This window comes from Prionailurus bengalensis, chromosome A3 (genome assembly GCF_016509475.1).
Source record: "Prionailurus bengalensis isolate Pbe53 chromosome A3, Fcat_Pben_1.1_paternal_pri, whole genome shotgun sequence".
Classification (NCBI taxonomy): Eukaryota; Metazoa; Chordata; class Mammalia; order Carnivora; family Felidae; genus Prionailurus; species Prionailurus bengalensis.
Window position 1 is genome coordinate 100,031,453 of NC_057354.1, and position 282,761 is coordinate 100,314,213.

The window sequence follows — 282,761 nt, forward strand, 5'->3', positions numbered from 1 at the left end:
TTATTTGAGAAAGAATGAGAGGGAGATACCATGAGTGGGGAAGGGCAGAGAGAGAGAGAGAGAGGGAGAATCCCAAGCAGGCTCCACACTGACAGCACGCAGAGCCTGACGTGGGGCTCAATCTCACGAGCTGTGAGATCATGACCTGAGCCAAGATCGAGAGTTGGATGCTTAACCAACTGAACCACCCAGGGGCCCCTATAGTGGTTCTTGATGGAAAAGTCAATTTGACCTTAGTATTCCATTAGAATGGAAAGCAGAAGTCTATATACATTAATTTTAATCTGCTACTTTCACTATCACGAGCCTCTTTCCACATTGACAAGCATTTTCACAATGTCATAACATTCCATTGGATGAATGCATCATGATTTTATGTAACAATTCCCTATCTGGGAACAATGAGATTGTTTCCAGCTTTTTACTATGATGAACACATTTCTGTAGGTTTACTTGTGCGCCTGGTTATTTTCTTAGTATAAAATCCTAGAAGTGTATAGATGAGTGCACACATTTAAAGGTTTTTAATAGCTATTGCCAAACTTCCCTTCAGAAATGTGACACAACCATGCCCAGCAGCTGTATGTTTTACAGCACAGGGCCCAGTGCTGGGTGTTATTGTTTTCTGCCTTTGGCAATCTAGGAGATGAAAAATGGTATCTCTTGCTGTTTCAGTTTGCATTTCTTCAAGGTTGATAGGTGTGGCTGGCTGATAATGGCTCACTCCCAAAGATATGTCCAAGTACTAATCCCTGGAACCTGTGAATGTTACCTTAAAAGGAAAAGGGGTCTTGCAGATGTGATTAAGTTAAGGATCTCGAGTGGGGAGATTATCCAAGATTATCTGGGTGGGCCCTAAATGACATCACAAGTGTCCTTCCTTATAAGAAGGAAGCAGAGAGAGATTTGACAGACAATGGAGGAGGCAATGTGACCACAGAGGCTGAAGGTGGAGTGATGGGATATGACAGAATGCTGGCAGCTACCAGAAGCTGGAAGAGGCAAGGAATATATTCTCTCTAGAGCCTCAGGAGGGAATTCGGCCCTGCTAACACCTTGATTTTGATTTAGTGAAACTCATTTTGGACTTCCTGTCTCCACAACAGTGAGATAATGCATTTCTGGTGTTTTAAGCCACCAAGTTTGTGGTGCTTTGTTACAGCAACCATGGCAAACTAATATGTTTTACGGACCACATGAAAAACTTTGTTTTAAAAACGTATAAGGGTGCCTGGGTGGCTCAGTCAGTTGAGTTTCAGACTCTTGATTTCGGCTCAGGTCATGGTCTTTCATGAGTTCATGAGTTGGAGCCCCACATGGGGCTCTGTGCTAAGTGCCTCTTGGGATCCTCTCACTCTCCCTCTGCCCCTCCCTGCTCACACTTGTGCTCTCTCTCTCTCAAAAAATAAACAACAACAAAATACCCGTCACCCATTTAAAAAACTTATAAAATTGAAATAGCACACAATAATGTGAACAGTACAATTCTATATGTGTGAAAATAAATTTGAATATTTGTGTATGTGTTTACACATGCCCAGGAAAAATGTCTAGAAGGATACACCTAACAAGTAACAGTGCTTAACAGGAGGGAGGTGTGGCAAGCCAGAAAGAGGTACTTTTGCTTTTACTCAAGATACTACTGGAGATCCATGGATATTGTTTGAAGAAGCTTTGAGACTGCATTCATGTATTAATTGTGTAAACATGAGATAAGGCATCTCTGGTTGCTACAAACAACAAAATATGTAGAAAGCAGAACAAGACAGGCTCCTCTCCTCTCCACTTTCTCGGATGTATTTTTTGATAACTTGCGCATCTTCTCAGACATTTTTCTGCGCAGGAACAAACACATATATGCAATTTTTAAAAGACAAAAATGAATGAGTTCCATATACACTGGCTTTCATTTAATGTTTCTCCAAAAATTAGTCTAGGATCCATATGCGCAGGGGCCTCATTCTGTTGGGCTAGTTGCTCTGCTGCACTGGCCGGGCACTCCCGCTCTAAGACCCAGAACTCACCTTGCCAACCTCCCCGCTGCTTTGCAGTTCCTTGTATCTGTGACTTTATCCCTTTGGGGAGGCATCGCTGTAGAAAACTCCCCTGGCAGTTTTGAAAACAGTTTTATTCCCATACTGCCTTTCAGTCTGGTCTTAAAATGGATGCTCTCACCACCAACAGTTCCTACTGTGGATGACACGGGATCTACTTTTTAAAACTTTCCGGAACTGGTTGGAGAGGGATGCTAGCTTAATGTAATTGCAAGAGGCATTTCTTTAAGTAAGCATGAGACTGGTTGGGTTTTTTTTTTTATATGCTCCTTGGCTACCGAGGCAGCTTTGTGAACGACTCCAGAGATCACCAGCACTCAATTTTCCTTCGCAACGAACCAAATCCGAACCCTTTCTGAAGCCAAGACTGAGTTGGTCGTTTAAGGAAGGACCCGGTCGGGAACTATGGGGCGCAGGTGATCTATGGGATTTTAGTGGCGGGTGACTTTAGGCACCTGAACAAGGTCAAAAACCCGGGCTAGGGAGGGGGCGCGTTGGAACCCCACGGGAGCAGGAGCAGAAGGCCACCCGGCGTATTCCGGGATGCCATAAATAGGCCCGATCCTCTGCCCCACGCATCTGGCGAGGGCGAGCAGGCTGGCGGGGTCCAGGGCTCCGAGGAACCCCAGGCGAGTGTCCGCGGCCAGTCTGTGTGTCCGAAGCTTTCCCGCAGGGGGCAGTGCCGCCCGCCAGCGCGCCGATGCGGTGGGAGGGGTGTGTGGAAGCGGTGAGGAGTTGTGGGGGTTCTTTGGAAGAAAGTTAGGGGATGCTTAGGGGGTGGGAGGGGTGGGGCGGAGGGTGGGGAAGGACTGCCGGGGGTGCGTGGCGAGGCGCAAGGGAGGGGGCCAGGACGAGGCTGGGGGCGCGGGGGTGCGCGCGGCGGGGAGGCGCAGCCCCCGGAAGGTGTGAGTGAGCGGTGTGCGAGGGTGAATGCGAGTGAGTGTGTGCGCGCCGGAGCTCTCTGGGTTCCGCGAGGCGCGCGGGTGTCAGCTTGCAGCCGGGGCTCCTCCCTCCGGCCCCCCTGCCCAGCCCGGCGATCCCTCCTTCCTTCGCCGCTCGCCCCTCCCCGGCGGGCCAGGCGCTGGGACGCCCCGGCGGAGCAGGCGGCGGCGGCGAGTTGGGGAGCCCTGGGCTGGGCGCTGCCGGAGGGGCCCGAGCCGAGCCGCCCCCGCCCCGGCCCGGCCGCGCCGGCCCGCTTCCCGCGGGGCCACGCCCTGTCAAACTTTGTTGCTGCGGCCGCCGCGGCGGCGAGCCGAGCGGGCAGGCGAGCGGGAGGGAGGGAGGGGCGGGCGCCGGGCCGGGCCGGGCCGGGCGCGGGCGGCGAGGGGCTCGGAGAGCGGCGGCCCCGGCCCGCGGCCCCACCATGCCCCAGCTCGGCGGCGGCGGCGGCGGGGGAGGCGGCGGCGGCGGCGGCGGCTCGGGCGCCGGGGCGGCCGGCGGAGGGGACGACCTCGGGGCGAACGACGAGCTGATCCCCTTCCAAGACGAGGGGGGCGAGGAGCAGGAGCCGAGCAGCGACAGTGCCTCGGCGCAGCGGGACCTGGACGAGGTCAAGTCGTCCCTGGTCAACGAGTCGGAGAACCAGAGCAGCAGCTCGGACTCGGAGGTAAGGAGGCTCCCGGGGCCGACCCCGGGGGACCCCGGCCCCGCGCCCGCTCACCCGCCCTCGCCTTTGTGTCTCCTCCGCAGGCGGAGAGGCGTCCGCAGCCCGCCCGGGACGCCTTCCAGAAGCCGCGGGACTATTTCGCCGAAGGTACGTGCGGGTCTGGGCAGCCCCCACGCGCGGGCCCCGCTGCGCCCAGCGCCTCCGCTCAGGCCGCCCACGGTTCCCCTCGCCCCGTGGCCGTGCCCCTGCTCTCCGTCCCCCGCGGCCACAGCCGTCCTGGAGCGCGGTCCCCGCCCCGGGTCCCCTGCCGCTGCGCTGTCCCGGCGGCCCGGGCCTCACCCCCGCCTCGGTCTCACCCGCAGTGAGAAGGCCCCAGGACGGCGCGTTCTTTAAGGGCCCCCCGTACCCTGGGTACCCGTTCCTGATGATCCCGGACTTGAGCAGTCCGTACCTCTCCAACGGACCCCTGTCTCCGGGAGGAGCGCGCACGGTGAGTGCGGGTCGGGCCGCGCCGGGGCGGGTGGGGGGCCGGGCCGGCGGGATGCGCCCCCGGGCTCGGCGACGGGGTGGGGGATGGGGCCGTCTCGGGAGGATCCTGGGCAGAACGAGTTTGCGGAGTTGAACTATTCTGTGGCTGCCGAGCGTTAGGCTGCGCTGGCCAGTGCTTGCAGGAAAGTAAAGTTCCTTTAAAATTTACCCTTCTACTGGGGAAGAGGCTTTGGGGTCCATTTCTGGGGGTCTTCCCTGGCCTCCAAAATTCTTTGCTAGTAGTAAAGGAGAACTTGGATTTGTGCCCGCTTTTGGACGGGGGTGGGGGGGGGTGTCTCCCTTTCCTTCCTGGAAATCCGTCAGCTTTCCCTGGCAGTTGGGCAGTGGGCTGGGGGAGCTGGCTTGGCGACGTTGCCCCAGACTCCAGTTTCACTGGGCTGCTGCGAGTTCGTTCCTAAGAAACCCAGTATTCGTGGCGGATTATTCACACCCCCCTCCCTACCCCCAGCCGTCGAGCGGGGGCCTCAACTGTTCTGTGGAGCTTGGGATTTTAAACTCGCCTAGATGATTTCGAGGGTGACCCGAGGCATTCTTCAAGTTGAGGAACTTGGCTTTTTCCCCCTTTGTTGCCGGCTTTTCTCATTTAAAGCGAGCGCTGCGACACTTTAAACCTGTTAATGGGCGCGCATTGTGTGCTGCGCGCTGGCATTTAGAGCCGTGATTAAGCAAATTGACCGGGCCCCAGACGACGTGCAAATGAGGGCGGATTCCATCGCCCCCTCCCTGGCCCTAAACTCGCGCCCCCCGCGTCGCGAGGGGAGCAGCCCTGGGCAGGCAAGGCCTTTGTGTCCCCCGAGCCGCCGCCACCTCACCCCACCCCAGGCCAGCTGCTCAGGTGCTAGGTCCGATAGCAGATCTTCGGTGAGCACCTACCTACTGAGACTGTGACTGTTGTCGGACTCTTGCGCGCCGCCGTCCCTTGGGCCCCACGAGCACCGTAGTGGTTCTCTTTGCTTGCCAGTGCACGCCAGTTCGTTCTTTTTTCGGGGGCGGGAGGTGTTGGCGCCTCAGGAGCAGGCCTGACAAACTCACTTTATGCTTAAGCTGTCCTTAAATAAAGGTCATAATTAAAGGGCCGCCTGAGAAACGCTCTGTACTGAATGGGCGCTCCCTACTGTCATGGTACAGGGTCGATGGAGAGTGGAGGCGCTCTCCTGGCCGGAAGGGATATGGAGTGGAGGTGGGGGGCTCTGACCTGGGGAGAGGGGCGTGGGACCACACACCTTCATCTTTCTAACCGGGAAAGCCCCGCAGCTTTGTCCCTTCTTTGGAGCACCCCGGGAAGTCCTGAATATAAGCTGGATATGGGCGTCTGACTGGTGCCTTTTCTCATTCATATTGAAAGTGGATAAAGTAAAAAGTTGAGCAAAACAAGCAGCAGCGACTTTGTTTAGGTGTTCACTGATTCTCTTCCTTGTGCACCGATGTAGCTGAGTTCTAAAAGGGTTTTGGAAGCTCAGGTTTGCTAGGGTTCCTGTAACAAAGTCCCATTTTTCCATTTACCATTAGATGTCCAGAGAGAGGAGTCTGGGAGGCATTAAAGAGTCAGCACTGATCCAGGTCCTGGTGCAGACCAAGTCACCAGAAGTGTCCCAAATATGACCAGTTTTTCCCTCAAGCAGGCTGTTCCTTCCACCTACCCGTTTCTCTTTGGGGTGCTTTGACTCTTCCTCTTTGAAGGAGAACTCTGACAACTGCCTGTCTTCATCTGTTGCTCCCCCCACCCCCACCCCAAGAGCCTCCGGGGGACTGGTTTTCTGTTTGTGTCGGTTCCCGTCTTTCCACCATCTTCTACTGCCCTTCTTTCTTTCTTCCATCTTACATGTTCTTTTGCCTCAGAACTTCCACAGGCTGATTTCTTGCTGGTCCTGAGGATTCCTGATTACTAAATCCAGGCCTGCGTGGGAATTTTGGAGCCCTCCTTGGAGAAGCCAACCTTCTCCTCTGCATGTCTCTCTGACTGTCCCTGCTCATTCCTGCAGCTGTTCACTGCCCTGGCCCATGTCACCATCCTTCTTTTAAGCCTCCAGGGACACTCAAGTCCCTGTTGTCGACCTTTCCTAAAGATCTTAGTGTACCCTGTCCCACTCTCCTACATAATCTGGTCTCCCTGGTGAACTTCCCGTATAGAAGTAAGTTCAATCTCCCTGTAGTTTCTGTGCCCCTTCTGTGCCTTTAATTGTGTTAGGCCTGCCTGGTTCAAAATTTATTGATATACTGGGGGAGTTTCCTGCAGTTAGATGAGCTCAATAGAACCTGCTAATTTTGACCCTAGCCTTGAACATCATGGGCTTTTCAGAAAGCAAGCGAGGAAACACTTAAGCACTTGATTGTCTGGACTATAGGGTCAAGAGGATACTTTTCCTGTGGATGATTATATTAACGTAATTAATGTGATTTTCACGGGAGGCAAACTATAGGTGCAGACCAAGTGGTCCTCTTTTGGGGTCCAAGCCTGGTAAAATGAATGTACATAGATAAGGGGTAGAAGAGGGGAGAGGGAGGTAACTGAAGCTGGACGCAGAGGGGTGCCTGGAATATATGATCTGCTCTCCCTTTTGGCATCCTGGGTCTTTTTTTGTTTTACTACTAGATTTCACAACCTTAGGCGTTGCTACTCTAAAGCCTCTAAGTAGTACAAAACTGGGTGACTTCAGTTCTCTGCTGTTCTCACACTTTCTGGAAATACCAAGCCACAAGCAAAAGTAGGGGTTGGCTGGAGGTTTTCAGGGTGTTAATTGGCCCTAGGAATAGCAAGCAAGAGGGCTGCCGCACCCTCATGCACTGGCATAATTCCTGCTGGGATGACTGGGGGCTGGCCAGTCCCGCAGTTTGGACTTGTCTTCCCCATGCGTTACCTTTGCCCTCCACTCTGGTTTGGCTGGGAGGCTGGGAAGTGGCCTCTTCCTGAGGCTCTTTAGAGAAGAGGTCCCCTTAGCCTGGGGTGTGTGCCAAGCCTCCAAGCCATGATTCATTCTCCTCTGGAGCCCTGGGGACCCTGTGGCCTATGAAGAGATGAATAACTGCCACAAACCGTCTTTCACTCCCTCCAAAAGCCACCCTGAAATGACACATTCATTCATGAAAAGGCTTCACAAGTTTTCTAAACCACCTTGGTGCTGTTGACTAGTTTTTTTGTTAGGAAAATGTAAGCCAACACAGAGGAAAGTGGATGTCAAAAATAGTGTAAGACTGGGGCGCCTGGGTGGCTCACTGGGTTAAGCATTCGACTTCAGCTCAGGTCATGACCTCTTGGTTCGTGGGTTCGAGCCCCGCGTCGGGCTCTGTGTTGACAGCTCAGAGCCTGGAGCCTGCTTCAGATTCTGTGTCTCCCTCTCTCTCTCAAAAATAAATAAATGTTAAAGAGTTAAAAAAAAATAGTGTAAGACTAATAAGAGCCAAAAAGAAGACGTTGAATGTGATTCGGTGACTTAGCTATGAAATGGTAGAGGGTAGTTTGACCGTGACATGTGTGCTAATGGCATTTTGGAAAAGAACACTTCTGGGTATAGTTGTCAAGGGAGTCTATGGCTTGGGGTTCCAGTTCATGAATTTAAGAACCACTGTCATGCAGCTCAAGCATCGCATTGCTGGCACCTTTCTTGGACACCATCTCGACTCAGGCTTCTGTATGAAGTTGTTCTGTTCTCCAAACGTGTGCATGTTTTTCAGTCCTTCCTATCCTGTCGCTTCCCATGGGAGGTCTTGCAAGTATCCTGGATGCTCTGGTTTTCTGCCCGACATGAAGGAACCCAAGCAGAAATCTATGTGTACAGATAGAGAAGTTGTCTGTCTTTAGAAGCTGTGTGTAAAAGCTGATAAGTAAATCTTTTTCTTCTGGAAGATCAGTATAAACATGCTGCTTTTGGTAAAATTCTTTAAAGCCATTTCATCTAAATATAACTTCTGTTCCATGTTTTTCTAAATATAACTCAGGGTTTAATGAGGGTTTTTTTTTACATGGAATGAGCTTTTGCAAGGGCCCTGCCTGTGTGGCGGAACTTTTGGCACTTGGATTGCTGGGACAAATGATGAGCAGTTCGGTGGAGGGGACTTGAACCCTGTCAGTCTTTTTTCTTTGAGTAGATGGATCTGGCAGGGTCACCTGACTTGCTTTAGTGTTGGAAAGTTATAGGCTGGTCTCATTCTTCATCGATCTCCCTTCTTGGGATTCTTGAGGAGAAAGTAGGCTGGTACACTAACAAAAAGTAACCTTTAACATAGTGTTCCTGCCTTTATAGTGATGTGCAAAGTTACAAAATTGTGACCTAAAGAATGACATAATGATTGACTCACTGGAAGATGCAATAATCCAAATATATATAATGCAGATATCCTACTTATATTCCAATTTATTTATTTTTTAAAAATGTTTCATTTATGTATTTGAGAGCAAGAAAGAGAGGGAGCGTGTGTGCACATGCGAGTCAGGGTAGGGCGGAGAGAGAAGGAGGGAGAGAGAATCCCAAGCAGGCTCCATGCTGTCAGCGCAGAGCCCGACACAGGGCTTGAACCCACGAACTGTGAGATCATGACCTGAGCCGAAACCAAGAATTGGATACTTAACCGAGTCACCCAGGTGTCCAATATAGTCATTCCAATTTAGAGTCAACTTTACTTGCCAAACTGGGGAAATTTAGATTGGCATTCTTAAGATTAATTCATAATTCTTCAATTTCATCTGATATTTACTGAGGACCTATCATGGCAGTGGCTCAGGGATATGGGAGATATGATGAAGTAGATCCAGCTTTGCCCTAAAGGGCTTAAAAATTGAAGTAGTGTTGGGGCACCTGGGTGGCTCAGTCGGTTGAGTGTCTGACTTCAGCTCAGGTCATGATCTCACAGTCTGTGAGTTCGAGTCCCGCATCGGGCTCTGTGCTGACAGCTCCGAGCCTGGAGCCTGCTTCAGATTCTGTGCCTCCCTCTCTCTCTGCCCCTCTCCCGCTTATGCTCTCTCTCTGTCTGTCTGTCTGTCTCTCTCTCTCTCTCAAAAAGTAAATAAACATCAAAAAAAAAAAATAAGCTTGTTGAAGAAAAGTTGTTTTGGGCTAGTATGATCAAGGAACTTAGGGAGAAGAAATTGTTTGAAACTAGTCCCTGAAGTGCCTGGTTAGCTGATTTGGTAAAGCATGTGACTCCTTATCTTGGGGTTGTGAGTTCAAGTCCCACACTGGGTGTAGAGATTACTTAAAAAATAAAATCTTTAAAAACAAACAAACAACTAGTCCCTGAAACTCAGTCATTCTTTATTTTATTTTTTTTAATGTTTATTTATTTTTGAGAGAGGGAGAGAGACAGAGCCTGAGCAGATGACAGGGATGCAGAGAGAGAGGGAGACATAGAATCCAAAGCAGGCTCCAGGCTCCGAGCTGTCAGCACAGATCCCAACACGGGGCTTGAACCCATGAGCTGTGAGATCATGACCTGAGCCGAAGTCGGACACTTAACCGACTGAGCCACCCAGGCGCCCCAGTCATTCTTTAATTCAATGTAATTCTTGTTAATTATAAAAAAAATTTTAAACATGCAGGAGTGAGAAGTGTTAAGTCTTCCTTCACCCCAATCATGAGGTGGAAGCCAGCACTGGGAGAGCAAAGGCAAAAAGTTCAGGGCTGTCTGGGGTAATACAAGTTACTCCATTTGGCTGCATGATGAGGGGCCAGGGCATGGGATGCCTTGAATGTCATGAAAGAATCTGGGCTTACTCAGGAAGTGGCTGAGAACCATAGAAAATTACACTGGGAAGTGATGTGGCTAGTATGTTTGCCTAGACTATAGTGATTGGAGGGAGAAGATCTGAAAGGAGCTACAAGGGTTAGGAGACTCACAGGAGTCTGGGGTGATGTGAAAAGTGCTCCCAAGAGTAACTGGATGGAGAGGAAGGGTAGGATGGGAGAGACTGGAATGGTGACTTGAATTTATGCGGGGAGGGGAAGTAATCTAAGGCAGAAAGTGGCTGATGTCACACTAACTCTTGGTGTCTGAGCCTCGGTGCCTCCGAGGGAATGACTTCTTCCATGTGGGACCCTGGTGTGCCATCTTTGCCCCCCCCCCCCGAACGGATGCTCATTGACTACTCTGGGAACAGCAGAACTCACAGGCTGCCAGGGTCTTTTCATTTGGAGGAACTGCTAAGTTTCATTGGAGACACCTGGGGTGTGAGCAGGTGATGCGTGGATAGCTGAAACTGCAGATCGGGATGATGCAAGCGAGCCAGAGAAGAAGGGACAGGCTGCTCCGAGCAGAGAAAGAAGTCCCTGAGGCAGGATGGAAAGGAGCTTTTGCCAAGGTAAGAGGAGCGCCCAGGTCCTGTGACATTATGGAAGCTGGTCCTCACTGTCAGATGCCACAGAGAGAGGAGACAAGAAGACGGTGGAATGAAGAGGAGCTTTGGGAATTTAGCAACAGGAAGCTATTGGTGCCCACTGAGACCAGCAGTTCAGGCAACGGGAGTGATGAAGCCGGGGAGGCAGAGGTACTAGCTCAGCACTTCCCAGTCGGGTGCCCGGGTGCTGTGTTGTGGACTGGTCCCAGGTAGTGGCCCGTCCCTCACTTAGCCGGAACCCCAGACCAGACTTCCCTCTCTACCCCTGTGTACCTTACACATTTCCTGTCTACTGTCACCTGGACAACCCATTTAAGATGTTTGGCTATGGCAAGTAGAGGGAAGGGAAGAGCCGCGGGCCTTGGAGAGGGTGTGTTTGGGATGCTGGCGTGGGAGCCTGTTCGTAGGGCAGTGGGCTAGGGTGGAAGATGAATGGAGAAGACGAGGGGGAAGGGGAAATGAGAATGGAACTGGGAAGAAGGCAGTCTTCTTTCATGGATGGAGGACGCTCAGCAGTAGATGTCCTTCCAGTTTTACAGACTCGCCCAAGAGTTGAAGATGGGGATGTATGTGCAGAGGTGGAGCTGGCCGAAATTGAGGGGCAGTGCCTTGGATGGTTGGATGGCTTTGTGTCCTCAAATCAGGGCAGGGTGGCTGGAGCGGGAGTCTTGGACATGTCGTCAGTACGGGCCCTTCCTCTTCACCCCACTATAAAACCAAAAACGTTGGGAACCTTCTAGCTACATGTTAAATGATGAACCTTTGGGCATTGATTGGAAGATAGGACCCACCTGGTAAGTGTTTCCTCTTTTTAATGTCTGGGGCTGGCTGATTCTGAAGGATGATAAAGGTGGAATCAAAATACAACTCCTTTGCTGTCAGGAGCAGATACTGAGGTATGATAAATAATTGGGGCTGGAAAAGGACTGACTGCTTAAAAGCTTATAGAAAACTGCCCCCAATTGGCTAACCTGATCATGTATTTTAGGAGGAGGTTTTTAAATGTCTCACATGTTTATTATTATTTTTTAATGTTGATTTATTTTTGAGAGAGAGAGAGGGAGAGGGGCAGAGAGAGAGGGAAAGAGAGCATCCCAAGCAGGCTCCGCACTGTCAGTGCAGATCCCAATGTGGGGCTCGATCTCACGAATCAAGATGAGATCATGACGTGAGCCGAAGTCAAGAGTCAGACGCTTAACCGACTGAGCCACCCAGGTGCCCCATTATATGTTCCATGTTTTATTGTTTTCTCCCAAACTGGATTGGATTTAAGGGACAGTGATATAAATGCAATTTCCCAACCCTCGGCATTCGGGGATGAAGGGAACACAGGGAAGTAAAGGGGGCTTGCCTTTTCCTCTCTACCACATGTGCTACTTAGTGAACAGCTCTGGGATGCTGTACAGTTTCTTTCTTAGACTCATAAGTTGTTAGAATGCTCTGAGTTAGCTCAGTTGATAGGTACCTTTAAGGTTCTAAAATAAATTTCAGAATCTTAAATCTTTTCTTTTCATTATGTATGTAGCCTACAGATTTTCATGGGAAGATGAACAGTTTGTTTAGAAATACATTTCAGAGTTTGAAAATAAAATCCTACAAATGTCTTCCTAAACATGGCCCTTTTCAGGACCTTTTGTGGAAGTGATAAGGGGTGCTAACTTTAGTTATCTGGAGTCCTCAGGACAGGAAATGAACTCCCATTCATGCTTTCAAACTGTGCTATAGCATTTTGAAGTTGTTTTGTTGTTGTTGTTGTTATTTATTTATTTTGAGAGTGAAAGAGTGTGTGTGTGAGCAGGGGAGAGGGGCAGAGGGAGAGAGAAATCCCAAGCAGGCTCCACACTCAGCACAGAGCCCAGCATGGGGCTCGATCTCATGACCCTGGGATCATGCTCTGAGCCAAAATCAGGAGTCGGACGCTTAACCAACTGAGCCACCCATACGCCCCAGAACTATAGCATTTTAGAACTCTGTCTCATTCAAGAGGAACAAGGCACCAAGTGTTCACCATAATTGTGGAAGGTAACCATAAAATAAATATAAACAAAGAATTCCCAAAAGAAGAAACTACAAATGACCACCACATATGTGAAACTGTGTTCAACCTCCCAGGTAGTCAAACAATGCTAGAAAAGAAAAGAATCTTTTTTGTTTTATTTTGTTTTGGTTTTTTGGCCCACCAAATTACCAGAGATTTTGTCTTAATGAGATTTTTAAATACTGGCAAATGTATGGTAAAGTGGGTGCTCTCATTTGCTCTTCCTGAGGGGCGTTAAGAGCTCCACCCCATTTGGAAAGCGCTTGGCAGTAGCTGCTAAAACCTTAATATTTCTCATAGCTTCTGACCTGCTATGAAATAGATACTTATTCCTATTTTGCTGCTGTGCAGGCAGATTAGTAGAGGTCAAGTATCTTGTTCAAGGTCATGCTACTGATAATCGACCGGTGCAAAGATTTGAACTTGGTTGTGAGTTTAAAGTCTAGGTGTTCCCCGTTCCACCCTTGTGACTTTACCCACAGGCCTGATGTAACTAACTCCTCCTCTTGGGAGGACAGCTGACCTTTGTTTCGCAGTTCAGAAATCCTGATGTGAGTTACCAGTTGGGGTGGAGGGTGGCACATTTGTTCCGACTTTATGAACCAGACCTGGGAATGTGCCTTCCCAAATAGACCGTGTGTGAGTGAGTGGCTGGGGTTTGAGTTGTTCTATCACGACTGTGCTCCGGAAGACTTAAATAACCTTTAATGGGTGGCCCCCAGAGCTTTACCACCACTCATTACCCTCTTTGGGAGAAAAAAGTGGTTATCTACTAACATTGGAACTGTTTTGAACTTGGGACAGTTTTTCCTTGTTGAAGTGGGCGAGGGTTGGAAGATTACACAGTGTGTCTTTGGTGTGGAAGAAGGGGGAGGCATAAACGTGCTTGCTACCCCTGCCACTTGGATTACAACATAGTTTGGTTAATAAACCGAGCTCTGGTGAACCGAGTATGCAAATATTATTTCCCTGTTATTTATTTTATAAAATACTGTATAAATTGGTTGCCTTTTTAAAGCTAAGTTAAAAATCAGTCCCAGTCATTTATAACTATTACAGTAAATTGAGTATTAAAGAAATAAATAACTAAACATTTACACAGAATTATTTTAAGAATTACAGAGAATGTATTAGTCTCCTCCTTACTCCCCTTTCTGTGTGTGTGTGTGTGTGTGTGTGTGTGTGTGTGTGTAAGATGGTTTGACATCAGGATTCAGGTAATTCAGTGCTTTTTCTTTCACTTCCCAAATTATCTTTCAGGTGGTTTCTTTTTGAAAACAATAGCATGGTGGAAAGATTAATTAGAAGGGCTTCTGAGTATGGTTGATAGAAGCTGGGGAGGCACTTGGGGTCCTAAGTAAGCCCTTCTTGAGATCTGGCTATTGCAAGACACTAAATCTTAGTGAGATAAATGTCTTAAACCTCATACAGTGAATGGGGTCATTATTTGTAGGAACGTCTATAAAAAAATGTGTGGAAAACAAAAAAACATAAATATGAGAGATAGAAACTGTGATTAAAAAATTTTTAAAAATAGTTGGATCTAGGGCTGCCCGGCTGGCTCAGTGAGTGGAGCATGTGATTCTTGGTCTCAGGGTTGTGAGTTCAAGCTCCATACTGGGCATAGAGCTTACTTTAAAAAAAAAAAAAATGAGGAAGAAATGAGGAAGAAAAAAGAAGTAGGAATCAATGGTGTGAAAAGCAGATCAGTTTACAAATCCATATTTGTTGGCAGTAGTGATTTCTGATGTTTGGGACTACATTCTTCTCCATAAATTGCAAAAAGTGTACATTGGGGTCACTAAGGTCAGATTTATAACGCATACCTGCTAGGGTGGGTTGGGTGTTCTTCCCTCAGGTTCCTCTGCAAGGACCCTCTGCCTGGGTACCCTGTAGCCCTCTGAGCTGGAAGGGAGCATCCGGCCCGGCCCACCCCACCCATGAGGAGCATAAGCTCAGGATGATCGTGAACTTGCCTGGATCAAACAGTTAGGAAGAATGGAAGCAGGACTAGGATTTGCTCAGCTGCATCACTGGGCTTTACTTTCTCCACTGCTCCGAGGGGTCTACAGCAAGCCCTGCAGAAAGCAGTGCTACAAGGAAAGTACACCTCAAAATACTTCTTTATTAAACTGTAACACCTGACTCATGAAAAGTGACTTACAGGGGCACCTGGGTGGCTCATCGGTTGGGTGTCCAACTTCAGCTCAAGTCAGGATCTTGCAGTTCATGAGTTCGAGCCCTGTGTTAGGCTGTGTGCTGACAGCTCAGAATCTGGAACCTGCTTCGGATTCTGTGTTTCCCTCTCTCTCTGCCCCTCCCCCGCTTGCATTCTGTCTCCATCTCTCTCTCTCTCTCTCTCTCTCTCAAAAATTAAAACATTAAAAAAATTAAAAAAAAAGTGACTCACAGACATTTGTTGAATGTTGACAGCATGAATATTTAACATCAACATTTAAAAAAAACAGCCCTATAAGCACCTGCAGTGTTCCAGGGCACTATGTCACACTGTTTACAACTGTTACCACATGGGACACTTGCGTGACTACTACCGGAAGCTCTCTCTTATCCCTGAGTAAGCTGCGATAGAGCCTAAGTGCAGGGCCAGGATCACCTGTGTGGGAAGTGTTAGGGCCATCATTCCAGCCACAGTCCTAGACTGTCCCTGTACTGAGAGTTGGCAACCAAGTTAATGTGAAAATGCCATTTGGAACAATTCACAAAGCAGTAGTGTGTACAAGTAAGAGATGAGCGAGGAGTAACATCTCTGCATTTGTTCCTTTCGGTGTCATTTCCAGCCCTATCACAGAGGAGGCACTTATAATCCCTGCTTCTGCCTGGGATAGTCAGAACTTTAATGGCTGGTCTCTTTACAGTTTCAGAGATGGAGTTCATTGTTGTCTCCATCTTTCTTTGCCTTGCTGTGCACTGCAGCTTTGCTTAATCTATTCCCTCCAATCCCCCTTGTGTTTTTCTTCTCACATCTTGAGGCAGTAAACTTGGTTCCTTAGATACCATATATGTAAGATCGTCATGTGCATCTGTCGACTTGGTCTGTAGTCTGTTGTCTGCTTCCTACTCCTGACCAGCCCCACTTTCTTGCACATGTATGCATTTTTTCTTTCTTTCTTTCTTTCTTTCTTTCTTTCTTTCTTTCTTTCTTTCTTTTTCTTTTTTTTTTTTTTTAAGATTTTATTTTTCAAGCAGCCTCTACACCCAACGTGGGACTCAAACCCACAACCGTGAGATGAAGAGTCACACGCTCCACCACCAACTGAGCCAGCCAGGCACCCCAGAGTATGATTTTCTGTGTATATTGGATAGAGTCTTTGCTTATCTATTTAACTGTTTTCCAGGAGGAATCCATGGAGGAGAGGTAGAGCATTAGAGCAGGAGTGTTAAAGATATGTGACACGAAAACACTTGACACCATAAGCTTTTGTGTTGTAAAATGCTTGTCAGGGAGATGCTGGTGCTGAAGCTTGGAGTTGGAAAGGCATCATGATAGCAGGGGTGTTCCCAGACCCTCCTAAGGAGAGTTAATGCAGGGAGGGGCTGGGATGGTAAGAGCACCTGGAGTTTGGGAAAGCCTCTTAATAAGCAGTTGCTTTTGCTTGACATTGAAAGAGGAGAGAGGAACTTGTGTGGAGAGCAGTGCAAGGCCTGAGGGGTAGAGGAGCAAACCGACAGGCCTCTCCTTTTCCCTCTGGGAGGCAATCTGGCTAAAGGGTCTGAGACTTGAGTCTTGGCCTTGAATCTCAGCCCAGCCATGGTCTGGCTCTGTGCCCCTGTGGCCCTAGGGCACTCTTTGGCAAAATGGGGATAATGGTGTATTTGAAGGTTACTGGATTAAAATTTTGGCTAAATAGACTGCATTTTAAAACCAGGGTTTGTACAAGGCTAAAACTAAATGCATCATAGAATCTCTGGGATATAAAAAGAAATGACTAATGTCATCAGAATAATTTATAGTATTATTACAACTTTATTAAGATGTTTAGCGGCCAAGACTTTTAGTCAATATCTTAATAAGTGGATGTTTTCTTGCACTATTTTAAAATATTTTTTTAAAGTTTATTTATTTATTTATTTATTTAGAAAGAGAGAGCACGAGGGAGAGAGAATCCCAAACAGGCTCTGTGCTGTGAGCGTGAAGCCTGATGCAGGGCTCTATCCCACTATTGAACCACCCAGGCATCCCTTGAAATATTTTTATAGGAAATGCTCAAATGGTATAGTCATGGGAGAACCAGGAATGCTTAAACAAAAGTAATTAGCACATCAACTTTCAGTACTTAATGCAGATTTTGGGCTTACATGGTTATCAATTGCCTTTGGAAAGAGTTACATATTACTGTAACAATTGCCAGTTTATGTGAATTATTAATTAGTTGTCAACAGAATGATATATACAATTAGTTCATATATATGGAGTATATATGTTAATTAATTTTAACTTTTTATTTTGAGATAATTTCAGACACAGAGAAAGTACAAGATAGTATGAGGAATTCCCATGTGTTTTCCTCTAGATTTCACCAAATGTTAACATTTGCTACGTTTTATTTATCTTTCTTTCTATAACTTTTTCTTTGAACCATTTGAGAGTAAGTTGCAAATACAATGCTCCTTTACCCCTAGGCAACTTCATGTATAGGTCTAAAAACGGATAACCATTACCACAATATAGTTCTCAAAATCAGGAAATTTTGTCCTACTGTCTCATCTATAGACCTTATTCCAATTTTGCTGGTTGTCTTCTCAATGTCTTTTCTAGCAAAAGAAAATATTTAAAAGAATTTGGGGGCACCTGGCTGGCTCAATGGGTGGAGCATTTGACTCTTGATCTTGGGGTTGTGAGTTCAAGACCCATGTTGGGTGTAGAGATTACTTAAGAATAAAATCTTAGGGGTGACCAGATGGCTCAGTCAATTAAGCATCCGACTCTTGATTTTGGCTCAGGTCATGATCTCGTGGTTCGTGGGAAGTAGCCCCTGGTCATATTGGGATTCTTTTTTTCCCTCTCTCTCTGCTCCTTCCCTGCTCTCTCTTTCTCTCTCTCAAAGTAAATAAATAAACATTTAAAAATAATAATAAATCCTTAAAAAAAAATTGGGGGATGAGGTGTCCAGAATGAGCCAAGGTCATGTGGTATACTTGGTTGTGTGTCTTTAGACTCCTTCAATCTAGAACAGCTCTTCAGTCTGTTTTGTGTCTCTCGTGTTCTTGACTTTTGGAGATTACAAGCCATTTATTTTGTAAAAGGACCTTGAATTCTGCTTTTCTTCAGATGTTTCTTCACGAGTAGGTTCAGGTTGTATATTTGGGGCATGAACCCTATGTAGTTGATAGCATGCCCTTCTCGGTGCTTCTCCTCATGAGACACCATCTATTTTTCCCACTACAGTTGATGTTCCTTATGATCACTTGGTAAAAATTATGTCTGCCAGGTTTCTCCAAGGAAGTTACTATTTCTCCTCTTTGTAATTAGTAAGTGTCTTGCGGGAAGATAACTTCGTGACTATGTAAATGACCCGTTTCTCATCAAACTTTCATCCATCGTTTTTAATATCCATTGGTGTTTCTTGCCAGAAATAATTATTACTCTGGTAGTGGCCAAATTGATGGTCACATTTTGAACGTTTGACATTGTCGTGGGAGAATAGTAATTTCACAGCTCTGTAAGTGCCTGGATTGTTTCTGTGTTGCTGTACAGCATATTTGTGAATTCACGGTTTTGAAATCTTGTGAAATATTGAGGTAGCAACAGTGACATTCTTCTCTACATTCTTCATAGGATGTAAAGAACTTCCTAATTAGATTTTTAGGTTTTTATCTGATGACTCCTATGGAGTTTTCTCACAGTCTGGATTTTGTTAAATGCAACCCCATGATATCCTATAACATGTTTTTCTGTCCTTTGTAATTCCTGAAAATTGTTAGCCGGATTTAGATTTTTGTTTTAAAGTGAATTGGTTTTATTGTTGAATTGAATTATTTATTTAGTGATTTTTGATTCAGGCAGCATCCCATCCAGCAAGTAGAGGGGAGTTGCCTAGATTTAGATTCTTGATCTGGATTTCTCTCTCTTTTTCTCCTTTTTAATTTGCAAGTCTTTTTCATAGATGTTGTCCTTATATCATGAGACACTTAATGTCTGGTTGTCTCCCTGTGAAATTAGCAGCCACCGATGATCAGTCACGTCCATTATTACTTCATTAGCAGTTTTGAAATGGTTATAGTCTGTTTGTGTCACTCCTTGTACATCTGTCAGCTATAGTATTTAAAAAAATTTTTTAAGTGTTTTATTTATTTATTTTTTTTTTTAAATTTTTTTTTTTTAACGTTATTTATTTTTGGGACAGAGAGAGACAGAGCATGAACGGGGGAGGGGCAGAGAGAGAGGGAGACACAGAATCAGAAACAGGCTCCAGGCTCTGAGCCATCAGCCCAGAGCCTGACGCGGGGCTCGAACTCCCGGACCGCGAGATCGTGACCTGGCTGAAGTCGGACGCTTAACCGACTGCGCCACCCAGGCGCCCCAAGTGTTTTATTTATTTTTGAGAGAGACGGGGGGGAGGGGCAGAGAGAGAGAGAGGGAGACAGAGGATCCAAAATGGTTCTGCGCTAATGGCAGAGAGCCTGATGTGGGGGTTGGAACCCACAAACTGTGAGGTCATGACCTGAGCCAAAGTCAGATATTCAACTGGTTGAGCCACCCAGGTGCCCCTCAGCTATACTGTTTTTTAATAGAGGAACTATCTTCGGGGGCACCTGGATGGCTCAGTCGGTTGAGCATCCAACTTCAGCTCAGGTCATGATCTCACAGTCCATAAGTTCAAGCCCTGCGTCAGGCTCTGTGCTGACAGCTTGGAGCCTGGAGCCTGCTTCCGATTCTGTCTCCCTCTCTCTCTTCCCCTAACCCACTCACATTCTGTCTCTGTCTGTCTCAAAAATAAACATTAAAAAAAAAGAGAAACTATCCCTTATAAACTATCCCTTATAAACTATTATAAACTATAAGTTATCCCTTATAACTTAGATCAAAGGTCAGCAAACTAAGGTTTACAGTCTAAATCCAGCCTGCTGGGGCGCCTGGGTGGCGCAGTCGGTTAAGCGTCCGACTTCAGCCAGGTCACGATCTCGCGGTCCGTGAGTTCGAGCCCCGCGTCGGGCTCTGGGCTGATGGCTCAGAGCCTGGAGCCTGTTTCTGATTCTGTGTCTCCCTCTCTCTCTGCCCCTCCCCTGTTCATGCTCTGTCTCTCTCTGTCCCAAAAATAAATAAACGTTGAAAAAAAAAATTTTAAATCCAGCCTGCTACTTATTTTTGTAAATAAAGTTTTGTTAGAACACAGCCATGCTCATTTGTTTGTATATTGTCTATGACTGCTTTTCAATACAAGGGCTTAGGGGTGTAGTCGCCACTGAGACCATATGCAGCCCACAGAACTGAAAAGATCTATATAGCCCATTGTAGAAAAAGTGTGCTGATCCCTATAGGTCATAAGGGGAAAGCAATTTACTGCTTCATTCTTTCCCTTTCTTTACTAGTTTTCCATTTGGTTTCTTATTACCTGCAAAGGTGACCAATGAAGTTATTTTTTAAAATATTATGAACTCATGGATTTCAACCTATTTCATATATTTCAATCCATTTATAAATATTATTTTTATTGACTTCAAATTGTTCCATCTTTACCTGGTGGGAGCCTCTTCAGGTTGGCTCCAGAGTCCTTTGGATAGAATTCTAGTGGTCTTTGATGTTTCCCTGTTTAGTGTTATGGCAGGATGTTGCAGGTTCGTCTTGCACATTTCCCATCCCAGACCAGCTATTTCTAGAAGGAGCTCTGATTCCTTGTAGTGAAATGTGTTGTTTAGACACCATAGTATGAATGCTAAGGGTGCTTATAGGTTCATTTTTTTAAAGTTTATTTATTTTAAGAGAGAGAGAGAGAGAAAGAGAGAAAATCCCAAGCAGGCACCATACTGTCACTACAGAGCTTGACTTGGGGCTCGATCTCACGAACTGTGCATCATGACCTGGGTGGAGATCAAGAGTCGAATGCCTTACCAACTGTGCTACCCAGGTGCCCTTAAGGGTGCACATATAATTTCTGAACGTTATTCTACTTAAACTTTTTTTTTTTAAGTAGGCTAATGCAGGTCTTCAACTCAAGACTCTTGAGATCAAGACCTTAGCTGATATCAAGAGTCGGATACTTAACTGACTGAGCCACCCAGGTGCCTCCCTCCTTTTATAAAATTCTTAAAAAATTTTTTTGAATGTTTATTTATTTTTGAGAGAGAGAGAGAGTGTGTTTGTGTGCATGCGTGTGTGTGTGTGCATGAGCGGGGGAGGAGCAGAGAGAGAGGGAGATACAGAATCCAAAACCGGCTCCAGGCCCTGAACTGTCAGTACAGAGCCTGGTAGAGGGCTTGAACCCATGAGCTGGGAGATCATGACCTGAGCTGAAGTCGGATGCTTAACTGACTGAGCCACCCAGGCACCCCTCAACTCTTTTTTTTTTTTGAAGTTATTCTGTTTAATGTTACAAGCACACCAAGCAATTCCATAGAGTTTAGAAGTAGAATGCCTATTGTAATTTAAAAACATTTATACGCACTTGTTTGAAAAGTATATACTGTTCTTTTTAAAAAAAAATTTTTTTAAGTTTATTTATTTTGAGAGAGAAAAAGAGAGAGAGCAGAGGAGGGGCAGAGAGAGTGAGAGAAAGCCTGAATAGGGGCTTGAACCCATGAACCGTGAGATCATGACCTGAGCTGAAATCAAGTCGGACACTTAATCAACTGAGCCACCCAGGCACCCCTACTGTTCTCTTTTTTAATGTAATCTTAATGTTAGTAATGCAGTTAATTAATCCTACTTAATAATTGTAGGTGTACATTGCAATTGTTTTCTGTAAAAGATTAATATGTTTCATGCTTATATTTTATTCTTTCAATAAAAAATAACATAATTCTGCCAACAGATAACGTTTCAAGAGATAAAGCTCATAAGGAGATTTCCACTAAACTAAACCTGTTTTTTGAAAGGGCATGTTCAGGGGCGCCTGGGTGGCGCAGTCGGTTAAGCGTCCGACTTCAGCCAGGTCACGATCTCGCGGTCTGCGAGTTCGAGCCCCACGTCAGGCTCTGGGCTGATGGCTCAGAGCCTGGAGCCTGTTTCTGATTCTGTGTCTCCGTCTCTCTCTGCCCCTCCCCCGTTCATGCTCTGTCTCTCTCTGTCCCAAAAATAAATAAACGTTGAAAGGGCATGTTCAGATAATGATGACGAATCCAAACATGCTTCATTTTTTTTATTTTTCACCTTGTTACATTACGTAAATATGTTGGTCACCCCTGTCACCACATGATCATTGATCAGGCAGAAGTTCACCCTTCTGAAGATTGAAGCTGAAGCTAAGTAACATTTCCATTGAATGCTGAGGCCAAGGCCGTATTTTGATATATTCCTAGGACCTACCTCATAGTTGCAAAGATTAATTAAGTTGTACACAAGCATGGAGAACAGTGTCTGGTACAATAAGGGCTTTGTTAAGGTAAACTCATTATTAGCATTAGCAGTTCTGAGATATTGTTAAAAACAACAACAACAACAAAACCACAAACTTTTTTTTAAAGTAAACTTTATGCCCAGTGCAGGGCTTGAACTCACGACCCTGAGATCAAGACCTGAGCTGAGATCAAGAGTCGGATGCTTAACCAACTGAGTCACTCAGGTGCCCATTAGCTTCTATAAAATTTAGTCTTTTTTTTTAAATTTTTTTTTTTCAACGTTTATTTATTTTTGGGACAGAGAGAGACAGAGCATGAATGGGGGAGGGGCAGAGAGAGAGGGAGACACAGAATCGGAAACAGGCTCCAGGCTCTGAGCCATCAGCCCAGAGCCCGACGCGGGGCTCGAACTCACGGACCGTGAGATCGTGACCTGGCTGAAGTCGGACGCTTAACCGACTGCGCCACCCAGGCGCCCCTAAAATTTAGTCTTTATACCACACCATTCGTTGGGCACTTACGGATACTCAGTTTTGGATTGCTACTTTTCTAGAATCCATATTCTTATGCACCCTGGCTGTCCTCTGTCCCTTTTGATCATTGTCACCCCTAGCACAGTACCTTGTATACAAAATTTGCACATGTGTATTTGTTATTTATTTACATTTCCTTCTTTATGCATCATGTATAATAAACAGCAAAATCTGTCTTCCTCCCGGACATTTTAGGCTAACAAGGGCAATCTTTGTTCACGTCTGGCATCTTTCAGGGTTTAATCTTTGTAAAGTTGATCATTGGTGGTTGATCATTTTTACTTTACATTTTTGAAAGTTTTCTCAATTCACCCAGTACTGAGGCTGTACATACATCTTTTCAAAAATAAAGCAGATGTCTGTGCTGGAGGTAGACCTTTGAATCTGGCCTGCTGGTTTCTAGCTGTGGATTTTCCTTCATCTGTGATACTGGGAGTGTGTCAGCAGTTGTGGAAGCCATATGTTTTTATAGGTCTGTGCCAAGGAAAATACTTTAGAATTACATTAGCAACTCCAAGGTATTTTGGCTGTTCTGAGAGGACACATAGTTTTCCAGTTCTATGAACAAGAGCTTTTGTTTTATACGGAAGGTTCTTGTAGGCTATGAGAACAATAGTGCCTCTATCAGCATTTCCCAGAGTAACATCCTTGGGATGTTAATAGGTAGGGCATGCTCAGCCTTATTTCTGCAGGACTTCTTGGGCCTTTAACATGCTGGTGTATACCATGAATCTTTATTTTTATTTTTATTTATTTATTTTTAATTTTTTTTAATTTTTGAGAGAGAGAGAGCATGAGCTGGGAAGGTTCAGAGAGAGGGGGAGACACAGAATATGAAGCAAGCTCCAGGCTCTGAGCTGTCAGCACAGAGCCGGACATGGGGCTTGAACCCACGGACTGCGAGATCATGACCCGAGCCAAAGTCAGACGCCCAACCCACTGAGCCACCCAGGCACCCCTACCATGAGTCTCTTACAGGGGAGTGTATTATGCAGGATTCCTCCAGCCTTGTGTTTGGAATACTACACTCCCCCTCCCCCCACAAGCGTAAGTCTCCCCTCCTGCTCTCTGCCTCCCAGACTCAGATGTGGTTCCTTGCTGCATGTTTTCAACTCCCTGTGTATGAGCTCCCTTTACTGTTGGTAAATAGGTGGCCTAGTAATTATCTGATACTTGTCTCTGTATCCTAAACTTACTGAAGTCAGGGAGTGGCTCTGTTTTGTTCTTCATTGTAGTTATAGCACCAAGCATTTAGAAAACCCTCAATAAGTATTTGTTAGATGGGGGTACCTGGGTGGCTCAGTCGGTGAAGCGTCCAACTCTTGATTTTGCGCTCTGCACTGCAGAGCCTGCTTTGGATTCTCTCTCTCTTCTCTCTGCCCCTCCCCTCTCATTCTCTCTCTCTCTCTCTCTCAAAATAAATAAATAAACTGAAAAAAGTATTCGTTGGATGGATGAAGGAACCACAGAATCCTTCATTTCCGTGTGGCATCTCCTGGGACTGGTGTTCCACAGAACCCATTTTAGGAACCCTGGATGGGTCTGTGCTATCAGTATATTCTTGGTACTTCATTTTCAGTGTGAATAACTGGAATTCTGCAGTTCTTCATAATTCTACCTAATTTAATCAGTGCACTCAGCTAGCAGGGAACTGTCAGCGTATTTAAAGTTACGAGGCTCCTTGGGGCGCCTGGGTGGCTCAGTCGGTTGAGCGTCCGACTTCGGCTCAGGTCACGATCTCAAGGTCCGTGAGTTCGAGCCCTGCGTCAGGCTCTGGGCTGATGGCTCAGAGCCTGGAGCCTGCTTCCGATTCTGTGTCTCCCTCTCTCTCTGCCCCTCCCCCGTTCATGCTCTGTCTCTCTCTGTCTCAAAAATAAATAAATGTTAAAAAAAAAAAATTAAAAAAAAATAAAGTTACGAGGCTCCATACCTGGAATAGCTTGTCTCCGTGGCGCAGAACTGAGTCCGCCAGGAGCGGGTCCTTAGTTTCCTGATACCTGTCTCAGGGCCCATTACCCACTTGCCCGGCTGCAGCCCTATTCTAACAGTGTTCGTTACATAAATAGGAACTAGTGTTTCAGATTGTTAGGGGAGGGTGAAATCAGATGCCCCTTTGTACACTAATTAATGCGGGCAGAACAAGGTCCAGCTTGGTTTTCAAGTTCAAGTTTGGCTTATACGTGGTCCGGGGTGAAGATTATGATCGTGGGTAAATTAAAAACAAATGTTAAGTAAGTCATACTAAGGTAGAAAGAGAGTTCAGGACTCTTGTTTTTAAACACTCGGGGTAAACAGACCTCTCTCTAAGGTAGATACTTGCCTCCCCTCCTCTGCTTACCTCTCCATCTTCGTGATTATTCTTCCCTTGTACTTAGATTAGCAAGTGGGTAGGTACGTACGGATGGTCTCATGTCCGTGTACACAAGCCTTGTCTGCCACGTGGCTAGCTCTTCTGAACTGGGAAAATCGAAGTTTTGTCAAACCTGCTAACGCATGAAGTTGAAGGGAAGCATGCGTGTGGCAAGCTGCCCTCTTCCTTAAGAATGGTCCACAGCCATCTGCTGCCCCAAGGCAGCTTCCTTTTCCTCAAGTGTGCTCAAGGTGAGTGTGCAGGGAGTGAGCACACAGAACCCCCTGTGTTCTTCTCCCCGCCCAGGCCGAGTCCTGAGCACACTTTTGACTAGACCTGGGGAGCTTGCCCTGGCAAATTTATGCACTAAATAGGACTCTGTATGTGCAAGCCAAATTAAGTCTGCAGGCAATCTTTATGAGCACAGTAACTGTTTCACAGATGTAAAGACGCCCAAAAGTCCCGTGTGTGTGTGTAATCTCGGTCCCTGTAAAGTTTCCATGAACACATTGCAGGGGCTGTACCTGCAAATGTGGTTCCTCTGTTCTCACCTTGCTTAACTCTTCACTATCAGCGTAGGCATCCTAGGATTCCATGTGTGTGCAAGTATGCACGTGTATCAGTGTGTTTGTGTGTACACAACTAGTTCTCAACCGGGGCAATTTTGACAAGGTCTGGAGACAGACCCTGTGGGTTTTTATGACTTGGGGGGGATGCTCTTACCATCCAGTGGGTAGAGGCCAGGGATGCTCCTTCACATCTTAAAATGTACTGATGGATGCTTCCTTACAACAAAATTGCATTGTTCCAATGTCCTTGTGCTGTGCTTGAGAAGCTCTGGTGTACAGATACGTATTGTGTACATATAGGAAATAAACCATGTGAGTGTGTGTGTGTGTGTGTGTGTGTATGTGTGTGTGTGTGTGCATGTGTGTGTTTTTAAGAATGGACCTTAGGGGCGTCTGGGTGGCTCAGTTGGTTGAGCGTCCGACTTCAGCTCAGGTCACGATCTCACGGTTCATGAGTTCAAGTCCCGCGTCAAGTTCTGTACTGACAGCCTGTGCTGGAGCCTGCTTTGGGTTCCATGTTTTCCCACTCATGCTTTGTCTCTCTCTCAAAAATAAATAAACATTAAAAAAAAATTTAAGAATGGACCTTAGAGATGCTAGTTGGATTTTACTTGCAGCTAAAGATACCGAGCCCAGAGGGGCAAAGAGAGTTGCTGATTTCATGGAGCTGGTGAGAAACACAGCAGGACTGGTCCTTGAGGCTCTCTTCTTCCAAATAGTGCTTCTTGCAGTGATAACAATTTTATTCTTTGAGTGTTCTCTGTGTCCCTGAGAAGAATTGCATACATTCCCTCATTAATCCTCGGAATGACCCTGCGGGGACTGTGGTTATTCCTGCTTTATTCTAGAGGAAAGCAGACTTGTCTGAGGCCACCCAACAATCCAGGGGCAGGGGCTGGCAGAGAACCCAGATTTGCCCAGCTCCTATTAAGTGGCACTGCCTCCCACTGGGCCTCACTTGATGGCTTGTGTGAATTTGAGGGACGTGGCATGTACAGGGAAGACGCTGAACTTGGTGACCCACAGAGTTCTTCCCAGGGGTTGCATTCAAAGGCTGCAGTTTTGGAAATGGTCACCAGTGCCAGAGTTTTGTGTCCAAGAAGCCCTGAGCTGTAGAACCCTTAGCCCTGCTGAGGAGGCCTCTGGGTGGAGAGCCGGCCCCGCCTGCACCTGACCGGCCCAGGGCCCATTGGGTGGGGCAGGATGGGAGAGACCCTGACTGGCTTTCCGGCCCTCCCCTCCTTTCTCCCTCCTTCCCTGCTCAGGGGAGGTCCTGGGGTTAGTAGGAGGTGAGGGGCAATTAGTGGGAATTACTCATCATTTGTGTAGACACGGGGCACAGCTTTAGAGCTGCCTCCTGGGACCAGAGAAGCCGGGGAACTTCTGTCAGAATGTTGCATGGAACACCAAGAGGAAAGCAAGCCTTCTGTGGGAAGGAAGGAAGGTGAGGAGCCTTCTCCTAGGGAGGTCAACTTTAGATTGTCCCAGGTATGAGTGAGGAGCCAGCCACACAGCCGAGTGTGCACCGGCAGTGTTGGCAGAGGATGGGGACAGCGGCTGGGAGACTGGCAGGAAGCGGGGTCCAGTCCGTGACAGCGGCTCAGAGCCCTCCCTCAGCCTCGTCTGTGCAGCCGCACTGAGGAACTGACCAGTGGACAGACTTCATTTTCCTCCCTTATCCTTCTGGCAGGAGGTGCTTTAAACATAAGCCATCCGCTCCCCTCCAGGATCCCTCTGTGCTTTCTGGTTTGGTGTCCGGGAGACCCTTGTATAGACGGAATCACATAGATTCCGTGCGAAGGTGAAACCTGTCCAGAGCACCAAGATCCAGACTTTCCGTGGGCTGTTTTCGCACTTTACAGATGTGTTGTGAGGAGCTATGAGCCTGTTTAAAAATAATTTTTGACCAGGGGCGCCAGGGTGGCTCAGTCGGTTAAGCATCCAACTTCGGCTCAGGTCATGATCTTGCTGTTCCTGAGTTTGGGCCCTGCATCCGGCTCCACACTGACAGTGCTGAGCCTGCTTGGGATTCTCCCTCTTCTCCTCTCTCTCCACCCCTCTCCCACTTGTACACTCACTCTTTCTCTCTCTCTCTCTCTCTCTCTCTCTCTCTCTCTCTCTCAAAAATAAATAAATAAACTTAAAAAGAAATTCTGACCAAACTTTTTACTGAGAGAGGTTTGCGGGCTGAGAGAAGATCCATCCACATTGCAGCCCTAAGAAAAATCATTGTGCTTTGAGTTGCCAAAATTACTGTTGTTTCAGCCAGAACAGTTCTGGGGATAATAGTTTTCCTATCTCTTTTTGGGAAAAAAACAAAAACAAAAAAACAAAACAGAACAAAACTCTGGGGTTTTCTATCATTGATGTATCTTTCATCTGTGTGTCCTGCTTTAATAAAATGTTATTATGCCTCTCTGTAAGTGGATAGTTGAGCAGAATAGCAAGCTGATTTATCCCTCAGCCAGCCCTGCGATGAGGCCTGGTTCTTTGGAGATGGTCCAAAACCAAATAGCCACAGCTCACCTGCCGAAGGGCCTCCTGGCCCCGAGATGGGCTGGAGCCCCCACCCCGCCTTTCTGTCTGTCAGAAGGTTGTCCTCCATCCCAACAAAGATCTCTGTTATTGAAGAACCGTGCCTTTAAATCTGAGTGTGTTTCCATCTCTGGTACAGACTGTCTTCCCTCAGGCAAGTTTCTGGCGCGGAGTTGGCTGCGAGGATGTGGAAGCACAATCGGGCTTTGTGGTGCAGGAGGGCTTTGCCGAGCCCTGCAAGGTGGGGTTCGGCCTTGTATAAATAAATAACAGCAAGCTAGCTTCAGGAAAAGGGGATTCCTGGAATGAGAGAGACTGGCGCTCGAGACAGGAAACTCTTCCTGGGGTTTCTGCAGCTTCTTGTAGCCTGTTGTCCTTTCTTAGGGCTTGCGGGAGGCCCTGGGGCCTGTGTTCTCCTCCTGGAGCTGCCCTGATTCCCTGTGTGCCTTGGACCAACCACTGACCTTCAGGAACCTGGCTTGGGCCCCTTTTGTGGTCCAAAGAGATGCACTTTGCCCCTTGCGTGGCCCAGCTGCAGCCTTGGTAGAGTGAGCTCTGGGTTACTCAGGAACCAGTTAGTTAGGCAGATACCTGCCCTGTTTTGGCTTTTCTTCACTCCTTACATTTCGGTCGGTGATGTCCTCTCCAGAAGGAGCCCTGGAGACCAAGAAGGGCATACCTGGCTGCTTGCACTTTGGAAGCTCTGTTAGAGTTCAAAGGGAGACCGGTTCAGGCATTCCTTCTGTTTTCCATACCATTGTCGGCCCTCTGGCTGGTTTTGAGTGTAAGCCTTTTGGCATCAGAGATGGGAGAAGCCCACAAGAAGTTAAAGATCATATTTGGGCCTTCTTGGCTCAAGGCCCAGGGGCATGCTTAAGGAAAAGTGGGACATCTGGTTTCCCCCCTCACAGCAGGTCTGATCCTAGACTGAGTGTGCTGTTGGCCGAGCTGTCCCGGCCTCCTCCTGCCATGCCCGGCAGTTTCCCTCTGTCCCTCACCAGGTCCTTCTTGGCCCGGTTTCTCCATCTATTGCATAGGGGCCCAGTTTTTTCTCGAAGTGTGTCTCCTGCTCCCCGGTTGGCTCAGCTCACTCCTTTTCCTGTGGTGGTCCCTTGGTTCTCGGGTTTAAGAGCCCACCTGCCCAAAGGGCTTTCCTGAGCTGGCATACAGGCCCTGGTAGAGCCCTGCGACACTGTCACAAGAGGGAGGAAGGGCATTAGCTGCGTGTCCTATCTTCTGCCAAATCTTGCCTCCTTCTACCTAAAGACTAGGCTTGGGGGCGCCTGGGTGGCTCAGTCGGTTAAGCGTCCGACTTCAGCTCAGGTCACGATCTAGCGGCCCGTGGGTTCGAGCCCGGCGTTGGGCTCTGGGCTGATGGCTCGGAGCCTGGAGCCTGCTTCCGATTCTGTGTCTCCCTCTCTCTCTGACCCTCCCCCGTTCATGCTCTGTCTCTCTCTGTCTCAAAAATAAATAAACGTTAAAAAAAAGTAAAAAAAAAAGACTAGGCTTGGTTTTCTTTTCAAATAAAAAAAATTAATAAACAGGAAAATTGACTTCTTGGTATACAGTTTTATAAATTTTAACACATATGGATTCCTGTGGCCACTACCGCACTTCCAAATCCCTAAAAACTCCTCGTGCTACCCCTCTGCAGGTGCCCTCCCATCCCTCTTTGCCCTGGCAACCACTGCTCTGTCTCCAGCACTCTTCCTAAGGATTTGTTGGCCAAGTTACGGGCATCTTCCCAGAAATTTCATTGGTCCATAGTGGTATAAGGGAGAAACATGAAAATCAAGTCCACTCTCTGGAAAGCACCCCAGCATCCTTTGTCCTTTTTATTCTGGCTGCACTGAGCTCTCACGCCTACTAGTGCTCCTTCAGTATGGGCAAAACAGTGTTAACCCAACCTTCTTCCTCCTCAGCTGCGCCTACAGCATGACATTTTTTATCCGTTCCATCCCTGTTTCCCTGCTTATAATAAAAACACTTCTCTTAGCTCAGTGCTTCAAAACTTTGATAAGAAGACACAGATGAATTCTAAGTGTAAAGGAATGCTGTCAACAACAACAACCCGGAGCTAGAGATTGCCCAAGGAAGAAAGACGAGTTGAACAAAAGTACACGGGAAACTCTTGGCCGTGGATTTGAGCCCATGTTTTATTTTCGAAGTTTTGGTACATCTTGGAAACAAAAAAGTTAAAAGGCTTGCTTTTGTTCCCGAAGATCATGTGCAAACATTAGCGAGAACCTGTTTAGTTGGTGTAGGACAAGGGTGGTTGTCGAGGTCTGTCTGGGCTCCCCTTGCCTGTATGGAAGAGTTAGGACCAGACGTATGATCCATCAGCCCATAGACATGAATCCCCTTGCTGGGCTTGCTGTGGGGAATATGCCTGTGTCCTTCTAGCAAAGGCTTTATCATCCCCCTTGCTCTCAGAAAAAAATCTTCCGCAACTTGCCCAAGTGCCCCTGTCCCCCTGCCCCCCTGCACTTGAACAGCTTCATCTCATGAGAGATGTTTCTCAGTTAGTGGAGTATTGACTCCAGAATGCCCAGGATAAGTTGCAGGTGCCCAGTCTCCTGGTAAAATTTCAGATTCTCAGGCAGTCTGGGGACTTGAAGGAACTCAGGGTACATTTTAGGGTACATAAAGTTTTTAAAATGGGACTCACTCAAAGTGATTGGCCCTTGCAAGAGGGGAACAGAAGTCGGTGTGTAGTTTCCTTGCAGGTGGGGAGAAGCTGAGCTGTTAGGCAGGGGAGGTGCTCCTGAGTGGGCAGGGCCTGTCTCTCGAGCTCCAAGCCCTCCCTTGGTCCCCTCCTGCCTCCTGGCAGCAGAAGATGACCGCCTGGGGTGGTGGTCTCCAGTCTGGGGGGCCAGGTGAACACGTGAAGCACACAGGACATACAGAAGTCCCCATTCATACTCTTGTGCATATTCAGTCCATGTGAAAGGGTGAAAATGATTTTCCACACTGCGGGCTGAGCATCTGTGGTGATTAACTTATGGGGCCTGCACTCTGGGCCGACTCCTTGGCCAGATTGCGATCAAGACCCTGGCCTGAGAGTAGGAGCCAAAGCTGGAAGGGGGCTGGGCCTGGCAGTGCCCTTATAGGAACTCAAGCTTCTGGTGGCCAGCCTGAGCCTGGGCTGGGAGTCAGGTGAGCAGTCCCATGTGGGAGACAGAGGCGAAGGGTCTCACTAGGCGGGCCCGGCAAGGCAAGCTGGTGGTGGGCCATAGTCCTGGCAGACTGCCCTCAGAAACAGAAGTGTGGAGATCGAAGCTGTGAGGTACCCCAAAGGTTGAGAATTACTGGCCCACCAGAGTTCCCTGGAGCTCACCTCCTCACCCTTTTATGAAGTGCACATGCCCCGCCCCTGTGCCCAGAATCTCTAGGTCGCGCGACGCTGTAACTTGTATTTGTTAGAAGCTCCCCTTTAAAAGTTTGTGCATAGCTAGGTTGAGATGCCTTGCTTTGGGCAGCGGCAGGGTCGGCAGGCTGCTGTGTGGCTACAGGCGGAAGCCAGCCCCAGTCGGGAGGTCAGAGAGCAACAGAGTCAGACAGACCTCAGCTGGGCCACCCCTTGTTAAATACCAGATTCCCAAACCAGGGGTTCTCCTGTTTTCTTGGTCTCTACAGATGGAGTGTCTCCTATATTTCTAGCTGAACAAAATCATTTCAGTCCATGGAGCAAGCCTTCCCGTGCTCTTTTGTTTTCACGGAAGACATTCTGGTTTCTCCTTTGAGATGATCTCTGCGGGCACTTTCTGTTGCTGTGGGGGTGGCTTGAGTCCCTGCCCTTGTGTGTACCTCAGTTGTGGTACTCCTCACTTTAATAGCTGTCAACTTGGTTCTGGATCATTTTTTGAGTTCCTGGCACGTAGGAGCTTCCTAACCAAATCTTATTAAATTTGATGTTTTAATGAAAGGCATTTTTTAACTCCCTGCCCTCTTTGCCACCATCCCCCCTGCTCATCAGAAGTATAGCTCCACTCTACCCAATAAAGGCCGCCATAGACTGGACCTGTAAGAGATCAGACCGAGGCCAGCCTCAGCACGCTCCTGAGAACCACTAAGATAAACACAAAATGCACTCTCGCCGAATTCTGAGAAGGAAAGGCCCTCAAAGGTCATAGGGTCCAGTGGCTCTCAACCCTGGCTGCACATTAGAATCATCTGGGGAGCTTTTAAAAAATGTTCATGCCCAACCCCCATCCTCTGAGATTTTGATTCAGTTGGTCTGGGGTGGGGCTCAGGCTTGCGTGGAATTTTCTTAAAGCTCCCCAGGGGCTTCTAATGCACAGCCAAGTTTGTAAACCACTGCCCTAGGCCAAAACTCCTCATAGAATAGTTGAATGAAAGGATTAAAAAGATCTCTGCCTGCCGAGGTGATGGCCCCCCAGTAAGACCAGGGCTGGTGGTAGGTTGCCAGCAACGCACCCTTGGATTCCCTAAGCCCCTTATCCTCCACAAGACTTGGCCTTGGACCATCCCTCCTTCCCGGAGACCAGAAGCAGACTCTGAACAGAATCCAGTTTTAAACCGATTAGTGGTACATGTAAAGAGACATGGTGTGATGGGCTCTGAATTAAGAACTCCTTTTCCCAGGCCATAGATTTGATTTCATATGTTGTATTAATTTGCTAGGGCTGCTGTGTCAACTGCCACAAACTGGGTGGCTTAGCACAACAGAAATGTCTTCTCTCACAGCTCTGGAGACCGAGAGTCTGAAATAAGGTGTCAGTTAGCAGGGTTAGTTCCCTCTGAGGGCTGTGAAGGAAGGCTCTGTTCTAGTCTGTCTCCTTTGCTTTCAGATGGCTGTCTTCTCTCTTGTCTCTTCACATTGTCTTCCCTCTGGGTGTGTCTGTCCAAATTTCTCCATTTGATAAGGACAGCAGTCATATTGGGTTAGGGTCCACCGTGACTTCATTTTCACTTGGGTCCCTCAGTGAAAACCCTACCTCTAAGGTTACATTCTGAGGTACAGGGGGTGAGGGCTTTGACTATCTTTTTGGAGACGTATACAGTTCGACCTATAACAAATATCATCCAAGCTTTCTCCTTTTTAAAAAGTTTTTATTTATGGGCACCTGGGTGGCTCAGTTGGTTAAGCAACCGACTTCGCCTCAGGTCATGATCTTGTGATTCATGAGTTCAAGCCCTGCATCGGGCTCTGTGCTGATAGCTCAGAGCCTGGGGCCTGCTTCCGGATTCTGTGTCTCCCTCTCTGTCTGCCCCTCCCCTAGTTGTGCTCTGTCTCTCTCTCTCAAAAATAAGTAAACATTTAAAAAAAATAACAGAAATATTTATTTATTTGTTTATTTTTTATTAACTTGTTTTATTTTTTATTTATTTTATTTTATTTAAAAAAATTTTTTTAATGTTTTTATTTTTACTTTTGAGACAGAGAGAGACAGAGCATGAGCAGGGGAGGGGGCTGAGAGAGGGGGAGACACAGAATCTGAAGCAGGCTCCAGGCTCTGAGCTGTCAGCACAGAGCCCGACGTGGGGCTTGAACTCACGGAGTGTGAGATCATGACCTGAACTGAAGTTGGACACTTAACCGACTGAACCACCCAGGTGCCCCTGTTTTTTATTTTTTTAAGTTTACATCCAAATTAGCTAGCATATAGTGCAGCAATGATTTCAGGAGTAGATTCCTTAATGCCCCTTACCCATTTAGCCCATCCCCCCTCTTATAACTCCTCCTGTAACCCTCAGTTTGTTCTCCATATTTATGAGTCTCTTCTGTTTTGTCTCCCCCCCGTTTTTATATTATTTTTGTTTCCCTTCCCTTGTGTTCATCTGTTTTGTCTCTTAAAGTCCTCACATGGATGAAGTCATGATTTTTGTCTTTCTCTGACTAATTTCACTTAGCATAATACCCTCCAGTTCCATCCATGTAGTTGCAAATGTCAAGATTTCATTCTTCATGATTGCCGAGTAATACTCCATTGTGTGTGTGTGTGTGTGTGTGTGTGTGTGTGTGTGTATACACACACACACACACATATATATATGTGTGTATATGTACACCACATTTTCTTTATCCATTCATCCATCGATGAACATTTGGGCTCTTTCCATACTTTGGCTACTGTTGATAGTGCTGCTATAAACATGGGGGTGCATGTGTCCCTTCGAAACAACACACCTGTATCCCGTGGATAAATGCCCAGTAGTGTAATTGCTGGGTCGTATGGTAGTTCTATTTTTAGTTTTTTGAGGAACCTCCATACTGTTTTCCAGAGTGGCTGCACCAGCTTGCATTCCCATATGTATTTATTTATTTAGAGCACATGAGTAGGGGAGGGCCAGAGAGAGGAAGAGAGAATCCTAAGATCATGACCTGAGCTGAAATCAAGAGTCAGACACTCAGCCGACTGAGCCACCCAGGCACCCCTCATCCAAGCTTTGTACCTTAACTGCAGCCTTTACTGAGTAGAGCCACATATTTTTCTTTGCACCCTCAAATTGCTCAGAGCACAGAGCCCAGGGCTGGTTGGTTATCAGCATCCAGCACTAACTTGCTGACAGACTGACATCTGTTCTCCCGGTTTTGGGTATACTTGGAGGATGATAGTTTATGGTCAGGCTCCCCCAGAGATGGATAGAATTCCTCTGACTTCCTCACGGTGGCAGAAGCAGTTGAGAGCCTGAAAGGAGAGGTGAACTAATGAGGGGTGGGCCTCCCCTGCCTAAGATAAAGGCCAGAGTCACACGCTGATGTTAAACATCGGTTTGAGTGGATGCATTTGTACTCTGGAGGAGCGGGATGGAGGTGATGCGATGGTAGGTCTTGGGAATGTACATACATTATCACCGGTAAACAGGTTAGGGAGTAACAAGGGTGTGGAGAGGAGGCAGCGTTTCATTCCCATGGAAATTCTACATCAACTGCTTACTCCAGAGGCTGTTCTTTGCATGAGCCACTCTGGACAGAATTCAGGGAGGCTTCAAACACTTGGATGGGGAAAAAAATTATGTTTCATTTTCACCAACTGAAAATTTGTGTTTCCTTCGATGACGAATGGAGACAATAAACCATAGTGACCTGAGCAGTACCTGTGACTACCACCAATGGCAGCTGCAGAGATTTTTTTCCAATATGGTAGAGTTGTTGTAGATGTCTCTAAATATTGTTACCCTCATCACTGCTTCAGAATTAAGGTGGTTATGAGGCTTATGGATGAGTCTCACCTAATATGTAATCAAATATTACCATGGCAAAAATTTTTAAATATTTTGATGACTGCAATTTATTGTAATTGGCTGCCTTTGTAATGTTATGTATTTAATTTGTGCATGTAATGCCATTCTACGGAAGGTCTGCAGGTTTCTCCAGGCTCCAAGGGGTGGTCTGTGGCATTAAAGAGGTTAAGAAGCCTAGTTTTGTGTTTGTAATAACTCCTTCCTGTCCCCGGTGGGTAGGTAAATCCTATAAATGGAGATAATTCTAGATTACAGTCTTGACAGTCACTGATTTAGTTGATATTTGTATCTTTTATTTTGGGCTCCTTGGGGCTAAGCCATGTGTGTATGTGTGTGCATGTGCACTCACGTGGACTTACTTTCAAAGACGTCAAGGATTAAGTAAACATTTTAGAACAAGCCCGGCTTTAAATATGCCCTGCAGTGCTGTCGGGCCCTGTTTGGGAAAGCTGGTTCCTGTCTTCGCCAGCCAGTCTCCATTGAGCAAGTAGGGTATCACTTATTCCTCCCAGAGCCAAATGCACTGGGACATGCTCCCCTTGGTCACTCTGGAAATGTGCAAGCCTCGCACGGATGACTGAGCTGCCTGTGTTGGGACTTGAAACTTGGGCTCACAGAGACAGTTCCAGGTGGCCCGGGACAATGCTGAGGGTGCCAGCTCCCAGGTCCTGGTGGGTGTGAAAATGGTCTGATGGCAAATGATTAGGTTTATGGGTTTTTTTTTTTTTTTAATTTTTTTTTTCAACGTTTATTTATTTTTGGGACAGAGAGAGACAGAGCATGAACGGGGGAGGGGCAGAGAGAGAGGGAGACACAGAATCGGAAACCGGCTCCAGGCTCCGAGCCATCAGCCCAGAGCCCGACGCGGGGCTCGAACTCACGGACCGCGAGATCGTGACCTGGCTGAAGTCGGACGCTTAACCGACTGCGCCACCCAGGCGCCCCAGGTTTATGGGTTTTTTTGTGGGGTTTTGTTTTTTACTTTCCTTTTGAAATAATTAGACTCACAGGTAGTTTTTAAAAATAGTATGGGAGAGTCCTGGGATCTCTCCCCAGTTTCCCCCAGTGGTGACATCTTCTGCAGCTCAAACTCAATATTAAAAACCAGGTCATTGACAATGATACGTTGCTGTTACCGTCAGCTGGATTATAGACCTTAATCGGTTCTCACCATTGTTCACATGCCTTCACTTAGGTGTGTGTTTGTATAGTTCTGTGCAGTTTTATCCCATGCAGAGATTCGTGTAGCTACCACCATAATCACAATACAGAACCATTTATAGAACATATTTTTAAAACTGAGTTGTGAGGCACGCAGTATAGTGAATTATTATCAGTTTTGTAAAAGCACAGCCCATCAGCCTCGAGGCTGCAGGTAGTGGTTTGATGCATCTCCAGGCCTGTGTAGCATTTGGACCCTGTGCTAGGTGTGTCTGCCATTTTCAAGGTCCAATCTGGACCTGCAGTCCATTCGGTGGAAGTTGTAGGAGGCAGTGGTGCTCGTGCTCCGTAGGCACAGCATTCTGCATCCCAGGTTTGGGATCAGGGTGTTTCTCTGAGCTGGGGAGTGGGGGTACAGCAAAAAAGAGGCAGCAGCATCCAACTCTTGGGGGTCCAGAGCCTCATAGGGGGTGAGAGGATAGTTAGGGAATAAAGACATGCCCCGACTGGGCCTGGGTTGTAGGGAAAGGTCCTATCTTGGTAGGCATGCAGGTCCCTGGGAGCCCTCTCATCCTACCCTGCATCCCTGAATTGACTGTGCTGCTGGGCCTGGCTTCCAGATGCAAAATGGGGATGATAGTTGCTCCACTGCCTGTGCCGTTGTGAGGTCTGATTACCATGGTAGAAGGGAGGACACTTGATAGAAATTCCAAGGCACCCTCCAAACTAAGGTGGTAACTTTCTCCCAAAGCCATGTGTTTATTTGCCTTTGGCATCGCTCCGTTTACCAGGACATCTGATTAAGTGGGAACACTCCATTCTCTAACCACATAGGATAACAATGCTTACCATGTCTGGGTTTTCTGGTTTTAGCCATTTGGGGATACTGGTGCACATGTATCTATTGTTACTTTTTGTTTGCTGGTTTTTCCCAGTTTCTTTGGTTCAGGTTTTCAGCTAATTACTTAACCTTTATGGTCAGCGATAACACCTAGCTGTGTACCTGCAGTCACACACCCCACCCTGCTTTCCTCCTGGCTGATTCCAGCAACATGGGGCTGCCCGTGGTAAGAACTGGTACCTGGTACAAGTCCAGCTCTCGTGAGCCGGTGTTGGGACACTAGACTGAGCTACAGAGGGGTGTGGGGAAGGATGATTTAGTTAGGTAGGCCTTCTCCAGTCTCTGCAGGGGCTCAGTGAACCCAAGGAGATGTAATGCTAGTGCCGGGAAATTGGGGGAGCCTCACTGCTGCCGAGCGTGCATATCATCCACTGACTGTCTGGATGTAGACAGAGCTTAGGAGCTACAACCCTGGGCAGGTTATCAGGGGAGGGCCTCAAACCCATTTGTAAATATACTTTTTAAAAAAAGTTTATTTATTTATTTTTGAGAGAGAGAGAGAGAGAGAGAGAGAGAAAGCATGAGCCAGGGAGGGACAGAGAGAGGGAGAGAGAAGTATCCCAAGCAGGCTCCGCACTGTAAGTGCAGAGCCCGACAAGGGGCTCAGTCCCATGAAGCATGAGATCATGACCTGAGCTGCAACCAAGAGTTTGACGCTTAACTGACTGAGCCGCCCAAGCGCCCCTGTAAATACACTTTCCGAAACTAAGCGTGTAGCAGGAAGCCAAGGTTGCCACCATCGCAGGACAGAAATCTAATTGGAATAACATCCTGTCTCCATTTCCATCACTCACCTTACCCTGCCCATTAGTATCCATCTTCCAAAGGCACCATCATCTTGTAACTTCATTTCTGGGAAAGCAGCAAACGCCGTCTTTCACTTCACTCCCGGAGCCTGAACTTCAATGCCTGATTCTCCGGGCCTCCCACCTCTGACCTCACCTGGTTGGATCAGTCCTGAGCCGCACCTCTTCCCCGCACTTAGCGTGCTTCTGCTTCCCTTCCAGATGCCATCCCGCAGCATTCGGTCCCTTTTCTAACAGTGTTGACTTGGACGACCCGAACTCCAGATTAGCCTGCTGTCAACATTTTCTCCTGTGTACCTCACAGTCACACACAATTCTTTTGGCACATAATTGTATAGCCTTATGACTTGTTTCTTATCTGTAAGTGATTAGTGAACAAGACAAAGCATATTGTGTTGTTCTCTTGTTTCTGTGCTTAGTCTTCCTCTTCCTAACTAGGGGGAGGGCAGGGACCCTGTGCTACATTTTTGGTCTACTCTTGGGCACCCAGTGTGGCTGTGTGCATTCTCCATCATTGCTTGCTGAGTGAGGAATACAGCCAACTCCCATCACGAAGTGCCAGACGGCTCTAGTCTGGGTCCTTATTCTGCAGGCTCTTCCAAAGCAAACTGGAATTTATAACTATAGGCTCCCTGGGTAGTAGTCATTAGCTTGGAATGCAAGGGGCTGATAATCAGGATATTTTAGCCGCTGGTTTGGTTCTACTTGAGCATGAGAGAGTTAAACTCATTTTGAGATAACTGAAAGATGAAAATTAAAAAAAGGAACAATATTGTAATTAAAAGTTGAGGTAGCTGAAACCTTTCTGCCCATTTGAGTCTAGAGCACGACAAGGTAGACTTGAAAGGTAAGGACCTCAGAGGGAGGAAGATGAGGTCCCAAGGGCTAACAGATAGCTAACTCCCTGGGAGGGCTCCCTCAGTCCCTCGAGTGGAGATGTTCTGTACCACCTTCCCTTCCGTGGGGAGGCGAGCTGACTTTGCTCTCCCAAGCCGTCTTACGGTTGGGGCGGAGACCATGTGTTCCCTAAGTGGGCTTCATTTTTTAGAAGCATCAAGTCTGGCATTTTCAACAAAGTGAGCAATCTCTAACCATAGAATTGAGTCAGTCTGGGCAGGAGGTGGGCCTGTCCACCCTCCTGTATATTCATCAAAAGAAAATTGAGCAATATAAGAAAGAGAGAAAAAAATTTTGAGGAGCAAAAACCCGGCTCATGGTTTAGAGTGTCAATTCATGGGTCATTCCTGGCTGCCATAATACTGCTCTAAAGCAAGTCAGAATTTCCGATTACGTTCAGTAGCTCCTCGCAGTCACTTTTGCCACCGTCCTCCTGCCGCTATCCAAAGACTTATTGTAAAGGGCGAGAGTTCTCTCTGATTCTTCTTACCTCTCTGTCTGCTAACTTGAGCGACTTCTCTCTCATACACATCTTAGCAATGAACATCCAAGAAAGTAAAACAGGGCCCAGGAAGCTCACCCAGAGTGGAGTTTTGAAAATTAGTTTTTCCCACCTGCACAGGAAGCCTGGGCACAGGAGGTGTGAAAAGCCTTTCTTCTCTCCCCTATAGTCACTCCCAGTCTGGAGCCTGAGCAGAACAATGGGCAGGCAGCCTGTGGACAGAATTCCCTTGGGTTTTCTGCCTAGGAACATCTCGGAAAATGCACTCCTTGAAATTTTTTTATTGGTGTTTGCCAAAGAATAGCGAGGCAGTGGGTTTTTCAGAGTTAGGGGAAGGATTGTATCAGAGTGATGTGGGGTGGGGCAGGGCAATTCTGGGTGATTCAGGTTGAGGTGGGGGGATTCTGTTTTAAAATGCAGATTCTTGGACCTCACCCTTGGATGTTCTGAGCCCGGACTGGGAATCTCTTAAGGGTGACTCTGACAACAGCCAGGCCTGGAGACCTTGGGGTGTGTGCTCCCACTGACTGAGCCCAACAGTGGACTCATGAGAAGTTCTGCCCCCATCAAGAACCTTCAGAGCTTCTGTTGTGGGTAAATATTGGGGGTGCCAGGCCTCTCCGTATGGTCCATGGGAAATATCCCTTCTTGTAGTTCAAAAATAGTTGATGAACAGCAATCCCAGGTGGTTAGACTGACAGACTCATGAAGTGGGGCTGACCGGGGCTTGTAGTTGAGCTCTCCTGTACGCTAGCTTTGCAGCTTTGGCCAAGCCATTTGGCCTTTCCAAATCTCCATCTTGTCATCTGTAGGGAGGGGATTGGGACATCACTATTGCAAGATTATCGTAATGCATGGAGATGAGACATGTCAAGTGTCTCTGGTACTCAGTAGCTGCTGTTTTTATCCTGTAGGAAAAACCTTCCTTATCTCCCCCCACTCCACTTCTGGCTCCAAAACTCATCCTTTGTTACGGCTTGAGTCCTGGTGGCACCTTGGAGAGACCAGTTTGTCAGTCTTCACTGCTCCTGTGTCTTCTCCTGAACCATCCAGTGGGATGGACAGTGCTATCCCTCAAGGCCTGTTTGAAATGTCTCCTTGATGTTGCCTCAGTGCTTCATTCCTTTTTATGGCCAAGTAATATTCCATTGCATGGATATGCCACCTTTTGTTTATCCATTCATGCGTTGATAAGCATTTGGGTTCTTCCTAGTGTTTGGCTACCCACTGAGCCATTTTGAAATGTAATGAAAGATTTTAGTCACATACCCACCATGAGACTCCCATGGTGCTTCCCATCTCAAGTCACATCAGCTGTATGTCCAGCTAAGCACACCCAACAGAGTTGTAGGACAGGTAGGTCCCCGGTGAAATTGTTCTAGTAATGAAGTGACATTCAGGTAATAGTGAGGGCTCCCTCACGTACTTTGTTCCGTCCATACTTCTTGTTCCCAAACCCACCTGGCACTTGCTTGTCTCAGGGCCTCTGTTCTGTGCTTCCTTCACTGAGAACATTTTTCCCCATAACCGTGTGGCTCTGGTTTAACAGTCACCTCCCCAGTTCTCTGACCACCTGTTTCAAACCACAGTACCCCTCCCCCAGCCTTTCTTATCTTCCTCCCTGGCTTTATCTTACTCTGTAACACCCACCACCATCATTTGCCTCATCGTTCACCCCGTTCCCTAGGATGTCAAACCCATAAGGCTTGTTCACTGATCTGTCTTTGCACCTGAAGAGTGCTGGGCAGAGAGTAGGTGCCCAATAAACCATTTAAAATATTTTATTTATTTACTTTGAGAGAGAGAGTGTGCGGTGGGTGACAGGGGCAGAGAGAAAGAGAGAGAGAGAGAATCCCAAGCAGGCTTCGTGTGCTGACAGTATAGAGCCCAACATGGGGCTTGATCCCATGAACCATGAGATCATAACCTGAGATGAAATCAAGAGCTGGACGCTTAACCAACTGAGCCACCAGGCACCCCTTACCCTTTTCTTTAAAGTAACAATTTTTAATAAGTGGCAGCAGTATTTAAAAAGATTCAAATCTGCCCACTTTGCTCACACAAACCTTGTTTCCAGGGAAAAATTAAACTTGTCATGTAAATTGCCCTTTCAAAAGGAGAATGAAGATAACAAGGGGATAGGGGCACCTGGGTGGCTCATTCGGTTGAGCATCCACTCTTGGTTTCATCTCAGGTCATGATCCCAGGGTCATGGGATCAAGCCCTGTGTTGGGCTCTATGCTGAGCTTGGAGAATGCTTAAGATTCTCCCTCCCTCCTTCCCTCCCCCCCTCTCTCTGTCCCTCTCCCTTGTTCTCCCCCCACCTCTAAAATTAAAAAACAAGACAAAACAAAACAAGGTGATCTTCTTGGCACGTTTTTTTGCTCAGTCTCAGGAGAGGGGGCCTCACCCAGGTGCCTGATTGAAACGATGTGTTCTGAGCATTGACACAAGCACCAACCTGCACGTGAACAGCTGAGGCGCAGGGGGGAAGAAGCACAGCGATGGGGTGTTGCATGATAGCCTGGCAGTGAGCATTGGAGGCAGGAGACAAACAAAAAAGGGGCACCATACAGGGATATTGAGAAGCACTTCAGTGAGGGAATATTATTTTTATTGTTTTATATGGTGCCCGTCGGTTGATCATTGAAACAATGACTTTGAATTATTAATAAAGATTACGTTGAGTCAAATATGCTTGTATATGAGGATAGGGGAATAGCAAATATGTTTAAAAAAACTCCCATCAAGTCAGTTTTGTTTTTTAGTGTTCATTTTTATTTTTGAAAGAGAGAGTGCAAGCAGGGGAGGGGCAGAAAGAGGGGGACAGAGGATCCAAAGTGGGTTCTTGCCCTTACAGCAGTGGGCCCAGTGTGGGGCTCGAACTCATGAACCATGAGATCATGACCTGAGTCGAAGTCGGACGCTTAACCAACTGAGCCACCCAGGCACCTCTCAAGTCAGTTTTTAAAAATAGCAGCTTCACTGAGATAGAATTCCGTACCCTAAAATCTATCCTTTTGAGGGTACCACTCAGTGGCTTTTAGCATAGACACTGTTGTGCGACCATCACCACTATCCGAGTTTGGGACATTTTCATCACCCCATCAGCACTCACCGCCCATCCTCCTTTCCCCCCCAGCCTCTGGCAACCACTAATCTGCTTTCTTTCTCTGTGTTAAGTGGAATAATTCAATATGCAGTCATCATGACTGACTTTTTTCACTTAGCATAATGTTTTCAAGGTCTGTCCATGTAGCACGTGTCAGTGCTTCATTCCTTTTTATGGCCAAGTAATATTCCATTGCATGGATATGCCACCTTTTGTTTATCCATTCATGCGTTGATAAGCATTTGGGTTCTTCCTAGTGTTTGGCTACCCACTGAGCCATTTTGAAATGTAATGAAAGTCTTCGTGCTAATGGGGTTTCCTGGCTCCTAAAACGGAGAGGGTGCTGCCCAGGTGAGCACGAGGATCTGTAGTTGTGCAGACATCGCATCTAGCTGGCTGTTGTCCACTCTGAAAGTGGGCCTTCTCCACTGTGCTGGTGTATAATGTGTATGATTACCGAGTGTTCCTCTCCTTTGGCCAGTGAGTCACATCTGAACTCAGCGGCCTCCTTACCACCTCTCCATTCTCCACTCCTGCTCAGCTGGTTTCTTCACACTCTGCTCTTGAAGGCCTCCACCTTGCCCCCGCTTTCATGTGTTCTCTCTTACAGGGGCAAAGGATTCTTCAGCAACCCCACTGTTCCTGCTCAGGACCCTTAGATTAGCCAAGCTCTTCAGGCCTTTTTGACATTACTACCCTGAACTGTGTTTAACTGTGTGTTTTCTTTTTTGTATGTGTGATTATTTTCTCCATCACTACAGCATGGCACAGACAGTGTCTTGTAATGCCCTCGTCCTTGAGCTGGCCTCGAGCGTCTCACAGTGGGCTCTCTGTGCATGCTGGCTGGTTTGGTGTCTGGGAGTTACGAGCCCTTTGCCATGTAACTGGAGAGGTGGAGGTGTGAATGGAGGCACCTGCTTAGTTGTATAATGGTCTTTGGAGCAGGGATCGGGTTTAAATCATTTCGAATCCTCTTTTCACCTCTCGTTGTTAATTCCTGGAAGTGCATGGCTGAACTAGCTGGAAAGTAACCTGAAGTTTGGTCAAAACTTAAACTATGGATTTTCTTTCTGACCATGCCTATCTGTGTATATTTCACAGAATAACAGCAGGTGCCCAGCCACCGTTCAGTGGGACCTTTGCTAACTCCCTCTCATTCCCTTTCCTGCTGGTCACAGTCTTGAGCATTTGCAGTTAGGATTGGGGGGTGGGTGTGACTTGAGATAAGGAAATCAGTAACAATGAGGTGCGGCCCCATTCTGGGTGGACCTGTCATTCTCCGTTCTCCCGGTGGATCAGGTAATCTGACATGAGCAGGCACCTCGGTTGAGTGTTTTCACTGCTTCTCAGTTGTCTGTATTCATTGTCTGCTGAGATAATAGTGAACAGAGAAAGAAGAAAATTAAAATAGGAAGCTGGGAAGGGCAGGAAGAGAATCAGGAGGCCTGGTACACAAAAGTTGGCTGTAACATGAGCCAGGATATGGAAGTATGACCAAGTACTTTTGACCATCTGAGTGCAGGCCCTCCGCATTTTCATTTCGGTTGGCTTGTCTCCTTGCCTCACTGTTACCAGCCATGTTTAGCTTAGTCTTTGTTGTTGTTGTTGTTTTTCTTTGGCTGTCATTCCTGAAGAAAAAGAAGATGGCCAGATGGATCTCTTGGAATCTGAGTTAGAGACTGGATGGGACAATGTCAACTTCCTTCTGATAAAAAATTTAGGAGTTTTTGTAGGAGACCCTCTCTTCTCTTTGCTGTAATGAGAGGTGCTCTCAGCCTTCCCCCTTTATGGGCAAGGGTGTAATATGGTGATGTTTGTAGGGCTTATTAGAGCAAATGAAAAGGCTGGAGGCAGCCAACCTTGGAGGTACTGAAAGTAGGATCTCGCTGACTGCCTCAGGCATATTCTGCCCCATTGTGGGGCCAGAAGCACCAACTGGATTGGAAGCTCTTGGTTAGCAGTGTAGGCTTTGAGATTTAGGTTTGAGGCTCCCATCCTCCACTGACTGTGTGTTTACCTCCCTTGCGGCACATAGTGCTAAGAAGTGAGATCTGGAAGCCCCTAAGCCCCACCAGTTCCTGCAGGTAGGTGTTTATTCAGTACCTCCCTCCCCGACATCTGCAGGGTCAGGAGACTGGGGGCTTGGCAGTTTCTTCCCCTGTTAGACAGCTCCACTGGTGGGGGGATTCCTCCTTCTGTTCAGCTGTTATCTTCTTCATTCCCCCTCTGGAGTCCCCCACCGTAGGTCTCACCATCTTCCGTATTCCTGGCTGTCAAGCCTTCCTGTCTCAGGGTAACTGGACCTTAGGTGGACTGTGCCCTTCTTACCTTTACATATCCTGGTGAAAATAGTGGCTTCTGCGAGTTGCATGTTCCAAAGGAGAATCAGTGGATCCTGGTAACCTGATATGTGTACCAAACACACACACACACACACACACACACACACACACACATACATACATACATATGTATATGTATATATACATATATATGTATATATATATATATTTTTTTTAATTTGAATTCCAAAGTCCATATCCACCACATTATATTAAAAAAAACAATGGTAATCCTGTCACCTAACAAACCTGTTCTTAGTTGAGTGTTTCCTTTGTCTTTATTCTGATGAATCCATATTAATAGTTACGCTCAGAGTGTGTACACAGAGTTTCGGTGGTTTCTTCATTCACTGTGCAGCAATTTGCCCCACAGCTCTTGGGCCTTTGTCTTGCCATGCCTAGAGCACAAACATCTCACAGTCATAGTAAGCACTGGGGTGACGGCATCTCATTCTGTGGAACAGATAGAAAACCATTTATTAACCAGCGGCACCAACCAGTCAGTTCTGACTGGATCAATGATGTCGTGGTCCCCTACCCCTGAGAGGAAAGCAGGGCACGGTGGGGTGGGGGAGGGGAAGCGTGAGGTAGTGCCACATTCCAGTGTCCCAGGAACATGTCCACGTGTAGGACAATGAGCTCTTTAGAGAGGCAAGGAATACGTTTTTGAACTGTTTTAATCTTTCAGACAAAAAAAAAAAAAAAAAAAAAGGAAAGAAAGAAAACAGTGCCCTTTTTACATACTTTTCAGAATTTCCTGTGTTTCATATTAGCCGGTTACTGTTTTGGCTTCCTTTCATGGTAGTAAACACAGTTTGTTTTGTTTAGCTATTTCCTTCCCCCTCAAATACCATCACTGATCAATCCTGCCTTTGCCAGAGTCACACATTCACGGGTCTCTTTCCTTCCACCTCTCACCCCTCAATTCACTCCATTTGTTGAGCTCCTGCTAAGCACTAAAGATTCCAGAAGGGGGTAGGGGGACTGGTTGTAGGAGGGCAGTGGGTGCTGGAATCCCAGCATCTGGATGCTTCCACCCACCCTTTCAGAGGGCTCACTCTCTCCAGGCCAGGAATGCTGACATTTAATGAGCACCTACTAGATAGTTATTTGTCGATTTTGTATCTAGGAAATTGAGGTCTAGTTGAGTCACTAGAATCAGGTTGGCGTGGCCTCAACTAAAGCTCTGGCTTAGCTGTGGTTGCCATCACTATCTTGTTTGAGCTTTGAGAGCCGTGGAGATAGTCAGGGCTACATTTTTCTTTTCTTTTCTTTTCTTTTCTTTTCTTTTCTTTTCTTTTCTTTTCTTTTCATTTTAGCGAGAGAGAGAGAGAGAGAAAGAGAAAATCTCAAGCAGTCTCCATCCTCAATGTGGAGCCCAACTTGGGGCTTGATCTCACAATGGTGAGGTCATGACCTGGGCCAAAGTCAAGAGTCAGATGCTTAACTGACTGAGCCACCCAGGAGCCCCTAGGGCTGCATTTTATTTTTTTTTTTTAATTTTTTTTTCAACGTTTATTTATTTTTGGGACAGAGAGAGACAGAGCATGAGCGGGGGAGGGGCAGAGAGAGAGGGAGACACAGAATCGGAAACAGTCTCCAGGCTCTGAGCCGTCAGCCCAGAGCCCGACGCGGGGCTCGAACTCCCAGACCGCGAGATCGTGACCTGGCTGAAGTCGGACGCTTAACCGACTGCGCCACCCAGGCGCCCCCCTAGGGCTGCATTTTAAAACAGTTGTCTTAGATGTCTCAAGTTAGGGGTCATAGTGGAGCCTCAGCCAGCCCTACTGGGCTTGGGCCTCCTGACTGCAGTCCTCTGTGGGTGAGTGGTGTTTGGGTGGAGGAGACCATCAAGAAGAGGGTGGATTGGAGGAGAAAGGGGCTGTTAACCCAGGATGAGAAAAAGTGGCCACCAGGAGTGTTAGGGCCTTTCAGAGTCCCCTCCTGGGAAAAGTACAGGTCCCGGATGTTTGAGCTGATGTTAGTCGGACATTTTTAAGCTGCATTCTCTCCAAAGCCATCCACATTCTGCAGGCATTGTTTTCTTTTGCACCGTAACAGTAAAAAGAGAATAGTTGCCTTCACTGCCACGTTAAAATCAATAGAGCCGAGCCACTCACCTTGAACTCAACCCGATGTTGACCTTTCCAAAGAAATTGGGAACACCTGGAGTTTGTTTCCTCCCAGGTGGGCACAGAACAGTTTCTCATTTTCCATGGAATGAAACACAGTCTAAATGCTGGAGTAATGGTTCTCAAAAGCATCCGAATCACCTTGCCGGGCACTGCTCCCAGAGTGGGTGATGCAGTCGGTCCGGAGGGGGGCCTTGAAAAGTTCTCCAGGGATGATGGTGTTGCTGGTCCAGGACTGCACTCTGAACACCTCTCTCAGGTTTGGGCCTTGGTTCCCCCTCTCCACCTCCCAAAACCAACACAGTTAGTGTGGTAGAGAGCCATTATCTGAGAGAGGATTTATTTGCCTTTCAGCCTAGAGTAGTCAAGAGACTTTGGCTAAGCCCCAGAGCTAAGCTGTCCCCTGGCTCTGCCCCTCACCCCTACCCCCGGGGCTGACCCCCTCCCATTACCTGCCACCCAGTGCGGGGATTAGAACAGGGCAGAGTGAGCCACCCTGGTGCGGTGATGGGTTCCTCCTTTCAGCACGTGAATTTAACAAGCTAAGTGTTTTCCATGGTAAGTGCATAGAAAAGATTTCTTATCATTTTTTGAAAGAAAGAACTACAACTGTTCTCTTGAGTCATAACTGTTGTTAGATGTTGAATGAAAAAAAAAAAAAGGCAGTTAATGTTCTTTTCTTCTAAACAAATTCTCTGACTTTCCTTAGCTCTCCAAGACCCCTAGAGTTAATTTTTAATGGTTTCAAGGATGTGGGGGATTCTCACTCTCCTGCTGAGCATGTAGCTCAGCAAAGGCCCTGGGAATATCTCTGAGCCCAAGTAACTGGCCAGGTGGGGCAGAGGGGCATCCACTGGGGAGAGGGTCAAGGACATCCCTTTTGGGGAAGTGGGGGAGAGACATGTGGCATGTGGCTGGAATTCCAATATTGAGCCCCCAGGCTTTTGATCTGCAGAGTGCTCCTTTTGGTTAGCTTTGGGTTGATGATGTGTTAGCCCAGAACTTGGCTGCCTATCGTGTCTGCTTGTGGGACCCTCGCCATCTCAGCCTCATATGGCCAGACTCAGGCTGTTATCATCCCCCCTCGAGTGTGCATTATAATTCCCACCCTAGTTAATCCTTGGTTGTCCATACTGCGTTCCCCCTTGGCCCTCACTCCCAGTGACTCCCCAGCCTCTCAGGGTCACTGTTTCTGTTAACACCTCTGCCACCTGCTTTGTTTGCTCCTAAGTTTCTCACCTCTGCTATTACAGGAGTTCCCAGCCAGTCTCCAATCTATCCCCTTCCCAGTCTGTCCTTCCTCCCTCTGCCGTATCGCTATGCTAGCACCTGCTGAGCCCAGGCTGCTCCTCGAAGCCCTTGACAGTTTCCCATGGCCCATGAGAAAAATTTCTTGGCTTCAGAACTTTCCCACCTGGGCCCATCCTGCCTGGCCAGAGTGAGAGCGCGGATGCGTGTGAGGGCCGTGACGGTCACGACAGCTCCTGAAAGGAGTGCGTTTGGCAAGCTGACGACTTGCCAGGGGACAGCCAGCAGGGAGAGGGCTTGCTGTTCTGGCCCCAAGTGTGAAGGGGGAAGAGAGTACCAGAGAACTGGGGAAGAGGCTGTGTCACAGGCAGTGGGGGAAAGCCAGGGAGAAGAGCCCAGTCATAAGGAGCCTGGCTAAGAAGGGCCCCATTCCGGGCACTCGACTCTCCCTGGGGACAGCTAAATTGGCCTGGGGAGCCTCCCACATCTGCTTTTGATGGTGCTTGTTCAGGGCCCTTTGGAGCATTCTGGGATGCTAACCCTTAGGTTAACCCAGACTGCTGACAGCGTCTACAAGATTAGGTTTCAGAAGGAGTTGGGGCTTAAAAAACTTTGCCGAAGACAATAGATGGGCTTTTTAGTTTTGTTTTGAGTAAATAGAAAGGCAGTGTTCCTGATGCTTGGATCCATGATGTCTTTTTTTTAACTTTTTTTTAAAGTTTATTTTTTTAGTATTCTCTACACCCAACATGGGGCTCGAACTCACGACCCTGAGATCAAGAGCCTCATGTTCTTCCCACGGAGCCAGCAGGTGCCCTCATGTTGTCATTTTGATAGAGAAAATAGGAGCTTCCCAAAGCCTATCTCAGCTCTGTTGAGGAGTGGAATCTAAAACAACACAGAAGGGAACATGGTCTGAGTCTAGGAGGATTGTTGGAGGGGCTGGCTGCTAATGTGTTCTCCTGTCCCATCAGAGCACCTGGGTGAATACTGGGTCAGTGCCATGACTCAGATGTTAAGAGAGAATTAGAACTACTGGAGCTTGCCCTGGGGGTTGGCGGGGGGGGGGGGCAGTGGTCAGGTCAGGGCACCCCAAGGTCCTTAGTCTTTTTTTTTCTTTTTTAAGTTTATTTATTTTGAGAGACAGAGAGAGAGCAAGCAGGGAAAGGGCAGAAAGAGGGAGAGACAGAATCCCAAGCAGGCTCTGTGCTGTCAGCACAAAGCTCAGTGTGAGGCTCGAACTCACAAGCTGTGAGATCATGACCTGAGCCGAGATCATGATTCAGATGCTTAACCGACTAAGCCACCCAGGTGCCCCGAGGTCCTGAGTCTTACCAGAGGAGAAGACACTTTGCTGAGCTCTGGAGGGAAGGAAGAGAGGGAGGGGATAGGAGCTGTGCTTTGAATAAGTTGAAGGGTGCCACAGGCTGAAAATTCAGCTCTTTAGAAGGGCAGATCTGTCTAAAGGTAGAATAAGAACCCAGCATCGATAACAATAGTTGCTTATTTTTTATGGGACACTTTACAGTTTGCAAAGCATTCGCATGAGAGGCGGTAGGCCCTCCTTCTCTGGAGGGATTCAAGTTCAGGGAGTTATGGTGTTCAGGGCATTCCGGCCCTCCTGAGACTAAGATGGGTCCACATGGGTGTTTCCCAAATGTGTATCAGAATTGTACTTTTAAAAATATCCAGTATCCTTCCTCTTCTCGTAAGTGGCCTGAGGCGATCTCTGTAAATGGTTGGCTATTCCCTTGACCCAGAAAACACTACAAAATCATGCAAATCAAGAGGTTCAAATCTTCATGTTCACTTTAAGAACACACATGAAATTGCCCAGGCCACCAAGGGTATGCAGATCCGAAGAGCCATCAACTATCTGAAGGTTGTCTCTTTGCAGAGGCAATGTGTGCCATTCTGTGACTGCAGTGGTGGGGCTGGTAGGTGTGCCCAGGCCAAACACTGGGTGGGACACAGGGCCAGTGCCCCCCCCCCCCCCCCCCAAATAGTGCTGAAGTTTTACTGCACATGCTTAAAAATGCAGAGAGTAATGCTGAACTTAAGAGTTTAGAGGCGCCTGGGTGGCTCAATTGGTTAAGTGTACGACTCTTGATTTTGGCTCAGGTCACAATCTCTGGATTGTGAGATAGAGCCATGTGTTGTGCTCTGTGATGGGCATTGGAACCTGCTTAAGATTCCCTCTCCCTCTGCCCTTCTCCTGCTCTCTTTTGCTCTCTCTCTCTCTCTCTCTCTCTCTCTCTCTCTCAAATAAAAGGTGTTTAGGTGTAGATTCTCTGATCATTGAGCACATCCAGGTGAACAAAGTCCCCAAGATGCGGAATAGAATTTACAGAGCTCATGGTCAGATTAACCCGCACATGAGCTCTCCCTGCCACATTGAGATGATGCTTACCAAAAAAGAGCGGATTGTTCTAAACCAGAAGGGGAGGTTGCATAGAAGAAAAACATGTCCCAGAAGAAACTGAAGAAACAAAAACTGATGGCCTGGCAGTAAATTCTGCATAAAATAAATGCAAATAAAAGTAAAAACAGAAGAAAAAAATCATTATCTTGGGGATTGCCAAGACTTGCTGAATTGGGGGGAGGGGCCTGGGAATCTGTATTGGGTACAGGTAGCTCGTTTGCCCAGCCTCCCTAGGAGAATGTCCACCACACGTGGCAGGTGGACACGTGCCTATCGTCTTCACCTCCCCAGTGCCTGCCACACAGTAGGAGCTTGACAAATGTGTGCTGAGTCCCTGTGCTGACATTCGCCAACATGATTACCTTGATCTCTTCTGCTGCCTTCTGTGTTGTCGATGGTGTGGCCGCACCAGACTCCTTCCTGCTCTTTAAACACACTGGAGGTGTGCACTCTGCCTGGCCTTTGCTCATACCACTTCCTCAGCCTGGATCTCTCTTCCACCTTTTCTGCTACAGAAGCCCCACGTTTTTGGTGCATGCGGCAATACGGTATGGTAGGCTGCATGCTAGATGTTGCTAACCCTTCAAGCCAGCCCATGACATGTGCCGCCCCCTTCAACAGGTCTTCTTCAACCTTTTCTCCTGTGTCCCCACTAAGGAGAGAGGTCCTTGGAGCTTCTCTCAGATTGTAACTTTTTTTTTTTTTTTTTTTTAGAGTTTATTTATTTTGAAGTGGGGGAGGAGCAGAGAGAGAGGGAAACAGAGAATCCGAAGCAGGCTCTGAACCATCAGTGCAGAGCCCGAGGCAGGGCTCCAACCCACGAACTGTGAGATTAAGAGCTGAGCTGAAACCAGGAGTTGGATGCTTAACTGACTGAGCCGCCCAGGTGCCCCCTAGATTGTAACATTCTTTTTTTTTTTTTTTCCCAACATTTATTTATTTTTGGGACAGAGAGAGACAGAGCATGAACGGGGGAGGGGCAGAGAGAGAGGGAGACACAGAATCGGAAACAGGCTCCAGGCTCTGAGCCATCAGCCCAGAGCCCGACGCGGGGCTCGAACTCACGGACCGCGAGATCGTGACCTGGCTGAAGTCGGACGCTTAACCGACTGCGCCACCCAGGCGCCCCGATTGTAACATTCTTGATAGCACCTAGGTGCCCTCCCTGATGCTTATCAATGGAAAAAAATTACTTTCCAGCTCAAAAATCTATGTATATGAATACACACGCACACATCCATACATTTTTTCTCCGAAAACAGAAATCTGCAGAGTTGAAATGAATGTGTTTGAGTTTAATGCTGAATTAAATGGCTTCGCTATGTGAAGTTATCACCGCCCACTCAACTCCTTACTCCGCTCGGGTCCTGGGTAAGGGATTTGAAAAGATGGAACTCCGTCCAGCATCATAATCCCGGAGTTTTTGGGATGCTCTTCTATGAAGGATACAGGCTCGGGAGCAGTTCTCTGGTTGTGAGCACCCCTTTTTCCTTTATCTTCTGGCCCACACTGGTCTCCTCTCCTCGCCTTTCACATTCTCCCAGAGGTTAGTGACCTCCTGAAGTGAGGCTTGAGGAAATAATAACCATAATAAGAGTACCAGCTGACCTCTTTGGAGTGTTTCCTATGCACCAGGAGCTGTTCCAAGTGTCTGTATGTATTCCCTCTTGGAATCTTCATAACAGCCCTAGGAGGTTAGCACCTGTCAGCCCTATTAGCCCTGTTTTACAGGTAGCAAGACTGAGGTGCTGTGAAGTTTTATGATTTGCTTAACGCCACACGGCCAGCCTAGAACAAGTAGCTAGACAGCCTCCTCCCTTGCGGGTCTGGAGCACGTGATTCCCCAGGCGCAGCCCTAAGTCCCACCTTGCTAAGGGCTCATGACAGATGCTCACCTTGGAGGCATGCAGAAGCGCTGCTGTGGGGGCGGTCAGCTGTTTCTCCTGCTAGAAAGCGAGAAAGGGGAGGCCAAAGGGGAGGCCGGTGATTTAGGTTTCCTAAATTTCTAAGGCAGGCTGCCCTGGGGCACCTCTGGACTTGGGGCTCTTGTACGGAATTGGGAAGAGGGAAGTACGATGAGCAGGGGGCACCTGAGAGAGAGGGCTGGATCACCTGGTGAGCAGACCTGCCTAACAGGAGTGGCCGGCATGCTGGGGGTGGGGGTGGGGGGTGGGGTGGGGGTGGGGGAATGGAGGCGGGAATGCATTCCTTGTTCAGTTTGGTGTGTGGCCAGAAATGAAGTGTAGGTAAGTAAGCCACATCCTTTAAAATTGCCCAAGAAAAGGCCCTGCTTTGGAAGGTTGAAGGAGGTCTGGGAGGCTCTCCGAGGAATGTGTGCTTCTGTGCTGGGCCCCGGGTCCTGCTTGTTGGTGGTAGCAGCAAAGGGAATAAGTAGCCCGTGGGAACAAAGAATTATGTGATAGGGAGAGAGTCCACCACAGCAAGAGAATCCCGGGCAGCCCCCTGGGGCCGAGGAGAAGCATTCTCTTTTGTGATGGAATAATCCTACAGGAGCAAGAGACTGGAGGGGAAGGGAGGGAATCTGCTTGGAGGAGAAAGTTTGGGACTCAAGTGTGCCCCCAGAAAAGAGGACTGGTTTGCATCTTAAATCTAGGTTTATTGGTTCGGTGGTTATATGTACAGTGTCATCAGGGTATCACTGGTCCCCCCAGTACCTCACTCATTGATCACTAAGCAGGCATTTAGTGAGTGGCCTTTGCCTGGTGCCCAGCCTGGGGGTACAGGGAAGGCGTGCAAACATAGTCCCTACCCTCCAGAAGAACTGTCTCTTATGAGGAGACACAGAACTGTGGGTAACACAGCTAAACCGTGTTGGGTGAGCCCGGTGGTGTCTGAGGCCACACTGAGAGTCTCAGATATAAAATGCCTAAGGATACAGGAGAAGGGAACAGTCAGAGACACTTTGAGGAGTAAGTGGTATTTCATTTGGAAAGGAGAGGCATAGACGGCAAGGAGAGGCGAGGCCCTCAGAACTGAACTTGACTGTCACGGATGGCCAGGTGGACGTCCCAGCCTCTCAGGACAGCCTGGGACCTGCAGGAGCTACAGGCACAGGGGCCCTGATATTCGCTGTCTGTGAATTCGGGCCCAGATTTGGGCTCTGGATGCCCTTAAAAGACAAACAGGCCGCTGCTGGTCTGGGGTGGCAGGCGGCCTGTGGCAGGCAGGAGAGCCGGAGGGTGGCAGGAATGTGTTAACACCAGCAGCTGGCTGCTATCTGATCCTGGCCCTGCAGTGACTTCCGCTTCCCCCATTGTTAACATACCAGCCAGGCTCTGAACGAATGAATGAGTGGGTAGAAAGGGTTCCTGTGCGGGCTCTCACAGCCAGGATAAAATAACCCCAGCCTGCTGCTCTCCAGAGAACTTTCCCCTGGGGACCCCCAGGTGGGAAATGGCCCCAATGAGTAGAAGCCCAGTGATTATTAGTGTTTTTATTGGGACAGAATACCAGAATACATACTTTACAAAATAACCCCTCAAATAAATGGCTTAAGTACTGCAAGTTACTTTTTATCTCCAGCGCAGGTCTGTAGCACCGTGCTTCATTCTGGGACCTAGATCTTTCCATCTAAAAGTTCTGCCATCTTTTGGAGCAGCGGTTCTCAACTACATCCAATCCTGGAGGAGGAATGAGAGAGCACAGAATTCAGTCCTAGTGGTTCCACTTAATTCCAAGGAAGGCTGAGAAATGTAGTCTTTTTGTGGGCCCAGGAAGAAAATAAAATGGCATTGTCTCTGCCACAGCACGGGTCCTGATTGCACCTCATGTGTGCCTGAAATGCTAGGTTTCAAAAAGCATTTTACATGCGTGGAGGAAATCAACCAAGATAAGTATTTGCTCGTGGTATAAGTGCCTTTCAAGAAGGCAGCATGTTCATGGAGGTCATTATTGAATTTCCAACTGGTCCCCCCATGTTAGTATAGACGGGAGTCATTTGCGACTCACCTTCCTATGATGGATGGTTCATGGTATCCCTAGTCCAACCTTTATGTCTCAGGCCTCAAGAGGAATGCTGCACACAGTCGAGTAATTATTGTACACGATGGACTTTGTTTTGGATGATCCCAGTTCCTTCTTGGTGTCTTTTCTTCATCTCTGTTGCCTGCTGACTGTCAGACTGAAACCCCTGCTTGCTTGTATAGGGCAGAAAGTGTTATGTGGTCTGACTCTTAGGCGTGGCCAATAGGCATGTCTTTTAGTTCAGACCTGATTTGGGGTAGAATCGGTGGGTGAAGCAGTGGGTAGTTGTCACATGCCTGCCTGTGCCCAGCACTCTAGAAGATGCAAGAGGCCACGACCCCAGGCCACTTTCAGTGAACTTACCTGGTAATAGAGGCCAAAGTCAATCCAAATAGAAGGAGGGCTCGGTGAGGACAGCAAGTGTGTTTGCAAGTGGTCGCATGAGAGAGTCCAGCTCAAGGTAGAGAACGGCCCCAACAACTCTGTATGGCAGGCTTAGTTCTGGGGGCTTCAGTTTCAGCAGGTCTTAGACAAACAAATGATAGTGAGGGGTCTGTGGGAGGCCTGGGTCTGGAGAAAATGGAAGGTGATACTGCACGTTGGCCACCATGACCTTTTTGTAACGTCGTGGGAAGGGGTGTGATGTAACGAGTAGTCCCAGCGGGAGGACGAGGGGAAGATGAGGTCAGAGTGGAAGCCAGATGGAGTGAGGTGGGTCTCTGACTCAAGTGTAGAAGGAGAGCTTTCGGACCACTGTCGCAGTCCGAGAGCACGGCACACTGCTACCTCGCACAGCACCAGAACGGTTCATGTGGAGTTTGGCAGACTCCATCTTAAGGCGGTGTCTTTGGGAGAGAAATTGGATTAGAAGAAAAGTGAAGTGTCTGTGAGGGCTAGAAATCTGTAAGGATCTTTCTGTGGAGTAGGTCTTCAGCCAAGCTATGAAGGCCAGTCAGGACCTGGGCGGATAGAAGGGGGAGAGGGTTTCATAGCACATACACAATTAAATCATTACATTGTATACCTTAAACTTACACAATGTAATGTGTCAATTATATCTCAATAAATCTGCAAAAAAGGAGGGGAAGGCATTCTAGTCAGCAGAAGAACCCTAAAAGTAGGGCACAGAAAGGGGCCCGAGGAATGGGCTGAGGTGGCCTTGACTGCCAGGAGGAGGGGCTGGACCAGGCCTGGCAGAGGCAAAGTTACTGAAAGTAGAGTCTGGTTGAGGATCATGGGATAAATTATTCCAGGGGAAGGTGACCTGAAGGTGATTTTAGAAAACTGGTGGCGAGTGCCCAGATTGGGTGTTGGAGGGGAATGAAGGGACAAGGGGCACATTTAAGAGTCAGCCTGGGGGCTCAGTCGGTTGAGCGTCTGACTTCGGCTCGGGTCATGATCTCGCGGTCTGTGAGTTCAAGCCCCGCATCGGGCTCTGCGCTGACAGCTCAGAGCCTGGAGCCTGCTTCGGATTCTGTGTCTCATTCTCTCTCTGCCCCTCCCCCCACTTGTGCTCTGTCTCTGTCTCTCAAAAATAAAATAAATGTAAAAAATTAAATTAAAAAAAGCCAGCCTGCAGGAAAAAGGTCTATATAAGTCTTTGGTAGTTCTGGCATCTTCATGATGGTGGTTATGAAGAGGCTTCCTTACAACCCCAGCCCTCAGAGTGTGAAGGTAGGAGGTCAGCTTCCTTACTTGGAGAGCCCAGTGGAGGATGATCTCATTCGTCCGTCCTTTCCTGGCCCATCCTTGCCAGGTGTAAGCACAGGGCTGCAGTGCTGGTCCTCTCCCAGTGATACCCCTGTGCTTGCTCTTGGGATGGGGGTGGGATGGGGCAAGGCAGGCTCTCAGCAGCTGTGCTTCCCTCTGTTTGAGAGCCCGGTCCTCCGCTGCTCTGCCTGGGCCCACCCATGTCATCAGGAAGCGGGCTTTTGCCGGTCGACTTGGCCCAAGAGCTCCTGTTATGGCCAGTTGTGAGGTCTCTCACGTGAGCCCTCCCTGCTGATCCCCACAGCGAGGTGAAGACTCTTATCATCTCAGAGAGGTCAAGGGCCTGTCCCAGATGTCACAGCAAAGTTGAGTGACAGGGTCTGCCTGTGTCTCAGTTCTCTGAGTCCACATTTGGAGCTCACGCCAGCACTCAGAATCTTTCTTAGGCTTGGACGAAGAATTTCACGTTCCTTAAGACTGTGACTACCTAGGCAGGGAGCAGGAGACGCCTGGGAAATCAGCTTTATGTGAGTGTGCATTAGGAACAAGACAGACGATCATAATACTTAGCCTGCACTGAGGACCCCCTCTGCCAGGCCGGCGTACTGACTCATGAATCCACGTCGCAGCATTTCACAGCTGAGGCAGCTGAGGCAGAGAAGTCTGAGTGAGTTGCCCAGTCCCAAGCAGGAGTCAGCCCCAACATTTAACCTCGGGGCAGCTCGGGCTCCTCACAGAAGCTCACTTGGCTCAGGGTGGCCTTTGGTCCCCAGAGGGCTGTCCTGCCTGTGCTTGTGACTTTTCTCAGGAGGCTGCCTCGAGTGAGAGAATGGCTGTGTCCAAGCCTGAGGTGCTACACCGCGCTTAGACTGTGGCAACTCATGGCCTATGGCGGCTTTTTGTGACTAGCTGGTAGAAGGGAACATGGTCAGAACTAAGAGGGCCCTCACTGTATGTGTCACTTCCATCGGTTGAAGCCCTGCCTCCTGGTCTGTTTGTGTTCTCTGCTGCCTCATTTTGACTTGAGCGTCATATTCTCTGAGCAGCCTGACTAGGAGATAAGGGTTTCTTTCCCAGTCAGGAGAGAGTACAGGGAAGATGTTTTCAGGGTCCCTCCAAAGTGATAAGGAAAAGCTGAGGGCTTGCTCCAACCTGCTGTGACTCCTCCTTGCCCTCAGGGGGTGCTGTGGAGACTTGATGCCTCCTCTCTGAACACTCTTCCCACGTGGATGGGGAAAACAAGCAACGATAGCCTTAGATCTCATTGGGACCACGCTTTCTGGATTTAACATGTTCATTTCTGTTGTTTCTATGATGCTTATTCTTTAGGTTGTATGATACAAATTTATGGTTTGATAATATGATTACAAGACCATACGACATCCATTGTGCCTCCTGAATTAGCATAGGTGAAAATTTTGATTCTACAGAATTTAGGGTTAAAAGCTCTTGATTGCTTTTGATTCTTTTTATATGTCCAATGCGTTTGTATCTAGGATACTCCAAGAGCAAGTCCCCCAAAAGGCATTTGCCTGAGTAATTCTATAAAACATCCACAGAAAAGAAATAATAAATCCAGGAAGGAAAATGCTGGATAAGTAATGAATACATCATCCATACTGTTATCTTATTTGAATAGAAATCATTTGTTTTGTGCTAGATTTGTACGATACTGAGGAAACATCCACAACCCCCTACCCTCTTATACCTATGTACACTTTCTTTTCTTTGCATGTAAGTTGGTGCACACCCTGTATGAGTGTCTGCTCATGTTGGGTGAGTGTAGTTTGGTGAAAACGCATCCCCAGCATCACTGTCACCAATGACTGTGAACCAGATGGGATTTTGGAAGGACTGACCTTGGCATTGTCAGGTAGATGGAACGTGTCAGAAGGTCATCTTTTTCCTCTGACTCCTTTCTAATGTCCTCTATTCCCATAAGTATTTAGTGTTTGTTTTTTTTTTAATTTTTTTTTCAACGTTTATTTATTTTTGGGACAGAGAGAGACAGAGCATGAACGGGGGAGGGTCAGAGAGAGGGAGACACAGAATCGGAAACAGGCTCCAGGCTCTGAGCCATCAGCCCAGAGCCTGACGCGGGGCTTGAACTCACGGACTGCGAGATCATGACCTGGCTGAAGTCGGACGCTTAACCGACTGCGCCACCCAGGCGCCCCTAGGGTTGTTGTTTTTTTTAATTTTCCTTCTTTATAGAGCCTCCTGTCAGCTGTCAACTGGAGAGCTCTTGAAATTTGACTCACCCCAAGATTTAAAGCTCATATCTTATCTCTCCCAAAGGAATTTTATGGAAGAGCCCCTAAGCCAAAGGTATGACTGTCTAATAGTGGAATTTCAATCACATGGGACACATCAGAGAAGATGTGTTAAGAGGCTCTTCCTGCTGTCCTGTGAGTTACAGAAACTTAAGTTATCTCCCTGAGTCCTGTTTGTTTTTCCCCCTAAAAGTTTTATAGTTGTATGTTTCACATTTAAGTCTAGGATCCATTTTTAGTTACCTTTTGTATAAAGTGTGAAATTGAAGTTGATGTTGATGTTATTTGGTATCCAGTTGCTCCAGTACTGTTTGTTGAAAAAGCTACACATTCTTCATTGAATTCACTGTGCTGTTATCAAAAATCACCTGGGCATATTTGTGTGGGGCTGATTGTGTGTTCTCTCTTTTGTCCCAATTGATCTGTGTGTATCTTTCTCTACCTCCATGCTGTCACAATTACTGTAGCTGTATAGTCATCCTTCACATTGGGAAGAAAGATTCCTTTATTCTTTTTCAAAAATTTTTAGACTCTTTTAGGGCCTTTCTCTCATGTTCACAGAGCAACTTACACGTGCATGTTCATAGCACCATTACTCAAAATAGCCACACACTGGAAACTACCCAGATGTCCTTCAGTGATGAATAGTTGAACAAACTTTGGTGCATCTATACCGTGGAACGCTTGCTCAACAACAAGAAGGAACAAATCACCAATACACGCAACAATGTGGACGGACCTCGAGGACATGACACTGTGTAAAAAAAGCCAGTCTCCAACGCCTACAGACCGCACTGCTTATTCCACTTGTAGCACATTCTTGAAGGAATAAAATTAGAGATGGGAACGGTTAAGTGGTTGTCAGGAGTTAGAGATGGGGTAGGTGAATGGTGTCCCCACGAAGAGGGTAGCAAGAGGGAGTCTTGGAGGGAGAGTATAGTTTAGTACTGTGATTGTTGTGCTTACACAAAGCTACACGTGAAAGTTGCACGGACCCCACCACCACACACACGAGTGCTTGTGAAACCGGTAAAATCTGAGTAAGCTCTATGGGTTGTGCCACTGTTGCTCTCCTAGTTTTGATCATGTGCTGTAGTTATTTATGCAGGATGTTCACGCTGGGGGAGTCTGTGAAGGGTGCGTGGGATCTCCCTACTCACTGCTTTTCAGTTTCGTGTCCGTCTTTAATTATTTCAAACTAAAAATTAGGAAAAAACACACGACAATGTTATGGTCTGTTTATGTTGCGTCAGTAATGGCAAATCTGTAAAAACACGGACACGTTGCCTCTGCAGAAGGAGGCAAGTGGCTTCTTCTGGTTCTATAACGTTTTATTTCTTTAAAAAAAGAAAAGAAAAGAAAAGAAACCAGCAAATATGACAGAATGCTAACAATTGTGAATTTGGGTTGGTGGGTTTATTGGTTTTTATGCTTCTCTCTGTCCTTTTTTTTTTTTTTTATGTTTGAATTATTCTATAATTTAAAAAGTGAAATCGGTGCCTGTCTCCTTGTTATCTTGGTCTGTTCACAGAATTTGTCCGAACATTTAATATTTCTTTAGTAAAATTGCTACTCAGTCACAGACTTCTTCCTTCTCTCCATGAATTTACTAACTCCGGGTCGGGAAGCCTAAGAATGCAATCCATCTTTTTTACTATGACAAGCTAATTTAATTTTAATTGCTCTTTATAGTATTGCATTATGAGGAGGAACTATCTTTAATTATCTTTTTGGGGGGTTGTTTCTAAAGTAATGTGATCTCGGGAGCTGAGAATCACCCTTTCCAGAGTAGCCACCTGACTGTGAGCGTAAAATATTTGTGCGCAACAGTGTAAATAGACTTCTCTGCTCCTCTGACTGGCAGAGCCTGCCCCTCCCTTGAAGCAATTAAAAGAATTCCAGGTGGGTGGTTCTCCCCTTCCTGGTCCTATTTAAACACACAAATGTCGTTTCAGAGATTTCTTCCCCCCTTCTCTTGAAAACGCTGAGTGGCACAAGAATGGGACCAGGTTTCTCCAATCCTCATTTAAATATTGGCTGCGCCCTTTCGAGATCATTTTTCTTGGTGACATGTTAAACAATCTCAGGTCAGCCAGAGTCCTTAAAGGTCACCGTGGGTGTCAGGAATGCAGCCCTAACCAATGTACAAGATAGGCACATGGAGGCGCCCTTCAGCGACTCTGGCCCAGAGCCCTATCTTGCTATGAAAGAAAAGGGTATTCTGTTTATTTGTTGTTTGTTGGATTTTCGTTTCTACCTCTACCCCCTCAGCTTTCTCCATGCACTGCCATCGTCTGCGGCTGTTACCCACTTCGAGGTTGGTGGGGGTGGGGGCGGGTACTGTGTAGTTGGCGCCCAGAGATGCCATTGAAAGTGTAGAGAAGTCTTCACACTGCTCTTTGTGGAGTGGTGGCCTCCCTTCCCGTGGGCAAACCCCGGGGCTGGAGCCCTCCCGGCTGCCCAGTGGCTTTTGTGTGTGTGCAGCTTTCAGCTCCTGTCCATCAGTTTGAATGGGCCCATTCAAGGGCATTCATGCGCCTCGGAGACCCCGGCCGCCTGGACACAATCAGCTGAGAAGGGCGCTGTGGGCCCTGCACATGAGAATGCGCCTGCTCGGCCTGCCTCCAGAAGCCCTGATTGTTCGGCGGAGCCCGGGGCCCAGGAGTGAGCCCAGAGGGGTGACGCTGGACCGCCATTTGGGGCTCATTCACTCTGCGCACTTGGGGGCTCAGGGAGGGCGGGGTGGGAATACCTTGCAGCAAAGGAGGAATGTACAAGCTTGGACCTGCTTGAGCTTATCTTTGGCTCTGACCTTCAGCTTTTATCTTTGTGTATCACCCATCTGATCCCCTGCTTAAGAACGGGGACCTTGCCTTTTTTTTTTTTTTTTTTATCTTCGTAGTAGTCTTCTGTACCGAGGCAGCCACCAAGTGCTTGTTGAATGAGTGAACTAGGCTGGTGCTCCTTCCATTTAGGCCTAGGGTACATGGATGGAAAGGTACTTTACTGTTCTTTGATGAGACTACAGTGTCCTCTGTTCCTGGGGTATGGACAACCTTCTGAAAGAACTCGATCGTCTCCTATTTGGAGGGACAGTAGAATTGAGACGCTGAAGGGACAAAAGGACATTTTCTTTTCTTTTTTTTTTTTAATTTTTTTTTTCAACGTTTATTTATTTTTGGGACAGAGAGAGACAGAGCATGAACAGGGGAGGGGCAGAGAGAGAGGGAGACACAGAATCAGAAACAGGCTCCAGGCTCTGAGCCATCAGCCCAGAGCCCGACGCGGGGCTCGAACTCACGGACCGCGAGATCGTGACCTGGCTGAAGTCGGACGCTTAACCGACTGCGCCACCCAGGCTCCCCCAAAAGGACATTTTCAAGGTCACAAGTGGCCATGGAGAAAGGTCTCGTGGCAGCCAGGGACCTGCCTTCAGAATCTGGAAGCTCAGCCATAGGCTGGTTTGCAGGAAGGGGCAGTTCCTTGGGCCGACTTGGAACCCGTTGGTGGTAAATGTGGATTTGGGAGCATGGACTTAATTGACTCCTTGTGGCTTGTGCCATTTGGCAGCCAGAGCCCTGGAAACCTCTGGCTCTTAGCTCTGGCTTGTGTCCTCACTGTGGTTTGGGCACCCTAGGGCCATGCTGAGAACAGCGGGGGGGGGGGGGGGCAGGGGTGGGGGCGGGGAATAGGAGGCATAGACTGAAATGCCAAGGGGCCCTTGTGTTCCCCAGCTTTGCAAAATTGTGTGTGATGATCACAGCAGCAGGAGTGGTATTAGCAGAAGAAATAGTGTCTTCCATTCTTTGGGAACTTACTGGGTACGTGCTTTCTGTGTAATACTTCATTTGACTCAAGCTATTTTACACACACAGACACACACACACACACACGTAAAATATATGCATTATAAGCACTTTGAGGTAGGAAAGATTACTATTCCCATTTACAGATGGAATAGCTGAGGCTCAGAAGTATTAAGTGGCTTCCTCAGGCTAGTGGCAGAGCTTCAGAGGAGACAAGGGCTCAGGCTCATCGCAGCCAAGGTGAGGGCTGGTGCAGAGAACCACGTGATTGTCATAATTTCTACTTCAGTAGAAACTAAGTTTCAAGAACAAAGGAGAAAAGGAAACACACACCTTTATTGGGGCCATGCCATTAAAAAAATAGAAATCGTAAGAAGTCTTTCAGAGCATCACGATTTAGCTGGGAAATGTTACAACATTTACAAACTGCCGGCAGCCAGAGGCACAGCAGCATCTGTGCTGAGGACAGGAAGAGAAGAACTTTCCTACATATCACATAACCTGGGAAGGTGGTCACAAATCCACTGGGACAAATGCATGGCCTTTCCTCCTGGGGAAGGAGTTGATTTGCCCCATAGCTAATGGAAGGATATGGGTCCACTTAACATGATGCCTGTTTCAAAACATCTGGCCCCAACAGCTTCTCTTGTAAGGCGCCAGCACTATGTAAGGACTTACAGACGTCCGTCCTGTGCCAGCTCAGACCAGGGCGGGTCGTGGAACTGGCTGTCAAATGGGATAGCACCCTCATAGGCTTAGCCAGCACTTGATGCAGAAGTGTGTGCCTGGTACTCTTCTAGTGAGTGCATCAAAGGTTGATTATTTCACTGGATGTGGCCAATTTCCTACAGAGGGACTTCATATTCAGCTGCATAGGGCAGAGCTACGCATAGGGAGGCCACAAGGAGAGATTGTTTTGCAGCATGGAACTTGGTGTAGTTCTGTTTTCACTGTGGTCCCAGAATCCACTTCTCCTCTGCCTCGGGGACTGTGTGCTGCTTTTGACCAGAGCGTTCTTTTGCTATGCAGCTGTGCAACCACCCTGTGTCTGGTGGCCGCTGCAGCTTCGGTGGTCTGTCTTCAGAGATCTGCCTCCCTCTCACCTAGCAGGCTATTTCAATCTAGCAAAGGTTGGTCAGACTGCAAATGACAAGGCATGTTTTCTTCCATCCTTGTTTCTAATTCTGTAAGCATTGGAAAGGTCTTCAGCAAGTTACTCAACCACCGCGAGCTCACTGTTTTCATCTGCAAAATGGGGATGACCGTAGAAACAGTTGGGTTTAGATGAGATGGTACATGTGAGACATGCATATAATGATCTAGTAAAGTAATGACCTAGTAATGACCCAAAGCCTGGGGGAAGCTGAAGGTTATCATAGTCATTGTGGCCCCACTGATCACTTTAAATATCCAAGGATTGCAATGCCCTTGGCTTCTCTGCCCTTTTATCCTCATAGTTTATGGAGGGTGGAGCCCAGAGAGGACAGTGACTTGTCCAGTCTGGATGGACAGGTCTAGAAATTGGGAAGTTTCGTTCTAAGCAGTGTTTAGCCTGGACTGAATCCTGGACCATGGGTTTGTTCTTTGTTTCCTCTCTCTCTCTCTCTCTCTCTCTCTCTCTCTCTCTCTCTCTCTCTCTGTGTGTGTGTGTGTGTGTGTGTGTGTGTGTGTGTGTCTGAAAGACATCACTGGGACAGTTGGCAACAGTTGAATAAAGTCTGTAGATTAGATGATAGTATTGTATCAATGCTAACTTCCTGATTAGGCAAATAAACTGGTAATGCAAGAGAATGTCTTTTTTAGGCAATGTACACTCAAGTGTTTAGAGGGGTATCTTGTGTGCAGCGTAGTCTCAAATGTTTCAGAGAAAAAAATTATATGGAGAGAGGACAGATTAAATAAACACATTTGAGGTCTTTAGTAGGTGGCGTCCATTGTACTCATGTAGCTTTTCAGTAGGTTTGAAACTATTTCAAAATAAAAAGTAAAAACAAAAACAAAAAACAGCCCTCATCTGGTTAGGGCCCGTATGAAATAATAGCCCTTGGGTGTTAGAGTTATTGCAGAGCAGACCTGTGATCAGGGTGGTGTTTCTAGCAACTCCTGCCCTTGTGTGGTAGTGGGGGGTTTGTGTGAAAGGGTGCAGGTGGCCCTCAGGAGTTCAGTAAGGTAGACTATCAAGTGAAGAAAGGAGAAGAGGGTGGATAAACTAAGAATGGCCCGTGAACATGGTACCCTTCCACCAGCAAAGGAGGCATTACTCGGAAATGATGTGTGCAGGGAATAGGAGAAACTGAGGCTGGCAGGAGAATTAGCTCTGATTTGGGCCTTAGCAAGTGAATTGGGTTCGGATGACAGGGCAGTAGATGGGAGGGTCAGAAGCTCTAGGAGGGGGACTGGGACCACGTGGTGCTTTAAGACCAAACTTGAGGAGTGGGGTGTTGGAGGTGGGCTGCCAGGTGCCCTTAAACCCAGAGCTTGTGTGATCTACACAACTAGCCTCTACCTGTGTGCCACATCACAGTAGACACCTTGGGCATGGGTTGTCACAGTACCAGGAGGAAACCCCTGGCATGAGGTATGGCACTGAATCCTCCTCGGGTCCTTGGGAGGTGGCAGCAGGGAGCTACTGCAGGCAGCGGAGTCTCCGTTGCCAGGGCCTTTGGTGTGCAGGTACCCTAGTTCAAGTGTAATCGCTCCACAATGCTGCTTTATCTGAAAGTAGCACATGAATGGTTCCTGTTGTAAAAGATTTAAACCGGACAGAAGGAACACACCCACGGCCTCCTCCAACCCGACCGCCCTCCCCCTTCCCAGTCCCGTCCCAGAGGTAACGGGTGTAGACAGCTCCTGCAGTCAGTCCTTCTTCAGAGTATCTGTGGAATCGTGTTTGCCGAACGGCTGGGACTGTGGGCTCTGGAGCCAGACTTCCCGCATTCTCGAACCACCTACAAACTAGCTGCAAACTTTGTAACTTTGGGCACGTTACCTACCCTCTTCGAAGCCTGCGTTCCCTCATCTGTAAAATGAGATTCTTCGTACAGACCTAACAGGGTTGTTGTGGACACTAAGTGAGTTGGCACCTGAAAAGTATTTAGAACAGGGCCTGGCATATAGTAACTGTCTCAAGAAATGTTAGCCGTCCTTATCTACCGATCTATAAGGGCCAATTTTTTTTTTGGTTAAAAAACAAAAAGTCCTAATGTGAATATTTTTATCAGTAGGGTTCTTAGTTGCAAACAGTAGCTCTCGGCTGGCCGATAGTGACAGAAATTTCTTTAAAAGACATCAGGGTTGGGGTGCCTGGGTGGCGCAGTCTGTTAAGCGTCCGACTTCAGCCAGGTCACGATCTCACGGTCCGTGTGTTCGAGCCCCGCGTCGGGCTCTGGGCTGATGGCTCAGAGCCTGGAGCCTGTTTCTGATTCTGTGTCTCCCTCTCTCTCTCTGCCCCTCCCCCGTTCATGCTCTGTCTCTCTCTGTCCCAAAAATAAAAATAAACGTTGAAAAAAAAATTTAAAAAAAAAAAAAAAAGACATCAGGGTGGTCCCCAGTCTTGCTGTGGGCCCAGACTGTGGACACCAGGCAGCAGCCCGGACCAAGGCCACCATTATACCCCGAAACCAGGCTGATAGCATCGCTGCAATTAATGTTACTGGTGGCATTTGCAGGCCCCAGAGTGAGAGGTGGACCTGGCCCCCACCAGGACTTGAAGAAGGCAAGGATTCCTAGATAGGAGGGAGTTCAGATGCTAGGGGCCCAGCATCTCCCGGAATAGCATGTTATTCACCCGAGCTGTCAGTGTTCACAGACACACACTGACTCAGCCTTTTTCGTGGTTGCATAGTATTCCCAAGACAGACATTGATGTGCCTGAGCCTTCACCTAGCGATGAACCTGTAGGTTGTTGATGCTTTTCGCCCTGTTGCAACATGCCCCACTGAGCACACTTGTACACGTATCTTTACGGCAAGGTGGCTTTTCTGTTGGATAGATTCTTAGACCTGGAAAAGTATAAGTGTATTCATTATTGTTCAAATTAATATTTCTTGTATTCTGTGGACATCGAAGGACATTCTGAATATGAGTAAACCGCCTTTGAAGCAGTTTTTTAAAAATTGTAGTAAAATATACGTAGCCTAAAATGTACAGTGCACACTGTTGTGCAGCCATCACCACCATCCGTCTCCAGGACTTTCTTCATCTTCTCCCACTGAAATTCGGTCCCCACTGAACAGCTCCCAGTTCCCTCTCCCCATGGCAGCTCCCTTTCTACCTTGTGTCTTTGTGGCTTTGACTGTTAGGCGGTTGTTAGAGCTTTATCACAAAAGTCATCTGTACGGGAGTGATTGTGGGAGGGCTGTGGGATGATTTCGATTGGGAACTTGGGCATTTTTGGAGAGGGTGGGAGTGAGGCCTGGAGATCCCTCTGTTGGTAACAGCTCAGAACTTTTGAGCACTTGCAGCGTGCCCAGCATCCTGGCCTGCTCTGATGCTTCCTCCTGCAGCTGTACCTCAATGTCGCTGAGGGAGCTTTAACAACGCGGGAGGCCTGGGCTAGGCCCAGCAGTGGACCCCACACGTCAGGACTTTACAAGGCTCCAGGTGGTTCCATTGTACAGGCGAGGTCAAGAACCCCTGCTCGAGAGGATAGCTGCACTGAGTCACTACCCCCATCTGGGGTAGGGATTAGGATTATTCCTAATCTGGGGTGCCTGGGTGGCTCAGTCGGTTAAGCGTTTGACCTCAGCTCAGGGTCATGATCTCACAGTTCACGAGTTCAAGCCCCGCATCAGGCTCTCTGTTGTCAGCACAGAGCCCTTGCAGATCCTCTGTCTCCCTCTCTCTCTGCCCCGCCCCCACGCTCTCAAAAATAAACATTAAAAAAAAAAAAAACCCCAAATAGTGAAGTCTCTCCCATTAAAAAAAAAAAAAAAAGGATTATTTCTAATGTACAGGTAGGAAACCAGGTCTGAGAAAGTGTTACACAGCCAGTGAAGGCAGACCCGCCTCCTGGCTCAGACCCCTAACTGCAGTGATTTTTACTGCTGTCCACCCACAGACGGAGAGAGGAAGAAAGCCCTCCGCCCTCATAATGGAGGAGACTCCTGCCTCTTCCTCTTCCTCAGCCTCATCCACCTGCTTTCAGATTGCCCAAATGCCACATCTCTGGTCCCCCTGCTTGGGGTTCGCTCCGCCTAGAATGTTGTTACCCTCACTCCTCAGATAGTTTTGCTCACCTGCCCCAACTCTAAATTAGGCCTCCTGTTCTTTTTCTTTCAGAATGCTAGAAACAGTAAGTGATGATGTATTTATCTGCCTTGACTCCCCAGCTGCTGGCATACAGTCAGTTAGAGATGCACGGATGGGAAGAAAGCAGTAAGGACCAGGAGCACATGCACAGGTGGAAAGTCAAAAGAACTCCCTGCTCACTCAATCATGGCGCCTAAGAACACACATGAGAGTCGCCTGCTTTTCAGGGGCAGGTGAGGGGCTTGGACCAGCTGGCTATGACTTGCTCAGAGTTAGGGTTACCTTCTGAAACTAGGGACAACAGACAGCTCTCAGGTGCCTCACACGTCAGGGTCACAGGGGAGCCTGACACCTAGGGCTGCTGGGCCCAGCCCCAGACTTGGACTGAACTGGTGTGGACATGGGTCTTTGGTGGGAGGCGAGGGTGTGGCTGAGTGACGTGGGCTGGAAGGTCGGGGGAGTTGGGGGAGAGGTGTGATGCCTCAGCAGGAGCTAGGTGGGGAATATGGTGCAGGAGGCTGGGTTGAAGCTGTCCCAGCTTGTATAAGCAGGCACCCTCAGCCAGACCAGAGGGCCCTGGAAGGTTATCAGGTGATTTCAGAGTCTGTGCTATGGCTCAGTGCTATGGGGGTTTCTCAAATGTTGGGCTTGATTTTGTTTTTTTTAATTCTCTTTTCACCACATAAAAATGTGCAACCGAAATAAAATATGTCTGATTAAATACCCCACATTTCAACATACTGGAGCCCAACCGATGCACTAACTAGAACTGCCAGGGTGGCTCACATTGGGGCAAATAAGTCCCCTGCCTTTTTGTCTGTGTTGGAATTCTTAGAAGTGAGGTATTAGTTAGGAAGCTTGTAGGTAGCCCCAGGTTTGTTAAATATTCAAGCATGCATAGAACGCTCGCGTGCTATTGTGCAGATACTCACCTGTGCTCTTGGTGGGCCCGGCTTGGGGTGTCTTCACAGCTCAGTGGCCAGTTTAATAATGTATGATGTGTCACTTTGTGGAAGTGTCTCACGATGGTTGGTTACAGGCTTATTGTTGGGTTTGGGTGCATCGTTTGATTTCTAAATTTGTGATTAGGACACAAGCAGTTGTTTTGTATTGTGGGAGACCAGTATTGCCTAGTGGTTAGGGTGCGGAGTCTGGTCTTGATTCCCACCTCTGCTGCCCGCTACCTGTGTGGCCTTGGGTAAGTCACCTGACCTCTCCGTGCCTCCTTTTCTTCATCTATTAAACGAGGATAATAATAGTATTATGAGCTTATGTAAGTACAGGTCAAGTACTTAGAATAGTGTCCAGCGACTAATCATTATTGTCTAAGAATTTTCCATTGTTTCCAGTTTTGCTATCATTTTTAGTAATTATACTTTGAAAAAAAATAAGTCTACCACTATTTCAAGCCTTGGGTCAATTGAACTCCTGTGTTCTCAACCAGAGTAGTATTGCCTCCAAGGGGACAAAAAAAATCTAGCTATGACAGTGGTGCGCAGCCCTCCGAAGGGTCACTATACATAAAGAGATACACAGTATATCTATGGTGTTAAGATTTCATGGAGGAAGGAGAGCACAATTAGGAAAAAATGTCTACCAAGGCTCCTTAAGGGGGGGTGATAATGAAAGAAAGGTTGAGAAACTCTGATTTACCTTAAAGACTATCCTAAGATCAAAAGGCAGCCTCCTGAAAACCTGTTAGCATTAGCTACTACTTATCTGTGGAAATCGAGATTTTTCCCCCGTTCTCTGCAATTAAAAACAAAATTCAGAAAGAAATTACCAGTGTGGCTCAACCGCAACCTTGAATTTCAGGCTGCAGCAAAACACCTTTGTTCTTCTCCTTGACTTCTCTGATGTTTATGGTGAGGATTTGCATACTCATAACAAAAGTGCCACCCCCGTGTGAGGGTTCCACCAGCCTCCTGGTTGTGCAGGGTGGACACCGTGGTGACTCTGGTCAGGTTAGGTGGCAGGTAAGGCCTGTCTGTGGCCTGGGAGGTGAGGCAGATGCTTTCCTGAGCCCCGGGTGAGGTAGCAGACACGGAGAGGGGCGTGCAGGGGTCCTGGAGTGTTGTGAGCTGTCTGCGGGACTCCTCAGAAAGGTTCAGGGCCCACGTGCAGTGTGACAAAAGACAAAGACCCTCTTTATTGCCACAAAGGTGGGTGGGGGGCTGAAGCCCCCAGATGGGGTACAGGCTTGAAAACCAAATCAAGTTGACCAACAACCTTAGGTTACAGTCACGTGGCATCTCCATTACTCCTGAATTTCCCGTTTGGGGTTTTATTAGCTTGTAGTCAAAGGCGACATTGTGAAGAAACCCAGATTAGAATTCAGCTTATAAAACAGCTGAGAGAGGGAGGAGGGTGGGATGGAAGAGCCAGGAACTGCACAGCAAGTCGTCGAGAGGTTACTCAACAAAATCAGAACCCAAACGACCACTGTCTGTTTTCCTCACGAGTAGGGAAGGAGCTCCGAGCAGGAACCCAGGGAGAGGCACAGGTAGCTCCTCATTTCTGTCCTCAGGCCTGGAGGGTCCTCCGATCTGGGAAGAATTTCCCACGGCTGATGACTGGGTTGGGGCCTGGACAGCCTCCCACAAATATACTAATGAACAACACACCCTGGCCATGACTTTGCCAATTGGAAACAGCTTTGGGGCTCCGACATGAATGTGGAGCCTAATGCAGACCTGACGGGGGTTTCACCAGCTTATGGGAAAATAATGAATATCAGATAAGCGGTGTTCCCAATAAGTGAGCACTTTGGGGTAGCTTACCTGAGATGAGGAGGTGAAATGAACCTCTTCTTCCCAGCCCTGTAAGGAAAACAGGTTTGTTTGGGGGAGGGGTGGGTGCAGAAGAGGGGTGGTTCTATTTTACCAAATCAGAAGGTGAAGACAGCAGACTTGACAGTTTGCGGTTTTCCCAGACTGAGGCTCCATCCAGCCTTCCTGCCTCTGGTGCCAGTGCCCGGTGCTGCCTGTCCCTGCCACCCGTGCTGAGTGGCTGTTCCTCCTGGTTCAAGTTAGAGTCGTAGGTTCCCAAGGACGAAATTGTAATCCGATCCCCACCCCAACTCACTATGGTGACCTCAGTATGTGTCTTAGCCATTTTGTACTTCAGATTCTCTGTCTACAAAATGGCAACCTGCTGATCTTTTTTTTTTTCTAATGTGGAAGAGACAATAAAATGAAATCCCAGTTCTAACAGCCAGAAACTGTGAGCCATTTAAAATGTTGTCTGTCTTATGTTTGTGAGAAAGGATACAATAGCAGATACCTAAACCAACACCAGGGACTCCTTTAAAAGCTCAAATTCTAGGGCAGTGGTTCTTAATTCTGGCTGCACGTTAGCGTCAACTGGGGAGATTGTGAGAAACACTAGTCCCTGAGCCCCACCCCAGACCAATTAAATTATAATCTCTGGGAAGGGAAGTCTAAGCATCCCTGTGTTTTGAAAGGCTCTCTCTGGGTCAGTCTAATGGGCAGCCCTGGTTGGGAACCATTGTTTGGAGTATGCCAGTGGATGTAAAGCTTTCAGGCTTTATTTCCAGAAATACTGGGCAAGATCATTTTTCCCTTTATCTCTTTATGTAATTAATGGCTTAAAAAATACATCCTATGTATTTATTTAATTGAGATAAAATTTATCTCTAAAATTCACCCTCTTATGAAAGTGAACAAGTTGGTGGTTTTATTATACTCACAGAATTGTATAATCATCAACACTACCTTGCTCTAGAACATTTTCATCACCCCAAAAAGAAACTCTTATCTGTTAACATTCCCTCCCTCTTATCTTCTTCCTCCAACCCTGGCAAGCACTAATCTATATTTTGTCTCTCTGGAGTTGCCAGTTCTGAACATTTCATATAAATGGTGTCATAGAGGGGCGCCTGGGTGGCTCAGTCAGTTAAGTGTCCAACTTCAGCTCAGGTCATGATCTCACAGTTCGTGGGTTCAAGCCCCGCCTCGGGCTCTGTGCTGGCAGTTTGGAGCCTGGAACCTGCTTCAGATTCTGTGTTTCCCTCTCTCTCTCTGTCCCTCCCCAGCTTGTGTTCTCTCTCTCTCTCTCTCTCTCTTTTTCTCTCTCAAAAATAAACATTATAAAAAAATTTTTTTAATAATAAAATAAATGGAGTCACAGAACATGTATCCTTTTGTGATTGGCTTCTTTAACGTAACATAATTTTTTCAAGGTTTATTCATATTATAGGATGAATCAGTACACATTCCTTTTTTATGGCCCAATAGTATTCTGTTGCATGGATATACCACGTTTTGTTTATCCACTCATCTTTTTTTTTTGATTTTTTTTTTTTTTTTTTGGGGGGGACAGAGAGAGACACAGCATGAACGGGGGAGGGGCAGAGAGAGAGGGAGACACAGAATCGGAAACAGGCTCCAGGCTCTGAGCCATCAGCCCAGAGCCCGACGCGGGGCTCGAACTCACAGAATGCGAGATCGTGACCTGGCTGAAGTCGGACGCTTAACCGACTGCGCCACCCAGGCGCCCCTCCACTCATCTTTTTTAAAAAACTTTTTTAATGTTTATTTTTGATAAAGAGAGAGACAGTGTGAATGGGGGAGAGGCAGAGAGAAAGGGAGACACAGAATCCGAAGCAGGCTCCGGGCTCTGAGCTGTCAGCACAGAGCCCGACAGGGCTTGAACTCTAGAACTGTGAGATCATGACCTGAGCCAAAGTTGAACGCTTATCTGCTTAACAGACTGAGCCACCCAGGTGCCTCCATCCAATCATCTGTTGATTTATGTTTGTGGTATTCCCACTTTTTGACTATTATGAACAGTGTTGTTATGAACATTGTGTACAAGTTTTTGTATGAAAATACACATGCATTTTCAATTCTTTTGGGTGTATAGCTAGGATTGGAAGTGCTGGGTCATACAGGAACTCTATGTTTAAACATTTGAGGAATTGCCAGCCTTTTTTCGATGTAGCTCACCAATTTACACTGCCTCTAGTAGCATGTAAAGAGTAGTTTACTGTCACTATTTTTCTCTCAGGTCTAGAGCTGAAGGCAGCTGATAAAGTGTGTATTGAAAGTCTTTGTTGGAGCGCCTGGGGTGGTTCAGTTGGTTAAGCGTCCGACTTCGGCTCAGGTCATGATCTCGCGGTCCGTGGGTTCGAGCCTCGCGTCGGGCTCTGTGCTGACAGCTCAGAGCCTGGAGCCTGTTTCAGATTCTGTGTCTCCCTCTTTCTCTGACCCTCCCCTGTTCATGCTCTCTCTCTCTCTGTCTCAAAAATAAATAAATGTTAAAAAAAATTAAAGAAAAAGAAAGTCTTTGTTTTCCCACAACAGAGGTACTACACCTCTGTTGGACCTATTATCAACTAAAGACTGAGTATTTTTTAAGTCTTGAAATGATAGATTTGCGTGCAGGTATATTGTATGCACCTGCACTCTGGGGGAATTGATATTTTAATTTTAATTTAATTTAATTTAATTTAATTTAATTTAATTTAATTTAATTTAATTTTAGAGAGCATGTACAAGTGGGAGAGAGGGGCAGAGGGAGAGAGACAGAGAGAAAGAGAGAGAATTCCTAGCAGGCTCAGCATGGAGCCTTATGTGGGGCTTGATCCCACGACCTTGGGATCATGACCTGAGCCAAAATCAGGAATCAGATGCTCAACCAACTGAGCCACCCAGGTGCCCCAGGATTGATATATTGATAGAAGCCTTTGGGGGCAGCAGGCAGGAGTGCTTCTCAGCTCATGTCCTTTATTCTAGTTTGTTCATATAAAGATTTCCAGGTGGTTTCTCCACTCTTGTACATTTTTAAAACAGTGGACATTATGTAAAAATTAAATTACCACTGCAGTTGGACCCTGGGGATTGATAAGTCGCTGATAAGGACTGTCATCCACTTGGATGCTTTTTTTTAGAGCCCTGTTACTAAGAACTGACCAGCATTTCTTTCCTTGGCTTGACTCCCATCTGTAATTCACAGCTGACCTTTTATTATTGAGAAAGAAAGATAGTTCCAAATGAAGGTATAGCCATTTAGGAACATTAACTCTCACCTGTCGGGCTCCTGTATCCTGCCTGGAGGGGCTTGGGGCAGCGGCCATGGTGGAAGGTGAGGGCGTGTGTCCCTAGGACTGGCCCTGTGACTTGTCGTTGGGATTCCATCCACCTTGTTGGGAAGTTAGTGGCTGTTCTACCGACACAACACTGATCTTGCCTTGTTGGCAGCCCTTTTATCCCTGAGACCATTTGTGTTGGATTTTGACGAGACAGGCTCTGCAGTCCTCCTGGGCCCTGTGGACTGTGACCACAGAATGTGTCAATGGGTTAGTGGTTTTGTGCCACGTTCAGATTCTGATAGAAGATGGTTAAGGTCATAATGCAAAAGCTGTATGAATATCTTGGTTCTGCTTGCACATTAGGGACAAAACAACAATCCTTCTTACTGATTAACCTGTCTGTTGATTAACTGCCACGTCCTGGGCTTCAGGATAGGTACTCTTCATAAGTTACTGTTTCATTTAATTTTCTGAAAAAGTCAATTCCAGAGCCTGTGATCCCTCAGCTAGCATGCGGCCCATACTGAATCGAGAGTGGGGTTTGTGCTAAACCAGACTAGCAAAATCTTGGCAAACTGAGGCCCTTTGATCTCATTAGACTTTTTTAAAGGATTTTTTATGGGTTGAGAACTGTTCTTGGTGATAGAAATCCAGAGATAATGCCTCCCTTCAAAGAGCTTATAGTTGAGTAGGGGGGCCATCATTTATCTCATGCAACATAAAATTGTTGCATGTGTTATCATTGTAGTAGGAGAAAATGAACCCAGGGCACAAACTGATACCAGCTATTTGGTTCCAGCAGAAAAGGAAACACAGTCTTTTAAGTATTTGTTGTCAACACCGTGTACATTAAATCCAGTCTCCTAAATGTGAACAGTGACTCCACTCCCTGGTCAGAGATGCCATTTGGGGCGACGCTGGGAAGGAGCTGCATGACATGCTATCACCAAAAAATGTTGTAGCTACGTTTATTTCTTCTACCAAGGTTTTCTCAGATATTTAAGAAGCATCTTCACTGATGCAGAAACAAATAGGGATTTCAACCGATTATTTTAAAAGTAAATCTCGTCCTCTTTTATAGTTGGTATGGGAAGAAACATTTCAGGATTGTTTATTCCTTGCTTCTCTAAATCTCATAAGCAGAGTTGATGCCCTATTGTCTCCCAACTGATTCAGGTCCAGGTTAGCACCTGCCTGCCTGACATGTGCACCTTGGTGATAGGAGGCCAGGAGTGGTCTGACTCCTTCTTGTCTCCTTAGTGCTGTTTTCTTCCTTGTTCCCAGCCACCGAGCTCTTCCCACTTTGAACCTTCCCTTGTGCTTCCCGTTCCCCACACTCTTCATTTGGGTAACCCCCTATCAGCTTCTGGGTCCCTTTCTTGGGAGAACTTCCCTGGTCCCATAACTTTAAAAAAGCTGTCACCTTTTTCTTTCTCACAGCTTCCTGCCCATTCTCCTTGTCTCAAACATAGGTGCACCTCCCAGGTATTTTGAATACCCACAGGTGCCAGGTATCTGTCTCTCCAGGAGCAAAACCCATGTTTAGTCTTTACCCTCATTTATAGAACATCCATCATGGTGTCTAGGCCATGGTTGGCCTAAGTGGGCCATGTACCTAGCATATGGTTGGTACTAAGTGGGTAGATATCTGGGAGAATGGATGGACTGGTGAATAGATTGGCAGGTGGCTGGGTTCCTTCCCGGAACAGACACTTGAGTGCAGTGACATGGCAGGCACTTTCAAGATACTGGGCATGTAGCAGTGAATAAAATGTCAGTTCTCAAGTTGCTTACCTTCTGGTTGGGGAGAGAGACAATGAACAAATACACAATGCGTCAGGTGGCGATAAAGAAAAGAAAGCAGAGTAAGGCACGTAGAGGCTAAAGGTCAGGATGCTGTTGCACATGGGTGTTAGGAAAGGTCTTGCAGAGGTGATGTTTGGGCAGAGACCTGAAGGAAGTGAGGGAGTGAGCCAGATCTGATTCATCACAGAAAAGCTAAATTCTTACCATTCCTTGTTTTCAGAGTGATTTCTAGGTATGTGTTTATCTTGTCACACAAGCAGTTTTAGTTTTTGCCACAAGTCTGGAGCTGAATACTCGAAGTCCAGTGCAGGGGGAGCCTCTGGAATGGTAGCAGCTACCTTTTTTGGTGGAAGAAGCAGTTCCAGAAAGGAAAAAAAAAGTTGTTTATGGACTACATTTAAAATTTTCATTTACATTTTTTATTTTTGACAGAGAGAAAGAACACGAGCAGGAGGAGGGGGGAAGGGTGGGGCTTGATCCCATGACCCTGGGATCATGACCTGAGCTGAAATGAAGAGTTGGATGCTCAACTGACTAAGCCACCCAGGTGCCCTTCATCCCCAATTTTTTACCTTCAGTTTGTTTTTTATTATCTTGAGGAAGTGATAGATCACGAAATTTTGATTTTATTTTTTCTTTTTCCCCTTGGGAGTCAATATGAAATTTATAAGAGCAAGGTTAGTTTTCAAAATATTCTGGGCTTTGCAGGTCCAGAAGCATTTGTATGTCATTGATTTCTTTTTCCTCCATATCTTTGATAGAATTTTACAGTAGTCACCGAATAATAGGGTCAGATATTTCTCTTAATCTAAAAAGTGCCACATTAAAACAGGTGCCTAGTTAGGAGAGTTTTCTCCAGTGGGGACAGGTGAATGTATGCATCTAGTGAGAAAGCCGACGAGCCATGCAGGGAGGGCCTAGGTGGTGAATAAGGCCATAGATCCCTAGGCAGCATCCCAAGGAGGAAGGTGGTTGGGACTCACATGGAAACCCAAGTGACATCTTCACCTTCCTTTGCTCAAGCCTGTGGACACGGTTACACATGAGGTCACTGGCACTTGTCCTGTTTGGGTACATGAATGAGACAGGAAGACTCAGCTGGATGTTCTGTGGCCCCTTCCATGTCCCATCGTTTGGGGATGGGGCTGCGGTGCCAGGAGTTGCTGGCCGGCCTGCTTCTTTTCCTGTGATCTGCCCATTGTCCGTGCTCCTGGGAGGATCTGCTTGGACCCTGAATATCTGAAGGGACTTATTGGGTCAGAAGAGGGAGTAGAGAACTATAGGGAGGATGCTCAGAGGCGTCAGACCTGCAGAACCATCAGGACAGTGATTCTCAAAGTATGGTCCATGGACCTCTGCTTCAGAATCATCCCGGGTGCTTATTGAAATGCGAGTTCCTGTGTCTTCCCAAGGTACAGCGTTGACACTGACAAGCTATCTCTCAGGGCTGGCTTGGGGAGTGCACCCTGGTAATAGGGAGCAACACCTTTGCATGGAAGCCTACTGCTGCAAATACTGCATTTTCAAATTATAAGATGACTCCCCCCACTTCCCAAAATGTATCCTACATGCACATTCCCCAGGAGTCCAGTGGAGCAGACGGGGAAATCAGTTAGAATGTTAATGAACTAGGAGTGCCTGGGTGGCTTAGTCTGTTAAGCGCCCAACTCTTGATTTCAGCTCAGGTCATGGTCCCAGGGTCGTGAGGTCAAGCCTCACATCAGGCTCTGTGCTGTCAGCACAGATTCTCTCTCCCTCTCTCCCTCTCTCTCTGCCCCTCCTCAGTTCATGCTGGCTTGCTCTCTCAAAAATAAACATTAAAAAAAAAAAAAGGATGTTAATATATTAGGAAACTGTCTACCTTCTTTGAAAGGAACTCCATTTGAGATATGGAGGTCTCTTGGTAAGAAAAGACAGGATTTGAGGGATGCCTGGGTGGCTCAGTCGGTTAAGCGTCTGACTCTTGATCTGTGCTCAGGTCATGATCTCAAGGTTCATGAGTTTGAACCCCTTATCAAGCTCTGTGATGATGGTGCGGAGCTGGCTTGGGATTCTCTCTCTCTCTCTCTCTCTCTCTCTCTCTCTCTCTCTCTCTCTCAAAATAAATAAAAAGGAAGGAAGAGAAAGAAAGAAAGAAAGAAAGAAAGAAAGAAAGAAAGAAAGAAAGAAAGAAAGAAAGAAAGAAAGAAAAGAAAAAGAAAGAAAAAGAAAGGAAAGACAGCATTTGAATCTCCATATACCTAAAATCCTAGAGAAGGGGAGGATCTGGGAGGGTCTGTCTTAGGCTGCGCCCATGGGGACAGGACATAATCTTCACAGGTCAGTGCTGATTCACCAGTACTTGAGTCCCAGCCCTGTGTCAGGCCTCATGGGGGGCACTCTTCGTGATATGGCCATTACTCGCTCCTTATGGTGACCTCAGCTCTGCCTCTCCCTTGCCTCCCAGACCCCCTGTCTTGCCTGGCTCTTTCCCACACATACTGAATGTCCTCATCTTCATTCCAGATTCTCCTGGGAACTGTGTACCCTGTTGGGGAGGTCTTGGGCCTGTCATGGCTGCAGTCCCTCACTGGCACCCTGAAGTTTCTCCCGATGGCTGGGATCTCTAGCAGTGTGTCAGGGTCATTGCCAGGTAGACAAGACGGATAAGAAGTGCAAGGGCCAGGGAGGGAGAGAACAGGGTTGCATTGGTACAGCAGCCAAGACAATAAAGACTGGAAAGCCAGAGGGAAAACAACCACTGTTTATAGAATGTCTACCTGGGAAACCCAAGAGGATCAAGCAAAACCCACCATAAACAATGGGACATAGCCAAGACTGTCCAAGGCAGGAAGTTTTCAGTAAGCCACTGAAGGAAGCGTCAGATGACAGCGTGGAGGGTTGGGTGCATCCGGGTTGTTCCCGACCCTTTGTCCTTGTCTGGTGGGACATCTCCCTTCCATGGGAGATGACAAAGGAGCAGCAACTTGAGGTTCTGAGCAATAACACGGCTCCTGGAGTTCTGCCATGTGCCAGACCCGGTTCTAAACATGGATTTCAAATAATTTAATCCTCACACCGGTCCTGGGAGGTAGGGATCCCTAGTGAGCACCGTCCTCATCTTCCCATTTTCAGGTAGGGAAAGTGAAGTGTGGGGAAGCAAGGAAACTGTCCCAGGGGTCACACTGCTCAGGAGTGCTAGAGCCCAGGGGCCGCACCAGGCTTCACCCACATGGTGCTGCCTCTTGCTACACAACGTGATGGGTCTATTCCTGGAGACAGCTTTGCTTTTTCACTTTGAGAACAACCCCCACGTAGTGGGGGTTTGGCAACACTGCTGAATAAGCTCGGACAGTGTTCAGGCTTCAAGGCAGACAACATGGTCCTGAGAGCTCAGGGAATTTCGTTATCCAGGAATCCAAGTACTTTATTATTTACTGAGAGCCATTAAAACATAAACAACTCCCTCACTAATTAATTTGGGAATTGATTTCCCTGCCTGGAACCACCAAGATAGAGCATCTCAGCAGTTACCTATGTCTGTTCCGTGAGCTGGCAGGTGTGCCAGCTCTGTGTGGTGTGGCCACTAAAGTCTGTGACTTTAGGAAAGAGACTAAGCCCCTCTGAGCGTCACAATCTTCATTCATGTAAAAGGAAAAGGCTAGGGGGGGCACCTGGGTGGTTTAGTCGGTTGAGCGTCCAACTCTTGATTTTGGCTCAGGTCATGATCCCAAGGTCGTGGGTTTGAGCCCCATGTTGGGCTCTGCACTGAGCATGGAGCCTGCTTAAGATTCTCTCTCTCTCTCTCTACCTCTGCCCCTCTCCCCACTCTTGCTCTTTCTCTCTCTCTCTCTCTAAAATAAATTTTTTCAGGGGCATCTGGGTGGCTCAGTTGGTTAAGTGCCCGACTTTGGCTCAGGTCATGATCTCGTCATTCATGGGTTCAAGCCCTGCATCAGGGTCTGTGCTGATGGCTCAGGGCCTGGAGCCTGCTTTGGATTCTTTGTCTCCCTCCCTCTCTCTCTCTCTGCCTTCCCCTGCTCTTGCTCTGTCTGTCTGTCTCTCTTAAAAATAAATCAACATTAGAAAAAATTTTTAAAAATTTTTTTTTTAAAGAAAGAAATTTTTTTTTTTAATTTTTTTTTAAACCTGTGTGGCCCAGTTGAATGTCCAACTCTTGATTTAGGTTCAGGTCATGATCTCACGGTTGTGAGATTGAGCCCCACATTAGGCTCCACACTGAACATGGAGCCTGCTTGGAGTTCTCTCTCCCTCTCTCTCTCTGCCCCCCTTCCCCACTTGCAGTCTCTCTCTGTCTCCAAAAAAAAAAAAAAAGGCACCTAGGTTGATATTACTGAACTCAACAGGTCATTATGGGGATTAAATGAGCTGGTGCATGGAAGGGTCTAGAACAGTGCTGGCACATAGTAGGGTCTCTGTGTAGGTAAGTCTCTCCTCTGTTCTACTCAGGAGGTCATGAGGCTGTGAAGGGTTTCACAAACCATGATGAATGAGAAGACCTGCTCCTTGTCTTCCATTAGCTTATAATGTCAGTAAGAAGAGCTATCTGAAACCACAAACATTTAAATCATAATTCCAGGCGTGGGAAGAGAGACCTCACATAGCAGTGCCTGGGCAGCTGCACGATGCAGCGTTCAGAGCAGGCATGACCCGTGCCCGCTGTCCCAGTCTCCTTTCGGATATGGCCTGGGGCTGGAACTTTTTACAGAATTAAAGAATGTCATGTAAAAGGCCATATTTCCAACACCTCTTGAAACAAGAGAGGTATAGAGGGTCTCAGAAGTGTCGCAGTGCAAGGCTCACACTCCTGCAGGGTAACAGCAGCACCCCTCTGATGGGCTGTACCCACCCCTCCCTCAGAGCCGAGTTGTCTGGGCTAAAGCCGGGGCCGGGCTCAAACACTGGCCCCACCACTTAGCAGTGGGCATGACCTGGTCTCTCTCTACATCTGGGTAGTGATGTGCCTCCTACTAAGTCTTGTGGGCGTTCAATGGTTAGTTCAGGTGAAAGGCCGGGTGCAGGGCCTGCCTCCTAGGACACACCCGATAATTATTATTGTGGCTGCTGTTACTGTGGGGACTACACTCTGCCTGGCCCTGGGAAGCATTCACATGTTCGACCTGTGGTTCTGGGGAAGGAAGGCTCACGAAGCCTGGGGTCTTGACGGTTTTTTCCAAGAGCTGTGTGTTGAAGAGCCGTACTTGGGCGAGGGAGGAGAGAAGATGGAGCAGGGGGACCCGCAAGAGTAAAGTTTGGAGCGGGAAAGTGTGCAGTACCCAGTTGCTGCAGATGCGTGCGGTCTTCCTACTGTTGAGAGTTTTCTCATGTTTCCGTGCACGTGCACGTCAGTATCTTCAGTCCTTGAGGAGGGACGTCCTCAGTCACAGGCTGGGTGGGTGTGCATGGTCCTCGGTACAGCAACACCAACCCGCTGAGCCGGCTCTGGTCGGGGCCATGGTGGGGTCCAGACAGAGTCATGGAAAGGTCAGAGGACCCTCCTGTGTCGGTTACAGGATCAGGCAGTAGACCAGCCTTTTGAAACTCCCCCGAGACTAGAACCAGACACAACCCGGCCCCCCAGCAGAAGAGGCTGTTTGAATGGAGGAGTCCTGGAAGTGGGTGGGGTAGGCGATGAGGTGAAAGGGAGGTGCGCAGGCTGAGTCTGGGGAGATGAGGTGACCCAAGGGAAGCCCAGAAGATGGAGGGGAGAACAAAGAGAAGGAAGGAGAAACCTCCAGTTGTCCTGTGTGCTGGGGGCAATGGAGGTCTTTTAGGGCTGGATGTGGGAACGGACTGTAGCCTTTTTTGGATCCTGAACGGCTGCAACAGGAGTCTGCTTTGGGCTTCAAAATGCTGAACTTGGGAGCGGCCTTTGTCTACCTCAGTTTCAGGTTCTGAAATTGTCTAATGGTCTTCATCACGGACAATCAGACGTATCCCCACAAATCAAGAATATGCTGTGATTCTACTCTTTCTCCATCCAAATGACACCTCCAAAAATATCCCTCGTGAAATCCCATGCCCTGATGTTTTATTTGGAAGGTAGGGTCACTGTATTTATGTGTCAGCCATAAATACTTGGATGAGAGTATGAATTCCTAAGGGTCTGCCACTTCCGGCTGGTAGTATTAGATCCTTTGGAAGTGTCCTGTGTCGTAATATGCCAACAGATTTAGAATTTTAAGCAGTCATGGAAACAAACAGGTGTTCAGTGCAGCTAAAAATAAGTACCCTGGGAAGTGAAATTGGGGCCATGCCAAGGAGTTAAGGTGAGCAGCACTGTGCTTTAGGAGGTGGTCAAGACTGTGAGGAGAAAGCCAAGAAAAGAAAACCCTGCCCCCTCTCAGCGCTCAGGAGTGTTTGCCTTTCTCAGAATCTCTTGTCTGTCATATTGGCCGTTTTCATCCCCTCAACTGGAATTTCTTGCGACCCCAACCCCACATGGAGCTTTCCTGCCTAGATTTCCCGGTGAGAGGCCCAACCCAGCAGGGGCAGCTCCTGTGTGGGGACGGTGAGTGGGTGGCCTCCTCTTGTCCTAGGCGAGTGCGTCCCGCCGAGAGTCTCCTGGGGTGATGAGCGGTGTGAGGGTGACTGGGAGCGCTTTGCCTCAGCAGCCCGAACCTGGAGAGGACTTGGAGCCCAGACATTCCAGACCATTTAATCCTTCCCCTCCCGGGAAGAGCCTCAGCCACATCCTTCATGCCTTGTTGCCCTTCCTGAGGAGTGAAGGGTGGTGGCTGTCAGGGTGTCAAGGATGGAGAGTGACAAGTGGGGTAAACACAGCTTGTTACTACCAGATTCAGTTACCGGCAGTGCTTGAGGCTCAATGGCCAGGGACTTGTCCACCCCTTGAGGACAGGGCATCTTAGACAACACCAGCAGGGTTCTGGGAAGAGGGGTTACAAGTGTCATGGGATAGTCTCATGAAGCTGATGTAGCAGGCAGAACTAATTATGTTATCTCAGCCTTTCATTGCTGGTAACTCTGAATCCGGAACCTTGCTTTGACCCTGACAATAACCAAAGTTCTACAGAAGACCTGTCTTTACGCCAAAGGCGCGATGTGTGATTCTGTTTGTTCAAAAACAAGCAAAATTATATTTGATGATAAAGGGTAGAACAGTGGCTACCTTGGGGACAGAGGAATGCTGACTGGGAAAGGGACATGCGAAAAACCTTGTAAAACGGGTTCTAGAAGGTTCCATCTCTTCATCTGGCGGTGGTTACATGGGTTTATACATATGAAAAAGTAAGTTGAGCTGTACCTTTAAGATGTGTGCACATTACTGTATGTATATCTCAATAAATAAGAAAATGAAGGAAAACGTGCATAAAAAGGACGTCTATTAAGAGAAAAACCTTGGCAACATTTGGTAGCCTAGCTTTTTTTTTTTTTTTTTTTTTACCACCCTCGGAGTTTGCTGTTTCGTGGCCCCAGGTCCTAAAATCTGACTTGGTTCAGCCAAGAAATCTAAAACACCAGCCACCTATGGAGAAATAAAGTAACCACAAGTCTCTTCCAAGTTTGACAGTCAAGAGAGTAACTTGGAAAGTGCCAGCCCTGCATCCTGAATGAGTCTCTCCATCATTCCACAATTTAACAAAGTTATTGGGGCATCACGGTCAAGCTGACCCAACTTTAACTTGCTGCTCTGCCACTCAGTCGCACTGGGACCTTCTAGAAAACTGTCGCCCTCTCTAAGGCTCAGTTTCTTCATCTGTGAATTGAACGTTCCTCAGTGAGGGGGGTAGCTGCAAAGTACTCAGCTCAGTGCTCAGTACTTCACCAGTGATGGGTGAAAGTTAATGCTGCCACCACCTGCAGTCAGCTGCTGCTGATTGTCACTGTGGCCCTCATCGCCGAATCATGCAGGCTTGGAGGGCCTTCCGGGACCCGCACTGCTCTCCAGGGAGATGCTTTGCATCTCTGCAGTCGCTCTCCCAAACGCTTCCCACATGACCCAACTGTTCATATAGTTGGGGCTGCTCCAGGGCGCAGAGGCCCCCTCTGGCTTGGCAGGATGCTTTGGCTGGAGCCTCTGCTGGTTCTCAGAGCAGGAGCGTGGTCGAGTCGGACAACAGTGTACCCACGTTGAAGCAGCTGTGGCGAACATCTGGCTCTGATTATCTGGCTGGGAATGGCTGGGGGTGGGAGCGCCGTGATTTATAGATTGCTCCTCTGGCTGTAAATCCCATCTCTAATTGTGACTTCTCTGTCCCTAATTGTTTGCAGAGAAGAGAGGAGCTCAATGGCTTACAATCCCTGGCAGGGCCGGAGGCTGCTGGGGGGTGAGGTTTGTTGCTAGGACACCACCGTCTTTGTTTTGGTCCCTGCTCAGCAGTGTTTTTAAGGCCCTGTATACATTTCTCTGTATTGTTAATGTAATTTGTTCAGGCAGTGAACAGCCAAGTTCAGCCGAAGGAATCCGATACTCATAACAGAAACACCAGAGGCCAGGTTTTTGTGGTCAAATTAGGGTTTTGAGGCCTAGGAAGAGAATGAAATGTTTGAGCTGGGCCAGGGGGACAATCTCCCTTTCTCCTCTGTGCTAACGCTGGCCTGGGTTCAGCCTCCTTGCGGAGCTTGGCTTGGGGGGCACCACGTCCACCACATTCAGGGCTGTGTTAGGTGGGGAGCAGGGCTGCCCTTCTCCCAGAAAAGGAATGCAGATTTTATTCCAAAGGGATGAAAGGAGGCTCACAAAGTGTGGGTAAGTTGGGGCCCTCTCTGCCCAGCCTTCTCCTCACCCTGGCTCCAGGCACCTTTTATCTACCACTCCCGGCCCCCTGAATTACTGGACTGGTGTGGAAATCATAGTTGGGATCTGTCGAGAAGGTATATAACTGTGCAAAATGCAATTGGCCCCTTTCCGTTGCCTGTGAAGACTCGATACCCCACTTACCACCTGGGAACTTCGCGCTCTGCTGTGCTCGGAGTTTTCCGGAATGATGGATTCCAAACAACTTTCAGTGAGTGGTTAGCGATGTTAACTCGGTTCATCCTACCTTCTTCATTTTGCCTCAAAACAAAACAAAACAAAACAAAACAAACACATCAGTCCACATTTTCCGCGCTTTCTTTTGCTTCTAGAATGCGTCCATGTTGTGAAATTAATCAGGCCAACATTTCCAACCCCCTTCCTGCCTGCATGCCTGCCTGCCTGCTTTGGAAGGATGCCTGGTGTGCACGCATCCGTCCATCCATTTAACAATTACTGAACACCTTCTGTGGTTACCAAGTAGAATATGATAGGGTCCTGGCCCTCAGGAGCTTAAAATGCAGGGGAACAAACAGGAAGACCAGTCTTTACAAAACATGTGACAAGTGGCTGGCAAAACAGAGTGGACCATCACCTGGAATTCCTTCAGATTCTCTGTCTCCCCCCCTCTCAAAATAAACATTAAAAAGAATTTTTTTTTTTTTAAATGAAAAAGGACTACTCAAGCCTGGAGGAGTGAGGGGGAGGCCCTGGTGAGGAGGTGTTCGGGCTGCGCCTCACAAGGGAACACTTAGCACTGGCTCTCGTCGTGGCCTGGAGCTCACTCTCCTTCCTTCCCTCTGTCCAGGGGCTGGAAGGACCCTGGGGAGGGGAGAGAGATGTCTTCTTGATGACCTCATTATCCCTAGAATGCTGGTGATTGGCTAGAAGTTTTCACAGGCTAACCATCTTCCATTCAGAAGGTGAATTGCATGTGTGTTGAGATTGACTTCTGGTGTAGACACCTCTTGCCCTCACTGTGTCTGGACTCTAACATCTTCAACTAAGAACACCCTTCTGCATGATGGGCATCTTCACTGAGCCTAAGCGTTCATAAATCACTTGACCAGATCATCCAGTGAACTATACTATTCTTGACCATTGCAAACATGAAATAGGCAGGATTGAAACCAACCAGGCAAATTATACTGACTTTCACCTGAAAAACGTAACCTGCTGTCTTAGCAAGATATTTGATTTTCATAAAACTAATTGTTCACAGAAGAGGAAAGTTAGGGTGTTCTATACTCTTAATTTCCAAGATCCTCATTTAAAGTGAAATGAGTCTAAAGGAGGGAAGCCACTTTCTGTTTCACTTTCTGTTCACCCTTGATGTCACGACTGGTGTCAGAGCTTCATGGCTTCTGGGCCCGTATCCCAGCACCATGCTCTGAAGCCGTGTGACTTGCAACGTTCTACCGCTTACTAGTCTGTGCCTGTGTGCTCACCACTGCTTCTCAGGGTTCTTTGGCATCGTTTACTCTTGGAGCAGTTTCTTGACACCCCCTACCCACCACTGACTTAGAAATTCCTTGCCCGATTGACTTCTGTACCCTTTCCCCCAATAATACCCTATACTAGCATTAAAGTAGCACTAGTTTATATTAAAACTGTTGTTTTCTCCTTTGCCTCCTCCATTAGATAATGAATTCCTTGGGATCAGAAATGGTGTTTTTCTCTCCCATGCCTGGAAGAGTACCTGCGAGGTGTTCACTGTGTATTTATGGGCTAAAAATTTCATGTATGTGTCTTTTATCCATTAAGAAATTTGGCTTTCCAGACGATAAATGCTCCCTCGTCAAAACGCTAAAATTAACTTTAGCCGTTTCAGTGGAAGTATTCTAAAATGCATCCTACACTTTTCTAACTTATTAAATTATGAAGAGGGAATCTTTTTTGTTGCATTTTGTTTTGTTTTCGATGACTCAGGATCAGCTTTACGAACCCCAGTTTTATGCAGGGCTGAAGGGAAATGAATTTTTCACAGGCTTTTATGGTATTGTAAAACCATTATGTTTGAGTTGAAAGAACAAAAACTTTAAGCCATCTAGTTTATCTTATTTTACAGACCAGGAAAATGAGCTGGAGCCAGCATCTAGGTCTTCTGAACTTCCTAACTGGGTGTATTTCGCATCATCTCACACCCCCGCCCACCTCTTCTTTCTGCCCTTCCCCCTCCCAAGTAATTGAAATGAGGCTGCTCTGTGTTCCCTGCAGTTGACTGCCTCAAGCTGGGAGGCTGTACATCTTTCTGGAAAGGTGAGGTGCTGAGATCTCTAACCTCTGTCTTGTCCATTTTTTGCTAATTCCCAGAGTTGGGAGTTAGCGCCTCTCATCTAAGTATTACACTTCTAGTGGATTAAGCTTCTATCATATAATCAAGATCTAAGAAGTGTTTAGTTTCACTGAAAAACTGACATAGTTCTTGCTCTTTTGTCTATGGGAGGGGTCCCTGGATTTTTACCTAAGGTTTACTAACTTGGTTAAAGAACAGTACTTGGTTTTTAGACAGCCTGATCGTTTGCAGATTAAGTGCAGGTGACCATCTAGGCAAAGGGAAACACTGAAGTAATGATACAGAAAGGTACTTTGTAATGGAGGGTAATGATGATGATATAAGATGTTCAGAAAAGGTTAAATGTGTTCTTTTTTAAAAAAAAAAAACATATGTTCTTTACTTTCTGTTTAAAGAAAGATGCAGGATCAGAGAAAGGCAAAATTAAAACCATAATGAGGTGACAAATATTAAATTATGAGAATGCAGGTGTCAGCAAGGATATACATTAATAAATGATGCTTAAATCATTATAAATACTTTGAGGAATGTCTTGGCAATATCTAGTAATTGAAGATGCACAGGGATGCCTGGGTGGCTCAGTCAGTTAAACGTCCGACTCTTGATTTCAGCTCAGGTCATGATTTCACAGTTGCATGAGTTTGAGCCCCACATAGGGCCCTGCACTGACCATGCAGAGCCTGCTTGGGATTCTCTCTCACTCTCTGTCTCTCTCAAAAGAAATAAACTTAAAAAAAAAGTTGAAGATGCACATATCTTATGACCCAGCAGATCTCTCACATGTGGCACAAGAGACATGAACAAGAATAGCCATTGTTGCACTGTATCTAATAGCCTAAACTAGGACAACATAGTAGCTATTGATATAGAAAATAAATAGACACATAAACACAGCCATATAGTAGAATACAGGGAATTAACCAGATCTACATGTACTAACACACGAACAAATTCCAAAAGTCTAATGTTAATTAGAAAAAGCAAGTGGCCAAAGAATATCTAAACTGTGCTGCCATTTATATGAATGTTTAAAACTCCCAAGAGAATGATAATCATATTGTGGTTATGTAGGAGAATTGTCCTGGTGCTTAGGAGATCCATGCTGAGGTATATTGGAGGATAAGGTATCACAATGTCTATAAATTGCTTTCAAGTGGCTCAGCAAAATAAAAGTATGTGTGTGTACATGTATAGGGGAGAAAGGTAAACCTAAGGCAAATTTGGGAACATGTTAATGATGGTAAATCTGGTTGCAGGAAAGATGGGGTTTCATTATATTTCTCCTACAACGTTCCCATAAATTTGGAGTTTTTCAAAATAAAAAGTTGGAGAAAACCCCTAAATTGAGCCTGTAAATTGTAGATGGTGCATATGTAATGAAAGTATTAAAACATGCAGAGCGATGCTAAACAGCATGTTTGGAAAATAGTTATGTCTGGGGAAATGTATGGCTGAGACTGGGGGCTTTAGCTGTATTAGTATCACTTTATTTCTTTTTTCAAAAAAGTTAGGTGATGGGGTACCTGGGTGGCTCAGTTGGTTAAGCCTCAGACTCTTGATTTCGGCTCAGTTCATGATCACATGGTTCGTGGGTTCCAGCCCCGAGTCGGGCTCTGCACTGACAGCATGGAGCCCGGTTGGGATTCTCTCTCTTCCTCTCTCTGCCCCTCCCCTGCTCATGCACACGCACGTGCACATGTGCGCTCTCTCTCAAAAATAATTAATTAAAAAAATAAGGTAAGGGGCGCCTGGGTGGCGCAGTCGGTTAAGCGTCTGACTTCAGCCAGGTCACGATCTCGCGGTCCGTGAGTTCGAGCCCCGCGTCAGGCTCTGGGCTGATGGCTCAGAGCCTGGAGCCTGTTTCCGAGTCTGTGTCTCCCTCTCTCTCTGCCCCTCCCCCGTTCATGCTCTGTCTCTCTCTGTCCCAAAAATAAATAAATGTTGAAAAAAAAAATTTTTAAAAATAAGGTGAGAATTCTAAGATCAATATGGGAAAATGTTACACTGTTTAATTTAGGTAATGGATATGTTAGTGTTTCTTTTTTGTCTCTTTACATTAGATATCATTTTATTTACAGAGAGATGGTTCCTAACTGGAAATAACACTTTTTAAAACTACAATTAGGTAAATGAGTTAGTTTCATTTTTTAAATTAAAAATTATTGTTAGATAACTGATACCAAAACCCTGATACCAGACAAGGACACCATGAGAAAAGAAAATCACAGGCCAATATTCCTGGTGAATATAGTTGCAAAAATCTTCAAAAAAATATTAGCAAACTGAATTCAACAATACATTAAAAGGGTCAAGTGGGATTTATTCCAGGAATGTAAGGATGGTTCAACATTTGCAAATCAGTGAGTATGATACACCACATTAGCAAAATAAAGGATAAAAAATCATATGATTGTCTCACTAGATGCAGAAAAAGCATTTGACCAAATTATGATTCAAAAAAACCCTCTTTGGGTGTAGAGGAACATACCTCTCAAATAAAGGCCGTATATGACAAGCCCACACCTAACATTATACTGAATGGTGAAAAGCTGAAAGTATTTCCTCTAAGATCAGGAAAAGGAAAGAGTAAAACTGTCACTGTTTGCAAATGACATTATGTATAGAATACCCTGAAGATTCCATCAAAAACTGTTAGAACTACTAAAGAAATTTCAGTAAAATCAATACAAAGATCAATACAGAAAAATCTGTTTGTATTTCTATACACCAATAATGAATTATCAGAAAGAAAAAATTTTTTCAGCCTGTTAAGTGTCCAACTTCAACTCAGGTCATGATCTCGTGGTTCGTGAGTTCGAGCCCCGTGTCGGGCTCTGTGCTGACAGCTCGGAGCCTGGAGCCTGCTTCGGATTCTGTGTCTGCCCCTCTGTCTGCCCCTCCCCGGCTCACGCTCTGTGTCTCTCTGTCTCAGTAATAAATAAGATGTGAGGGTGCGGGTATCCCCAGCTCCAACTGGATTTAGGTGTGCTGAGAACAGCAAGGAGGGAGAAGAAGGAAGCCACGCCCAGGGAAAAGTGCACAGGGGACCACGGACAGTGAAGTACGGCAGACCGCAATTTAACATTGCGTGGCCTGCACTTGCTAAGTCTTCACAACGAACTTATTCTTTAGCCCTCAAGGCAACCCCCTGTGATGTGTGTGCTGGTCTTTACCTCTGCTGAACACTTGATGACACAGAGGCACAGATAAATGACTTCGCAGAGGTTGCCTGTTCGCAAGTGGCAAGGGCAGGAGTTGACGCTGGGCAGACCTAGAGTCAGGGTTCTCGACGCTGAGCTCTGCTGCCCTTCATGTCCGTGCCGTTTCCATGTTTTGGTGGAAATCTAAGGCTGTAAGAGTTTGTCCCCCCAACTTCTCTATCCTACCTGCCTTCCCATTCTCCTGATCACCTAAGGCAGTCTTCAGTTCCTCTTTCCCTCCCGTGTCCCATAATCATCATTCAGTCCCCAGGACCTGTTGAGTCTCTGCCACTGTCCTCCAATCCCAGAATCAACTCCAGCCCTTCCCTTTTTTTTTATCCTCCTTGTTTTTTAACCTGCTGCCGCACCCTTTCTTCATACCACTGTCCTGCCTGCAACCCTCCAGAGCATCCGCACTGACCACACAATGAACACAGGGTCTCACTTCTAAGGCAGGGAGCAGAGAGTGGACTTGGGTTCACATACCACCTCTGCCACTTTCTTACCCTGCAACTAATGCATGGTGTCCTCTGCAAGATGGGGACTTTGAGACGGTCAGATGTAGGAAAAAACGTGCATAGCGTGCTTGGGACAAGACAAGCGTTTGGGCCCAGAGTGAGTTAGTGCTGAGTCTTCTCTCCTATGTGGTTTTACTGTTTTTCTAGTATCTGCCTAAGAAAGCAAACTACAAAAGCCTTGCCTACTGAATATCTTTGGATTCCTCTTGGTCCCACACCGGTGCGCTTTGAGCTCTCATTACTGGTTTGGTCTCCTCTCTGCTTACAAAATCAAAACCACTCCTAGTTCTCGACTCAAACAGGGTCTCCCTGAGGCACTGGGGATCCGTTCCTCCCATAAACTACTAGAGCATTGGCCACCGGGACCCCACTTCTGGGTCTCCCAGACCATCCAAATTTCAGAAAACTTGGGTAAGGAGAGGGGTTGGCAGAACAACACCAGCTCTATATATCATTTGTACCAAGTGAAGAGATTAATTAATAGAAAAAACTACCCTCTACTATCTCCATAACTTCATTTCAAAAAGAAAAATTTAGTAACAATAATCAAGAAAAGGAGGGGCGCCTGGGTGGCTCAGGTCATGATCTCCTGGCTTGTAGATTCAAGCCCAGTGTTGGGCTCTGTGCTCGGAGCCTGGAGCCTGCTTCGGGCTCTGTGTCTCCTCCTCTCTCTGCCCCTCCCCCACTCACGCGCTATCTCTGTCTCTCAAAAATAAACAAATGTAAAAAAAAAAAACAAACAATTTTTTTTTTGGAAGAAAAGGCAGCGGCGGGGGTGCTGGGTGAGGAGAGAAAAGAAATCTACCCAGCCATGCAGAACGGTGCTGTAGGCTCTGTAGATGTAGCTTTAGGAAAAACTTTACCCTTAGTCCCTATTTCTACCATTTTGACAGGAACCACCGGTGTTGGCTACGTCTTTGAATTCGTCTATGTCTTATTTCCCATCCTCCTTATAAGGTTTTGGGGTTCATGGCATTTGTCTTCACTGAGCAGTTTCTCAAATACTTAAGACATTTGATTGGCTTACAATCAGCCATAAACCATTTGGTGGTATTGGGTATTTGTTTTTTATTCAGTCATCATTGAGTAGCTGCTAGCAGTCTGGGGGTGTCTTAGGGACGGAGTTATAAGACAAGATCAGGTCCCCAGCCTGGTGGGACTGTATTTCAAGCGAGGGAGTGTCCAGTTATGGGTGAGGACGTGGTGCTGGGGAAGGAACAGCCTATGTGAGTATGGAACACAGACTGACTCCTAGGGAAGCCTTGAGGGAAGGGAAGGAAGAGTGGGTCGGGGCTCTCTCTAAGGTGTGCACCTGACTCAGGGTCCCCAAGGAGTTCTCAATGGTTTGGATTTAGTCAGGAAGCAAGGAAGCAGATGTTGAGATATGGGCTGCTGAGGTAACAGAGTTCTTAGAAATTAGGGCCTTGTTTTGAAGGAAGCTGGGGAACTATTGGAAAAAGTGTGATATAATTCTAATTTTATAAAAGAAAGAAAAAAAAGAGAAAGAAAAGAAGGAAAGGAAGGAAGGCAGAAAAAGATGTGACCATCTGCATACATGTATGTTTATATGTGGGCGTACATTCTAGAAAGGAGATAGGGAAGTTTCACACCGGTCTGGGGAGAAGCATGTACAGGGGGAATATTTCCTTGTGTTAATTGAGCTATTGGAAGAAAGGGAGGAAAAAGTAGTGTATATTAAAGAAAACTTGGATATTAAGGAAAGGTTTTTTTTCTTTCTCTTTTTTTCTTTTCTCTTTTTCTTTTCCTTTTCCTTTTCCTTTTCCACATCACTTAGTAATCCTGTCACTCAAACATAATCATTCAAATATATTGGTCCAGCTTCTGGCAGACCTTCCTTGTGGTGTGTAAGTTTTATACTCCTTTCTTTAAGGGTCTTTGTTTCCTCTTTCTTTCTTTCTTTCTTTCTTTCTTTCTTTCTTTCTTTCTTTCTTTCCCTTTCTTTCTTTCTCTTCTTCTTTTTTTTTTTTTTTTTTTTTTTTTTGTGAGAGTGAGCACAAGCAGGGGAGGGGCAGAGAGAGAAGGGGACAGAATCCCAAGCAGGCTCCAGACTGTCAGTGCAGAGCCTGAGGAGGGGCTCAGACCCACGAACCGTGAGATCATGACCTGAGCCGAAATCAAGAGTCAGATGCTTAACCAACTGAGCCACCCAGGCTCCCCTAGACTTCTTTCTTTTTAACCATCAGTGTCTTCTTACTGAGGTGTAATTTGGAGTCTTGCTTTTTTCGTGTGATATTCTCCCATAGCACGTCCAACTGACACACTTAACCATTCCTCTATTTTTAGAAATTTGTAGTTTTCTGGTATTTTACTGTCATAAATAATAATGCAGGGCGTGTCTATTATGTACAAAGCTTTTTTTCTGAATTTGGCATTATTACCCTAGATTCCCAGACATGGGCTTACGAGAGTAAAAAGCTAGGAACGTTTATACAGCTCTTCGTTGCCGAATTTCCTTGCAATGGGCTGACCCTGTTTATACCTCGGTCTCCCACAGAGTACCCATTCCTTCTGTACCTCTACACGGCACTCTCATTTTTGTGGGGCACAGTCAAACGGATTATAAGTCTTTAAAAAAAAGTAATAGCTTCAAGTTTTCACTGTTTTTCCTTGGCCCTACACTGTGTACAGTTGGCTTGGTTGTGTTGCCAGAGGAAAAGCCTGAGGGGGTGGGTGGATATAGCCTTCTAATTAGCTGTTAGTTTGTGTAAAGGAACAAATGTCTTAAGCTTTCCAAAACGTAGTCTAAGCTTGGATAGATCCCTTGACTTTTAAATGTCCGTTCCCTCAGGATTAGTGCTCTCTTCAGGGGGGAAGAACATATAAATGTTCCCAGAAACGTTATAGGGCACGTTGAAAATACTTTGAAACTGCAGGAATCTTGTTGACGGATGAGGTTGCTAAGCTAGCCCGAAGGAACAGCTCCTTTCTGTCACTGATGGTCAGCACCCTTGGGAAATCAGGTCTGTTAGGATGCCTCCGACCCCAGGACTGCAATACTGGCCCAGCCACAGAAGAACATCTCTTCTCGGCGGGCTGATGCTTCCTCCCAGCAGCCTTGTTTGTATTTCTTCTTTGAGTTGTAAGTGGGTTTTTCCATTCCTCAATTGCTCTTGGAGACCTGAGAATCACTTCGCATCTGAGAATAATTAATCACTAGCTGAGATCACAGGGCTATCTGGTCCAACAATTTGTTGTCTGGCCTCTGCCTGGACACCTGCAGTGATGGGGGCAGCCCAGAGCAGATTGAATTCCTCCTTGTCCACGTGACGGCCTTTCACTCTTCAGAAGACAGCCTTCTCCTGTTGTCTTCTCTTCACACTGAACATCTCTAGACAACATAGTTTTGAACATCTTCAGCCTGCTGCTCTAATCTGGATCTCCTAGAAGGGGGTGTATTTGAAAAGCAGAACACCATTCCCTAGGCACCATTGGAGGATGTCCGCCATTGAAGGAGCTTCCTGTTTCAGGCACCCGTGGGGCAGAATTGACTCCCCCAAAGTTATTGTCATATGTGTAGCTGTGACATGTGCTGTCAGTTCAGTCATATCCCACTTCTATACCCTCGGTGGTGGGAGGTCTGTGGTTATAGTACTTTGTCTCTGTTAACTGTTGTCATGGATTTGCCCCCATTTTTCCATAACATTTAGCGGTTATGTGTGCAGACTGTCAGGTCAGGATGGATTCAGATCCTACCCTGAGCTACTCAGATAGCTTCCCTGTGCCTGTTTTCTCATATGTAAAATGGTACTCTGACCGCCCCACCTGAGATGGTCATTGTAAGGATTAACTGAGTTCATATTAGCACAGTACTTGGAACAGTGCCTGGACGTTGAAAGACAATAGACAAGTTAACTATCTGTCACTGTCACCCTGTTGAGATTCTTTGGTGTCTTCATTGTGTTCTCTTTAGGGCCAGCCAGGGAGCCTCCCAGATCAGCAGCCAACATGGCTCACGCCCCAGGGCTGAGGGGCTTAGAGCTGGAGAATTACGGCTCTTGTGCCTTTCCTTCTGGCCTGCCTGCCTTCTGTTTTTTTATTTTGAGGTTTATTTTGGTTTTGTTTTGTGCTTTATGTGTGTTTGGTTTTGTAATTATTATTTTATTATTTTTTTAATGTTTTTAATTTTATTTTTGAGAGAGAGAGAGAGAGAGAGCAAGATCACGTAAGCAGGGGAGGGGCAGAGACAGGGAGACAGAGGATCCGAAGCAGGCTCCACACTGACAGCAGAGAGTCAATGCGGGGCTCGAACTCATGAACAGTGAGATCATGACCTGAGCCGAAGTTGGACCCTTAACCAACTGAGCCAGCCAGGCAACCCTGTAATTGTAATTTAAAATCTCAGGAGACTTAATAATACTGAACTTGACCCAATGGTGTGTGTAAATCCACCATGTCTTTCTTCACCGTTTCTCTTGAATCAGATTTTTTCCTCCGAGTTTCTGCACTCACTTACTCATTACTCAACCTTCGGTGGGGACCGTACTGTTCTGGACACAGGCCACAGGAGCGATCTGAGTGTCCTGGTGAAACTGTCATTTCAGGGATATGGGTAGACATCAGGGATATGGGACATGGCCTCTGTGAGGTTGCGTTCACCCTTTGCATGAGGACCTTGAATTTGATCACTCCCGTTCAACATATGGCCATGAACCCACTTGAGATCATAACTGCTGTCCTTTCACCCTTCTTTCCACTGTTTTCTCTCCTGCCCACTAAGGAGCATCTCCTCCACTATTATTTTTCCTCAGTTGGCATACTCACAAAGAGCAACGTCTCAAAAAATATAAATCTTGATGTTCCCCACCCAGTCGTAGGTGTCCTTAGAGTAGTTGTGATCATCCATCCAGCGCTTCAGATCTTGAATATGTTCATCTTTACCTCAACCTGGTTAGAGATCACAGCAACAGAGATTTAAAAGAGTGGGCTGTACTTAGAGCTTGGCCGATATGATGTAGGAGAACAAAGCAGATTTGTTATTTTATCCTGGCCTGCAGAGTCAGCACACTGTTTTCTTGCTTGTTCTCTAAAGGGCTAAATTTAGATCTTATTTACTTATTCACTTACTTACTTATTACTTTATTTATTTATTTTTTACATACTGTGAAATTCACTCTTTGTGGAGTACATTTCTATAGGTTTTAACAAATTGTACCACCACACTTACGATCTAGAACAAGTCCACTCCGCCCCCCACCCCCCAAGTCCCTCTTGGCAACCCCGTTCAGTCAACACCTCCCCTACAGTTAGTCTCAAACCCCGGCAACCACTGTCTAGTCTCTCTAGTTTTGCCTTTTCCAGAATGACATCTAAGTGGATTCATACAGTGCGTAGTCTTTTGAGTCTGGCTTCATTCGTGTAGTCAAATGTATTTGAGACTCATTCACGTTGCTACTTAAATCAGTAGCTCCTGTTCGTTACTGATTGGTATTCCATTGTGTGGATGAGCCTGTGTTTGCTGATCCATTCACCTGTGGAAGGACATTTGGATTCCTTCCAGTTTTTGGTGGTTCTGTATAAAACATTCACCTAAAATTTTTATGTGAGAGGATAATCTTTTAATAAGGCTTTTTGCCTTTGTGCTGATTTTACTTTTTACCTCTCTTGTTTAAAGGCTGCAGAAATTTTGGTAGAATGTTTGATAAATTACAGATGGCAGTGCAACTTTGGAAGGAATGCCTCCATTCTTGCAAAAAAAGAGATCTCAAGAATTCCCAAACAAATGTCGAAGCCTCTCTCATCTCTAAGAAGTACGGGTTTTGAACCACATTCACCATCCACTGGAATTCATTTTATGCCTGAAGTGGATTGTCTACTTAAATTTTCGTTCTTTGTTTTTGGGTTGATGTCTTTTTAAGTCACAAATGCACCACAATGCTGAGCAAATGATACAGATGCCAGAAGTCCAGGAATCACAGAACAAGGGTTTATCCTCTCAACTTTGGACATGTGGGAAGAAGGGTAAGGTGAGCCAGAGTGTGTAGACACACTGGCATTATTCTAGCACAAGGGGAGAGTGTGGGGAATGGGATGAGACCTGGGGATTTAACTTGTTTCTGAAGGGCATTCCCAAATCCTGCTCTGGAATAATTCCCCAACTACCATTTAATCAGCTCCATTAAACCCTGCCCTGTCTAGTGCACTGTGCTCCAGACACAGCTCTCCTGGGCTCTCAGTAATAGCTCAATTGTGTGTAAGTGACTGTGAAGAGGCTCTGTGTGCTGGATGAATAGCCCCCGTCTCCATGGAAACCGGTGCTGGCTGAGGGGCTGACCTTTGACCCACTTGTTGCCACCATACTGTTAACCACTGGTGCCTCTTGGGTGGAGAAAGAAAGCAAGGAAATGGCTGTCAAAGTTGTTTTTATTTTCCTTCAGTTGAAGCCTGGATCCACACTAAGTAGAAATAACACACCAATATTAGCTCAAAGCACTTGGATGTTCTGAGTTTAATTTACTTCTGGATTCTGCCTGTCCTCCCCTCCTCTCCCCCAAGCCTTTTCCATATCTTACAGTGCAGAACTCAGCCATGGGTGGCGGTATTGGTTTATCATCACTCTCTGGAGATGCCTGGGAGTATAGTTCCTAAGGGGCAGGGTGGAAAAGGAGCAGGTCCCCATACTGGGAGTCACCGTGCTGTGGCCACGGACACATTTCCTCTTTTGTACAATGGAGTGAATACTCTCTCTCAACCCAGACCCTCGAGGAACTTAGCTGAGATGTGGCTGAAGCATTACAACTGTAAGACTCACCATTAACCAAGGCATTAGGACCTTAAGGGCAAGGGTAAACCTTGTACCTTTTTAGTGATGATAAAAACCAAAAGCTTGGCCGCACAACAACCTGACAGGTCTGGCCAAGATGACTTTAGCAACGCTGAAGTGATTCCTCAGCTCAGGCCCCTCTGTGTCAGCAAGTATTTTAGTCCCCGTGACACTTGCTGCACATAAGCAGGTTTCTTCTGGGCTCCATCCTTTGCTCTGAGCTAACTTGGGTCATCATGGTTGTCCTGGGCCCCTTGAAGACATCATAGACAGAATCAGGTCTGTCATTCCCAGGATTCCTTGCAGAGGGGTCTCTGACCTGGGTCAGACCCCGAGGGCTCCCCTCCTAGGGGTGTGTGTCTGGTTTGGATGGCGCGAACATGCTACTGTGTCCCTGGTGCCCAGAGGGAGGATTTCGAGAGAAGGTGTGTCAAGAGACTGGCAGGTGCTGGGCTTGTCAGGTTTCCGGCTAGAGCCACCCCATAAGACAAGTCAGGTAATCTCTTGGAAAGGAAAATTTTTCCTTCTGTAAGTGGAAAAGGAAAACGACCCTTGGTTCCTACAGTACAGATTCCTTACTGAGGGTCGTTGGTGGTATGTATCTATCCCTAGGACAGTGTGTCATCCAGGGGCAAGTGGGAACACAAGAGCTAACAAGAACCCCAGTCTGAGTTCCTTGAAGGAAGTTAGTCAGAATGCAAAGTGACAGTTCCTCTTTTAGAGACAGAAGTCTCAAAACGTCCATGACTTTCCAGGAATTGGGGAGTGAGAGGGTTGGAAGGAGAACAGGGGACACTGGCCGTGATTGAGATTCCCCAACGCTTTGTTCCCTAAACCTGTCAACCATCATGGAGGTGTCAAAGCACCAGCTTCATCCTATATGTTATTTTTCAGACCTGAAGTCACTGTCGTGAGTTCTTTTATTAGGACCCTGATCTTGTATAATCCACATTACTTGGGGATACCACCATTACTACCATAGGCTAATAAAGTAATGCTTTCTGTGTCTGCTTCCTCCCATCTTGCCTGACGTATCGTTGAGGAGGTCATTCTTTGAGGTAAAGTCTTAGGATGGAGAAGCCTAAAATACTTTCAGGGTCTTTAGTTACAGTTCTCAGATATTTATTAGAATTGGATAGTTTGTCAAGTGGAGATTTTTCTTTTTTTTTAATTTCCTGCAACTTGCCGCCAATACTTGGTCAAGCCTTGGACTCTACCATAGCCAAATCAAGGATGGGATGCCCATCCCTAGTTCCTGGTTGGAACCGTGTTCACCTGGAGGTCTGCAGTATGGCCACCTCTCAGTTCCTTACGTGATGGGGCTTTCATGGTGTGGAACAGCTGCTCTGTCTTGGGCTGCAGAAAGTCTGCGTGCACCCTGTGTAGGCACCCACAAGACCGTTTGCTGAAAGCAGTTTAACGCTCTTTGCCATCCCCCGAAAGTACAATTATCAGCGTATGGACTATTTACAGGAGATCGGGTTGGGTTAGCATTCCCATTGCCCCAAGTTGTAGGGAGCCGGAAATACACATGCATTAACCCTGGGCCGGGGGTGGCGGGGAGAAATGAAAGTCCCTTCATTCTGCAGCTGTGTAAACAGTCCAGGGGGAGACAGCCTGCAGCTAAGGATAATGGGGAGGAAGGAGGGGTGCCGTGTGCAGGGGCTGACCAATCAGGGGGCCTCCATGGGGGCCCTCCAGGACTCTGAGCATGATGGGGGAGGGGCTGGCACCATCAGGAGGCATGGGGGGTGCACAAGCTCCCAGATTTTTCACACGCAGAGGGCATACTCATGAAAGTAGGGGTGATGCTAAGCGACGAAAAGTGTAAACAGTCTGGGCCTACCTGACTGAAGGAAAGTGGAATGAGAGGAAGGTGATGTGGGAAGCCTGGAGAAGGGGGTGGCCTTCCAGATGAGTGCCTCTTCCCCCTGGACAGGCACTGCACCCCTGGGGGCAACATGAGGAGAGGCTCTCCTTGACTCAGGAGTGGGACATGAGCCCCATTCACAGAGTCCCTAAGCCGGTGGGGAGGAGAGGCCAGCACACCACTCTTTGTGTCCCAGGAGGAGTTTTGGAGGAAGAGGCAGAGAGCACCTGCGGTGGGAGGAGGGCCGAGGAGGCTTAGCTGGGGTATGTCTTCTAGATACTTAGGGAAGGGCCAGAGCAAACCGGCTAGAAATGGCAGCAACGGAGGGAGGAGACAGTGAAGCCAGACCCCAGGTGGAACCCCAGCCCTCACCGGGCCCTGCGTGCTCCTGGCTCCTCCATTTCCTCTGACACACAGGTCACTGTGGCAGCTCCCAGGGCGGCAAGTTAGGTGCAGCCGCTGTCCTGCAACCGGGGTCACCATGCACTGCAGGGGCCACCGCTTGGGTTCCTTCGTTCACTCTTCATTCCGGCACTCATTTACAGATTGCCTTCTGTGTGCCAGTCCCTGTCCCAGGATCTGAGGTCAGGGCAGAAAAGCAGACAGTCCAGGGGCTGTGCTAGTGGGCCAGGGGCTACTTTAGACGGGAGGACTTTGCAGTGCCTTTTTGGAGGTGCGTGCAACCTCCCTGCTCTGGTGCAGGCTCCCATCCAGGCAGGCACTGGGGCCCTGGCCCTCCCTCGGGTCCTTGTACCCATTCCCCCTGCTACCATGAGGGCTGGAGCCCTGCTCTGCCATGGACACAGCCGGACAGGCAGATCCTGCCCCTCCTTCCCGGGCACAGGGCAGACCAGTTTTTCTCTTTATGCAAAGCTCTTCCCAGTTCCTCAGGAACTCTGTGACCCCAAATGCAGTGGGAGCAGTGGTTAGCCCAGGTCCGTCCCTGGCCCTCTGGATGACTTTGCATCGATCCCTCTAGGGCAACACTATCCAATAACAATATAACTTGAGCCATAGAGGTAATTTAAATTTTTCTAGTAGCCTCCTTAAAAAAAAAAAAATTAAAAGGAAACTACTAAATTTTTATTTTAAAAAACTTTTTTAAGTTTGTTTATTTTGAGAAAGGGAGGAGCAAAGAGAGAGAGACTGAGAGAGAGAGAGAGAGAGAGAGAGAGAGAGAGAGAGAGAGAGAGAATCCCAGGCAGGCACTGCAGTCAGAGAAGAGCTTGATTCAGGGCTCGAACCCACGAACTGTGAGGTCATGGCCGGAGCCGAAATCAAGAGTGGGACGCTCAACTGACTGAGCCACCCAGACACCCACCCCCTAAACTATTCCAGTTCATTTACAATATTATCATTTCAACATATAATCAGTATAAAAATAATTACTAAGGTCATTCATGTTCATTTTCCGTACGGTGTCTTTGATGTGTGTTTTACGTGTACCACACATCATTTTAAGTGCTGCAGTCATACGCGGCTTCCTGGGACAGCTCTGGGAGACTGCCTTTCCTCATGGGGAGGATGGAGGGGATGCTGTCCCTTCACCTCCTCCCCTCTTGAATACAAACGAGTGGGAGAGTGGGAGCATTAGGAGGCAGCAGAGATGTAGGATGTTATAACCTTTAGGCTGTCATCCCTGAAGGTGTGAATGGGAAAACCCAAAGGACTGACTTGGGAATTTCCCTCCTGATGGTGACAGTCACCATGTCACAAATGAGAGAGAAAACTGAGAAACCCATATGGACAATTAAAGCTATAAATGGCCTAAAATGGTGCATATGCTTATGGGCTAAGTTATTCAGGGGCAGAATTTAATGTCTCGCTGAAATTTGAGAAAGTAATCTTGCAGTTTAAAAAAAAGGAGAGAGGGAAATGTGTTTTTTCCCTAAACCACGGTAACTGTAAAAACGTGTGACGCTTTCTGTTAAGTTGTATTTTAATAGAAATATTAAGTCTGTGGCTTTTGTTTTTGTTTTCAAGGAAATGGAGAAAGGAAGGAAACTGGAAGGTTTAAATTCGTTATGCTAGCTTTGGATTCTGCAAAATCAGGAAATCAGAAAGTACAAGTTCTCAGAGCAGTGACATTTAACTCCATGGGGAAGGGCACACCCAAGGTCACCCTTTTAAAGGGTTTGTCTTCCTTTTCAACGTTTTTATACAGCATGCCCTTTGGCTCAGCATTTTCCAGTGTGGGAACAGAAGTGGGAACACTAGGGTTTTCTCATCTGACTCTGAGAGTGCCCCATCCTCAGTGCCTTCTACATGATAGCACTGAATAGAAATTTGTTGACAGACTCACAGACTGTGGCTTGAGGAGGACACCCGGAGGATTGGATGCATTTTTAAGCAGTCCTAGTTCCTGTGAGATAATTCAGGCCCCCAGGTATATTTTTAAATTTGTTGATGACTTTAGAAACTTTTAAAATAAATATAGGCACTGTTTATTTTTAGTATTTTAACTAAACTCTCTATTAGGACTTTATTTGGGCTTTAGGACCTGGACAACTACCTGGCTCTAGGAATAGCTTGTTTCTGTTTCTCTGTAAATATTCCTTTTCAAGTTTCTTTTTGCTTTCTTTCTTTTTTATGGCGAGGAAAGTTTTTGAATTATGCAGAGTCTAAAAACATCAAGCTATAAGAAGGTGATGAGAACTTCTTCCACTGTCTGGATCAGTTCAAATCCAACCTACAGGACCCCAGCAGGAGGGAGACTTACATGTTACCCAGCAGGCCTTCCCCATCTCTGATCCTTTATGTTCCCTTAATCTGATCCCTTAATGCTCCCATGGGTGCCGTGAGGTTGGTAGCCTTATGGCTGCTGGCTTCCCTGGGGCATTCCTCCTAGCCCAGGGCTACCAACGGCCAATGTGGAACCCATGTCAGATAAAGCCCCAACCCAGTAAAATGCCAACATCCAGCCAAATCCACACCTGTCCATTTGTGAACACATAACACTCAAGAGTTTCCTCCCCTTCTTTTTCTGTGCGACGCCTCAAATAATGGCAAGAATGGTCCTACACTGCCTTGAGGAGTTTTTAGCTTCACTTCCTCATCCAAACCTGACACCGCGGCCATTATGACAATATGACCTCTGAAGCTGCACTCTGTTGGCTCCACATCTACTCTTACTCTAGGGGGCAGTCACTGAGGTATGTCTCCTGCCTTCCTCCTCCCCAAATGGAGCTCACCAGATGGCTCTCCGTTGCCATTTGTGGTGAGTGGGAAGGCCAGCACTGGTCCCCAGTCTCATGCTACTTGAAGACATTTCCCCCTGAGCCTTTTGCTTGTGGGACCTTACTCAGGTTTCTCCTTTTCTGTGCGGGATGTGTTGCTTGCATTTTTTCTCTTTGCGAATTTCTTTTTTTTTTTTTTTTTATGTTTTATTTATTTTTGAGAGAGAGAGAGAGAGAGAGAGAGCACAAGCGGGAGGGGGAGTTGTCAGAGAGAGTGGGGAACAGAAGATTGAACGCGGGCTCTGCACTGGCAGTGGTGAGCCCCATGCGGGGCTCGAACTTACAAACCGGGGGATCATGACCGAGCCGAAGTCCGACGCTTAACCGACTGAGCCACCCAGGCGCCCCCTCTTTGCAAATTTCTAGTTTTCTGTCTCCTTCAAGAAATCTTCCCGAACACTCCTCTCTCCCTTCTTTCTCTGCCTCTCTATTGTTAGAAGCAGCTATTTTGCCTCAGACTTCCCCGGTATGCTGCTGCATTTTTTAAAAAAACTCTTGAATGAAAGGGCATGGATTTTTTTTTTTTTTCCTTTCCCCATTTAGATTACAGACCTCTCAAGTGGAGCCTCCTACAAGTCTTACAGACCTCAATGCAGCCAAGTGTCAGCATGCAGTAGTTATTCAACAATGAGTAACTTGAATTGGCTTCCACTTGAACCTCAGGTACCTTGGTTAACATGTGCAAGACTGGTATGCACTCAGCTGAAGCTTTTCCACCCTCAGTGTTTTTGTCATTTATTAATAATCATTTGGCATGGTGCTTCAAAAGAACTAATTCCAGAACGTGTTATGGCTACGGCTTGGCGTCATTATGTGCTTGAGATTCCCATGCTGCCTTTATGTGTTTTGATGAGAAGGGAGTACCGTGGTGTCTCCAGCTATCATTCAGAGGCATGGACAAAACATGTGGCAATTTTAGCTTATTTCCAGGAATGGTGAAGCCAAATGGAGGCTTTTCAATAACTCAGATAGAGCTTCCACACTTAGTTTTGAGTCCCTAAGGAGCCATTTTGTACCTCACTCGTGAGGAGGCATTATGGGACATCTGTACTGGGTTGGAGGGGAAAGGGACTGTGGGGACATGCCCAGTGACGCTACATGGGAAATCTGTGTGTACCCACTATTTACAGGGGATCCATATTTTCGAAACTAAATAGCCCATTTCTCCTGTGAAACCACCGTCTGTGTCTGAACAGCACAAGAGGTACTGGAAGGTCAGCAAGGAAAGAGAGGGAGCAAAACGGGGGCGAGATGCTTGGACTGTGAGGTGGGGAGATGAGAGTCACCTGGCTAAAGAGGCAGTCCCAAGGCAGGGGTCTCAGGGTCCAAGAGAACAGGATTCTTGTTCAGTGTGAAAGGTGAGCCAGGGTTTTTGGTTCACTCATTCATTCAGTAGGTATATTCTGAGCCACCCCCTCTATATGCCCTGCTCTATATGAGGAGCCAAGTATGCGTATTTTAACACACAAGATACGTGGTGCCTGTTCTCATGGGCAGTGCCAGCTAGCAGATTGGCCTTTAGAGTCCGACCCCTGCCGTCATGGACCACACGGTGAACAGCACCCCCTGGAGGTGTGAGACATGGTGGGCAGAGGGTTCAGGATCCAGCCCCAGGGAAAGAACTAATGAGAAGGCAAACTGAAGTCCCAGCCCCCTAGTGAGGGTTCAGGGGGAAGCCACCCGTTAGTTCATTTGTTCGTTCATTCTTCTAATAACTATTTATTGAAGGCCTTCCCGGGGGCGTGACTTTTCAGTAAGGACTGAAAAGAGCCAACTGTCTAGCCACACAGGGAAAGAACATTCCAGGGAGAGGGGATGGTGAATGTGAAGGTCCTCAGGCAGGATCATGACGGGCTTGTTTGAGGAAGCAAGGGAAGCAGTGTGGCCGCAGCAGAGTGCACAGGGGTCGGCAGGGGTGCATTGAAGGCGGTGTAGTCAGAAAGGGAACTGAGGGCCAGTCGTGGGATTTTATAGGACACGGTGAGGACTTGGGTCATTTGCTTTGAGCAAGATGTGAAGCGTTAGAGGTGTGAGCAGAGAGGTGATGTGATCTCATCGATGTTTTAACAGAGCTCCCAGGCTGCTGTGATAAAAGTAGACTGAAGGGGGAGGTAAGTGTAATTAGCAGGTCAGGGTAGTTCAGATGGTAGCAGTAGAGATGGGAGTGGGAAGAGTTGTCTGACTGTGGATGCATTTTGAAAGAGAAGTGAAGCAGGATTTTCTTGCTGAGGAAGAAAAGAGTCAAGAATACCTCCTGAGCAACAAACAGGAAGGATGGAAATGCCGTTAACCAAAACGGGGAAGCCAGGGACCAGCAGATCTGGGAGCAGGGGGATAACCAGGAGCTCTGTTTAGGACATGTTGCTTTTGAGCATTTTGGTCATCCAGTGGGGAAGGTGATGGGCAGTAGGTGAGTGAGTCTAGATTTCAGGGAGGAGGTCTGCCTTGGTGAAAGAGACTTTAGGGTCATCAGCAAATCGATGGCACCAAAAGCGTGAGACTGGAGGAGATCCCTGGGGGTTGGGGGCTGAGTCCTGGGCACCACAGCTTTCACACACTGGAGAGGAGAGCAGGAACTGGTGACGGAGATTGAGAAGGAGCAGCCAGAGAGATAGGAGGATCAGAGACCTGGGGATCTGGGGACCTGGAGCCAAGGAAGAGAGTGAGTATATGAAAGAAGAGGGAGGGATCACCTGAGTCAGGTGCTGCTAAGAACCAAGTAAGGTGAGAGTTTGACCAAGGGGGTCATTGCTATCCTCAAAAGAGCTATGGCAATGGAGTTCCCAAGATGGCCTAGGCACTCTGCTGGGTAGCAGGACAGATTCCAGAGCAGGGAATCAAGGCAGATACTGGGCAAAGCAGGCCCCTTTCCAAAATTCCAGGCATGCCAGGCCACTGAGGAGCCTCAGGAGAGTCCTTGGAACTCTGCACTGCAGGTTTCTGTGGCGAACAGGACTGAGGCTCACTAGGGGCCAGGACTGGTTTCGGAGCATGAGACCTACGGGTTCCTCCTCAGAGTGCAAGGTGAAGGCAGGCCTCCTTCACCAGCCTGTTACCATTCCTTCTGCCATCTTAGGTGGGGCAAGTGGGTGAAGAGCCTTGCGCTGGCCACAGTGCAGACACAGAGCCCTGGACTGGCAACTAGCAACCATATGATGTAAGCTTGAGCTCCGAGATCAGGCCCAAGACCTCTGTTTGTCATATAGAAACTGTTAGGGGGGGGGGGCGCGTGGGTGGCTCATTCGGTTAAGCATCCAACTTCGGCTCAGGTCATGATCTCACAGTCCGTGGGTTCGAGCCCCGTGTCGAGCTCTGTGCTGACAGCTCAGAGCCTGGTGCCTACTTCTGTGTCTCCGTCTGATGCCTGCTTTTGTGTCTCCATCTCTCTTTGCCCCTCTCCCCGCCCCCCCCTCAAAAATAAATAATAAACATTTAAAAAATTAAAGAAAAAGAAACTGTTAGAGGATGGCCTTGCCCCACGTGGGTATCAAGTGACTGGCCAGCTGTCCTTCCCACAAGACTGTCTGCATCTAAATGGCAGCCAGGTGTTCCTTCTGACTAGTGGCTTAGGGCAGAACCGTCCACATCCAGTGCTGACTCCATGCAATGGTGTTATTTATTGCTGCTGCTCGTGGTGGAGGCTGGCGTGGTTCTGGTCTCCAGATGTAACAGAGCCATCTCGAGAGCTTAAATCATACATCGGAAAGGAATTGATGACGGACATCTCAACACAAGTTGAGTGGGGTGGAGTCATACCTTCCAATTACGCACAAGCTTCACAGGCTTAAAGGAACCTTGAGCTGCTCTCAAAGGAAACCCAACTAGATCAAAATGGATTTAATTGCTTAATGAATTCTGAATGTGTTAAAATGTAAAGGCAAACCTGTTTGGGGGCCAGAGAGGGGAAAGTACTACGATTGTCACATGCCTTTTTGTGACAGTGAAGAAGGAAGCTCACCCCTTAACACACCCAGCCTCTCACCCACGGATGTCCCAAATTATATCATATATGCTTGGGTTATTGGCTGATTGACAGACCTAGGGACTAACATCCATTATCTCATTTGAGCCTCAACATAGTTCTAAGAATTAAGTGAAGCTGGTGTAATCACTCCTGTTTAATAGGCGATGAGCTGAGGCTTATCGGGGTGACAGAATTGCCCCTGGCAGGACCAGGCTGTCAACCCAGGTCTCCTGATTTCCACATCTGTCCGCTGCCTGGTGGGGGAGGGGATGTGGAAGTAGCCCCCTTGACAAGTGTATTCACGGATATTGCCACCGGCGTTTATTAATAACAGATGGGCCAAAGATTCAGCAGAACTGCAATTCTAACGACTCCCAAGCATTTAACTCTCACAACATTTTTAATCTCGTGAAATTGTGCCAGCAAGTCATTATCTGATACGTGCATCCCAAGAAGGGTTTCCTGTGCATCGGCTTGGTAGATGAGGATGACTAATAACCTTCCTTCCCTCCCGGACACTTGTAGGACCAGACCTTGTCACCACAGGTCCTGGCTACTCACCTGTTCTCTGTAAAGTTCGAATGCCAACAACTTTCAATGAGGTGTAAACCATTTGAATGGGAGGATTTTGTAGCTATTTTCTTCATAACTGAGACAGTTAATTGATTATGCTATCACGGAGTTCTGTTTGCCCCTACAGGGGCCCCTTCTGTCTTTATGCAGATGCTTGAGCAAGTACACAGACACCATATTCCTGGAGAAAATGATGAAAGTGAACAAAGCTTCCCGAGACCTTGTCTCCTCAAAGACGGCCAAATTCACACAATACCTGTTGTTATTATAGTATATTACATATTACATATATTCTGGTATAAGTAGTTTGTTACCAATGTGTAGTAATATTACCATTGTTATTAATAGCCTCTCCCTCCTACGCACACATTCATTCCTATACATCCTATTTCAGAAGATTTGTCTTTTTATTTCTTTTTAAAAGCTTATATACTTGGAGCATTTTACTTAAGAGTGAAAACAGGTATAGGAGACTGGAAAGCAACAGCAAAGCTCCAGTTTAGTCTTTAAATTCCAGAGCCTTATTAGAAGAAATCTCTTCCAATGATGAGACCTTTTTTTTTTTTTTTCCTGTGCCAATGTGAATATTTTGAGAAACTTCGGATCAAACCTATTCAGATATTTTGTATTTAATTTGCAAAACTTAAACAAATGGACCTTTTCAATTCCATTGTTTCAGGATTCACAGGAAAAAACTAAAATAAAATCCAGTCTCCTTTTCAAGCAGCTAAATTTAAGTTTAAGCCAAAATTGTGAGGGTTTGAAAATCGGCTTTAAATTTAGAGCAAGCCCATGGTGAGGTTGTTCATGTGTCCTATGGCTCCGTAGAATTAGGCATTAATGTTGCAGCTGGATTCTATTCCTTTGTGAACATGCAAATTAACATCTTCAGTGGCTCCCTCCGCCTGCATACTTCTATACCAGGCTCCAAATGTGTTATTTGTTATTAAAATCACCATATTTATGTGTGGGGGTTTGCGGTGACTTCCCCAGATGCGCTGACCCTAATTGTAACCATACAGGTTATTCAAACATACTTGGTTATTTAAAACAGAAGAGAATCTAGGCCAGCGTGCGCTGTTGAGTGAAATGCAGAAGTGGAAGGAAGCTTTGTGGCACACTGCATTCAGTGCTGTTATGCTCTAAGAATGTGTCTTCCTCTGTTGGTTACATGAATGTGTAATTAACCTGGATCTTTCCAGGTGACTTATTTTTAAACCAGGAGTCATAATATAGTTACAAATCTTTAGGCTTTACTAATATTTGTTTTTTGTGAACGGAAAGTCTTGGGAACCTGCTAACTGGTTCCTGCAGTATGGAGGACAGGTGTTCCCCAAATGGGACTTCGGGGGAGTCTATGGGGTTTAATAACAAACAGTTGCCTGGTTATCTGGACTGTTGCTTGTCAAACTTGCAGGTGCGTGGGAACCACCTGAGGAGCTTGCTGAAATGCAGATTTCGATTCCCTAGGGCAGGAGAGGACCTGAGACTCTGCATTGCTAACGTACTCCCAGGTGCTCCCAGGTGCCGCTATCGCTGCTTTGTGGAGCACACTTTGGGAAGCAAGGCCCTGGAGCCAAGCAAATAGGATCCAGTTTCCTAACTAGGGAGGGTCAGGCCCCCAAAAGACTGTTTCCATTGGTCCTAGATTTTTCTAGCCTCCTCCTCCAGCTCACACACATTTACATTTGCAGAAGAGAAAATGGTGAACATCTGACATTTGTTGAACTAATTCTGATCGTTCTGGGGCCCTTTGGGAGTTGAGGGAAGAAGAGCATCTCAGCCAATCCCCATTCCCCACCCCCAAAACCATCAAGATTGTGAGCATTGTGCTTGTATTTTTCCAAAAATGTGCATGATCATGGCGGATCCACCCACTCTGGCCTTATGATAACAGAGGCCACTCAGCCAAAAGTGAGTGATTGGCCCAGAATAAACCCACCCAGGGTGGCAGTCAGTTCTTACTGCCCTGTTTAGACCTGGCCTGAGGATTGACATTTCCTTTTACTGTCTCAAGTGAGAACTATCCTGGGCTTCTTCCAGCAACCCATGTCTCCTCCCAGACTCTGCAATCCTGTGGGCGCTCCATAAATATTTGTTGACTGACTTGACTCATTCCCTGGACAAAAAAAAAAAAAAAAAAAAAAAAGAGGAAGTAGGGAAAAGGGGAGTGGACTTGATTTTCTATCTCTCCGAAGTATAAGGAAAGGCCCAGCCTAATGTCTGATTGTTCGCAGGATATAACTATTTTCATCGTATGAAGCAGCATTAAGACATTTAATTTTGGTTATTCATTAATTGCAGTTTCTTTCTTTGGATGCTGAAGGCAGAAAGCTGTCCCCTCCAGAATTTCCAACTGGGAATCCAGGAGAATCAGCCACTATGCCTGCATGACTGCTGGGAAAAAGTGGCCCCTCTCTGTCCCGTGATGTGCCCTGTTTCTTATGCAGTTACCCTTACAAGGGTGAGCAGACGCTCTTCGGAGTGTTCGACATCCAGCTTCTTGCTGGTTTGAGGGCTGGGTTTTTCCCTGGTTGGTTTGCTGTGAGAATCTAAGGATGTATTTGTTCTCTCATAATTGTACACTGTGCCTCCTTCCTTTTCTCCCCTCCAGAAGTGGAAGGGAGTTCCCTGGCTTTGACAGAGTGTGCCAGGAGAAGGGGGTTTGTTACAAGGAGCCCATGTAAAAACCCCTCTTCCTTAAGCGGGCCTGAACTGCCACTTAACAGTGTTCCCTGGGGTCTCTAGAACCCTCCTCAGAGTTTACGTAATTTTTGTCACTTCCAAGAACCCTTCCTGAAACAAAGCTTCCATGAAATGATTTGCTCCTGAGTCTGAACTCTGGTGGAGTATTTTCTTCAGTGTTTTGCACATGGGCCTCCACCCAGGCCTTTTCAGAGGACAGTAGGAAACTCACGGGGTGGGGAAGAGCCCTCAGTTTCCTCAACTGTGAAAAGGAGATGATAATAGTTCTCTTGGGTATGAGGATTAAGCGAGTTTGCGTGTGTAAAGACAGGGCAGTGCTAGACAGAGGAGAAAGTTAAATGTTACTGTTGTTTTTATGTGGTGGAACATGTCCTGATGTGTAGTGTTCATCGATTTCCCGTTTTCCATGGTGTAAGCACCCCCACCGTGACCAATTTCGAGCTATGGCGGCAGCGCTGAACAGAGTTAGGAACCGCTAATATGCCAGTGCTGGCTGTGTCTAGCCCACCTTCAGGAGACGTCTGTGATAGCGGGGAGGCCGTCTCCCCCTACCTCACAGAGGAACTAGTAATTGGGCCTTTTTAAAAAGAACTCAGTGAGAAGATCCTGAACATAGACTGGTTCAAAATCAGGACTTTTAATAAACCTGTGTAATTTGTATTACACTGTTTTGTACAAGCCCCCAAGTTGTGTTGTCCCCTCCAAGGGAAATCCTGAATGCAGGGAATCAGGCACGTCTAGGGAACAGATAAAGAACCTTTGAGGGGCACCTGGTTGGCTGTGTTAAGCTTCTGACTCTTGATTTCGGCTCAGGTCATGACCTCACGGTTTGTGGGTTCGAGCCCTGCTCTAGGTTCCATTCTGCGAACGGAGCCTGCTTGGGATGCTCCTCACTCCCCACCCTCCTCTGATTGTGCTTTCTCTCTCTCTCTCAAAATAAGTAAACATTAAGGAAAAAAAAGAATTATTGAAAGAGTTTTTGGGAAAAGGAAAGTAGAAACAAGAGGCTCCGGAGGATAGTTTGAGTTCCAACTGAGCAACGGGAAGGCGGTAAAGAGGTAATGAACAGCCCGATTCTCAAGAGCAGCTAAATTAGGGACCAAATGCCAAGAACATGGCCTGAGGCCACCGGTAGGGGGAGAGAGCTCAACCAGCCCCACTGCAGGAGTGAGACAGATGTTAGTTAGCATCAGGGTCCTGCTTTGTGTGTAGGAGGTTGGTGTGGTTTGTTTGTTTTGGGGTTTTGGTCTAATTTAACAATTTAGGAGTGGAAAGAAAAATTAAGCAATTATCATGCTGCCTGAATAATGTTTTGAAATAACCAAGAATAGGTCAGTGTATCAAGTGGGTAGGTCATTGCCCCCCTTAATGACCCATATCTGGGTATTGTCTAGAGGGATAACCAGTACTGTTCTCCGTACACAAAGAGAGGTCTTGTAGGAAAGAAATAAAAAGCCTCTGCGTTTTACTGTGCACAGTATATAATATAAACAGTGGGTGCTTAATACGTGATTGTTTCAGTAAAGGCTTTTTTAGCAGCTGTACTCAATGAGGGGCGGGACCTGCCTAAGGTCACACAGCGGGTTGGGTGAAGTGACCAAGCCCAAGTCTCTGGGCCCGGCCTCAGCACTTCATAAGGGGCCAGCCAGACAGAAGGGTTAATGAGGAGAGGATCAGACAACAGCTGTGTGTTAGATCCCCCTCCCTCACGTCTAAGATCACTCTTGTGAGTCTCTGCTTCTTGACGGCTCCCTGTTTCAGAAAATGTCACGATAAGGAGCTATGTTCTGCTACTCCTTAAACCAGCTGACCGTTTCTCATTCTCATTCAGATTGCATTTGAGAGAGACTCTAGCAGTTTCCCTGTTGGAGATGTTGTGTACGTGTTCCGGAGGGGAAAGGGAGGGAGAAACAGGAAGGCTGAAGAGGTAGGTATAACAGAATGGACTGAGGGACCACATGGTCACCCAGGAGCACCCAGGAGCCCCAGGTCTGTCCTCCCACAACACATACAGATTCCCCTGCACCTCTGGCTTCCCAGTGGTTCTCAGCTGAGAAACACTCAATCCTTCTGTTGAGGCTGTAGCCACAGACCTGACCTGGCAGCTGTGGGGACTGGCCCCTGAGCGGTGTCAGGACTCGTAGACAATTCGCATACGCTATTGCAGGCAGTTAAACCCTTTTCATGACGTGAAGACAGCTCTCCCGCACACAACACAAATGCTTGTGTGCTCCCGGTCTCCTTCCCGTTACACCTTAATCCGAGCCTCAGTGTGGCGCCTTGGCACGAACCTTCCAAAAGAGGCCCATGCCACGTACTTCTCTTCCCTGGGAGCCTGGGGAGTCCCTGGCTCCAGGGAGGGATAGGCTGAACTGAACCAAGAGGAAGGAGTCCATGGAAGAGTGTTGTGTGTAATGGAGAGGAGTTCCAGAAACATCTGCATACAAACAGTGTCATCTGAATAAGCGTGTGGTTCCTGAGCAGCCCACACCAGAAGCTCCGCCCGGAACTCTGGGCCTTTGCCCAGGCCCACCCCTACCTGGGGAGCCCTAGCCTGGACTCAGCCACTCGTACCCAGCTTCATGGTGAGGCTCGTCCCAGAGCTTAGTCCCACCGCTCTTGAGGCCCAAAGTGCAGGCTAACCTTCTAGGGTTGAAGAGATGAGAGCCCAAGGGAGCAGTACTTTCTGATTTTAAAACCTCAGAAAACGTAAAAACTTGATCTTCATCACATAACTATAGGAAATTAAGGTTGGGGAAACAGCACAGCAGTTTTTCATAAGGCCTAAAATTAGAGCTACGCCACCCCCCAAGAGAGATCATAACTGTCATGGCCTGGAAGGGGTGGTCCCTGACCTCATGACCAATTTCCTTAAAAACAAGGTAGGACGTATGGACAGTGCAGTGAGACTGTTGAACAGCACACTCTGAGCCTGTGTCACATTGAGTATAAACATGAGGGATCGTGTTTCCAAAGAAGAATCAGAAGGCCCCCGAAACCGCAGGGGTTTGAGATTACTCATTGTGTGGCAGACATATGGTGTAGTGTTTCATTAAAAAAAAAAAAAAAAAAAAAAAAGCGGGGGAGGGGGGGTGTTGGTGGTCATTTTCATGAGGAGTTTGGCACCAGGTCAGAAATGTAATTCCTGTTTTACCATTGTTCCTGAGGACAGAAACGGAACCTACTTACGATGGGTGGGAGGCTGGTTTACACTGTCACTGGACCCACCTGGTGTGGCATCCAGGCTTTGTCCTGTGTTGGTGAGTTCATGTGGAAAATCAGTGCACATACCAACCAGGTTCCTATGGATTGCCAGCATTGGGTTGAGTATCACAGGAGATTCAAAGATAAGTAAGACCGTGACTTACTCCGTGGGGGAGCTTTCTGTCTGCCAGGCCAATATCAAGGGAACTAGACTAGTAGCTGAACTGACTGTCGGGCAGAGAAAAGTCAGTGTCTCAAGAGAGACATCTCTGAAAGAAGGAGGAGTGTTAGGGGCGCCTGGGTGGCTCAGTCAGTTGAGCATCCGACTTTGGCTCAGGTCATGATCTTGCAGTTTGTGAGTACAAGCCCCACGTCGGGCTCTGTGCTGACAGCTCAGAGCCTGGAGCCTGCTTCAGATTCTGTGTCTCCCTCTCTCTCTGCTCCTCCTCTACTCATGCTCTGTCTCTCAAAAATAAATAAACATTTTTTAAAAATTTAAAAAAAAAAAGGAGGGGTGTTAGACCATCTCTACTGCCTTAAGAAATGTCCTCTTTTTATTACCGTTGTAAGGGCCTAACTAGTCCAGTCCCTATACTTGCTAAACATTAACTCAGTTAAACCTCAATACAGCCTTATGAACTAAGTGATACTAATACCTTTTTAACAAGTGGGAACTGAGACTCAAAAAGGGTAACTTTTTTTTTTTTTTTTTTTTTTAAGTAGTCTCCACACCTACCATGGGGCTCGTACTGTATTCACAACCCTGAGATCAGACTTGCATGCTCTACTCCCTGAGCCAGCCAAGCGCCCCGACGGGGTAACTTTAGATCGAGGTAACACAACTAATAAGAGGTATGGTCAGGATTCAGTCCTAGCTAGGCCAGACCCTGCTGTAGTCTATGACCTTCTGGGGTTTGGGGCAGGGAATAGCAGTAAGAACCCTTGAGTCTTTGGGACAGTTTAGACGTTAGAAACACTAGGTCCAGCAAAGGGCAGAAAGCCCCACTGAGCACAGGGCAGTGGGACGAGTGCTTTATTTGAGGTTGTTGGTTTGTTTTTGTTTTTATTTTTAGTGTTTATTCATTTTTGAGAGAGAGAGACAGAGCACGAGCAGGGAGAGGCAGAGAGAGAAGGAGACACAGAATCCGAAGCAGGCTCCAGGCTCCAAGCTGTCAGCACGGACCCCAGCCTGGGGCTCGAACTCACAAATTGTGAGATCATGACCTGAGCCAAATGACCATGACTGGATGCTTAACCGACTGAGCCACCCAGGCGCCCCTTGAGGTTGTTCTTAATATCATCTTGTTGGAGATCATCATTTGTAGATTTGCTGCCACTGCAGACCGTAAGCCCTGCTCAAATCTCTGCAGCAATGACCGTGAAGAGATTCCCTTAACAGCACAGGGGCCCCCGGGGTGCTGTCTGGAAACACAGTTAATTCAGACTTGGAGTGGGTGTCAGTGTAAACGAGGAGGCTTCTGAATAATAAAACCTTTCTGAAGGAGCACAGGTAGGTTGCATTTGAACTTCACCAGGAATTAAAGCCAGCCTGGCCAAGGCTGTCTGAGCAAAGACCTGTGTGTGCCCATTACAGGTCAGCTGTGTTGTCGCCGCATCTGGAATGCACAGCCTTGTAAATATCCCCGTTGCAGTCTTTGTTGGCTTAATTTGTCCTATATGTAAAGAAAGGGTTTGCCCAGTAAAGGTAAACTCCAGCACCCCACCCAACCCACACTCTAATGAGTTTTGCTTGTGTAAACCGTATTAATTGTGGTTGTTGCTTTTTAATTGTCCTTAAGTTTCTTGGATGTTAACTGCCTCAGGGCTGGAACTCTGGTTTCTGTTTCCACTGGGGGTTTTTTCCCAGCCCTGCCCCCAGTAGCCTTACCAGTTTGCATCCTGCCCCCACCCACTCCCTGTTTGGTATTAGTTCTGTGAATAAAATGAGGATCAGAGAAATGGCCCAGACTAGGAGGGAAAAACAGGAGGGGAAACCAGAAAGTTTTCTTGTAGCTCAAGAGAAGAGGGACTGAGAGGGAGAAGAGGGATTGTGGTTTGGGGGATGTGGAGGGGGAGGGGGTCCTATCAATATAAGGAAGGACTCCAACAGAGGTGTGGACAGCTAGGACTAGCTGCCTTGAGAGAAGAGTTGACACTGAAGAGTATCCAGAGGGTTCGGCCTCCTGATGAACATGCTGGATCTAGTGCCTAGCGCACAAACTTGGTCCTCGACCCAGAGCTTGTTAGAAATGCAGCATCTAAGGCCCCATCCCAGACCTCTTGACTCATAATCTGCATTTTAACAAGATCCAGGCTGATTCATACGAACATTCGCTTTGAGAGGCTCTGTTTTAGGACAAAGTTGCATTAGAATCACCTGGAGGAGATTTGTAAAATACTAATGCCCAGGCCTTTATCCTGCAGCCCAGCTGGGGCTGAGAAGGCAGTGGTTTAGGATGTTAAAGGGCCATTTCCATACCAGATACTTCCTGTTCTCTCCTCTTCCCCTTCTGACCTGCTGCTGCCTTTCCAGGTTCATGCACATGCGTGTACACCTGCACACGAGGGTAAGAAAATGGCATCGACGCAGAGTCACATCTGAAAGTTGCTTCAGTCAGGACTTGCTGAGAGAACCGGCAGCTTTCCCAGGAAGCCTCAGGGTCAGGGCCAGAGGCATCTGTGTCCTGCTGTATCCCCTGAGAGCTCAGTTTTACCTGGAGAAAGGAGGAAATCTAACTTGGGGGGCTGGGTCTGCCAGGCCTGCCCAAAGGCACCCCATCCTAGCACGTTAGCCCCTGGTCCCTGCAGGCCTGAATGCAGTCACCGCAGGGCCATGACATCCAGATTCAACCCAGTGGGGATCCTTTCCCCATTCCTTAGGCCCTTGCTAGGGAAGCGCACTCAGCCCTCAGTAGTCCTGCATGGGGAAGAGTCTGGGAGCCCCTGCCCTTGTGAGCAGTGATTGACTGGGCCTGGCGCCTGGAGCCTTTGTCTGAGCCCCTTGCATCCCTCCCCGGAGACCATTGTCTGGGTTGGTGGGTGTTAATCCACAGCCCCTGAGCCGCTGCCTGGCAAATGGGAGGTTAATGTGCAAACAGCAGGGAGCATTGTCAGCAAGTGAAGCTGGACAGCAAGTAGGAGGGAAATAGTTAAAATCCTATTCATGGTCTAGGAGTGGAGGGAGGGGTGGGCTCAGGAGCAGGCCCAGGCCTTGTGCTAATCTTGCTGGAATGTAACCAGTTTGGGCAGTTTCTGGCTTCGGTGTGCCCCTGCCTCAGGAGCTGGGCGTCCCTACAGTCCTCTACCTTGTGTAGGCCCAGCAGCCCAGGCACCTGAAGGTCACTCTTTATTTGAGCCTGCCAATCTTTAGGGGGGTCGGAATTAGTTTAAATTGAGAGAATGGAGAGAGCTCCCTGCAACCCTAACTTGGCCCACAGCACTCCTCATGGGGAAGCGTACTATCCGCAGCGGGAGTGGGAGTGCAAATCTACAGGCCCTTTATCTGTTGCAGGAATTGGATGGGGGTAGGGGGTGAGCAGAAGAGAATGTTTGAGGAGAAAGACCCCAAACCTGTTTGGTCAGGCTGCCTCTCTGCCTGAAGGCCTGGGAATGCTGAGGGGGAAGCCCCAGCTTCCGGACACACAGAATTGTAACAGTGGGGCCTTGTGTGCCTATGGGAGTTACTAGTAGAGGGGGTCAAAAGGGGGGTCAGCTCACATGTCTTGTATTAATGCTTCACAAAGAGAATGTGTTCATGTGTCACATCTTCAATTTATAATCAATTTTTAAAACGTTCTCTATCTTGGAGCGCCTGGCTAGCTCATACATTAGAGTATGGAACTCTTGATCTCCAGGTTGGGAGTTTGAGCCCCTCGTTGGGCACAGAGTTTTTTTTAAAGAGTCTGTATCTTGGTCTGGGTGGTAGTTAAGTAATATGTATGTATTAAAAGTTTACTGGGCTATGTACAGGATTTGTGTACTTCTATATAAATTTTATACCTCCATTACAATTTTTTTTTTAATGCTTATTTTTGAGAGAGAGGGAGACATTTAAATTTTTTTTTTTTAATGCTTATTTTTGAGAGAGAGGGAGACACAGAATCTGAAGCAGGCTCCAGGCTCTGAACTGTCAGCACAGAGCCCGACACAGGGCTTGAAACCGTGGGTCAATGACCTGAGCTGAAGTCGGACGCTTAACCGACTGAGCCACCCAGGCGCCCCAAAAAGGTTTTTTTTAATCAAAATTTTAAAAAGAAAGAAAAAAGATTCCCTTCCAGCCCTTCAAGGCCTGGCCGTGGGCCTCTCTGACTGCCCTGGGTGGCATGGGTGTCCGAGCTCCTGCCCTGTTGTTTGGAAACAGAATGAAGTCGCCCTCAGCCAGACTCTGGGGCTTCCCCATCGCCATGGGCCACTTTGCTCTTGGGATTTGGAGGAAACACCAAAGGCAGCAGCTATAGGAAACAGCTCCCAGGCCCCTGCTTGGAGTGAGGTCACCTTCCCAGCCACACATGCCCTGGCCACCTGCCCAGCCCCAAGTGGCTTCCCCCGGAGCTGGAGCCTGCTGTGCGGTGGGAATGGCTCTCGGCAGGCAGGACAAACCCTGGATTCCTCCTCGGCTGCTGTCCACCAGCAAATCACCATTGGGAAGATCTGACATAATGAATTTCTTGGTTCCTTCTGCCTCTGATTCCATGATTCACGATCAGGAAATATTTTCCTGAGAATTTTTCAGCCATGAGACTCAGTATAGCATTCAAATCCCGGCTCTACCACTCCTAGCTGGGTGGCCTTGGTTAAATTAAAACTACTCTCTAATCTCAGTTTCCTCATATGTGCAATGGGAACAATAACACCGAGCTCATAGGCTTGACAAGAAGATTAAGTGAAAACTGATCGCATGTTGTATTCATCATCTGGGATAAAGGTTAGCCTCCAGCATCATCGTGTTCAAAGCCACACGACACTGTGCCTCACAGTCTGGGGGACCCAGTCCTTCTCTGTACACAGTGTCCCCCTTAGGCCTGAGCTAGAGGAGCCTCTGCATGGACCCCCGCTTTACCAAGCCGGCTCTTTCACCCTCCTTCTTAACCTTCCCCTCAGACTAAAGCATCCATGGGGCCCAGAAGCCGAGAAGTGGGATTTTGAGACTGCCTCTGGTCCATCCTGCTGGGTGTGAGCTGAGCCCCTGGTGTGCACATTCCTAGACTGAGGGGGTGCCTAGGGGCTCTTTGTTTGTCTGGGGCTGAGGTGTCCTGGGCATTCCCATGTGTGGTCCCAAGACCTCATGATACAGGATGGAACTGAGGACAGGGCAGAAAGGAGAGGGTGCCAGGTCAGACTCTCCCACCGGCACCACTTTCTGGTCTGGAACTTGGAACTCTAGGAATTCTTAATTTGAGACTAGGGGCTCAAATATACTGGGAAGGTATTTGTCAAGGTAGGAAGGTAGAATGCATATAAAATTTTGTTAGCTTGAGCGATAACTTTTATTTATTTTTTTTGTTTTATTTTATTTTATTGAGAGCACAAGCTTGAGTGAGCACGAGTTGGGGAGGGGCAGAGATAGAGGGAGAGAGAGAGAATCCCAAGCAGGCTCTGTGCTATCAGTGCAGAATCTGACGTGGGGCTCAGTCCCGTGAACTGGGAAATCATGACCTGTGCTGAAATTGAGTTGGACACGTAACCGACTGAGCCACCCAGGCACCCCTATAACTTTTAAATATGTCAGCATATGGGCTTCCATCTATATCTTGTCCTGGGCCTCACAGATTGTAGGGGTGGGCCACCCTGTGTGCCTGCCCGTCTTTTCCCAAAGGGTAATGACCACTGACTTGTGAGACTTCCTCCATATTGTCTTTAGGAACACATTGCCCTAGATCCTTTCGGTTCAGAACTTTTGCTTATTTATTAATACATTAGTCTAGAATTAATACATTAGTCTAGAATTACCCTGCTCTGTGTAAATTGTCCAGGTGGCAATTTGATCTCCATTCTTCAAAGTCTAGGTCACATCCTACCTCTTAGCCTTCACTACCCACTTGCACACTCCATAGCATTCATCACTTGGGGCGCAAGTCCTCTCTTCCCTACTGGGCTGTGGCCCCCTCCCAAACCACATTGGCTTTGTGTCCCCCACATCACCTCGCACAGGGCTTGAGCACGCTAGATGCACAGCGAGTATTTGTGGAATGAGGGGTGAGCTCACTGCAGACTAATTAGTGTCCTGTGGGCCTGTGTTGATTTTCCTGAACTGCTGTGTCAGTCAGGGTCCGCCCCCCCCCCCCCCCCTTCCATGTAAACCTTTTCAGGCCCTGAAGAAAATTAGGCAGCCAGCCTCTAACAAGCCCAGCAAACCCAATGCTCATTTTTATTATCTTTGGGGTGGGTTTGCTTGGGAATTTGTAGAAAAACTTGTGTTTGCTGCTGCAAGGTGAATTTTTTACATTCATGTATTCTTTCAGTGGTTTGGCCCCATGAAGCAGAAGGCCAGCCTGAGGGGAAATTGTGAAAGAATCCCAGTTTGTCTGTGGTGGTAGGAATTAAACAGCTTCTCTAGGCCTTGCCCTCAAACTTCAGCCCAGTTTACTATTGAAAATTGCGTCTCAAGGGGGTAAAGAGAGCCGTGGGATAATGGAGACTAAAGATTTGTGAGCTTTAGCCATTTTGTTTTCTTTTTTCCTTGGACAATAATCTTTTTGGGGGAAAAAAAAAACTTGGATGGAGACCCTTAGAACCACACAGTTTTTCAAGATGAATCCAAGCCTCAAGTCGAGGCTTGATTCATTCTTTCTGAACAATGGACAGGCGGTGTGGGATGTTGACCGGGGATGAAAGGGGAGGGCAGAGAGTGCCCCTGAGCACCGCACGCGCCGTGGGGGGAGCGTGAGGGAGGGGGCTCACAGAGGACCGGTGCACCCCTGCAGACCTCTCAGGGCGCACCCAAATGGCAGGATTATCTCGCTTCTCCACTCCGGGACCACACCTGGAACTAAGACGTCCCCGGAGGGCAGGCCTTGCAAACTCACCCTCGTTCATTAAGGCCATCACTGCTCTGTCCACGGTGTGATAATAGCATAAACAAGAAGAAATGATGGTAATGGCTAATGACTCTCTAGATAATGGCTAATGACTCTCTAGTGCTTACGAGGAATCAGCACTGCCGTGTGCAGTAGCCTGGAATTTAAACAGAAGAGAGATTGATGTTTCTGATTCATCATTTTTTTGTTAAAGCTTATCTATTTATTTTGAGAGAGAGAGTGTGTGTGAGCGGGGGGGGGGGGGGGGGGGGGGGGACAGAGACAGAGAGAATCCCAAGCAGGCTCTGCACTGTCAGCACAGAGCCTGACACAGGGCTCGAACTCATGAACCGTGAGATCATGACCTGAGCCAAAACTGAGAATCTGATGCTCAACCCACTGAGCCACCCAGACGCCCCCTGATTCATCATTTAAAGAAACCTTGTCTCTGAAGTTCAGATTAGGGCCTGGCCGTTTGTTAACACCTGTTTGAAAAGACGTTTTAGTGGTCATGTAACAAACAGATGCAAATAATGTGCTGTGTGATCTGTTCCACAGATACAGATGTAAAAGTAATAATCATCTGTCTTGCCTTCAGGAGGCTCAGGATCACCTCAGCCTTTGCTGGGTAGAACAAGTCCATCCAAATGGCAGACCGTCCTCCATGCTAAGGAGGTAGAAGTAGTTCTGCTGGGATTTGGGGGTTTTGTTGTAATTTCTACGCCTTTGCTCACCCTCAGTTATCACATCTACTGTGACAGACCCCCAACAGGTCTGCCGAGATCTTCCCTGCCAATAACCTTTCTGCCATTTCTAATCAGTCTCTTTGTGCTTTACTTTTACAGTTACTGTGTAGTAGCTGAACATACACTCGAGAGCATTATTTTGGTTTTCAACTACTTACAGAATTCTTTCTGGGGTGTGTGTGTGTGTTTTCCAAAGCCAACGCTTATAAAATTTACTTCTAATAATATCAGTAGAATTGTTTAAGCCCCTAAAACCCGCCATAAAAGCAAACTGTAATACCAGAAGGCCCTCAGGCGAACCCTCTGGATTCCCCACGCCTGTGGCCACTCAGTGCAAGCATTAAAGCAAAGAGCACGTTCTGTGCGTTTGTGATTATGGAGCACATGAGCTTGGGCCACAGAGCCAACCTGCTGAAGAGTCTGCCATTGATACCTCCCTGGTTGGTACGAGAGGACGTTGTAAAGTGGGGGACAAATGACTCCACCGGTACCCATGTGTCTTGACAGCGGTCCTAAGTACCGGAAGATAGGCTTTGGCCATAACCAAAAAGCAGCCTAAGCGATCAGGGCTAGTAGAAGCGGTTGTTGTCAAACCTAAGAAGGCTGTGCTGTGGGCTCAGGACTTCCTCTCCTAAGCCACTCCATCCGTTCCCCTGGGCCTCCAACGAGCCGCATGGCGGGAGGGAGAAAGCAGTCCGCAGGGTCAGAAGCCGTGGCTTGGAAGAACTTGTGTGCCTCTGTCTCCGGTACAGATGCAGGTGGTTCCAGGGCACTTCCCTCAAGGACTTGTTAAAGGCCCAGGCTCGAAGTCTCCCAGAAAGGTTTCCCCCCCACAAGATGTTGCCAAAAGCAACAGAGAACAAACTGCAGAAGAATACATGGGTGACACGTGGCCACCCTAGGGTTTCCCAGGGACCCTGAAAGCAGAGAGCAGGAGTATGGAGCCTCTCTCCTGAGGCTGTCCTTGAGCAAGTCCTCTGGCAGGTTCCCTTTGGATACCCCTTGGGGACTGAGGAGTGGCCTAATCACTTGCTACTGCTGTGGCTTCGGATACCCTGCCCTTGCCCTGGATCTCCAGAAATAGCAGAGGCCGCTATAAGGGTCTTAGCGTCTGTCTCTCTTATGCACACTGTGATGGCTGTACAGCCTCCAGATGCACCTGGGGAGAGCAGAGGCCCCTTAGGACTGCCTGGCCAGCATGGGCCACGAGCCAAAGGTGCCCAGGATGGTGTTCCAGCCCCGGGCAGAAGCAGCCTTTTGCCAAAAGCTCAGAGGTGTGAACAGTGAGACACTCAGAATAATGTGGGGTGACTGGCACGTGGAGGGAGGGTTTTATTGGCGGCTGGGGGCAGGTGGTTGGAGATGGCAAGAGCAGACCAGGGCCTTAATGCCCACTGAGCAGGCAGGTTTTGTTCTGCAAGCATTGGGGAGCCACCAGAGCTTTTGATGACACCATCAGTAGCGTGAAGGATGGGCTGGACTGAGGAAGGGTTGAGGTAGGAGGTCAGTTAAGGGTCTCTGTAGAGGTCCAGGGCAGCAATGAGGAGAACAGACTAGGGCAGCGATTTGAGATATGAGTCAGAGTTAGGATGACAGGCCTTGGTTCCTCCATCAGATTTGAAGGTGAGGGAAGGAAAGAAGAAACCAAAACTATCCCCAGGTTTTGTAGAATAGTCAGGGTGACCATATTCATGGTCTGCATTGGTTGTCTGGTATATTAGGGTTCTCCAGAGAAACAGAACCAATAAGGTGTGTGTGTGTGTACACATGATTATGGAGGCGGGTGAGTCAACAAGCTGGAGAACCAGGAGAGCCAGCGCTGTTGTTTCCATTGCAAAGGCTGACAGACGCAAGCCCCCAGAAAAGCTGTTGTTTCATTCTGAGTCCAAAGTCAGGAAGAAAGCCTGTGTCCCACTCCAAAGGTCATCTGGCAGGAAGGATTTTTCTCACTGGCCTTTTTGTTCTATTCAGGCCTTCAACTGATTGGATAGGGCCCACCTAATTGAGGGAAGGCAATCTGCTCTACTCAGATCTACCAATTCAAATGTTAATCTCATCCCCAAACACCCACAATAATAATGCTGAGCAAATATTTGGGAATCCAATGCCCTAGGCAAGTTGACACTTAAAATTAACCATCACATCCAATATAATTGTTAAAAGTGTTCCCTTTCACTTGCAAAAGAATGCTGCTATGTAGGATGTTAGGAAACTGGAGCGGTGCTGGGTTTTGATGAGTATGTGTGGGATGGGGCTGCCTGTGGCAAGATGTAGAGGAGGCAGCTGGAAATGAGGGGCAAGGGGTTCAGGAGAAACATTGAGGGTAGCCACAGAGATGAGAGTGATCACCATGTGGCTGCTGACCAGCCCAGGGGGTGGGCGAGAGAACACCAGTGGTAGGAGAGGGAAGTATAAAAACTAGCAGAAAGGGGGGAGGGCAGAATGTAAGGGTGTGTGACGGAAGACACCTGAGACACGACATTGGATTTGGTTAAGAGGCCAGCAGCAACCTTAACAACAGCAGTGTCAATGTTACGGAAGCCAGATTGCACTGGCCCAAGGAGTCAGGAGTGGAAGGGACAAGAGTTCAGTGTCTTTGGTTTTTATAAGAAGACTATAGGGAAGAGGGGCGTCTGGGTGGCTCAGTCGGTTAAGCATCCGACTTCGGCTCAGGTCATGATCTCGCAGTCCGTGAGTTGGAGCCCCGCGTCGGGCTCTGTACTGACAGCTCAGAGCCTGGAGCCTGTTTCAGATTCTGTGTCTTCCTCTCTCTCTGACCCTCCCCCGTTCATGCTGTCTCTCCCTGTCTCAAAAATAAAGTAAGCGTTAAAAAAAATTTAAACAAAAAAAAAAAAAAAGAAGAAGACTATAGGGAAGAAGAGAGGTAGCAGCAGCAGGGACCCACCCAACTGTGGGACTGACCAACTGCACTGGTCTTCTTTCTTTGGAAGGAGAAATGGAAATCAAGGAGGAAGAAATTAATGACTTTGAGTCATGACTCAAACCATGACTTTGAGTTTAATTCAGTATTGTGTTTGAATGACTCTGAAGAGTATGCCTGACCCCAAGGAATTGATAAGTAGTGTGGGACATTTAAGAATACAGAAGAGAAGGGGCACCTGGGTGGCTCAGTTGGTTAAGTGTCCGACTTCAACTCACGTTGTGATCTCACGGTTCATGGGTTCGAGCCCTGAGTCAGGCTCTGCTTTGGTGGCAGAGAGCCTGCTTGGGAATCTCTCTTTCTCCCTCCCGCCCCCCGCCCCCGCCTTTGCCCCTTCCCCACTTGTGCACTTGCTCGCTCTCTCTCTCTCAAAATAAATAAATAAACAAACATAAAAAAAAAAATAAAAGAATGCAACAGAGAAAACCAAGGTGAATCAAATAGAGAATTTGGCCAATTAACTGAGGGGGAAAAAAGCATTTGGATGAACCACACTTACCCAGTCTGGCTCTGTGTGCATGATGGGTCTTTGGACCTAGAGATGATATTGTCACCCAGTTCGGTGTTTGCCTTTCAGAGCCAGCGTATGGGAACCAGAGCCTCAGGAAGGAAGTGGCAGGGATATGGAAGCTTGGGGTCATCAGACGCAGGCCCTGAACAAGGCCTGACCATCTCCCAGCCCAGCTCCCCAAACAGCTGTGAGAGAGTCAAGTTCTGTAACCAGCCTCATGCACCGGCTTGCCTAGAGTTGGTGTGCTCCCAGGTCACTTGGGAAATGACATGAGATTCGAGAAATGCTTTAGGGCTTCTGTGCTCTGAAATGTACCCCCTTCCCCAATCCAACTAGCCTAGCCTGGATATTTGAAATTCCATAAAGACCAAGCCCTCAATTTGGTTGGAGAGATTGGGGAATGTGACACAGCCCCTCTCCCAACCCAGAAATGAGGCATGTAATGTGCTGACGCCATTAGGAATGTTCAAGGAATATGGTGAATTTGCCCAGTAATATCAGCAGGATTCACGGTTGCAGGCATTTCCCATCTAACCGCCCAAGCAAGGGCCGCTCTCAGGTTTTGGATACTCCGTATTTACCAGAAACTTCCTCTTGGAGCATTATCCATATAATCTTTCTTCTGTAATAAAGATAGTATTCTGGGCAAGGATTTAGGCAGGGGTGAGACCTAGGTACCTGGCATACAGGAGCACTAAAAAGGTGGGTGGATGCTTGCTCTGGAGGAGAAGGAGAGTGGACAAGGGACAGGACCACAGATCCATGGATGCCATCTTTGGAAGAGAAGCCCAGGGTGTAGAACTGCAGAAAGTTATGTGGGGGGGCGGGGGGGGGGGCGGTAGGAGGAGGTGTTGTTAGCATCTGGAGAAACCTCACAATAGCATCACCTGGAGAGCTTTAAAAACAAACAAACAGGGGCACCTGGGTGGTGCAGTTGGTTAAGCGTCCGACTTCAGCCAGGTCACGATCTCGCGGTCCAGGAGTTCGAGCCCCGCGTCAGGCTCTGGGCTGATGGCTCGGAGCCTGGAGCCTGTTTCCGATTCTGTGTCTCCCTCTCTCTCTGCCCCTCCCCCGTTCATGCTCTGTCTCTCTCTGTCCCAAAAATAAATAAACGTTGAAAAAAAAATTAAAAGAAAAAAATTAAAAAAAACCAAACAAACAGAGGGATGCTTAGCCCCTACAAGAACAGTTAGACCATAATGGGGATGAGGGATAGGAATTCATTTTTGGGTGTTTTTTTTTTTTAATGTTTATTTATTTTTGAGAAAGAGAGGGAAAGAGAGAGACCGATCACGAGTGGGGGGCAGGGTGGGCAGAGAGAGGAAAACACAGAATCTGAAGCAGGCTTCAGGCTCTGGACTGTCAGCACAGAGCCCGATGCAGGGCTCGAACTCACAAACTGCATGATCGTGACCTGAGCTGAAGTCGACCCCTTAACTGACTGAGCCACCCAGGAGCCCCAGGAATCCGTTTTTTAGAGCTCCTCCAGGCAACGCTGATGCCCAGTGAGGTCCGAGCTCTCCAGCACATTGGCTTATCTCTACAGCTCTTCCCCTCTGAGGAGAATGGCACTCCAATCTTCCCCTTTGGGGTCTCCCTTCTGTGTTCAGGGAAGGGAAAGAGCAAGAGGAGAGCACCGAAGTGCAGGGCCAGCAGAGCGGACCCTTCCTCGACTGAGGACGGACGGGCCTGTGCAGCTGGCGGTCACAGCACCGCGGGCCCAGCAAGCACATCTCGTCCTGGGACCAGTGGAGATTCCTAAGTGGCTGAGATCACCCTTTTTCAGGCCCGAATGGGGATGGTTAGAAAGAATTGTCCGGGGCAGCATCCTACTGTTCAAGGGGAAATAATAGCACGTGCAAGTTCAGAAATGTGAGACTGGAGGTTTGGATATAGATTCTACTGCTGTTGTTTTTTCGGATTGGTTTTGTCGGTCTTTAAAATGTCTAAGCAAAAAGTGATTTTCATTGCATGCGTTCATTGTCACATTTTAAAAGCAGCACACGTTTAGTCAAAAGAAGGAAAGAAAAATCACCCATAATTTTGTCATCCAGAGAAGTTCAGTTCACCTTTTAGAGTGATCTCTCTTCAGATCTCTCTCTTCAAAACATACACAAAGATGCATAGTTTTTTTTTAATTTTTTAACGTTTATTTATTGAGACAGAGCATGAATGGGGGAGGGTCAGAGAAAGAGGGAGACACAGAATCTGAAACAGGCTCCAGGCTCTGAGCTGTCAGCACAGAGCCCAACGCGGGGCTCGAACCCATGGACCGTGAGATCATGACCTGAGCCGAAGTCGGACGCCCAACTGACTGAGCCACCCAGGTGCCCCAAAGATGCATATTTTTTAAAAGTAGAATCAACACATGTTTTGTATACTGCTCTTTCACTTAACAGTATATAGTAAACACCTTTCTTTGTCTGTACATACTCGCCTACTTCATAAATTCAGATAGCATAATTGCAGCATAATGTACTTAATATCTTTTGGCTATTATAAACAACACTTCAGCGAACTTTCTTACAGTCACATTTTGCTTACATCCTTAATTATTTCCTTAAGATACATTCCTGCGGGTGGTAGACCTTCGGAAGACTTGGTACATATCTCCAAATTGCACAAGAAAGGTTTACTAATTTACTCTCCCACCAACAAGGTATGAAAAGTGCCCATGGTAATTAAAAAGGAGGAAAGCCTCTGCCAGTTTGACGGACTAAAAGTATTTAACTCATTACTGAGTTCATAACATCTTAATCTCAAATTCTCAAAATCTCAAGAGGATCTTTTCTGTCAATCCCCCTAGGTTTCTGCCAACCCCCCTGGGTTTTCTAAGGCCATTCCCTGATGTGGTTTTCAATATGACATGGTTTTGTTGTTGTTGTTGTTGTTTTGTTTTTTGGGTTTTTTTTTTTTTGGAGCGGGGTGCAGGTGAGGGAGGGACAGAGAGAGAGAGGGAGAGAAACTGAGAGAAGTGGGGGCTCAAGATCACAGGATCAATATAGCATGTATCCTTATCCAGAGCCTTTGTTCCCCCTAGTCGTTGGCCTAGCCTGCTTCCTGTGTTTGCATGGGAACCACCAGGGGGCAGTGTGGAACTGTGACCACACTCCATAGTGAAATCTTGATTAATACAATCATTCCTTTGTTGTGTGTTGTATTACTTCTGCTGGTTGGCATTCATAATGTTGATTTACTAAGAGAAATATTTTATCCCCTTCCAATTATTTTTATATTTTCCCCTGTAGTTTATATGTTGGTTGCAAAAAATAACCTGATCTGGTGTGCCTGGGTGGCTTAGTCGGTTGAGTGTCTAACTCTTGATTTCAGCTCAGGTCATGATCTCACAGTTTGTGATTCTCTCTCTCCTCTCTCTCTGCCCCTCCCCTGCTTGCCTGCATGTGCACAATGCTCGCTCTCTCTCTCTGTCTCTCTCTCTCTCTCTCTCTCTCTCAAAGATAAATAAATAAACTTTAAAAAATAATAATAACCTGATCCATACAAGCCCCAAGCTAAACTAATCATAGCTCTGCCAGTAGCCTGAGTGCCCTTATCTGACAAATGCCAGGATGGGCTGGAGGAGTGTTGCACTTACGTTCTCCTCCAACACTAGTATAAACGAAAGTGCTAACAAGATGACAGGACTTGGGCAGGTTACTTAAATTCTCAATACCTTAATCTCTTCATCGGTTAAGTAGGGAAAATAATAGCATCAGCCTATGAGGCTGAGAGGGTTAAACGAAATAACACATGGAAATAGCTTGGTACAGTGCCTGGCACAAGATAACTAATCAGTAAATATTATCTTTAAAGAAATCTGTTTGCTCTTCTACACAGACAGTTTGCTGTCCTTGGCTCTTGCACTTACTTATCTGATTACCTGAAATGATACTAATATCAAACAATATGATTTCACTAAGCAACACAATTCCATTGCCATGGCCCCCACTACAGAAGACCTAAGATGTATCAAGTTATATTTTATAATCAACATGTACACTATAGGGGCAAATACAAAAACAGTTGGAAGCAGATTTGATGTCAGCGAATGTTTGATTTCATCAGTCTTACTGTATGAAGTAAATGGAATCTTGATTAACTAATAGATTCCCATTGGCAGTGGACAGACAGACCCATTCACTCTGTCCGTAGTCTTCCCAAAAGGCTGTGGCTACCACTGCTCTCACCCTGGGCCACCAAGATTAGGGTCTCTGGCAACAACCCCAGGAGCATGGCCACTGATGGTCTTTGGCTTTTGAATATATTTCTCCCCTGGAACTGGCTGGGAAGCAACACTTGGAGGGAGAGACACTTGAGTCCCTAATTAACTCTAAAACACGCCACAGTAGTTACCAGGCACCTCTCACAAATGATGTACTGTGCCACGGGCCATGGTGATCCAAGGGACAAATGAGTTCTGGTTCCTGTGCCCAAGAAGCTTAGGAGGAGGTAACACAGGATCCAAGAGTCTGGCTATGGGGCAGCAGAGTATGTGAATGACTGGGAGGAGGGACTGAGCCAAGGCAAGGAGTGGTTAGGAAGCCATTGCAAAGGCAGGGGTGTTAGAAATGGACAAAATCCTGTGTCAGCCAATGGACAGGACTTAGTGACTGGCTAGCCAGCAAATAGTGAGGCAGAGGCAGGAGGGAAAGATTTCTAAGGTAAGACTTGGGAGTGCACTAGCACTCTGAGTGGGTCTGAGTGAGAAGCATTTGGGAAGAAGATAGTGATGCGTCTTGGCACATGTTGACATTTAGATCTGCATGCAGAACCTCTTCTGGTTCCTAGGGATATGGGGATATCCTCACCCATAATTTGCGCTAGCCTCCGCATGGCCGTCAACACGTGATTCTATAACAGTGTCCTTGAATGGTGCCCATACGCCACATGGCATCTATGTTATTTACCTAATGTTTTTCTTTGAGTTGACTGACTTTTCCCCCACTTTTTAAAAATGGACCTTCAGTTGGGGCAGCTGAGTGGCTCAGCCAGTTAAGCAGCAGACTCCCGAGTTCAGCTCAGGTAGTGGCCTCACAGTTCGTGGGATCCAGCCCCACTACTAGTGCAGAGCCTGCTTCTGATTCTCTCTCTGCCTCTCTCTGTCCCTCCCTGGCTCGCGCTCACTCTGTCGCAAAATAAAGATATAAACTTTAAAAAAATGAAGAATGGAGCTTCATTTAAAGCAACAGTGTTCAAGACATGGGTTTTCCTTTTTTATATATAAAATATGTATGTATTTTAATGCCTGTTAGAACGAATAGTTTAAATACTAAAACAAAAAGGGATATAATAGAATTGAAATGGGAACTGGGAAAGAGGTGCCAGACCCTCCGGAAGTGAGGAGGAGGAGGAGGAGGAGGAGGAGGAGACGTGTGAGTTTGGTGCCATGGTAAGATGTTTAAAGTATATATATATACAGTCTACTCATAATAAATGTTCATTTCTTACAGCCCTTCCACTATCCTATCCTAATTTCGGTGCCCTCACTTCAGTACAAATGCAGAGTCGTTTTGTAATGCCCTATAAGTGACCAACCCACTGTGTCCACCTACTGCGCGCACACCAGGTTGGGACGCGGGAATCTATACTTCAGGCTCCTTTATTAGGAGTGATGGTCCTGTGTGGAGATGGCCGGCATGGCCTTATTCTTAGCATCCTCTCTCGCCAGTAGGGTCAGAGAGCTCTCCCAGAACTGCACACCTATTGAGGGCCCTCCCCAGACATGTCCCACTTCCTGGTGCCCGGGAGTTGTTGACTTTGGCCAGCTGCCGGCTGCAGGAGTGCTGGAGAAGGCTTCTGGAGAGAGGCCCTTGCAGCTCCGTGCGCTGAGAGGCGGCTCCAGGCCGCCTGGCTGTTCTTTTGTGTTGTGTGTTTTACTGGCCTACGATAAGCACTTCCTGTGCCCCATTGATTATACACAGATCCTGCTTCCTTTCTCCTCAATACCTGGGATGCTTTCCAGCTTCTCCTCCCACAGGGGAAAATCCATAAACTTCAGAATTCCCAGGCCTGCTCTTTGGTCAATGGGCTTCATGCAAGTCATCACTCTTTTTGCTATCCAGTCACATTCTTTGTGGTTCCTCCACCTCTGTCTGGAAACTTGAGTTCCTCAATGTGCCGGCCTGGAGACAAATGTTCCTGAGGCCTGGCCTTCCCCCACTCCCCCACCCCCCGACCCCCATCTTACTAGCCAAGATATCTACATCGACCTTCAGGCTTAAATCAGACAGAATAAATAGACTGCACCTCCCAGATGAACTTGAATCAATTGTTAGTGGCTGCCTAGTGTACTGGGTTGAACATTCTGGGGTCTTCACATACACAGGGAAGAACACCATGATCTATTAGCAGTGTCCACCATGGGCACAAGAGGGGGTTGCAGCGGCATTCAAGCTCTGTATTTGTTACCCTAAGATTTCAAGGTGAGACTGAAGCTTCTAGGTGACCAGAAACATGCTCTTGCCCCTTTGGGTCATATCGTAACAGTCCGAAGCTCTGTATTCTAGTGCCAACTGGACATCAATGAGTTCATGACCATGGGAAATCCTAAATCCAGGAGCTTCCAACAGGCTCGTCTCCCCCACTTTTAAAATGAGGATGATGGGGGCACCTGGATAGCTCAGCTGGTGAAGCATCTGACTTCAGCTCAGGCCATAATCTCCCGGTCTGTGGGTTCGAGCCCCACGTCGGGCTCTGTGCTAACAGCTCAGAGCCTGGAGCCTGCTTCAGATTCCGTGTCTCCTTCTCTCTCTCTGCCCCTCCCCCACTCATGCTCTGTCTCTCAAAAATGAATAAATGTCAAAGAAATTAAACATAAATAGATAAAATGAGGATGATAATACTGGCCTTATCTATCTATATCTAACGGTCATTAAGATGAAATGACGTAATTAATATAAAACGCTTTAAGGAGTATGGGGCGCCTGGGTGGCTCAGTCAGTTAAGCATCTGACTCTCGATCTCAGTTCAGGTCGTGATCTCACGATTCGTGAGTTTAAGCCCCGTGTCGGGCTCTGACAGCTCAGAGCCTGCTTGAAATTCTCTCTCACTGTCTCAAGAAATAAATAAACTTTAAAAAAAATGCTTTAAGAAGTAAAATAACTACAGAAGTGTACCTTGCCTGTGTGACCCAGCTCTTGTGCCACCTTCTGGATGAAGTCTTCCAGTCTTTCCATGAGAATCCTGCTCACCGTAACCCCTGTCTTCTGTGAACCTGTCATTTGCTGACTTACATTCTAGTTATTTAAGCACTCAAAAAAAACCTCCCCCATGGCACCTCACGCACCTGAACAGCCACCTTGTGTAGAAGGTGCCCATGTGACATTTATGGAGTGCTCTGTACAGACTTGCCATTGCCTCTCGACCAGTTCTATCAGGAGACAGTTCTGTAAGAATGGGAAGCCACCTGCCATCTTGAAATAGCTTAGTTTTTATATTTTACAAAGATATTTGTAGGGACAAGTGATGGGTGGACTGGGAGAGATAGGCAGGGAGACAGAAGCAGTGGTGCCACTATGGAGGAGGATTTGGGACGCCTTCATCTCCATCCAACACCCTGTTCTTTGATGTAGACACCAGATGTTTTGTCCGTGTGAGACAAAGTGACCCGCACCACCACCCCCTTCAGACCGGCTTGCAGCCTCCTAGATAGAATCTGGAGCAGAACCGAACCAGAGCCAGGAGATCAGAAGCAGACAGAAGGCTGCTGCAGCAGCCCCGCCGTGAACTAAGGAGGACCTGAATCCCTAGAATCTGGAAAGGGGCCTCGAATCCATGGACTTATTGGCCAACAGGAGGCGGGGAAAGCAAAGATATAAAGGCGGATTCTGAGATTTCCCGCTGGAAAAACTGAAGGCATGGACTGGACAAAGAAAATTAATCTGGGATTAATTGTAATAGCTTTGCTTATTCTTGTTATGATATAGGACACGGTCATTGTAAAAATTTCTAATGAATAAGAAAAGCACCAAGAAAAAAGGAAATTTGCCTGAGTGCTGAAACCCAGTGGTGACATTGTGGTGACTGTCCTTACAGGTTCTTTAATTGGCTTTTCTCCCTGAACAGTTTGTCCGAGACATTTATTCAGGGCAATGCTGGTAAATCAACCAGAGGGTACGAGGAGCCTGAAACCATAGGAGACCCGGGGCGGGGGGGGGGGGGGGGGGGGCTTCCGTGCAGGAAACGTGTTTCCCCAGAGCTTCCAAATATGATGAGGCCTGAAGGACACCCACGGGATTTGGTAGGTACTAGGCCACTTCCCTTTCTCGGGTCCTCAGTGTCCTTGCAGGGACAGAGACAGGAGAGTTGCTGGAACAGAAGCCAGACTGGAAGGGGAGGAGGGAAAGCACAGCCATGCACCGGCCCCCGTGCTCACCCAGCTCGGAGCAGCAGCGGCTTCCTGGGCTCTCCTCTTCCCCTCCCACAGTCATCCACCCCATGAGCTGTGTCCTCGGCTCCTGTCACATCTGCCCTTTCTTCCCCCTGAGTGAAGGTCACGTGCACTGAAGGTTGCACAGAGCTTTGTAACTCGTGAGAAGCCACAGAGACCCCTCTCCTGCACAGCTCACCCAGCCTTCCATTATATCTGCAGGTATACCATACCCATTCCATCCCTCCCCGCCACCTCGTACCCCCACCTCATAAGCCTGCTTCCTCTTGTCTACGCACATCTCGTCTAGCCCTCAAATCGCTACCTACAGTGTATGTGGCAGTTCCCAGCCTCACTTGCAGCAAGAGAAATGCAAATTGGAAATAAGGAGCTACTTACTGTTTGCCACTTGTCCGTTTGGTGTCGACCAGTTAAGTTTGAGGACACTGGGCAAGGGTCTAAGCTCTCTTCCATGTTACTGGTGGCAGTGTAGACAGAGAAGTTCGATAATACTTCTCAAAACCTAAATGGACGTACCTTTGACCTAGCAGTTCCCCTCCCAGCTGGAAACGTATCCTGCAGCTGTTTTCAGATGTGAGCGTAATGATGAGTGTCCGAGGATGTTCATTGCAGCAAAAGACCAGGAGGCACTTACATGTCTGTGAATATGGACTGTGTATTAGAGTATGGCCTTTCTGTACAGTGGATACCATGGAGTCATTACACGGAATTGAATCGGCTCTAATATGTTGCTACATGATCAAGATGGGGGTGTGTATGCGCAGGCCAGAGAACAGGGCACAAAGCTGTGCCACGGCAGAGGTTCTCTCGGCCGAATCCGAGCCCACGGTGGGGGCCAGGACAGATGATCTTACGTGGAGAGAGGGGAGTGCTGCCATCATGCACCAGACAGGGCCATGACAAGACCCGAGGCAGAAGGGAGAGGAGGAGGGGTCAGGCAGGGTTCGACGCAGGGAAAGGAGGGCCAGGCGTCCAAGGTCAGTTCCTACAAAGAAGCTTCTCTGTGTGGGTAGTGCCTGCACTGTCAGGCACTGAGCACGGAAGCTGCCCGGGCCCAGCAAACCCCAAGATCACAGCCAGTGCGAGAGGCCACAGAGACTGAGGAGGCCTATAGCTCTAGGCTTCAGAAATGATGACCCAAAACCAGTTTGTTTCACTTTGACTGGTTTTTTTGAATGCCCAGTGCTCTGGGGGCAGAGGTTCCCTGCTCCTTCTAAAAGGAGCATGCAGCTGCCAGAAAGATCTGCCTGGCCAAGTGTCTGACTCTGCATCAAGACCTTGGGCCCACTTCAGCCGAGGGCCACATGTATGAGAGCCTTCCAGCCGTCTGTGGGCAGAACCAGAAGCCCCCGTCCGCCAGGGCCTCTCAGCACCTGTCCGCAGGCAGTGGGTGATAGAGCCTGCTGCTACCTAAGGAGCCATTAGCTTCTCTTCCCATCCCTGCCATCAGGGACTCACCATGGTATCTTGACATCAGCCATGGTGGGAATATTTACACTTGTGGGTGGATCCCAGCAAATGCTACAAAGCTAGGTTTGTGTTTGTGTTTGTGTTTGTGTTTTTGCTTAGAGAGCTGGCTGTCACACATTTACTAACACACCACTGAGCAGGACCTGTCTGCGTGAAGCGCCATGAGAGGAGTGAATGGTCCAACTCTATGTTAATTAGCTCTTCCTTGACCCTGGGTAAAATGCAGGTAATAAGGCCCGTTGAACAAAAGGAAATTTAAGTTCTGGGGACTAAGCACCTGTTTCCTAAGAGCTCTCCACGTGCTCAGCCCTTTGGTTAGTCCTTTCACAAGTGACTGCTGCACTAAATTAAAAAGAATTCTGCCAGATGGTAGGTGCTATTATTCCCATGTCACCGGTGAGAAACCAGAGGTTCTGAAGGGTGAGGTCGCTTCCTCAGGTACACAGCTTGTAAATGGGGACCAGCGAGGACTCCTGAGTCTATTTATTGAGTACTTCAACGCAGTCTCCACTCCCAGGAACCCACTGTGGTTTAATCAGACATTTCATTTTTTTTCTTCCAGATGGGAGGCCATCTGGTCCAGGTCCCTGCCTTCAGTCCAGTAAAATACTCCCATTTTAAAGGTGAAATGATCGAGTCCAGAGAGGTTAGACCGAGCCTGGGACTCTGGTCTCTACTTTCCATGCTGTATCCTTCCAACACTGGGAATTGGCCTCTGCAGGGAGCCAGTTTTCATTTTTTATTTTTTTAGAAAATTTTGTAGGTTTGTTTATTTTTGAGAGACAGAAAGAGACTGAGCACCAGCAGGGCAGGGGCAGAGAGAGAGAGAGAGGGAAACACAGAATCCAAGAAGCAGGCTCCAGGCTCTGAGCTGTCAGCACAGAGCCCGATATGGGGCTCAAACCCACAAACAGTGATATCATGACCTGGGCCAAAGTCAGACACCCAACCATATGAGCCACCCAGGCGCCCCTGTTTTTAAAAACCAACCTTTGGTCAAGTCTGGTATGCAGAATTGCCAGATTCTCTGACTTGGAAGAGGAAGAGAATGGTTTAAGGCCATCCGGGAAAGAAGGGGGATTATTTGAGGGTATGGGCAGGGAATAGGTGTTTATGGGAAAACTGAAATCCATCCAACCCACTCTTGAGTTTACTCTTCAGTCATGAAATATTTTTAGAGCCCCCTCCACTGCCAGTACACAGGAGGGGCTCCAAAAATATTTGCTGACCTAAATGCTGTGACAGGTGCCTCAAGAAAAAAGTCATTTCATTGGTTTAAAACATTGCAAAAATGCGGTTCTAAATAACTTTTCCAAGGAAAATTATGTGTGTTGTATTACATGAAAAAAGGATCTTGTATTAAGACATTTGGATTTATTTGTAACAACTTACCTATTAACAGAAACTTAAGAAGGAACCCCACCTTCTGCCCATGAGTAAAACAAAATCGTGATTGTGTTTGGGATTTAGTGCCATCCACAGAACGAAGCAAATGCAGAAACTACTCATCTTGAGAAAAGAAAATAAGGGAGAGGAGTGTAAACTTTGCTTTTTATACTTTCGCTCTTGGAACTTTGTCTAATCCATCATGTTTGGAAACCAGTTCTCCTAAATACTTTCATTTTATCTTGTTCAGTGATTTCCTGAAATGAAACATTTGTTCTTAGTTGGGAGAGCGGTTCTGTCTCCCCACTAATGAGCCCATTGCTCAATGTTGGTAGACTTTCAAATTGAGATCAACTTATGTCCATTCTGACAGAAGACAGAGGATCTTAAACAGGCCTCCAGGAACTGGCAGGGTTGGGTATCAGAGCCTCCAAGCTGCATTTACAGATTCTTGGCAATAGTAGGCCAATTAATGTAAGAACCAATCACTCAAGAGTGAAAAGAAACTCTGTTAAATGCGTTCCACATCTCCAAAGGATTCAGGAAGAGGCTGGACAACCCAGTGTTACAGATGTGGAAACTAGGGCTTAGGAGTTTGGTAAGCGCTTAAGCTCAAAGCGAGACAGGTTCTGGAAGCATGAATGCTGGCTTCTGGGCGAGGAACTGGGGATGTGGATGTGACCCTTGAGGAGCTTACAGTCCAAGAGACAGACAGAATTTGCAAGTGGATAACAGCCACACAGCATGACGAGTGCCATGGGAACGCCAAGCTGGCACAGAGGTGAGAGTGACTGGCTCCTGTGGGGAGCTGCAGAAGGCTTGTTTGGGAAGGTGACCTTGGGACAGGGATTTGAAGAAGAGGTTAGAGATTCCTGCTGGTAAAGGATACTCCAGGCTGCGGAGCAGCTGATCAAATGGCACCAAATATTGTAGGAACTTGAGTGCAGTTGGCGTCGGTGGGTGATGGAGGAGCAGGGGAGCCCTGAGGGATGAAGGCTGGAAAGATAGGTTGGCACCGGATTGCTGAGGACTTTGGGGGGCCCAGCAACCAACTAGGAAAGGATTTTTTAAGCAAGGAAGATATCTGATGAGTTAGGTGTTTTTGTTGTTGTTGTTGTTTTAAGTAGGCTCCACACCCATTGTGGGTCTCGATCTCACAACCCTGAGGTTAAGGGTCACGTGCTCTACTGCCTGAGACAGCCAGGTGCCCCCCGATGACTTAGTTTTTAGAAGATAAACTCACGTTGAATTCGGGAAGCCACTGCAGTGGTCCTGATTCTATCCCCATCCCCAATTGTGGCAGAATGGAGAGTAAAGAGAAACTGATCACTGGTTCACATGTTTTTAGAATACGATTCTTCATGTTAAAAAAAAAAAAAATTGCATTTTGCACAATGTCCTTGTCACTCTGTGGTGGACAGCCTGTGGGGTTGGGTTTCTGGCCTGTTTTGCTGGGTGGCTACACCATGCAGTTTCCTAAGAGGGCGGTCTGGGGAAGAAAGCCCTCTTCTCTGTTCCAGGGGCCCTGGCTTTGGGGTCCCAGAGTGTCTGTTTATCACTGGGGACCAGAGATGCAGGAAAGATTGGTCATCTCCACTGGCAAGCTTCTGCTACTGAAGGGTAAAACCTGTGAGACGGTAAAGCCAGGGGGAAGAGCTCAAGAAGTGGAAGGAATTCTGTGGAATGGTGTGTTCTCACCTGGGAAACTTTTGGAGAGGACTTCTTTCCTCGCTTCCAACTGTAGTGCACTTCGGCGAGCTCTGCTCTTGGCTTCTGTAACATGAAGCTTTGCTTCCTCTCTTGCCTGGGCCCTGCCTAAAGGGTTTTCTGTGAGAACCTGTGAATGGGAAGACTGTGGGCGGTACCCAGAGTCCTGTAGAGTCCTGTCCACGCCAAAGCAAGCTTGGAACAGGGGCAGATATGGCTGGGCGGGGGGAGGGGGAGGAGGGTCCCTACCTTCTGGGAGGTGGAGGGTTAATCTCCATAGCTCATTGGCAGTTCTGCCTCCGTACGGGGCATGCTGGGATTTCCTCCCAGCTGTTTTACATCATGAAGATTTGTATGTTGGGGAAATTCCAAGGCACAGCTGCAATTAATCTGCTGCACAGTCTTCAAGCTAAGCAGGGATCCTGTAGGACCGATTCTCTGCCTCCCTGCAGGAAAGGAGGTTCTGGCTCTTTGGTGAGAGCGCCCTTCAGAGGGACCCTTCCCTGGGGCCAAGTCGAATGGAAATAGCCCACCTGGCCAAGTATTCACCGCAAGGGGGGCACTAAGGGCACTAAAGAGGGGCCCCAGAAGCAGAAAGGGACCCAGAGCATAAAGAAAAAGAGGTACAGCCCCCTTTATAAAGAGTAAAGCCAAAATAACACTGATAGCAGCCCTTGAGAAAAATACCACAAAAAAAACTTTTTGTTCACTCTCCCTTAGGAATGTTGAAGTCAAAATCTTAAGAGACTCATAGTTTGCATTCCACAATACAGTACAAGAACGAACAAGCCACCATGACCAAATAGGGTTTACCTGCGGCATGCAAGGATGCTTTCGTGTAAGAAAATCTATCACTATGTATACATCTCACAACTGAGTCAGTACAGTAAAGACAGGTTCTAAACCACAGCCTCAGTCTACCTAACTGTGAACCATAAGTTCCCCAGGTGTGTTCTGTGGATCCCCAATCCCCAGAAAGAGTTTCCCAAATTCAGTCAGATCAGGAAACTGCGTATCTGTCCTGTCTCAGAGAGTCACAACATACAGTAGCATATTAAGCAGCATGAGTAAATCGAGAGTGGTAGTACTCACCATTTGAGACTAGTTTTCTCTTTCTGAGTATCAGAAGAGAATACTTACCTCCTAGTCAGCATCCCATGTGTGGTGGCCGCTGCTATCACTCGGCAGTCAGTTGCACTGGTGCCACACAGCTTCCATGGTCTACATTCCAAAGAGCATCCCCGGCAGGGAGGCAGCCCGCCGGCCCATCCTCACTGCGCTACAGCCTGTGCATGATAACACTGGTCAGGAGCCGGTTGTGGTCAGTTGGATGGAAAACCTAGACTAGGCTTGGAGAAACCTAGCATTTTTAATTTGCCCACATGCCATTACCATACAAAGAATCTAGGCTCAGCCACATCTCTCTTACTCCCCAGATAACTGATTAGCCCCAGGGTGATTGTGGGCTGACTTCAGATGAGAATTGCAGCCAAAGAGAGTTTTATTGCCCCTAAACATTGGGGTACGCCTGACCCAGGAATTCAGAACTGCCCGGCTACCTCCACAGATCTGGTGCTGAGGTGGGAGAGGCTTACAGAGGTGCTGCCGCAGGTCCCTGCTGCCCTGATCTGTGGTTCTGGGAAGCTCAGCTGTCCCTTTCGAATGCTCCTTTCTTCGGAATTGTGATCCAGGGGAGTTTGATGGCGAAGCTGCAGTGGGCCCCTGCATCTTTTTATAGGTCTTTCCCCACCACCCCGCATCACGTGTTTCAAAATCTTAAAAAGGCAGAAAAGTAGAAAGGGGGAAGGGACTATCCTCTATTTCTTTATCGAATGAATCCTTCCTTGTACACATGCACACCCACACCACCCCCACCCCCCACCCCCCAGATTTCCTGGAGCGGGAAAGGTCCTGGGCCAGATGTCCACCATTGCCAAAACCACTCTCCCCACCTGTCTGACAGATCTCTATGGGGCCAGGCTTCGGTCGTGGACAAGGCTAAAGATTTTTACACACTTCTAAGCTTCCAGGTCTCCGTTAAAGTCATTGAGTGAGAGGGAACCCTACAGAGATATGAGGACAGTGTGGTCTCTTCCTCCCCCTGGAAGTCCAGGCAGTGGGTAGGTAAGACACCAAGCATGTGATGGACAACCAAACACAGTAGCTATTACAAAAAGCACTTGCTCTGAGTGTGTGTGTGTGTGTGTGTGTGTGTGTGTCCATATGTATATTTGTACCTTGATAGCCCCAGCATGACGGCAGACCCTCATGGAGCTCATAGTAGAGCAGTGGTTCCCATTGGGGGATGGTTTTCCCACTCCCAGAGACATCTGGCAAAGTCTGGAGACCTTTTTGGTTATCACAAATGGGCAGGAGAATGGGAGCTACTGGCTTTTGGTAGGCAGAGGCCAGGGATGCCGCTAAATATCCTGCAGTGCACAGGACAGCCCCCACAATATCCCAAAATGTCACTAGTGCCATGGTTGAGAAGCCCTGAACTACACTCCTACAAGCCTACTCTGCCTAACAACTCAAAAGGTCCACTAATAATGTTCTTTCCCAAACTAGGATTCAGATGGATTCCTATTTGATCTAAGAGCATCCCTGGCCAACAAGAATGAGGAGTGTTCAGCGTGTGTCTTTATGACGTCAATTAGGGAACCAGATGCTGGTAGAGTTGGTGGGTTTCAGGAGCCCCTTCTACTATGTTTCATATTGGGGTGGATTTGGGATACTTCTTTTCACACGTGATAGTTGTGATTGTAGTTCAACTTCAAGAAAAACGGATAAATGCTCAGGTTGTTGCTTCTAGAGAAACAGTGTGATGAACGGTGTAAGCTTGGGTCACCTCAAGCGTCCCTACAGGAGAACATTGGTGTGTATATGTTCATTCAGCTCTGAGGTTGCCAGCCCTGGGCGAGACAGAAAGGGAGAGAGAAAAACCCATGGGAGCAAAGAAAAGGCTGGGGGGGTGGGGTTCAAGAAGGTGATGTGATGACTGCTGTCGCAGTGAACAGCATGGAGTTGAAGCCAAGAGACTTCAACTTCAGTTCCCATCATAAATTTGGGCTAGTCACTCACCCTGTTTACCTCCGTTAGCTCATCTGAAAATTTGGGACAGTCACCCCTACTTGCAATAGCAGGGTTGTTGTGAAGAGGAAACTGGTTTATGTGTGTGGAAATGCTTTGGAAACTGCCAGTATGGCACAGATGTTATTCACTGAGGAAATAAGGGCTTTTTTTTTTTTTTTTAACGTTTATGTATTTATTTTTGAGAGCCTGCATGAGAGTGCGCGTGCACACGCGAGCAAACAGGGGAGGAGCAGAGAGAGAGAATCCCAAGCAGGCTCCGAGCTGTCGGTGCGGAGCCCGATTCGGGGCTCACACTCACAATCTGAGATCATGACCTGAGCCAAAATCAAGATTTGGGTGCCTAACCTACTGAGCCACCCAGGCACCCCAGGAAATCAGTTTTAACTCATGATTCCAGTATTTGTCTAGTGTTTTTAATTTGCCAAAGGCATTGAAATCCCAGTTAGTTTATCTATAAAGCGTAGGCTCTGGGTAAGGAAGAAGACAGGTGGGGGTGGTACGGATCAGCAGAATGCAGGGACAGGGATGATACTCGGTGTGGCCTCATGGATGGAGGGGCAGGCAACAGAGGGCCCAGAGTGAAGACTGCCCTCATTTATAGCACCCCCACAACCCCCTTTTGTTCCCACCTCCCAAGCCTCCCACAGCCAGGCCTGATTGGTCCATCCCACCTGCTGTCTGTGCTACTCACTGGCCCTTTGTAGATGTGTCCTAGGGCCATTATCCTTGCCTGTGGACATTGTTTTGAAAGCCCAGACCCTGCCCACTCAGTCCATATTTGTGGACTCTTTGATGGAAAGCAAAGGGGCACGGCCCATCCTAGTTTTCTGATCCTGTGCACATAGCTCAAGGCCAACTCACGATTTCTTTTTCCCTGAAATTGAGTGACCAGAGCAAGGGATAACTCAGAAACTTATTTCTGTCTATGAAACTCTTCCTGGAGCCATCATTTCCTATTGGAGGTGTAATTTCCAAAGTAACCTCAAGAATTTTGCAAAGAGTCTGCATAGCTGGTCTGCTGCCCAGAAACACCATGTCAGTGTTGACACTAAGACAACATGTGTGCTTTGCCCTTGGCAAAGACTAATGGTTTGCTTACGAAAATACTAGCTGCCATTTATCAAATGTCTCCCACGTGCGAAGCATTGTGTTCAATACTTGACATTGTCCCTAATCCTTCTAACAACCTATAAAGTTATTGAGAGTAGCCTTGCCTTACAGATGCAGAAGCCGAGACTCAGAGTTGTTAAGATGCTTGTCTAGAGTTGCACAGCCTACACTGGCAGAGTGAGACCCTGAACCCATGAGCGTTTGACTCCGGACCCGAGGCGGGCTCACCCAGTGCCCCTCACAGCCTCTCCACTCATTCCTTTCCAGGCCCTTGCCAAAGACTGCCATGCCAGGGTTGAGGAGAGGCTTTTAAAAATTATTTTATTTTTTATCTTAGGGAGAGAGAGCGCGTGAGCAGGGGATAGGGGCAGAAGGAGGGAGAGAGAGAGAAAGTCTCTAGCAGGCTTCATGCTCAGCTCAGAGCCCAGTGCAAGCTCTCAATCCCTTGAGCCTGAGATCATGACCTGAGCCGAAATCAAGTTAGTTGCTCAAAGAAGCAACTAAAGTTGCTAACTAAAGTTAGGTGCCCCCAAGAAGAAGCTTTTTGTTTAAAGAAAGTATGTGCATGTGTATGTTGAGGGTTTACTGTTTGGTTTGGATTTTCTGCAATAATACAGGGTAAGGTACTGGATAATCTTTTCAAGGCTGAGAAACACTATAGCTAGAAGTTAAATCAGCATCGTTGAGTACGGACAGATATTACCCATGACCCTGCGAGTGTTGGGCAGATGGTTTTTATTCATTCCTTCACCAAATACTTCTGGAGGCTATTTCTTAGGGAGTATTGTGTGTGATGGGAATGAATGGGGCAGGATCACCATGTGGGAGCCCTTGGTCCCTAGATGTGCCCTGCTTGTCCCATGACTAGAGCAGGAAGAGCTTGACCCTCAGCGATATAGGTTCTTTGGACACTTTGGCTGGTTGTCCTGTTGTGTGTCCCCCACAACATGACAGAGGGGGCAGGTGATGGTAGTGGTGATTCTGAGTGTGTGCTCTCCCCTGAGATAATCATCTGGACACTGAGCAGGAAGGAGCATGTGCGGTCACGGAGAACCAGCAGCAGCCTACCTGCACAGCTCCTCCTCTGCTCACTTGGGGGTGCTCGCGAGGCCTCATCTCACCAGATGCCTTGTGTTTTCTATCCCCTGTGCAGTACCTACAGATGAAATGGCCCCTCCTCGATGTCCCATCCAGTGCCACAGTCAAGGACACCAGGTCACCATCCCCGGCACACTTGGTAAGTCTGTTTCCCCTTCAAGTGCCAAAGGGATCTTCTCGCTCCCCTCACCCCATGTTGTTGCATCCCATCCACCATCCCGAAGCTGATGGGGTCTGGCGGTGTTGCCCCAAGTGTGTGTCTCAGGAGAAGAGCTGAGCAGTTGAGGTGTGGCCGTGTTACCTGTACGCTTTTCCACCCCTTCCACCTCAACACACACGCACATACCAGCTGTGATGTCGTATGATTAGAAATGCCGGCACCGACCCTGGCTGGTTCCCTGATCCTTGCCGCTTCCCTCTGCCCCCTCCACCTGGGCAGCGGTGTTCCTTCTCTCTGTTGGAGCTCGTTCTACATTGCTGCCACTTCTCATTGCTGCTGGCAGCAACAGTTGAAGAGGCCCTGTGCAAACAAAAACCCCAGTGGGGCAGCTGAGACCTTTGTGCCAAGCCCTGTGACAACTCAGGTCCCAAAGGAAGATCTGGATGGTCCTGGGAGGAGGGAGCAATGAGGTCCAAGCAGGTCTTGCCTCCGCAGGGCTTGCGGTGGACTGAAATCGACAAGAGATGGTCCTGGGACATTGCATTCCAGGACTTTTCTTAGGAGCTTGGGGCCTCCCTAGCCTTAAGACCCACACACCCCTCAAGCTAACTGGTGTTATGCATTGTACAGTGAGCCTCCGAGTCCTAGAGGGTGCAGCTAGAAGGAACCCCAATGGCATGACCTATGCATTTTATAGACAAGGAGACCTGGGAAACATAGTGTTTTTAGAAACATTATTATGGAAAATTTCACCTGTTCCCTTTCACCCACACACCTCCTCCTACTACACTGGGTTGCTTTAAATTTTTTTTTTTTCAACGTTTATTTATTTTTGGGACAGAGAGAGACAGAGCATGAACGGGGGAGGAGCAGAGAGAGAGGGAGACACAGAATCGGAAACAGGCTCCAGGCTCTGAGCCATCAGCCCAGAGCCTGACGCGGGGCTCGAACTCACGGACCGCGAGATCGTGACCTGGCTGAAGTCGGACGCTTAACCGACTGCGCCACCCAGGCGCCCCTACACTGGGTTGCTTTAAAATAAATCCCAGACATATTATTTCATCTCATTCAGGACATCTTAAGATACCCTGACAGTCCTTTTTCATTTAAAAGCTGAGAGTCTAGATATACAGAGAAGATAATTTGGGCTCAGCGAGCCTGTATGATTTCCAGTACATGTGAGAGCAGTTTACAGTGACAGAGCCCTTGGAAGTTTATAAAGCAATGTCCTATGTAGTTGTCAGATGACTGTCGCTGCCATCCACTGGGGAGACAAGTGGGGAGAGCTGGTTTCTACCATCTCTAGGAGAGACCAGTGACTGTGTAGGGAACGGTGAGCGGCCAGCCATCTGGTTCAGGCTGCCCCTGAGAGGCTCTGTGGCCGCCCTAGGAACAGGCCGGGGTCGCGTCTCTGGTCCCCCAGAGTCCTGTGTGGGATGGCGTAGCGCGAGGTCCCGATGCCCTCTAGTGGTCGGTCCCGGTGGAGGACACGGCTTCCCACATCTACCCTGCCACAGACCTGGCTTGTCCCCTCTAGGCTCACCCCCCCCCCCCCCCATCCTGTGGCATCCCCCAGCCCACTGCAGTGGACCCCGAGATGGCAGGGCCCTCTCTCCTCTCTTCCCTCCACATATTCTCTCTGCATATTGTCTAAAATCTCCCCTACTTTTTTAGTAAGTTTTTATTTGTTTGTTTGTTTGTTTATTTTGAGAGAGAGAGACAGCAGGGGAGGGGCAGAGAGAGAGGGAGAGAGAAGATCCTAAGCAAGCTCCATGTTGTCAGCACAGAACCCAACGCGAGGTTCGAACACCCGAACCGTGAGGTCATGACTTGAGCTGAAATCAAGAGTTGGATGCCCAGCAGACTGAGCCACCCAGGCGCCCCTCCATCTACTTTAGAGGAAGAGAGTTCCCTTTAAAACTAGCATGGGGACTCATTGAGCTTCCCATCTTTCCTGCTGCACAGAGCAATCCGTCTCTGGAAAATAAAATGAAAAGCCTGTGTCCAGACCTCCTCCTGCTGCGAGCTTTATCTGATTTCCCATGTGGTGTCCCACAAGAGCAGGACTTCCACCTCTGCCTCTGCATGATTCGTTCTGCCAACCCACCGCGGCCGGGCTCGGCCCGGCTCGGCAACTGCGTCGCATGCCTCAGTCCAAGCGTTTCCCCTGCTTCTCCTCAACGCAGGTGGCATCGGACAGTGTTTGCAGCGCTCTGCTTCCTGGACTCGGGCTTTTGTGACTCCAGGGGCCTGTATGTACACACGCTAACAGTTCCGGGCCCTCTCGACACCTGCATTCTCTTTCTGGACTATTTTCCTCAAATAAGTCAAGGTCCCCATTCTCACTTATTACCTCCATGTGAGTGACCTAAAGATACATGAAATCGCTAACCTCTCAGCAAGGTTCTGTGCCCATGGCTCCACCAGCCAGGCAGACGCCCATCCCCTGCAGGTAGTGCTCTGCAGAAACTAATCCAGCTTGGCGGTAGAACAGGGGCCCCTAATTTGTCAGCGTGGAGAAGCATGAACAGTGGCTACGTTATACCGTAGGTGACAGAACGGCTAATTTTCTAGTAAGTTGTGTATTATCGCACTGTATATTCTGCTATAGTAAAGCAGGGGCACCTGGGTGGCTCTGTGGGTTGAGTGTCCGACTCTTGAATTCAGCTCAGGTCACGATCTCTGGGTCGTGGGCTTGAGCCCTGCATTGGGCTCTGCCCTCAGCATGGAGCCTGCTTAAGATTCTCTCTCTCTCTCTCTCTCTCTCTCTCTCTCTCTCTCTGTCCCTCCAGCACAACCCCCGCTCAAGTTAAAAAAAAAAAAAAAAAAAAGCAGAGGGGAGCCTGACTGGCTCAGTCGGTTGAGTGTCCAACTCTTAAATTCAGCTCATGATCCCAGAGTCATGGGCTCAGCACTGAGCATGGAACCTGCTCAGAGAGCAGATATTCCCGCTCTCTGTGTCTCTCTGCCCCTCCCACCCCCGTCTCAAGTTTAAAAGAAAAAGAAAAAAGGCAGAAGGGAGCCTGACTGGCTCAGTCAGTGGAGCATCTTAATCTCAGCGTTGTAAGTTGAAGCCCCATATTAAGTGTAGAGATGACTTAAAAATTAAAAAAAAAATTAAAAAGGCATAAACGGGCCTCAAAAGCTCAAGGAAGGAACATTTATGGGCAAACACCTTAACATTAACTTGAAATCCTACAGTTTGGGAGAAGACCCCCCCCCCCTTCTCAATTTTCGGGTTGGAGCATCTCATTCCAACTTCTGAGATATATGTATGTGTGGGAGCAAAGCCTGACACCTGGGGGGGACCATCTATGTGCCAGAGAATGTATAACACCGTGGGTGTGAATCCCAGCTCCTCTTCCTATCGGTACAGCTTTAGCCACATTTCCTCATTTCTCATTGCTTTGGTTTCCTCGTCTATAAAATGGGAATAGAAGAGGGCTCGATCTCAAGAGTCGTGTGCAAATGAACCAGTGCGTTGTAATGATTTTAGAATTGTGCCTGACACGAAGTAAGCCCTCAGTAACTGTCAGCTCACTGCGGGTGCCACCCCCACTTATCGTTGCTGTTATTAAGACAAGGAAAGAGCAATTAAAATACTGTTTAATTAGCAGATGAAAAGGTGATGAGGGCCTGCGGTAGGTGCCAGTTCAAGTGGACAGATCACGAGGGTAAGAGAGATAATGAGCTTATAGAATCTCACAATTACTCTCCCAAGGATATGATTTAATTGGTCTGAGGCAGTGTTGGTATTTTAGTTTTTTAAGTTCACCCAGGAGGTTCTAAGGGGCAGCCAGAATGGAGAATCATTGCCCTAATCACAAATCAGAGGCCAAAGGGAAGGAGCTAGAGACAACCCCAGTTTGCTAGGTGCCGGCTTCTCTAGGCTGGAGGTGTAAGCAGAACTTGGAGGTTCCCGGAAGTAGTTGTGGAGGTTTGGACACTGGTGTTTTTATTAGAAAGTTGAAGACACTTGATTATGAAGTTGCATTTAGAATCACGAGCAGAATATTTTAAGATGAGGTTGGCCCCGGGAGAAGGGCAAGTGAAGGAAACTGCCTGCGTACTTGGCAGAGATTTAGTGAGTCGTGTCAAAGCTGCCTGTCAAGGAAATGTGTATAAACAAGCCATAACTGAGCCAGGGTGGGGATGGAGTTAAGTGTTATTACTGCTTGGGTTTTATGCCTTAAAAGCAAGCTCTAAAAACCAAATAGCTGTGATATTTTCTATGTAACGATTTGTAATATCTGATCACTGTAATCTCCTTGCATGTAGACTGTTACCCAGACCGTTACCGTGGCCCCATGTGCCTGGCCCCCGTCTTTTCCCTCTTCTCTCCCTGGAGCACTGTGCCCAGCCACACAAAACAAATATATGCACTTCCAGAACATAACCAACTCGAAGATAGGAATCCCACCTGCTTTGGTCACATTCATTCACCCAGCGCTTATTGTTAACACCTAACACAGAGTAGGTACTTGTAGAACATTTGTGAATGAATGGAAGAATAAATGATGGGGGAAAGGTTGATACCCCTTCTAAAGCCCTCTCTCCTTGCTCCATTCCCTCTTCTCCTACAGGACTTTTTTTTTTTAAACTGAATCTGTTTTTGAACCCATAAACGTAATGCCCGTGTTGTGTAAAACACTTGGGAAGATGCAAAGTGCACAGAAAGAACCCCATAATCCCACAACCTACACACGTTTTGTTATACAGCATTTCGTTCTCTTCTGTGTTTGTGTGTGTGTGTGTGTGTGTGTGCGTGCACCTGTAACTTGCTTTCTAGAAGATGACCAAAATGTTTCCTTTAAATAGTAAGCTCCCCATTCTGCCGTTAAATATTGGGCCGCTCTCAGAAGCAACTGTCGGATTGTCAAGCCAGTGCCTGGAAGCCCTCCTCTGAAGAACAGCTGCCTCGCTGCTTCGCCTTCGAGCTGAGAAGCCTGACTTTGCTTAACATGCCAGTTCTCAATTTAAAACATTTATCGAGGGGGCGCCTGGCTGGGTCAGTCCGTTAAGCATCCAACTCTTGATTTCTATTCAGGTCATGATCTGACAGTTAATGAGATCAAGCCTCACATCGGGTTCTGCACTGACACTGTGGAGCCTGCTTGGGATTCTTTCTCTTTCTCTCTCTCTCTCTCTCTCTCTCTCTGTGCCCCTCCCCCACTTGCACGCTTGCACCCGTGTGCTCTCTCTCAAAAATGAATAAACAAAAAAAATTATTGAGGTTTCCCTTTAAAAAAATTTTTTTTAATGTTTTTATTTATTTTTGAGACAGAGAGGGACAGAGCATGAGCAGGGGAGGAGCAGAGAGAGGGCGACACACAGAATCTGAAGCAGGCTCCAGGCTCCGAGCTGTCAGCACAGAGTCCGATGCGGGGCTCAAACTCACAGAGTGTGAGATCGTGACCTGAGCCAAAGTCGGTCGCTCAACCAACTGAACCACCCAGGCGCCCCTAGGTTTCCCTTTTTAAATTGTGCATAGTTTCTCCATATTCTTACTGGTATACCTGCTGTGGACCCAAAACACTTCAAAACTCACCACATAACTTGTTGCTGCTTTGGTTTGCCTCCAATACTGATTTCAATTCTTATTGTGCAGTATTTGGATATAATTTTAAACTTTCAGAAATATTACAAGAATAATACAAGGACTCCCATATTTTTTTTTTTAATTTTGAGAGCGAGCAAGCAGGGGAGGGGCAAAGAGAGAGGGAGAGAGAATCCCAAGCAGGCTCTGAGCTGTCAGTACAGAGCCCACTGTGGGGCCCAAACTCACAAACCACAAGATCATGACCTGAGCCGAAATCAGGAGTTGGACACTTAACCTACTGAACCACCCAGGCACCGTAGGAACTCCCATATACATTTATCCAGATTCAGAAATTTTTGTCCCATGCTTTGTCCCTCTCTCTTTGTGTGTGTTTGTGTGTGTGTGTGTGTGTGTGTGTGTGTGTGCATGCAGATATACACATGTACATATATGTACAGATTTTTTTAACAATTTGAGAGTAAGTTGGAGACACTATGCCCCTTTATCCCTGGATACTTGGGATGTATCTCCTAAGAACAAAGATATTGCCTTACAATGACTGTAGTACAGTTATCAAAATCAAGAAGTGAACATTTCACATTACTCTCTAACCCATGGTATATATTCAAACTTTGGCAAATGTCCCAATGGTACCATTAAAACCATGTGCTTTTCCCTGGCCAGAGTCCAATCCAGGATCACACGTGGCATTTACCTGCCATGTCCCTTGTCTCCTTTTATCTAGCAGGGTCCCTCAGCCTTTTTCTTTCCTGACCTTGATGTTTTTTGAGAAGTACTGAGCAGCTATTGTAGAATGTCCTCCCTCTAGGGTTTGTCTGTTTTCTCCTGGTTAGGCTCCAGTCATGTGTCTTCAGCAAGAACACTACTGCACTGATGTTGTGTCCTCCTCAGTGCCTCACATTGGGGGGGGGGGGGGGGCAGGCTCCCGGTGTCCATCTGTCCCCATAGTGGAGATGTCAGCTTTAATCATTCGGTTAAGTTGGTGTCTGCCGTGTGTTTCCACTGTGAAGTGGCTCTTTCCCCGTTTGTAACTAATAAGTACTCTCTGTAGGGAGACGCTTTGCAGCCGTGTGCGTGTCCTGTTTTTCATCAGACTTTCACCCTCTAGTTTGGGCAGTCATTGGGGATTACCTGCCTCCATCCCTTTACTAGTTTCTGCTATGGAGAAGTTAGCTTTGGGAGATTCTTACTCTGTCTCCCAGCTCATGAATCTTACTGTAGAGCAGCAGAGCAGTCATTGTGACAAGTCCACTCTGTGCACCGAAAACACTCTGGAAAAGATGACAAGGTGTAGAGGACAGAAGCTACGAAAACAGTCAACAGATGTGTTCCTGCAAAAGAGACCGAGCCAATGAAAACGACAAAAGGCAGTGAGAGAGGTGAAGCCGGGCTTTAGAAACAAACACTTGAATTTATAGATCAGAAGAGTTCACCTGAATTCTCCAAAGTAAATGAAAATGGACATTCACCTGTGTACATCCTGACAATGATTTGAAATGTGAGGGTTTAATCTTTTTTTCCTATAAGCATATGTGCAGGGGAGGAAAAAAGGACAGTATCAAAGAAACAAAAATAAAGGGTTTCTTTTGTCGTTTTCTTTTTTTTTTCTTTTTAAAGTTTTTGTTTGTTTTGTGTTTTTTGTTTGTTTTTGGCTTGGTTTGGTTTTTGGGGTTTTTTTGTTTTGTTTTGTTTTGAGAGAGGTGGGAGTGGGGAGAGAGAATCCCAAGCAGGCTCCGCACTGTCAGTGCAGAGCCCAATGTGGGGCTCGAACTCACAAATCATGATATCATGACCTGAGCCGAAATCAAGAGTTGAATTCTTAACCGACTGAGCCACCCAGGTGCCCCTCTTTTGCCATTTTCAATGCCAGCAAACACAAGGGCAGAGAAGGAGAGTTTTGATAAGGAAAAAGATTTATCTCAAGAATTTTATGCACAGTCCACTTTGCGAGGACCTCAAAAATGTGACACTGCTTAGAAGGACCTGAAACGCATTCCAGTTTTCTAAACCTGGTCTCACCCGTTGCCCCACAGAGACTCTTGGTTTATCTTTACGTCTTCTGTCCTGCAGCACAACTGCTTGCCGTGGGTGAGGAGCCCAGAAAGCATTTGTTAATACAGTCACATGGAGCCCCGTGTCCTCATTTCTTCTTTCTGCTCCAGTCCACTGGCCTCCCTGTGGTTCTTCAAACATGCTGAGCACACTGCCCACCTCAAAGCCACTGCACTGGTGTTCCTTCTGCCAAAATGCTCTTCCCCTGTCTATCCACACATCTAGCACCCCACTTCCTTCAGGTATTTATTCAAAAGTCGTTTTCTGTTTGAGGCTTTCCCTGTTCAACCTGCGTCACAACCCACACTCCCTTCGCCGTTGACTTAGTTTTTCTCCTTAGCATTTTTCACTATTACTGCGCGGTTTATGTTACTTATATTCCATCTCTCCAATTAGAATATAAGTACCATGAGAATAGATATTTCTGCCTAAACAGATGAGTCTCTAGTGCATTCACAAGACCTAGAGCAAGCAACTGCTGGCATATAGTAGGTACAATATAAATACTTGTTCCTCTTCTCTCTCTCTCTCTTTTTTTTTTTTTTTTTTTGGTAACGAAACAAGAAAGGAATTTATCCTACTGCTTTTATTGTTGTGATCAGTGTTTTCTGCAGAGCCAGTTAAGCAATCCATCTATGTCATCAGAGACCCCGATTCTTCCGTCTCTGCTCTATCAGCCTCCAGCCCTTTGGCTGCCCAACTCAGTGCCTACGGTACAGACAGTCTCCACAAACATTTACCCAATACATAAAAGTGTGGATTTCCATTTCTCTCAGTAGAGGAAAAATCCATATAGGAGACGCATAACTTCAGACTTCCTTCCCTTAATAGGATACAACGACAGAATGGCAAAAAGCTTACATTTTGCCTTTCAAGTAGTATTTGTTATAGGTGTGTGTGTGTGTGTGTGTGTGCGCGCGCGCGTGTGTGCGCGCTCAGAGAGAGAATTGAGGTTTCCCCCCCCCCCCCCCCACCAACTTTGATTAGGTTCCTATGTGGCCCCGGTTCTATTATATATAAATCTTTCAATCTTATTTTCTGCACTACCAACTGGCCAACTCCCTTTGGGATATTTTACTAATTTTAAGAAAGACATGGGGCTAATTTAGAGACAGGTGGCCAGAAAACAGTGAGGAGTCCAGAGACTGTGGCATATGAGGGAAATAGAAGACCTTAGAGAACAAGGTGTTTGTCTTCCAATGCTTGATGAGTTCTCGTCAGAGAGAGGGAATACTGATTTTATTGAGTGATATGCCCATCTGTAGGGCTAGGAAAGAAACACGTAAGGAATTTAAGGAAAGAGTTCCTAGGGCCTGAAATAGGGTACATGCGAAGAAAGTTGTTCTCTCTCCAAGCTTGAACAGTGAATCCAGTTGGTTGTCTCCAAAAAGTTGTGCACACACAGGATGTTCCATTGAGGTACAGGTAAGAGGTAAAAACACTGTCACTAAAATCATTAGGAAGAAGTTCATCGTTACTGTATGGAATGTGAGGGGGGATCAATAGCATGAACTTCACCTACTTGTTGGTTCTCAGCAAATGACAGTTCACCTGAGCCCAGCTACATCGATTTTCAATTTGCCGAGTTTTTTTTTTTTAAGTTTATTTATGTATTTTGAGAGAGAGAGAGCACGAGTTGGGTAGGGGCAGAGAGAGAGGAAGAGAGGATTCCAAGCAGGCTCCGTGCTGTCAGCAGAGCCCAACACGGGGCTCGACTCACAAACTGTGAGATCGTGACCTGAGCTGAGATCAAGAGTCAGATGCTTAATGAACTGAGCCTCCCAGGCACCCCACAAATTACCTAGTTTTAAGTAAAATAACCCATGAGGAAATGGACAAGTAGCTTTGAAAGATTCCTGCAATAAACTTAGATTGAAAATACTACTAAGAACACAAACCAAAGGAACAAATAAGCAAACATACAAAACATGGTAGAACTGACACTTTTTATTAAGTTGTGTGGTCAAAAAAAAATTTAGAGACCCCCTGGCCCAACTGATCGTCTGTCACTGTTAGAATTGGAGTTAACGTTGAACTTTGTAGCGGGGGCCAGCAAGTCCTTGGAAATCCTCTTTCTTTGGCAGTTGACTGTTCTCAGTAGATAGCCCTGCGTTGGGAGAAACCAGTCCTCTTCCGGCCTTCATGACCACTTCAGACCCTCTTCCTCCCTACGGGCATTACAATGCTGTGAATAGGCTGATATTTTAGCAATTATTCCAGTTTCTTTCCCCCCACCCCCCTGAGCCCTGTGGTTAGGCATAGTCTCTTGAACACAGTTCCAGCCCCCACAGAGAAGGTTGTTTCCATCAGTAAACAGACAAATGGATGTAGATAGAATAGAGTTTTTAAATACATAAAATCAGATACAGTTAGCAACCTATTGGAACTCTCAGTATCTTTCCTGGGCAGTCTGTTGGCCAGTCTGTGCTGCTTTATGAGTGGTACCACAAAGCCAAGACTCATCTTTGCCTGATCTAAGAAACCTTATCCTTTTGATCTCTGAAATCAGGATCGGGAAGAAAAGACAATAGTGAATGAACAATAGGAGCCAGGAGGCTTTGTGGACGTCTCCAATGACCAGTTGAAGGAGAGGGGCCTTGTGGAGGGATGGTCTCTCTGGCTGTGCTAGAGCTGTGTGGCGTTAGCTTTACTTTAAACTTGAAATTAAATCTTTAATGGTGGGAGAGGAGGCATTGCTTCCTCAAGGACCCAGAGTTTAAGGAACTTTGGCTTGGACCAACTCTAGAAACAGATTAAAACATTCGAGAAGGACTTGAACTGGAAAAGGGTTGGGTCTACGTGACTGCAGAAGGATTCAGGTCCTTCTGAATGTCTGTGAGATGCTCTTCCTCTGGTAAATCTGGACTCAGCTACTGTGCTAAGTGAACCCCATGGCTTCATCTGTGCGCATTATTTGTACTGAGGTTTTCCATTGGGAGGTGCAGAGTGGTTCCTGATATTCCTACACTTGGCCTGAGTTTGTGCTGTGGACACCCTGCCACTGAGGGCGGCTGAGAGAAGAAAAGAGTGGGAACTTTTACTGGAACAGTAGCCTCTAAGGAGAACCTTCCTTGGGGAGGCAATTCTCAATTGTCAGGCCCAGAGGCCACATCTTCCAGACTGATCAAGGAAAAGTTTACCCTCCTTTCTCTTTCTGTGAACCCACCACCTCCCAGTCCATTTTCTGGACAATGATGCCACCTAATGGGAACCAGTAATAACTTTCAGAGCATTTAAATGAGGATGCCTACCTTTTTAATATAACTCACATTTCTCTGCTTTGTACTTTGCTACCTATTCAGTGCTGTTTGCAAGCTTCTGGTGAGGTCAGGCTCACCAGTACATAGGCAGTCAGGATTTCACAATACTGTTAAGTATTTTTAGATGTCCATAAATACATATATCAAAGAATCATACTGTACACTTCAAATAGATTTCAGTTTTATTTGTCAATTATACCTCAGAAAAGCTGAAAAAAACATTAATTAAAAAAAATTGGTGGGGCACCTGAGTGGCCAGGTCATGATCTCACAGTCTGTGAGTTCAAGCCCCGCATCAGGCTCTGTGCTGACAGCTCAGAGCCTGGAGCCTGCTCCGGATTCTGTGTCTCCCTCTCTCTCTGCCTCTCCCCCACTCGTTCTCTCTCTCTCTCTCTCTCTCCCTCCCTCTATCTCTCTCTCTCTCTCTCTCTCTCTCAAAAATAAACATTCAAAAAAATTTTTAAAAATTGGTACAAATGATGTAAATTAATGTAAATAAAAAACCAGATGTACACAAAGTAGAAATGAATGGAGATATACCAAAATGATAATAGGGGCTGGATTAGGCTAGTGTGGTTGTGTTTTCTAAATGCTTTATAATACAATTTGTGGGGATTTTTTTTTTTTGATTCATCATAAGTGTACTTTTTTACACAGACAGTAATTACAGTTGGAAAATACAGAAATAGAAACAAGAAAAACAAAATCACCCATAACTCCACCACTCAGACATACCTACTGCTTACATTTTGGTGGGTTTCTTGTCTTTTTTTTTTTTTTTTTAACATAGCGTTTATGTATTTTTTTTTAATTGTAATCATTCTGTGTGATTCTTTTATCATTTACTATTACTTTAGTAATCATTCTGTTGCTTTTATGATACCAAAAAATCATCCTTTAGACAAAGCTGTTTCCAGGAAACCCTAATGCACCATTTAAATACATTAGGTTCCAAGAAATCTGACCTTAAAATAATTCTTATACTCTTATTTGTGCTGTTTGTTCGTGTACATAGAGATACCTTCAAAAGCCAGTCAGGGAACAGGAAAAAAAGTAAGAAAATGATTTTAGAATTTATAGGTAAAAGTCAACTGAGCCCACTAGGATTGAGAGGTGATAGGAAGTGGTTCCAGACCCACAGCACCTGGTCATGTGCCAGCGCCACCTAGTGGTGTGGGTTATGAACAGTCTGAACTCTCTGCCTCGCATAGGCGGTTCTGGGAGCTGGACTCTCCTGGTTGGGTACCTTGCTCCAGTATTCTGCCTCTTCTCTCTGCTTAGCCTACTGAAAATAGAGCAAGACTACCTGTCAGCACACGGATATATAGACATACGGATCAAGATTTGCATTAGGAGCACCAAATGGGCACTGTGAGAAAGAAAAAAGGGCTCCCAGAGTCAATGAAATGAAAAATTCAAATGGAAAGACAGCAGTTTGGAAACGTAGCCCTCGGGCTGCCTCCAGATCATCCTCCATATTGCAGATCTCTTTTCAGAGCAAATCTCTTCTCCACTTGTATGTAATTCATTTACCTTATTATGCAGGAAAATGTATGTCAGTCCTTTCTGGCAGATATATGTTTGGGCTCCTGGGCAGGCAGGTAGGACCAGAGAAAACACTCTAGTTTGTTAAAGCTCTAAACGGCTGACATGAATCCAGTTCTGCCATTTAGTAGCTCCGTGTCCTTGGCTATGGCTAAGCCACTTAATCTTTCTGAGCTCTTTCTTCATCCCTCGAATGGGGTCATCACAGCTTCTTTGCTAGGTTATAAGGAATAGATGTATTGCCTAGCCTTGTGCTTGTAGTGAAGGGCTCAATAAATTGTAGCTCTTTTTTTTTTTATAATAAAACCCTGATTGTTAACTCAGATTGGATTGAAACAATTTAATTCAGTTCACCAATTCTAGGACTTACAGGTTTTTCCCACTTTAAATCTCAGAAATCAGGATGTGTCAGTGGCATGCCAATGGTTTTTTTCTTTCTTAACAGTCCTATAAAATACTTCTTGCGTTTGCTGGTGTTTTCAAGGAAATGTGGTAATTAGGTTAGCTGTGTTTGAAGTGCTACAGGGAGACCTGTTTTAAGTGCTCTTGGATTGTGTCTGTAAAACCTGAACATGACAGCTGGTTCCATGAGGTCTCACGGTGACAATTCCCCACTGGTCTGTTTCCCAGCCTCAGACTTGAGCTTGTGAGCTACTATTTCTATGAAATTTATTTGGAAAGGGTGTGTTGAACCTTTTAAACTTCACTGAGATTACACAGAGCGCAGATGATAACTCAATCACCTATATATAGCATTTTGTACTGCACAGCATACATGGAGTAAATATATGTTGTTTTAAAAAGTAGGTATGTTGGAAGGTGGGTGTAATCCCTCCTCTAATTCTGTTGGTTCTTTCCCTGCTGTGTAGACTGCTACTTTCTTTCCAGGGCTGTCTGAGGGCTGGATGGGCTATTGCATGGAAAATACCTGGCACATATTGGACACAGTAAATAACAGCGGATTGTATTCTCTGTCTCCTTGGTAACTATGCCTAGTCTTTTTCTCTCTTTCAGTCTAATAAAGTTCCTGTTGTTCAGCCCCCGCATCACATGCACCCGTTGACGCCCCTCATCACCTACAGCAACGACCACTTCTCCCCTGGCTCCCCTCCCACACATCTCTCCCCAGAGATTGATCCAAAGACAGGTGAGTCATCTGCCGTCCAGGCTGGCCCCCGTGCAGAGAGCTCCAGTGGGGCAGGCTTGTCTTCTCAGGGAACATAATGACCCTGGAATCGGCAGCCCTGGGTTCAGGTCATGTCTTCAACTCCCAAGAGCCCATAACCCTGCCCACTGACATTAGCCCTTTCAGTGTTTTCATCCACACCTCCTGTGTCCCTTCCACATCATCGAGTCATTGTGAGGATTAAAGGAAATTCTATGAGGCAGTGTCAGGGCCTGTCTCCACAGTAAGGAGATGGCACTCTTCTGCCATAGATTCTTTACTTTAGATTCTTTACTTTATTTAGACTCTCTTAATACTGTGGGGTGCAATGAGCTGGAAGTGGGGGTGGGTGGGAATCTTTTTCACTGACCTTGAACTCTAGCCCGGCTGGAGGCTGTGCCTTCCTAAACCAAGACCTTTGCCTTACACTGAACATTTTCAAATAGAGTTACCAATCTAGCCAGACTTCTAAGTATAGCTTTAAAGAGGTAAGGCCGAGCTGGGTTTTTCTTTTCTTTTTTCTTTTCTTTTCTTCTCTTTTTTTTGAATTGCTCACCAGAACTGTCCATCTTAGGGAAACATAGCTTCATCAAATTCCCAGAGTTGCAGTGGCTCAAAGTATTTTTGGAACCCCTCTTTAAGGAAATCAAAGTTACTGTAAGTTACAAATAATGAGGAGGACAAAAGTGGAATAGAAATCCAAAGTTTACTTCTCCATGAATGAGGCAGGTTTTCTAAAGGGGTAGTTAGCTGATGACTCCGGAGAATGTCTTGGGTCTCTCAGTCCAAGATTTCTGGCCCCTTTCTTGGATGACTCCTATGTAAGCAGCTGGAAATTACTCCTGCTGATAGGTGGGATCCATGTAGCCAGAGAGAAGCTGTGTTTGTCCTGCCTTCCTTGAATATGTCCTTGACTCACTGGCCAGCAGAGCTGGAGAGATGACAGAAGGCAAGGACAATGAAAGGCCTTCCGTGCTCCAGCATACTTGGGGACATGGGGCAAGGGACTTCCCATTTGGTGTTATTTTAAGGTGCTTTGGTAGGGCCAGGGAACAGTCTGACACATGTCTCTTTGAAGCAGGAATCCCCCGGCCCCCTCACCCATCTGAGCTGTCTCCATATTACCCACTGTCTCCTGGAGCTGTCGGACAAATCCCTCATCCTCTCGGCTGGCTCGTCCCGCAGTAAGGAAACTAGCAGACTTTCTTACCCTCCTTCTTCCTCATGCTGTGCTCGGCCTCCTGTACCTCCAGCGTGCTCTGGGATCTGTGTGCAGCACCCCCACCTCCCACAGTGGAGCTCTCTCATCAAAGCCCACGGCTCAGACCTCCCTTCTCTCCCTTGGGCAGCTAGCTCCCCACTCTTACTTCCTACTTCCTGCCCTCTGTCTTTCATCCTTTCTTCCAGCCCCCTCTCCTTCCCTGTCCTGAACAGTCCCATTGTGACCAGTATGCTGACCAGATTTCCATGCTCTCGACCCTTATAGGCAAGGACAGCCCATGTACTCCCTTCCTCCTGGTGGCTTCCGGCACCCCTACCCTGCCCTCGCCATGAACGCCTCAATGTCCAGGTGAGTCCCGGGACTGGGGGCTGTGAGCATGAAGTTCCCTTGCAGAGAACGGTCCTCTACTCGTGTCCTTGTCATTTGTGACCATGAAAAGCTTTCTCTTGGCCCTAAACTGGGAGGCACGGGCTCACCTTTTCTCCCCACCCCTCTTTGCTGAGGCGCCTCCTCGCACATACTGTATGGTCGGAATGGAGACCACAGACTCGGCTCGTTCTTTGCCCATCTCTCTAAGGGAAGAATTTCAAAGCCCTAGTACTCAGCATCCCCACACGTCCCCCCACCTGCTGGGCTTTGTGGCACTGAAGCCAGAGACTGGAGATGATTAGTGTTTCCTGAAGTGATGTCAGGAGAGGGAACAGCAAAGGGGGCTCCTGTCCCAGGGGCCGGATCTACCTGACAATGGTACCTGTGGTCACAAAGGAAGTGGAACCCACGGCATATGGTGTGGTTCCCCATTGCGGACACTGGCCTCTGACCCGCCACACCTTCTTTTGAATTTTCATCCTACCTGCGTCCAGTACGAAATACAGGAGTCCTGTGCGTTTGTGTGGGAAGGGGAGGTTTGTTGGGTGTTTCCCAAACCTGGTTCTGTCGAGGTCAGTGAATGGGCTTCCATTCCTCATAGTCTGCCGTGGCAGAGGTATTTACCGAGCTCTGCCATAAAGGCAGGCAGCCACCGGGTCCTCTGCCGGGTGACAAGCATTCAGCCTGAACCCTCGTGTTGTCACTTGTTTCCCCCCTGATACACAGCCTGGTTTCCAGTCGGTTCTCTCCTCACATGGTGGCTCCGGCCCATCCTGGTCTGCCCACCTCAGGGATTCCCCACCCCGCCATCGTCTCCCCCATTGTCAAGCAGGAGCCAGCACCCCCCAGCCTGAGCCCCGCCGTGAGCGCGTGAGTATCAGGCAGCCTGGATGGGACGGTGGCCAGTCTCCGAGCAGCAGATGCCATTTATTTTTCTCCCTGGTGGCATTTAGCAGGCAGCCAGCAGCCTCCCTCAGCCATACCCTTTCTCCTAGGAATTGCTCCCTTTGACTCTCTGTGTCCCCATCCTCTCAGACATCTTTTCTCACAGTGAGGAGAGTTTTACAGACAGGATTTAGAGGCTGAAAGAGGACCTGAGAATGCTTTTGGCTTCCTTCCCCCTCTCCCTTATGCACGAAAACATGAGCCCTTAAGGGAGGATTTTCTCCAGGTCCATAGCTGACCGGTAGCGGAGTTGAGACTACCAGCAAGGCCTGTGCTGTGTCCACTGAGCCATGAAGACAGCAGGAAAGCCAAAGTCCACGCCTCATGGGGGGGAGACTCCCTCTTGCTTCTGCCCAAAGCGCCTTGCCCCCTTTCCTCTCTATCACCTGTGACAGGGGGCTCTCACCAGCTCCTCTGCTCCTGCTTCAGGAGCCTTTCATAGACTATGGCCTGAGGTCATCCCAAGGCTGAGGGCTGCTTGTGGAAGACACTCGGGGGCTGTAAGCAGCGTGGCAACTTATATGGATGACAGCCGGTCATCCCTCCTCCCCGCGGGCACTCGTGAGGGGCATGGATTGCGGGTCGGGTGACAGGGTGACCACTGACTCTTGCTAACCGACAGCTTTGTGACTCCCCAGGAAATCACCAGTCACGGTGAAAAAGGAGGAAGAAAAGAAACCCCACGTGAAGAAGCCTCTTAATGCCTTCATGTTATATATGAAGGAGATGAGGGCCAAGGTGGTGGCCGAGTGCACCCTGAAGGAGAGCGCGGCCATTAACCAAATCCTGGGAAGAAAGGTAGGATCCGCTGTTTCCCTCCAGGCTGTGCGGGTCAGCGACCCCCGCATTCCTGCTCCCTGTCATCTCTGACCCTCTCTCTGCAGTGGCACAACTTGTCCCGAGAAGAACAGGCCAAGTACTATGAACTGGCCCGGAAGGAGCGGCAACTTCACTCCCAGCTCTACCCGACCTGGTCAGCCCGGGACAACTACGTATGTGCCCCCTCGGACCCCAACGGCAGCATCTGTGAGAGGAAGCGGGGAGGGGGATGTGGCTGCATTTATAGAGGACACTTAAGGCCAGGGAGAAGGCTCTATTGCTCTAGAAATAAGGAAGGCGTTTTAATTCTCAGGAGGTCAACAAGGACATGGTGTTGACGTCCTATGGACCGAGGTAAATCTGTACCCTCTCGTTTGAGGTGGATTCAGCCTTCGAGTCCATAAGTCAAGGTGCAGTGCGAGCTATGTTCTGGCTCTGGTGGCAAGGGTGTCATCAGCCAAGGGTTCTGAACCTGGGGCTTGGAGAACAATGTATGAGCCTCAGCTGGCATTTTTTTTTAATGTTTATTTTTAAAAGAGAGAGTGCAAGCAGGGGAAGGGCAGAGAGAGAGGGAGACAGAGAATCCAAAGCAGGCTCTGCTCTGTCAGCCCAAAGCCCGACGTGGGGCTCGAACCCATGAGCCATGAGATCATGACCTGAGCCAAAGTTGAACGCTCAACCGACTGAGCCACCTCAGCTGGCATTTCTAATAACTCTTCGAAACAAGACAGATTTTTGTATGTCTGTTCTTATTTGCTTTTTTTTTTCTTTCTGGTGAGAGGCCTCAGAGCTGCCTTAGATTTTCAATGGGGCCTGAGTCCCCTCAAAAAAGATCGAGAATCACACTGGAGCAGTGCCCAAGGGCACTGAAGGGTGAGGCCTTCCAAGGAGGCCAAGACACTGGGTTGGAGAGGGAAGAATCGAATGGGGAAGGGAAGGCACCTTCCAGGAAGGCTCCTCAGAGGCTTCTGTGGAGAGTGTGACCTGAGTGACTCCCCTCCACCCCCAGCTTCTCACCCAGGGTCAAGGGCAGTATGGGCAGTATCTTCTGTCCCCCTAAAGAGCTGTCCCTGGTTACCCCTTTCTTTGGCCATAATTTTCAGGGTAAGAAAAAGAAGAGGAAGAGAGAAAAGCAGCTGTCACAGACACAGTCCCAGCAGCAAGTCCAAGAGGCAGAGGGTGAGTCCTGAGGAGGGTGCTGGCTCTTCTTCCCGCCGTCACAGTCGCGCCTGCCTGTGGGTTGTTCCTGGCTCTCTGAAGGGTACAGCGACAGCGCTGTTTCATAATAGCTGCCATTTTCAGGGCCTCTGCCTCTTGGGAGCCTCTTGCATACCCAGGTGGGTGTTATTATTATCCCCTTTTTAGAGATGGCAGATTAAGAGGCTCAGAGAAGTTGGATCTTCCCAGTCATTCCGCTTGTTAAATGGCGGAGGCAGGATTTGATCCCAGCACTCTCCCACTTCAAAGCCTAGGCATCAGTTCAGTTGAGTTGCATCTTATTTGAGGGTTCTCAAATAAATGTATAAGGTAAAAATTGGAGATATTTGAAATGACCTCTGGAATTCAGTCGGGAAGGGGGCGCAGCAGAGACCGACATGCCACCTATTTGTGAATCCAATAGAAGCAGGTTTCCTGCAAGGTTTGGTTGGTCGAACCCCGAAAGAGTTTGCTTGGTATGGGGACCGCTTTGTGCCAAAATGATGTGCTCTGTCTTTTCACACTGCGGTCACACCTGGCACGGAGATGCTCATGCGGTGACAGGCGTTTAGGTCATGCCCCTCACCTTGTGCCCCCCACCTCATGCACACCTCTGGACAAGTGTAGAGCAGCTGGTACCAACGTGCTGTTACTCTCTTCTTTCTCCCTTTCTCTTTCTTTTCTTTCGTCTATATAATCTGTACATTCGTGTACGTATGAGGACACATAAGTAAAGTGTGTACGTGCTGCCCAACCCACCGTATACCTCCCTGCTTAGCAGGTGCTGTGCCCTCTCTGATAGCACCCTAAGGCAGAGATTTTAAGGCACATTGAATGGAGATCTGTCTCCTGCAGTGGTAAGATTTAGGCAAGGAAGGTGACGGTGCGATAGACCGAGCTGTTTTCCCTGCTATCAGATGCTGAATAGGTCTTTGTCACTTTGACGTTGCCCCTTCTCCATGCTCTAGGTGTCCCTGAATGCAGCTTCCTGGTCTTGAAAGCCTCAGATGTAATTTCAGGCCCTCCCTCCCCTCCCACTGAGCATCCTTGTGTTCTGCCTCACCCACAGCCACTAGCTGCTCAGCCTTTCGTGTATCTTTTTTCCCCTGTAGGTGCTCTGGCCTCCAAGAGCAAGAAGCCATGTGTTCAGTACCTGCCCCCCGAGAAGTCGTGTGACAGCCCTGCCTCTTCCCACGGCAGCATGCTCGACTCCCCGGCCACCCCCTCCGCGGCCTTGGCGTCGCCTGCTGCCCCTGCTGCAACCCACTCGGAGCAAGCCCAGCCCCTCTCCCTCACCACCAAGCCGGAGAGCCGGGCCCAGCTGGCTCTACACTCGGCCGCCTTCCTGTCCGCTAAGGCGACAGCCACCTCCTCTGGCCAGATGGGCAGCCAGCCCCCACTCCTCTCCCGGCCCCTCCCCCTCGGGTCCCTGCCCACAGCTCTGCTGACTTCCCCCCCCTCCTTCCCCACCACGCTCCATGCCCACCAGGCCCTCCCGGTCCTCCAGGCCCAGCCTCTTTCCTTGGTTACCAAGTCTGCCCACTGAGCTGCCCCCTGACCTATGCAGGCTGTCAAGTGACTCGTCGAGTAGTAATGATTCAGAAGAAACAACGGAAAAAAAAAAAAAAAAAAAAAGGAAACTTTATTGGTCAATATTTGACCACTCTGGACTGTTCTGTAAAGTGACTGGTAACAACAGCACTTTACATTTTGTAGATGTAACCAGTAGCTGATCTTAAGGCTTTTTTAAAAAACAAAACAAAACAAACAAAAAAAAAATCTTTAAAAGAAAGAGAACTGAAAAGTAGCGTGTTATTCTTCCTGTATGTGCAGTGGTGGATGGGCCTGGGCAGAAGACCCCCTTCTCTCTACCTCTTTCACTTTCTGCCCTGCTCCCTGTTCTCATCGCTCCTGCGTGCCCCCCTCCCTTCCCAGTCCGCATGTTGGCCGTCGCTGGGCCTCTAGCCTGCTGCCTCTTCATCTAGATGGCGCTCCTGGACATTTTCTTTTCCCTCACCCAAGTTTTTCTCCTTTGCTCAGCTCCGTGGGTTCTTGCCTTCATCTCCGTCCTCTGCCCAGGGTAAGGCTGTCATCACGTGAGAAGCCACCTTTGCCTGATTTGTCTCCACCAGCATCCCTTTTTCCTCAGTGGGCCCTAACCCAACAACCTCCAGCTTTTGGTGGGAAGAGAGGTCCTCCGAAATGGTTCTTCCCCACATTTAAAGGGATTCAAGGTGCCTGCCACTTCCTTGGTGAAGAAGTCTCTGTGCCACCCCCTCACCAGTCCAGACCTCTTCTCCTGGTCCCAGAGTGGCAGACGAGACCTGGCCCCCAGGCCTGGCTCTTGTCCCCTGGGTCAGTGCTAGCACAATCTGCCAAAGGTCGAAACTCCCTCCTCCCTCCCCCCATCACCTCACATGCTTCTTCTGTGTGTATTTCTTTTTGTTTTTATGGGGTTTTTTGGAGCAATTTAAACTTCCAGTTGTTTATTTTCACAAAAGAAAATAAAATTGCAGTTGCAAGACCTTTTCTGAGTATTTTAGTCCTTCTGTTGAATCAAGCCCCCATCTTCATACCAGGCCCTGTGCTGGATTTTTGTGGGGCCCGGGGAGGGGAGAATATGAAAACATGCCTGACAGAAAAATGCAACCCAACGTTCAGCCTCAAATGTACAGAGACCAGTCAGCATCAATAACTGAGATCCAAAGAGAGGAATCTTTATTTTCATTTATCTTATAATTGCCAAGATATAAGGGGGGCCTTTGTCATTTTGCATGGTACCTAACACCACCATTAATTTCTTGTCTAACCGCTTTATTGAGCTATAATTCACATAACATGCGATTTACCCGTTTGAAGTATACAATTCAGTGGGTTTTGTATGTTCAAACTTGTGCATCAATCATCACAGTCAATTTTAGGACATTTTCACTGCCTCAAAAAGGAACCGCAAACCCTTTAGAAGACATCCCTAATTCCTCCCCTCACCCCCCACAGTCCCAGGCGACCACAAATCTATTTTCTGTCTCTGGATTTGTCTACTCTGGACACGTCATTTTTTTTTTTTTTTTAAGCTTGTTTATTGAGAGAGAGGGAGAGCACAAGCCGGTGAGGCACAGAGAGAAGGAAAAACAGAATCCCAAGCAGGCTCCACGCCATCAACACAGAGCCCAATGTACAGCTCAAACTTGCAAACTGTGAGATCATGACCTGAGCCGAGATCAACAGTTCGATGCTTAACTGAGCCACCAAGGCACCCCTGCACATGTCATTTAAATGGGACCATACGGGGGCTGGCTCAGTCAGAAGATCATGTGCCTCCTGATCTCAGGGACATGAGTTCAGGCCCCATGTTGGGTGTAGAGATCACTTAAATAAATAAAAGTTTTTAAAAAATAATAAATGGGATCATACAACACATGGTCCTTTTTCATTGACTTCTTTCAGCCTATGATTTTCAAGGGTCATCCATGTGGTAGCATGTCTCAGTACTTCATTCCCTTTTCTACTTGTGATGGTACAACATACGTAATATAAAATTTGCCATTTTAAGGGTGCCTGGGTGGCTCACGTCAGTTAAGCATCAACTCTTGATTTCAGCTCAGGTCATGATCTCACGGTTCATGGGTTTGAACCCCGCATCAGGTCCGGACTGACTGTGCCAGAGCCTGCTTGGGATTCTCCCTCTCTGCTCCTCCCCTGCTCACACACACACTCTCCCTCCCTCTCTCTTATAAAATAAACAAACATTTTAAAAATCTGTGGTTTTGTATTTAAAAATTTTTTTAATTAAAAAAAATTTGCCATTTTATCTATTTGTAAATGTACTCAGTGGCACTCATTACATTCACAATGTTGTGTCACCACCAACACTATTTGCAAAACTTCATCACCCCAAACAGAATCTACATAACCATTAAGCAATAACCTCCCTCCATCCCACTCCCCCCCACCCCCACCCCAGCCCCTGGTAAACTCTAATCTACTTTCCATCAAATTTCCTTGAATTTGCCTATTCCAAATAGTCTATGTAAGTGGAATCATCAAACATTCGTCCTTTTGTGCCTGGCTTATTCGACTTAAATCAATGTTCTCCAGGCCATCCACTTTGTAGCATGTATCCAAATATGTTTCCTTTTTTATTTTTTTTTTTTTTTTGAGCTTTGCTAAAATACTTCAGTCTTCCTTTACCTTTTTGAGGACTTGCCAGGTTTTTTGTTTTGTTTTGTTTTGTTTTTTTGTTTTGTTTTGTTTTACCCTACTCAGACATAGCTTTTTTTTATTATAAATGTATATAATATAAAATTTACCATTTTAACTTAAAAAAAAATTTAATGTTTATTTTTGAGAGAGAGAGACAGAGCATGAGCGGGGAAGGGGCAGAAAGAGAAGGAGACACAGAATACGAAGCAGGCTCTAGGTTCTGAGCTGTTAGCACACACAGAGCCCGACGCAGGGGTCAACCCAGGAACTGTGAGATCATGACCCGAGCCAAAATCAAGAGTCAGACACCTAACCAACTGAGCCACCCAGGCGCCCCTTTTTTAACTTTTTAAATGGACAATTTAATGGTGTTAAGTACATTCACAACATCATGCACCATAACCACTGTCAATTTCCAGAACTATTTCATCATCCAAAACACAAACTACTCATTAAACATTAACTCCCCCTGACCCCCAGACTTCACGAACCTCTAATCTACTTTCTATTTATGAATTTTCCTATTCTCAGTATCACCTATAAATAGAATCCTACAATATTTAATATTTGTCCTTTTGTGTCTGGCTTATTTCACTTAGCACAATGCTTTCAAGATTCATCTACATTGTGGCACATATCAAAATTTGATCCCCTTTTACAGCTGAATAATCCATTATGTATACAAGCCATTGTTTATCCGCTCATCTATTGATGAGTACATGGAGTTTTTTTATACCTTTTGGCTATTGTGAACTGCTTTGAACATATGAGTATGTTTGAGTCCCTGTGTTCAGTTCTTTAGGGTGTATATCTAGGAGTGGAATGGCTGGGTCATATGGTTAACTCTGTGTCAACTTTTTGAGGAATTGCCACTGTTTTCCATAGCAGCTGCACCATTTTACATTCCAACCAGCAATATATGAGGGTCCAATTTCTCCACATCCTTACCAACACAGTTTTTCTTTCTTTGTTTGTTTATTATAGCTATCCTGGTAGGTATGAAGTGGTATTTCAGTGTGATTTTGATATGCATGTAATACTAATAATGTTGAGCATCTCTTCACATGCTTATTAGACAGTTTTCCCAGACTATTCTATTTGTTGAAAAGACTTCTGTCTTAGCACACCCTTATTGGAAATCAGCTGACCATAAATGTAGAGGCTGATTTCTGGACTCTATTGAATTCTATCCAACTCATCTATATGTCTTTATGCCAGTACCACACTGTCCTAATTACTGTAGCTCTGTAGTAAGTTTTATTTTTTTAACAATGTTTATTTTTGAGGGGGGGAGGGGTAGATTACTTACTTAAATAAAAACTTTTTTTTAATTTTTTTTTTCAACGTTTTTATTTATTTTTGGGACAGAGAGAGACAGAGCATGAACGGGGGAGGGGCAGAGAGAGGGAGACACAGAATCGGAAACAGGCTCCAGGCTCCGAGCCATCAGCCCAGAGCCTGACGTGGACCGCGAGATCGTGACCTGGCTGAAGTCGGACGCTTAACCGACTGCGCCACCCAGGCGCCCCAAAAACTTTTTTAAAAAATCTTAAAAAAAAAAAAGATTCATTTATCAATTCACTTCTTTTAGCCAGAACAGTCACATTTCTGAAATAATTTGGTAAAAGATTTCTCACTTCTCTGTGATTCTTATTCTCTCCTCAGTAATGTGTGAGAGAGAGATTTCTTACAACAGGAAAACATTGAGAAGCATGTTAAAGAGTTTTTAAATAACAAAGTACTTGGTTCTGAAAACTACATTTATGCCACGTACTGTTCCTTGAAATTCTGAAGACTTTCAACTGACTAGAACTACATGGCATATAACCTAAAGATTGTACTCAACAGACTACTATAGTGTTATTTCCCCTGGTGGTTGTAGTATTTTTTTGGTAGGATTACATTTCAACCTTAGTTAACTGGAATATTTTCTGATGTACTTTTGTGTCTCACAAAGACTTACTCCTAATCTGGCTCTACTCCAGCCTCATCACCTGCCATTTTCCTTATTGTCTGTTATCTGGCAATCCTGTCCTCATCTTTAAGACTTACATGAAATGTCATGTTCCCACCTGCCTCCAGACCTTTGCACACACTGTACACTCAGCCAGGAGAGCTCACCTTTTCCCCTCAACTTCACCTGGGAAATACACTCTTTGGCTCTCAGCCCAAAAGTCCCTTTCTCAACAGAGATCACAGTTTCGGCACTTTGCTTTCTTGGCATTTCTTAGAATGCATACTCACACACACTCACACAATTTCCATAAATGATTAATATTTGTATTCTCCACTAGATTACATGCTCCATTAAGTTAGCTCGCCTGGCAAATGTTTATAAAAGGATTTCAAGCGGTAATTAATGTATAAACAACAGCACTTTAAACAGTGGGATACAAAACTATTTACCCAATAATATCAACTTGGAGGAAAATGGATATGCATAGAAAAAAATACACGAATTAAGACAGAAAAGAAAATGAATGCTTTTGTATTTGTTTAAAAAAAACTCACGCTAGATGGGAACACAACAAAGGTAAGTGGTAACCTGTAGAATGGTAGGGAGCAAGAACTTTCTAATGTATACCTCTTTTTTTTTTTTTGTATACCTCTTGTTTAATATCCCATTTTGATTTCTGAACCATTAGAATATATTACCTAATCAAAAATATTAAATGTTTGCAAGACAGAAAATACACTAAAACTTTAATAGTGATTATCCTGGAAGAGTGGGACGATTTTGTTTTCTATTTCTACAGGTTCACTAAATTCTCTACAGTGAATATGAGTAACTTCCATGACCAGAAAAAGGATGTATTTTTTAGAAAAGATCTCTGGGGACCTCGGAGAGCAGTTTCTGTGGGGTCGGGAAAGAGAGGAGCTGGGATGGGAAGACTCCCGCTACAAAGGTGGCAGGATGGGTGTCTGTTTCCAGACAGGAGACACCAGAGTACAGCACGTTTGTGTGCTACAGCGAAAGAACCACGAGAAAGGGAGAAGTTAAAAATGTGAACACAGGTTGGAGCCAAGAGGGGCCGAACCCCAGTGACGTCACTCCCATGGGATCACCCGCGGACCAGGGAGCTCCTGTTCGACCTGTATCGTCTCGGAAGTACAAGGGGAGAGAAGGAAAAGGAGAGCGACATTTGTAGCGGCTGCTATGCAGAGAAGAAACCTGGAAAAGGAGGAGACTGTTAGATGCCTGCACTAAAGAATTGGACCACAACACAGGGTAAGGGAGGAACCACCAGACACTCCGGCCTTTTCGTAAGCTCCTCCCTTCGCCTGAGCGTGCGGCGGAAGACGCACGCAGGAAGGGGCGGAGCCAAGGGCACTAAGAGCGCGCACGCGCGGGTCTCGCGAGAGCAGTAAAGGGCGGAAGCACAGTTAGTGCAGGATGCGGTTCCTGGTTGCGTTGATCCTGCTGAGCGTCGTAGTGGCGGGTAAGACCCCCCCCACTCCCACCCCAAATAATCCCACTCTCACCCCTAGGCCCACCATCCTCACCGCCCCGGGTCGCTCTCTGAGCTCGCTACTTCCCTGCCGTAGTCACTCCTCCGCTTGCTAGCACCCACCTCCCCCGTTTGCCAGTTGCCTCGGTTTCATCTAGCTTTGAGGGCTCCCTTCTCTTGGCCTCCCGATCTTCAGGGCCAACTGGTTTCTCTGTTTCAGTAGACCTACCGCTAGAAAACTCTAGCCAGTCGCAGCCTCAGGCTACGGGAGACGGCTCTAGCAAGGGGAAGTCCCAGGTGCAGTCCACAGAAGATGACTCTAACAAGGAGAAGCCCCAGCTACAGTCCACGGGAGTTAACTCTAACAAGGAGAAGTCTCAACTGCAGTCCTCGGGAGACGGCTCTAGCAAGGTGAATCCCCAGCCACAGTCCACGGGAGACGGCTCTAGCAAGGTGGATCCCCAGCCACAGTCCACGGGAGACGGCTCTCGCAAGGTGGATCCCCAGCCACAGTCCACGGGAGACGGCTCTCGCAAGGTGGATCCCCAGCCACAGTCCACGGGAGACGGCTCTCGCAAGGTGGATCCCCAGCCACAGTCCACGGGAGACGGCTCTCGCAAGGTGGATCCCCAGCCACAGTCCACGGGAGACGGCTCTCGCAAGGTGGATCCCCAGCCACAGTCCACGGGAGACGGCTCTCGCAAGGTGGATCCCCAGCCACAGTCCACGGGAGACGGCTCTCGCAAGGTGGATCCCCAGCCACAGTCCACGGGAGATGGCTCTCGCAAGGTGGATCCCCAGCCACAGTCCACGGGAGACGGCTCTCGCAAGGTGGATCCCCAGCCACAGTCCACGGGAGACGGCTCTCGCAAGGTGGATCCCCAGCCACAGTCCACGGGAGACGGCTCTAGCAAGGTGGATCCCCAGCCACAGTCCTCAGGAGAGGGCTCTCGCAAGGTGAATACCCAGCCACAGTCCACGGGAGACGGCTCTCGCAAGGTGGATCCCCAGCCGCAGTCCACGGGAGACGGCTCTAGCAAGGTGGATCCCCAGCCACAGTCCTCAGGAGAGGGCTCTCGCAAGGTGAATACCCAGCCGCAGTCCACGGGAGACGGCTCTAGCAAGGTGGATCCCCAGCCACAGTCCTCAGGAGAGGGCTCTCGCAAGGTGAATACTCAGCCGCAGTCCTCCGGAGATGGCTCTAGCAAGGTGGATCCCCAGCCACAGTCCACGGAAGATGGCTCTAGCAAGGTGAATACCCAGCCACAGTCCACAGAAGATGGCTCTAGCAAGGTGGAGTCTCAGCCACAGTCTGTGGGAGACAGCCCTAGTAAGGTAAAGCCCCAACCGCAGTCCACAGGACAGGGCTCCAGCAAACAGAAGCCCCAGCCCCAGACCACGGGAGATGACCCTAGCAAGGAGAAGCTGCAGCAGCAGTCCTTGAACTCCAACAAGCTGGTCTCCAACCCCTCCTCTGATAACAAGGAACCCACCAATCCTGACTTAAACATACCAGCTGACAAAGATACCTCTCTGCATGCTTCTAGAGGTGAATCTGGGGAGACAGTATTACTGGACTCTGACCCCACTTCTCCACAGCAGGAGAGAGAAGGTAAGTCTTCAGAGCTTACAGAAGATGTGGAGCCCAAGAAGGCTGAGGAAGGCGATACAGAGCCTGAAGGTTCACCGCCCCAAGAAGAGAAAGAGATGCCTGGCCTTGCCTCCAGTGAGAACCGTGAAGGAACACTTTTGGATTCCATGGGTAGGGAGAATGATGACCTTTATAAAGACAGTCTTGGAAGTGCCAGTGCAGAGAGCAGCCACTTCTTTGCATATCTGGTGACCGCAGCCATACTTGTTGCTGTCCTCTATATTGCCTATCACAACAAGCGGAAGGTAAGTCAAGAGTTGCCTTAAGAAGAGGAATGGGATTTCCTCCACCCTGAAAGTTTGGTGTGTGGGCCGGTATCTATCACTCATCTGCCTATGAGCACTGGGGATTTTAAGACAAACTTCAGTTTATCCTCAGATTCTGCTACGGCTCTCTACTCTCATTTTATAAATGATTTGTTTTCATGTCAGATACCTTTGAGTGCCCTCTGCTGCTGTATTAGGTGCTAAGTAAGGACATTATTGTGATCTGACCTGAATTGGGGTCTCCTCCCATAATCTTAAACTTAGGTCCTTTACAGCCTTAGAGAACCCGAGTACCTGACAGTTCGTAAATACAGTACTCTGAAGATGGTGAATGATTTCTAGTTTCCTTTCCCAAGCTTTTACCTTCCGTCTGCAATGGCAGAAAGAGTGGTTACATAGTCTTTGACATCAACAGCAGAGAGCCCAGGGACTGTCTTCTACAGTCAGTTGAGTTTCTGATTAGAAGAATGGCCGGAAATTGCATGGAGACACTCATCTTTTACTACTTTAGCAATGTTTGGTGTACAGTAATATCTGTTGCTTAGCAACCACTCTGATGACAAAATGATTGCATTTCGTATTGAGTCCTAAGAATTTAGTAGTTTCTACAGCCTGGTTAAAATTGGAGCGTTCAATTTGTCAGTATGCCTATGACTGTAAGGAATGAGGGAAGACGTTTAACAAAAAGGTGTTCCTTATTCTACATCCAGAAAGTAACCGTAGATGTGAAAGTGGTAAGGTTAAAGTGGAGCAAGTGTGGGGTGAAAAAGTACATTTGCAGATAAGAGATAATTATTGCTTGTGAGTAAAAAAGGAGTGTCTTATCCTAGAGCTTTCTGGGGAGGAGTTGGCAGATCTTTGTACTCTTGAGTAAATCATATAGACTCCCACAAGCCAAAGCCCAGAACAGTCGTCTTCCCATCTGTTACTTCATACTTAGTAGTATAAAAGATTCTGAGGTGACTGGAGGCCCTGTCCTCCTTAAAATTGTCATAACTTAAAGAGGTCTCTTTGTGGGTGTACTACTCTTTCACTGTCAGGATCCTTAACAAATGTACCACCAGGTGATTACCTCTGATTTCAGAGACTGAGATATGTCATTGTAGAGTCACTTGTTAATTTCATTTTCCTTTCCCCAGATTATTGCTTTTGTGCTAGAAGGAAAAAGATCTAAAGTTACTCGACGGCCAAAGGCCAGTGATTACCAGCGTTTGGACCAGAAGGTAAGGAAAGAAGCCCCAGGTCTGTGGGAGGGATAGGCAGTCTCAGATGGGCCCAGCAGAGCACTTACATTTGACACGATGGCCGTTGCCCCACCCTTTGCGGACCACAAAGTAGAGATGTCCATACGTACGTGTCTGCAATATGAGAGCTAGAAGAGACCTCCACGTGCTGTAAGTCAGCTCCCTCCCTTGACAGAAGAGGAAATTCAGGCCCAGAAACCTGATTCCTCCTCCCCGCCCCCGCACCGAAGTTCCCACTACAAATTTGTGTCAAAATCAAGACCTGATGGCAACCCCCTAGGCACCCATCCTGTGCTTTTTGCACCAAACCAACACTTCACAAATTTTAGTAGGCACATGAATCACCCTGGGAATTGTGATGAAAAGTCTGACTGATTACATATGGGTGGAATCTCTGCTTCTACGTTTCTAGGAAGTTCCCAGGTGACATCACATGCTGTGGAGCCATGCTTTAGGTAGCAGAGCATTTGACTACACTCCCCGAATACCAGTGAGTCCAGAAACATCTAGGCTTCCAACTCTAGAGATCAGCCCTACTAAACTGTGGACTCGATTTCCTAAGTGCAGCCAACTCACGCCTGCCAGAAAGCAAAGCATTCCTTCCACCCCCACAGAGTAGGAGCTGAGCAGGATTCTCCCCAAAAGCAGCCTGAGTGGGAACAGGGTATTTCCACTGCCTTGCCAGCACACACCCCTCCTTTCCCCTTCTATGTAAGGACAGTCAGGACATTGGTAAATAGTACTTGGTGGCTTGACTGTAAGTTTTCCTAAGACTCCCTACAGGTAACGCAGTTCACATGTATAGCCCATACCAGCAACAGAATAAGCCACTCAGCTCCAAACACCTTTGCTAACTAGCCCAGTAGGTCAACTTCACAATTTAGCCTTGGCCTAGTACCTTTCCGGATAATTGACTTTAAGGATTCATTTCCCTTTCCTAATTAAAATGCACATGTAAACAATTCAAAACAACGCAGAAATACTACAAAGCAGAGACCAGGATTTCCATATTCCTTTCACCAAGTGTGTATCTTTCTAGTATATGTTTGATTTCAAACTGACTTTAAAAATAATTTTATGTGCTTTTATTTTACCGATTGTTCTTTGTATGTTGGAGCGGCAGCTTATCTTAATTCTGAATTTTTTCCCCGAACTGCAACTCCTATAGGATCTTGTATTCCCCTAGATTCATAGCAGTGAGGTGTATTCACCTGGAAGGAGATTAATGTCACAAATGAATTGTGTTGCTCTCGTTTCAGATTTGATTTCTCTGTTCTTGAGAACTTTGTCCTCCCTGCTGATTTGTTTTTAAATCAAGAGAAATGAAGAAAAAAAAGTACTGTGACCTAAGAGACACCCCCTCCTCTAGGGTTTGGTGGCAAATCGGGCCTGGCAGAGGCGGGGGGTATTGCTTAGCTTTTTGCACCTGCACTTTGGTGACCTTGTACTCCTGTGTCCCCATCACCTATGCTGGTGTCTTCCATCCTTTCCTCCTCTGAGTGTGAGTAGAGGGAGCATGTGGGAAGCCAGCTATGACCAAAGGGAGACCTCAGCCCCAGGCAGGCTACTGCTGCTGACTGCCTTCCCTTGGGCCTTGGCCCTTTCGTAGTTACCCCTTGAAAACAGCATTGCACCCACCACAAGTTATCTTTGCAGACCTAGGAGAAAACTAGGTTGAAAAGTCAACCTAGGAGAAAACTCACCTGCAGGTTGAGGTGCTTCTGTACCAAGGCCTCATCTGGAGGGATGTGCCCTACAAAAGATGTAGAAGGTGAATGCTGACGGGCAAAGGGCTACTTTGAATACGTAATTCTCTTCAAAGGCTTCAGCAGCAAACCAAAACAGCTTTTAAAAAGTGCTTTATTGCCTGCAGTCCAACCTGTCTAGTGTAAGTTCTTCACGTTTTCCTGATATTTTCGTATTACTTAAGACAAAGTGAGTCAACTTCCATTTGGTTGTACTGAGCATAAAACTGAACTTGGGGATTCTGGAAGTAAAGCTGTAAAGCCACGGTTCCCATCACAGATTTTTAAAAATATAGTTATGATTATTGAAAATACTGTGTTTGGCTATACTCATAATTGTAACAGGAACTTCTTAAAATAGGGTGAGCTCATACTTTGCAGCAGAAAATGTGCAGGAGGGTTTGGTTTTGATCTGCATTATTTTCCTAGGGTTTTATGAAAGGTTTCCCATAAACTCTGTTTGACATTTGTTGCCTAAAATAGACAAATTAGACTTGTAGTCAGAAACTAACTGTACTGTCTCTTTTACCTTAATCCAGTTAATGGTTCTCTATCTGATATAGGATGTCAAGGGTAATTAGTAAAAACTCTCCTTCCATTCCATGTCAGAGGTTGTTAAAACTTAAGAAATTCAGAGAGTTCCCCTGGGGTAACTGAGGATCCAACATAGTGTTTTGGATCATTCTGTGGTTTGAAGTTTTACTTAAGTCCGTTCTAGCTGTGCTACCTATTATAGAGAGCCTAGAGAGAGTTGTTCTGCAGAGAAAAAAATGGAATTAGAATAGCTGATCTCAGGGAAACACAAAGAATGTGGGAAGTGAGGGGTGGGATGAATTCTGTGCTGCTCAAGTCATTCTGCAGAAAGGACCATCCTGTTGGCACATTACCTTGCACCTCACTTAAAACAGCATGGCTTTGAGTTGAGATTTATGGAGACAAGGAATAAATGCTCTCGGCGTCATGCCCTCTTCCTGTGCGTCAGTCTTATAACACTTTCCTCTGAGGAATTTTCTGTCCGGCTCTCCTAGCATTCTGTAAAACCACAGTTCCCCTTTGCCTACCTTTCCTTCTCCCCTCTGATGTTTTCTGTTTCTCCGTCTACACTAGCACCTTTCCTTCTACCTTTATGCATGCCCAGATTTCCCGTTCCCATCCATCCTGTTTGTTACTCCTTCCCTTCGTAACCTTTGTACACTCATGTCGGTCCCTGTCTTCCTACTAGTAGTGTTTTTCCTGAGGTTCAGATTGCCAAAGGTAATGGCTTATTCTCAAAGCTTAGTCTTCTTCTGGATAGAACTGAACATTATTGACCATCCAAATTGAAATTCCCCCCTTCTGGTTTCTCTGACTGACTGTCCTGGCTTCTAAGAACTTTGCTTTACCCTGTGCTGGTGGGGGAAGAGAGCCCTCAAAGGCTGGTTTCTCTCTTCCTTCATCTTCCCAGAAATTCATCCATCCCTCATCCTCTGAGTGAGTGACTCCCAAGTGTTTATCCTTGGCCTGGTTCCCAAAGAATCAAATCCTGTTGTGCGCTGTTAGTTTGCTCTGTTGGCACTAAAAACTGAAGTTCTCTCTAATACCCATCAAGCTGCCCATCTCAGCTGCCCATTTTATTTGTCTCAGCTCCAAACTGTGGTCTTTTACCATTTTTATCTGTTACAACAGACCTATCCATTAACAACAACAAGTCTCCAGTATAATCTTTCTTTCCATTTTCCTTGCTTTCCTGTCGTCGCACCCGCACCATTTCACTTCTCTCGTGAATTCCCAACCTGCCCAAGAGCCATCCTAACTGGTCCTCCTGTCCATCTTCTCTCATGTACAGATTGATCTTTCCAAAATCCTTGCCCTGATCTAAAGCTTCTGTCTACCTCTCATGGCTTAGAGAATCTAGCTTTATAGAGTGTAGTGTTCAGGACTCTGCAGATGGGCACTTTCTTGCCAGGTTTTCTCTGCATCCTGCCCAGGCCAAAGGCTCCTCTTGTCAGGCCCATCTAGGCCTCTGTGCCTTTTTGTTGTTGCTGTGCCCTCCATTCCCTGGCTTCCGTGGTTGTTCTTCAGTCAGGGCACACTCCTTTCTCTTCTTTCACTTGCCTCCCCAGATGTTTCTTCAGGCCCCAGCTCAGGTTTTTCCATGCCACCACGTGATTGTTGGCTCTTTCCATTCTATTCTAATAACTCTTAATAATGCCAATCACAAATTTTGTAACTCCAGCAAAAAAGAGCAGACTTATCTGATGTCTGTATCTGGTCTCTCCTCCCCAAAACGAAGCTACTTGCAGGAGTGCCCTTGGCACCACCTGCATAGCTGCCTAGTGTAGTGACATCCCCTAGGTACTTCAGGAGTTCAGTGTCTTCTTGCAGAGACATTTTCCTTGTTCAGGACGTCTGAATGTGACTTAACCTGATGTCTCATACAGCTCTTCCTGGCTACTGGTTGCTGTCCCTTACTGATAGATTTTGCTTGTAAGGAGGGTGAGCAGAAAGAAAGATTGGTTTCAGGAACCAAAAGGGTTGGCACCAAGTGGATGCATAAGGATTCTGTGGAGTCCGCATAGTTCCATTTTTTGAGCATCCGAGAAGTATCGTTTCTTGTGCTAAAAGAGTACAATAGAATTTAAGCTTCACTGTAGAAATTACACTGAAGGAACTCTCTGACACCAGCGGAAAACTTTTCTCAGTAGTTGTCCTTTTGAAAATAAACTATTGATAGCATGTTTTTCTAGAGGTGGTGTGGATGAGGGTGAGCTGGCTTGAGGCATCTCTCAAGGTGGGGGCGGGGGGGTGGGGAAGGGTAGGGGTGGGCAGGGAAGTCCCTGGAGCCACGAGAAGCACCGCTATCTAGACAGCTATGTCTTTCCTGCCCCAGCCTTTGGTTGAAAATTGATTTCTAGTAGGAGGAATCTGTGTTTCAGTCATGGATGTCAGTAGAGGGGTTTCGTTTCTTGCTACAGATTACTGAGTAGAATTATTTAAAGATGCTTTTCTGGACTCTGGGGGAACAAAGGCCAGTCTATCTAGAAAGGCTACAACAATTCGGAAAGACCTGACAATGAGCTATATGTATGCTGACGTTTCTTTTCCCATAATGGCTTTTAATGAAACGTTTGGTGATAGAATTATAAACCTCTAGAATTCCCCTGATGGTGATTCTCATTTTTTTCTCTACTTCATGACATCTAAATCAAAAAAGGAAGCCTGCTTCTTGTTTTTACAAGGTAACTTGATACATAATGCTGTTATGTATGTGTGATGAAAGCTAGCACACTTCGCACATGTTCTGAATCACTTGAACAGGGAAGAGAGTATCTTGTACACCAGACACCAGATCCTGGTGTTCTTCCAGCTGTTTTCTGAAAAGTCTTGCTGAGAAGGTTGCCTTTGACATTGCCTTGCTTGAGGAAGAACCCTGGGAAGAGATTTCCAGGTTCCATTTAACTATTCATCCAGAGCAAGACAGAATCTCAACTCACCTAGTTCCTCAAGACACCTGTGAATTTCCTAAATGTCCCAGTTGAGAAACTCCTCCGTAATAGTGTTGGGTCTGAGCTGTGTAGCTACAAGCTGTCAACAAAAGCAGCCTCCTCACACTTAGATATTCCTTTAATTCAGAAGTTTCTCATGTTAAATAAATGATTGTTGAAGTTGTCTCCCTTTTTTGTTTACCGGATTAGTAGAGTGCCACTGTTTTTGCAATGTTTTATATTTTCAGCTTTTTTAACTTAACTATATGATTACTTAATTTTATTTTTTTAAAGCTTATTTGGTCTAATGATAAGTATTTTTCAGTACGTAATTTTTTCCTGAGCTTCTCTGAATGCCGTTTCAATGTAGTTTTGTATCACTGCACAGAAACCAAAATAAATTTCAAATATTAAAGCTATAAAAACATTAAATTTATTAAAATGGCAATCAAATTGATAGAAATAAGGCCTAATACAAGTGAAAGGTCATTAAAAAAAAAAAAAACACTTCAGCCTTTGTTCACCTTTCCATCCAGTCCCCCCCGTATGTACCAATAAATGGGAACACCATCCCTGACCTTTGTACACTCGTTACGTAGCTTTCCACATTCTGATCCTGACTGATTTCCAGCCCCACTCCTCCCTGCCAGGCAGCCCATGTTCTAGGTCTAGGAGGTGGCTGGGTTATTTGTCTTACAATCAGTTACCTCTGTGGTTGTCATCTGCTGTAACCTTGGCCTGGAACGTTCTTTCAGTCTGCTTCAACCCCCATGAACTCATCTTTCCAGTCCAGTGTTGTAACTGCTAACATCACCCTTTGCTGTGGATTTTTGGAAGATAAACTTTTGAGGCTCAGGTACTGAGCTCCATGAGGGTATCTTGGTGCTGACCCAGTGGAGACCCAATGTTACCATGAAAATAAGGAAGACAAACCTAGGGCCCGGCTGCATGTGAATTGGATATTTCAATATATACTTCGCTAACGTCTTTACCCCCAACTCCCACAACCACATTGAGACTACCCTAGGTGTTTCCCCACCCTCTGAAAGAGCCACTGGAACCAACAAAAACGGGCTCTCTGGGGGCCTCTGAACCCACGGAACTACAACCAAAACCATGCCCAGGTTTTGACAAAAACCTCTCTAGGCACCCTTTTCCAACAGCAGTATGGAACTCCTTTGGTGCAGCAAGGAGAATGAAGAGAAGTCTCAGGACTTCTGGCCCAATCTGCTTCAGCTGACCAAGACTACGGAGGGTTCTGTCCACCTGACCAAAAGAATATTCAGTTGGACTCTTCTGGGTTGGGAGGTGATGGGAGCGCAGTGTGCAAAGCACTGCTTGACCAAACAGGCTGCCCAAGTCACTGGGCCACCCTGGGCCTTTTACCAGGGATAGCAGTGTTAGCTCTGAGCAATCACCTGCCCAGCTGGAAGAGGTGCAACTTGAGAACTGTGATTGAAGAATTGTGACCTGTGTGTCAGACCTCTTCAGAAATCAAAAACAGATTAGAGTGCCTTATGTGAGGAAAGAACGAGTACAGGAAGACATTATGGCTAAGTCCAGGGCTGTGCCATAGCACCAGCCAAATTCCTCAGACTCCACTCTGGACTAATTCTTCTGAGCCTGGATCCTTGAGTTGAGATTCTTAAGGTCTAGGTACAAGTTCCGCTTCAGGATGGTGCTGCTGCATAGTAGGGCCCCTTGCAAGGCCCCCACCAACCCACAGGTGAAGACATCCTGGCCTAGGAGACAAGAGCACAGGCCCATGAGCATCTTCCCCAAGCGGGGGGACAGGGAGCAAAGGCTCTCATGTTCATCCCTCCAAGCTAGGCCACCCACGGATGGCTTTACATCAGGACCAGGGTCCATAGCCTGCTGGGGTAGCCCATCCCCATGTGGAAGGCTGCAGGGGACAGTAGGATCTGCAGACAGAACAGAGTATTTTGGGTGACCGGGAGGCCCGGGGTTGTAGGCCCTAGAGAAATGGGGCAGTGTACCTGTCAAGTAGAGGTTGGGAATGGGGCTTTGGGCCCTCATGGAGGTCATCACATGAGGATGTAGGCGGTCCAGGTCATGGCTGGCCCCATAGCAGGCACCCCAGGGAGCAGCCAGATAGAACTGGTAGGTCAGCGGGGACCCTCCAACCACACTCTCCACCTGAGGAGACAAAAGGCAGCAGAGTGGGAGTGGGGCCTTGTGAGATCCTCGTTTCCTCCCTTTTCTGTTCTCCTCAACTGAACTGTATGCCTGCATGGGTTCCCTGCCCTTCCCTGGAGCTTAGTTATTTCAGGGCTTTATTTCCCTCCCCAAAAGAAAGCAGAAATGGCACCTAGAGGTTTGTTGTCACTACCACATGGTCTGCCCGCCTACCTTCCCCTCCAGCTGTGGGAACAGTCTCATGACAACCGACAGAGAGGCTTCAACAAAGGAGTTTTTGAGTGTCTCATAGTCGCTGTTCCGCTTTCCCTCTGCCTTCTCCTGCCACTCTTCAAACCACTCATAGCAGGTGGGCACCAGTACGATCATCGTGGACTGGTCTGGGGACACAGCTGGGGTTACTAATGCCAGGCCCCTTCCCTGCTCCGGCCCCCGTGCCGCCCCCGACCAAAAGGCCCACCTGGGAACCGGTCCTCCCAAGTGGGATCCTTGGCTGAGGAGGAGGCAATGAAGAGGATGGGCAAGTGCTCTGCAGCCTTTTCCCTGGGCATCGAGACGTAGTGCTCCATCCTGAGGGTGAGGGCTGTGGCTGCTGATGCCAGGCCTTGGCTCCTCACTGCCACTGCCCCAAGGACAGGCCAGCCCCCGGGACCCCCCACAGGGATGAAGCTGAGGCCCACTCCGTAACTGCTGCGGATTCTCCAGCGTCAGAGGAGGAGGCAAGAGCCCCGTGGGCTGTGGGCCCCAGCTGACACCCTCCCCCCCCCACACATGCACACACACGCCTTACGCCTTGTCGAAGTCTGTGTCAAAATACACAAAGTAGTTGGTGGACTGCAGCCCCAAGTCCTCCTTGGTGCCTCGTAGGCCGATGAAAACACAGAAGGCGCTCAAGCCAGGCCGCACCATCTCCAGCTGCTGCCTCACACCTGCCGAAGTGGAGGTGAGGGCCGTGTGAACACAGCCGGCGGGGGGAGCCACTCCCTGCCCCGGAAGAACTTGCTTGCTTTATCTGCAGCCTAGCACCTGGCCATCTTCACAACTCTTGTTTTAACACTAAAATAACAGTGTTGACAGGGCCTGCTCCTCTCTGTCTTCTGCCTGGTAAGAACACACCCCCGGGCTCCCACTCCTCTGCCCACCCCCCCCTCCCACTTCTGCTCTAAGCCCCCTTGAAGGCCCAGGAGGCCCAGCTTCTCTAAGCTGGTTCAGTGCCTGCAATCTTCCCTATTGGCTTTAAGTTATGAGCAGATTACTGGGCTCCACACTATACAGACCATACATACGAACAGTAGTTTGTTATAAGCCTTGATTTCCATATTACATTGAATACAAGCCATCTAGGGGCACCTGGGCGACTCAGCGGGTTAAGCATCTGACTTCGGCTCAGGTCATGATCTCGCGGTTTGTGAGTTTGAGCCCCGTGTTGGGCACTGTGCTGACAGCTCAGAGCCTGGAGCCTGCTTTGGATTCTGTGTCTCCCTCTCTTTCTGCCCCTCTCCTGCATGTGCGCTCGCTCTCTCTCTCTCTCTCTCTCTCTCTCCCTCCCTTAAAATAAGCATTAAAAAAAAGAAAATGTAGGGGCGCCTGGCTAGCTCAGTTGAGTGTCTGACTTCGGCTCAGGTCATGATCTCACAGTTCGTGGGTTCAAGCCCCACGTCAGGCTCTGTGCTGACAGCTCAAGCCTGGAGCCTGCTTTGGATTCTGTGTCTCCTTCTCTCTGCCCCTCCCCTGCTCACACTCTGTCTCCCTCTGTCTCTGAAAAATAAAATAAATGTTAAAAACAATTTTTAAAAATACCACCCCTCCTGAAATAGGTGTTCAAATAGTAACTATAAAGGAACAACCAGATTCACCATTAAAACAACAACAAAATGAAGATTTCAAAATTAAAAAAGCATTAAAAAAGAATACAAGCCATCCAATGAGCAAATATACATAATTCCTAATGTGCTGAACAGGCTGAACAAGACTTCAAAATGGTAAGCAACGCAGATGAACAAATGCCAACACCGTTCCTGCCAGCTGGCATTTTAGGTTCAGGTAGGGGAGGAGGGAAGAGCACTGTGGAAACAGGCAAGAGCCTCTGTGAGAGCCATCTGATGTCCCCTGGAGCTAAGCAGCTGGGCTCCCCCACCTCTCAACAAATGACTCCAGACCAGCCTTCTGGAAATGGCTCCCACAAAGTCTTACCTTTGTTCCCATTCCCAGGACCACCACCTGCCTGAGGGGTAACTGGGCCACTGGCTACTGTGCCTAATTTGTTAAACAAGTACTTGTTGAGGACCTAAAATGTGCTGAATCCTCTGCTAGGCTTTGGGGACACTACAAGGAATCAGATATGATGCCTGTCTCCTGGAAAAGAGGCTTTCCTGAAAGAAGCTGGCTTTCCTAACAGAGGCTACGAAGAGCTGAGTGCTATGTGTAGGGTGACCATAGGATTTATCATCCAAAACAGGCTTTTGAGAGTGAAAGGAGGCGGGATAGCAATTCCAGTAGGACCACAAGTAAGAGACTGACAGACCACTGGGCCATGGGGGCGCAATCAGGACAGAAGGGGAATGTGGGTTTCCACCGCCACAGGGAGGGATGGCGGGCTGCCCTGGGGCCGTAGGAGCACCTTCTCACCCGGGTTCCAGCATGTGGGGCTAATCTCACTGCCGGCTCCCCCTCTCCAGGTGGGATGGGGGTGATCATGGAGAAAACAGGGGGCCCAGGAGTGAAACCATCTAGGTCTCCAGAGGCCCTTAAGAACAGTAACTACCCCACCTAGCCCTTCCTTTCCCTTTTTCTCCAACTAGAAGGATGGGATCCAGGAACCACATACCTGGCAGAAAAATAGAACCTTGGGTCCCAAATAAGGCGCACAATTATATCCAGGCTTTTTTCTCCATGCCAGCCTCAGCTTCCCTTATTGATACTGTCCGATGAGTCTTCCCCACTCAAACAACTTCCTCTCCAAACCATCCCCAGGAACCTCCCGAAGGCCCAGCAGTGGACTTAAGAAAAGTGCTCCTATTCACAGAGGCTCCCTCTGCCTGACCACCCACCTCCACACGACTCCAGCCAGCACTGCCTGCCCCAAAGGCCACCAGACATCTGGTTCTCAACTCTGAGAGGTAGATAGAGAACCCCCACCCCCAAAGCAGGTGGAAACAAAGGAGTCCCAGCACCTGGGGGTCTCCTGAGTTAAGCACCTTGGCTGCCACTGCCTGAAACGCTCTCAAACGGGGATTCATCTGAGGCAACATCCAACTGCTCCTCCTAAGGGGACAAATGGTTTTTCAGCCAGGTGGGGCTTGTGCCATTAGATTAGATACACAAAAGCAGTAAACACTGTAACTAGAGAAGGGAGGGCAAGCTAAACTTGTAACTCCTGACAGGGCGCCCTGGGGAGGAGGCAGGCAGGAGGAGGGGCACTGGGACCCATCAGAGCCAGGGTTCAGGGGTCCTGGGAGGTAGGGAGGCAGGAAGTACCAAACGCAAAGTCTGCCAGCTGCCCTGCCACCGGCAAGTCTGCCACACCCCACACAGTGTGAGGGAGGACAGGCCTTCTCTGGCAACAGACGCCAGTTGAGGCCCAGCTGAGTGAAGCTCCACATTTCTCAGTCCGGGCGGGGCCAAGGACCCAGGCTTTCAAGTCAGAACCACCAGTGTTCTCATCTCAGGTTTGCTGCTTTCACCCGGGTGGCCTTGGGAAGTCACTTCACCCGTATGGGTCTCACTTCTCCTCCGGCCCCATAAACATTAGGATGATGACATCTGTCTCCCAGGTGGCAGTGAGGATCACGTGCCACGACAAAGGTAAAGCCTCTCACACAGACTTACCGAGGAAGGGCTCACCCACAGATATGCCTACTGCCCCTCACCCCCCAAAACCAGGCTTTTATTATGTTTGGACACAGCCTATTAGAAGAGAAGACTGCATTGAGGGTTATTTCTGTCCGGGCCCCAGATTTCAAGCACAAGCCCAGAGCTCAAGGGACAGAAGAAAGCTAGAAGGGTACTCCCGCAGCTTCAGCCCCAGCAAGTAGCTGGTTCTTGAAAGAGGTAAAAAAAAAAAAAAAAAAATAGAACCTTGAGTCCCAAATAAAGCACACAACAATTATAGCAAGACTTTCTTCTCCATGCCGGCCTTAGCTTCCTTTACTGATGTCAGACCAGGCTTTCCCACTCAAAGTAAGTGAAGAATTCAGGGAAAAAAGTAGGATTCATACCACAAACCCAAGCAGCGTCCCTTTAGGACTCTCCCCACCATCATGAACTATTAGCTCTAAGATCTGGGGAAGCTGAAAACAGGCAACAGACTTGAAAGAGAAGAGGGCAAAGCGGGTGAGGTTATAGGGGATAAGGGGTAAATATGCCAAGGACGGAATGAGAGATAAGGACCAAGGGGTCTGTGGGGGTGATTCAATACAAAGAAAGCTGCTTCCCAACCCCTAAACACAGAGGTCTTGCTGGGAACAGATGCTAGAGATGGGTGCTCATGCTCACCTGTTCTGCTTAAGGACGGTCACAGGGCAGTCAAGAGGAGCAAGAACACCAGCCTGGCTGGGCAGGCTAGCCCCAGAGGGGGCACTGCTAGGAGCTTCGAAGAGCAAAGTAGCCCAGTCTTTTACCTGGCAGACAGCGGGCATTCTCTGGCAGTAGGTACTTGTAGGTATTGAAGAGTCCTGCGTCGGAGATCACGATGGGGCAATAGATGTTCACCAGCTCCTGACCGTTCTTCACAGTGACACCTGCAGGCACAAGAGCTTGGCTGAGGTTCTTTGCACTCCAGGTTTTACACAGATCTCTCCCAGCCTACACTTTATCTTCTTAGACCTGGGCATCCAGCCCAGCTATGGTCAGGCAGGCAGGCTCCAGGCAAAACTGCAAAGCAAGTGAAACATCCTCAAGCATTCTCCGCCTAACCCCACAGTCACTTGTGCACTTACCTTCCCTGGCTCTCTCCCCACGCTATGTGGGCACCCTTTTCTGTAGCCAAACCTCCACACTAACCGTGACAAAGCTCATGGGCTGAAGCCCTTCCACTGGAATCCCAGGCCCTTCTTCACTGCTGCCAGACTTCTATTTCCAAAATACTCTGAGACCCTCCAATGACACCGCAACCTCTGTAAGATAAACTCCAAAGTCTTGTACCAGCCTTCCAAGATCTGGTCCCTTCTGTGTCTCCAGCCTTGTCTCTGGCCACACGCACTAAACTATTAGGTGGCACCATATCAAACAGCTGATAGTCAACCACTTTGACCTATAAAAACAGTAGCATCTTTGGGTTCAACCTACTTCCAGACGCCTAAAAATAGTCAGCTCTTTCATGCATCTGTGCCTTCGCACATTCTGTTCCCCCTGCCTGGAACATCCCAAAAGCTCGGGCTAGCTTCTTCTCACCCTTTATGACCTGCCTCAAGCACCTCTGCCCTCCTTCCTCTATCCTTAGTCTGTACCTCTGTATGACACTTTACATCTCAATGATCTATCCTACGATTAGAAACTTCTTGAATTACAGATTTTCTTTATAGCCATCTCATCTTTTTATCTCCATCTTTTATCACCTAGCACCTGAAAAATACGAGTAATATTCTGAACTGAATTTAATTGAACTGATAAACCCACCTTGCTTCAAGGACCTCTTCTGGCTGGAAGAGGAACTTGCTTGTGGACATCAGAGAAAAATCTCACACAACCAACCACCTCTCCGGTCTCACCCAGCAACTTCCTAGTCTCTTCTACAAATGTATTCTCAGAGATCGCTGCTGACCTTTTCTCCCTTGATTTTTTTGTGCAGTGGGCCATCCACACACCTCCTCCTTGAAAGACTTCTCTGGCGAATTCACTGTCACACCAGCCCTCTTCTTTCAGGTCTCTCTCTGTCTCCTTCCCTGATGTTTCTTTAAGCACCCCCTAATCATGGATGGCCTATTCTGTTTACCAGAGTCCTTCCCTGCACACACCCTCTCCTCACAGAATTCATCCACGGTGGAATTCTGATGCTCTGGGCAGGTGGCAGTAAAGACCTGAGCCAGGATAACGAGATTCTAGGCTCCACTCTGCCATTTACAGGTTGAGGGCAGAGGATCTCGCTGGCCTCCACAATGCCCTTTCAAGTGCCCAGGTTATTTATTCATCCCACCAACCACTAAACAAACATGTATGGAGCCTCTATTATGTGCTAAGATCTACAGGCATAAAGACACAGCCCCCAGGGTGCCCGGATGGCTCAGTCAGTTAAGCATCTGGCTCTTGACTTTGGCTCAGGTCATGATCTCACAGTTTGTGGGTTCGAGCTCCACGTCAGGCTCTGTGCTGGTGGTGCACAGCCTGCTTGGGTTCTCTTCCTCTCCGTCTCTCTCTGCCCCTCCCCTATTGGTGTGCTCTGTCTCTCTCTCTCTCTCTCTCTCTCTCTCTCAAATAAACTTAAAAAAAAAAAAAGACACAGCCCCTACATTCAAGGGGATCTTGGATTACTGGATCCCTATTTTTGCCTATGGAATAAATGATCAAATACTGGTCTTTGGGGACCATGCAATCCTTTATCCTTCCTGCGTCCTTTCTAATCGCTTTCCCTAAGCCCCTGCTCTGGGCAATTTTAGCCCTGAACTCCCCGTGAGGAGGTCGGTTTTTCTATACCTTGTGCTTGTTTCTCTCTGCACCCCACTTCTCTTCCACCCCAGCCCAGGAGCCATGAAGCACGATGAGGGGCTCTCACCACAGGCTTTCCCAGTGGAGTCCAGCAACACACTCTGCACAGTAGCGCTGGTCAGGACAGCGCCCCCAGCCCGCTGAATCACAGGGATGGTGTGGAAAGCGATCTCACTGGTACCCCCTCGGGGATAAAAGGCCCCTTCCATGTAGTGGTTTATCACCAGAGCGTGCATGGAGAAGGCACTGTGCCTGGGGGTCACACCTACAGAAGGAAGGAAGGGGCGATGAGGCAAGAGCAGGCGGCAGCAGCATTTAAAGAGGAAGACAGATTCCTGTCAAAAAGCACGCAAGCCTCAGTCTGCCCACCCCAGGATCCAAATGATCCCCAGGGCTAAGGGCAGCCAGAGGGCCTATCTATTGCCATCCAAACACAGGGTACCTTACAGATCCGGGGGCCAGTGGGAATGTCCTCCCTCAAAGTGACATGCTGCTGAGATGAGGGAGGACACGGTTGGCTGAAAAGGAAAAGCATCCAGGGCATGGCGCAGGGAATGTGTGCCAGGGAGTACAGCAGCTAGGTGGACAGACTTCTCACCCAAGAGCTCCAGAGGGCCTTGGGTTTATCCTGCTCCACTTCAGTCAGTCAGGCAGGTTCAGGAAGAAAGATTGAGAGCCAAGAGGGCAACACCTCCTCCTCCAGGAGCCGCCCAGGACTCCAGGCCAGTACCCACCGTAAGTGGGGAAGATGTAGCTGAGCACCGCCCGGAGCTCCGGGGAGGCCGGCAGCTGCCGCAGGACCTCATCCAGGCTCTGGGTGGAAGCACGAAGAAAGGCAGAGAAATGGGTGAGCAGCCCCCACTTGCTGAGGAGCTGAGCTATGCGCAACGGGAGGGTCTTCAACAAGATGGCCAGGACGACTCCGTGGGACACAGCCTGAGAAAAAAAATAAGCAGCGAGGAGCCACTGTAATGGAATCACCATTCCAATGGCCTGCATACCAGCCCAGCACCAGGGCCCAGCAACATTTAGCCCTGGCCGAACTTGGATTTTTAAAAATCTGTACTCTGTGAATTTTTCCCATTCCACATTCAGATGAGTCCTTTTCTGCATTTCGGTTTCCTGCCCAAATTCCTTTCGAAAAATCCCATCTGGTCTCAGATGAAGTAAAAACGGGTGTGTTCTGACCACACAGAAGCCAGCTTAGTCCAAAAGGAGAACACGGTTCCTGTCCTCCCCCCAACCCCTCCCGCCAGAGGCCAAAGTGAGAGTGGCTGCTGTCAAGTCCAGCCTCCAGAGAAAGGGCCCAGCTGGGCAGAGGCCAACTAGGGTAGGGCTAAGTTCAGGGCAGACTTGACCGGTCCTCCCTTTCTGCCTCGCCCACCGGTCACTGCACTAATGAAGGTCAGCCTTGTCGGGAATAAACGGGGGGTGGGGGTGGGGGGTCCTCAGCACATCCATGTTACCTTAACCAGCTTTATATATTTGTCAATGGCAGCTTCCTCCTGGGGAAACTTCTCCTTGAGGCCCTGAATGTAAGCTTTCTTCCCACTGTACATGGGGAACTCTTTTCGGCCGTTGGTTCCTTCTAGTACCATGATGTCAAACGGAGAAGACAAGGCGACCCATTCCAGCTGCCCCTCAGTGATCTGGTCCAGGATAAGACGGCTACTCTTGCCCTCTTGCATGCGCCCGACATAATGGATTCCTGTTGGGAGACAGAAGAACAAGGTGTCATAGGGATAAGGGAGCCGATCCCTGGAACAGTAGATAAAAGAAGTGAAATGAAAGAGGTAGTCCTGCATGGCTGAGTCCGTACCCGGAGAGTGCTACCCACAACTTTCTGTGGGGAGGTGCTGCAGCAGAAACCACCAGATCTCTACCCAGTTCAGCTCCCCGTGGTGATGGCTGTCAGACAAAGAAAGTGGTGCCCAGAGAGAAGCTGGGGCCTCCAGAACAACAGAAACGTCCAGTGTCATCCCACAGTGGCTGCTCCAAGCCTCCTAAAGATACAGCCATGTTCCCAACCCCTTCCCACACAAGCCTTACCTGTGTCAAATTCCAGGCCATTCTTTCCAAAAGTATGACAACAGCCTCCTGCCTTGGTATGTTGTTCCAGTACCAGAACTCGCTTGCCGGCTTTGGCTAGAATCGCAGCTGCAGCCAGGCCCCCAAAGCCACTGCCGATCACCACTGCATCCAGCTTCTTTGGCACTCGGCTGACTGAGAAAGCTGCAGCAGAGGGAAGAGTTGGAGGGTGAGCTTCTCAGGCAGGGGCAGCAAAAGAGCAAAGACACGGAAACCAGGAAGGCTCTGCTAGCTTATACAATGCAAGAAAACTCCAGTGCAGTTTGGCATGGAGCAACCGACTAAAATATCTCAAACATTGCACCTGGGAAATACTCAGGACCAGCCAGGCAGATTAAAGACAGTGATTTGGTCTTACTGGAGCCGATTTAACTAAAACCAATATGTACCTGGGGATTTTACCTACTTTAAAGAAAACAAACAAATCACAAACAGAAACAGAAAGCTGACAATAATAATACAGGCTGAGAAACTTAAGTGCAGATAGAGAGCTAGGGAAGAAAGAAACAAGGAAACGGGGGACACAGGAGAGCGCTGTGGGCAGACTATGGCTCTTGGAATTGTCCATTCGTAAGTCGGTTATCTTTGAAAAATACAGGGTCTGTAGGCACCAGCAGAACAGCCTGGTCCTATGATGGTTCTTCAAGATCCTGAAGCAGAGGCTTGACCAGGACAGAGCTGAGAAATCATTGCACCACCCTTTCATATCAGAGAAGTCTGGAGGCAGAACTCAGGGATCAGCACCTAAGCAAGATAAAAGGACGGCACATGGTGCCACGTGGGCACCTCAACACGTGAGCTGTTCTTTAAAGATCATTCTTGAAGAACTGAGATTTGGAATTTTTCCAAGCTGCAAGAGAACTTGGGAAACTTTTAACTTTTCAAACATTTTTAGAAAAACGTCTAGGGCGCCGGGGTAGCTCAGTCGGTTAAGTGTCCGACTTCAGCTCAGTTTATGATCTCGCAGTCCCTGAGTTCGAGCCCCGAGTCGGGCTCTGTGCTGACAGCTCAGAGCCTGGAGCCTGCTTCGGATTCTGTGTCTCCCTCTCTCTCTGCCCCTCCCCTGCTCACACTCTGTCTCTCTCTCTCTCAAAAATAAACATTAAAAAAAGAAAAAAAAAAGAAAAACGTCTAGTGAAAAACACATTTTATATCACAATTCAAAATATAAATAAGTATATAATCTAAATAACGGGAGTTGAAGTTTCACAATAACTGAAATAGAAGTATTACAGAACTATGTATGATGACTCTGATATTTTCTGTTCTACTACATTTTGAAATACAACCTACTAAATCCAGTTCATGATCCACTAATAGATCACACAACCTGGCTGGAAAAAGTTACATCAGTCATCTCATTTTTATTTATTTTTTATTTTTTTTAATGTTTATTCATTTTTTGATAGAGAGAGTGTGGGTGGGAGAGGGGCAGAGAGAGAGGGAGACACAGAATCTGAAGCAGGCTCCAGGCTCTGAACTGACAGCACAGAGTGGGGCTTGAACTCACGGACCGTGAGATCATGACCTGAGCTGAAGTCAGACGCTCAACCAACTGAGCCATCCAGGTGCCCCAGTCATCTCACTTCTAGACCAACCCGAGAGAAGTGGAATAATTTGCTAATAATGGCTATGCAGTAAATTAATGACAGAATCCAAGCTAAAACCCTCATCTCAGAAGTTCAGACTAACAGTCTTTCCACTTAAAACAGTATTGTCTCCGCCTGTGTCACAAGATGTGTCACACAGAATTCTAAAATTTACAAGTGGGAGGGACCTTGGAGATCAAAGAGGAGATCTAACTTTTTTTTCTTAAAGCAGCACAACTTTCTTTAAACCTTATGAGGAACCCCAAAGTATGTTCTAAAGATGATAGTGGAGATACTCTGGTTGACCAAAGAGCAGCTCTCAGCCTGAGGCACCCTGTTGAGCCTCTCCCAAAGTTTTAGAACCAACCATAAGAGTTGGGACGAGGCATAGCCACTCAAATCACTTGATGGGCGAAATCCAATTTCCCACATGGGTTGGAAGAGATGTGCAGCTCCTCCATGCCCTTGAGCCATGGGGGAGAGTAAGGGGAAAAGTTAAGGTCTTATAACCAAGTGGGGGAAAGGTCTCTTCTTGTCTATCCTGCGGGTCGTGGACCTGTTCCTGGCTATGCCATTGGTGAGGGAGCATGAGGCAGGCTGAGGGGCAAAACACAATTTAGTACCCCCCCCCCACACACACCCAACTCCAGGTGGGATCTGTGTGATAATCCTTGGACACTCCTGGCTACCCAAGAACAAAGGAAAAGGGTTTAAGTGCTTGCCATGGTGATGTGGGAAACTAAGGCAAATGAAAAATTAAATTCCCTTACTGCCTACAGCCCATTGACGAGTCCTTGAAATTGGTAGAGTGACCTCCCTGTCGGGGCTTAGCTGTTTCAATGATGGCACTTTGCTAGGGGCAAAAGAGAACCTGAGCTTAGCATTGTCACAACCTTGAGGACCCATCTTGTAAGTCTACTTCCTTTATCTCAATTACCCCAAAATATATGTTGGCAATCATACTCCAAGCGTATGGCCTCCCAATATACATCTATGTATAGATGTAACAGAACCTCTCATGACTGAGGTTCTGTTAAACGGTAATTGGTGTTTCCCTAGCAACAGCTCACCCCTCAAGGTCCTAGAAATCTTGCTTCCAAAATACCTTAGCGACTTACTCTATCCCTGACCCTAGCAACAGCTCACCCCTCAAGGTCCTAGAAATCTTGCTTCCAAAATACCTTAGCGACTTACTCTATCCCTGACCCCCTCCCAACCTGAGGGTATATAATGAGTTAACTGTCACAACCTCAGTGCAGCTCTTCCTGTCCATGGGTCCTGTCCCTGTGCTTTAATAAAATCACCTTTTTGCACCAAGAATTTTTTCTTGGCCCCAGGCTCAGGACCACCCCACCATCACTCCCAAAACTTCATCGCCATGACCTCAGAAAGCGGAGGACAGGACCCCCGCCCGTGGGGCCACTATGGCCTGGGGGCCTGCTTGGGCAAAGTCTGTCACCCGTAGGAGACACGAAAGCGGGGTGCCTCCACTTTCAAGGAAGCCCTCCCAGCACTTTACATATGGGGAAACTGAGGCCCAGGTGGGCAGCGGATCGCCGTGTTGGAATCGGAACGCAAACCTGAGAGGCCGCCCAAGTACAGCCTTGGAGCCCTTCTCGCTGACCTTGCTTGAGAACCTTTTTCCTGGCCTCTTTGTCGGTCACCAGCGGCGCGGAGGGCCGCCTGACGTCCTCGGAGAAGGGGTTCGGGGAGCTGCCTGCGAACGGCCGCAGGTGCCCTTTGCAGAGGACCGCCAACAGCGGCACAACCAGCAGCAGCAGCAGCAGCGAAAGCCACATAGCGCCGGCGGGGCCCAAGGACGTGGTCCGCAGACACGACCCCCAGCCTGTACTGCTGTGCCTCCGCCGCGCGTATTTATCCTTCCCGGCCAGGAGGCGGGGGAAACATCGACCTTTGATCAGCCAGAACCTTTCCGGCCTGGAGCCAGGAGTCCGGCGTGGACTGGCCCTCCGGGCGGCTCGTACTCCTGCAGCGCCAAGTTTCCCAGGCTCCCGGGAGGCGGGGCGCTCCGGGCCCGGAGGCTGAGCCGGGACGCCGTGCGCACGCGCGGGGAGGGGCGGCCGGGGCTGACGGAGACTGGGAAGGCCCGGGAGCCTTGGCCGCGGCCCGCGATCCCCCAACTCTGCGGAGGACGCGTGGAGTGGAGATGGTCGTCCCGGACCTAGACCAGCCTGGGAGCTGCAGGCCCGAGAGAGAATCCCGCCCGGGACCCAGGATGCCTGGGTTCTGGTCCGCGCTCTGCCGAGGGCTCGCCGAATGACCCGAGGCAAGTTGCTTACATGTTTTCAGTACCTAGTGGCGAGGAGGTTTCCGTCCGGAATCCACACAGCCCCAGTCTGGCGGGGTTTCTTGATGGAGTGAGATTCCTGTTGAGATCGCGAGTCACAGCCGGCGAGCACCCAGCCCTGTGCCCCCACCCCATCCCCATCCCGCGATGGCCAATCGTTCAGCCCTGGACCGCGGCGGCCCTGTGGATGGCGTTGCCTGCGGCGGGGGCCTGGAGGCGCCCCCAAGCCGCAGGTTGGGGCCCCACGGCACCTACCCTCTTTCCGTGGGGTAGTGAGGGTCGGGGAGCTGCCAGCGACAAGCCTAATGAAAGGATTAAAGAAGGACTGTCAGACCTACGTGGTCATTTGTATTTAACGTATGGACCCAGTTACTGTATTAAATACCTATTCAGAGAGTGAAAGCTCCAGCAGGAAGTTTGAAAATCATATCCCTTAATGTAGCTCCTTGCCTAAAGTGGGTGCACCATAAATCCTTAATTTGGTAAAGGATCCGTCCTTAGAGGAAGGCCATTTCCTTGGGCCCAACTATAAGGAACTAGCCTAATGTTGCTGGGAGTGACTTCTTAACTTGCATTACTTGCTTATTTGACAGAATTTTTGCTCTTTTCTATCTCTGATACAGATACTAACTGTACCTGTTGAAACCCCCAGAGTTCCAGCCAGACCTGAGGCACTAGCAGGTGTGTAAAGCTGGTCATACTTCTACGCTGCTTGATTCATTTCATACACAGAAACAGAAGAGGCTGCTTGATGTCGCTCTTACCAGACCTGCCTGTCACCTTCCCAGCGTTGGCTGATGTGTGAGTGTTTTGTTATATGGTGTCATGGAGGTCAAGGAGAAGGGAAAGGAAAGAGAACCAGATGCTGAGACCCCAGAGGATACAGTGAGAGAGAGCTAATTCCTGAGGTACCATGACCACCGAACACTGTCCTCCCCCCTTAATTACAGTTACCCACACGTCCAGCCTAATAGCCAGGAAATATTCCCATTCTTGGTGCTGGGAATCAGTGCATCTTGGCAGAGATTCTCGTTTGTTACTGGCAGCCAGTTCTTAGGGAATCCGGATCATGTTCCCACAGTGGGGAGCTGACTTCAAAGAGAGGCCACCCTCCTTCCTAAGTTACCCACATCTGTGAAGCGTGATTGTCAGTCAGTGGTGGACTGTCTGCCCACCTATGATCCAGATTGTTGTAACAGGCATCCATGATGTCTAGCTCCTCCATGGTAGGTTATGGGCCTGTCCAGCCCCCTTCCCAAGGCGGGCTTGTAGGATGACCGCCTTAGAGTTAGCCACACTGGCTAACATGTACCATATTGGCATTCACTGGCAAGGCAACGTGTTGGGTTTTGATTTTCTATCATCATAGGAACCAGGCCTAGTATTCTAAGCCCCCAGACCCAACCCGTGTCTGAGACTGAAGCAAAGCCTAAGCATTTCAGCTAAGACCACCCACCAGGACGCCACCCTTTGATAAGTTGCCCCCAAGTCCCAGTGACTTCATGGTTAGAACTGACCCTACCACTTAACAGCAGTGCTTCTGCCTTCTGGACACTTGAGAATCCAACCCTCAGACTCCTACACCATCCCCTTCTTGTCATCGGGTGGCACAGATAGTAAGAGTTAGGATTTGGCTAAAGCAGCTGATTTATTCAGAATAAGTTTCTTGCTTAAAAATTTTAAAGTCAATTTTTCTTAACAGAGGCTTTGCCGAATGATGAAACTAGCTTTCTTTTTTTTCTTTTTTCTTTCTTTCTTTTTTTTTTTTTTAAACAGTGCTGAGACTTCAGAGACTTCAGGGACTTCTTTCAGTACTCGCAGAAACCTCCCACACCCTGGTGATGGCACACAGGGACTGTTTTCCTACTCTTAGTCTGAATGACTGCCAAGAAGGAAGGCAAAGGCGGAACAGTTGGGTGTCAGGCTTTCTCCATACTTCTAATCCTTATTAAACTCCTTTCTGAGCCCAAGGACAAAGCTCACTTAACAAATGACTTTGAATCATGAATGAAAACTCTTGCTCTTTCCATGAGAAAGAATTAAGAGATGGACAGGTAAGCAAGTACTTCGATTTAGGGAAGAAGGTGTTGGTTGGGGATATATTGTTAATAGTGGTAACACAGAGGATATATCACTAGAATGTAGAACTTTAGAAATGTTACAGGAAAACTTTCATTATAATGTTCTTTGTTCTATTAGGAGAAGCTTCTATTCATTCACCTCTGGGTCAGTTGCCTTTGCTGGTGGCTTATGTTCTAAGTGGGTCATGGGATTTTGTTTTGGATTTGCTTGGGTGAGAGAAGAAGTTCAATGAGGAATCCCCCAAGGTATTTGTGACTCATCAGTTTGTTACTGTATTGACCCTTTGCCACACATATGCTTTGGCTTGATTATCCTCAGGACTCGGAGTCCAGGGTGATGACTTGTGAGTCTGGGAGCTGACTCTACCTCCCTTTCTCCCTCCCTTGTCCAGAAATGGTCTTACCGGGACCCTGTGGGATTTATTAGCCTCTGGGATAAAGCCTTTGTCTTGGGAGTCCAGGAAGGTTTTCTCTACTGTACTACAGAGAGAAGCCTTTGGCCACTGGAAGGGACTGAATTGGAGAGGGAAAGGAAGGATGAAATGAATCCTGAGTACACAGACCCCTACAGGGAGTTGTTCAGCATAATGAATCATCACATATTTTTGAGAACGCATTTTGTGCCAAATACTCTGCTAATGGGTGTCAGAAACAGGAAAGAAGTATAAGAGAAGATTCCTCCACTCAAAGCAGCAGAGTGTGATTTAAAGATAGACTGTGTTGGGGGGAAGTAAAAATTCTAGGTACCGGCCACCTGGGTGGCTCAGTCGGTTGAATGTCTGACTTCACATCAGGTCATGATCTCACGGTTTGTGAGTTGGAGCCCTGCATTGGACTCGCTGCTGTCAGCACGGAGCCTGCTTCAGATCCTCTGTCCCCCTCTCTCTCTGCCCTTGCCCCCACTTGCACTCTTTCAAAAATAAATAGACATTAAAGCAAGAAAAAAAACTCTAGGTACAATTTCAGCATACTCACAAAGAAGGAGTCACAAGACTTACTACTTACAGACCCCAAAAACGTGGCAGGGGTGAATGTGCAGAGGGGGCAGGGAGCCGAGGTAAGGGTGGTCCTCAGTACCAGATCATGAGCAAGTACCCCTATTGCTCATAAGGTGGAGGTCACTGACTTCTCTTGGGCTCAACTCTAAGTGATTATTTTCAAAGATGCCCCAGAAAAAGCAAAGCAGGCACTCGTAGCAGGAATCCTAAGCCCGGGTCCCTGTCTAAATGTCCAGACTCTCGCTGTAAGCAGGTTTGTCGTACTGTCAGCCCTGAGGAAGCAACTCAGAAGAGCTATTTCCTCGTCATGCGGGCCTTTGGCAGGGAGCTTGTGCCGCCCACAGGACTGGCTGCAGGGCTGAGAGAAGGGGAGAGACCCTTGTAGTGTGGCCCCAGTGGGTAAGGTAGGCCACCTTGAGGAGATGCAACTGATCTTAAAGGGGCCAGAGGACACAAGAGGTGGCGGTAGGGGCGTATTCTGGAGGAAAACCACACAACCAGAGGGATGGAGGCGAGAGGAACTACAGCAAGCGTGTTCACGGGGGCGAAGTGGGCAATAACAGTGAGAAGGCATCGGAGTACCTGTGTGACTCAGTTGGTTGAGGAGCTGACTCTTGATTTCGGCCCAGGTCATGATCTCACAGTTCATGGGGTGGAGTCCTGTGTCGGGGGTGGGCTGACCTGCTTGAGATTCTCTCCCTCTTTCTCTGCCCCTCTCCCGTCTTTAAAAATAAATAAGTAAACACTGTCAAAAAAAAATTCATGAGGGGGCATCATGAGGCCAGCGACAGAGGAGTTTTTTCAGCCATGGTGTGTTTCGGCAGCCATTCCTGTGTCCTCGTCATAAAAGAATCAAAGCTCTGTTTAAGGAGTAGTAGTTGGCAAACGTATGTGAGAAGGATTAGAGTAACAGAATAAGCTGGAATTCTACAGCTTTGACAAAAGCACTGATTTTTTTTTTTACTAGTTTTAATTAGTTTCTTGTGTTTATTTAAAAAAAATTTTTAATGTCTATTTATTTTTGAGAGAGAGAGACAGTGCTAGTGGGGGAGGGCAGAGAGTGAGGGAAACACAGAATCCGAAGCAGGCTCCAGGCTCCAAGCTGTCAGCACAGAGCCCGACGCGGGGCTCGAACTCACAAACCGCGAGATCATGACCTGAGCCAAAGTCAGACACTTAACCGACTGAGCCACCCAGGCGCCCCTCTTTTATTTATTTTAGAGAAAATAACACATTCACATGGCTCAGACTCCAAAAAGCACGGAGGATGTATCTATAGTGAAAAAACTGCCTTCTACTCTTGTGCCCCGGCCACCCAGTTTTCTTCTGGAGGCCAAGTCACTGCTTCTTTGGGTGTAATTCTGGACAACGTCTTGGCAGAGCGAAGCAAATATATTTGTGTATTTTCTGAAAATACACATGGTAAAATAGCATATATACTCTGCCCTTTGCTTTTTTCACTTGATATATCACGTGGATCGTTCCATATTGTCCACAAAGTACTTTCTTATTCATTTTCTTTATGGCTATATTGGATCTCGTTGAGGTAATGTGCTTTCATTTGTTTAGCTAGTCCTTTAGTGGGCATTTGGGGTTTTTCTAGCCTTTTGCCATTACAAACAGTGCTACTGTGAACAGTGCTATAAGCATGTCATTTTGCACACGGACAAGTATATCTGTTGGGTAAATTCCTAGAATGCAGTTGCAGACCCAAAATGCACAAAGTGTATCTGATTCTGTCAGATATTATCAAGCTGTAGGGATGGAAACAGTTTACCCTTCAGAGTGTTCTAACACTTAGTTCGCTAGCCGACACAGCGTGTTATCACACTTTTTGATATTTGCTGATATGATAAGTGAAAAATATTATCTCAGAGTAGATTTTTAAAAATTTTTTTGTTTTAATGTTTATTTTTTTTTATTTTTTATTAAAAAAAATTTTTTTTTCTTAATGTTTTTATTTATTTTTGAGACAGAGACAGACAGCTTGAGCGGGGGAGGGGCAGAGAGAGAGGGAGACACAGAATCCGAAGCAGGCTCCAGGCTCTGAGCCGTCAGCACAGAGCCCGATGCGGGGCTCGAACTCACAGACTGCGAGATCATGACCTGAGCCGAAGTCGGACGCTCAACCGACTGAGCCACCCAGGCGCCCCAATGTTTATTTATTTTTGAGAGAGACAGTGTGCGAGCAGGGGAGGGGCAGAGAGACACAGAATCCAAAGCAGGCTCCAGGCTCTGAGCTGTCAGCACAGAGCCTGATGCGGGGATCGAACTCATGAACTGTGAGATCATGACTTGAGCTGAGGTTGGACATTTAACCCAGGCACCCCAATCTCAGAGTAGTTTTATTTGACATTTCTCATATTTTTTTTAAGTTTATTTATTTATTCTGAGAGAGAGAACAAGAGAACAAGCGGGGGAGGGACAGAGAGATGGGGAGAGAGAATCCCAAGCAAGCTGTGCTCACGAACCATCAGATCATGACCTGAGCTGAAATCAAGAGTCGGTTGCTTAACTGACTGAGCCACCCAGGTGCCCCTGACCTTTCTCTTATGAGTGCGGTTGAGCATTTTTTTTGTATGTTTCAGAACTATTCGTGTTTCCTTTTCTGTAAGCTGTCCATATCCATGCCCGTCTTTCTACTGGGTCGGGTTTCTTTCCCTAACTGATTTGTAGGATTTTATTTCCAACATTATTAGTAAAATTAGCCCTGTATTGGTAATCTGAATTGCAAAAGTTGGTCAAGTGGTTTTTTTAACACTCTGATGGGGCAAGGTTTAGCCAAAGGTAAGGGAACTGCCTGACTGAGCTTTACTTACTCAGAGCCCTGAGGTGTTTCACGGAGCCAAGAAATCCGAGATAGCATTAACTAAGCTTTTTGCAGTTTTTCTTAAGACGAGATTAAGCAGGGGCGCCTGGGTGGCTCCGTCGGTTGAGCATCCGGCTTCGGCTCAGGTCATGATCTCTCAGTTTGCGAGTTCGAGCCCCGCATCGGGCTCTGTGCTGTCAGTTCAGAGCCTGGAGCCTGCTTCAGATTCTGTGTCTCCCTCTCTCTCTGCCCCTCCCCCACTCACACTCTGTCTCTCTCTCTCTCTCTGTCTCTCAAAAAATGAATAAACGTTAAAAAAAAATTAAAAAAAAAACAAAAAACCAGATGAAGCAGAAGTTTTCCCTTACAGTGTTCCTTGTAGTTGACTTCTCAGGAGTTCAGCCATTTTTGTGCGTGTGGTATTGCGAAAAGGTGTGACATTTAAGCTGTCAACTTTGGAAGACCTATATGTGCCCAAGAGGTTGATTCTGCTTTGTCTTACAGGTTGAAAGTGTGTGTGCTGTGTGTCCTCCACCATATGACAAGGAAAACGGTGTTCTTCAGGCTTTCAGAGGAATTCCTGTACGTATCACCCAACTCCAGTACCTCCTGCCAATGCAGGCTTTTGTTGCAAGTTTGTGGTGCCGGGCACACAGCACGGCACAGACCTTGCTTCCAGGAACTCACACTTGGGAGCAGAGGTGTGGGGCACAAACTTGCAAAACAACCTCTAGCCAGTAAGATAATTGCGCTAGTGAAGCAGACTGTAAAGTGCAGTGGGAATACCAAAGGCACACCACAGTCTCAATGGAGTGACGTGAAGTTTTATTTACTCTTCAAGGAGAGCACATGCTTGTCCCCACATCGCGCAACTTGTACCTCAGAGCGGGAGTTTTCCATGTGCTTCTCTTTTAAGATTGGCTTTAATCAACCCATCCTTCTGGTCTCCAGTTCCAAGGGTGGGAATTGGTTGTGTGGACGGAGGGGTGTGGATTTGCCCTCACACTAAAGGTCAGCTGCCCCTACAGATCTCAGAGTTGAAGAACCATGGCATCCTCCGGGCCCTGACCGCAGAAGCGAATGGATGGGAGCCAGGTGGTAAGGTCCCCTTCAGGGCCCTTGGAGCCTGGGTGGGACCCAAGTCAGAGCTCCCCATGTCTATTCTTCATCATTTGTACTTCTTTCACTACTTGTCCTATACAACTTGATAGATTTATCATTCTTCAAGGAAAATTAGAATCAACTCTGGATTAGGAGTCAAAAGGCTTGAGTCCTGATCTAGCTCTGCTCATGGCTTACTGTGTACTTTTAGGCAAGTCATATCATCTTTGTGTCTACAGTGGGAATATCAATGCCTCCTTTATCCTCAGAGGGATACTGTGACAATAAAATGATTTCAGTGCATGTGAAAAGCCTTAGAGAAAGTATCCTATTTTATCGGCTTTATGATTCTCTCATGTACTGTATTTAAAGCTCATTTCACTTGCTGATTTATGACACAGAAATGCCCACTCATAGTTGAGAAACACCAATTCTGGAATCCCATGTCTCTGGGTTAAGTGCTGCTTCTGCCCACCAGCTATAGGATGATGAGCCACGTTTCTTAACCTTCTAACCTTTACTTACTTCATCTATGAAGCTGGGCGTGCATCAGACAGAATTGCTGTGTAACAGGAATTGTGTAAGGAATAAGTGAGCTAAGTAAGGTAAAGTGCTTAGCACACAGACTATAAATCTGTCGTAAGTGCTCATTGTATTGTCATCTTTAAATTCCGCAAACTGAAAATATAATCTCCAGAAATATGGGGCTTGCTAAAAATATTCTAATGTAGAAAAACTATTTGGAGATCTATGAAGTTTCTTCTAATAGAATTTTAACAGGGCACCTGGGTGGCTCAGTCAGTTGAACATCTGACTTCGGCTCAGGTCTTGATCTTGTGGTTCATGAGTTTGAACGCACTTTGGATCTTCTGTCCCCCACTTTCTGCACCTGCCCCGCTCGTGCTGTCTCTTAAAAATAAATAAACATTTAAAAAAGAAAAAGAGGGGCGCCTGGGTGGCGCAGTTGGTTAAGCGTCCGACTTCAGCCAGGTCACGATCTCGCGGTCCGTGAGTTCGAGCCCCGCGTCGGGCTCTGGGCTGATGGCTCAAAGCCTGGAGCCTGTTTCCGATTCTGTGTCTCCCTCTCTCTCTGCCCCTCCCCCGTTCATGCTCTGTCTCTCTCTGTCCCAAAAATAAATAAACGTTGAAAAAAAAAAGAAAAAGAATTTTGGGGTGCCTTGTTGGCTGAGCTGGTTAAGCGTCCGACTTTAGCTCAGGTCATGATCTCATGGTTTGTGAGTTTGAGCCCCATGTCGGGCTCTGTGCTGACAGCTCAGAACCTAGAGCCTTCTTCAGATTCTGTGTCTCCTTCTCTCTCTTTGCCCCTACCCCACTCACACTCTGTCTCTCTCTCCCTCTCTCTCAAAAACATTTTAAAAAACCCAGAATTTTATCTTCACTGTGTGAGGACAAACCTAACATTTATTAGACATCTTGCTTTAAATGCTAAAATATTTTATATTTCAGTACAACTGGCAGCTATATGCCAGATATTTTTAATCGCATTGAGTGATTACACTTTTCTTCCAGATTGCTCTCAGCTCATTTAAATTGATAGGCTTATGAGGCACCTGGCTGGCTCAGACATAGTGTGCAACTCTTGATCTTGAGGTCATGAGTTCGAGCCTCACGTATAGAGATTACTTTAAAAAAATAAAATTTTGGGGACGCCTGGGTGGCTCAGTTATGCGTCCGATTTAGACTTAGGTCATGATCTTGCAGTTTGTGAGTTCGAGCCCCACATCAGTCTCTCTGCTGTCAGCGTGGAGCCTGCTTCAGATCCTCTGTCTCCCTCTGTCTCTGCCCCTCCCTCTCTCTCTCTCAAAAATAAACATTTAGGGGCGCCTGGGTGGCTCAGTCAGTTAAGCGTCTGACTCTTGATTTCAGGTCAGGGCATGATCTCACGTTCTGTGAGTTCAGGTCCGTGTTGGGCTCTGTGCTGAGTGCAGAGCCAGCTTGGGATTCTCTCTCTTTCGTTGCCCCTCCCCCACTTGTACACGTGCTCTCTCTCTCTCAAAATAAATTTTAAAAAATAAACTTAAAAAGGCAGAAACTTCTTAAAATAAATAAACATTGAAAAAATAAAATCTTTAAAAATTAGATAGATAGATAGATAGATAGATAAGCAAGCTTACTAACTCAGCGATGCTGTTTCCTGTGTAAGTGAAAGAGAGCCCAAATAAAGGAGGCAGTTGAAAGAGGAAGAAAGATAAAGACCTGTGCTAATGTGAGCTGCATTCACTATCCTGAAGATTTGTGTTTTGCCTCCACTTTTTTCTGTTAGTCAGGGGGGCATTAGTATTTAATGTCAGGATCATCTTTGGATGGAAGAGGAGTCTCCCTGGTTCCAAGAGGAAGGGGAGGAGATGCTCTTGCGTGCCTTGGACATCTGTCCCCAGTGTTTAGGCACCGGAGTGCAGTTGCCGGCTGGGACCTTATATTTCCTACTGACCAACCTGCAATCTCGGCAGATTCGTACACCTTCCTGGTGAGGTTTCTCCTCCTGACTCACAAGCTTCTGGCAAGTTCTTGGTAGGTGAGGGTATGTGGGGTGAAAAGTTGACCAAGTTGCTTGGAATGAGGGCCTGTGGTGTGAAGAGTCCGTGAAGCTGGGCGTTGGTGAGGGTGAGGGGTGACGAGGCCCTCGTCAGCACCATAATGAGCAGTCCCCACTGCCACTCCACTCTTCTCTTTGTTCAACCGCTTTCTCCCTCCTTTGCATCTCCCTGGGGTCCAGCATGCTGGAAGGAAGTTTTATTTTTTTCACCATCCAAGGTCAGGCAGTCTGTATCCTGGTGAAGTCATCTAGCTTGGGAGCCCTGAGGCTCGGGGTCCCAGTCCACTCCAGACGGGGGCTGGCAAGATTGAATTTCCTAGAAATCCAGACCCATGTCCCCTGCTGCCACTACCCACTGCTCCCCTGGACCTGAACCCAGGACTGTCAGTAATACTAGCTGACACATACTGAGTACCCATCTTTGGGCCACATTCTGCCCTGAGAAGCTAAGGAGTCACGCCCCTCCTCGTGGCAGTGAGTGATGGCACATAGTCCGTGCCTCGCCCACGGAAGCACCGCTGGGGAGCGGCAGAGGGAAGGTGCCCGCCGGCACTTGGCTCTGGAGTGTGCTGTCAGTAACAGCCCTCCATGGCTTCCCAGCAGCACTCTCTTCCTCGATATCTGTTAGTGGTTTGAGTTTCTGGTAGCATTTTATTGATTTTATTTTATTAGCAAGTATATTTTCAAAACAGTTAATTGTCCTGTGCTATCCTCAGTCAAGACTGCATGGCCGAGAGGAGCTGCCCCCTCACTTTTACCACTGGAGGTAGAGGCTGGAGGGGTCGTGATTTGGGGTCTTGGACTCAAGTGTCTCTGTTTTCTCCATTATTTGTTGATTTCCTCTCTCGCAAATGGGAAAAGCCCGCGACAGGACGTGCCACCAGCAGTCTGGGCTAAAGAGTGACAGCTGTGGTTTGGAGAAAGGGCTGGGTGGTGGCTGTAGAGAACCTATCTTGCTGCTTGTTTTCTCCTGCTTTTCCAGTGCTTTCATTCATTTAGCAAACTTTTGTTTGTTGAACACCTGCCCTGGGTCAGGCACTGAGCTAGGTTCTGGAGAACCCTGTCCTCATGTAGCTCCCAGTGTAGTAGGAGAGACCATTCCAGCACCGACGAGCACTGGGTGTCAGGACTTTACAGAGGAGTGACTCCCAATCCAGATTTAATGAAGTCAAAGAAGGTGTGTGGGTGAGGGCCGGCATCAGAGTTAACTGGGGTGCTGACTTTGCGGTGGCAGAACTGTCTGTGCAGAGGCACCGAAGGTGGGAGGTGTGGAGGGATTCTGCATGCCCTACGGGACAGCTAGAGATGCAAGAGAGACCCAGACTGTGAACGTATTTAGATGCTGTGCTGAAGAGTTTGGGTTTTATCTTGAGAATTATGGAGAATCCCTGGAGGGTTTTGAGCAGGGGGCTGACATCAAAGGGGGCTGCCTTTTTGAACGTTCACGCTGGCAGCCGTGTGGAGAGGGTACCTGAGGGCAATGAGATCCAAGACAGGCAACCAAGGCGGGGGCTGCAGCAGCGATCCAGACATACCTAGATCTCAGAGGGTCTCCCTTTCTCACTGTTACAGCTGTGAGTGTGGAGGTGCTCAGAGCCCAAGAAGAATGGGAAGCTGTGGACAACATCCGGACGGAGACAGGTAACCGCGGGAACGGCACTGTCTCCACACAGCCCAGCTGCTAGGAAGGGTGCCATCCACATGTGTGGCTAACATTTTTGTGACTCTGAGATTAGGAGACAATTACTGAGCATTTTCATTTTAGCCCTTTGAGAATAAAACATCTTCCCAAATCCAGAGATGATGACATTCTGCCTCTGGAGGAAATGGGAACGGATGCCATGGGGAAAGGGCTGCCATCCACTCACACCTGAGAGAAGACAGGGAGGACCTTGGCCAGGGTCATCTTCTGCAGGGTGATGAGACTGGGCAGAAGGATGGAGGCCAGCAGCCAGGATCCCTGCCTAAGGTTGTTCACTGTATGGGGAGGTATCTGGAGATAGGGGCTGAAGCCACCTGCTGGATGGCTCTGAGGGCTGGGTGAAAATGGTCTCACTTCCTTTTTTGACAGGTTTGGATGGAGCTATAAGAGGGTAGAACTGGGACCCATACCTGGCTTGAGCTTCCCTGGGGCTCCTGAAAAGTCATTACAATGGACTGTATCAGTCATCACCTATATTTGCTAACTGATAACTAATTCCCTGTGGACAGTACCAAAGGACAGAAAGGGGGTCATTCACATACAGGGTGTGAGAAGGGGCAAAGTAGCAGTTAGGAAAGGCCCCTAAACAGACCTTGGCATGCTCCCACAGGGGCACCTACTCCAGTCAGTGAGTTGCCTCCTCACAGATGAGTGGAATTTAGGGACACCCCCCCCCCCCCCCCCCGCAGGTCAGATCTGTCCCTACTCAGCTGCAGAGGTCAGCCTAGCAAGCCTCTGAACAGCCTGGTCTTAAAAGGGAGCTGGCCCAGCAGATAATGGTAGCCCCTTGAAAAAGAATTGGTTTTAGCTGTAGGTATCTGACGTTTGCAACTGAAGGCCAGCTTTTGGCTTGGAGGTGACAACCAGAGGGCCCTCAGTAAATGTTCGCTGATGGAATGACTACTGTTATAAATCCTGGAGTGTCTTCCCCTTTGCTATAGGTCAGGCCAGCTCAGACCAGCCTGGGCAGCTAATCTCCTTCAATGAAGCCCTGCAGCATTTCCAGACTGTGGACCTCTCTTCCTTCAAGGTATGAAAGTACTTTTGGCGTCTCAGGCAAAGCACCTTCTTCCCAGGGGCCAGGTTTCTATCCCACACTGGGCAAGCTAGATTGAAGCTTCCAGTTGAGGACCCTACCTCACCTAAGAAATCTTAGAGCACAGAATCAGGGGTAGCTAAGGACCCATGCTTCATACAGGACCCCAGTGGCCTTTTTGGGACTGTGCCCCAGAGTTCTTATGGCCCTGTCATACAGAGGTCTGTGTTGCGGCTCTCTGTTCTTCCTCTGGAATCAAATGCTAGATAGCTCCTTAGGGAAGCAAGGCATCCTGTCTAGAAAGCTGAGTAATCCATGGCCATTGTAGGAAAATCTTCTGTTCCCTCAGGGAACCAGAAGTGATTTGAGAATTTTAAAAATATGTGAGGATTTTAAAACATTGAGGAGAATTTTAAAAACATTGAGGAGAATAAAAGCTCGAGGGCTTTCTGGGGCGTCTTGAGTGACTACGAGTAATTTTAGAGGATTGTGATTGCAGATCTTCAACCTAAAACCAGGTTTAAGAAAGGCTGCAAAGACAAGAATCAGGTTGGTTTTTAGGACCCAGAGAGCCAGAAGCTACCAAAACCAGAAAATTCTAATAGCTGTTGCAGTGGCCCTTGAGGCATAAGTCAGCACGACCTGGTTTAGGAGGTGCTGGTTGTGGTATGGACAGAACGCTCCAGCTACCCCTCAGGTATCCGGCTCCAAAAAAGCCCCCACTAAACACGCCTCCCCACTGGCGCCCTCACCCTGGAAGTTGAGAGGACCTGCGAGACTTTATAATTTATGTCCTTTCCAGAAAGAGATAGACCTACAAAAGGGAAAGCGGCCCTGCCAGGAAACCTGGCCTGGCTTCTGTCAGACCAAAGTGGGGGTCCCCGCGTCAGCCATCTCTAGCCTCCTTGGCGGTCGGTGGAATAGGTAGCTCTGGAGAAACCCGGAGGAGCAAATGCAGACAACAGGCTAATAATGCCTATATCTCTTTCCTACTCACAAAAATCCTGGGGGCCAGAAGAGCCTGTCTCCAGAGATTGAGCAGGTGTTTCACAGCTTCGACCCCCTTTCCCTGGCCCACAGCCCAGCCAGGTCGTTGGGGGAGCTACTTCTTTCTGCAAGAACAGTCCCTGTACTGATCCTAAAGGTCAGTTTATTAAGGCAGGTGAACTCAGAGGGGCGCCTGGGTGGCTCAGTTGGTTGAGCATCCGTCTCTTCATTTCGGCTCAGATCATGACCCCAGGGTTGTGGAATCGAGCCCTGCATCGGGCTCTGCACTGAGCATGGAGCCTGCTTGGGATTCTCTCTTTCCCCTCTGCCCCTCTCCCCTGCTCATGCTATCCCTCTCTCTCCCTAAAATTAAAAAAATAAAGGGGCGCCTGGGTGGCGCAGTCGGTTAAGCGTCCGACTTCAGCCATGGCGCAGTCGGTTAAGCGTCCGACTTCAGCCAGGTCACGATCTCGCGGTCCGTGAGTTCGAGCCCCGCGTCGGGCTCTGGGCTGATGGCTCAGAGCCTGGAGCCTGTTTCCGATTCTGTGTCTCCCTCTCTCTCTGACCCTCCCCCGTTCATGCTCTGTCTCTCTCTGTCCCAAAAATAAATAAACGTTGGGAAAATAAATAAATAAATAAATAAATAAATAAATAAAAATAAATAAATAAATAAATAAACAAACAAGCAGGTGAACTCAGCCCTCTGCTCATTGCCTGTGATTTCCTCCCCAGAAAAGAATTCAGCCAACTATTCGAAGGACTGGGCTCGCTGCCCTCCGGCACTGCCTCTTCGGGCCTCCAAAGCTCCACCAGGGCCTCCGTGAAGAAAGGGACTTGGTCCTGACCATTGCTCAGTGTGAGTGCACGGGTGCTGCATCTGTGGTCAGGCAGAGAGCACTGTTGGCCCACCTGTTGTTGAGGCTAAGCCAGAGGTCTTTCATGTACCATGTTGTGGGGGAGAGCGGGAGCCGCGGGATGAAAATGTGGGAGAACACAGTGACGAGTACAGTCCAGATCTACCTTGTGTCAACCATTTTCTGAGAAACACTCAGTCATCCCTTCAGAGGCCAGCAATCCGACGGGGGTGCGGGATGTGTTTTTGGGTAGGTGGCCTGGATAACCAAGACCCAATGCATGGCCGAGTCCTCCAGACCATCTATAAGAAGCTGACTGGCTCCAAGTTTGACTGTGCCCTCTACGGAGACCACTGGGAAGATCTGGGCTTTCAGGGTAAGAGACAGGAATGGTTCATCTTTTCCTTGACCCCTGATTCCACCACTAGAGCAAGAGCCCAGACAGTCTTCTTCTATCATGCCAACACCCTGAGACTGGATATCTTGGGGGGAAGCATTCCAGGAAGGGGGTATGGGAAATGCAAAGGCCCTGAGGTGAGCATGTTCACTATGCTTGAGAAATAGCAAGGAGTGTGACTGAAGTGAAAAGATCACTTGTGGCCTTACAGGCCATTGTCAAACATTTACTCTAAGTGAGACAGAAAGCATCAGAGTGATAGGATTTGGAATCTAGTGTTTTCTTTTTCCTCATTCCTTTTAACACAGATAAAAATTTTGCTTTATGCTATTTTATTTTTTGAGTGAAGCGAAATGATTTCAGCTGTTTGGGGATTATACAACTCTTTTTTCAAAATTGTATCAAGTTACATTTATATAGAATAGGAAAATGTCTTCATTTAAAAAGGAAGTTTTAGGGGCACTTGGGTGGCTCAGTCAGTTAAACATCCCTGCTCTTGATTTTAGATCAGGTCATTATCTCATGGTTCGTGGGTTCAAGCCCTTGGGATTCTTTTTCCCTGTCTCTCTGTCCCTTCCCCACTTGTGTGTGCACATGCTCTCTCTCTCTCTCTTTCTGAAAATAAAATAAATAGGAAATTTTATGTACCTATAACTACTTGGTCCATTGGCATTGACAATATGTTTAAATTCCTTTATCCTCCCTCATCTATAATATAATTATCTTAAAATTTTCCTCCATATGCAATGAAAATCATGTCAGTGTTATGATTTTTGTTTTAAGCATCAAACAATTTTAAAAACTCAAGAGGAGGAGCAAAGTCTGCTGTATTTGCCCATATGTTTACTCTTTCCATTGCTCTGTCTTCCTTTTTGATATTCTGAGATTTCTTCTTTTATCATTTCCTTTCATTTTCAAGAACTTCCTTTAGCCATTTTCTAAAGTAGTCCTGCTGGTGATAAATTAGTTTCAGGTGTATAATAATAGTGTTTCAACAATTCCATCTAGTACTCAGTGCTCATCAAGATAAATGTACTCTTTTTTTTCTTTAAGTTTATTTATTTATTTTGAGAGAGACAGAGACAGCGTGAGCAGGGGAGGGGCAGAGAGAGAGCGCGCAAGAGAGAGACAGACAAGGAGAGAATCCCAAGCAGGTTCCTTGCTGGCAGTGCGGAACCTGTCATGGGGCTCTCACTCACTCATGGAACCGTGAAATCATAACCTGAGCTGAAACCAAGAGTCGGACGCTGAACCGACTGAGCCACCCAGGCACCCTGTTCGGCCTCCGCTGATGCCACTGGCTAAGAGGGACACAGGTACCAAATTACACGACTCATTACAGGAGTCCCATGTAGACTTCATTGACATCGCAAGGGTAGGGGGGCTCACTCCCAGCTCCCAGTTTGCTGAAACTACCTTGGTGGAACTAAGGGGCACCTTGTTACAGTCAGGCAGGGATGGAAGTCCAGACTCCCCACTTGGCCTGTAGCAAAGGTAATCAAGTCCTTGAAGCCCACGGGAGGAGGGACTTCATTTGGCATTGCTCGCCATCCCCCTCCATGTCCTCATCTCTGTTGCAGGAGCGAATCCGGCCACAGACCTGAGAGGAGCAGGCTTCCTTGCCCTCTTGCACCTGCTGTACCTGGTGATGGACTCGAAGACTTTGCTGATGGCCCAGGAGATTTTCCGCCTGTCTCGTCACCATATCCAGGTGAGGCTTTGCTGGGAAGCCAGAGAAAGGGCTGTGGACCCAGGATCCGGGTGCATGGTGCTCCTGAGCTATCAGGAGAGCCTCACGGGGGCTGTCTCTAGTGGTTGAGGGCTCTCAGGACAACTGGGGCCAAACCAGGACCAGGCTTCCCCCGCCAGCCTGACCTGTGCTGGAATCTGAGCTCTACCACTTGTTAGCCTGTGTCTCAAGCAAGTGCTTTAACTCCTCAGAGCCTTGGTTTTTTTCATCCATAGAATGGAAATCAGCTGGATAGTTGGGAAAATTAAATGAGGTTGTATACGGAAGCACTAGGCGTAGCTGTGATATTAATGTGTCAACTCATTGTCCTCCCTGAGGAAATCCCTTCAACAGTATTAGTAGGTTCTCCTGACCCTAAAGGAGAAGAGTTAGCCTTTATGTGCCCCAGAGGAGGAGATTTGCCTGTGAGGGTCAGGTGACACATGGTCTTACTGACAGGCCAGAAGTGGCTTCCTCTAGCCCTCGGTCTGTCCAAGCCTTCTTTGGAGTTAGGGTTCACGTTTTTCCCAGGTAGTAAAAGGTGGTAGTTCTACCATTTTGTTTTGTTTATTTTTTTTTAAAGATTTTACTTTAAAATAATCTCTACACCCAATTTGAGGCTCAAATTCATAACCCCAAGATCAAGACTAGCATGCTCCATGAACTGAGCCATCTAGGTGCCCCATCCCACCATTTTAGAAAACAAATTTGACCTGTTTCCTGCCATTCATCTATGCCAGATGCATGGAACATGGAATTCATCCACTATACAAAATATTTTAAGTTACTTATTTATTTATGTATTTATTTTGAGAGAGACTGAGCAGGAGAAAAGCAGAGGGAGAGGGAGAGGGAGAATCTTAAGCAGGCTCTGTGCTGTCAGTGAACAACTTGACTCAGGGCTCGAATTCACAAACTGTGAGATCATGACCTGAGCCGAAATCAAGACTCAGACACTCCACTGACTGAGCTTAACTGACTGGAGCCCCCACGAAACAAATTTTTATTCAGCATTCCCTATGCTACTTATTGTGCTTAGTGCTTGGGATACATCAGAGAACAAAGCAAAGATCCTTCTAGCACAGAAGACAAGGCAGTGAGACTAACATGTAAATGAATGATCAAGTATGCCCAAAGGTGGTAAGTGCTAAAGGGAAAGAGCAAGTAGGGTAAGGTTAGGGTGCTCAAGGTAGCTCTCATGAGAGGGAGGGACTTAAACTAGACCTTGAAGGTGTTGGCCCTTCACCTGGAGGAGGGCACTCCGCGCAGAGGGAGTGACAAGAGCAAAGGTGCTGAGGAAGGAGTATGTCTGGCATGTGAAGGGATAGCAGGGAACCAGCTGGAGTGGAAGGAACCCAGGAGAACAGTCGGGAGGGAGGTCATACGGCTAACGGGGACCAGATGGCAGAGGGCCTGGTAGGTTATGATGAGGACTTTTGATTTTACTCTAAATAAAGTGAGGGTTTTCAGCAGCCTGGAGTACATGATCCAACTCAACATTTTTAAATGTATCCTCTCAGTGGCTAGGTTGAGAATAGTCTGTAGGGAGGGCTTTTATAATCCAGTCAGAGATGATGGGTGTTTTCAGAGGAGGCGTTGTGAAGTAGTCAGATTCTGGATATGGGATCTTGAGCGTATGGGCTTAAGAAAGTACAGCTAGTTGGGGTACCTGGCTGGCTCAGTTGGAAGGGCATGTGACTCTTGGTCTTGGGGTTATGAGTTCAAGGCTCATGTTGGAGGAAGAGTTTGCTTTAAAAAGAAAGAAAGAAGGAAAGAAAGAAAGAAAGAAAGAAAGAAAGAAAGAAAGAAAGAGAAAGAAAATAGCATATTTTTCTGATGGATTGATTATGGGTGTGAGAAAAAAAGATTTTTAATCTGAGCAACTGGAAAGATAGAGTGGCCATCAACTGAAATAGAAAAGAGAGAGCAAGGTTGGGGGGTTCAGTCTGCCATACAAATTTTATTTTACTTTTTAAGTGTCCATTCACTTATTTTGAGAGAGAGCACAAGTGCAGGAGAGGCGGAGAGGGAGAGAGAGAGAGAATCCTAAGCAGGCTCCATGCTCAGCACAGAGCCTGACACGGGGCTCAATCTCACAAGTCTTGAGATCATGACCCGAGCCAAAATCAAGAGTCAGACACAACCGACTGAGCCACCCAGACGCTCCGCCATACAAATTTTATATTGAGGTTATGCATTTTTGGTAAGAGCACCACAAAAGAGCAGTGGCCTTCTCTGTGCCTCAGCTCAGGAGCACATAATGCCAACATGTGTTACTGCTGGTAAGGTTAACCTTGATCATGTGGTTAAGGTGTCTGCCAGGTTTCTACACTGTAGAATTATTATTTTTCCCCTTTGTAATTAGTAACTGTCTTGGGGAAGATACTTTGAGACTGCACAAATACTCTGTTTTTATATCAGCGTATATAGATATTTATCTTTTTCTATGCGTTATAACCCAATAGTATCGTTACTTATTTTGTTGCTCACATTGTTTCAAGGTCTTCGGCCATTTTCGGAGCTCTTTCAGGTGGGCACCTGTGCCCTTACAGTGTGCCCTTTTCTGAGCGCTGTTTAGCTTTCTGGACTGCAGAAAATGCTCTGGTCTCATCTTGTATTTTCCCCATATGATTTCCAGGCCTGGAATCACCCACTTCTCTAAGGAGCTCTTGCTCTTTTAGTTGGAGAATGACATTTAGAAAGCAAGCGCTGAGGGCCAGGTGTTCTCACCGCTAGTAAGTTCTGACCCTTCCAGGCCCTCTCTGTGGACACAGCCTGGAATACACACATGTGCTACAGGTTCGTTCCCAGCCCTGATAGGGGAGGTCTACGGAGGCGAGTGTACCTGTCCCAGCCCTGGTGCAGGAAGGTGGTGTACTCTGATACTGCCTGAGGGAGGGGAGCCTAAGAACAGTGGCTGAGCATCAGACCTGCAACACTTGCATCAGATCATCTTACTCTAGAGGGTTGGAGGTGGGCAGGCCTGAGTTGCCAAAACAGACCGTTGCAGTAACAGTGTGGCTGACCATGTTTTGTGGTTCTCACAATCTCAATTTCTTCCTTCTTGTCAAATGAGAAAGTAATTCCAACCCTGCAGAATTATTCTAAGTTAGAGATAAACTATGTAAAGTGCCAAGCAACAGCCATTCAGTGAGTGTTATCAAAATAACTTAAAAAATTTTTTTTGGAAGTTTATTTATTTTGAGACAGAGCAAGCAAGGAAGGGCAGAGAGAGAAGGAGAGAGAATCCTAAGCAGGCTCTGCACTGTTAGCGTGGACACGGGGCTTGATCTCATGGTTTGTGAGATCATGACCTGAGCCAAAATCAAGAATCGGACACTTAACAGACTGAGTCACCCAAGTGCCCCTCGACGTAATTGATTTCCGTGAGTGAAAATACACGTTATACATCTTATGTGTAATAATACATACATAAATACATCTTATGTTTTTAAAGTCAGTTGAATACATATCTGTGTGTGCATGAGGGCATACATACACATACACACACACAACTGTTAGTAAAGTAGATGCCTTTTTAATTTTTAATTTATTTTATTTTAGTGTGTGTATATGTGTGTCTTAGGTGGATCCCTTTTTTCATCCAAAACTTCTTGAATACAAAACAAGTTATCATATGGTTCCTGCCACTGGGACACTTTTTCTTTCTTTCTTTTTCTTTTTTTTAATTGTTTATTTATTTATTTGGAGAGAGAGAGAGAGAGAGAGAGTGAGAGTGTGTGTGTGTGTGTGTGTGTGTGTGTGTGTGTGTGTGAGCGGGGAGGGGCAGAGGAGACAGAGAGAGAAAGAGAATCCCAAGCAGGCTCCACACTGTCAGCACAGAACCTGAGGCAAACTGTATGATCATGACCTGAGTCAATATCAAGAGTCCGATACTTAGCCAACTGAGCCACCCACGCGCCCCCTGGGGCAGTTTTACATTTCTGATGTCTACTGAATATCTCTGTATCTTTGGGAGGAAAAGCACCCATTAAATTTTAAGGCTTCATTTATGCCTGTCTGTTCCAGGAAACACTGGAAGAGGCAAGAGTGGGACTTCACAAGTATCTGGTCTTGAGATATATCAGGGCCCTCACAGGGTGAGAATGTGGGCATGTTCTGTGGTCTTCACCATGCAGGGAGGTAATGTCTGGGTTAAGTTTGAGAACCGTACCTGGTAGCTTATGCCGTGGTCCCCTCTCTTGAAGTTGAGGAGTACCTCAGCAATCCAGCCCCTCATTTTAGAGGCATGGAAATGGAGACCCAGAGAAACCAAATGACTTGCTGAAGGTCCCACGGCTAATTGGTATTTCCTATGAGTTATCTCTGGCCTCATTGTCTCCCTTCTTGTGATGTACGAAAGCTCTGTTGTAAGAGCTGCCTACAGGAAAATGGATGCCAGGGTGGAGGGTATTGCCAACTCCGAATATCTCATTTGTTTTTAAGGACAGGCTTGAGGGAGGTGAGGGAGCAAGCCATCCAGATGTCTATGGGAGGGACATCCCAGGCAGAGGGAGCAGCAGGATGAGAGAGAGAGTACTGGGTACTTGATCTGCACGGACCCAGACTGACTGCTTTGACCAGTCCGTTTCTCATCCCTTCACCGGCTGGCCTTTATGGAACTTACTGGGGATTTATGTTTACTCCACAATATGCATGTTGGCCAGTAAGATGGAACAGCAGTTTAACCTAATAAGAGGGCTGGTATAGGCGTCAGGAAGCTAGATCTTGGCTCCATCTGCAGTATTATTATGGGGCTAGGATGTAAGTCACTTAACCTCTCCGGGCCTTAGCCTGCTCTTCTATGAAATAAGGGGCTTGGCCTAAACAATTCTAAGGTCCCTCCCAGATTTATTTTAAAATTCCTTGAAGTAAAAGCAATGCCAAGATTTTAAAGTAAAGCTTCACCTCAAGCCCTTATGAACCTTGAAAACACCGTTTTCCAGGAGGCGTGTGCGAGATCAGAGTAACAGCTGGGGGCCAAAGCTCTGCCAGCAGCTGGTCCTGTTCTCTCCTGAGGGGAAACGTAAAGCCCCACGTACCCACGGTACATCCTGCTAAAGGGGAACTGGCAAAAAAGTACAAATGCCGGCGTAGGGGGGCAGACTCCCACGAATCCCAGCAGTATGGAAGTGTTTATCCCACACCATGCGGAGAAGGGGTGCTGTCGCAGACACCGAGGGATGCAGGGCACATCGGGCTACTTGCTGGCAGGCGAGGAAGCACCTTATGGTAATGCTTGCTCACATACACACTTTAATAGCCTTCCGCGCACTTTCCATGCCTTGTTTCATTCCGCCAACATGACAGGCCTGCAAAGACGTAGGGTAGAGATGATCCTTGTAGATCTCTTTTCCAGGCAGAGAAATGTGAGGGTCAGAGAGGTAAAGCTAGTAAGTGGTGAAGTGAGGCCTGGGACCTACACCTCCTGACAGCTAGCCCAGCAGTGGGCTCCTCATAGCAGCAGTCGTCAGCCGGCAGCTCACTTCAGAGTCACCTGGGGGGTGCAGGTGCCCAGGCCCCTCCCCAGACTACTGAATTGAATCTCCAGGGATGGAGCCATGTCAGCAGCCACCACAAAAGACGATCCGGTCTTCTTTGCATCAGTATTCAAAGGTGGTTAAGCCAGAATGTGAGAGACAAAAATGTCCAGGTCTAGCTTCCTCTGCTGTCTTTCAGTCAGTTCCTCAACACAGCCTCAGTGTAGTATTTTAGCTCTAGGCAACACTTGTCAGGGGCCAAGGAACTGCTGAAGAAAAGGAGGCATTTAGATCTGAATTCCAGTTTTTCACTGCTTTTTAGTAAGTGGGCTCGGTAACAGTGTTCTCAAGAGTGAGCAAACACTGGGTTTCGATCCTCTGTTAATTATGTTGCTACCATATTCTTGTTCCCGTGTTTATTTTTAGACTGAAAAAAGTCTAGGGAGGGAGGAATCTTATATGAGTATATATGGTAATTAAGTAGGCAATACATGAAGGTATAAATGCATTGCTGCTGACCTCAGCTACTCATGTTGAGGAAAGGATAATTATGAACATTTGTTAACACTTCCTTAGGCCGGCACTGTGCTTAGTATTTTGCATATGCAATCTAATTGCTCGTGATGATAACTCTGTGAGTAGGTTGTGGAATAGATAATAGAAAATGTGAACTGTAGGTAATAAAACCGATCTCATAACGTTTTTGTAATGAATAGTGACTCGACTCCACCCAGCATGGCCCTTTTGTCAAGGTCCCCAGGACCACCCCCCAGGTTCGATGATTGGGAAGATTCACAGGACTTGGCCTATAGTCACACTCATAGCTATGATTTAGTCTAGCAATAGGAAAATCAGCAAAGGGAAGGAGTGCGTGGGACAAATCCACAGGAAATCGAGCGTGAGCTTCCTTCCAAGAGTCTTCTTCCGGTAGAACCACATGGGAAACACTTAATTCCTCCAGTATCGAATCATGCAGCACAGGAAATGTTGCCAGCCAGGGCAGCTCACTAGAGATTCAGTACCCAAGGTTTTATGGGGGCAGTCGTGCACACACCCTCTGTGTAGCACACACCAAAATTCCAGAGTCAGAGAAAAAGCAGACATTCAGCATAAACCACATTGTTTGTACAGTTAAGGCACATGAGTCATCCTGAGGGGATGGTGGAAACCCTCCCAAAATCCAAGTTCCCAGGTGCCAGCCAAAGGCCACCCTTGCAGGCAGGTTTTTCTAAGGACAGCAGTCTCAGGTCTGGTGCATTAACTCTTTCCTGCGCAGTCCTCAATGTTATTTCCTTTTTGGTTTTAAGAAATGGGAAAGCTAAGTCTCATAGAGTTCGGGTGGCCTTCCTAAGGACACACAGCCAGCAGGCGTCCAGGCCAAGATCTGGAGCCCAGATGTCATGAAGACCCCAAGAAAAATCTTTGCGGAGCCAGAAGACCCTCTATGGTTCAGTGCTGTCAGATAGAACTTTCTGCAATGAAGGGAATGTTCTTTATTGGCACTGCTCAATACAGTAGCTACTCAGCACAGATGGCTATTGAGCACTCTATATATAACGAATAGGACTCAGGACTTCAGTTTTGTTTTTCAAAAAATTTTTAAGTTTACTTATTTATTTTGAGAGAGAGAGAGAGAGAGTAGGGGAGGGGCAGAGAGAGAGGGAGAGAGAGAATTCCAACCAGGCTCCCTGCTGTCAGCGCCGAGCCCCACTCGGGGCTTCATCTCATAACTGTGAAATCATGACCTGAGCCGAGATCAAGAGTCAGACGCTTCACCGATTGAGACCCTCGGGCGTCACGGGAGTTCAGTGTTTTTTCAACTAAGGAGTTGAATTTTTGTTTATGTTTGTTTGTTTGTTTGTTTATTTATTCATTTTGAAAGAGAGAGAACCAGCAGGGGGAGCAGAGAGAGAGAAGGAGACAGGATCTGAAGCAGGCTCTGTGCTGACAGCATAGAGCTTAATATGGGGCTCAAACTCATGAACCATGAGATCATGACCTGAGTCGAAGTCGGACACTTAACCAGCTAAGCCACCCAGGTGTTCCGAAGAGTCGGATTTTTAGTTTTGCTTAATTTTTAACTAATTTATATGAATTTTAAGTTTATTTACTTATTTAGAGAGAGCACAGGTGGGGCAGGGGTAGAGAGAGAGAGAGAGAATCCCAAGCTCAATGGGATGAGATTGGGAGAGCCCGATGCGGGGCTGGAACTCACAAACTGTGAGGTCATGACTGGAGCTGAATTCGGACGCTTAGCCGACTGAGCCACCCAGGTGCCCCTAATTTTTAACTAATTTAAGTCGCTCTTTGTGGCTACTTGCTACCCTACTGGACAGCACAGTTCTGCATCATAATGTAATGGCTTTTTCTTAGGGGAAGCAGATGGGATAAAGAGACTTTGGCTCTTGTTCCCAACTAAGGAGTGTACTGATCTGTGTGTGCCCCTCAGGGGGTGTCCTTGGGTATGTGCAACGGTGGAAACTAACATGTAAAGAGCCGGGCTGCCACTGACCCTGTGCCCGCTCCATTCCAGCAATTCCCCTTCTGTTTGATGTCCGTGAATATCACCCGCATCGCAATCCAGGCCTTAAGGGAGGAATGTCTCTCCAGGTGAGTCCCCACGCTGGTCAACCCCAGCCAGCTGATGAGAGCGACCCAGCAGAACCCGGTTCCCTCCCACCCCCTGCCCCATTCTCCCAGCCCCTCTCCCAGAGCCCCAACAGAGTCCAGTCCCAGCAGAGTCCAACCCTACCCTGAGGTGAAGGCTGCCTGAGGAAAGGCTCCCTGGGGGAATGGAGGGCAGGAGGCACCTGGCTGTCAGCGTGTCTGCTGCGGGGCGGGTCACCCCCCCCGCCCCCCCCCCCCCTTGTGCTATAGGGAGTGCAACCGGCAGCAAAAGGTGATCCCGGTGGTGAACAGCTTCTACGCCGCCACCTTCCTCCGCCTCGCACACGTTTGGAGGACTCAGCAGAAGACCATCGCAGACTCCGGCTTTGTCCTCAAAGGTGTGCTCTTTTGTCTTGACCTAGGAGGTCTGAACTCCTAGGGTCCCCAGGTTCAGGGACCCCAGGATAGTTGCTAGACTGGTTTGGGTTACAGTTTCCTCCCCCTCCTCCTCCCCCCCCCCCCCCCCCATTCACACTTTCTCAAACTCCAGCTTCCCAAAGTGTCCATCAGCCCACCCTCTGGAGCCTGCCACCTCTCCTCCCTTTCTGACCTCAGATCATATTTACTGAATCAAAAGCTGGGTCCAACGGGTGGACTGACCATTCAAAGTCGAGACTGCCCTGGTCAAGGTAGAATGTGCAGTTCCTTGTGGCTTCCCTGGTCCATCAGCCTCCCTCTCTGGAGAGCTCTCCACCTTGGACCCTTTCACCCTTCTCTCCACAGGGTCTGGGTTGGGGGGTGCCCCCAGAGCTGCTAGGCCTGGACTGGTGTGCAGCCCAAAGCCCCCTCAAGCCTTTTGTTCTCCATTCCTCTGTTCCAGACTTGGAGGTGTTGGCCAAGAAGAGCCCGAGGCGGCTGCTCAAGACCCTGGAAATCTACCTGGCTGGAGTGTCAAAGGGACAGGCCTCATTGTTGGGAACACAGAAGTGCTGTGGGCCACAAGCCTCTCACTCCAAGGATCTCACCTTCACAGGCGTGTGTGACCTGCCACCACATTCATCCAAAGGCACGCGGCTGATCTGACCAACCGGAGGCTGACAGAAAGACCCAGCTGCTGGGCCACGGGGGCTTTGGAAGGGCACTTGGCACATTATGCCAAGTGTATGCCGGCTGGACCTCCTTGGCGAATCCAAGGACCCTCACCCGTGTGAGACATTAGGGACAGTTAGACTCATCCCATTCCCCACAGACCTGCCTCCAGAGCGATGAACTTGCCATAACTGGAATTGAGCTACTTTAGAGTTGGTTTTCAGGTAATCCCAGTGAGTGAACAGATCATGAGGCAGGAAAGCCCTACCTGGATGTTCTACATATCTGCACATCGAAAGATATGCCCACACAGAGGTGCCAGAATTCTGACTCCCTGGGCGGCAGGCTCTCAGGCCCCGGGTGCCCACAGGACAGGGACCCTGTGGCTAGAATTCGAAGGGAGGAGCAGTGGCAGCAGCCAACAGGGGACAGCACGAACCAGAGCAACAGGTCTTCCTCTTCTTCCTCCACCAGGCTGATATGGGGCCCCTCTGGGGTTTCTGGCCTTGCACTCACCCCATCCTCACGTCTCCCCATGCCTCAGCCCCGCTGTTGAGGATACAGAATCGGCTTTCGGCTGGGTGTCTCCACTGCCGCCTATCCCCACTGCCCACCAGCTGGGCACCCCACTACTGCACAAACCCCACCCCATGAAGGTGTGCGGTTGCCACCAGGGATGGTTTTCTGGCCTAGATGAAGGAGGAGGTTCACACATTGGCAGTTTTTGAATAAAAGAATTGTCCTAGGCCAAGGGCCCCAGGTGTTTTCCTCCAGCCTGGTAGAGCCAGGTGCTCCAGCCCAGTGACGGCACCGGTCCTGGGCTCCAGGAGAGAAGGGTGCTCTGCCCTGGCCAGGCCCCTGCTGAGGGCATAGATATCCATTCGTACTTACAGGCCCAGAGACTCCTCGCACACTCTAGCCGGTGGGCAAGGTGGCCCTGACTCTTGTGAAGATTGCTGTAAGGCATCCACAGGTTTTCCTATATGTGCTTCTGGGGAAGCTCGTAGCTCTGTTGTTCCATTCCTCCAGGCCAGGGTTTCCTTCGCTGGGCAGCAGGGGGCAGCCGAGACCCCACTACACTGCTCTCCTGTCCTCTGTACTCCCTCCAGTAGACCCACTGAAGACCACTGTCCAGGCCTTGCAGGCCTCGCTAAGTCTAACCCCCTGGAGCTGGGGTCCATCAGAGAGGTGGGGATGATAGCCAGCCACCCAGGCAGGAAATGGCAGGGACCTCCCCACTGCTGTCAGCAGGATGCCTCGACTCTGCAGTTTGCCTCGCACAGCACCATCTTGGCCAGACCTGAACTAATCCTTCGTCTGCTTTTCTTCCTCCAGTCCGGGTGCTTAGCTGGCCTGCAGGGGGCCAGGGAGCTTTGTTGGGCTTGGTGGAGCCGGAACACGGAAAGGCTACAGCTCAGCCCCCACTTCAGAGTCAGGTTCCATAGTTCCCTTCCTGCAGATTCCTTCCCCTGGCTCTCAGACGGGAAGCCTAACTCAGCCTACCCGATGGTGAACGCCCAGGCTGCAGCGTGCTCAGGGAGCAGTCTGCATGGGCCTCTAGCTGAAGGGGAGGCAGTCCTTTCTAATCAAGTCACTCCCCGTGTAATGCTCTCCAGGGCACTCAGCTTCAGACCTTGGGACATTACCAACACAGTCCAGGGATTAAGTTGTGGTTCTGTTGGGGAAGTGAAAGTGGATGCAAAAATCTTAACCTGTGCTTTTTTTCTTGGGAAGGGCCTACCTAGACCTTCCATGGGAGACAAAATGCTTCGCCACCCTAAAAATGTTGGAGCAATGGATTTGGTGCAGCCCTCACTCTCTCCTTTGCAAATCATCCCTGCACATGCTGTCTGTATAGGCTGACAGCTCCACCGAGGGCAGGCTGGGGGTGCTATGCAGGGGAGGTGATTTTTCTGTGCTGCTTTGCACAAAATCAACAAGATGAACTTGGTCAGAATTTGTTTGGGATGGAAGAATCCAGCAGGTCAGAGCTCAGAAGCCACAGAGCCCTTAGAGCCCAGGGGTGAGGGCAGGTCAGGATAGTCACAGCCCTGCCTGGCCTCATTAACTGGAGTCCAGGCTTACCCATCCGTGCTCTTTCCCACTCTAGATCCTGCCCCCCAGGGTGGGGCCACATTGGGTGACTGTGTTCTCCTCCTATTTAGCTATCTAGGCTCTTTGATATTCCAGCCATCACACCATTGCACAAGAGAATGAACTAAGGTCTGTCTTTTCCTAGACAAGGAAAAGCAACTTGCCCAGGATGAAATAGAGGCAGAGTGTAAACCAGAACCTGTGACTCTCCACACTAGTGTGGGGCTCTCCCCCAGCCCTACAGGGGCCCTGTGGTCATTGGCCTAACATGATACGACGTGCCTATGAGGTGACAGGCCAGACTTCACAGCAGTGAGAAGCAAGCCTCTTGATCGGCAAGCGTGTCGTTTGGAAGCCGCCTCACCATGGTTAATTACAGCAGCTGAGGAAAGACTGGCTTGAAGAGAAATGTGTCCCGAGCCCGTTGCCACAACCTTGTCCCAGTGGGGAATGCGTGACTGAACTGAACCCCTGGCTGAAATCTATCCTGAGGCCTGGTGCTGGGCCGCTTCCCTACTGGGTTCACAGCACTACCTGCCCAGAGGGAATCCTGGCCCCTCTGCCTCAATCATGCAAAGTCAGTGGGGGGGTCGGTCCTCCTCTGCCCCAGTGTGTGGGTAAGCCCTGGTGGACGGGTGGGGAGTGAGAATTAGCTGTGAGCAGAGAGCTGGGGAGGCACTTGTCTCCTTTATTGAACGTCCTGGGGGGCACCTCAGCACTGACCAGGCAGCCAGAGCAGGAGAAAGCAGGCAGGAGGCCGGGGGCAGGGAGACGCCCACTCTCATTTCCAGTCCTTGAAGAATTGCTTGAAGATGGGACTCTCGCGGCCCTGGGGCAGAATCTCCACCTGCAGGAAGAACAGGGGAGAAGGATAGCCCACGAGGTTCCACCCCAGCCTCCACCAGGCAAGGCCAAAGCCACGGATGAGGGTGCTGGGCCCCAGCCCTGAGTCCAGATGGCTCTCCAGGCCAGGAATGCTTCTCCAGGTAAGCCAAGAGATGAGAAAGAAGATTATGGGGACATGAGCTGAGAAAACATCGCCTCAAGAACTCGTGTGTGCAGTTTGATAGACGCACTAGTCACAGATGAGCCTTCGGAAAGACTCATGGAGTCCTACTGCTGGCGCAACAAGGGGTATACGGGCCAGGGACAATGGCCCAGAGGAGACACACAAGCTCTGCAAAGGCACACCCGCTCTCTGGGCTGCCAGGGAGGGGCTGCCCAGCATCCTCTTGCTTTTAAATGTTGAAGGATTAAGAGGGGCTTTCCCACTGGATGGTAGGGAGGCCAGACTGCTCCTGACTGTGCTCGAGGATTTCCTGCCCTCTTCCCCCGTCTTTGGGGCAAGAGGCCACGAGAAGAGTCCCAGGAGGGGGAGTTGGGGCACAAGGCGCCTCCTCACCTGAGTGTTGGGGGCATAGCGCATGCGAGAGATGAAGTCCTCCGCCACCTGGAGAGCTGCCTGCCGCTCCTTCTCGTTAGCTTTTCGCCCTGGATCAATAGGAAGGGGATTTTTTGTTTTTTAAGAGCAGGGATTCTCTCTAGTTCACATCCCATTTTCTCAAGGAAATTTAAGGGGAGGTCCATAGAACAGCCGGCCACTTTTTTTTTTTTTTTTAATTTTTTTCAACGTTTATTTTTATTTTTGGGACAGAGAGAGACAGAGCATGAACGGGGGAGGGGCAGAGAGAGAGGGAGACACAGAATCGGAAACAGGCTCCAGGCTCTGAGCCATCAGCCCAAGCCCAACGCGGGGCTCGAACTCACGGACCGCGAGATTGTGACCTGGCTGAAGTCGGACGCTTAACCGACTGCGCCACCCAGGCGCCCCATGCCGGCCACTTTTTAAATAAACGGACCAGGAGGGTTGCAAGACCCTGAGGAGGTCTTTGGAGCCATGAGGTCAACCTCTTGAGACTTTTCTCAACCCAGCAGCTCCAAGTGATATGAAAGCTGCTCTTTCCGCCTCCTCTAATCAAAACCTTCTGCTCGGACCGAGGGCCCACGGATATTCAGAGAGAGCGCTAGTGTTCCCGTGGCATGAGACCCTAAATCTAGAGCCCCGCCCCAGGACACCTCACCTCTGGAGCCTATCAACTGTACCGCTGACAAGTATCAACAAGTATCAAGCCTTTTGTGTAAAACTAAATAGGACAAAAGGGTGTGATTTATTAGTCTTCCTCCCACAATGCCAGATAGCCGACCTCAGCCTAATGGGTACGTAGGCCATTAGGTAGGCCACCAAAGACCTTATAAAAAGGAAGAGCATCCAGTTATCCATTTCTTCCTGTGGGCAGTTCCTTTAATGCAAGCTATACTCCAGCTTAAGGCAAAGTACTTCTCTTCTTGGCTCCCAGTGTTGTTTGTTTTCTTCTCCGGTTTCTCTTTCCAGAATGGTTCGGTTCTTTGCTTGGGGTTAAATTCCCTTCCGTGGGTATCTGGGAACCTCTCATGCTTGGAACTGGTCCCATGGGAAAGGGACCCCGTGGCAGCCCCAGTGCACAATCTCCACCCATCCCCGCCCAACTCGTAGAAAGCCGCCATGCTGTCAGCCGCTCTGGCCCTTCCCCGAAGGGGAACACCTTATCATTCCTCATCTTCCTTGGATGACCTTATCCTTGGAACTATCCTTGGAACACCTTATCCTTCCTCATCTTCCTTCCTAGGGCCGGGGGTTTCTCTTGGCTTCGGTTGTCCCCACAAATATCTATTGAGCAAATGCTATTTAGTCACGACACTAGAGATGATATGGTTCCTGCTTTCGGGAAACGTATAATCTGGTCAGGGAGGTAAGACACACTCAAGAAAAGGCAAGCATGGAGAAGTAAAGAGGCCCCCAGGGTCACTCAGAGGCTCCAAGTTTTGTTTCAACATTTTCAGAGTTAAACCAAGTTGACAAGTTTACACACAACAGTGTTTCTATCCCCAGCCAATACAATCTCTTGGAAAAACAAGTTCTACTAGTTCATTTCCCAGTGCATAAAGTGGGATTTAATTTACCTAAAATCTCTCTGTCGCACCCCATGGGCAGAATGGCAAGATTGGGATCCCAGCAGCCGTCAAGGGCCTAGGAGTGTTCTAGAACAGTGGTCCTCAAAATGTGCTCCTGGACCAGCAGCAAGGCCTGGGAACCGGTTAGATATCCAAACTCGGGGGAGGAGGCGGGTAGCCATCTGTTTTAAGAGGCCTTCCAGTGATTCTAAAGCATGCTTGAGTTTCAGAACCATTGCCTGGAATTTAGGGGGGCCGAGAACAGCACAGAGAAAGCCCTCAGGGCCTCCCTGGGGCTGGTTTTGAAAGCAGTCAGGCAGGCCGAGCCCTCCGACCGGGAAGCGTGCCCAGCTCAGAGCAGCTGCGGCGGTGTTGGGCTAGCAGGGAGAAGCCACACGTACCCTTCCAAATGTAGATCTTGCCACAGAGCCCATTGTCCAGCACGAAGCAGTCATCAGACAGCAGCAGCTCGAGGGCAAAGGGACTGGAGTCGGCCACCTTGGTCAGGTTCATCTGTCCAGTGGCGTCGGAGACCTGGGGGAGGATGGGCAGTGCCAGATCCCACCCCCTGCTCCCAACACACAGCCCTAAGCTCCACCCCTGCACCATGGCCCCAGCCTGAGGACTGGGGGCAGAGAGCACTGATGGGCAAATCGTAGGCACCCCACCCCTCACATCACCCTCAATCACTGTAGCACCAAGGCCCCGCCTCCACTTAGGTGGATTCCAAATTACAAATGAATGCAAAGAATCCGAAAAAGTAAAGCTCAGCATCGGCTTCACACCTCCTTCTCCAACAATGGGCCAAAAGGGAAGTGGCTTTTATCTCCTCAGGAGGGCCGGACATCTGTCCATTTCCCATCCTCACCTCACACCAAGCCCTGAATAAACCACCGTGCTGCCCGGCTCAACGTACCCAGGGCTTTCTCTTCTCCCTTCAGCAGCCCCTGCCTGGGCACAGCACAGGCCCACAGTGCCCACCTTATACAGAGCCGCGGCCTGGGCGTTTGTCCGGTCAGCTGTCAGGTCTTCCTCAGGGTTCCCCTCCTTCAGAGCAGGCTTGGGGCCCAGGACCTACAGGGGCCATGGCAGGCCAGGTTTCCAGGGATTCCTGGGCACCTGCCCCAAACCTTCCCAACCCATCATGCCCAAAGCCACCACCTCTGGCAGGGGACTAACTGCATCCTGCACAAGAGCACCCGGCAGAGGTGAGTGAGGCCACTGGTCCATCCACCCAGAGGGATACTTTACTCTGAGTCACACGAGGGCACCCAGTGAGCTAGCCACAGCCCTAAGCAGTACCCCAGACCGCCCGCTCCTACCCCTGCCATCCTCTACTGACCACCCTCCTCACCCCAGCTTCTCCCGGCTGCCCACCCTAATGTCCCCCGACCTGGATCATCTCAGCAGGCTCTTCCCCATCAGTGACAATCTCCACCTGGGCCTTGCCCTGTCGCTCACTGTCCCTGATGGCCAGGGCCAGGTCTCGTGCCTTATTGCGCTCCAGGATGTTGGATTTTCCACCACACCAGGCAAAGATGTTCTGGAGGGAAGTACAGAGGCTCAGCTGCTTGCATCCATCCTGTTGACTGGATGGGGGGGAGGGGGCGCTGGGGGGGGGGGGGGAGTGGTTCCTGATGAACTGCCCCCTGAAGCGACACTCTTGGCAAGAGTAATTCTCCACCCAGCCCCCATCTCCTTCCTGATTTATGTTTCTCCACATTGCTTATCCGCATATACTTAAAGGTCTTTATCTTGTTTGTAATCTAGCTCCCCTGGCTAGAAAGTAAGCTTCATTAGGGCATGGGTGTTTTGTTTTGTTTTGCTTTGCTTTGTTCACTGCTGCATGCCCAGGACTAAAACAGAGACTGGCATGTATTTAGGCAGAAAATAAGTATTGAATGAACGAATGAATGAATGAGTGAATGGGTCAATGCCATCTTTGAGCCCAGTGTCTCACACTGCTACCTGCACCCTGCTGAGCTGGTCCCCTCCCTCTAGCTCACTGCTGCCGACACTCCTAACCGCTTCTGGGTTGGCTTCCTGCCTCAAACCTTCAGCACAAGATGTGGTCCAGACTCCTCAGACAGTCTCCTGACCTATGTCTCAGGCAACTTAACAATTTTTGCTCCCATTGCTCCTGTCCCCACTCAGGGTCCCAGTCAAGCTAGACCCTTCCCTGCTGTCAGCATGCCTGCACCTTCCCCCAGCTCAATGCCTCAGCCTCAGCTCACCTGTCCTTTCACCTCAAAAGGTATTTCCCCCTCCGTAAAGGTCTAGTCAAATGGCACCTTCCTGGGACAAGGGCTTCAGCTCAAGCTAGAGGGATGTCTCCCTGCCCCAAACTCCCTCAGCACATGCCCCTGCCTCTCTTAGAGCCCTCATCACATCCTACCGTACATTACAGCAAGTGACAAGCCTGTCTCGGCAGCCTCCCAAGGGCAGACAATTTGTAGTCCCCACGCTGGCTCAGGGTGGGCATCACAGACTCACTGAGTGAACAACATTAACGAATGGTGGGGCTGGCAGCTAACTCAGAACTACAAAGGCTCCAAGAGAAGAAGAGAGTAGCTTCCAGTGTTAGACACTATGGCTGGATGGCAGAGGGAAGTTTCTGCCCTTTGGAATATAAGATGTTTGCTAATGGCCAGAGCGGCTGCTCCCCTTTTCCCCGGCCTCCTGGTCCCTGCCCCCTTATGACACGGGTGCCGATACAGCCCTCAGCCCCGCCCCGCCTGCCCACCTGGCCCAAGTCCAGGATGAAGCAGTCCCCGGTGTTGAAGCTGTCCCAGCTCAGCGGCCGCTCGGTGGCACGGATGTTCTTCTTCCCCTTCACCTGGTACAGTTTCTTGATGGCAGCTGGAGTGGCCCCCGGAGAGGTCTTGTGAAACGCTGACTCCACTCCACCTTCCTGCAGCCCAGATGGGACGACCTGAGAGCACTGACAGGAGGCCCGCAGCCCGCCGCACCCACTCCCGGCAGGAGATGGGCAGATAGGTGGGGGAGGACCCAGGCCAGAGGGCACCTGGGCCTTTTTTGCAGGGTGAGAACCGGCTAGAAGGAGGAGGGGCTCTGAGAGGAGCCACAGGGTAAGGGTGCTGGGAGGCGGGCTCTGACCTGGTACTTGAGGCCACGCGGGAAGTAGCTCATGAAGAGGTCGGACTCGTTGCCCTGCACCTCTCGGTGCTGCACGGGTCGCTCCCCGAGCAGGGTGTTGAGATGCACGGCTAGCACGGCACAGGCCCCCTGCTCATCCCGGGATGACTGCTGGCCTGGGGTGGGTGGGAAGTGGCAGAGCCAGGCCCATGAGACCCATGCCCGACTCCGGGCCAGGCCACACCCCTAACTCGTCCCCCAGCTCCCTTACCTATCCACAGGTGCAGGTGGGAGAGCTCCTCCGGGCCGTTGTGCAGCACTAGGTAGGAGTCCCCCGAGAAGAAGATGCCCTGATTCTCACGTGCCACCGGCACTGGCTTCAGCTTCTCCACCCGCCATACGTGCAGGCCGGGATCCTGCACCGAGGCTGGGAACGGAGAGCCACTGCAGGAGGGAAGAGGGTTGGCAGTGCTGGCCAGGGCCCATGAGGAGTGGACCCAAGCAGAGAGAGCTGGGCAGACCTGGGTGGGCCAAGGGGCTGTGGTGTGGGGGTGAGGGGAGCTGTGAGGAGTCCTTGGGGGCAAAGCAGGGGAGCGATGAGAGGGGAGGGGCACAGCCTACCTCTGGGGGAGGTGCGTATACATGCTGTTTCCGGTTCTGAAAAGACAGAAGAAGCCATTATGATTACAAATGTTATGACAACCACCCTTCACATTGGTCTGGGGGGCCATTCCAGGTGTCACATACAATCATATACATTAACTACTTCATCTCCAATAGCACAAGAGGAGATTACCCTGGCTCCATTATGCAGGCAAAGAAACTGAGGCTTAGAAAGTCTGAAGTTCAAAGTCACAAAGCTTATGAATGGCTAATGAAAACTAGGTCTCTGGGGCACCCGGGTGGCTCAGTCAGTTGAGCATCTGACTCTTGATTTCAGCTCAGGTCAAGATCCCAAGGTCACGGGATCGAGCCCTGAGTCGAGCTCTGCATGGAGCGTGGAGCCTGCTTGGGATTCTGTCTCTCTCTCTCTCTTCCTCTGCCCTGCTCCCCTGCTCACGCACTCACACTCTCTTTCTCTCTGTCTTTAAAAAACGAAAACAAAAAACTAGGTCTCTGACTCCTGGGCCAACTGGCCAGTGTCTTCCCCTTGCTGTGACCTCTCAGCCATGCCTCTCTTCTGCTTCCAGCCCCTAACTCTGGGTGTTGCATGAGGTGACATACGGCTCTCTAAGCAATAACCGCTTATATTAGAAAAGTCTAAAATCAATAACTTAAGTTATAGAAACACCATAGAAACACCAAAGAAGGAAAAGCAAATTAAACACAAAATAATCAGAAGACAGTAAGTAATAAAAGTAAGAGCAGAAATTAATAGAAATAAAAAAGAGAGAAAGTCAATGAAGCTGGTTTTTGGGAAAAAAATCAATAATATTGATCAACCTTTAGACAAATTAGGAAGATGACACAAATTTACAATTTGTAAATAAGAGAGGTAACTCACTGCAGATTCTACAAATATTAAAAGGATAAAGAGAATATTACAAAAACTTATGCCAATATATTCAACAACATACATGAAATGGGCAAATTCCTTAAAGGATACAAATTATGAAAGTTCACTCATGAAAAAATAGATGACCTGAATAGTTCTAATATATATTAAAGAAGTTGCATTTGTACTCAAGCCACCTGTCCCCACACCCCCCAATTCCAGTCCTGGTACATTCTACCAAAAATTTAATGAAGACATAATACCAATTCTACACAAACTTTTGCAGAAAATAGGAGAGAATACTTCCCAGTTCATCCTATGCCACCAACATTAACCTGATATAACAAACCAGATAAATATGTTATAAAAGAAAAGACTAGACCAATGTCCTTCATGAACATAGACATAAAAAATACTAACAAAATACGGGGCACCTGGGTGGCTCAGTCGGTTGAGCAGCCAACTTCAGCTCAGGTCATGATCTCACCATTTGTGAGTTCAAGCCCCACGTTGGGCTCTGTGCTGACAGCTCAGAGCCTGGATCCTGCTTGGGATTCTTTCTCCTGCTCTCTCTGCCCCTCCCCCACTCACGCTCTGTCTCTCAATACTGAATAAAAGTTAAAAAAAATTTTTTTTCAAATATATTAACAAAATTTTAGCATATGGGGGCACCTGGGTGGCTCAGTCTGCTTAGCAGACAACTTCGGCCCAGGTCATGATCTCAAGGTTTGTGAGTTTGGGCCCCACATCAGGCTCTGTGCTAACAGCCCAGAGCTTCGAGGCAGCTTCAGATTCTGTGTCTCCCTCTCTCTCTGCCCCTCCCCCACTCTCTCTCTCTCTTTCTCTCTCTCTCTCTCTGAAAAATAAACATTAAAAAATTTTACAAAAAAATTTTTAGCATATGCAAATCGATAATATATAAAAAGTATGAGTCGCCATGATTAAATGGGGTTTATCCCCAGAATGCAAAGTTGGCTTAACATCTGAAAATCAACGGTGCCTGAGTGGCTCAGTCAGTTAAGCATCCAACCTTGGCTGGGGTCATGATCTCCTGGTTCAACAGTGCGAGCTGCACCCCCCCCACCCCCATCACCCCCATCAGGCTCTGCACTGGTGCTGAGCCTGCTTGGGATTCTCTCCCTTCCTCTCTCTCTCCCTTTTCCCCACATTCTCTCTCTCTCTCAAAATAAATAATACATAAACTTAAAAAAAGTTTTGTTTAAAAGTTTAAAAAATAAAAAATAATAAAATTAAATACAATTTTTAAAAATCTGAAAATCAATATAATTCACCTTATTAATTATATATATATGAAAAAAAAAACTCTCTAAAAACCTGATATACAAAGGAAGCCATTTTAGATTTCTCTCTTTTTTTTTTTTATGTCTATTTGTTTATTTTGAAAGAGAGAAAGAAGGCAAGCAGGGGAGGGTCAGAGAGAGGGAGAGAGAGAATCCCAAGCAGGCTCTACACTCAGCACAGAGCCAGCCACAGGGCTCGAACCCATGAAACCATGAAATCATGACCTGAGCCAAAAACAAGTCAGATACTTACTTAACTGACTCAGCCACCCGGTGAGCCCCAGAACCATGAGTTTTAATGTTAAGGAATGCAGGAAGTAGGAGAATTGATCGATATCATAAGGGCAAGATGGCTTCCTTTATTTATTTTTTTTATTTTTTAATGTTTATTTTTGAGAGAGAGAGAGAGAGAGAGAGAGACAGAGTGTCAGCAGGAGAGGGGCAGAGAGAGAGGGAGACACAGAATCTGAAGCAGGCTCCAGGCTCTGAGCTGTCAGCACAGAGCCGGACACAGGGCTCAAACCCACAGACCACAAGATCATGACCTGAGCTAAAGTCAGACGCCTAAACAGTTGAGCCACCCAGGTGCCCCAAGATGGTTTCCTTTAGGCTACTCATTTATAAGGCAGGTGTACAGTGTATGGGTGAGCCATAAATCAGACCTTTGGGTTTTGTTTTGGTTTTTTGTTTACTTTTCTTTTTTAATTTCAAATTTCTATTTAAATGCTAGTTAGTTACCATATGGTAAAATTGACTTCAGGAGTAGAATTTAGTGATTCATTACTTACAAAGAACACCCAATGCTCATCACAAGTACCCTCCTTAATACCCATCACCCATTTATACCATCCCTCTGCCCCACCTCCCCTCCAGCAACCCTGAGTTTGTTCTCTATAGTTAAGAGTCTCTTACGGTTTGCTGCTCTCCCTCTCTCTCTTCCCCTTCCCCTATGTTCATCTGTTTTGTTTATTAAATTTCACATATGAGTGAAATCATACAATATTTGTCTTTCTCTGACTTATTTCACTTACAGGTTTTTGGTTTAAACAAAGTTTACGTACAGTCATGCTGACTTAGAAAGAAATCTGGGGGCATCTGGGTGGCTGAGTCGGTCACTCAACCGGCTGACTCACTCGGGATTCTGTGTCTCCCTCTCTCTCTGACCCTCCCCCACTCACTGTCTCTGTCTCTCCCAAAATAAACTTAAAAAAAGTAATTATCTGAAAAAAACCTCATGGTTTCTGCCTATATGTTAATCTCTAATCTCTTGAGCTTTTGCAAGATATAGAAAAGTATATAATCCTGTAAAAACTGTTCATTCTCTGGAGCACTTTCTTCCCTGTGAAGAGTATCTCCAGGGTAGCTGTCCAGCTGTCCTAACTTGAGCTGAAATAAAACTCTCTTTCTTTCTTTTAGAGATTCTAAAAGGTTTGTTCATTTTGTATTGACAATATGTACATGTATATATGTATGTATATGTATATACATATGTATGTATATATATGTATGTTGCATTGACAATATATACGTGTGTGTGCATGTATATAACCATCTCAATAGATTCAGAAAAAGCATTTACTAAAATTTGACATCAATTCCTGACTAAAAAACCAAAACCGGGGCACCTGGGTGGCTCAGTCAGTTAAGCCTCCAACTTCAGCTCAATTCATGATCTCACAGTTTGTGAGTTTGAGCCCCGCGTTGGGCTCTGTGCTGACAGCTCAGAGCCTGGAGCCTGCTTCGGATTCTGTGTCTCCTTCTCTCTCTCTCCCCCTCCTCAACTCGTGCTCTGTCTCTCTCTCTCTCTCTCTCTCTCTCTCTCAGAAGTAAATAAACATTAAAAAAAATTTTTTTTAAAAGCTGTTGGAAGCAGTACAAAGGCCAAAAACATATTTAAAAAACAAAACAAAACAAAACAAAAAAACTTTCACCAAACTAGGAATAAAAAGGAACTTCCTCAACCTGATAAAAGGCACCTACCAAAAACAAACACAGAAACACAAAATCTTTCTAGAGTTAACACTTAGTTCCTTCCCTAATTCTCAACTCTCCCTGGGGAATCCCACCCATTCCCAGGCATCAACTCTCACTTCTGTATGCCCAGCTTCCCCTCAAATGCTTCTCTGCAAGGGCCAAGTGCAGGCCATGCCAAGATGGGCCACTTTGGTATGAACATTATTTTTGAGTTAAAAGCAACCAAAACCCAACCAATTCAGGAAAAGTGGTTTATCTCTTCCTTATCTGCCTGCTTACACCAGGAAGAGAGCCTTTAACAGATTTTTCTTGACCTAAGAAACTTACCTACATCATAGGGTGACCTTGGTTTTCCAAGCATCTCCCTTCACCTTCCTGCTAATGGTCTTTCTCCCCTTTGTATCCTTAAACTCTACCCCTCTCCTTAGTTCCTCAGTCTTGTTGCTCCCCTGTGTTTGGAATTTCCATGTCTGTGTGGATTCCCCATATGTACACTATTAAATTTGATTTTCTCCTGTTAATCTGTCTCATGTCAATATGATTCTAAGTCCAGCTAGAAGGACCTTGAGGGGCAGAGGAAATTTTTCTTCCCCAACCCCTAAACATCATGTTTCTTCTATAGGTTCAATGAGAGCAACCTTTTTTTGGACAGCTTACCCAGGAAAAAAGAATGGTAAAGGCAAACACTTAAAAAATATATTTTTTTTAATTCGGCAAATGCAGTAACTTCAGCTCCACTCACTATCTCTTTCCTTTATTCCCATTACTAGAGAGTTTCTTTTTCTTTCTTTTTTTTTTTTTTTTGGCTTAAAATGCACAGCCCACGGGGCACCTGGGTGGCTCAGTCGGTTGAGCGTCCGACTTCGGCTCAGGTCATGATCTCGCGGTCCGTGAGTTCGAGCCCCGCATGGGGCTCTGTGCTGACGGCTCAGAGCCTGGAGCCTGCTTCGGATTCTGTGTCTCCCTCTCTCTCTGCCCCTCCCCCGCTCATGCTCTGTCTCTCTCTGTCAAAAATAAATAAAACATTAAAAAAAAATTAAAATGCACAGCCCACACTACCAACCACTGCAACACAATTCACACTGTGCACGTGAACAGCACTTTTGTAAGGTGAGCCTCTGTGACACAGGGTAAGGGCCTGGGGGATTTCAAGGAGGAGGCAAACTGGCACCATAGGGAGATTCTTAGGGCCCAAGGAAGTGGGAAGAGCCAAGAGCCCTCTTTAGAGGGGGTTGAGTCTGAGTGGAAAACAGAACAGAAACAGGAGCAGTGGTAATGGATGTAAGATGCCAGGTGAATCATGACTTCTTTTCCATTCCTAACAACATTGCTGGAGGCATTTTTTCAGAACCACACTTTCCCAAAGCAGAAGGCAGTGAGCGGGTAGGTAGTTTGGGGGAGGGAACCCTTAATGTTTCTCCATTCACAGGTCACATGCCATGCCCACATCCCCTACAGCAGGCTGCTCAGCCTGTGACTCAGGTCCGAAGCAGGGGAAGCGGCTGCCCTACCCCCCAGGCACCACGCCCCAGCCAGTGGAGACAGCTGGGGAACAGAGATGGTGTGACAGACAAGACAAGAGGGTCAACTGTTAGCTTTACTATTTTTCCTTCTGTGCTATCGATCTGAGAGCTCGGGCCATAACTCAAAAGCAGGTAGCCCATGGGCGGGACTACAGGCCTCCCAGAGCCACTGCAGGGTTTTGACGAAAGGGGCTTGGCCGCCTGCTTCTTCATCACCCTGGCAGCCTGTTCAAGTTACCCTGGGATCCTATAAAAACACAGATGCTTCAGTTCCAGGCCTGGAGATTTTGATTCCACAGGTGTGGAGAGGGGCGTGTGCATCTGCATTTTGAACATATGTTCCAGGTGATTCTGTGCTGCCAGTTAACTGTCCAGAAAGGCATCTCACCCCTGCCCGTATGTTAGAATCATCAAGCTCAAAAAAATCCCAATGTCCGGGCCACACAGCAGACAAGTTAAAATCAGACTCTCTGGGATGCAGCCTGGACATCGTGTTTGAGAAGTCCCAGGTGACTCACTCAGGGCTGAAACTCCTGCTGTCCCATCGGATCCCTGCTCCCCCCGGCTCCCGGCTCTCCCAGGTAAGGGCCCCCTGACACGAGGCCTTCTCACTCCTCTCCCTTCCAGCCGCTCTGCCCAAGGCCACAGCTCCTTGAGCTTTCTCAGTAGCACATCCACCCCTCGTCCATCAACGCCACACCACCCTCCAGGCCCGTACCAAACCCCAGCTGTCCAAGGAGCCTTCCAGGACATTCGGTAGCCTCAGCCTTCTGGGACTTCTCCCAGCAGCCCCCTCACTCAGGAGCGTGTACTTCAGTCTCTGTTTGCAGGTGTCTTATAGCTTCACGCCTCAGCCAGAGCAGCAGACTTGCCTGACCCTCCTGCATTCCTCAAGTGGCCCACGACAGGGTCTATTCAATTCCACACAAAGTCTACCCTGGGAACATGGCACTGGGCAGAATGAGGGTGGTGAGGATGGTAGGGGCACAGAAATGAGGAAGAACCATCCGTGTCTCATGGTCTAACTGGAGGGGGCAGGCAAGGAGGGAGCCGTCACACCCAGCGGGGCCACAGACAAACTTTCTCTAGGTGGAGAATGTCACAGAATCACAGATGTCAGCATCAGAAGGAGCCTAAATGCTCTGCATCTGCCTCCCAACACATGCCCATAGACACACAGTGCAAGAATCCCTTCTATGGTATCCCTCACCATCCTCCTCTTGAACACTTCTGGTGATGGGGAACTCCCCACCTCACAAGGCAGCCTCCTCCATATATACCTTTTAGGTTAAAACATTTGCTTCCTCCCACTTTGCCATAGTGCACTAAGTTATGGATCTGCCAGCCTCCCCCACTAGACTATAAAGGCCTTTTAGGCAGAGACGGTATTTTGCCTCTCTAGCTGGAAGCTGAAGGGGAGTAAAATATACCACCCCAAAATAAGCCTCTTTGGCCTGATGATTATATTTTAAACTGGCTAGTTTTCTTTCTTTCTTTCTTTTTCTTTTAAAATGACTATTTTTTTTTTTAATTTTTTTTTTCAACGTTTATTTATTTTTGGGACAGAGAGAGACAGGGCATGAACGGGGGAGGGGCAGAGAGAGAGGGAGACACAGAATTGGAAACAGGCTCCAGGCTCTGAGCCATCAGCCCAGAGCCCGACGCGGGGCTCGAACTCACAGACCGCGAGATCGTGACCTGGCTGAAGTCGGACGCTTAACCGACTGCGCCACCCAGGCGCCCCTTAAAATGACTATTTTTAAGAAGCTGCAGATACAGGTGAAGTTCTGAAAACCAAGTAGAAGTTGCCCTATGTAGGAGATGTTTACATTTATAAGGAAATCTCCATAGGCGAGGGTATCTCCCCACTAGATCAGGAAGGGAGACCCTGGTGGCCAGCCCTCACTGGCCTAAGAGGGTCCCAGCCAACAAGTCCCAGGGGCCGACTTTCCCTCACCCACCTCGCCACTTTCACCTTTCCGCAGCTCTCCTTCCTCCCGCTTCTGCTTTTCAGGCTCCACTGCCTCCCTGCCCGCCCCACCCAGCTTCTCACTTATCAAAGGAGAAAGCAGCCATGTAAACCTGCATAACAGTCTTGCCCTTGTTTACCACGCCCTTCCCGGTAACCTCCCGGTAACCTCCCGTAACAGACCCCAGCATCTCTTGTCTTTAGCAGAGATGGTTATTTAAGGTGATGGCTTCATTTCAGGGAGTTTTCCTGGGTCTCTCCCAAGTATTCAAGAGGTATATACATTATTAAACTTTTGGTTTTCTCCTATTAATCTGTCTTATATCAATTCAATAGACTGGCCAAACTCCTTAGACGGGAAGAAGGGAAAACTTTCCCACCGCTGCAAGCCCCACCCTGTGCCTGGCACCCTGCAGGCGCTCGGAGGGTGCGTCAGAGGCACAGGACCTGTGGGGGCTCACTCGAGCAGCTGGAGCCAGAGAGAGAGAAAGAGAGAGAGAGAGAGAGAGATTTCACAGGCTGGGACAGGCTGCAGCCCCGGAGGCAGAAAGCAGAGGCTGGGGAATCCAGTGAGACTGTCAAGGGGCCAGGGGTTGGGCAGAATGCACATGGAGCATCCACAACCCGGACTTAGGAAGGGACTTGCCTTTGAGGACACCCTGGGGGACCTGCGGGGGCGAGGTGTCACCATCATGCGTACTTTTAAGGCAATGCTTGACAACTGTCAGAGCGACAGCAGTCCTCCGGTGCTCTCTCTGCCCTCCTCAGACGCTGACTCTGTTGATCGCTACAGGTCCCTTCACCTCACAGTCCATTTGCCCCTAGTTATAAAATGAAACAGCCCCTACCTCTCTCCCCAAGAGAGGGTAGAAGGGTGAGTGTCAACTCTAGAAACGGCAACAAGTCTTTCCAGCCTGGGATGGGGGCATTCAGGAAAGGAGCTGGGTCCAGAGGCCTCGCCTGGGGACTCCTTGGCCAGTACTCTTTCCCCTGACACCAAGTGGGATCCCTCCTCCACCTTCCCCTCCCTTCTTCTCCCCTTCCCCTACCCCAGGCCAAGGACCAGACCCCAGCAGAAGTCTTGCTGAATTTGCAAAACAGTGCGCTGTGCTACAGTTTGAATTCCTGCTGGGAAGGAAGTCCTGCTCTCCCCCTCCCCCCACCACTGCAGTCCACCAGTCTACAGTCGGGCCAGCCCCGTCTTAGGGACAGGCATCCTCAAATCTGGCAGGAGGTCGGGCACCACCTCTCCCACCAGCCCGGACATGCCTGACCCTGGAGTTGTTTGTCTGTAACCCGAGCCCAACCCACCTTCCTCCGGGGCAGCCGTGGGGCTCCAGACAGACAATACATGTACCTGGAGCCTGGCACAAAGCTGCCAGGAAAGCGGGCTGGGGGACCAGAAGTCCTGGACAAAGCGGCTTCCAGAAATGCGAGTCTCTGTTTCCAGACCCTGGCGGCCAGCCCTCACCCCTCTAAGAGGGTCCCAGCCAGCAAGTCCCAGGGGCCCTCTCTCCCTCAGCCACCTTGCCACTTTCACCTTTCCGCAGCTCTCCTTCCTCCCTCTTCTGCTTTTCAGGCTCTTCTGCCTCCCGCCCCGCCTCACCCAGCTTCTCACTTCACGAGGTCCCCTCCCTGGCTGCCCCGCCCACATGCTCCCCGCCCCCCCCTTCTGCCCCCACCCTGCAGACCCTTGTCCCCTCCCTCGCGGGGGACAGTGCCGAGGGGCTGGCCTCTCTGCACGGAGAGCCCCGGGAAAACTACCACACTCACCAGCCTCCGGCGTTCGTGTCTGCCTGCCCCCGGCCTCTGTGGGTTAGTCACATTTCCTGGGTGGGGTCACTGCCTCTGCAGGACTTTTTCCTCCTCCCCCAGACTTGTCTTTCTCCTTGCCCAGAAAGCATCCATTTGATTTGGTTGGTTTTTTTTTAAGCACACTAATGAGGGAGTGTCTGGGGTCTAGGAAACATTCTTTGCTGTGTCCTGCAGGCCAAATACCTCTCGGGTCTACCTTGGGTCGTTCTTCTTGTTCACCAGATGTTTACTGACACAGTCTGGGCACTGGGCGCTCTGAGGGTCAGCGGTAAAATGAAGGGTGGTTCGGGGCGCCTGGTTGGCTCACTCGGTAGAGCATGTGACTCATGATCTTGGGATTGTGAGTTCGAGCCCCACATTGAGCTTAGAGCCTACTTTAAAAAATGAAAACAAACATAAAAAGAAGGGTGGTTCTGGCTCAACCCAGGGGCATCTTGCCTACATCACATCATAGGACCCCAGAGCTAGTCTTGTCCAACTTGCTCGCACACTTTCTAAAGGAGGATACCGAGGCCCTGAGAGCACAGGTGGCTTGCACAGGGATGGGACTCAGGTCACATAAGAACGGGAAGTAGGGGCAGTGTAAGGGAAGCTTCCATTTCCTTCTGAATCCTTGTAGAGGTATGAAGCAGAGTCTGTGTGTGCCCCAGGAGAAGGTGGGCACCCAGTTAGCCACACTTGTGCTCCTCAGCCTAGGACTCCGGTCTGTCTGTCCTGGACACAGGTCTGCCCTGGCCCAGGGCTGGTCCACAGGCTCATTAGAGATAAGGCTCAGGCTTTAAGGTCAAGGCCCCACCCAGGAGGCAGCAAGTCGGGCAGTGGAACTAAGTCAATCCACGTGTTAAAATTTCTGGACCAGAGCAAGATGGGACGTTTTCTTCAGAGAATGCAGACTAGCAGGCATATGAGTGTCTCCATGGCCAAACTGCTGGCCTTAAAAATAGGGTAATCTGGGTTGTAATATCAGCAAGAGCCTTGTCCTCACAAGAATCAGAGACTGGGCAGATAACCTGGCAGAATGGAAAGAGTTGAACAGTTTGGCTACTTACTGGCTGTATTTAGTCTCCTAGAGCCTCACTGTGCCCGATCTGTAAAATGGGCATAAAGATAAATGCAAAGATTGAGATCGTAAAATTAATTAGCAAATAGATACTCAGTCAGCCTAGACTTCTTTTTCTTCCCCCCAAAGAGAATTTACTAGGGGACCCCAATACAAGTGCCAGGCACCTCAGGAAGTAGTCCCCCCCCAACCCCCACCTCCCACCATGAACTCATGGTGGAGCCGGCAGGGGCATGGGAAGTTAAACCACACATCACCACCCCTTGTCCAGCCTTCTCTCCCACCCTAGCAAGGTTTACCCACTCTAGTCTGCACTGGCACATAACCAGGGTGGCTTTTAGGTTCTGGACTCTGTGCATGACCAAGGACACAAGGACAACTGGGAGTCACTGTTCTCCACATTTGAGCCTCACTTGGCTAAATTTGGCCCCATCACCACAAAAATCAAAAGAGGTTTGCAAATTAACAATGAAACAAGAGCAGATCACTCAACCCGGGACTCCCAAGCACCTTGGAACTCAAACAATGCTAAAGACATTATCTGGTAACCAGGCTCTAAAACTTCTTTTTTTTTTTGGTTTTTTGGTGTGTGTGTGTGTGTGTGTGTGTGTGTGTGTGTGTGTTTAAACCAGACTCACATTGTTCCTCTCCCTCCGGTCTCCCCCAGCAGGAATGCTCAGTTTGTCCCAGATGGAGCAAAATAAAACATTTCTTTAGCAAGCGTCCGCCCTCTCCCACCCCTCCTTTCGGGAAGTGGGAAGACGCAATTAGGCAAGCGGGTGTGCCCCAAAGAGGAGAGGGAGGAGAGGGCACCCCGAGGAGGCGGCCCTGGGCCAGCTGAGCCTCTCCGACTTCTATAGGGGAACCGGGCACTGGCGGTCAGACCTTGAATGCTACTTGCCTAACAGCACCTTGCTTGGTAGCTTGGGGCCCTCCCCCCACATGGGAATCAGAGAGGGGTCCAGCTTGGGCGGGGTGGGGGGGGGGTGTTGCTGCTGAGCCGGCCGCGTCCAAGTGGACCTAGAATTGAGATGGGTATTGGCGAGGCTAACAACAGCTATGCAGTGCAGAAAATTCTGCCAGGGGATTGCAGTGTCCAGATCCTTGGTCTCAATCAAGCTCTAACTACTGTTATCTGTCTCTGCTGCTGTCTGACCCTGCTATGTACTCAGTGCTTTATTGTTATTATTATTAGTGTTTAGAAAGAGAGAGGGAATCCCTAGCAGGCCCCACGCTCAGCGCAGAGCTGGCTGCAGGGCTCAATCCAATGACCCCGGGATCATGACCCGAGCCGAAATCAAGAGTTCCACACTCAACCTACTGAGCCACCCAGGCCCCCTGTACTCAGTGCTACTACCACTACTATAGGAGGTGGTTCTGTCCTCAGGCCTACTACCATCATAATTATGCATAATTATGCTTAATGGACAGAGAAGTGTCCGGGAGGCTCAGAGGAGGTGACTTGTCCAGGATCACACTGCCAGTTCAGTAGCAGAAGCAGGATTCTAGCCCAGGCTGGTCTAGCTTCAAAGCTGATGTTAGACCTACAATACCTCACCCTTCTCTTTTTCTTTTTTTTTTAAGTTTAATTTTAATTTTTGAGAGAGAGAGAGAGAGACAGAGTGTGAACGGGGGAGGGGCAGAGAGAGGGAGTCACAGAATCTGAAGCAGGCTTCAGGCTCTGAGCTGTCAGCACAGAGTTGGATCATCTCCTGGTCCTGAGTTCAAGCCCCACATTGGGAGTAGAGTTTACTTTTAAAAAATAAGTAGGGGCACCTGGGTGGCTCAGTCGGTTAAGTATCAGACTCTTGATTTAGGTTCAGGTCATGATCTCGAGGTTCCTGGGTTCGAGCCCCACATCGGACTCTGTGCTGAAATTGCAGAGCCTGCTTGGGATCTCTCTCTCCCTCTCTCTCTCTCTCTGCCCCTCCTCCGCTTGCTCTCTATCGATAAATAAATAAATAAACATTAAAAAACTTTTAAAAATTAATTAATTAAATTTATTAAAAGAAAAATCCAACCAGCTTGAATTTCACTAAGGCCCACTGATGGGGTTAGAGAAGCAGTTGAAAGCTTGGTTCTACCCCTTTCCATCTAGGCCATGCTGGGCAACCACACTTCACTGAGCAGTGCTTAGAAACCTCCACTTGTCCACCGTCCTCGGACAACTGCTCACCCTGCAGACTCAGCTGAAATATCTGTCCCCTGAAATGTGCAGCGATCCCTGCCTCCCTCCTCTGTGGTCTCCAGTACTCTGAGCGTCAAGGCCTCTGGTCTATCTGGGTCCACAGCTTCCATGGGAAAACTTTTCAACCATACCCCACTAGCAAAGGTGGAACTGTATCCACAGGTGATCGAGTTGCCCCTGGCCCGCTTCCCAACAATTGTGCCCTGCCAAAGCCCAGCTAGGCATAGTCTTCCCAGAGCATTCCCATTTTCTACATTTTTTAGGTAAAATTGACAGTGAAATGCACAAATCATAATCATATAGCTCAATGAGTTTTGGCATATGCAAACACCCAAGTAAACCAACATCCTACCAAGATATAAAGCACTTCCACCCCCGTAGAGAGTTCCCTTGCCACCACTTTTTATCATCTACTCCATGTGTGCCTCTCCCAACACACCGTTGGCTCTTCCAGCCCAGGAGCTATGTCAGGTTATCCTTGTGAACTAAAGTGTCCAAGGGCAAGCCATCTTAAGATGGGCCACTTTGGCACAAAGGTTATATTGAGTTAAAAAGCAAGACGAACCTGGACGGGTCACTCGGTTAAGCATCTGGCTCTTGATTCTGGCTCAGGTTATGATCTCATGGTTTGGGAGTTTAAGCCTTGCATTGGGCTCTACACTGACAGTGCAATACCTGCTTGGGGTTCTCTCTCTCTCTCTCTCTCTCTCTCTCTCTCTCTCTGCCCCTCCCCTCCTCTAAATAATCATTTTAAAAAAAGCAATCAAAACCTAGCAGATTCAGGAAAACCTCTTTACTCCCTTTCCCTGCCAGATGCCTAAAAAGAATTTAGATAGAGGGCCTGCTCCAGAAAGACAGCTATCACTATGAATAACTACATTATACTATGAACTAGATATAGTAGATAGGAAGGAACCTAACAAGGTCTGTTTGAGCAAAGTCCTGTATATCCCATTGTTTCTGAGTGGCCTAGAAAACATTTACCAAACGTTTGCTCTTTTTCATCATCCTGTGAGTTGCATTCTTTCCCTTTGAAGCCCCAGAGCCCTATCACCTTCTCCTTAATTCAGAATGACATATATATATATCTCATTTTGCTTGTCTCTGGAATTTCCATGTCTGTGTGGGTTCCCCATATGTACACTATGAAATTTGATTTTCTCTTGTTAATCTGTCTCATGTCAATTTGATTTTTAGTCCCACTAGAAGGATCTTGAAGGGGACAAGAAATACTTGCTCCCCCACAGACCCTGGCACCCTGTAACACATCTAGCAGGTAACAGACACTCAAAAAAATTATTATTATTATTATTTTTACTAAATGTATTAACAGATTAGAGAGCAAAATTCCCACATTCTTGAATGGCCCCAAGGTACTGTCACCTTGGGAAAGTCACTTAAGCCTTCTGAGCCAAGGTTCCTTGACTGTGAAGGGAAGACAATAACCCAGCCATCCTACCTTAGGGGATTGTGGGTATCCAGTAAGATGACTCATGGGAGTTTCTTTGAAAAGAATAAAGGCCTAGACACATGCAAGCTGCTGTTACCATTATTTTTAATAAACTCCTACTTCTAGGACAAACATCTGGCTGAAGGAAACCAGGAGAGAGTCATCCAACACTGACTTCCGGGTTTGGCTACTTGGGCTCCGGCCAATGTCTGGAGCCACCCAAGCTGCCCAGCTCTCTGCTTCTGTGTTCATGGACCCAGGCTTATGGATTGATTTCCGGGGCTAAGAATTTCCTGAAATTGCAAAGGATTCTCCCTAATTGAGTTCCCAACCTGGCTTCTAACTACCCTGCCATATGGTCCTCTCCTAGTCTGTTTCCCATCTGTAAAATGCAGGCACCAGACAAGGAGTCCCTTCTGGGTCCTCTGACTCCAATCCAGAGGCACAGCTCAGGCTGAGATGTTGCATTTCCTCAGCCTGGGAAGCTGGCAGAGATCTGTTGCAACACTTAACATTCCAACAATCAAAATTCCCCCAAAAATTCCGTTGAAGGCATTGACTCAGGATGGGTCTAGCCTTTAAATTTGATTTTGTAATAAATTTTTCTAGATCATTTCAACCAGCTCTGAGGAACGGCCAGGGGTCTGGGCTACCATATTTTCTTTTTCTTTTTTTTCTTTAAGTTTTCTTATTTACTTTGAGCACAAGGGGCGTATGCCTGTTCACACAAGCAGGAGGAGGGGCAGAGAGAGAGGTGAGAGTGCAAGCAAGCTCTGTAGTCAGCACAGAGCCCGATGTGGGGCTCAGTCCCACGAGTAGTAAGATCATGACCTGAACTGAAATCAAGAGTCGAATGCTTAACTGACTTAGCCACCCAGGTGTCCCATGAACTGCCATATTTTCTTTTAAAAGTTATTTTTAAATTTTTTAATATTTATTTATCTTTGAGAGAGAGACAGAGCGTGAGTGGGGAAGAGGCAGAGGGAGACACAGAATCTGAAGCAGGCTCCAGGCTCCGAGCTGTCAGCACAGAGCCCCACGCGGGGCTCGAACTCACAAACCACGAGATCATGACCTGAGCCAATGTCAGATTGCTTAACCAACTGAGCCACCCAGGGGCCCCATGCCATATTTTCTGAATAAAGCTGTTGAGTGCTCAGAGACATTCTGGGCAGTGACATGCTGGAATTCCTTGGTGACCTCTTGGAAAGTGGGACTGTCCAGTACAGCATGAATGAGTGGGTCAGGAGGAGATCCGGTGGAGCACTGTGGTGGCAAGGAGGGCAGCAGGCAACTGGGGCAGGAAGGGAAGGGAGAAAGAAAGAAAGAAAGAAAGAAAGAAAGAAAGAAAGAAAGAAAGAAAGAAAGGGAAAGATTTATTTCAAAATAATAATAGACTCACAAGAACTTGCAAAAAACACTATGGAGTACTGATACATGCTACAACCTGGATAAACTTTAAAAAATTTAAAACATCATGCTAAGTGAAAGAATCCCATCACAAAAAAACATGTATTATATGATTTCATGAAATGTCCAGAATAAGCAAATCTGTGGAAATAAATAGTAGATTAATGGTTGCCTAGGGCTGGAGGAGATAAGGTGGTTTAGGGGATACCTGCTAATAGGTACAGGCTACTTTTTGGGGTGATGAAAATGTTCTGAAATTAAATTGTGGTGATAGTTGCATAAGTCTGTGAATATACTAAAAAACATTGAATTCTACACTCAATAAAGCAGTCAACAAACACCCAAAGGGCTTTGTAACCTTTGAGCGGTAAGGCCATCCTTGACCCATTTGCACCCCACTTTAAAAATATAGTATAGACAGGGGTGCCTGGGTGGCTCAGTCGGTTAAGCGCTGACTTTGGCTCAGGTCATGATCTCGCGGTCTGTGAGTTTGGGCCCATGTCAGGGTCTGTGCTGACTGCTGAGAGCCTGGAGCCTGCTTCAGATTCTGTGTCTCCCTCTCTCTCTGCCCCTCCCCCACTCATACTTGTCTCTCTCTCTGTCAAAAATAAATAAATATATATATTTTTAAAATATATATAGTATAGACAGGTCCCATGTGTCTACCACGCAGCTTCTCCTGATGGAGACATCTTACATAATTATAGTAAGTGTACCACCTTCCCCTTTAAAAAATGAAACTCCTGAAGGCCCCAAGCCTTTTCTCCAGTGTCTCAGGTTCAAATTCTCATGATAGTAACTCCTCACCCATGCCCTGAACTTTATACTTTGCAAAACACTCCCACCCCCAGATGCTAACTATACTTAGTGATAGCTATATATTATGGTAATAAACATTTCCTAATATATATAATTGTCAGTTGTACACCTGAGACTAATATAATGGTCTAATACAATTGACTAATAATTGTATGTCACTATACTTCAACTCAAAAAAAAAAAAAAAACTCCAAAAAACCGACCTCCAAACCCCATTTATGTGAACTGCAAACTGTGAAACATGGTTAGCCAATTTCTTGGTTTTCTTCTTCACAAGAAACCTTGTCCCTCCCTGAGTTCCTTCCCTCTGTAAGGCTGCCAAATTTGGCAAATAAGAATTTTACCTGTCAACCCTATGAGGCAGTCAACTCTAACATATGCTCAGCCAGTGCCGGGAGGATCTGTTCTTCATTTTGAGAGAGTTCGCAGACTCTTTCAAGAACTGAAAGGGTCCTTGGACTCCCCTTGCCCAGCGTGGTCCACAGGCCTGGGCTGGGTCTCCCAGGCCGAGTCCTCACTCTGGCCTTTCCTTTCCCAAGTTTACATTCGGCCTGGCTCTGCCTGACACCAGGGCCGACTGCAGCCAGAAGCCTCAGCTCTTGGTGCCTCAGTTTGCCCATCTAGAGGCTGGTCTTGCAGGGGCCGCTGAGGCCATGGAAAGGGCCACAGGGATCCCGGTCGGAGCTGCGAGTCCCGCGCCAGGACTATTGTCCAGATCCAGGACAATGAAAAATTAGGATGGCAACACGCCAGACTCGGCTGGGGTGGGACACGCCACCTCCGGCCCCATCCAGGCCGGAACCCTAGGCCGAACTACAAGTTCCGGTAGGAGTGGGCCACGGGGCGGGGCCTCGGGAGCTGTGGTCTGCGACTTCAGTGCCAATCCCCAGGCGAGTGAGCCCTCAGGCATGAGTCACGAGGACCGGGACAGCACATTACACCTCTGGACGCACAGACTCAAGCACTCGCAGGCCGTGCCGGCCCGCCCCCCGCGAACTACAAATCCCAGCAGGCAGTGGGCTGCGGGGCGGGGCCTTGGAGACCAGGACGCTCAGGACCGGAAGAGAGTGACCTGCGTGATGGGATCTTCCATCGTTGGATGGGGGCTGCCCCGGTACGGAGGAGAGGATCTTCTCTCCCGCCAGCCCAGCTCCCCGCCTCCCCTGCACACACTGCTCGACCACGGCGTCGCGGGTCCGAGCCCTCCTCCGCTAACCGGAGCCCGGACCCGCTTTCCCCGCGAGCCTGGGCTGCTACGGAAAGGGAATATGTGTTGGCCCCTCGGCGGTAGGGGGATGCAGAGTTCGCCTTCCTGACCTCTCCTCCATCTCCTAGAACTCCCTTTCCCAGGAGGGAAGAGCAGCCCGGACCCTGAGACGGGACTAAGCCTTTTAGGGTCCTTGTACGGGCTGCAAGTCTCTTGGAGAAGCTCCGGGAAGGCCTGGGTTCTCCCGGTCCTGGATGTATGTACGGATGTTCGGGGCCTGGTTTCGGACCACTGTCAGTGCCTGCGCCCAGGCATTAGTTTTACATGGCAGAGTTTGATAAGGCTGAGGGGCTGCCAGGAAGTTATAAGCAGGGCAGTCATATTCAGTAGGTTTCTCTCAAAATGGTCTGCTCACCGCTCGGGGTCAAGGGCCAGACCCTTGTCCTAACTTCCTGGTTATCCAAGGATCGTCTGAGGCATTACAGAAGAGACTTACCTAATCCCTTCAGTACAAGTCAGGAACTCAGTCCAGTCTGGTCAGTACGATGAGCTCACTTCATCCACCTTCCAGAGCCAAGGCAGTGTCTCTCCAGAGGCCTCTTCTCAGCTGATTTCTGGCTCCCAAGTGGGGATTCAGGTTACACCTGTATCGGGAGCAGTGACACCACAGTGGCCAGCAACACATTGGACTTTCTGTCTCCAGCCCTATTTTCAGCTTATACACTTTCTGATCTGATCATGTACTGCTGTGTCCCTGATCATCAAGGTTGATAGGAAAATATCTAAGGTATAGCCACAACCCTGTAATGCCAGTGAGATTTTATTCTTCTGTAGTTAGGTCGAACCAGCTGTTTCCTAGAAACGTTTCATTTAATCTTGGAATAGTTAGAAACCACTCCAGAAAGGATATTCAAAGTAGATTGCCCAGGTTCCCTTGGTAACAGGAGTGGGGGTCATATTAATTAGTCAAGTGGTCTCTAAGCATGCATTTCTGTCTGGGAAATTCTCAAAGCTCGGTTTTCCAAGTATTTTTGTTAAGACAACAAGTCGTTTGTTACATAGCCCCTCTGCCCCTAGAGACGAGAGATAGATACCATGGAAACTTGGAGACAACCTTGCCCCAGTCCCTGGACTCTTTAATAAGACTCTCCTGTGATAGCGAACTTCTGCATTCCTGGGCTGAGCACTGGACTCTGGAATCAGTTAGAGCCTGTGTCACTTGCCTGCCATATGCCAAAAGCCATTTTATGCCTATCCCTGTTTCCTGAAGATCCAGCCTACAGGGCGCAGGTAAAGTCACAGGGCAGTGTCAATTAGGTCATCACAGGGAATGTGGCTAAGGGTAAGGTGCAACAAAAGTTGGATTCTTTCCCCTTCAGAGCCATGGGAGCGACTCAGGAACATACCTATTCTGTACATGAAAGTACCTGCACCTATACTGCTCATACATCCTGATGCAACTGCAAGATTCCCATTTTGACAGGGTTATTCTTGGCACATGAATGTTTTAAATAAAAGTTTGTTAAAACCGTCATTTAAAGCACAGAGGGGCACCTGGCCGGCTCAGTCAGTACAGCACGTAGCTCTTGGTCTCGGGGTTGTAAGTTCAAGCCCCAGGTTGGGTGTGCAGATTACTTAAAAATAAAATCTTAAAAAAAATAATAAAATCATAAACAGAAACTCATTGTCTTAATAACACCTTCTATCTTGTTTGCACATGTTTTTAAAATCTTCCGTTTGTGTAGAGCGTCACAGATTTCTGCAAGGTCCTGGCATCAACAGCAAGTGGTAATTAACCTGGGTTGGTGGTCCTGCAGGCCACGCCCCTTCCTCTGTCTGCCTAGCCTCAGGATAAGGACAGGCAGCCACGCTTCTCTTCACCACCAGGGGCCGCCCTTTCCCGTAGAACGTCTGCGGACCTGTAGCGGACCGGGCCGGGGTGAGGGGATCGAGGGCTCTAGTCCCGCGTGTAAGATTGGATGTCCCTGGCCCAAGGCCCAGCATCCACCTCTGCTTGAGTCTCAATTTTTCCGTTGGTAAAGTGGGGAGGGTGACCTCAGGGCCCTCCACACCCATCAAGGAAGGATGTGGGGATGGAGACACATCCGCTCGCGGCAGTGCCTGGTCTCTCCGAAGGGGCAGTAAAAGGCCAGGCCGGTTTTCCGTAATCTCTGTGTTCACCAGTCCTAGGAGAAAGAAACAAGGAAGCAGCAGGAGTAGCAGATATCTGGCTCACTGGCTCTGAGCTGAAGAGGGAAACCTAGGCAGGTCCATATTACATCTGTCCAGGGAGATAGGGGGTGGAGGAATGAGGGGGTAGAGTGCCGAGAGGGAGGGGAGAGGAGTAGATGCCCTCCCCCCCCCCCCCCACAGGAAGGTAAATAGAGGAAAAGAACCAGTAGGGTAAGGGCACAGTCAGTCACGGATACCCAGAGAAGCGTCCTTGGTAATCCATCTGTATTTAGGGAAGAGAGTTGTTTGCAGGGAAACAGGAAAAGGGTCTCCGGACACTGTGCTTAATGGAGGCCTAGTGGTTGGTGACCAATGGGCAATAAAGGAACAAGCTATGGCCTTTCGGAAGAGAGAGACCAAAGATGTTTGCAGAGAGGCAGACTTTTTCTTTTTTTTTAAATTCTTACTTACATGTCCCTCTCTCCTTATAAAATGTAGGCTCCAGAGGTCAGGGATTTTTTTTCTGCCATTCTGTGCAGTCTTTCCAGTGCCCAGGCCAATGCCCAGCACATAGTAGGTGCTCACAGAGAGGCAAGCTTTGAGTGAGATTTGAGTATGTAGCTCAAATATTTGTTGAGAGCCTGTTATGTGCCAAGCTGTGGGCTGGGCACTTGGAATTTGGCTGTGAACTGAACAGATACAGTCGCTACCCATTTACAGGGCTTCCAGTCGAGTGGGAGTCCCTAGTGTAGCTCTGAAATAAACCTCTAGATCTAATTATGGGGGGAGCCACAAGAGAGGGTGTATTGTAAGGGAGAGACAGACTGCCCTGGTCTGGGACCCCTGCTGAGGGTCACATAAGCTGTGGCCTGAAGGACAAGGGAGGAAAGGGGACAGAGTGTTCCAGCAAAAGAATGGCAAGTGTGCAGCCTCTAGAAAAGGCTAGAAAGGGATGAAAGAAGCCATGTAACATTATAAGCATTTGCAGCCACCCTGCCCACTACCCCCACCTTATCCAGGCTTCCCAAACCCTGGGACACTGCCCGGGCTCTTTATCCAGGTGCTCCTTTGTAGAATCTGGGCAGTGGGCTAATGGATCAAGTTTAAAAATAGCTGAAGAAGTTATGGTGATCTTCATAATCAGGCCCAGGTGGAGGGGAGAGGGCTGGGGTCTGGCGAAGGCGAGTGTGCTTCCACCATCTGTGAAGAGAGCATTGCCAGTTGCAGAGCTGAGCTGAGGAAAGCGGTGCCAGGTGGGGGTGGGGTAAGAGTTTTTGAACTATTACATACACAGAGCAGAGTCCTTTTTTCCTTTTTACTGTCTGTTGCTATACATTAAGCGTGCTTTCCCTCTTTGTTATATTCCCTAAGGACTGAATAAAGATCTGAATTTCTTCCAACTGGAATTTCCTGAAGTCAGCAGGGTGCAGAATGGGCCCTCCCCCCACCTGCATCCTGTATTCACCTCAAAGAGAAGTTGAGTGTGAGTCCATGGGGAAAATGGAGGGGCTAGGGCAGGAGAAGCAGGTAGGGGCCTGATCTTACAAGGTGACAGAGACATTTGGTCTTTATTCAAGGAGCCATGGTGTGTCCCTTATGGGTTTTAGGCAGAGCTGGGACATGACCAAATCTGCTATGAGCAAAGGCTCAGGGACAGGGAAGGGCAGGGTGTGTGGGACGGAGGCAGGTGGAAGGTGGTACTGGCTGGTGCTCTTTACCCTGGAGACCTAGAAAGCTGGCGTCAACTGTCAGGCCCCACCCTAACCCTTGAAAATCTGAAGGAAAATAGTGTTCCGGCCTCCAGAAAAATACAGAGACATGTTGCACACCAAGCTTTGTATCACTTTCAGGGAGATAGAGGGAGGGTCCCTGAGATTAACTTTAACCCAACCACAGAGTTCAATTGGACTCAGGCTCCACCTGCTCAGGTAAAAGTATCTTGAGAATTCCTTCTCCCTGACTCCTCACAGGACCTTGTTTATAACTTCCAGGTCTCCCCTCCCCAGCCCTGCAGTTCAGGCTTGTCCCATGCCACTGACTTGGCCCTAGCCTCATGTTCAGAAACTTCTACGATCTATCCCACCCTTTCCACTTGCCTCTATGGATTCCTGTTCCCCTGGGAGAAGAATTCCTGCATTATCAACACCCTCTGGGTTTTTTTTTTCCCCACCTTTCCCAGTACTTTCCTGGCTAAGGAAAAGCTGGCTGTCGTAAGGTAGCCCCACACCCTGACGACCTCCCCTGGGCCACCTCCAGGGCCCTGCTTCTCCCTAATGCATCCCCCCCCCCCCCCCCCCCGGGCTTCCTCACATTTGAAATCCAGGTTATCTCCCTCTCCTTCCCTTCTTTCTTCTTCTGTTGTTGCCGTTGTTGTTTACATTTGTATTGACTGATTTCTTTTATTGTAAAAATAATTAATATTTGTCATAAACACAGTCTCAAGGGGATAGAAATATAAAGCTATGACACTTCTTTCTACCCGGTCTGACCTTTGTAGGAGACACCCACTATGCCTGGCCTCAGAGTTTGAGCTTCTGTGGTCTCAACTCTGGAGTTCTTAACTGAAAGTAAGACAAACCCACCCTAGCTAGTTGAGGCGGAAAAACAATTTATTAAAGATATGCTCACAGCATCTCCTGGAGGACCAGAAAAACAGCCAGAAACAATGGCTCAAAAGTCAAAATGGCTCAAAAGTCAAAAGTTGGCCTGGTGGAGGCACCTCTGGGCATAGACAAAACTATTGCCAACACCACTCACCTGGGCCCTGGTGGTCCCAAGGGGGTCTCAACCTCCTCAGCCTCCAGAAGTAGGATACAGAGGTCATCCCCTCCCCAGGGCGGCTTCCTCTTGGTGCCTGCTTCAGACACAAAGTCTAACACGGGGGCATGTGACTGGCCGAATGCCTGCATCCCAGCTGCAAAGGAGGCTGGGAAGACGTCGCTGGGCTCCTGTGGATGGAATCAGGATTTATAAGGTGGAGAATGCCCCAAATGCAGGACATGCTCACTGGCCAGAAAGAATGGCTCAGGTCCCCTTCTATTCTCTAGGAGTCCAGCCGCCCCCATCTCCTGCTCCGCATGCTCACCCCTGAGAACTCTGGCCACAGCCAGCTTGCCTTCCCCCTCCTCCTCCTTCTCACAGGGCTTCCCACTTTGCTACACCGGGGATCCCGGCTAGACCGCACCACCCACCGTGTCTGCTGGTAACATCTATGTGAAGCAGGACACCGCTGTCTCAGGGAAAGCTGATATTTATTTTGTGGGTGCTGTGTGTTTCTTGTGCCATCACCTCGTTTGACCCTCAGAAGCTCCCTCACTAAAAGGAACCCCCACTGACATCCCCATTTACACAAGAGGAAACTCAAGCCCAGAGATTGAACATCTTGGGTGTGCCCTCTCCATCACTTGTAGTGGCCCCTTGAGAGCAGGGTCTGTGTCACGTTCTTTCCCTGCTGGGGACCCCTGTGTTCCAAACAAGCGAAAGTCCATAGGTGATTCTAAAAATGTCCTAGAAGTTACAGGTTCTCAGACTGTTTCCTATATAACAGAGTTTCCCAAACTTGACTGATCATAAGATTGATCTATGATGTTTATTTGTTAAAAATAATATAGATTCCTGGGGCACCTGGGTGGCTCAGTCGGTGATCTCAGTCAGTGATCTTCGGCTCAGGTCGTGATCTCACCGTTCGTGGGTTGAGGCCCAAGTCAGGCTCTGTGCTGACAGCTCAGAGCCTGGAGCCAGCTTTGGATTCTGTCTGCCTCTCTCTCTGTCCCTACCCAACTCATGCTCATGCTCTGTCTCAAAACTAAATATATATATTCCCAATTCCCTCCTGGAGCATCCAATCCATAAGATCTCAGGTAAGGGGGGAGGGTGCCTGGGTGGCTCAGTTGCTTAAGTGTCCACCTCTTGGTTTCAGCTCAGGTCATGATCTTACGAATCATGAGTTCTATCCCCTGTTTGGGATTCTCTATCTTCCTCTCTCTCAGCCCTCCCCCACTCATGCTCTCTGTCTCGGTCTCTCTCAAAAATAAATAAATATATTTTAAAAAAAGATCTCATGGAAGGTCTGAGAATCTAAGACTTTTAACAAGTTCTCTAGCGATTCTTGTGATCATGCAAATAAGGGAAACAGTGCTCTGGAGAGCTGTTTTCTTAGGGTGGATTTAGACTATTCTGGACCTACAAATTACAGCCTGTTCCCATTAGAGATCAGTAACCGAGGTCTGGAAAATGTGGAGAATCACTGCGTGCTATGCAAGAGCCTTAGAACAGGCACTGGGTGCTACCAGACAATGGGGCATTGCAACCAAAATGTGACCTTCCAGCAATACCACTTCTAGGAATTCATGCTGAGGGAATAGCTATGGTTATGCACAAAGCAGTCCTGTGCCAGAGGAGAAAGAGGTTGTCCAAATCTGCCTGTGTAATTAGTAAGAAGCACAGTCCTCACTGCACAGGGCTGGCCAGTGTGAGACAAAGCCACGAGGCAGGCCTCCTTCCACCCCCTTCTTCCTAATCTGTCCAGGCCAATGCCCCCACCCAGATGGCACGATTCCATCCTCTGTGCCTGTGACCCTTTCATTCACCCAGCTCATGGCATTTGCCTATGCAAAGCCCCAAACAGAAGGGGGGGGGGTGTGGCTAAGGCAAGGGGGGTACTTACTGGGAAACCCACTCAGTTTGGGTTGGCAGTGGGGCTGATATCTAGAGCCTCCTGCTGTAGACTTTGATCTGCTGACCTTGTCCCATAGAAAGTCCCCTTCATGAGGGAGGTTGCCCCCTGTAATAATGGTCCAAATGTGGAACAAAGGTCAAATGGGGAGTGGAGGTTAGGGAGGAGACCCCTGTCCCTGACCCAGACCTAGATTGTTTCTTTGTTTTTGTTCTCTCAGTTTTTCCCACTGTACCACATGGGCTCCCTGTTAAGCCACCCCAGTGATTTTTCATAGCTTCTTAAAGTGCCCTTTGGCCTGTAGGTCCCAGGAGTCATCTGGTATTCCTCTCTGAAGGTTGTGGCCAGCTCAACCCTGGGGTTCTCTTCCCAGTGTCCCTAGCCCCATGGCCTCCAAAGATGTAAGCACGTGACCTTCACTTCTTTGTGCCAACAGCCAGGCCATCACCAAAATAATAAACAGGCAAGTTACAGTGCCCTAGAAAAGTCTTACATTCATGATCCTCATCTGTGTTTCCTCAGTCCCTGGTTTAAACAAAGTCAGACGCCAGGCCCTTCTTTTTGCCCCAACACTTCTCAGATATTAATGTTCTAAAATTCACTCAAGTAACAGAACACCTGAAAGTCATGGGCTCCTTAAGGAAGGCGTGTTTACCACTGTGTCTAATTCCCTCACAGGAAAGGAGGGTAAGGATTCAGGCCTAGATGAGATGCAGGATTGCCTGGTGGTTAGTGCACAGGCAAAGCTTGGGTTGAATCTCACCTCCAATACTTACTAATTGTCAATCTTGGGAAAACCACCCAATTTCTCAAAGCCTCTGAGCTATGTGGACTGAACTGTATCCCTTCTTCAATCATCTATTGAAGCCCTGGCCCCCAGTGTGGCTATATTTGAAGACAGGATCTTTAGGGAGGTAATTAAAGTTAAATGAGGTCATAAGGGTAGAGCCCTGATTCAATAAGACTGGTGTCCTTATAAGAAGAGATCAGAGATAGCTCTCTCTATGCACGCAGAGAGCATAGGCCAGAAGTTGTCTGTGTGCAAGGCAGGAAGAGAACTCTCATCAGAAACCAACTCTGGGGGCGCCTGAGTGGCTCAGTTGGTTGAGCGTCTGACTTTGGCTCAGGTCACAATCTCACAGTTTGTGGGTTTGAGCCCTGTGTCAGGCTCTGTGCTGACAGCTCAGAGCCTGGAGACTGCTTTGGATTCTGTGTCTCCCTCTCTCTCTGCCCTTCTCCCACTTGTGCTCTGTCTCTGTCTCTCTCTCTCTCAAAAATAAACATTAAAAATTTTAAAAAAAGAAAAAAGAAGCCAACTCTGATGGCACACTGATCTTGAACATTTAGCTTCCAGAACAGTGACAAAATAAATTTCTCTAGTTCAAGCCACCTCATCTGTGGTATTCTGTGATGGCAGCCTGATCTAATACACTCAGTTTCCTCTTCTGAAAAACAGCATTTGCATCATGAGGCTATTGTAAGAATCCAATAGGAAATACACATGCCTGCTTATTCAGTTTTCCTATAACATCTTTAGCACCTAAATAGTGCCTGGCAGATAATGGATGTTCAATAAATACTTATTCAGTGAATAAATACATCCATCCATAAAGGAAGCTGTCATACTAAATACATATGCATATTTCTGAGTTTTTCATTAACCTCTACTTCTGTGATCATTGGCGACCAGTCACCAGGAAAGGACAGCCAGCATAAAGCGTTTAAGAAAAGTGCAAGGCTGGTCTCTCATTTTCAACTGGATCTGCCCATTAATGTCATATCTTCTGTGAGGTGGGAAAGGCCAGTCTGGATGATCCTTCGATGAGCTTCTGGGAGGAGGACGCATTGATCAGGGAGCTGCAGTTGGCCTCTGAGCCCTGGTCTAGCCTTGTGAGCCTGAGGCCCTGGGGCAGAGGAGAGAGCCCTTCCTCCTGTGGAGCAGAAGGGCTGGAGACTGGGGACCACAGCACGGGAAGCCAAAGTGGGGGAGGTTATGGGAGCCTCTGGGGCAACTTGGTCTGGGGTTAGAGGACACAGCAGGCCCACCTTCCTGGTGCTTGTGAGATGCAAATGATGAGAACAATAGGGCCTCTGTCCCCAGGCCATTTGTGGCAGAACCTCTGCTCAAGGGAGGCATTGCTGCTTCTGCTGGGCCATGGTGAGAGTTAGTTCTGGGGCAGCCCGAGGTGCACAGACCTGCCCACCCCTTGGGGCCCAGGAATCTTCCCAGGGAGAGGCATCCCAGCTGCACTGGCTACCCCCTTATGCCCCTCTCTCTTTGCAGGACAAGCTCAGGGGGAGCAAGCCCCGGTGAGTACTCAGCTCCGCTCTTTCCTCTGCCTCCTCTCTGATCTCTACCTCGCTGCCCCTTTCCTGGGCACGGCCCTACCTGCCCAGTAAGACCATTCATGTACTTCTAGCCCACTGGGAGCGCTAGGGCTCCCCCACTACCAGCTTCACTGGGGCACCAACTCATCCAGCTGTGTACCCACCGGGCACTGGCTCTGCCCCCGGGACTGTTCTTCCTGCTGTCCTGATCCCAGGCCAGTGCCACACAACTCCAGGGGGCGCCATTCACATAGTCATGGATGTGAATGTCCTGGGAATTGTGCAGTGTCTGGCTGACACAAACTCAAGGGCCTCTTGGGCAGAGTTGACTAGAGTCTGATTGCAGGTTGGGGCCACCTCTTCCATCTCCCAGATGTGGAGGTAAGTGACAGTGGGAAAGAGGGGCCCCCTGCAAGCAGAATGGGGTCCCCTGCAAGTACGGTCTCTTCTGAATGGCTCCGGACCCCTCCTGCCCATTGTAGTCCAGCACTACTAAGTCATCGGGGCCTAGCCTTTCCATCTGTCTTGCTCAGAATTTGGGGTGCATGGGGTAGGGGATTGTCATAGCTGGAACTTAGCTGGGAGGCCCCCTTATTTTCAAAACGCCTACCTCACTGGCCCTGCTGCAGTGTTGGAAAGGTTGGTCATGAATGGTTCCTTTGAGTTGAGTGAATCACTGAGGCCCTACTGTAAAAGTGCAGATGGTTTATTATATTGGGGACAGAGAGTAAGTCATTGTGGGGTGGGGGTGGGGGTGCTGGGAGATAAGGCCAGTCTCATCAGTCCCCTGTCCAGATTCCCCAGCTTGGAAAAAAGATGTCCCCAGCCCATGTCCTCTGCCTGCCTCTGGGACCTGGAGACACACAGTAAGTATAGCTGCTGAGACTAGAGGGGAGGGAGGTGGGACGCAGCAGCTGCCACTGGTCCTGCTCCTCTTCTAGCCCTTCCAGAAAGCCCAGGAGGAGGAGGAAGAGGAGGAAGATAAATATGAGCTGCCCCCCTGTGAGGCTCTACCCCTCAGTCTTGTCTCTGCCCACCTTCCTGGCACCGAGGAGGACTCTTTGTACTTGGGTAGGGGTTGGGAAGGTGAGGAAGGGAGTTGGGTGGTCAGGCAGGACAGAGGGTCCCCACAAGAAAAGAGGGTGCAGACCTTGCCTCTTCTCCCTTTGTATGTGCTGGGCCACGGAAGGGGGGGTTGGGGGTGAGGCCTCAGCTGGCAGTTGCTGAAGCCTCTGGGCTAGGCAGAGAGAGGATGGAGGAGAGGAGGAGGCAGGGGGGAGAAAGGCAGGAGGGAGAGTGGGAAGGGGAGAGCCTGGAGGGGCACTGTAACCAAGGCAACGGTGGGAAAGCAGGAGGCCCCACAGGGTCCCTGGGGCCTCCTCTGAGATCCCGCGCACTTCTCGAGCCAGGGTAGGGATGCCAGGAGAGCCGGGGCTGCCGCTGGCATCCCACCCCCAGGGCTCCTTGACTCGGTGGGGGTAGGAAAACTGGCTGCCTCCAGTTGCCATGGAGATGGGGCTGTGGGGAAGCCAGTGAGGGGGAGGGGGAGGAGGAAATAAAGGCTAGGTAGGGGGTGGGAGGAAAACAGGAACCTGTGTGGGAGGAACCCACGCACCCACAATGCTTGGGGCCTTTTCCAGATCACCCTGGCCCCCCGGGCCCATGCAAGTCACCGCCACCGCCACCGCGACCCCAGCCCCAGCCCACAACGGTGAATAACACCCCCTCAAGTGCCTCCTTCCCCCGCCCCCCCACCTCACCCCAGGCTACCATTTCCCAGTGAGTAAATCTAAGAGGCAACTCATCCGCAAGATTACCCCACATCTGCATTCTAGAAGTCCCTGAAAAATTAGATGTGTCAGAAGCAGAGCCCTGTTACCGGCGGCTGCTCCCTTCCCCTCCCCCTTCCCGGTCATTCCCCCCACCCCCACCAGTCAGCGTCCAGGGACTCACCCTTCCGGTGGAGCTGGGAGGGCTGGAAGGCCAGGCTGCCCCTCCCTGGACCCTGGAGCCTGAGGACCCCTCCCTGCCTAGAGAGTGAAGAAATCCCTCACTTGGCTGCCATCACGGCCAGCTGGAAAGCCCCACTGGGCTTGAGAAAAGCTTATGGGCTTGGAAGTTACCACTTTCATCATATATTTTATTGGAATAAAAAGAAAAAAAAAAACAGGGAGAGATTCACAACAAAGAGCACAAAGCAGAGGCAAAGAGTTACCTCTGTACATTAGTTCTTGTACTGCAGTGGTTTTAAGGCCGCGCAGATATACTTAACCCCACTGCATCCCACCCCACCATGTTGCCCTTCCCATGCCCCAGTTCCTCTCCCTTCTCCCACCCCTAACCCTGCTCTCCCTCCCGCCCCATTGTGCCCACAGCTGAAGGCAATACTGAACCTGCAGGAGGCTAGGAAGCAGGGACAGCCCTTTGGGAAGCAAGGTAATGAGGACTTCCTATCTCTTTTAGAGGCCCACTCACTCCGTACCCTGAGATGGGGCGTCCTGGCCCCCTCAGGGCAGACTAGAGTTCGGGTTACTTGGGCTCATGCTTTGCCTGGTCACTACATTCCTCCAGCTGTTCCTCATTTTTACCTGAGGAAAAATTCCCCATCCCCGCTAAGGCTGGCAGTTCAGGAGGACCCTAAGGTCTGGAGACCAGAAATGCTTTGGCTGAGATCACAAAAAAGCAGAGTCCCCGACTTCCAGGTCCTGTTCTGCACCTGCTGTGCTTTCTGGGTCCGGCAAGGGACACTCCAGGATGAAGAGATCTGAGGGCAGCTTCCCCTGCCTGGGGGACCCTCACTATTGAAACACATCTGAGTGTCATGTCCCTGTCGAAGTGGCTCTTTGGCCACCGGTCTCTGATCCCATCCATGTCATTATTGCTACCACTGTCCAGAGACTTTGCCTGTGATAAGTGCCCTGAGGCCTGTGAACACAGAACCCTGGGATATCAGGACAGTGAGGGACCTCAGTCAGCACATTTTTGTCTGAAGATGGCCCAAGAAGAGCAGTCTCCTGCCTAAGGTCAAACAGCTAACTTGAGGCACGTTCACGTTTACTGTGCTCAGTGGTTGGTAAACCTTCGTGACCTTGAGGGTGGTTTTGACTTGGGGAACAGCCCAAAGTCATTTGGAGCAAGCCTGGCAAATCATTTGGGAGGTCAAGCCAGGCAACACCACCGGGGGGTGTGAAGTAAGGCGATCGGAGCTTAGGGTGGCTTTCTCCTGGAGCTTCAAAGCTGACTCTGAGAATCCCTTCAGATGAGTTCCAAAGATACTCCATCCTTCCAGCCTAAGTTTCACTGAATTCTTTTCTCCCTGTGCTCATGACTTGTGGTTTCTCCTTTACCTCCAGAGTTGGCTACACCGGCCAGAATGGTGAGTGACCTCTCTCTCAGTCCCCACTCATCCTCTAGGGTTCTGGCTAGGAAGTTGGCAAAGTTGGGGTAGGGGGCCTTGGGAGGGCCAGGAAATAGCCCTAAAACCAAGGGAAAAGGTCCAGAGCAGAGTCATTCCTGTTTGCCACAGGCCCCTGACAAGGTGTAAGCCAGCTGTCATATGCCGTCCAAGGCTACTGGGGAAGCCTGGCCTCTGGGCTCCTCCTGGACACCCACATTCTATGAGAGCTGGGGCCTATAGGCACCTCTGAAGGGGAAGGTGCTCATGGGTGCCCCCTCCCAGGCAAAGGAGCAACTTTAATCATTCTAGCTAGCTCTCAGAAAGAGGTCCAGCTTGTGGGGGGGGGGGAGATGTCCATAGCCCCCCCACCCCAAGTGATGGCTTCACCCTCCCTCCCATTTGCTGGTCAAACTCGTAGGTGCCAAGCCCTCCAAAGAAATCTGATGAGAACATCTACCTGGAATGTGAGCCCAGTCCAGGTGAACACCTCCCTCTACCCCAGATCCATCTTGCCTGAGGCCCTCAGCTGCTCACAACAGGACACATTCTGGCTCTGTCTTCTTCCCTTGTCTTCCCCACTACCCCACCAATACACATTTGCTTTTGGACACCCACATGGACACCCACGCTTCGGCCTTTGGTCCAGGTTGACCCCTACTGTGCATACTAGAGGGGGAACCCCCTTAAAGCAAGGGTTGCATGGGCTTCCCCACTGGTTGGAAGGACTCCCTGAGAGCCCGGGCTGCTGAGAGACAGCAGGCCTGCAGGCATCTGCACCCCTCCCTGGTCGGTGTGGATTTCCTTGCCTGATACCCAGTCTTCAGCCCAGCCTGCTTTCACTGTTTTAGTCCTGGCCTTGACTCGAACTCTGAGCTCTCAAGTCCTGATGCCCCCAGACCCTCTTCCAAGGACATCAGTGGTGCCCAGGTGAGTGCCCACCAGGGATGTGTGTGTGTACATGAGAGATGGCCAACTCAAGCTTCCCCAGCTCTGACCCTGGGATCTCTGGGTTCACTGGGTTCTTTCTCTTAAAGAAGATAAAATCCTGAGCTTTCTTCCCCAACTTGCTCCCCACAGGTCCACCGCAGCCCCCCAGGAAGCTTGGAATGTAAGAGGCTAGTAGCCAGGGGAGAAGTAACCTGGGGTGGGGGGAGCTCAGGGAGGGACTACAGGCCCAGGGGGTGGGCCTACAGGACCGAGACTTTCTGACCAGCCCTCCTGTGTCCCAGGGAGCAGCGAACGACACTTCTAAAGGTGAGTAGAGGCGTCTTCAGCGTGAACCCCAGGCAGTCCTTCCAGGGCCCATCTTTCCAGCCTCTCATGCCCCACTTGGCTGTGGGAGTCCTCACAGCTCTGACTTCAGCTGGAAGCAGGCCTGAGGGGATCCCACTGTGCATTTGCCAGGGTCTGCACCAAAGCAGGACGCTCCTAGCCCGTACCTCAAGATCATCCCTCATTTGGAGGTCACTCGTGGCCTAGCTGGTAGGTCCTACCAGAGCCCAAGACCTGGAGAGGAGGGATGAAGCACCGGGTGCTCTGCTTGGGGCTTCAGGCCTATGTGCACTGCCCTCTAACCTCGCCCACCTCTGCAGCTGGGCCCAAAGCCTTCTTTGCCTAATCCCCAACCAGCCTCAGCTTTACAATCTGCTTCTTCCAGCAGGAAGGAGATCCTCTCTTTCCTGCATAACACCCACCCGGAGCACCTCAGCTGCTGAGGTGAGGAGGGGCAGGGAGAAGGCTCTGGAGGAGGCCTGCAGGGCCTCTTGGCGGCCGGTGGGGTGGGTGCGGCTCACCGTAGCGAGGATCACGTTTTGAACATGCGTGTGCAGCACCCTGCTGGGCACCACACACAGACACATCTCTGTTCTGCTTGTGCAGACTCAGTCTAGGGAATTGAGATGTGAACACGACCGCAGGGCAGGGTTCTCTGTTCCCCAGCCCCTCTCCACTGTCGTGGCACATCTGTGAATGGCTGCTTGTGTGTGTATACAGGACAGCAGCCTTCTGGGTCAGCCTTGGTACTCAGGGAACTGTGACCGCCATGCTGTTGAGAGTGCCCTGCTCCAATTCCGAAAGGTGGGCAACTGCAGCCCCCCTGGGCTTTCTCGGAAACCCTTCTGCCCACCAGCTGTGGTTGGCTGAGCAGGTGGGGATGGGAGGGCAAGGGGGGTGCTGGCCATTTGCGGGCCAGGGCTGCAGGCAGACAGTTGGGAGACGAGGTTGATGGATGGGGTCTCCTCCACAGGATGGGGCCTACACTGTGCGCCCCAGCTCAGAGCCTCATGGCTCACAGCCCCTTACCCTGGCAGTGCTTCTCCATGGCCGGGTCTTCAACATTCCCATCCGGCGGCTGGATGGTGGGAGCCACTATGCCCTGGGCCGGGAGGGCAGGAACCACGAGGAGGTGGGTGCTGGAGGAGGATGGGGCTACAAAGCAAGGAGGGCACAGCACAGTCACATGCTGGGTCCTGCCAGGAGCATTTGCCCAGAGGAAAACCCACATTTTGCATTTTTTTTTTTCTGGATTGGGTGGAAATGAGAGTGGCCAGTGACTTGAATTCCTTCCCAGAGGTCTGCCTTCCTCTGGGGGAGGCACCCCTCTTGTAGGGCTCCATCTGCCCAAGGCCCGGTGGGAGGCAATGGGCCTGCCATGAACCCAGTTAGGAGGAGGGCAGGGCCCGGGTAGTCCAGGTTCCTGCCCATCCCAAGGACTTAACTTTGTGCCTGGCACTTGCGGAGGCTTACGTGCTGGAGGACCTGGGCAGAGGCATGGCCCCAAAGTTATTTCTACCCGGCCTGGGAAATATGAGCCTGGCTAACAACATGCCCGTGGGTGCAGTTGTAAGAAAGTTGTGCGGGGCCTGGAACCGGGCAGCAGAACGGCAGTGGCGCTTCATGGGGCAAACAAGAAGGAAAGTATTTAGAAAAATGTCAACAAACCCCCTCCCCAGAGCCCCTCAGTTCCTTCAGGAAGTTTCTCCCAGCATGAGGCTCAGGAGACTCACTGATGCCCCTCATTCCTGTCCAGCTGTTCTCCTCCGTGGCTGCCATGGTCTGGCACTACACACAGCACCCGCTGCCCCTTGTGGACAGACACAGTGGTAGCCGTCAGCTCACCTGCCTGCTCTTCCCCACCAAGCCCTGACGCCATGGCGGACTGTACACAGTCACCTCTGGCCCTGTAGTTTGCTCCTTGCTGGGGGCCATCCTGGGCTGTCTCCCTCTTGCCTCTCCCAAGTCTCCACCCCTCCAGACCCTCCCCACCCCCTTGCCCCAGTCTCTGCAGGCCTGGATGAGAGGCTTTGGGAAAGGTTGTCCAGAGGCAGCAAGAGCCCCTGAGACCCCACCCCATGTTCACCTGGAGCCTGGCACTGCCCTGCTGCATCTCCAAGGATTGGAAGCAGGCATCACGCAGCGTCCCCATTCCCAGCCCCCAGGCATGGCTGTGTCTGCACTGTTTACTAGAGCCTCCCAAGCTGCTTTGGATGAAAGCCTCCCCGGGGAAGCTGAGCCTCAGGGAAACAGCCCAGGGTACTGCTTGGACACAAAGAGAATCCTTTCACATTCTTTCAGGGACTTAACACAGGGCTGGCATCTTTGCTTACACTGTACATGGTCCGCTTTCAATAAATATTTGTTGAGTGAATTCTTGAATCTGCTGAGTGAAGCAGAGGCAGCTTTTGTGAGGCCTCCATGAGGTTTCAAGGTTCTTAAGTGTCCCAGGGCACAGACTGGGCCTGGGAGTGATGGAGCCGTGGTGGCCAGGCCAGGGCAAGAAGGGCCAGCCCCGTTTCTGCCCCTGATTGGGTCTTTTGCCCTTAGCCGGTCAGTGGAGGCCAGCCCGGGGTGGCTGATTTTTGTTTTATTTTGTTTGTGGAGGTCAGAGTGGAGAAGGGGTAGGAAACGCTTGGCGCTGTCTCTGCCGCCCCATTAAATGATGAGCACGGACTTAGTTAAGTACTTGTCCACCACTATTTGCCGTATCGTGTTCCCCCAGGGAGGAATGAGTCTGACTTTGCTCACTCGGTGTTGTCTAGAGTAGGGGAAACAGGAGTACCCCAGGAAGCAAATGGGTAATTGACATGCCAGTGCTAAGATCAAAAGCTACGGAAAGCCCAAGGGTGGAGTTCAGCCGAGTGCAAAGCCGCCTGCGTGCCGGGCGGGAAGGTCGGCCGCCGCTCAGGGACCCTGGAGGGTCAGAGAATGACGCGCGGCCGGCCGGCCGGCAGGCGGGCGGGGCGGCGGCAGCGCTGGGCTGGGGGCGCCGCCGGGCCCTGGCGCAGCGCCCGGAACACCCCGTGCCGGAAGCGCCATGTGACCGTGACTGCGCAGAAGCCGTGAGCGTCGCGAAACAAAGGGCGTCTCTAAGGCCGCCTGGCGCTCAGGCTGGCACGGAGAGCCGGACCTCCTACCCCCCGGCCGGGCCCCCGGACTCTGGCGGGCAGGGAGGCCCCGGATCGCGCCCAGGCCCTGGCGGGAGCGCGGGGAGATGGCAGAGGAGTGCCCCGGGGCACCGTGAGATGCAAGTGCGATATCGGGGCCAAGGTCGTGGGGCGTTGGCGGTTTTCTCCGTCACTGCCGTCACTGCCGGCTCTGACAGATTACCCGCTCCTTAATGTCTGTAACAGAGGCGGCGATAATTGTCCCTACGCAATTATCCTAGGGGGAGGAGGCTTAGGTAAGGCGCTCTCTGGAAAGCGGGGAGGACAGTGCAGGCGTCCCCTGGTGGGGAGGGCCATAGCGCCTCTCTCCCAGACGAGAACACACACGGGAATTCGGGTCAGTGACTGCCACTTTCAAGTCCCAGCAGGGATGTAGTTTCTGGCCAGGCCACCTGGAAGAGGAGCAGCATGTGGCAGGTGGCACAGGGCCAGGTGAGGGTGGGCACAGCTGTGTGATGTGGGGAGGGGATTAGCAGCTGGAGACGCCCGCAGAAGCAGGGGGACAGGAGGTCCAAGGACGGCTTCCGTGGCTTTGTTAGTCAGCCCTGGCTCTCTCTGGGCCTTCCCCTACCTGACCAGGTGGGAACTCAGGAGCTGGAGAGGGTGGAGAGCCCAACTTCCGGGTGGGCCTCAAGGTACAATCAGATTCTGGCATCTCCCACCAGATTCTCAGCTTTGACTTTTCTTGAGGAGCTCTCTCCCCTAGGGCCGGCTTTTTCTAGCCCTGAATTCGCCTAGCCCCAAAGCCAGCTGGCCTGTGGGGGTAGCGGAGACCACAGCACAGAGCTCTTGAGTTGGTGACCTGACAGAGACTCTGCTTGGTTCCAGTTAGAAAACTAACTTTCAGGAACTAGCCTCACCCCTTCCCTCCCTGGGGAAAAAGAGAGGCGGTTCAGTCCAGGCAGTGGAAACAGCCTGTGATGAGGGCCATTGAGGGCCAAAAAAGAGCTTGGTCTAGAGAGTGACTCAGTTTAGCTAGTACCTCCTCACCCTGCACGTCACACGTGGATGTCCCCTGTTCCAGGAAGCCTTCCCAGATCCCCAAACCTGGGCTCAGGCACTTAGGACACCTTCCAGCAATTGCCTTTTCACTCCCAGGGAAGAACCAAACTACTACTGCCCATTATTGTGTATTCAGGACCTGGAATACAACAGATGCCAAAATCTGTTGAGAGTCCCTGAATAGGTCAAGTTTACCCTAAATTCCTCTAAAGCTGTTTGTTAATATTCCTTAATCAGAACTTCCTAGGTGAGAGAAAAGTCCAACCTAGTTCTGTCCAGTGATAAAAGAGAATGGTGTGGGGGGGAGAGTGGTGGTCCAGGGGAGCCTGAGAAGCCTCCATAATGAATGTGGGCAAAGGGAAGCCACCGAGGTTCAGAGCAAGGGTGGGTGCCGGAGGGGTAGTATTTCAGGAGGGTCTCTCTAGCTGTGAAGTGCTGAGTGGTTTGGAGAGGCAGCACAGGGGTAGGGAGAATAATCAGGGCCTACAGATATTTCTGTGATTTAGGTGAGAGATGACATCCTTTGATTTTTTGCCGTGCCAGTGTCCGTCCATACCCCATCCCATTTCTTCTCACCTGACAGGCCAGACTCTAGAAATTTCCAGGCAGAGTCACTAACTGGGGGACCAAGTCTGGGAGAAATACCATTTGGTATCCATTTGGTGAAGAAGCCCATGTATTACCACGAGTGGTTTGCCTGTCTCCATCTGCCATGAAGGGCCTGTAGGACAGGGGACAAAGGAAGTATGCAGCCAGGAAATGCATGAAAGTCATGGCTACCCACCCTGGCAAGACCACACCTGCTGGGGCTGGGAGTGTGCTGTCTGCCACCATTCAGCAAGCTTTCAGCTTTGGTTTCTAAAGCAGCAACCTGACCTTGGGCAAAAAACATGGGCTCTATAGTCTAAAGGACCCAAGTTTGAACATGGCTCAGTTACTCACGGCCTGTGTGACCTTAACTTCTGTCTCTTTTACTTTTAAAATGAGGCTAGGGGTGCCCGTGGTTCAGTTGGTTCAGTGTGTCTGACTCTTGACTTTGCCTCAGGTCATCTCACCGTTGGTGAGCCCTGCATCGGGCTCTGCCCTGACAGCCTGGCATCTCGTAGCGGGCTTGGGATTCTCTCTCCCTCTCTCTCTGCTGCTCCAGTGAGTATGCATGCTCTCTGTCGCTCTCAAAATAAATAAAATAAAAAAAAACACTTTAAAATGAAGCTAATAATATCTACTTCTTAGGGTTACTGTGAGAATGAGAAATAATGTATGTAATATATACTTAGCCTAATGCAGAGCCTGACATATAGTGGAGCCAAATGATTGGTACCTAATAATAATCCTGTGAATAGGCCAAGCCTGGTTCTGGTCCCACTTACATGATCCCTTTTCTTTTTTTTTTTTTCTTTTTAATTTTTTTTAATGTTTTTATTTTATTTTTGAGAGAGAGAGACAGACAGACAGAGTGCAAGCAGCGGAGGGGCACATACAGAATCTAAAACAGTCTCCAGGCTCTGAGCCATCAGCACAGGGCCTGACGCTAGCTCGCACCCATGAACCACAAGATCATGACCTGAGCCAAAGTATGACAGCAACCCAGGCGCCCCAGCATGATCCCTTTTCATGGGCTCTTTCTTCTTTCTTTCTTTCTTTCTTTCTTTCTCAGAGGTTTTTTTTGTTTTGTTTTTTAATGTTTATTTTTGAGAGAGAGAGAAACAAAGCATGAATTGGGGAGGAGCAGAGAGAGAGGGAGACACAGAATCCGAAGCAGGCTCCAGGCTCTGAGCTGTCAGCACAGAGCCTGACACAGGGCTTGAACTCATGAACCGTGAGATCATGACCTGAGCCAAAGTCAGACGCTTAACTGACTGAGCCACCCAGGCACTCTAACAGGCTCTTTCAGACTTGGGCTTCCCCAACACACACACACACACACACACACACACACACGCATAAACACACACACATACATGCAACCTTTAGATATTGTAGGTACTATGATTATTGTTTTGTCTGCCCACCTGGCTTTCCCATCCCCCCTCCTCCTGGTAATGCCATCTACTTCCCTCACCATAGGACCAAGCATGTGACCTAGGTCTGGCTAGGACCAAAGCAGGCCCAATCAAAGCCTTCTCTGAGATAGATATATTGATGTTGAGAGAGAGAGAAGCCCTTTTTCTAAGCCTGAGTTTGGGCTGCAAATGGCTGGCGTCCCCACCACATGGACAGAACCTATCTGCAAAAGTCAGGCAAAGACAAAGAGCAAGTATCTTGGAGACACTGGGTTCTGCCCCAAGGTCACAGCTTTTGCTATTGTGCCCCTCCCAGCTATGTGAGCTAGAAACCCTTTTTGGTTTAAGCTGGTGGGAGTATGGCTTCTGATAATTGTAAAGAAGACTGCTGCCTGCCACAGGCACTTGTGTCCTTGAAGTTTGGGGGCATCAGAGGTTTTTCTGAGCAGTTAGTTGTAAAACCAGAGTTTAGACTTGTCTGACAGGCTCTAGATCTACCATAAATTATGTCACACATCCCACACATCAATCACAAGTATTTACAGAGTGCATATTATATGGCAGGCAACAAACTAGCATCTCGTTCTCCCTCCACAGCTATTAAAGGACTTCTCCCCACTTTCACTCCCAATCTCTAAGGATCCTTGAGTTAAGAGGACATAAAAAACAGCTGTCTCCACCAGTCTGGGAGAACACATTCACCGTCTTTCCAGATCAACACTCCGAGAATCCTCCTCATGTGCCAAAGATGTGAGAGGAACCAGCTAGCTACCTACCTATTTACCTACCTACCTACCTACCGTGGTCTGCTCAGCATGGAGTTAAGTCCTATTCCTGGTCCAGAGTCCCGTGACAGAGTTTCTGCCTGCACCCTACTCTGAGCGACAGGTTTCTGCTTCCTTTACAGCTGCAGTGACCATTTATAGGGATACTGAGGTCATTTTAAAAGTGTTTTTTTTTTTTTTAATCTAGATTGACCCCAGATGTCTCCTTTGTTTAGTTTGCAAGTCTTGTTGAAGAGACAGAGGGATGTTGGGAACAGAAGGACTTCAGGACAGTGGTTTCCAAATCTGGTCCTCAGAACACCCATGGACCATGATGATGACATCACCAGTTGGTGACAAAAAAGGAGAAAAACTCAATTCCCAGAATGAGCTCTTCCCGAAGCAAAATTATTCCATTTAAAGGACCATCTTTTAAAGGGAAATCAAGTTCTTCCTCCTTTTTTGGTATTAAATTATACTTTCTTTTAGGTCACTTGATTTTGCTAGGCCCCATCTTTAAAATGGAATAGGAGAAAGGAACGCCTGGGTGGCTCAGTCAGCTAAGCGTCCGGCTTTGGCCCAGGTCATGATCTCACGGCTTGTAAGTTCAAACCCTGCATCAGTCTCTCTGCTGTCAGCACAGAGCCCATTTGGATCCTCTGTCCCCCCCCCCCCCCCACTGCCCCTTCCCCAGCCATGCGTACGCGCTCTCCTATCTCTCTCAAAAAAATTAAACAATTAATGAAGTAAAATGGAATAGGAAAGGCAGGGGAAAATAAAATAAAATGCAATAGGAGGGGCAGGGTGCTTGGCTTAACCTCCAAGGGCCTTTCCAACCTCGATATCTTCAGGGCCTGGGGCTAATTGCGTGCTGCCTGGGACTGTGTGTCTTTCACAGCCTGGCCTACCTCCTTCTATGCTCTCTACTTCTCTACCCCCCCAATCCCCTCCAGTCCTCCCTGCTCAGCCTCACAAGGTTTGCCCTCTCAGCTGAGATCTCTTACGCGCTCCTTGCGGAGAAGCACCCCCTCCACAGAGCATTTTGGATTAAATGAAAACCCAGGAGATATAGCTTATAAAAGGCAAATGTAGGTTTGGAATAGTCTCATGTTTGTCCTGAAATAATGAGTGGATCAGCCCAGTCTCCGTTAAAGCCTGGAAGTTAGGGCAGAGGGTCTGAGACCAGGAGCGAAAACCCAAGAACAAACACCGAGGCAGGGGCTGCATGGAGGGGAGAGCATTGAAAGAGAAAGTTCTAGCAGAAGAATGCTGTCATGGACTCCTACAGCACCTGAGCTGGGGAACCATCTTATCCATCTTGTCCTGTCTCCTCACGTTGCAGATGAGGAAATTAAGGCCCAGGAAGGGGACAGGAGTCTGTGATTGGTTGGGGGTGGGGGTGTGTACATTTTTTCTCTAGCAGCACAAGTCTGGGTAAGGCCTGGACATGGGGACCAGCTGAGGAAGACTTGGAAACTGAGTCCAGGAGAAGCTGGAAGCACTAGGTTAGGGCTGACCCAGGCCTCCCATGAACCCTTGTGTCCCTGCCCCCCCGTCTGCCTTCTCTGCTTTAGCCCTCCAGGGTCTCCATTCCTTTGCCCATTGCCCTCAACTCAGCTCTCAGGACATCACAGATAGATAGCAGGCCCGGTGCGCTTGGAGCAGGAGGACACTGGCAAGAGAGAGCGCTGGCAGTAGAGTGAGGAGGACTGATGGGTGCCTTCCAGAATCCCCAGAAACTCTACATGCCCCTTTGAGAAGCTCCAGGCAGAAGGGAGCTGGTATGGCACTTACACTGAGAACATGCACTGTTGTGCCCCAGGAGGAGTCAGGGACACAGGAGCTGTGGGGCAGTTCTCACAGATTCTATAAATCCCACACACTGGAGAGAATAACAGAAGGGGAATCCCTCTGTGAACCACCTGTCACATTCAACCCTGAGGTGAATCATTAATAAATCAAGGGTGAGATGAAAGGCTACAATGAAAGTCTCCATGATACACATCTGGCCCACATCTGTAGCACCTGCTGCTATTGGTAGAGGGTCATTTTTAGTGGTAAAGTGGTGATATCAGGGGGCACCTGGGTGGCTCACTCAGTTGAGCATCTGACTTCGGCTCAGGTCATGATCTCTTGGTTCGTGAGTTCGAGCCCTGCATCGGGCTCTGTGCTGACAGCTTGGAGCCTGGAGCCTGCTTTGGATTCTGTGTCTCCCTCTCTCTCTGCTCCTCCCCTGCTCACGCTCTGTCTCTCTCTCAAAAATAAAGAAGAAAAAAAAATTTTTTTAAGTGGTGATATCAGGGGCCAGAGAGGAACCAGCTCCAAAGTCCCCACATTTACCTGGGAGATACCGCCAACTTTAGGAAGGCTTCCAGCAAGGAGACCTTGGGCAGGCTGGATGACCTCCCAGGGCCCTCAGCTGTGCCTGTCCTTGATCACACAGGCCATATGCTGCCCGGGAAGCTGGGAATTGGGGCAGCTGGCTGACCTGGAAATGGAGAGTCTGCGGAGCCCTGGGCTTGCCAGCTCCTCCTTGCCACCCTCTCCCCAAGAGCAAGAAGCAAGGCTAGGAGGCTCCTGGGAGCCTCCTGCCTAATTCCCAGGGCCTGGCAGCCAGCTCTGCAGCTGATGCAAGGCCAGAGGTGGGTGAGCTCAGCCTGCCTCCAGGACATGGAGCTTCTTGTACCCCTCCGCACTCTAGAAAACATACCCATTCACTCCCTTCTGCCTTGGCCTACTAGGTCTGTAGTTCCATTCCATCTGGAAGCAGAGCAGGGTCACCTGAAGATCTGGGAGCAGTTGCTGCATGGAGCTGGGGTAGCGCTGAGCATTTCTGAGTCAGTCCAGCTCCCCTGCAAGGGCAGCCTGTGAACAGAGCTGGGCCCTAGAGCCCCGCTCCCAGGGGACCTGTTCAAAGAGGGCCTGGGCACCTGTTGGCCCTCAGGTTCTGTCAAACACTGGCCCAATTGCCCTCCTCGGGGAGGTCAGACCCTCTTATCCTGTTAGAGGGTAGACTTACCCCCACCGGCCCTCACCCTCACTTTCGATGCCCAGGCTGAAGGTAGGAATGCCAAGGCCACCCTCCTGAGTCATCATCAGCTCAAGACGAAGATTCATTCAGCATCAGTTTACTAAGAGCTCAGTGATATAACAGGACGTGTAATAACAACACGGATAATGTGTGTCACATTTTACAAAGTGCTTTCATGATTAATTAGTGCTCCAAGGGATGGTGCCATGATGCAGGGAAGCCCGAGACGAAGCAGCTAAGGCCCAGAGAGTTCTCCTGGCAGAACCAGGAGTCACGTCCACAGGGTCTTCCCGTGTCCTCACGCTGCCTTCATTCTGACCCCCAGGCACACATCTGAGCAACAGGCAGCCTTCCGCAAGCAGACTGGGTCACTGGGACCCCGCCGAGGCAGACGAACTTTTCTCAGGGGTGCCGGGGATCCGGTGGAGGAGGCTGGGAGGGAGGACAAGTTGTGGATTTGGGGGCGGGATACGCCGGGAGCCATGCCTGTCTGAGAAGGCTTGGAGACATTCTGGGAGCACAGAGATGGGAGGAGGGTGCTCGGAGCATTCACATGGCAGCCCCTGTGTGTCAGCTGCTCCCACAGACCAAGGCTCACAGGCCACACCAACCTCAGGCTGCCACCAGCTGGGTTGGGGCCGCTGCCTGGGGGTTGAAGCAGGCTTCAGGACCGGCCCCTGCATTCTGGCTCAGGACCCGTGAGAGTGGCCACTGCTGACCTCCCTGTCCATGCCAGGGTCGAACGAGGCCTTCTTGTCATCTGCCTCCTTGCTATTTGGGCCTGACCTTTGCCCTCAGCCGTGCCTCAGCCATACGCACACCCTCATGACCCTTGCCCACCTTTCCAGCACTGCTTGACACTGACGAAACTTGTGAAGCTGCTGAGCTCAGCCCCCCGAGCTTGCAGGCCGGTGAGCACATGGTGCCCAGCGCCAGAGGGGACGGCCTGTGCCGACTGCGCCCCCCCCAACCCCGACTCCACCAGGCTCCCAGGCCTGGTGGAAAGCTCTGTGCCAGAGCTGGAGGCAGAGAGAGGCAGGTGTGCCCTTCTCATTGGAAGGACGCAGACATGAGACACCCGGGTCCAGCCGCCACCCCAGGCCCGGCCTGCAGGGCACTCCAAGCCCTTCGGTCTGCTCTCATCTCCCTTCACCGGCCCCTCATGCTCAGAAAAAGGGTATCTGAGGGAGGAAACCCAATGCAAAGCCAGCTCCTGGCTCTGTCCCAACCTCGAACCGATTCCTAGAACCACTTTTCAGTTGGAATTATATTTACTGTTAGATATTATAATCACAGGTCATTTAATTAAAAAGCCATAAAAGAGTATTTAGTACAGAGAAAGATGGTGTCCCTCCCGTACCTTTTGCTCAGCTGCTCTGTTCTCCTCCCCAGAGAAAAGCAGTGTTACTGGTTTCTTGTGTATCTTTCCAGAGATAAGCTAGATTAACCATGGGATTTTTATTATCAGAGCTTGCATAGCAAGGTCACATCTTGCTCAACTTTTCTGCCCGAGATGAGGAAGGATAAACTCCCCTGCTTCGAACATTCCCTGAGAATGGACAGGAAGTGACCAGAGATTAACCTCCTCGACAGGCCCACGGTCCGGGTTCTCTCCCCTTCACTACCCTCCACCTGTTACTTTGCCAGATGCCCAAGGCGAGAGTGAAGGACAGATGGCACTGGCCTCATTTCTTAGGGAAGCTGAGGAGCCAAGATGTTAAGGAGCCTTGAGGTCTCACGCTTCAGGCTGGAGCACCCTGGTTTTCCCATGACATTCCCTTCACCTTCTAAATGACCCTGAGTTCTTGAATACCTTTTTACCCCAGCCAGACTACGGACATTTGAAGGGCAGGGTCAAGGACCCTTCTGCCACCCTCTCTGAGCTGGACTCTGAGCTGGGCCCTATGGGGCACCCCAGCAGTGGTAAACAACGTTGGCTGGATCAAATGAGAAGCAGGGGACATGCTCTCCTTCCAGGGGCATCCCGCGACCCTGAAGTTTGCTACCTGGATGCACGCACATGCCTGACCACCAAACTCCCTGAGCCACAGGCCTGTGCCTTATTAGTTCTTTTCTTGCGTAGTTGGCTCAGTTAATGGCCCTGCTCAGAAGGCCAAGGCCGTGGGTTGGCTCCTCAGGGGTGGAATCATCCTGTGGCGAAACATTCTGTTCCTTGCCCGTGAACTATATAGAGTGTTGCAAATTACAACTGGATGACAAAAAGAGATTGTCCCTCCATGAAATGCAAAGTATACAGTTGTCTAGCTGAAGGGGGTGACCTCCTTTGTGATCCCCACCTCCTCCCCCCCCACCCCTACTATGATCCCTGGGGTTACTCTGGGGTGAGCCCTGGTGCATCTTCCTGTTCTGTCTTATATGTAAAGTCTCACCTCAGTAAAGCAGGTCTCTCTGAAGGTTGTAATGTGCCCAGAATGATTAGGCTCTGAGAAAACAGAGAATAAGAAGGGACAGTGGCTTCAAAAAGTATGAGCTGTACCTGTTTAGTGATGCAGGAACAAGAGGGAAACTTTATCGATTTCAGGGAACAGAAAGCATTGGCGGTGGCTGTTGTGTGAATTCAGGCTCAGTTCTACAGTGGGGTGGGGGGCCCTGGGGAGGGAGGGCTGGCAGGGAGGCCCGTGACCATGACCAGAGGGGGTGCTGACTTGAAAGGATCGAAGGCCGTGCTGCTGGAGGGGCAAGAACAGATGACGGTCGGGGGCTACAATCAGAGGGGATACCTGTGTATGGAGAAGGGTGAGGGAATGGCAAATCTAAGGTGCGGCAGGTCAGGGGTCACAGAAAAGGAAGCTGGGGCTCCACCAGATGCCAGAACATCTATGTACATACACAAGAATGCATCTCTTCCAACAACTGACTCCTCTTTCTGCTTCCTCATTCTGCTTAGGGTGTCACCATGTTGATGGACCAGGACACCCGGTCTGGGCCCAGGACCTCCCCTGACTCTCACAAGGCTCCCCGGAGACCAAATCTCTACTGTGGGATCTCAGGCCCCATCTGTGTTCCTGGAATTCCAAATGTGGCCTCCTTCTGAGCCCTGCCCCCCACCCTCACCCCCACCCCGCCCCCACCATTGCCTTGTTCCCGCTGGATTTCTATCACAGGTGGCTGTGTGAGGTCAGGATAAACCTAATTTGGAGTGCAAGATTACTGTTGCATTCACTTGGATGGAATTCATTTGTTGAACAATTGGCCATTGAAAATGGTGGTGGTGGGGGGCGCCTGGGTGGCACAGTCGGTTAAGCGTCCGACTTCAGCCAGGTCACGATCTCGCGGTCCAGGTCACGATCTCGCGGTCCGTGAGTTCAAGCCCCGCGTCGGGCTCTGGGCTGATGGCTCAGAGCCTGGAGCCTGTTTCCGATTCTGTGTCTCCCTCTCTCTCTGCCCCTCCCCCGTTCATGCTCTGTCTCTCTCTGTCCCAAAAATAAAAATAAACGTTGAAAAAAAATTTTTTTTTAAAAAAGAAAATGGTGGTGGCCTTTCTTTAATATAGCCATAATACCACTCCTCCAGAGAAACTGTTGACAAAGTAGTCATACATCACCTTCGTGTAGGCTGAACCCAGTCTGTCAATAACACTAGCAGCAACAACACCTCACCTGGCCTCTGGGCCTCCACTCTTCCTTGGTTCCCTTCTTTTTCACTGGCCCCTCCTTCACCATATATCTTTTTGGTTCTTCTTTATCTTCCTGGTGCCTAACATTGGAGTGCCCCAGGACTCAGTCATTCTTTTTTATCTATCCTTGCTCAAACTAGATGACCTCATCCCTGAAAAGAGGTCCATCTCTCTAGGCTGACTGCAATTATGTTTTTGCTTTTAAATGTTTACTCATGTGGAGAGAGAGAGAGAGGGAGAGGAAGAGAGAGCACAAGAGGAGGACGGGCAGAGAGAGAGAGAGAGAGAGAATCCCAAGCAGGTTCTGCCCTATCAGCACAGAGCCTGATGCAGGGCTCAAACCCATGAACTGTGAGATCACGACCTGAGCTGAAACCAAGAGTTGGACGCTTAAACGACTGAGCCCCCCAGGTGCCCCTGACAGCATCTATGTTTGTATCTCTAGCCCTGGCCTGTCCCCTGAACTCTAGGCTTGAATACTCAACTGTCTACTCAATGCCTTGACCTGGACATCTAATAGACATGGCCAACACACTATCCAAAATCAAACCCTATTATTGTGCCCCTAAACCTGCTCCTTCCACAGTCTTCTTGTAGTGGAAACTCTGGCAGATGATCTTCCTTTTTGTAATGCAAGTTGTAACGCAACTTCAGCTTTGATTGCCAAGGTATCACTTCCAAGAGGCATCTACTTCTCCTGCAAGCGACAGGACTGGACAAAGAACTGGGCCGCTCCCTGGACTGAGGCTCCTTTATTTCAGAGATTTTGGTTGATTCTGGTAACTGATCATTTTGGGCCACTTGCCTTTTCTCTTCCTGTGCTTTAAATTCCCACTTTTGTGTTTTAAAGTCACCAAGACAGGGGCGCCTGGGTGGCTCAGTCGGTTAAGCGTCCGACTTCAGCTCAGGTCACGATCTCACGGTCTGTGGGTTCGAGCCCCACATCGGGCTCTGGGCTGATGATGGCTCAGAGCCTGGAGCCTGCTTCTGATTCTGTGTCTCCCTCTCTCTCTGACCCTCCCCCGTTCATGCTCTGTCTCTCTCTGTCTCAAAAATAAATAAACGTTAAAAAAAAAAAAGTCACCAAGACTTTCAAGTCACCATGACTTTCAAGTCACCATGAAACCCTAGGCCTCTACCCTTGACCCCAGGCCTGCATGTACATTCTCTCGCTCTCCCTCTCTCTCTCTCTCTCTCCCCCTGTGACCTCACTGTGTGGCCCCAAGTATGCTATGTAACTTCCAGGTCCTGTAAGTAATAAACCTTTATTTTTTTAAATTTCCTGGTGATTATTGCTGAAGAGTGTCTTGCAATCATTGTAAGAACTACAAGGGCCGGTCCCACCACAGCATTGGTTATTGAGAGGCTGAAATAGGCACACAGCACTTCCCTAGCTCAGTAAATAGCTATGTGGCACCTTCATTCTTCTGATGCTCAGATCAAAATTGGTTCCAGGACTCTTCCTTGACGTGTTTCTTCGTGGTCAATATATCAGCAATGTATCTTCATGGTCAGTATATCAGCATATCCCATTGGCTCCGCCTTCAAAATATATCCACCATCACCCCTCTTGCCAGTATTCTTAGGCTTTGACCGTGGCCTACCAGGCTCTCATCATCTGGTCTGCCTCCACGTCCCTGGCTTCATCTCCTGCCGCTCCCCCTACTTGGCCACAGGCCTTCTGGCTACTCCTCAGACCCGCAGCCCACTCCTGCCCGGAGGCCTTGGCACTGCTGTCCTCTTGGCTTGGAATTCACTCCCTGGGCACCCGCAGGGCTGGCTCTCTCATTCCTTTTGGTCTCTGTTTAAATGTCACCTCCTCAGTGAGACCTCCCTGAACCACCCTATTTAAGATTGCAAACTTTCCCACATTCCAGTCTCTAGACTCCTCTTTAGTCTCTTCATAGCACTTAACCACCACATGGGATATCATATATGTGTTTGTGTGTGCACATATCAACATTGAAGATATTACATCTTTCTGGGGCACCTGGATGGCTCAGTCGGTTGAGCATCTGACTCCTGGTTTCAACTCAGGTCATGATCTCACAGTTGGGGAGTTCGAGCCCCTCATTGGGCTCTGAGCTGACAGAGCCTGCTTGGGATTCTCTTTCTCCCTCTCTCTCTGCCCCTCCCGCCACTCTCTCACTCTCTCAAAATAAATAAACTTAAGAAAAAGCATTTAAGAAAAGATATTACATCTTTCTTGGTTGTTTACTATCTGCCTCTCCCCTGTAGAGACTCCGCGAGGGTGGAGAATTTGTCTGAATTGTGTACAGCTAGACTCCAGCATCCAGAACCATTCCTGGCACATAGTTCCATAGTTATTAAAGTTGTTAAATGAATCATCAGGCTTAGAGAGGCTAAATTCGTTCCCCAAGGCCACACCACTAGCATATGTAGAAACTCAGAGGCTTAACTAACTTGCCCAGGGTCAGAGAGTGAGGTGCAAAGTTGAGATTCAAGCCCAGGTCTGAATCAACTACCGTGCTTTCTACCTCTCCGCCCTCCCAAGGCCAACTACCTGGATTCACCCAACTGCCGCCTTCCTGAACAGCAGCCTTTCTCTGGCTGCAATTCATGCTTTAGAAAGCATAATAGTTTATGTACTTTGTTTCATTATAGTGTACTACATGGTTGCCCTAGAAAAAAGGAAAATATTTTTTAAAAATTAGAAAGAAAAAAAATTACCAACTGCCCAGAATCCAGAGACCACCATGGTTACTACATTGCTATTTAATTCCAGTCTTTTCTATGACAACTGTGCATAACAGAGATCATCATTATAATCCTGGCCACAAATCCTTGGTTCTAATCCCAACAAAAAAGAAGCAAAAGCATATAATGGGCATAGAAAGACAAGCGGGCTTTGGACAGAGGACATATGGACACGAAGTCTCCCCGGGTAGGGTCGGACAAGCAGGAATGGACACGAGGGATCTGAGGGAGGGGCGGGCAGGAACCATGGGGATGGCTGTCTCAATAGGAGCACTGAGGAAAGTGAGAGACATGGCCAAGTGGGAGGAAGGTGTGGAGAGCTGAGGACCGCAGCTCAGGCTGCGGAATTTGGACCCAACGAAAGAAGCCTCCAACAATTCCTGAGTGTGGGGTGGAGATACTAGAAGGAGGGAGACATTGTGAGATAAAATGTCTTCTCATCAGAGATAATTCAGACAGAAGCAGTTGAACTAAATGTCAAGGTCACAAGAAGGGGAGGAGTCAGAAATCACTCCCAAGGTGAGTGGCGGAGTGACCGGGTGAAGAGCGGTGGCTTTATCAAGACTCAGAAAGCAGGGAAGGGGCCTGAGGGACTCAGTTCTGGTTGTTGAGAATTGGCAGGGAGCGGTTCTACAAGCTACAACGTCTTAAGGGGGTTGTAAGCACAGGTGTTTCCCTGAGAAGAGGAGACTGGTGAGGGAAACTAAGGCTGGAGAAGTAGGCACCAGGACATTCTCTAGCCCAGGCTCTCTGAAGGCACTGCCTGCCAGACCGAACCTGCACTCACTTGCCTGGTCTGCAGGGCCCAGCACACCCCGGCCCAGTGGCATCCTCCCGCCTTCCTTCTGCCCCCAGGAGGGCCCTCCACTGCCGCTGGACCAGCACCTTCTCCAGCACTCAGCTTGCTTCCAGGTGCTGGGTCGCAGTCCTCCCGCATTGGCTCCTGTGTCTTGCTCCCCAAACACACCCTCAGCTCCCCGGCCTCTTTGCTATGTATGCCTGGAGCCATAGCAGCGGGCACCCAGCAGAAGCTTCACAAATGCCCCTTGACTTGACTTCTCTTTCTCTTCTCTCTCCATCCAATCCCTGGCTCTGTCAGCTTCACTCCCCACCGATGGCCAGCGGTCAGTGTTGACTCTAAGAGCTGCAGGTAACCTTGGGGTATTTGTGTCCACCATCGCTGACCGCAGCTGACTTAGCCCTGTAAGGCTGCTTTCTAGTACAGACTCCTAGAACAACTACTCAGGCCAACTTTAACATGCCAGTGATCCCCCGCGGGGTTCGGATTCAGATGCAGATTCTGGTTCAGTGGCCTGGGGTGAGCCCGAGATCCTGCTGTTGTTTCTAACAACTTCCAGCAGATACTGCTGGGCAACACCTGGAGTCATAGGGACCTGGGTGACTTCTGGGAGTCACTTTAATCCCTCTGGCCCCAGTGTTCTCATCTGCTGAATAGGGCTCTGACCACTTCACTGGGTTACCCAGTGGTCAAATGAGTTAGTGCTTGTGAAAATAAAATAGAAACCAAAGTCACCGAACAAATGTCAGATGTCACCATCTATCTCCAGTGTTGCTGTCGGGATGAATGTGATAAAATACACAAAAGGCCTTAGCAGGTGTGCAATAGATATTAGTAGCTCCCCTCCAGAGGCTGCAGGGTTGCAGATAGAGATGCTTTCTCAAAGTCAAGGCAAATAAGGAGTCACTCTGGGCTGGAGTGAGGCAGGGGGGTGGAGGAGAGGAAATGTGTTAAGGATACGCAGCTCCATGACACCTGGCCACGGCACAGCTAAGAAAGCACAGGCCTGGGCCTCTCCAAGGGTCCCTACTCACTGCCCCCTCCACCCCCCACAAAGCAAAACTCTGTCCCTAGAATCGAGTCACAGTGCCCATGCTCTGTCCTACGAGCCCAAACTAGCTCAGTTCCCAGGTCTGCTCTGGCTCTTGACTTTAATTCTTATACTTGCCCTGCTTGTCTGACCCCTCTTAGCCTGGGGAATCTGGCGCTGACCTTGACCACATCTCTTCATCTTACCCCATTGCCCATGACTCCTGTTACAGCTTCTGCTGTTAGTGACAGATTGCCATACTGATGCCAGCCTGTTCCAGGCGGGGTCCCATTCTGCCTGATCTGTATGATAGGCTGGACACCCACGGCAATCTCACAGCCATTTACAATGGGATGAGTGTGAAAGCCGTTACCAGCAGTGGGTGACTATGCGTGGTGACTAATGGGTTACCTGTGCCAAGGGAGTGGTAGGAGTTGAAAATAATTCTAGGTTTCAGGTCCAGGAGGTGGAATGATGAGCTCAACTAGGAGCGTTGAGCTTGGGGGCCAGCCCGGGTGAGGCAGCAAAGCGGACCTTTCTCTCCGGAAGTTGGAAGTGTGGGACTGGAGATACCAGAGAGGTCAGGCGGAAGTGGGGGCTTAGAGACATCCATACAGATGTAATTGTTGGATCTGTGTAGAGATAAAAGAGACTGAGGATCAGACGTTGGGGAACATTGCTGTCTACCCATAGAGCCAAAATTAATTCTCAGGACAGGGTCATGCTGACCAGGCCTCTCAAACAGACTGTGTTCTCTCTCAGGCCCCAGATGGCTCCCCTCCAGGTCCTTTCATGGAGGTGGGTATTGGGCGGCTGGCAGGAAGGCAGTCAGGCTCCAGTCTCACTTTTACAACAGGTCTCAAATTTAGACTTTTGATGTTTTTTCCAAATAGGATTATAGATACAGTCCACAGAGTAGCCCTGCAAGAAATGAAAGAAAGACACTGATGAATCAGATTTAAATGTGTGGCTTAGTGACTGGCCTTGCTGCCTGTAACACACAATGGATTCATATTTCTTTAAAATCCTGTGAAAAGTACAATTATACCTTATTGTACCTTTTATGTTAAAGCATTAATTACAGGTGAGCATTTACATTTTTTAAATGTTTTTATTAATTTATTTTTGAGACAGAGACAGAGCATGAGCAGGGGAGGGACAGAGAGAGAGGGAGACACAGAATCCGAAGCAGGCTCCAGGCTCTGAGCTGTCAGCACAGAGCCCGACGCGGGGCTCGAACTCACGAACCATGAGATCATGACCTGGGCCGAAATCGGATGCTCAACCGACTGAGCCACCCAGGTGCCCCATACAGGTGAACATTTAAAGTATACCACATGTTCTAATCCTAACCTGGTACTCTTCATCGTTTCAGAAAGCAGCCCCCCAAATCGGAAGTGGGCAGGACTGCCTGCTTCTGCTTCGAACCCAGACAGCCCAGAAGTCCAGCTCCTGTGGTCTTCGGGGATTTCACCGTCCAGCCTGAGTTACCAGCTCATGTCCACAGCTACTTGGGAAGTCATCTGTCCCGGAGTCTGGATTCACCTGGACTTGAATTATCATTTTTTTAATTTTAGAAAGAGAGAGCACAGGCAAACAGGGAGGGTAAAGAGAGAGAGAGAGAGAGAGAGAGAGAGAGAGAGAGACTCTTAAGCAGGATCCATGCTCAGTGTGGAACCCACGACCCTGGGATCATGACCTGAGCTGAAATTAAGACTGGGATGCTCAACTGACTGAGCCACCCAGGCGCCCCTCAAAATATTTTTTTAATTTCACTTCCCACCTCAAGCTTAAATTAACCTTTACAAAAAAATTTTCTATTACTCAAAAAAGCTTCATTTTTATTTATCTTATTTTATTTTTTAATTTACATCCAAGTTAGTTAGCATATAGTGAAAAAAGCTTCGTTTTTAAATTTAGTTTTCTGACTCTGTGCTTGTATTCTGTCCTTCAAAACTTTCAAAGATTTGAAGCACACTCAGTCCCCTCACGGCCACAGCAGGCACGGAACCACCAAAGGCCCTGCTGACATGTTTGTTCGTTTGAGACAACCTCATAGGAAGGTGAGGTCTCACAGCACCAACTCCTCGATGCCGGCCTGGGCACACCCACACGCACATTTTGGTGCTTTCCTAACCTTCTTGGTATAAAGGTCAACAATTCTACTACCAGGGACAGCCTGGTGTCCTTAGAGGCTGTGTTGTAGACCCATCTGAGATGGTATTTCAGACACTGGACCATTCTAAATGCCTCCAGACACTGTCCCCAGAAAATTAAAAAAAAAAAAAGGGGCGCCTGGGTGGCGCAGTCGGTTAAGCGTCCGACTTCAGCCAGGTCACGATCTCGCGGTCCGTGAGTTCGAGCCCCGCGTCGGGCTCTGGGCTGATGGCTCAGAGCCTGGAGCCTGTTTCCAATTCTGTGTCTCCCTCTCTCTCTGCCCCTCCCCCGTTCACGCTCTGTCTCTCTCTGTCCCAAAAATAAATAAACGTTGAAAAAAAAAATTAAAAAAAAAAAATTTTTAGTTGTGGTAAAATACATGTAACATAAAATTTACCATCTTAGCCACTTTTAAGTATAGGGTTGAGTAATGTTAAGCACGTTCACGTTGTTGTGCAACCAAATTCTAGAATTGTTTTCATCTTACAAAACTGAAATTCTGCATCTGTGAAATAACAACGCCCCCTTCCCCCCACTCCAGCCCCAGGTGGGGCTGCATACATTGCATGCATCTATCTCCCTTATTATGTTTATCCATTTATCTATTGATGGACACTTGGGATGCTTCCACCTTTTGGCTATTGTAAATAATGCTGCTGTGAACGTGGAGGTAGAAATACCTCTTCAAGACTCTGCTTTCAATTCTTTGGGATGTATAGCCAGAGATGGAATTGCCAGATCATATAATAATCCTAGTTTTAAATTTAAATTTTTTTCAAAGTTTATTTTATTTTTGGGACAGAGAGAGAGAGACAGAGCATGAACGGGGGAGGGTCAGAGAGAGAGGGAGACACAGAATCGGAAACAGGCTCCAGGCTCTGAGCCATCAGCCCAGAGCCCGACGCGGGGCTCGAACTCACGGACCGCGAGATCGTGACCTGGCTGAAGTCGGACGCTTAACCGACTGCGCCATCCAGGCGCCCCCTAGTTTTAATATTTCGAGGGACCACGACACTGCTTTCCATAGTGGCTGCACCGTTCCACATTCTCACCAATAATGTATGAGTCTCCTATTTCCCCAAAGCCTCACCAACACTTATTCTCTGTTTGTTTGTTTTTATAGTTGCCATCCTAATGGGTATGAATTGATATCTCCTTGTGATTTTGATTCACATTTCCCTAATGATTAGTGATATTGCGTTATTGAACATCTTTTCGTGTGCTTATAGGCCATTTGTATATCTTCTTTGGAGAAATGTCTACTCAAGTCCTCCACCTATTTTTTTTTTTAAGTTTATTTATTTTTGAGAGAAAGAGAAAGCAAGCGCAGGGGTTGGGGGGGGGGTGGATACAGAGGATCCGAAGCGGGCTCTGTGCTGACAACAAAGAGGCCGACGTGGGGCTTGAACCCACAAACAGCAAGATCATGATCTGGACCGAAGTCAGACACTTACCAGACTGAGCCACTCAGGTGCCCCTTTACCCATTTTTTAATGGAGTCATTTGTTTTCTATTTTGTTGTCCAGTGTAGTTCTTTATATACTGGATCTTAATCCCTTATCTGATGTAAGATTTGCCCATATTTTTTCCCATTTCATAGTTTGCCTTTTCACACTGTGGTGTCTTCTGATGCACAGAGGTTTTTCCTTTTGAGGGAGTCTAATTTATATATTTTTACTTCTGTTGTTTATACATTCAGTGTCACATGTAAGAAACTGTTACCAAATCTAATGTCATGAAGCTTTTCCCCTGTGTTTACTTTTAAGAGTTTTATAATAATCTTTAAAAGAAAATTTTTTTAATGTTTATTTTTGAGAGAGATAGAGAGTGAGTAGGGGAGGGGAAGAAAGAGAGGGAGACACAGAATGCAGAGTAGGCTCCAGGCTCTGGGCTGTCAGCACAGAGCCCAACGTGGGGCTTGAACTCACGAACCGTGAGATCATGAACTGAGCCAAAGTTGGACGCTTAACTGACTGAGCCACCCAGGTGCCCCAGTATAATAATCTTTTATTTATTTATTTATTTATTTATTTAGAGCACGGTGCGGGGGAGGGGCATTTAATTTTCTGGAGACAGTGGGGGGGGAGGGGGAGGGAGAGAGGGAAAGAGAATCCCAATGTTTAATGTTTGCTTATTTTTTAGGGAGAGAGAGAGAGATGGAGTGCGAGCAGGAGAGGGGCAGAGAGAGAGGGAGACACAGAATCCAAAGCAGGCTCCAGGCTCCTGGAGCCTGACGTGTGGCTCGAACTCACGGACTGCAAGATCATGACCTAAGCTGAAGTCGGATGCTTAAGTGACTGAGCACCCACGCATCCTACCCAGGTAACCCTTCTAAGAGTTTTACAGTTTCAGCTCTTATGTTTACATCTTTCACCCGTTTTGAGTTAATTTCGTATATGATATAAGGTGAGGCCTCTTTTGTTCTTAAAACATTTTTTTTTCTGACTATAAAATTAACCCATGTTCATGGTAGAAAACTTGGAAAAGTACAGCCAAATAAAAACCATCCCTAATCAGTCGTGTGCTGACAAAACCACTTGATTTATCGTATTTATTCACTTCTGTGACATAAATACTCCCACTGTTGTCAATTTTAACCAACTTCAAACCAGCAATGTGACATCACTAAATGCAGGAAGGAAAGAGGTGTGTGCAGCTGGCTCTCACACCGCTGCCAGCGACTCACCACTTGCCCACAGCGACAGTTTGTGTATGTGGCAGTCACTTACAGTCCGCTATCCAATGGCCATTTCCTTCCCCGTCTCTTTTAGCCGCTTCCATGACAGCATGGGATGTCATGTGATCTACTGACTTAGTGCCGGCCAATGAGATTGAGAATAAGGCTTTTTAGGGGAATTGGAGAAAGAATTTTCCTCTCTGATGAATTTAAAGAAGCATGCTAAAAAGGTCCTTCTCTGCCCCCCTGCTGTTCTCTTGTTTCCTGCCTTTGGATGGGATTTTGTGAGTACTAGTGCTTCAGGCTGATGCAGCCATCTTGTGACTATGAGGCAAGACTGGGAGAATTTTAGATATGTCACCTTAGCACCTAGACTTTGTGGAACCACTGAACTAAACCTTGGAAATGCCTTATTTTCAGATTTCTTAAGGAAATAACAGATTTGTTATGGTTTAAGCCAGGGATCAGCGCTTCTTTTCTGTAAAGAACCAGACAGTAAATATTTTAGACTTTGCGGAACACACAACGTCTATCTCAACTACTTAACTCTGCTGCTGGAGCATGCAAACAGCCATGCACGATGCATAATGGAAAGAGCATGGCTGTGCTCCAGTAAAACTTCCTTATGGACACTGAGCCTTGAATTTCATAGAATCTTAACATGTCACAAAATCTCATTCTTCTTTTGATTTCTGTTCAATCATTAAAAAATTTTAAAACCATTCTTGGCTCATGTGCTCTACAAAAACAGGTGACAGTCTGGATTTGGCTTGTGGGCCAGTTTGCTCACTCCAGGCACAAGCCCCCACTAGTTGGGTATTCTGTTACCACAGAAAGCAATGGTAGTCCTGCTTTATAAAGGACTGTCCTTAAACACACATGTGCGGAGTCTCACCCACTTTTAATCCCAGGAGTCAGAGGGGCAGAGCTTATGTGCCTCTTCGGTGAATTTCCCCAGCGTTAATCAATGCGTGCCGGAAAACGTATCGAACATGTTGAGACTAGGATAACATAATTTGGGGCATAAATTGAGGCCTGGATATGCAAGACTGTGTCTGGCAGCTGATTTGCCTGAATGATTGAGCAGACTTCTCGGAAAGCTCTCATCCCAAAGGCATGACCAGCTTGGCCCAGAAAAGAGTTGTTGGAGGAGAGTCATGGCTGTTGGAGGAGAGAGGCCCAGTGTGTCAGGTTGGAAATACAAAAAGCGAAAACCCTTTTTATTCTTCAAATTGGTGTGGCCGCAGGTGGCTTTAGGGCCCTTCCAACAAGTGTAACACAAAAGAGATGAACCAAGTCTTTTCCCCCTTTGCAATAGAACAACGTGCCATGTTGGCATCACAACATGCCAGTATCTCCCAGAACCTGGTGGTGCCCAGAAGATACCCAGTGGGAGATTTGAGGCAGCCCTAATGCCAGAGAGGAGCCCATGTATTCCCAAGTCCTTGTGAACCGCCCCTGAAAGATTCCCAAATTCTTGAGGAGCACTTTGCTGGGCAACCTTCTTACTTAAGTACGTCAGTGTTTCTCCCACGGCCTTCGCATTCAGTGCCCTCCTGGACACTTGCCCACTGTCCCTCTGCCTGCTCCAGCTTTTGCGTGTACACTATCTTCTCCCTCACCTAATCCAATAGCATCATAGACTCAGAGGTTTCCTGTGGACACCAGCTCCTACCCCAGAAGCTGTGATGACTACTTTTTCGTCATATCCCCTCCCTCTCATTTCTGCCCTTATGATGACCAACAAGATGGGGAGAATAAAAAGAGCCCCATGGGGCGCCTGGGTGGCGCAGTCGGTTAAGCGTCCGACTTCAGCCAGGTCACGATCTCGCGGTCCGGGAGTTCGAGCCCCGCGTCGGGCTCTGGGCTGATGGCTCAGAGCCTGGAGCCTGTTTCCGATTCTGTGCCTCCCTCTCTCTCTGACCCTCCCCCGTTCATGCTCTGTCTCTCTCTGTCCCAAAAATAAATAAACGTTGAAAAAAAAAAAAAAAAATTAAAAAAAAAAAAAAAAAAAGAGCCCCAGATTTCAATCTCCTCTTTCCTAGCTGTGGTAGATCCTAAGGGACTATCCATCTCCTTTCCTAGGGACTGCCCTTCCCCATCTCTATGACCATGGGAGCTGCCATGTTAGTAAAGCACAACTCCACCCCCACCACACTGTTGGACCCTCTCATGCTGGCCATGGCCTCTACTCTCTTTGCCAAAGTTAATTGGTTTAGGAGGGACACCTGACTCAAACTGGACTAATGCTCACTTCGTAGCATTAAAAGCTGAATCCTAGACCGGCTGTGCAAAACAACAACAACAACAACAAAAAAACAAAAAAACCACAAGATACTCCCCTGTTTACACCGTGAAGCCCCCAGGAACTTGAGGTAGGAGGCAGCAGGTACTACTCACTTGGAGTAAGGTTAAAACTGGGCATAAAAACAGGAGAACTAATTAAATGTGGATTTAAGAAGCCATTAGACTCCCTAACTCCTCCCCCACTGCCCTTAGTGAGTGGCGGTCCCTCCTCTACCCCAGCAGGAGACACTAGAGACTTCCATTAGGAAAGGATAAAATCAGTTTTGTGGACTGAGAGACATCGGTCACAGTTGGGGGCCCAGGTGGCATATTGGAAACAGGAGATTTAAGCACGGACATCCTACATACGAAATGAGGAGACCACCGCCTCTCTTCCCCCATTCCACAGTCAGAACACTGGCAGGCTTCTTCCCTCTTAGCATGAGACTGGCAGAAACTT

General features: G+C 48.3%; 6 protein-coding genes and 1 long non-coding RNA gene across 25 annotated transcripts; 5 read left to right on the plus strand and 2 right to left on the minus strand.

The window, feature by feature from the left end:
- The first annotated feature begins 3,402 nt into the window (after positions 1–3,402).
- TCF7L1 (transcription factor 7 like 1) lies at positions 3,403–163,084 on the plus strand. Of its 4 annotated transcripts, none has more exons than XM_043603837.1 (13): positions 3,403–3,660; positions 3,744–3,807; positions 4,023–4,150; positions 102,894–103,013; positions 142,320–142,403; positions 155,856–155,988; positions 157,085–157,190; positions 157,493–157,576; positions 158,324–158,467; positions 159,181–159,340; positions 159,427–159,534; positions 160,465–160,540; positions 161,671–163,084. In XM_043603837.1, exons 1-13 carry the CDS (start codon positions 3,418–3,420, stop codon positions 162,102–162,104), a joined length of 1,884 nt encoding a protein of 627 aa, XP_043459772.1. In that variant the 5' UTR covers positions 3,403–3,417; the 3' UTR covers positions 162,105–163,084. The 4 variants fall into 4 exon arrangements, with proteins under 4 accessions (XP_043459772.1, XP_043459773.1, XP_043459774.1 ...); XM_043603838.1 differs by having other exon boundaries at positions 157,088–157,190; XM_043603839.1 differs by lacking the exon at positions 102,894–103,013.
- Positions 163,085–168,080: 4,996 nt separating this feature from the next.
- On the plus strand, positions 168,081–176,999 carry TGOLN2 (trans-golgi network protein 2). 6 transcript variants are annotated; one of them, XM_043603846.1, is made up of 6 exons: positions 168,081–168,201; positions 168,431–169,293; positions 169,336–169,377; positions 169,420–170,106; positions 171,267–171,350; positions 172,631–176,999. In XM_043603846.1, exons 1-6 carry the CDS (start codon positions 168,156–168,158, stop codon positions 172,634–172,636), a joined length of 1,728 nt encoding a protein of 575 aa, XP_043459781.1. In that variant the 5' UTR covers positions 168,081–168,155; the 3' UTR covers positions 172,637–176,999. The 6 variants fall into 6 exon arrangements, with proteins under 6 accessions (XP_043459781.1, XP_043459780.1, XP_043459779.1 ...); XM_043603845.1 differs by having other exon boundaries at positions 168,431–169,377; XM_043603844.1 differs by having other exon boundaries at positions 169,336–170,106.
- RETSAT (retinol saturase) lies at positions 176,991–191,072 on the minus strand. The gene is made up of 11 exons (XM_043603841.1): positions 190,681–191,072; positions 187,429–187,611; positions 186,846–187,087; positions 186,114–186,315; positions 185,447–185,644; positions 183,357–183,476; positions 179,528–179,666; positions 179,198–179,307; positions 178,951–179,117; positions 178,578–178,737; positions 176,991–178,322 (listed from the first exon to the last, which is right to left on the minus strand). The coding sequence occupies exons 1-11, from the start codon at positions 190,853–190,855 to the stop codon at positions 178,189–178,191; spliced, it is 1,830 nt and encodes a 609-aa protein (XP_043459776.1). The 5' UTR covers positions 190,856–191,072; the 3' UTR covers positions 176,991–178,188.
- A 38-nt stretch (positions 191,073–191,110) lies between these two features.
- Positions 191,111–217,538, plus strand: ELMOD3 (ELMO domain containing 3). 2 transcript variants are annotated; one of them, XM_043603849.1, is made up of 13 exons: positions 191,111–191,343; positions 191,988–192,045; positions 193,141–193,418; positions 197,757–197,834; positions 198,281–198,350; positions 202,483–202,551; positions 203,554–203,642; positions 205,368–205,491; positions 205,743–205,865; positions 207,467–207,597; positions 215,629–215,705; positions 215,973–216,100; positions 216,583–217,538. In XM_043603849.1, the coding sequence occupies exons 3-13, from the start codon at positions 193,368–193,370 to the stop codon at positions 216,783–216,785; spliced, it is 1,143 nt and encodes a 380-aa protein (XP_043459784.1). In that variant the 5' UTR covers positions 191,111–191,343; positions 191,988–192,045; positions 193,141–193,367; the 3' UTR covers positions 216,786–217,538. The 2 variants fall into 2 exon arrangements, with proteins under 2 accessions (XP_043459784.1, XP_043459783.1); XM_043603848.1 differs by having other exon boundaries at positions 191,119–191,343; positions 191,988–192,165.
- A 2,015-nt stretch (positions 217,539–219,553) lies between these two features.
- On the minus strand, positions 219,554–236,132 carry CAPG (capping actin protein, gelsolin like). 8 transcript variants are annotated; one of them, XM_043603854.1, is made up of 11 exons: positions 234,775–234,816; positions 233,935–234,078; positions 225,594–225,629; positions 225,244–225,416; positions 224,994–225,148; positions 224,620–224,787; positions 223,270–223,419; positions 222,858–222,950; positions 222,278–222,410; positions 220,288–220,376; positions 219,554–219,732 (listed from the first exon to the last, which is right to left on the minus strand). In XM_043603854.1, exons 3-11 carry the CDS (start codon positions 225,614–225,616, stop codon positions 219,667–219,669), a joined length of 1,050 nt encoding a protein of 349 aa, XP_043459789.1. In that variant the 5' UTR covers positions 225,617–225,629; positions 233,935–234,078; positions 234,775–234,816; the 3' UTR covers positions 219,554–219,666. The 8 variants fall into 8 exon arrangements, with proteins under 8 accessions (XP_043459789.1, XP_043459787.1, XP_043459790.1 ...); XM_043603852.1 differs by having other exon boundaries at positions 233,881–234,078; XM_043603855.1 differs by lacking the exons at positions 233,935–234,078; positions 234,775–234,816 and adding an exon at positions 236,099–236,132.
- Positions 236,133–252,313: 16,181 nt separating this feature from the next.
- SH2D6 (SH2 domain containing 6) lies at positions 252,314–259,401 on the plus strand. Of its 3 annotated transcripts, none has more exons than XM_043603859.1 (15): positions 252,314–252,340; positions 252,705–253,224; positions 253,300–253,444; positions 253,999–254,069; positions 254,734–254,794; positions 255,712–255,734; positions 256,174–256,234; positions 256,604–256,682; positions 256,833–256,863; positions 256,985–257,009; positions 257,160–257,237; positions 257,413–257,471; positions 257,748–257,831; positions 258,001–258,159; positions 258,784–259,401. In XM_043603859.1, exons 6-15 carry the CDS (start codon positions 255,732–255,734, stop codon positions 258,898–258,900), a joined length of 696 nt encoding a protein of 231 aa, XP_043459794.1. In that variant the 5' UTR covers positions 252,314–252,340; positions 252,705–253,224; positions 253,300–253,444; positions 253,999–254,069; positions 254,734–254,794; positions 255,712–255,731; the 3' UTR covers positions 258,901–259,401. The 3 variants fall into 3 exon arrangements, with proteins under 3 accessions (XP_043459794.1, XP_043459793.1, XP_043459795.1); XM_043603858.1 differs by having other exon boundaries at positions 253,300–253,429; XM_043603860.1 differs by lacking the exon at positions 257,160–257,237 and having other exon boundaries at positions 253,300–253,429; positions 257,416–257,471.
- A 717-nt stretch (positions 259,402–260,118) lies between these two features.
- Positions 260,119–264,459, plus strand: LOC122497106. Its single transcript, XR_006301029.1, has 2 exons — positions 260,119–260,433; positions 264,175–264,459. It is a non-coding gene; the product is annotated as an uncharacterized LOC122497106 (long non-coding RNA).
- Positions 264,460–282,761: the final 18,302 nt, after the last annotated feature.

Coding starts and splice junctions, on each gene's coding strand:
- TGOLN2 (XM_043603842.1), top strand. CDS start 168,156: ATGCGGTTCCTGGTTGCGTTGATCCTGCTGAGCGTCGTAGTGGCGG. Junction 168,202..168,430: donor GCTGAGCGTCGTAGTGGCGG/GTAAGACCCCCC, acceptor TCTCTGTTTCAG/TAGACCTACCGCTAGAAAAC. Junction 170,107..171,266: donor CCTATCACAACAAGCGGAAG/GTAAGTCAAGAG, acceptor TCCTTTCCCCAG/ATTATTGCTTTTGTGCTAGA.
- SH2D6 (XM_043603859.1), top strand. Junction 256,683..256,832: donor AGGACATCAGTGGTGCCCAG/GTGAGTGCCCAC, acceptor TGCTCCCCACAG/GTCCACCGCAGCCCCCCAGG. Junction 257,010..257,159: donor AGCGAACGACACTTCTAAAG/GTGAGTAGAGGC, acceptor TGCATTTGCCAG/GGTCTGCACCAAAGCAGGAC.
- ELMOD3 (XM_043603849.1), top strand. CDS start 193,368: ATGAATGAAAACTCTTGCTCTTTCCATGAGAAAGAATTAAGAGATGGA. Junction 193,419..197,756: donor AAGAATTAAGAGATGGACAG/GTAAGCAAGTAC, acceptor TTTGTCTTACAG/GTTGAAAGTGTGTGTGCTGT. Junction 197,835..198,280: donor AGGCTTTCAGAGGAATTCCT/GTACGTATCACC, acceptor CTGCCCCTACAG/ATCTCAGAGTTGAAGAACCA.
- CAPG (XM_043603855.1), bottom strand. CDS start 225,616: ATGTATACGCACCTCCCCCAGAG. Junction 225,149..225,243: donor CCACCTGCACCTGTGGATAG/GTAAGGGAGCTG, acceptor CACCCACCCCAG/GCCAGCAGTCATCCCGGGAT. Junction 219,733..220,287: donor GCTATGCCCCCAACACTCAG/GTGAGGAGGCGC, acceptor TTCTTCCTGCAG/GTGGAGATTCTGCCCCAGGG.
- RETSAT (XM_043603841.1), bottom strand. CDS start 190,855: ATGTGGCTTTCGCTGCTGCTGCTGCTGCTGGTTGTGCCGCTGTTGGCG. Junction 187,612..190,680: donor GAAAAAGGTTCTCAAGCAAG/GTCAGCGAGAAG, acceptor CCTCTGCTGCAG/CTTTCTCAGTCAGCCGAGTG. Junction 179,118..179,197: donor TTGGGAGGACCGGTTCCCAG/GTGGGCCTTTTG, acceptor CTGTGTCCCCAG/ACCAGTCCACGATGATCGTA.
- TCF7L1 (XM_043603837.1), top strand. CDS start 3,418: ATGCCCCAGCTCGGCGGCGGCGGCGGCGGGGGAGGCGGCGGCGGCGGC. Junction 103,014..142,319: donor GGCTTCCACTTGAACCTCAG/GTACCTTGGTTA, acceptor TCCCCTGTGCAG/TACCTACAGATGAAATGGCC. Junction 158,468..159,180: donor CTGAGCCCCGCCGTGAGCGC/GTGAGTATCAGG, acceptor GTGACTCCCCAG/GAAATCACCAGTCACGGTGA.